The sequence below is a fragment of the Dama dama genome, chromosome 24 (assembly GCF_033118175.1).
Source record: "Dama dama isolate Ldn47 chromosome 24, ASM3311817v1, whole genome shotgun sequence".
NCBI classification, from domain to species: domain Eukaryota; kingdom Metazoa; phylum Chordata; class Mammalia; order Artiodactyla; family Cervidae; genus Dama; species Dama dama.
Genome location: NC_083704.1, coordinates 60,874,670 through 61,127,888, shown reverse-complemented (window position 1 = coordinate 61,127,888; position 253,219 = coordinate 60,874,670). Strand labels below are relative to the sequence as shown.

At 42.9% G+C, this 253,219-nt stretch overlaps 2 protein-coding genes across 6 annotated transcripts; one reads left to right on the top strand and one right to left on the bottom strand.

Moving 5' to 3' along the window:
- The first annotated feature begins 27,718 nt into the window (after positions 1–27,718).
- Positions 27,719–178,093, top strand: SYN2 (synapsin II). 2 transcript variants are annotated; one of them, XR_009690403.1, is made up of 14 exons: positions 27,719–28,104; positions 128,640–128,697; positions 129,983–130,074; positions 132,434–132,590; positions 137,543–137,632; positions 148,250–148,312; positions 148,729–148,871; positions 155,001–155,075; positions 155,536–155,638; positions 156,930–157,079; positions 170,537–170,597; positions 174,394–174,643; positions 177,094–177,398; positions 177,735–178,093. XR_009690403.1 is itself a non-coding variant. In XM_061128915.1 (13 exons), exons 1-13 carry the CDS (start codon positions 27,719–27,721, stop codon positions 177,227–177,229), a joined length of 1,764 nt encoding a protein of 587 aa, XP_060984898.1. In that variant the 3' UTR covers positions 177,230–178,089. The 2 variants fall into 2 exon arrangements, 1 of the variants encoding a protein (XP_060984898.1); XM_061128915.1 differs by having other exon boundaries at positions 177,094–178,089.
- On the bottom strand, positions 135,095–146,160 carry TIMP4 (TIMP metallopeptidase inhibitor 4). 4 transcript variants are annotated; one of them, XM_061128917.1, is made up of 5 exons: positions 145,882–146,160; positions 144,383–144,480; positions 143,854–143,968; positions 140,462–140,586; positions 135,095–135,722 (listed from the first exon to the last, which is right to left on the bottom strand). In XM_061128917.1, the coding sequence occupies exons 1-5, from the start codon at positions 146,039–146,041 to the stop codon at positions 135,699–135,701; spliced, it is 522 nt and encodes a 173-aa protein (XP_060984900.1). In that variant the 5' UTR covers positions 146,042–146,160; the 3' UTR covers positions 135,095–135,698. The 4 variants fall into 4 exon arrangements, with proteins under 4 accessions (XP_060984900.1, XP_060984902.1, XP_060984899.1 ...); XM_061128916.1 differs by lacking the exon at positions 135,095–135,722 and adding an exon at positions 137,731–139,846; XM_061128919.1 differs by lacking the exon at positions 140,462–140,586.
- Positions 178,094–253,219: the final 75,126 nt, after the last annotated feature.

The window sequence follows — 253,219 nt, the reverse complement described above, 5'->3', positions numbered from 1 at the left end:
TTACAGCATACTAACACATATATATGGAATTTAGAAAGATGGTAACGATAACCCTATATGCAAAACAGAAAAAGAGACACAGAAATACAGAACAGACTTTTGAACTCTGTGGGAGAAGGTGAGGGTGGGATGTTTTGAAAGAACAGCATGTATATTATCTATGGTGAAACAGATCACCAGCCCAGGTGGGATGCATGAGACAAGTGCTCCGACCTGGTGCACTGGGAAGACCCAGAGGAATCAGGTGGAGAGGGAGGTGGGAGGGGGGGATCGGGATGGGGAATACGTGTAAATCTATGGCTGATTCATATCAATGTATGACAAAACCCACTGAAATGTTGTGAAGTAATTAGCCTCCAACTAATTAAAAAAAAAAAAATTGTCTAGGACTTCCCTGGTGGTACAGTGGATAAGAATCCACCTGCCAATGCAGGGGACACGAGTTCAATCCCTGGTCTGGGAAGATCGTGGGCCACAACTACTGAAGCCTGTGGCTCACAAGAGAAGCCTCCGCAACCAAGAGTAAACTCCACCCCTCTGCTCCCCAATACAACTAGAGAAAGCCTTCGCACCAAGCAACCAAGACTCAGCACCGCCAAAATAAAAATAAATTAATTTTTTAAAAAATTGTCTGGGTAATAACACACCCACAGGCAAAAGGCACAAAGTCGCCTTCCTACCTCTGTCCCTCCCTTAAGCCACCTGGTTTCCCTTCAGGAAGGCGAATGGTTACTGATCTCATATTTCCTCCCAGAGTTATTCATTCTCTCTCTCTCCACACACAGGCACAAATGTATATTTAAATAATTTTTTGTTTTGCACACTGTTTTGCACCTTGGTTTCTTTGTTTAATAAAACATGCTAAAGATCCTGCAAGAATGACTTTAACCAAGCATGTTGGGAAAGTCAGAGAAATACCCTGCTGAATCACCAGCGTGATTAAAAACTAAAAGCAACACATTAAAACAGCACTGCCACCCTGTCAGATATTTTAAGCCTGCCGCCTTCTGCAGAGGCGGGAGGGAGGCCCCAGAAGCTTCGGAGAGGGGCACTGACCGAACCATTAGCGGCTGGAGAGGAGCCTGGCTTGTCGGGAGGGCAAACCTTTGGTTATTCGCTCCCGCCTCAGGCCTCCTCTCTGCCCTTCTCTCCCCCAACACACATCAAAGTAGGTCAGCCGGAGAGATGCTGCCTTGAGCGGGCGGGAGAATGGTCCTGCTGAGTGGGAGGGCCCGCTTCTGGGCCCATATTGGGATGCCATCTGTAATCGTAGACTCTCAGAGCTGCGAGAGATCTTAAAGATCGTCGTGTCTAATTCCTTCGGTTTACAGATGGGGAAGCTGAGCCCAGAGCGAAAAAAGAACTTTGCTAAGGTCACCAGCTAGGTGGGGACGGAGCAGGGCAGAAAGTCAAAGTCCTGCACGTTTCACAGCTCAGTCTGGACCCGCGGTCCCCAACCTTTTTGGCAGCAGGGACCCATTTTGTGGAAGACAATGTTTTCCCTGGACTGGTGGGGGTGGAGATGGTTTTGGGATGATTTAAGCGTGTTATATTTATTGTGCACTTTATTTCTATTATTACTGCATCAGCTCCACCTCAGATCGTCAGGCATTAGATCCTGGAGGTGGGGAACCTCTGAACTGTAGACGACACATGAGTGGTACTCTCTGCGGTTGTGCAGTGCAGACTGGGAGACCACACATGGGACGTGGCAGGCGGTGACGAGCTAAATGAAATTGTGCTTGTCTAGGAGAAAATTAAATGTTGGCTATTATTATCATTATCATTCTTATCGTCATCATGAAGAACCAACTGTCTTATTTCTAGAAGCAGAAAGGAATAGGAGAACTGAGAAGAAAAGTCATCTTTTCATGTTTCTTTTCTATTATAAAGGTTTAACAAGCATTCAGAACAGAAAGCCTGGAAAGCACGTAATAAAAACAAACCAAGTAACAAGAATAATACAATTCCACCAACCGGAAACAGCCTCTTTTGACATATGGTGTATGGTTTTACAGATCTTTTATTCCTACCTGCTCTTTAGCTTACAAATACATTAGGGGAACAATTTCCCCCATCAATAAATGTTCATCTACAATGTCAGCTTCAGAGACAGGACTACAGCCTAGTGGTAAAGAACATGGACTCTGGATCTAAGTGGCCTGTGTTCAGTTCAGCTCTACCCCTTACTACCTGTGTGACCTTTGGCAAGATAATTAATTTCTCTGTGCTTGAGTTTCTTCATCTGTAAAGTGGAGCTAATAATAATATCTACCTTGTACAGAGTGTTTTCCATAATACTGTTCTTAGATCAGCCTGTGTAGTATTTTGTGAAAATACTACAGTTTGCAAAGCTCGTCCCCTATTGTTGGCCCTTTAGATGGTTTCCAATTTTTTCCTGTCCTAAATAATGTGGCCACAAATATTCTCAAGCATGTATCTTTGAGCACATCTATGGTTATTTTTATTAAATTCACAGAAATGGAATTGCCAACGTATAGGGGGCTTCCCTGGTAGCTCAGGTGATAAAGAATTGGCCTGCAATGCAGGAGACCCAGATTCCATCCCTGGGTCAGGAAGATCCCCTGGAGAAGGGAATGGTAACCCACTTCAGTATTCTTGCCTGGAGAATCCCATGGACAGAGGAGCCTGGCAGGTTACAGTCCACAGGGTCACAAAGAGTTGGACACGACTGAGTGACTAACAATTTCATTTTTTTCCCCACCAGGGGATATATTTGCCAAATTAGCCAGAGTTTGTGCCAACTTACAGTTTGGCAGCCTTTGGAAGGACTGAAGAGCAGCGTGAGACTCTGGGGTTCTGGAAACAGGCCAGGGGTCTGTGGGACACAGCTTAGGACATGTGATTTATTTATTTATTTTTAAATTTATTTGGCTGTACCGGATTTTAATTGCTGCATGCAAGATCTCCGTTGCAGGGTCTTTTAGTTGTGGCATGTGGTCTCTAGCTCCCTGACCAGGGATTGAGCCTCAGTCCCCACTGGAAGCGCAGAGTCTTAACCACTGGGCCTCCAGGGAAGTCCCTCAGACACGCGCTTTAGTTGTCAGTAGACCCATGTAGTTCCCTGGAGAGGCCAAGTCTGCTCGTGCAGCCTAATACCATGCTTCCCACTTTCAGGGTTTTTTCCATATCGAAGAAGGTATATACCATAATATGTTTAATATTGAAAAGAAACTTACTTTAAAGACACCATTTACTTTAAAAGAGAACTTTTGTTGTTCAGTGGCTAACTCCTGTCTGACTGTTTGTGATGCCATGGACTGCAGCATGCCAGGCTTTTCTGACCTTCACTGTCTCCCAGTTTGCTCAAATTCAGATCCATTGAGTCGGCGATGCCATCCAACCATCTCATCCTCTGTCGTCCCCTTCTCCTCCTGCCCTCAATCTTTCCCAGCATCAGGGTCTTTTCCAGTGAGTCAGCTCTTTACATCATGTGGCCAACAATATTGCAGCTTCAATAAAAGAGAACTGTAAATGACTATAAATGTAAAATCAGAATCACTCAAGTAAAAAATAACTGTAAAAATAAACATAACAGAAGCAAAATATTATTGAATTGTAGCTAGAAGCTTTTACCTGGGAGGGCTCTGACTCCAGGCCCTGCTCTTGGCATCTCTGGAGGGGGATTAGCAAATTAGCAGGAGCCAGAGAGGTGTTAAGACTTATTAGCTCCAAGCTGACACTTTCTGTTTGGTATAGTCAGAAAGATCAAGACAGCATTGAAAAGCGATTTTAGTGGGAGTAGAGGGGACATTGATTTTATGTTGAAGGGCCTGTGAAGTTACCTTCTAAAATTGCCCTGTAACCATTTTCTTCAGTTTAGGAAACATGAGCCAGAATTGCTTCACCAAGGGCCAACTTCCCAGGTGTGAAAGAACTCTTTCCTGCAGACCTCCATCCCATCAACACGGTGTTATAAGTAATTATCGACTCTGTTTTACAGATGATAAAACTGAGGCATAGAAAGGTTAAGTAACACAGCCAGGATTGCTATAGCTAATGGCCAGCATGGCTGGCGTTTGGAATTCAGGTATTCTGGCTCCAGAGTTTAAGCTCCTAAATAGCACTTGATACTGGCAACGGCTGATCCTATGACTAGTTACCGGTTACGTCCCCATTTGCATCTCATTCTCAGAGCTGAGAATGTTTAGACAGCAGGACTCACCTTGGACCCCTTTAGCCCTGCTTTAACTGGCTTCTCACCTTGTTAGACTGAGCTCGCTTTGACCTTGACTTGACCCTGAACTTTCCTTGTTACCTGGCCTGATGACGGAGACTCTGCTATCCTCCACTGGCACTGATGGCTCTAGGCCTTTTTGAACCAGGGACACTTGGGTCTAGAAGTGAATGTTACATTGGCATGCATGGTGTGGGGGCTACAGTGTAGAGGGGAGTTACTTTGCCAAGGGCTGCAGAGTGAGCTCTTGCCAAGCCTGAGCTAGAACCCTGATCTGCCGAGTCCTTCGTGCTCCACCACATCCTGCATGTTTCTTAATTACAGAAACAATTTGTCTTCATAACAGTGGTTTCTTACTTGCTTTTCCCAGCAATCTTAGGAGACAGGTAAGTGTTGCTGTGAATGATTTATAAATGGGGGAACTGAGGCTGTGTCCAGATAAGAGCTAGTTCTGTATACCAGAGGAAATTCTATCAGAGAGGGGCATGGGACGAGAACCCAGTCCTGTGTGGCTTTAAGTTCAGATCTCTTCCTATTAATACAAATGACCCATCTCCACGTCTGTCTCTCCAGTTTCCCAGGTCCTCTCTCTCATTTCCTAAGACTTTTCATCTTGTCTCTTTTCTTGTAAGGATGGTGGTGCCAAAATATGGGTGATTCATACTGAAGTGTGAATGACTATACCTAGGTCATATGTTTCTCCATCTGGGTGTGTTTGCACTTACAGAGATTGCTCTCTACTGCAATGGAGGGTTTCATTCCTATATTTGTAATCTACTGCTATGTAACAAATTACCCTAAGACTGGTGGCGTGATATTAATACAAGAGCAGTCATTTATTATCTCTCACAAGCTCTGCGTGTCAGAAACCCAGACAGGGCAGACAGGAGAGATCTTGACTCTGTTCCACAATGTCTTGGTCCTCAGCTGCGAGACTCAAAGGTGGGGGGCGGAATGAAGACATTCACTTATGCGTCTGTGGTTGGAGCTGACTGTCAGCTGGAAACACCCCTCATGGCCTCTCCATGTGTCCCAAACTTTCTCTCAACATGGTAACTGAGTTTCCAGGGCAAGTAACCCAAAAAGAGAGCCAGACAGAATTCACGGCCTTTTTTTTTTCCTTTTCATATAATAAAAAATATATGTATATTATTTTGGCTGCACCAAAATATTATCTTGACTACTGCTCAGTTGTGGCATGTGGAATCTTTCCTTGTAGCATATTGGATCAAGTTCCCTGACCAGGGATTGAACCCAGGCTCCCTGCCTTGGCAGTGCAGAGTCTTAGCCACTGGACCACCAAAGAAGTCCCTGGACTCACTGCTTTTTATAATCTAGTCTTGCAGTTCATGCAGTGTCGTTTCTGCCTAATCCCACTGGTTGAGGCCGTACCCAAGGTCCATTCACTTCCCAATGCAGGCATGTCAACGTCATATTATGAGAAGGGCATGTGGGATGGGGCACATATTGGTGTAGCATCTTTGGAAAATACAGTCTGTCACAACTCTCTGTCGCTGGGATCTCAAGCACAAGTCTGTGGGAACAGCTCTTAGGCACTTGGTGGGGAGGGTCTCTCGCTGTGTTTCCCATCAGACTCCCTTGCTCTTGGGGTTCTCTTTGCTCTAGCTTCCTGCATTCCAAATTCTGCTTTGCTCTGCTCTGCATTTATACTGCAGTTAGTTTGTGATACGTTATTTCTTAAAAGGTTCAGACAGCCCTCTCCACTGATAGGCAGGGGCGTGATCCTGTCTGCCAAGAAGAACTGACATTGAAAATAGAGAGGAATAAAAAATGCTGATGCAATTCTGTGCCATTGGATGGAGCCCATCCAACAACGACTAGAAAGTTTCCTCTCTGGAGTAAAGGCCTTCCCTGGTCCCAAAGGAGGAATTTCAAGGCTGAAGGTGGGCTCAGCTTTAGGTAAGGGATCGTGTATACTGAGTGTGCATGTGTGCATGTTCAGTTGCGTCCAACTCTTTGTGAGCCCATGGACTGTATAGCCTGTTAGGTTCCTCTGTCCATGGAATTCTCCAGACAAGAATACTGGGGTGGATTGACATTTCCTTCTCCAGGGGATCTTCCTGATCCAGGGTTCTAACCCACGTCTCCTGCAGCTCCTGCATTGGCAGATGGATTCTTCTACCCCTGAGGGTGGAGGGTATCAGGATCTGTCCAGCAAAGTGGTAACAGTTCCAGAATTCCTAATTTGGGGTGGGAGGTGTTTTGGGGCAGCAATCTGTTTAGCAGAAAGTTTTGGAAGTTCCATTTGCATAACATTGTACAGATATTTGAGAGAGCATCAGTTGTCTATTTCAAGGGTTCGGAAGGGGAGCTGTCTTAGTTTGAACTTGACCGCAAGCAGACTCTGAGATAGATTCAAGAATGGAGAAGTGAAACAAACAAGGGGAGGAGCTCAATCAAAGGCATATTTTCAAGCCAGCTACCACTGTGGTGAACTGAGCTGAGCTTGCTAGGGAAACCACAGGAGTAAGTGCAAAACTCTCATCTCCAGAGGTATCCCACCCAAGAGGGGACAGAGCTGGGGTACTGATATTCCAGTTGCCATCAGGGCTGCTCTTGTAGAGCAGGGTTTAATTTCATCCTGATGTTGCAAGCCGACCAGACTTTCAAGGCTTTCGAGAAAGGCTATAATCAAACAGATGCAGGAACTTGCAGTGGAAAGGCAGCTGGTACACAGCCAAGTGGAAAGGATTACAGGCATGACATTGACGATGTATCCTGCAGGGAAGGTGAACACCCAGAATTAAGAGGGTTCTGGGAGGTAAGACTTTCAGTATTAAACTAACAAGCTCCCAGACAAACAAGGATGAAGGGGTCACTCTAGCTCTGTGTGTGTGTGTGTGTGTGTGTGTGTGTGTGTGTGTACGCGTGTTCAGTTGTGTCCAAGTCTTTCTGATCCCACGGACTGTAGCCCACCAGGCTCCTCTGTCCATGGGATTTCCCAGGCAAGAACACTGGAGTAGATTACCATTTCTTTCTCCAGGGGATCTTCCCGACCCAGGGATCCTACCCACATCTCCTGCGTTGGCAGGTGGATTCTTTACCACTGCACCACCTGGAAAGCCCCACCCTAGCTTTGAGGGCAAAGAAAAACAAGGAACCCATCACCCAAAACTACTGTCTGGAGAGAAAGGATCAACAAAGGATTTACAAGTGATAAAACTGTTCTGGAATTAGGCAGTAGTGATGGTTGTACAATTATGTGAATACTCTAAAACCCACTGAATTGTACGCGTAGGGTGAATTTTATGGAGTGGGCAACCTACAAAAACCCTTTGAGCCTCTGTGTTCTCTTTATGAGAAAGGAATGATAATATTATCAATTCCTATCTCAGGGGGTTGTTGTGAGGCTTCAGTGAGATAGTGCTTCAGACACTCCTGTTGAGATCCTTTGTATTCTTTACTCTGGTTGTTGGTATAGACAAGCCCAGGGGAAAAGCAGGTGTTAGAGCTGAGCTGATTGAGAATTTCTCAGAGGGCAGCAGCATCAGTTTGGAGAGAAGAGCTTATTTCAACTGGCCTCTCTAGGCTGGAGGGAGGAGAGTTTTGACTGAATTTCAAGCATTCGCTCTCTCTCTCAGCACAGTCAGAGGCTGCCTCCCAGGTGGAATTCTGTACCGCCGTAATCGCCTGTCTGGCTTTCTGCCTCAAATCCTTCTCATATCCACACCTGAGATCTCTGTCACCCCCCGTGGCCTCAGCATCACCCAGACTTCAGACAGAATCTAAGGAGACTGAGGCAGAGCAGAAGCATCATCATTAACCAATGAAATAGCCTTTCCACGGCTTACATTTATCGTGTATTGGCTACACAGCGGGTATCATCCTGGGCTTCTCTGGCGGCTCAGACAGTAAAGAATCCATCTGCAATGCAGGAGACCTGGGTTTGATCCCTGGATCAGGAAGATCCCCTGGAGAAGGGAATGGTTATCCAGTCCAGGATTCTTGCCTGGAGAATTCCATGGACAGAGGAGCCTGGTGGGCTACAGTCCATGGGGTCACAAAGACTTGGACATGACAGAACAATGAAGACTTACAAGTATTATGCTTAGAACTTCACCTGTGCGATCTCGTTTCATCCCCCCTGATAAACTTACAGGGAGGTCCTGCTATGATCCTCATTTTACCAATGAAGAAACTGAAGTCTCAGAAGGTCATATAAATTGCCAAACCCCTTGCCCCTGCCCACCCCCGAGCCTTAACTGCCTGGATCGGGATTGGACAGCTGATCCAAGCTGGGTGACTCATTCTCTCTCCCAGAAAATTTGGGGATTGGATTTGGATCCTGGCTAGTGTCCGTTGGCCACTCAAAACGACGACATATAAGCTAGGGAGTTGGAGGGGAGGTGCCTAATAGTCACGTATGTCTGTTTAGTCGCTAAGTCATGTCTGACTCTTTTGTGACCCCATGGACTGCAGCCCACCAGGCGCCTCTGTCCACGGGATTTCCTAGGCAAGAATACTGGAGTGGGTTGTCCTTTCCTTCTCCACCTTAATGGTCATATGTGCACACAAAGGTGGAAACGAATGAGGCAGACATGCAGAAAGACACAGAGATGAATGGGCTTTTGGAGAAAGAGAAAGTGAGAGAGAAGTGCTTTCTAGATTAACCAACTATACTTCTTTCCTGTGTTAGTCAGGACTCTGGGAAGTCAATGATAGAGGTCTGACTCCTTCTGACTTAAACGAAATCTATTGACCCTAGGAATAACTCTGGCCCCAGCAATGGCTGGATTGGGGGATCCTGTTTTCTTTTTGCTGATCCTTATTTCTTATAAAGAAGCTGCATTTACTTGTGAATTAAAGAGAAGATATAGAAAAGAAATCCATGACACTGTAGGGAGCTCAGGTAAGAGGAGGCATTTTAAAATATGACAAACATGTTAATTTTTTTTGGCCGTGCCCCACGGCATGGGGGATCTGCGCCCCCTGCATTGGAAGCACTGAGTCTTAACCACTGGACCACCAGGGAAGGCCCAAAACATGCTACCTTTTGATGAATAAAATATACACACACTTTTCCGTTGAATAGTTTCTTGAGTGTGGTTCGTGCTGAATTATCACAAACTTTTGAGCTGCTGGAATCCAACCTTATTCCCAAGAAGACTACATAAAATGTGATATTTTCCTGCCCCCTTGTTAATTAAAGAACTAATCATGTTACAATGCTGACCAGGTGTGACATATTGATTTTGCTTTAAAAATACTTTCCAGGGAGCTGATTATGAAAACATAAGGAGGATAATGTGCTTCTTTCAATACTGAACCCAATTAATTTTGGTGACTCATAAATGCTAGGGTGAAAAATCAGAATACTAAAGCTCCATTTGTTTAAGAAAGGAACTATTTTCCATGTTCTCAGTAGACTTTCAGTTGTCTTGAACATAAATTTCTCTCTCAAGTTAGGTTAGAGAATTCATTGAAACTAAAGGAAAGCTCATCCCCAAGTGTTATTGAAAGTATATCCAGCTATCAGGTGACAGACTGTTGGCTGAAGAAGAATTGATCACCCTGTAAGGAAAGAGAGGCAATGTCTTTGTGGCCCCATGGACTACACAGTCCATGGAATTCTCCAGGCCAGAATACTGGAGTGGGTTGCCTTTCTCTTCTCCAGGGGATCTCCCCAACCCAGGGATCAAACCCAGGTCTCCTGCATTGCAGGCGGATTCTTTACCAGCTGAGCCACAAGGGAAGCCCAAGAATACTGCAGTGGGTAGCCTATCCCTTCTCCAGCAGATCTTCCTGACCCAGGAATCGAACTGGGGTCTCCTGCATTATTAGCTGATTCTTTACCAGCTGAGTTACCAGGGAAGCCCAATGATTATCGTAACTAATATTTATTGAACCCTTTCATGAACCACACAATTTGTTGAATTTCTCACAATACTGTGAGGCAGGTAATTTTTTTTTTGACAATTTTGTTTTTTTGGAGTGTGGATCATTTTTAAAGTCTTTATTGAATTTGGTACAATATTACTAATGTTCTTTTTTTTTTTTTTTTTTTGACTACAAGGTGTGTGGGATCTTATCTTCTTGACCCGGGATCCAATCTTCATCTGCTGCATTGGAAGGTAAAATCTTAACCACTGGACTGCCAGGGAAGTCCTCTGAGGCAGATATTTAATTCCCATTATACAGAAGGGAAAATAAGGCTTAGAGAGGTTTAGTGAGTTGAGTTCTTCCAGATGGTAAATAATAGACATGACACCCTAATCTAAGTCTATTTGGAGAGCCGTGATCTTTAAAAATCCACCACTAAATTCTAATATGTCAAGGGGAGATTGTAAGACACAATCTCCAATGCTTACACATGAGGAAAGCAAAGTTTCAGACGATTCCTGGTCCAGTGTGGTTTCTAATGCACCAAATGCCTTTTACTGAAACGGGCCCACATCTATAAAGCTGGTGAAATTGATCTGTTTGTAACGCATAGGTGATTCCCTATTGGTATGACTTTGAGAGCCCTGGGAAGACTTTGTTTTCTCCAAGATAAGATTTCCCCTCCATTAGATGATCTCTGAGGTCCTACCATTAATTCCTCCAACTTAAGCCATTCTCATGTTTTTCTTAAAAATGCAGTTGCTCAAGCATTCCAGTGCTAGTGTGTGCACCCTTTCCTGAGAGCGGATTTTAACCGGAGAGAGGGAAACAGGAGAGAGAACAGGAGAGAGAAGAGGAGCCGACTGACGTGAGTCCTGGGACAAGAGAAAGAAGAATGAAGAAAAACATGAAAAAAAGGGAGGTGGGGTCTGAGGATCCGGATGGCAAATCTCTCTAACTACTGTGCTAAAGAACTGCTTTTGACTAAAGGGGGACACTTAGGGTTCATGATACATTTTTGTTTTGAATGGGGATAAAGACGACAATGAGCAGATCTGCTTTCTCACACTAAGGTCACTTACAGATATAAGGCATCCGCCCAAACATTCTTGTGGAGCACAGCTTCAAAGAGCTTGAATCGGAGACTTTGTTGTTCTTGTGACCTTGAGCAAGTCACTCCACCCTGCTCCCACCTGGCTTTAGTTTTAAGACTTGCTGTCAGGTGGGGCAAGTGAGCAGGGGTCAAAACTGAGAATTGTTTTGGCTGCTGAGTAGACATATTTTTGAAGCATTTGGAATCTCTGCTGTGTTCCTCCAATAGCTTCTCCACTCTGCATAGGGTTCAAACAAGGTTGACATTCAGTTCAGTTCAGTCGCTCAGTCGTGTCTGACTCTTTGCGACCCCACGAACTGCAGCATGCCAGGCCGTCTTGTCCATCACCAACTCCCGGAGTTTACTCAAACTCATATCCATTGAGTCAGTGATGCCATCCAACCATCTCACCTCCATTAAGCATTAAGCATGCTCAGTCACACAGTTGTGTCCAACTCTTCATGACCCCGTGGACTGTAGCCCATCAGGCTACTCTGTCCATGGGATTTTCCAGGCAACAATACTGGACTGGGTTGCCATTTTGTCCTTCTAGAGAGTTCTCAATTCCCAGCAGCTCCTCTGGTTCATTTCCCTCTCCTGCTTTGTGGTCATTAGTGGAGCAGACTCAGTTGTTCTTCGAGTTCTTGTCTCTTAGCAGAGAAGCCTCTGCTAAGGTCCTTTTCCTGGAAGGGTCCTTTCTCACCTCTGGGTGAAGCAGCAGGAGAAAGAAACAGTTTATGTAATGGTGTGATTGCACGAATGCCTCAAACTCATTTTTTCTCCAATTACCACATTTTCTGACAGCTAGTTTGGAAGTTGTTAACCAAAAAAATTTTTTTCCAGCCAGAGAGCTTCCAGTTAGAGATCCAAGTTTATTAGAGCATAACTTTAAAGAACACATTGAAAGAGAAATTCAGGTTTTAAGAGCGAGACAATGAGTGCTTTTTCATGGATGACACAGAGTGGGAAGAGGATAACTCTAAGAAACCTAGTAAAAGATATTGGTGTTCAGTTGCTCAGTCATGTCTTTCCCTCTGCGACCCCATGGACTACAGCATGCCTGGGTTCCCTGTCCTTCACTGTCTCTTGGAGTTTGCTCAAATTCATGTCCGTTGAGTCAATGATGCCATCCAACCATCTCATCCTCTGTTTGCCCCCTTCTCCTTCTGCTCTCAATCTTTCCCAGCATCAGGGTCTTTCCAATGAGTCGGCTCTTTGCATCAGGTGGCCAAAGTATTGGAACTTCAGCTTCAGCATCAGTCCTTCCAATGAATATTCAGGGTTGATTTCCTTTAGGATTGACTGGCTTGATCTCCTAGCAGTCCAAGAGACTTTCAAGAGTCTTCTCCAGCACCATAGTCCAAAAGCATCAATTCTTCGGTGCTCAGCTTTCTGTATGGTTCAGTTCCCACATCTGTACATGACTACTGGAAAAACCATAGCTTTGACTAGATGGACCTTTGTCAACAAAGTGATATCTCTGCTTTTTAAAACGCTGTCTAGGTTTGTCATTGGTAACTTGGCTGCTAAATTCCTTGAACATTTAATTTGTTAAATATGTGCTGCTTCTCAAAGGACCGGATGAAGAGACTCCTTCAGGAGAGCCTGCTGTGGGAAGCAGGGGTGACTGAAAGGCCTCGCTGTTCACCCCTGGACCCATAATTGCATTTTGCTGAGGCCACATTTCCCCTAGACTGTTTCGAGGCAATAACTGAGCAGGTGGGGGGTCAATATTGGACCAATACTCTATTGGGCAACTTTGGCTTGGTGACTCCCGATAGGGCTGGCCCAAACATTCTTAGAACTGTGCTGTAGTCAGAGACTTTCGCAACCAGTCCTCTCTCCTTCCGTGTCTCTTTTCATAGGTCAGACCTGCACTGCAGTCCAGGCTCTCCCTGTCCTACTCCTGCTCACTCCCCACTATCCTCCATGGGGGTTTCCCTAAGGAATCCCTTCTATGTCTAATCCCACTTGGGACTCGCTTTTCAAAAGATGAACTAACATAAATAATAAAAAGGGTTGTGGGTAAGTCTTGTATTTTACCTTAGAATTTCTATCCACCATAAAGACTATTGTTCTTTAATTCAGTTTCTTTCTTTCTTTCTTTTTAACCTCCAGGAGAAAGACTAATTGACTTGGCTTGAGCCAGGTAAATCAATGAACTGTGGTCAAGAGAGTGAGTCATGTGGACACATGGCAGTCATGTGGATGGATCATGGGGGAAAATTCCCAAGAAAAGGTTGGAGGAGAGGATACCAGATGGTAATACGATAAAAAATTTCCACAGGGTCTTGAAGGCATTGCACGTTTTCAGAACTCTTTGGAAAATCCAAAATCAGAACTCTTTGGCAAAAGGGTTGGAAAGAAGCATTGGTAAACCTAATCAGCTGGTGTCTTAAGGGTGCTGACTGTCAACACAGAGAGACACTTTATGGAAAATGCCAAGAGGAGAACAGCATCTTTAAGTCTGGGCCAAGGGCCCTGGGATGGGTGTGGGAAGGAGTTAGAGGCAAATTTGTATCTTCTTCCCAATTCCGCTAGCCTTATCTGGGTTCTCCTTGCGCAGGGGCAGCGATGGAGGTACTTAACAACTATAACGGCTATTCAGATAACAAATAATTTAGGAACCCCGAGGTCTAAATGCCAGGGGAGACACAAGATACAAAAATCTAGAAGGAGCCAGAGGCAGGGATCGAAACCTGGGAATGGAGCCAGGGGTTCAGACCTGGGAGGCAGATAGATCAGAGAGCATTGTGGGATTGCCTGACTTGTCAGCCACCATTTATAGATTGCTTTTAAGGTCTGGCAGGAATATGAGGAGTGGGTGGGATGGCCTTATTGAAAAGTCCTGGGGTAGAAAGGCCGACACACAGGGTAAAATGCACATGTTGAATTCTTACCATGAGCTGAGTTGAGCCACAATGATAGATTAGTGTCCATGGAGCCTTAATGGAATTTTCCAGGAGAACTCAGGGCCAGAGAGCACCATGTAGGTCAACAGAAATCTGTAATTCTTGGATATCAGAGGCTTTGGGAAATAAAGAAAATAACTACAGAAAGGGATTTGGGGCATTTGGATCTTCTGAGGTAAAGGGAGGTGACTTTGTGACAGTCAGTGGAGTGCAGACACAGCCCGACAGCAAACAAGTTGAAGGAGTCAGAGATCTAACACTCTATACTTATCCTGATTCTGCCCAACCACGAAGCTGTCACACCCACTCTCCTCTGAGCACACGCAAAGTGCCCTTCTTGCGTCTACTGTATGCCAGACATTGCCCTGAGCATTTTTTGTGTATTTCCTCTTTGAACCTCAGAAAATCTGTGATCGTTCCCATTTCACAGAGGAGAAAACTGAAGGTCATAGGATGAAGTCAACTGCCAAAGTCACACAGCTAGCACAAAACAGATCTGGACCTTGAATACCAAGTTCAAGTCCAGAATGAGCAGCCTACTATATTCCCCCTCCACCCTCGCTTTTAATTTAAACTCTCTCAGTTATCAGCTTTATTACTCATTTTCCCACATAAGCCTTTGATGCCCACAGTGGTCCTTTCAACTAGTACCCAGAGTCTTATTGAGTATTATTTTAAAATAGTTTTTGTTTGTCCCCCTCCCCCTTTTTTTTTTTTAGCTCAGTCTTTTGTTTTTTTTAAACTGGGTAATATAGCCAAATGGTACAAAATTTAGAGACACAAAAGAGCATACAAGTGTTGTTTCCCCATTACCCAGTCTCTGTTTATGATGAGGTTTAGAAGTCATTTGTATTTTCTTTCTTTCATGTCTATTACCACCTTCGCTATAGAATTGTTTTTTTCCTTATTGATATGTATTATAGAAGCTTCTAATATATGAAGGGAACTAGTCCTATGCTTGTGGTATGAATTGCCAGTATTTTTCCCAGTTTATCTTTTGCCTTTTGAAAATGTGAAGGTTTTTTCCATCAAGAAACATTGTGGCAGTCAAATCTGTCAATTTTTAAATTTTATGACTGGGATATGCCATTCTCAGACAGCTATACCTCACCCCAAGATTATAAAACAAAATTCCCTTCGTTTTCTTCTATTACTGTTCTGGGTTTGATCCGTCTGAAAACTTTTTGCTGTAATGAGATATGGATTCAATTTAAGTTTTTCATAATAACAAGCCAGTTATTCCAACAATGTTTACTGAATAACCTTTGTTCCTCACTGATTTGAAATGCCACATTTATTCTGTGCTAGATCTCTCAATATATTTAGGTTTACTTCTGAACTATATGTTATGGATATGCTTGTCTCTTGATGCAAGTACCACACTGTTTAAATTACTGCAGCTTAATATCATGTTTTAATAGCTGGGAGACCCAGTCCCTTTCTTTCTACTCTTCCTTTCAGAATTCTCCTGGCTATTCCTGATTGTTTATTTTTTCCATGTGAATTTCAGAATTCATCTCTCTAGTTCTCTCCATCTCTAGCACCCACCCCAAAAGCTGTTGTTGTTGTTTTTTTTCTATTGGAATTGCACTAAATTTACAGATTAATTTAGGGAGAAATGACTTCTTTATGAGTTGAGACTTCCTATTCAAGAAAAAGTTGTAATTTTCTGGGATTTTCCTGGTAGTCCAGTGATTGAGAGTCTGCTTTGCAGTGTAGGGGACCTGGGTTCAATTCCTGGTCCAGGAACTAAGACCTCACAGGCCACAGGGCAGTTAAGCCTGTGTGCCGTAACTATGGAGCCCAGGCATCACAATGAAAGATCCCACATGGCACAACTAAGATGCCACGAGCCACAACTAAGACCCAATACAGTCAGATAAATGAATAAATACATATTTTTTTACAAGATATAACTTTCTTTTTTAAGTGTGTTCTTTGATGTCCCTTGGGAATGTTAATTTTTCAAATAGAATTTGCATGCGTCTTGTTAAGTTAATGAATGGATCAGTTCAGTTCAGTTCAGTCACTCAGTCGCTCAGTCGTGTCTGACTCTTTGCTACCCCATGGAATGCAGCACGCCAGGCCTCCCTGTCTATCACCAACTCCCGGAGTCCACCACAACCCATGTCCATTGAGTCAGTGATGCCATCCAAACATCTCATCCTCTGTCATCCCCTTTTCCTCCTGCCTTCAATCTTTCCCAGCATGAGGGTCTTTTCAAATGAGTCAGTTCTTCATATCAGGTGGTCAAAGTATTGGAGTTTCAGCTTCAGCATCAGTCCTTCCAATGAATAGTTAGGACTGATTTCCTTAAAGATGGACTGGTTGGATCTCCTTGCAGTCCAAGGGACTCTCAAGAGTCTTCTCCAACACCACAGTTCAAAAGCATCAATTCTTCAGCACTCAGCTTTCTTTATAGTCCAACTTTCACATCCATACATACCCACGAGGCTCAGTGGTAAAGGTTCCACCTGCCAGGCAGGAGATGTGGGTTTGATCCCTGGGTCGGGTTCCTGAGAGAAGGAAATGGCAACCCACTCCAGTATTATTGCCTGGGAAATCCCCTGGACAGAGGAGACTGGTGAGCTACAGTCCAGGGGGTCTCAAAAGAGTCAGGTACAACTAAGCCACTAAACAGGAACAGTGGTAGTCTGGCTTTTGAGCTAGGCTTTTGGCTTTTGAGCTAGGCCTTAAAAGGTGAGGAGTAGTTAACCAGTTTGGCAAGGGTGGCAGAGGGTACTAGGATCTATGTATGGGCTTTACCTGAGAGCCACTGGTGGGGGCTGGGCCTTGCTCTTGCCCAGGGCAGGATGTCAGGGGTGGGGGAGGGGTGGTGGTGGTAGTTAACCTTCCCAGGAGCAGAGCTCACCAATCGGGAATGGGATAAATGCCCTAATCCTCACCCACCTAGTGGGACAGCTCCAAAAGGTGTTCTACAATACTGCTCAGTGGATTGGGCCCCAGTTGCCCAAAGGGGAACTTGCTCCCTAACACACATCTTCTCTGCTTCCTTCCCTTTCTGTCCTGCTTGTCCATGTCCCCACTGGATCCCTTCCTGGGATCGCCTCTTCAGCAAACTTCGTGCTTGTGTGCTAAGTCGCTTCCGTCGTGTCTGACTGTGATCCCGTGGACCGTAGCCCTTCAGGGTCCTCTGTCCATGGGATTCTCCAGGCAGGAATGCTGGAGTGGGTTGTCATTTGTGCTCAAATCCCAACGTCATGGTGTGCGTCTGGGCAACTAACCTCATACAGCAAAGGATGGGCAGAGTGCATTACTGGAAGGAAGAATGGTGTCAGCAAAGGCGCAGAGGTATGGCAAAGCATGACTTGTCTGGGGACCAGAAAGAAGTTAAATACTGGATGGCTGAGGAGTCACTCAAGGAAGCTCAAGGGAGATGAGCTTGTCAGGCAGTGTGGAGAAACATGGGTGCCCGGGGAACCCCAGTGGCTTGACCCTTTGTGGAGAAAGGATGGTGGGATTAAAATGAAATGTATAAGTTCAGGCGATGATTTGGTGGTGCGCGGGGACACTGCCTGGGGGCTTCCCGGGGGCTGAGAGGTAAGGAATCCGTTTACAATGCAAGAGAGTCTGCCTGCAACGCAGGAGATGCAGGTTAGATCTCTGGGTCAAGAAGATTCTCCTGGAGAAGGAAATGGCAACCCACTCCAGTATTCTAGCCTGGGAAATCCCATGGACAGAGGAACCTGGCGGGTTACTACAGCGGAGGGGGTCGCAAGGAGTCGGACACGGCTGAAGCGACTAAACCACCAGCACCCGGGCACTGCCTGGGGAGCAGGGAGGAAGAAGACCCTGTCCTCCTCTTTCTCTCCTCTCTCTGACGCTTTTGCCCAGGGCTCGGGGCTCCCAGCGCCAGCTCTGGGGCTCAGCACACTCCACCCCACGTGAGCGAGCCTCCTGCCTTCCAGAAGAGATGCTGGCCGCCTCCCCCACCTGCGGCGCCGAGCGGTCGCCGGGGCTGCGGCGCAGGTACCGGAGGTGGGCGGGGCGCCGCCTGCAGCCCCCACGCGCCGCCGTTTCCAGGCCTGGGACGGCTGTCTGTCCCCAGCGGCGGCACAGACGGAATTTTCCTTTCTGCAGCTGCGCCTCCCCGCCACCGTCCCCACTCTCTGAATGCCGGGCTCATCCGAGGCCTCCTGCTCAGGCGGTCATTGATATTCTCATCCTGTTGCTGGCTCCTGTCAATGGAGGATGGAAGAACCGGGAAGGGCTCCCAGAGAGGCTGGGGGAACCAGGGGCCTCTCCTGTCTGCGTGGACGCAGGGACAGGCGTTTCGGGCGAGCAGGTGTTCATAAGCAGACCTGTGCCTGTTTTCTTTCCCTTTTGTCTTTCCTTTTTCTTTCTTTCCCCCTTCCCTTCCTCCTAGGCTCTGAACTAGGCATTCCAGATTCAGAAATGACTCAGTTGAAACCTTTGCCCTCACAAAGCTCCCAGTTGAATGAGGGAAACAGAACATGATGACCCAATACTTACAGTTTTGTGTGCTGAGTACTGTGACTGAATTATTTATGTATTTCAAATATTTGTTGAATGATGAAAGAAAAAAAACTGAATGAATGTTAGGGCATGGAGGGGGGAGGTGTAGTCAGGGAGGTGTCTTTATAGAGACAGTGGTGTCTGAGCTCATTGGGAAGGGCTGGTTATAATCACTAGCTCTTGCTAACTGCCGGGTATCTCACTAGGCCCTTTTAGCTGGAATCCTCATGACAAAACTGTGAGGCAGACAATCCTACTTTACAGAGGAGGAAAACCCCAGAGAGATTGGATAAATTGTCTGAGATCATGAAGGATTCCAGAACAGCTCCATCTTCTGCAAAGCCTGTGGTTTTCCACCAGGCCCGGGGAAGCATATCCCAAACAGAGGGAACAGCTTGAGCACAGGCTTGGGGGGCATACTATATATGACACAGGAGCTTATTCTCTGAAACCCTTGGCTGTCACGCTCTCTAATATACTTGAGCACTTTCCAAAGCACTCACTGTGGCTTGTAGGAAAAGCAATTGGCAGGTGAGTGTTCAACACTTCCTCCTAGAGTTGGAAATTCGAGTCTGAATCTCAGCTCTTCTGTGACGGGCTGTGTGACCTTGGGGAAGTCCCTTCCCCTCTCTGAGCCTCTTTTCCCTCATTTCTTTAAATGATTTTGTGATTCTTACCCTGTAGAGTTGTAAGAATTCAAGGCAATGTGTGAAGCCTTGAATTATAATCTCTCCATTCAAGGTGACTTTGGGATACCCAGGACTGGCTCTTGATGAAGGGTTTGGCTGAATCACCAGGCAAGGGGACTTTTAGATAATTGGATAGGGAATGCCTTCCATCTTCTAAGAAATGAAGGTGCTGGCAGACAGCCTGCTGCTAGCCTGCTTCAAATGGACCAGATGCTATTTTGGAGATGAGAAAAGACTTTCTCTTGACAGTGGCAGTGTAGAGAGAAGATAAAAACCAAGAAATGGAAATACTGACTGACTCCTGATCAGGAATGGGAGACATGCAAGCCAGCCAGGTGTCTCCAGCCCTTGAGAGGGCCTCTAGTCTTGGCAGCATCCTGCAGATGTTCTGGGTAAAAGGGAGGGGATGGAGAGAGAATGCTGATGGACTCTCAGGCTGAATCATACTCATGAAAATGACAGTCACGTGTTTGACCTTGGACTATGACTCTCTTTTTCTCCAATCCCTGGAGTTGGTTGTTTTCAAGAGAAGAAGAAATGGGGCCATCTGCTCAGAGCTGGCCCTGGCACTGAGGAGCCTTTCCTTGGGGACAGCCATGTAGGAACTCATACAATGTGGTGTCAGGGTGGGGGTGGGAAACGTCCTTCTCAATTTACAGATATTTACATTAAGGAGTAAAGCCATTAATGCCTCATGCCATCTCACCAGTAAAGAAGAGGATGTCTTTTTTTCTTTCTGGCCCAAAACCTAAGGTTCTCGGCAGAGATATTATAACCATACTTTCAAAATAAAATCTTCACAGAGTCTATGAATCGCATCCTGACCTCTTCAAGAAATGGGAGACTCAAAAAAAAAAAAAAAATTGACTGCAGAATATTACATACCTATTAAGCTATTAAGTGGTAAGCCACAGATTCAAATATTAGTCTGTTTCCAAATCGGAACATAAGTTTCATTACACTTTTTTTTTTAAGAAATAATTGCAAAAAAAAAAAAAAGAGAGAGAGATAATTGCTATCATGAACATGTCCTTACCATGTGCCAGACACTGTATTGGGCACAATTTATACATGATCTCTTAATTTTCTTCAGTAACTCAGCAAAGAATGATTAACCCCACATTACAGATAAATAAACTGAGTCTCATTACAGAAATTGCAGGAGGCTGCCTGGCTAATAGGTGGCTGAGGCAAAGGATAAATTGCTTGGGTCTGACACTAAGGATCTAATAGATCCTCAGTCTAGGAGTGATGGAGCAGGATGGGGAGTCAAGAACTGCCCACTGTTTCTATAAAGAGCTCATTTACTGGCCTCTTGTAAATATCTCGTCCTACTGCCTGGAAGGCACCTCCTTGAAGAGGAACTGTACCAGAGGTAGAGAGAGGGGGTTGCCTCCTGCATGGGCTTGGTACAGAAGGCTCAGCTCTGTCCGTGGGATGGGGTTAAATGCTAAGTGGAAGGGATGCTCTTTTACTTATCAGTGAAGTGGTGTGCAGATGCTGCTACAAAACAACCTCTGATGAATTCTCTGAGTTTCCCAGGCAGGGAAAACCCACTCTGTGCTGCTCCTGCGTGCATGACAGAAATGTTCCTCTATCACCATGGCAACAGCCAATACACCCGCATCCCACAAGAGGCCAGAGCTGCTCTGTGGGGAGCTGTGGTCCAAGCTTGGTGGGAGTAGGAGTGGGGTGTATGGGGGGGAGGGGTGTATCATCAGCTAGATTCTTCTTGTTCCTGGAGCAGGAATGTTTATACAGGATTCTGAGCCTCCTGTGTCTGCAGGAATTTGGGCAAAGGGAGATAGATGGCAGGGAAGCTGAGGAGAGTCCAAGAGGCCTATTATTTTTTCTATGGCTTCCAATAAATGTGTTTATCAGGCAAGCTGCTGATGAATGCCACCTTTCTAAAGATGCCTGTCGATACGCCCTAATGCAGAATCTCATGGGCCTTGCACACAAGCAGACCTGACTTATACCTTTGTAACTTTTTAGTTCTAAGAGGTCACGTTGGTTGGTGTACCCTCTCTGAAGTCTAATTGCTTCACTGGCAAAAGGGGGATATTTAACACCTCCATTATGAGAGGTTAAATGAGATGACACATGGGCAGTTTCTGGTATCTGGTCAACATCTAATCAGTTGCAGTTATTATTATGTCCCCAGTACTGTCAGAGAAATGGAGACTTGGCGAGGGGACCATTTCTGACTCCCTTAAGTCAGGGGCAGACTTGGAACTAGAATTCATGCCACCTGTGTTGCTTCTGGGTGTCCCAGCTTCTCTCTCTTCCTAAAGCCATCTGCCAGCGTTTAGCTTCTGTCCCTGTGTTCCCCAGCTCAGCCTGGTGACGCCAGGTGCTCACTTCCCCCTGTGGGGCCCTGCCCAGAGAATCTCACAGCACCAGACCTTAGGGATCACCCAGCTTAGCTCCCTCTCCTTCATCTTTTCCAGGCCAGGAAATAGAAGCCTGGAGACTGAAGTGAAGTTCCTTCTTCAAGGTCATCCAGAAAGGCAGAAATCATCAATTAGAGTGCTTGTTACCTTTATTTTGGCAGCTATAACTCAGCCCGGGAGTAGCTGCAGAGGTGAATCTTGTGCCGTCTATGAATTCCCTTGGGTGTGCAATGTGGTGATACGTATGTATGAGAAGAGGTCTTATTTTGCATTTTAGTTGTGCTAGTGGCAAGTTCTATGATTCCCCTGGCATCAGAAATATTAATAACTAACATTTGCACAGTGCTTTACAGCTGATAAAATACACTCACATACTTGATCTTATTTAGGCCTCCAAATAGCCCTTCAAGGTCGTTGTGATAATTATTGCCATTCTTTTACAGATCAGGAAACTGAGGCTGAGAGTGACTTCTTCAGAAGGACACAGCTACAACGAGGCAGGTTTAGGAGTTGAACTTATGTTTGTGAGATTCCTAAATACAGCAAAGTGGCCCAGGCGATGTGCCACCTTCAGAGAATTTAAAAATGGGGACATAGCTGTCTTCTGTGCGGGAGTGGAGGAGAAGGGCATCCACAGGGCTGATGGTCACGAAGGCCTACCGGAATGCAGATGACAAACCCTCAGTTCAATCAGGTTCTCCAAATGACAGGTCACAAGATAGTATGGGAGGCAATCATGATGCCTCTTCCAGTAAAACTTTGTCACCTTCAGAGTGTCCCCATGTTATCTCATGAGAGGCCCAAGGAAGACCTGTTCCTTCCGGTTTACATAAGAGGCCCAGGTTGCTGAGCAGCTTGTTGAAAATTGCAAAGCCAGTGAGTGAGTGACAGAGTCAGGACAAGGACCTATTATACTTTCTGAACCCAAACTCTACCTCGCCTTAGGGCAGCTGGGTCTGAATGGGGTCCCAGATCCTAAGGCATGAGGGACGGACAAGGATAATATCTGTGTTTCAACAAACTTCTGTTTGGGAGGAACCGAGACAGTGCACCAAGGTTTGCCTTTAAGCTCTGTTTTTTGAGCTCTGCCTGCAGAACGCTCCTGTAGCCAGCCTGGCTGCCTGTGAGCCTTCTCCACTGCACTATTGCTCAAGGGGAAGAGAGAAATCCAAGAGGCGGTAAAGCATTTAAATTGGTTCCTGATTTTAGCAGGATTCTTTTCATCTGTGGTCGCCAGATGTTTGCTTGTGTTTACAATTCAGTGGGAAGATAAAGATTACACAGGGAAGGACCTCAAAGAGTCCCAGGCTTCCAGGCTTGGAAGAGACATCCAAGATTCTGACAGTTGGTTTAGTCAATCCCTGAATGATTAAGAAAGATGGGGGAGACACCCCCACCTCCCGCCTTCCTCACCAATTGCTCTGGGAGCAATGCCTTCCCCTCGCAGATGAGGAATGGTGCTAGTTGGTTTCAGAGGAAGATAGGTAGAAAAGGGCCTAAGTGCCCCAGAATTTTCTATTTTACAGCATTTCCTAATCCTGCTCCTCCTTCAGTTCCGGACAAAAGGCATTGGTGGCTCAGATGGTCAAGAGTCTGCCTGTCAATACTGGAGACCTGGGTTCAATTCCTGGGTTGGGAAGATCCCCTGGAGAAGGAAATGGCAACCCACTCCAGTATGCCTGCCTGGAGAATCCCGTGGACAGAGGAGCCTGGTGGGCTCCAATCCATGGGGTTGCGAAGAATCAAGACACGACTGAGCGACTAACACACAAGATAGATGAAGAGCACTATGTTCTCCTTGCATCCGGATCCTAGATCCACAGGTAAGGATAAGGGAAAACTTTGAATTACAGCTCATGAAAAACCCCAGCTCATTTATAATGCAGCGTCTTTGCACGCTGCGAAGACACTTCTCGGCAAGGACTCAGAGGAACACAGAAGATGTTGGTTTAAGCAAGTGTGATTTATAGTTGTGCCAACAAATGATAAACTTCTGACCTTATTCAACTGATTAATAACCTCCCATGCCCAATCATAAGAAAATAGTCTGTTTTTCTGCAAGAGTAATATCTTATAAAAACCAACCAGAAGATAATTGTGAATGAGTGGAATGTTTGATAAATATTTTTACTGGTCTTGTGAGCCTCCATTGTATCAGTGAAGAACTCTCTAGGTAAGCAATTCTCTGGGAACATTTTGATCTAGCAACCAAGACTGGGAGACTTCCTGTGTGTTGGATATTATATCAGGCTTTGCAGATCATTCTAAGAGAACTAGGAGACAGAATTCCTTACTGGGATTGCCATCTAAAGAAGTAGCTGGATAGGGACTTCGCTGGTGGTCCAGTGGCTAAGACTGTGCTCTGAATGCAGGGGGCCTGGGTTCGATCCCTGCTCAGGGAACTAGATCCCACATGCCTCACCTATGAGTTTATATGCCACAGCTAAAGATTCTGCATGCCACAAACAAGACAGAAGATCCCATGTGCCACAGACCTGGCACAGCCAAATAGTAAATAAAGATATTAAATTTTTTTTAAATAGCTGGATAGACACTAACAAAATAAATATATGCATAACTACAGCCCCTCAGAGCACCTCTATAGACATTTGAGTGCATTCCACATGCCAGGTGCTATTCTAAGGCTTAAGGAGTATAATGTTAATACAGGGAAGGTCTTTGCCACCAAGGAATAGATCTCTACATTCTTATGACTTACCCAGTGCATCGTCCCTGACTTTGCTCTTGCCATTGCCTTTGTCTTGATTGTCTCCTCCAGTCTGTCCTGGTTATCTAAATTCTACCCACTTTATAAGCCCTCCCCTGTGAAATCTCTTCTACCCCAGAGATCTCTTCTTCCTCTGGCTCCTTTGACACTCACTGTCTGCTCCACTTTCTGGTCACACACAGTTGTTGTTGTTGAGTTGCTAGGTCATGTCCAACGATTTGCAACCCCGTGGACTGCAGCACACCAGGCTTCCCTGTACTTCACCATCTCCTGGAGTTTGTTCAAACACATGTCCATTGAGGTGGTGATGCCATCCAACCATTTTATCCTCTGTTATCCCCTTCTCCTTATGCTCTCAGTCTTTCCCAGCATCAGGGTCTTTTCCAGTGAGTTGGCTCTTCACATCAGGTGATCAGTTTTGAAGCTTCAGCATCAGTCCTTCAAACGAATATTGAAAGGTCACACACAGACTTCTCTGCTATGGTTAGTTATGTGTTCACCTGTTTCTAAGTTGTCTTCTTATGGGCTGAACTTGTATTTTTTTCATCCTTGAATCTCCTCTACCCTCCAGTGCCTAGCATCATGATTTGTGTGTATCAGTTTCTCAAAACATGTTTGTTAACTGGTTATTAACAGTTAACTGTTAATATTATATGTGCACTACAAGCTTAATGGTTAGGGGGAATTACTTAGTGAAATATGAGAAGAAAGAAAATCCATTCATCCAAAAAAAAAAAAAAAAAGGGATGCAGTGTCTGAAATCCCATAATTAGAGATTCATGCCTTTGAAAAGATTCCCCTCATTTTCTAAAACAGTACTTTTAGGAAGGACAATATACTAATCAAAGTTTATTTACTTAACATATTAATGACTTACTAGTTTTATTCTGCAATAGACTCAAGAACTAAGTTGGGTACAGTTGGATTGTAAAAGAGCAGAGTCCTTGCTATGTATCAGGCAGTGTTCTTGATGCTGGGGTCCAAAGATGACCACGACCCAATCCTATCCTTGAGATGCTTATACTCTAGTCACCAGAATATTTTGTTATCATTTCTTCAGGGACTCTGATGAATCCAAGCACAGGCAATGAAACACAGCCCAACGTGGGGACTGAGGAAAGGCTTCCTGGAGGAGTCATCAAGGTGCATTCCTCCAGGACTTCGCTGTCTTCACGCTTTCCCCTCTTCTCTGCTGGTAAACTCTTACAGATGTCATCACAAATGTCACCTCTTCTGAGAAGCCATCCCTAAGCCTAGAAGGCAGAATGAGTCCCTTGTTGTATTACAGCGTTTCTCACATCTTTGTGTGGTGATTGATCCTCCCTACTCTCCCCGCTAGCCTACATGGACAATGAACTCACAAACAGGGGCCACTTCCTAATCATGTCATTAGGGAGATGGGTGAAAGTCTCTCAGTCGTGTCTGACTCTTTGGGACCCCATGGACTATACTGTCCATGGAATTCTCCAGGCCAGAATACTAGAGTGGGTAGCCTATCCCTTCTCCAGCAGATCTTCCCGACCCAGGAATCAAACCCAGGCCTTCCACATTGCAGGTGGATTCTTTAGCAACTGAGCTATCAGGAAAGCCAGGGAGGAGATGGGAAGACCGCTGTACTACTACAGTTGACCGAAGACCTCTTGGGCATCACTGGGTCTCTGGCTCAGGGCTGGACTGTGCACCTCCAGCTCCCAAGCTGAGTGCCAGCTGGGATGTAGGAAGCAAGGACTGCCTGCCAACATTAGCACCAAGCTGCTCAGTGATTCCATTCAGTCCAGTACATACTTAACTTACTGAGCACTGAGTTCCAATAAGAATAAGAATCCGGCCACCACTCCTAGAATATTTACTGTGTGCCAGGTGCTTTACATATATGATCTCACTGGCTCTGTGTAACACTTTTGTAAAGCGTGATCTCCTTTTACTAGCTGAGGAAAATAGGCTGGGAGGTCTGATTTTGCCGAAGGTCACACATCACTCAGAGTGGTCTGAATGTAATGTGCATCTGCCGTGCCCTGCTCCAATTCAATGTGGGGATTAAGTATATCTCCTGAGAGATGAAAACAAAGGTCTGGGGGTGGGGGGCATACAAGATTTAGTGAGCGTCCACAGGAAGGCACTAATCAGAAAGACTTCATGGAGGTCAAGGCAGATCTGGCCAATAAATGAACTGGAAAAAAGACATTGATCTTAAACAGGTGACTTTCTTGGTACAACACAGGATGTACGAATATCTGTTAGCAAGGATAGAGAAGGGGTGCGGGAGTCTTAGATGTCTCACTTTGGGGGGCTCCTCCGGGGGGAGGGGGACCTCCAGCCTCTCAAGTTTCCTCTCTCTTATGGAAGAGAAGGAGGAGAGGGAGAGGATAGGTGCTCTGAGGTGAGGCATCTCTAAGGTGCAGATGCTGAAAGTGCGTCTCACACACCCTTCTAAGATGGGTGCAGAGAGCCTATCCCCCACCCCCTTACTCCCCAGAGTGGAGGAGATGACCCTTGGCTTCCTCACCAGGTCTTGTCACCTTAGGGTGTGTGTGAGGGGGTGACTTTCTCTCCCAGCACTGAGCAAGGGATAGTTCTTTTTCTTCTTACCATAGGGTGTGTGTGTGTGTGTGTGTGTGTGTGTGTGTGTGTGTGTGTGTGTGTGTGTGTGTGTTACTGGAGGCGGATTATTCCTTTCTCCCTCACCTGGGGGTTGGGGAGATGGCACTTTCTCCCTGCTTTGGGAAGGGAGATAGTTCTTTTCTTTCTCATTCCCGCCTGTGTGTGTGTGTGTGTCCGCGCGCGAGAGAGGAATGGCTCCTCTCTCACCTCAGGGTGGGGAAGCTGACATTTCTCTTCGCTCCCAATGGGGACAGTTTCCCTCGCCTCCATCTCGGGTGGGACACGGTTCTTTTCTCCCCCAGTCAAAAAAGGGGTAGGGGCTCTCGGCTCCCCTTACCCACTTCTTGGGGAGCAGGACTGGCTTCCACGCCCTCCCCACAGAGCCGCGCCCAAGTCGCAGGAGCCCTGGCACTCCGCGGACCTCGAGTCTCCAGACCCCGCAGACTCCGAGTCCCCAGACCCCGGCAGACCCGAGGCTCCCAGCCAGCGGCAATTGGCGGCGAGTCGGGGGCGGCGCCGGCTCTGCGGAGAGGGGCGGGGCGATCTGTGGCCCCGCCCCGGCCCCGCCCGCTTCCTGGCGCTGAGCCTCGCGCCGCCCCGCCCGCCTGGCCCAGTCCTCCGCGGCTGTCTGCTGGGCTCGCGCGCCGCGGACTGAGCTTGGGCCGCCTCAGCCACCTCAGCCGCCTCAGCCCCTCGCCGCCGCCTGCGTCTCGCCCTCTGCGCCGCCCGGCCCCGCCGCCCCGCGCGCCCCCAGCCTCTCAGCCAGATGATGAACTTCCTGCGGCGCCGGCTGTCGGACAGCAGCTTCATCGCCAACCTGCCCAATGGCTACATGACCGACCTGCAGCGGCCGGAGCCCCAACAGCCACCGCCGCCGCCCCCCGGCCCGGGCGCGGCCTCGGCCTCGGCTGCGCCCCCAGCCGCCTCACCCGGCCCGGAGCGGAGGCCGCCGCCCGCCCAGGCGCCCGCGCCGCAGCCCGCGCCGCAGCCGGCCCCGGCGCCGTCGGTGGGCAGCAGCTTCTTCAGCTCGCTGTCCCAGGCAGTGAAGCAGACCGCAGCCTCGGCCGGCCTGGTGGACGCGCCCGCGCCCGCGCCCGCCGCTGCCAGGAAGGCCAAGGTGCTGCTGGTCGTCGACGAGCCGCACACCGACTGGTAGGTGCCCGGCCGCCGCCGCTGCCGCCAGGGGCTCGGGGCTGGGGGCGCGGGGGCCGCGCGGAAGCTGCTCCGGGGTCCAGGGAGGTGTCACAGCGACGAAACCAGCGTCTGGTGAGGAGAGGTCCTGCGAGCGCGCGTGTGTAGGGGGCGGGGGAGGCACTCACTGATCAGCCTCGAAAGGTGAAGTCTGAGGTAAAACAGCCCCTCAGTTGTCTCAAATCCCTCATAATATGCTGGAGCTACTTTATCCAGTAGAGAAGAGTCGTAAGAAGAAGTTTTTTTTTTTTTTTTTCTTTCTGAGGGGTCGCGGAGGGGACAGACTTTTCTGCCTCTATACATCAAAAGCTGAGGTGAAAAGGGTCCCAAAGCCCCGGAGGGACATTTAAGGCCAATAAAATGGGTTCTGCTTTATGAGGCTGGCGGGGGGGGGGGGGGGGGCGGGAGTCAGGAATTAAAATAGGTATTTTGAGGGGCGGGGAGGTGAGGTGGAGAGGGCAAAGGTATTTTTTTCACCTGGTCGGGTGAAGGCTGATGTCAGTATTGACATCAAGGCTGACCAGATCACAGATGTGGGAGCCCAGGTGTACACGGACCTGTACAGCATGGGGAAGTCGTTTGAGAATAGTACGATTCTTGTATTTTGTCCAGCCCCAGGTGTATGTGTGTGAGGGGGAGTCGGGATATGTGGATTAATAAAATCGTTTTTGGAAGGGGGTATGTGTTTTGGGGTGGAAGTGATAGTGGCTTTTTCCAGTCGAAAGGATGATGACCGAGGTAAAATATTCTGGATCATTAAAGGATCACAAATGAAAAAAGATCTGCCTTAGTGCAGGAGATGGGGAACTTAAATTTTTTTGTCTTCTCTTTTTCTTTCCTTTTTTTAAAAAGGGATATTCCAACTTGGAATGGTGAAGGTTGGGGGAATATGTGACCTCTGGTTGATAAAAGCATGAATGAGGTCTGTTTAAGACAAATTGGTTAAAAGAGGTTCTAATTTATGGAGGAGGAAATTGACCCAGGGGCACATGGTTGGGGTAGGAGGTATAGTGAAATTGACTGTGAGGGTCTTGAAGAAATGAAAAGGTGAGAGAAAGGGGTTGCTTTTTCTTCTGGACCATGGAAAGGGTTTTTTTTTTTTTTTTTTTCTGGCTTGTTTGTTGGTGGTTTTTCCTTTCCTCACTAGAGTTGGGATTGGAGACTAGACCTAAGTCTTTCCTCCCAAGAGGCAGGCACAGAGGGACCATGGAGCTATTTATCTCCATTTCCTCTTCTGACTGCTTCTCTGGTTTTCTCTATCATTTTCCTACTGGGAGACCTACAGGGAGAGATTGCTGGCGTGGGGGTGATGAAAGTGAGATGTAGATGTGGAGATGCCTTCCTGCTGGCCTGTAAATACGACCATTCTGAATAGTCACTTGGGTGACTATTGGCTTGTGTAGTTGGCTTTTTCTTAGGACAGCAGAGTAGAAAATCTAAAGGGACCTTTGTAAGGAAATGACAAAGGCACAGGGAAGAGTGTAATGGGGAAGGTAAGAGAGTGTACGACGGTGCCATTGGCAGTCCCCTAGGAGAATTACTCTAACTCAGTTCAAAATCAACAAGTGCTTAATAAGTGGGAAGGAAAGGTAACTAAGCTTTTTGAGCATTGTTATATGACAAACCCTGTACTAGTTGTTCGAACAGATCTCTTGTCAAATTTTTACCACCAAATTGAGGCTTAGAGAAAGTAAGTAATGTGTTCACATTCAAATGGTAGGACTATAGACCTATTTGACTCCATTATTGCCACTCCATTATATTACCTCCTATTATTATTATTTTATTATTAGTAATATTATTAGCTCCCTCTAGGGGCTAGGCAGTGTACCCACCTCACAGGGAACTCAGACTCTAATTTGAGAGACAAAACGAAAACAAAACAGTTAACAAAAAGGAATCTAGAATAATTAGTTGAGACTAGTGTTTCAGACATTCAATAGATGTAATGATTAGTGAGAGTTAAAGTTATTGGAGAAAGCTTCACAAAGGATGAGTCTTGAAGAAAGGCCAGGAAAAGGAGGGGAGAAATGAGAATGAAATCACTGCTTCATTTTTTATGCAAGAATCTGATCCTCCTGTACATGCTTCTGCTCTCCTACCCTGTTGAAGGCATTTGTTTTGGGTCTAATTACCAGTTAGGTACCCACAGGTAGGAAAATACTCATTTGTATGGGTATGTGTTTATAACTGCTTCAGTGGCTTGAGATTTGAAACTCTCCTAGGAAGACTACCTGCCTGGCATGAACCACAAAATTTACCTTGCCCTGGAGACTAGACTTCTGATGAAAGTAATAGAGGCCATTTTCCTATGGACTGACTCCCAAAGGTTTTCTCTGAAGTAATAACGTGGATTTATTAAAACTCATAAACCCAGTTTGAGTCTAGGGTCTGACAACAGTTCTGTGCTTCTGTGTTTCTGTGCTTAACAGCAGTTCACAGACTTGCAAAGTCTGTCTTCTTTAAGGTGTCTATGTTTGTTAAAAACATCTCAGTTAAATATTGCTGAGTGGTTTTATTGAAAGGTTTCTATGAATTAAGAAGCAGATGTCTGTTTATGACAAGCTCAGTGACTTTAAAAGGTGTTTTTTGTTCTAAAGGTTGATTTTAGTAAATTTGTCTTACAGTTTAAGCTACCTACATAGTATTCTGTGAGCAGGTGTCATACATGCCTGATACTGTTTTCTTGGCGCTTGAATAGGAAGTCAAAGTATAGCCTCCCAGTAAAATTTAAGAATTTTGGTCCTTTTTGAATTATGGAGTTTTAACAAGTATTTCAATAATTGGAAATCTAAAGGGGGGCTTAGAATAGGCAGCCCTGATACACAGCCGATTCTTTTGAATTTCTGTAGCATAATTGTAGGCAAAGGAATTTGGGGATCTTATCACTAACCAGGTTGATGGGAAAATTGGAGGGTGTTTCTCTCTCTCTTTTTTTGGGGGGGGGGGCTTGAAATGTGTTTTCATTGGGTGCCTGAGGCCTTGAGATTAATTGCACATTAAAGAATCATTGAAAAATGTTTCTATTCCACTAAAAAGTGATATCAAGCTCATTATATACCTTTTAAGTTAATTATTACTATAATTATTATATATAATAATTAATAATTTTATTTTAAGAAACTAGTATTATATAATAATAGCTGTATTAATATATAATAATATATATGTATATTGCGTGTACACACACACACACACACACACACACACACACACACACCTGTAAATGCGTGTCTTCTTTCACAGTTTGTACCTGAATTTGAAGTCCAGTTAAGATTGCATTTTAATGACCTTTGTGCTTAAACAAGGAACAAGCATCCATTTGTATATATTGTTTTTTCTGTGTTTTATATTCTCACTGGTTATGAGGTAAGTTTTCTCTCAGATTCTTCCCTGCCTCTGTTCCTGTGAGCCTAATTCCAGTGACCAAGTGCTTTTTCGACTTCAAATGTCTTAGTGTTTGAAAATCAGAATGGTATAGATGTTCTAGGGAGTATCTAGAGACTGCGGATTGGTAAATCCACAGATGTTTATTGAACACCTCTGTATAGGGTATATATGCTAAGAAAAATGAGACATAGTATCTCTCTTCTAAGATCTTTCTGTCTGGGTGAATAGACAAGATAAATACATTTAAAAAAGTTTCCAGAAACTTCCCCTCCTATTAGAACTATGGTCCTTGGATCAACAGAGTTGGCATCAACAGCAGCTTTTCTTTTTTTTTTTTTAATTTATTAAGGGATCATTTTACTACCTCTACTTTTGTCTTTGTTGTTGTTTTTAATTTTTTTAATTATGAAAGTATGATAACACATTTACAGGAGACTTGGAAAATACAGAAGGTTACATATAGTTCCACTATGTATTACAATTATTTTTTTAAGTAGATAAATTAAGATTTTAGTTGAAGTTTCAGTATCAAACACTCAAAAATTAATAGACTGAATATATAGATAAATAGAAGGATATAGTAGACTTGAAAAGTACTATGAACCAATTCAACATAATTTGATGTGTACAACTTTTACACAACAACAGAATTTGTAGGAACTACAATTTCTATGTAAGTTCCCATAGACTGTAAACTGGGAGACACTGGAACATATCCAGGGATATAAAACAAGGTGCAAAAGTTTCATGGTCTAAATGTATTAAAATCATATGGAGTCTGTTCTCTTATCACTATGGAATTATGTTAGAAATCAGTATCAAAAGATTTGAAAATAATCCACATATTTTCAAGCAAAATGTGACATTTACCAAGAAAGATCTTCAACTTAGCCATCAAATGTCTCAATAAAAAACTGAAAAAAACAGGGTAATTGCAGAGAATAAAGGAGTTAAATGAGAAATTAATATCAAAATGAGGAATTAGTATTAAAGATACTTTAAACAAAATCCCATGTATTTGGAAATTAAATGTCTACTTTTAAATGATGGGTGTATCTAAGAAGCCATAAGAAGGAAAATTAGAAACTATTTGTAATAGAATAAAAATGAAAAGAGAATTTATCAGAATTTGTTGCATACAACTGAAGCTGCTCAGCAATTGAATACAATATGGAGGCTTGAATAGGGTATGAAAACAAATAATGGACACTAGCATAAAATTTTGTGAAATTTAAACAAAATGTGTACTTGAGTTAATAATACTGTATCACTTTTTAATTTCCTGGATTTTTTTTCCAGCATAGTATTTCTTTATATTCTCAGAATTGGATTGGAAGTTTCAAGCCTCATTTGAATTTTTTTTCAATCACTAAGATAATAAATTTTCTCTACTTTTATCAGTAATACTAGATGCCAAAATACATAGAACTATATCAAAGTTTTACATGAATATAAATTAGAAATCTAGCATTCAATTCATACTAAGTAAAACAAGTGGAATCAAAATGTCATAAATTGTTTTAGCTAGGCAAAAATTCATAAATTTTCTAAAATATATATATTATACATTATATAGACTTCCCTGATGGCTCAGATGGTAAAGAACCCGCCTGGCAATGCAGGAGACATAGAGACATGGATTTGATCCCTGGGTCAGGAGGATCCCTTGGAGAAGGAAATGGCAACCCACTCCAGTATTCTTGCCTAGAGAATCCCATGGACAGAGAAGCCTTGCAGGCTACAGTCTCTGGAGTTGCAGAGTCGTGCACGACTGAGCGACTAACACACAGAGTCACACACATGCATTATATATACATATACATACACACACACACAACCTCTACTTTTAATATACTTTGGGCATTAGGACTTGCTTATTCTTTAATACACAGCAATATTAATTAAAAGGCACAAATAGATAATGGTTAGGCAATGAACTTGTCTGAAGACTGATGGGCACAGAACCCTTCTTAAGCAGGAGCTTTTTGAACTACAGATTATCAGGTCCCACTTGACGCCTACAGAATCATAATTTACATTTGAATAAGATCTCCAGGTGATTCACAAGCACATTAAATTTAGAATGCACTGAATTAAAGGTTATGTGATTAGTGCTAAAGTGTGGTAAAGCACCAACTACTATCCTTTTTTGAGCCACTGCTATATGTCGTGTGTGGTGCCACGTTCTTTACAAATATCGTTTGATCTCTACCACAACAGTGTATTGTATTGTGGATGTTTGAAAGAGGGAGAGATGGATGTGGGCTGGAATGGAAATAGTGAGATTTGAACTGAGCTGTAAAGAATTTAAATCAAAAGTGACAAGTTGGCTCAGTCCAGACAGTGGATGGCATAAGCAAAGTGCTCCAGTAGAAAAGATGGAGACCATCATGAGACCAGCTTGATGTGTGGTCTGGGAAGCACGTGTTTCCATTCCTCTCTGGTCAGTCTTTGGGCATTTCATTAAGAATAGGGGAATTCAAAGTACAGTAGCCTGGACCAGTGCTTATGTGTAGTTCGAGAGAAATATTTGAATTGAAACTTGGGGTGGGAAGCTCAAGTGAGATCTGAGGCTTCTCTCTGCCAAATGTTTTATCAATACGTCCTGTTTCTAATACAAACATACCAATTCCATAGAATTTCATTGTTCATAGCAACAGTAGCCTATAGCTTAGAATCCTAGGTTGTTAGAGCTGTTGTATCATCAGATTATTTTATAAATGAGGGAAATGTGGATCTGAAGAGGTAAAGTGGCTTGTTCAAGTTTACCAAGAACTAGGATCTAGAATTTTTAAGTCTTTCTTCTAAGCCCAGAGAAATGGAATGGTTTGCCCAAGGTCAAATAAGAAGTTAGTGAGAGAATGGAGACCAGAATTCTCATCTTCTGACTCTTTAGTTACTCTATCAGTAGATTCCTTAAATTTAACCCCTTTACTCTGTGAAAATTCTGTTGTGTCTGCGTCTTTTAAAGAGTTATTGTGGAATTGTGAATGCTTCAAAAGGAACCACATGAGCATAATATTGCACTAAATCTCCACCAGTAATTTCACTATCTTATTTGTGTTATTGTTGTTTCAGCAAAGGTCATGGTAAAATGATTGAAGGAGACTCTTAGAGCCTACTCATCAAACTCCAACAGTATAGTAAAGTTAGTAGGACTGTGGTATTAGGATGACCTTGCTCCCAGGGACGCATTTTTACCTTAGTGTCCCTATCTGCCTCAGACTGTTTACTGTCTTTCTGTACCCAAGTTCAGAATGGAGGCCAAAATAGCAAGTTTCCCAGAATCTCATACCTTCCCCTCAAATTTACAGAACAGTTAACTGGGACGTGTTCAGTTCACTTGAACATCTAAACATAAGCCAGGTGCTGGGGATGTAAGATTAAGTTGGGTGTAGGCCTTGTTCACTGAGATCTTCCAGTCCAGAAGGGGAGAGGACAGACATTTAAATAGGATTTTAGTATAGCATGGTAATTAGTATGCATAAGATGCTGTAGGAACACAGAAGAATGATGTTGTGGTTAGAAGTGTTTGTACCACTACTCGTTAAAAATGTGCCACTACTGAGCCTGATGGAGAAGGAAATGGCACCCAACTCCAGTATTTCTGCCTGGGAAATCCCATGGACAGAGGAGCCTGGCAGGCTACAGTCCTTGGAGTCGCAAAGGGTCAGACACGACTGAGTGACTGAGCAGCACTGAGCCTCCGCTCCAGAGCCTGGAAGCCACAACGACTGAAGTCCTGGGGCCTGTGCTCAGCAACAAGAGAAGCCTCCACAGTGAGAGTCCTGTGCACCGCAGCTAGAGAGGAGCCCCCTGCTCAATGCAACTAGAGAAAGGCCCAGGCACCAACGAAGACCCAGGACAGCAAGTAAAGACATAAATAAAAATTATTTTAAAACATGTGCCACTGTTACTCTTAGTTAAACCACGTCGCGTCTTTGGAATTTGATTCTCTAAACTCTTGTCAAATGAGAGCACTGAAACAGACATCCTCTAAGATCCTTTACGGCACGACATTAGTTCCATGTTATAGTTTTTGTGCATTTTTCTTTCAAAGACTTTGGCTCTATGATTTGTTCTATGTGGTAATGCTTTTGCAAACTTTTGAAAGAGGAGGCCTAGGTCAGTATATGGCTCACATGTCCTTGGATGAAAAGCTCATCTTCAAGTAGTGTCCTTTCAGTACCCCTTTCTTACAGCATTGCTATCGTGTGGTAGCCCCCCCCCAAAGGAGTTGATCCTGTAATGCCCACTGTGTGTTTCCTCCTCAGTAGTGGGCACTTGTGGTTGAGTTTCCCTCTCCCTGATAGATGGAAGAACATTTGAATACATACGCTGAAGGGTTGGCTACCCGCATTTATTTCTTCATCCCTGCTGGGTGCACTGTGTTGCACAGTTTGCACAACATATTCATACCCATTGTCTCATTTTATCTTCATGATGATGAACAAACAGGCTCATAAAATTAGTTGCTTGCCAAATATTAAATAGCTATTTAGCTCTCCAGCTCGCCGTTTTTTGATGTGCATGAACACCCCATGCGTGCTTTTCCTTCCTTTCTGGAGAACAGCTATGGTGCTCTCTGCCTCTTCTGCTCTCTCAGCCTGGGCATAAAGATGTCTTTCTTTTTTCTTTCTGTCTAAGACCTTTCTTCCATTCCACTCCTCCCAAGCCCAGCTTTAATCCCTTTCTAGGACATCGTGTGTATCTAATTCTCGTTTAGGGGACCTACCAACTTTATGAAGTAACTTGAGCCTGATTTAATCCTGCAGAAGGAGGCTTGGGCTTTGTGGGAGTAAACTGGAAATGCCCTCTCTCTATTGTGGGCTTGAATCCTTGGAGGGGCCCTAATATTAATAATAACACAGCTTAAGACTGTGTTTTCTTTTATACCTCCAAGTTTTAGTGATATAGAATGAGTCTTCTGTTGTTGGACCCTGTGATGTGCCTCTTGGCACACCTATGGATATAATTCCCTCTTCAGTCCTATCGCATCCTGAGGCATAGCTGATGATAAGAATTTAAGTTCTGTAGAGTCCTGTGTTTACTAACATTTTAACTCCTGGGGAAAAGGGAAGCAATGAAAGATTGATCTGCTAATCAGTTAGCGAAGAGCTAATAAGTCCAGTGCGTTAGTTTCCATGAAGACTACAAAATAAGTGAAAAACTTAGAGTCAGATAAATTATATAATGCATGCTTTCACTTTTGAGAACTTGTACAGAATCTTAGGGAAGACAAAATTAACATTGTATAGTGGAAAGATCATTGCAAACATTTAAAATATCTGGATTCACATCTCTCCTCTGCCATGTAACTTTTTGTTTCACTTTTGTTTCAGGCAGTTTAACTGTTGAAGCCTCCTTTTCTATTTCAGAAATTAGGGATTAGAGCTAAATCATTTATCTTCAGAGTCCTTTAGAAATTTTATTTCTAAAGGTTATATTGTTTGATGATATAAAGAGTTGTTCAGAGAAGGAAGAAATCACTGTGGTCTGGTAAAGTCACAAAATACGTTGCAGAAGGGCTAGGTCTGAGCTAGGCTTTGAAGGCTGAGTGAGATATTCATAAGGAAGGAGAGAGGCATTACAGTTAAAAGGAAGAGAAAGAAAAATTACAACAGCAGTAATGCATAAAATGTGTGTAAGAGAACTTTAGGCTAGTCAGCATACACGTTTCAGGACAGGGAAAAGAGGAAGGAAGGTTTGGATAAGCGGGGTGAAATGATGACAGGAGAAATGATGACAATAATATCTAATGATGACAATAATATCTAAAAAGAACCCCTATCACATTGTATAGGGGTTCTTTTATACAGAAGGTTGTTTTTGAGATGGCTTATTTGTAGACACTTTATACTTGAGGACTGTGACATCCATGTCTCATTTAATCCTCCATACAGTAGTATTTGGGCTTTCGAGGTGTGTGTGTGTGTGTGTGTGTGTGTGTGTGTGTGTGTGTACATATGGGGCTTCCCAGGTGGCTCAGTGGTAAAGAATCCCCTGCCAATGCAGGAGATGTAGGTTCGATCCCTGGGTTGGGAAGATCCCCAGGAGAAGGAAATGACACCCCACTCCAGTATTCTTGCCTGGGAAATCCCATGTACAGAGGAGCCTGGCAGGCTACAATCTGTGGGGTTTCAAAGAGTCAGACATGACGTAGCGACTAAACAGCAGCAGCATATGCATATCTGCTATTTATTTATTATTTCTGATTGCACTGTGGGTCACGCAGAATCTTAGTTTCCCAACCAGGCATTGAACCCGTGCCCCCTGCATTGGGAGCACAGAATCTTAACCTCTGGACCACCAGGGAAATCCCAAGGTGTTCTAAGTAGATGTATTAACTCATTTACTAAGTTATAAAACAGATTACTGTTGTTAATCTAATTTTACAAAGGAGGAAACTCATGGTGAATTTGAGATTTGAACCCAGGTAGTTCAACTCTTAAGACTATGTTCTGCAGTCACTAGATAACAATGTTCCAAATTTCTCCTTGGCACCGAACACGTTGGTATTTCTTTTCCTCAATGTCACAGACATGTGTTTTATGTTGAGCGATGTCTTGTTCTCTGTGAACTTCAGTTTCTTCAACTGTAAAGAGGAAATAAAGTATATTTCAAAGGGTTCTTGTGAGAATCCGTTGACATAAACTCTCAAAAATGCTTAATGTGACTAGGACCTGGGAAATATTCAATAAATGTTCCATCATGACAAGCAGATTTTCATAGCAGCTTTGAGGCAGCAGCTTACATATGAGTATTTATAGGAGCCTTCAAGTCAAGTAACATCATTTGTAGACAGGTTTCTATGACACTAAAAATAATTTTGAAAAATAGGACAAACCTAAATGAATATTCCTTCATTTTGGTTGGAGTAATTTGTTGCACATAGTTGAGAAAACACTGATTACTAATGTTTTGAAACAGTCTTGGGGTAAGTAGTTTTTGAGATGGCTCAGTTGTAGAAATTATACTTTGAGGACTGTCACATCCATTTTCTCATTTAATCCTCCATACAGTAGTTTTTGGGCTTCCTAGACAGCACTAGTGGTAAAGAACTCACCTGTCAATGCAGGAGATGTAAGAGACACAGGTTTGATCCCTGGGTCAGGAAGATTCCCCTGGAGGAGGGCATGGCTACCCACTCCAGTATTCTTGCCTGGTGAATCCCATGGACAAAGGAGCCTGGCGGGTTAGCATCCTTGGGGCTGCAAAGAGCTGGTCGGACACAACTTAGCGTGGGTGCATGGTAGTATTTGTGGGGCAATAATTAATGCTATTTTAATTTACCTATGAAAGAATTAAGGTGGGAAGGTTACCCAAGGTCAAATAGCCAGGAAGTGATACAGTCAGGACTACCACCCAGGTCTCTGTCTTTGAATCTTGTGCATTTTTTCTATGGGCTTCCTAGACTGAGTTGCAGGTGCCATAGAGCTAGCTGGTTAACTAATTTAGTTAGAAACTTGTTTTAAATGAACAATATTATTAGTTATTCCAGCCATTTGTTAAACTTTGTTTGCCATGAGTATTTAGATTAATGATTTTCCTTTAGTGCTACCTTGGGGTTCTCTTGCAGAAACTGTTATATTTGACACAAAAAAACAGTGAAACAGTGCCATGAAAGATGGTCACAGGAAGGTTGGAACTGGTATTTATCTTCTCTGGTGAGGCTGGAGCCAAAAGACCTCAAGAAGCACCATGATGTTCTGGACAGCTTTGGAGATTTGTAGTCAGAAGGTCTGGGTTTAATTTAATGATAGCAAGCTGCTATTCTCTGAGTCTCAGTTTCTTCATCCTTAAAACTGAAGTCATAAAACCTGCTCTGCTTTCTTCATAGGATTGTTGTGAGGTCAGATTTCAAACAGTAACATCCACAACAGATTAAAATATGTACATATTGAAACTGTAGCTACAGGTGGGCCTAAGAGTAGATATGAGGAAGAATTCCACACTTAATTTCCTTCTAAGTATTGTCATGGGATTCCCAGGTGGCCAAGTGGTAAAGAATCCACTTGCCAGTGCAGGAGGACATAGGTTTGATCCCTGGGTCAGGAAGATCCCCTAGAGAAGGAAATGGCAACCCACTCCAGCATTCTTTTTTTTCTTTTTCTTTTTTATTATTAGTTGGAGGCTAATTACTTCACAACATTTCAGTGGGTTTTGTCATACATTGATATGAATCAGCCATAGATTTACACGTATTCCCCATCCCGATCCCCCCTCCCACCTCCCTCTCCACCCGATTCCTCTGGGTCTTCCCAGTGCACCAGGCCCGAGCACTTGTCTCATGCATCCCACCTGGGCTGGTGATCTGTTTCACCATAGATAGTATACATGCTGTTCTTTTGAAACATCCCACCCTCACCTTCTCCCACAGAGTTCAAAAGTCTGTTCTGTATTTCTGTGTCTCTTTTTCTGTTTTGCATATAGGGTTATCATTACCATCTTTCTAAATTCCATATATATGTGTTAGTATGCTGTAATGTTCTTTATCTTCCTGGCTTACTTCACTCTGTATAATGGGCTCCAGTTTCATCCATCTCATTAGGACTGATTCAAATGAATTCTTTTTAATGGCTGCCACTCCAGCATTCTTGCCTGGAGAATCCCATGGACAGAGGAGCCTGGTGAATTACAGTCCATGGGTGTGGAAACAGTTGAACACAACTGAGTGACAGAGCACACACAAAGTATTGTCATGGGCAATTTTTCTATCTAATTAGGAGTAAGCATTTAGGGGGAAAAAATAGTTTTTCCCAAGTATCAGGGCTGCTGATTCTAATTAGAACTGTGGAAACTGTGGTTAATTTTGTTTTTTCACTTTTCTGTGCCTTGCTTCTCCACTGATGCCTTTCATTCTTTGTCCATGGCCTCCTGTGGCCTAGGACCCATTCCAGAGGTGAACATATTTTCTAAAACAAATTTGGGAATGAGGTCTTGTTTTTCAGTAAGAAAATAGTCTGAGAGATGTTTAGATGCTGAAATATGGAAATTGGGGGGAAATTTGGGTCTTCCCTGGTGGCTCAGATGGTAAAGAATCTGCCTGCAATGCAGAAGACCCGGGTTCAATCCCTGGGCCGGGAAGATCCCCTGGAAGGGGGCATGGCAACCCACTCCAGTATTCTTGCCTGGAGAATCCCATGGACAGAGGAGCCTGGCAGGCTACAGTCCATGGGTCACAAAGAGTAGGACATGACTGAGCGACTAAAACATTTTGGAGGTTGAAGACAATGGTGGTTGCTGATAGGAACCTCTTTGAAATCCATAGATTCCTGGCCAAGTTGTTGTTGGCCTCCTTATATCTGAGCTTTTCATTTTCAGCAGGCTGAGTTAATCTTTGTTCAGTATGAGTTGTCAGTGGCTATTGACAATCCCTTTTTACAGGTTTTTGCATTTTCATAGAAAGAGCTGGAAAATAGAAAAATCTTCTGTAACCCGAAGTAATGAACAGTGCAATTTTAGCATTAAGATAGGAGGAAAACGAGAATCATACTTTATTGCCACCCACTCACATGAAAAGTCTACTCTTTAAAAGAAAAAATTATCATGACTTGGCAAAGAGGGGTGAGATCAATTTTCCTGTAGCCCCTGAATGACTTACACAGTCAGATCAGGCTGAAAAATGTACTGACCTTAACTTTCACCCTGGAAGGAAATTGTAGCATTTGTGATTCTGTAATAAAGCCATATATTTAAGTAAAAGTTTATAACGTATTACATACTTCAACTTGCATGTATCGTCTCATTTAATTGTCACCTTAACTGTGTGAAATAAGTTGGTATCGTTGCCTATTTTGATTAGGAAACCAGTGCTCAGAGAGAGTGTGGTTTATTTAAAGTTACAACATGAAACAAGTAGAACTGTATCAAAAATCTAGATTCTTCTTTCTCCGCACCCTTCTCTCCTTGCTCAGTGTCCCTTTCTCCATGCAGCTAAACTTTCTGAGCTCTGCATTAGTCAGTAACGATGTTCTTGCCTCAAAGCACCAAGGACAGATGAAAGATTGCCTAAGCTGAAAAGAGCCTGTATGGTCTGTGACAGGTGCTGCGTAGGTTGGTTGAAAAATAACTTAAAGATTGTCTCCTTTCCCTACGTGTTTTTTGTTAATGCTTATAATACTCTGATGACTTAGAGTCCTTCTGGTGCCTCTGGTATATTTCAGACTGCTTTTAAGTTGTCAGGAAAGAGAATGTTCACTCCAGAGCTCAATTCCCTTAAAGCTTCTTAGTTTCCTTTTGTACCTGGGTATTTATTTCTTAGCCAGAGCCACACCCACTCTTCCTCACCTCAATTCCAGCTGGAGTCATACATAAGGTTCTGCGAGTCAAGAGCAGCGAATTTGGAGGCAAAGAATATGAAGCTCCTGTCCCTTCTGACTCTGCCTTTTCCCTGAATATCTGCAACATCCTGCTGCTGTGTCCACTTAGCAGAACCCCCTGCCTTTCTCTAGACCCTTCAACAGCAAAGGTCGGGGCAGTGGCTTTGAGGGAAGAGAGACTTTCCAGAGATGCTTCAGTGAGATGATTTGGTTTTCCCCATAGTTAGAGCTTAAAAACAGCCATAGAGACCAGCTATTTGTTTGTTTTTGACCTCGTGCTTTCGGGATCTTAGATTTCCTGGGTTCCCCTCTGTGAAAGCATGAAGCCCAAACCACTGGACCACCAGGGAATTTCCACCTTGTCTTTGTTTTTAATTATCCACTTCTTCACCCCTTCTTGGGGATTAGTTTGAGGTTTCCCATTTATCTCATTAATTCTTTCATGAAATAAGGAACTAGTGCTATAATGCTGAACACAAGTGACATTGTCCTGTCTTCACAAAGCTTATAGTTTATTTGGGAAAGTAGTCAATTAAACAAGCAGTGTAATAAAGTATGCTTTATTATTATATCAACACGATTAAGTGAAGTTTTAAATAGAACATGTTTCTATCATAATTTCACCATAGCAGTAGAGCAGCTGTTACATTTTTATATTCTCTTCCAATATTTGTCTAAATACAAGCATATTTTTACAGAATTGTGGTTGTTATTTAGCTGTAATTTCATATTTTGTTTTTCCCTTATAAATGATTTTTATATATTGTTACATAGTCTTAATAATTATATATATTTTAAGAACTGTTGTATCATAAATTATTCAGTTATGTTTCTATTAGAGAACTGTGTTGACTTCCAATTTTTCAACATAATTACATAGTAATGCCATAGGCATTTTCGTTTTTCAGGATATGAACTATTTGATCGAATATTATGATAATACGACTCAGCATTGGCTCTCTTGGCTCAAATCTCAATGTAAAACACAGCTAGTTGCCAGAATTAATGCAAATTGCAGGACACATTGATCACTGACACTTTGAATGCCCCTGAGGGCCTGGGGCTATGCTTTGTGAGTGTTGCTTAAAAAAAAGAAAGATTATGATGATATATGTAGCTTTTGGTAGATTTTGCTATATTGTTTCCTATAAAAGGTTTTTCCAGTTTGCAGTCCATCAACTAAATTCACCTCACTTTTCTGCAGTTTTGAATAGTTTATCAAATATTTCTATGAGTACAGATGAGTTGAATGTTTTCCCTAATGTTTGTTGATAAATATGTGAAACAATTGCTCTGGGATTTTTGGCATTTTACTGGTTGATTTGCTAACTTGATGGTTTGATTTTGAATGGGACATTCATTGTCAATGAAGAGGAATGGATAACAGTGGTAGAATGTCTTCTGGGGATTTGCTCTAATTTGACAAAAAACTTCTATGATTGTAGCATTAAGAGTCAGATTGTTTGAGCTAAAATCAGTACTCTGTGTAGACCTGACACCTGTGGGGTCTACAGTGGACTGTGAGCTCCGAGACCTATGTTTTATTCTTTGCCTCAGAATTTAGCAGCCTGGCCAATGCTGCTGCTGCTAAGTCACTTCAGTCGTGTCCGACTCTGTGCGACACCATCCCTGGGATTCTCCAGGCGAGAACACTGGAGTGGGTTGCCATTTCCTTCTCCAATGCATAAAAGTGAAAAGTGAACTTGAAGTCGCTCAGTCGTGTCTGACTCTTCGCGACCCCATGGGCTGCAGCCTACCAGGCTCCTCCGTCCATGGGATTTTCCAGGCAAGAGTACTGGAATGGGGTGCTATTGCCTTCTCCAATACGATGCCTCAAAAAAAAAAAAAAAAAAAAAAACTGTTGAAGGAATATGAATTTCTTGGGATAGTCTCCTTGGGATAGAATGTCAATATCATTCTCACATCCTTACCATTAAAATTCATTCTTTGGATCTCAAAAACTTTCTAATCTTGGATGCCTCTAGGAATTTATGAATACCTATAGGAGGATGAGTGTGGCGCTCTCAGGAACATATTGGAGATTATAACCACAATACAAGAGCAACACTCTGAAGAGGTGGAATAAAAAATGGATACTCAGTGATGCAGGTGTAGAGAGGGAGTGAGAGAGATGCTGAGAAGAGTAGTGGGCAGTTGTCAGGAATAAACCTCATTTATTGCAGAGAATCCCAGGAATATGAGAACAGGAAGGTAACACTGGTGATAACCTGAACTTTGGTGTCCATATGTTTAAATGCAGATGAGGATATTTGCTTTCCAGGTTTGTTGTGCCACTTTATTTAAATAAAGTAGGTTATAAAAGTGCTTTGTAAACTCTGAAGTGCTATGTGAATAAAAAATCATTGTTATCATGTAGGAAACCAAGGAGTAGAGGGATAAAGTTACTTCTATTTTTTGCCAGGAACTAGATTTCATCTTCATATTTTGCAGTCAGTCTTCATCATTTGAAGATGAAATGGAAGTTTCTAAAGTATTATCTGCGCCCCGACCCCCGACCCCTCACCAAATATAATAGTGAGGAAGAATGGAGGATGGGGTTGGGTAACTTTAGGGACTGAATAGACTTTGTTAAGCTTTTTGTCAAATGCTTTTAACCAAATGATAAGTTTCTTTGTGCCCAAGTCCTTTTCCTAGAGCATGAAGCATAGCAAAAGAGGAGGATAAAAGAACCTGAGCATGGCTGTGTTCAGAGGTGGTAAGTGATTTGACTGAGGCAGTGGGTTAAGATATGGAGGAATCATGAGCTGATCCTGGATTAGTAGATTAGGATCCAGCAAGGAGAACCTTGAATACAATGCTTAGACATGGTCAGTAGAGAACAGTGAAGGTTTTGGAACAGGAGAGTAATTCAATCAGTACTGTGTTTAGGAAGGTTTTTCTGGGATGCCTGCTTAGTTGCTCAGTCGTGTCTGACTCTTTATTGCCCCATGGACTGTAGCCTACCAGGCTCCTCTGACCATAGGATTTTCCAGGCAAAAATACTGGAGTGAGTTGCCATTTCCTACTCCAGGGGATCTTCCCAACCCAGGGATCAAACCCGCGTCTCTTGTATCTCCTGCGTCTCCTGCACTAGCAGGCAGATTCTTTACTGATGTACTACCTGGGAAGCCCATTTATCTGGGGATGGTGTAGAAAATGGGGAGGGGGAAGAACTTGTGCAGGGCTGGAGACCAATTTGGTGCATGCTTTGGTTGTCCATCTGTGAGACACTGAAGGCTTCTAAAAGGACTATGGTAGTGGAAAAGAAGGGGTCAACAAAGGGTGTCAGAGCATGTAGTCCCAAGCTGAAGGAACTCTGGGACATTATGACCTTTAACCTGTTATCTCTCCCAGAGATTTGTTTCCCCTGTAAACTTTTTTGAAAATTGAAGTATAAAAATACATGAATAGTAATAGTTCAGTGAGTTTTTACAGAGTATAAAGTCTGAGCCAAGTCAAGATATACAACATAACCTCTAAGCCTCTGTAAGCCTCAGTCCTGGCTCAGACAGAAAAGAATCTGCCTGCAGTGCGGGAGACCTGGGTTCAATCCCTGTATTGGTAAGATCCCCTTGAGAAGGAAATGGTAACCCACTCCAGTATTCTTGCCTGGAGAATTCCATGGACAGAGGAGCCTGGTGGGCTACAGTCCACAGGGTCACAAAGAGTCAGACATGACTGAGCGACCAACACTTTCACTTTCAAGCCTCTATAACCCCTTCAGTCATTACTTCTCCCTCCCCAACAGGTAATCATTATTTTGACTTCCTTCACCATATGTTAATGTTGCCTGGTTTTGAGCTTCCTATAAATAGAATCAGGCGGTACTAACTCTTTTGTCTGGCTTCTTTTGTTTGACATTATGTTTTTGAGATTTCTCTGTTTTCTGGTATGGAACATTAGTTCATTCTTTTCTAGTGCTCATTTGTATTTCACTGTATGACTATATCACAATTTATTTATCCATTCTGCTATTGATGGACATGTAAGTTGTTCCCAGTTTGAGGCTGAATAATCAATTTATTCAAGTTATGAATTATACTGCTATGAGAAATTCCTTTACATGTCTTCTGATAAATGTAAGCTCTTGTTTCCTACCCAAGAGTGTAATCTGCTGGGTTATAGGGCATATGCAAATTCAGCTTTAGTTCAGTTCAGTTCAGTCTCTCAGTTGTGTCCGACTCTTTGTGACCTCATGAATCGCAGCACACCAGGCCTCCCTGTCCATCACCAACTCCTGTGTCTTGGTCAGCTTGGGGTGCTGCAGTACATACCACAGGCTGGTTTAATGAGCAGTTATTTCTTTCTCACAGTTGTGAGGCTAAAAGTCCCAGATCAGGTTGCCAGCATGACCAAGTTCTTTTGAAAGTCCTCTTCTTGGCTTGTTGATGCCACCTGCTTGCTTTATCTTCGCATGGTAGAGAAACAGCTCTGATCTCATCAGCTCCTTATGAGGGAACCAATTCTGGTGGGGTTCCACTCTTATGAGTTCTTCTAAACCCAATTACCCCCCAAATGCCCCAAAACTCCACTCCAACAGGGGCTCCACTCTTATGAGTTCATCTAAACCTAATTACCCCCCAAATGCCCCACTTCCAACTACCATCACACTGGGAATTGGGGCTCAACATAGGGGTCGTGGCAAGGGACACAAACATTCAGTCCATAATAACTCAGTATTGTAATATTTTAAGGGGTTTCCCAGGTGGTGCTAGTGGTAAAGAACCTGCCTGACAGTGTAAGAGATGTAAGAGACGTGAGTTCGATTCCTGGGTCAGGAAGATATAGTGGAGGAGGGCTTGGCAATTCACTACAGTGTTCTTGCCTGGAGGATCTCATGGACAAAGGAGCCTGGTGGGCTACAGTCGGTAGGGTCGCACAGAGTTGGACACGACTGAAGTGACTTAGCAGCAGCAGAAGTGACTTAACACGCATGCACGTAGTATTTTAAATGTCAAAGGCTTAAATTATAAGAAACTTGAACAGAGAGGGCTGAACCTAGCATAAAGGAAGAAAGGGACTGCAGTCCTCCCTTTGCATCCTCAGGGGATTGGTTCCAGGACCCCTTTCCCTACAAATCTATGAATACTCAAGTCCCTTGTATAATAATGGTGAAGTATTTTCCATACAAACTATGCCCATCCTCTCATATACCTTAAATCATCTCTGGATTACTTATAATACCTTCAATACTGGAGTGGGTTGCCATGCCGTTCTCTAGAGGATCTTCCCAACCCAGGGACTGAACCTGGGTCTCCTGCATTGCAGGCAGATTCTTTGCCATCTGCGCTACCAGGGAAGTCGAATACAATGTAAGTGCTATGTAAATAGCTGTTGCATGGCAAATTCAAATTTTGCTTTTTGGGGGAACTTTCTGGAATTTTTTTTTTTTTTTTTTTTGAATTTTTTTCCCCAAATGTTTTTGAACCCCAGTTGGTTGAATCTGTGGATGCAGTATCTCAGGTACAGAGAGCCGACTGTGCTGGTTATTGAAGGCCTGCCACATACCAGATACTGCCTCAGTGCTTTTACTTACATTGTCTCATTTAATCAAGATAACTTGCATGTACACTGTGCGCTCAGTGTTATTGCATTGATGTTACAGGCCAGAAAACAGACTCACAGGTCAGGGAGCTCATAATTACTTCCAGAATCCAACCTAGATCTGCTTGAATCAAACAGTCACATCACATAAAACTGCAGTTTGTCAGTGAGGTGTTTTTGGTTTTTTGTTGCTTAAAGGGGGCTCTTCCTGATGACCCCGAAGTTCCCTCATATACATAGTCCCCTCTGAGACTTAGACTTAGCTGACCCTATAAACAACAGCCTCCCAGCCAGGCATCCCCCCGCCTTGTGCCCTCTCTGCTTCCCCACTGAATCTCTTAGCAGCCAGTCATTAAGACTGTCTCAGGGTAGTTATTATCCTGCCACGTCCTCCAGCTAGGAGTTTTTAATGCTAGCCGAGCCTCTTATTTCTCTCTCTCACCAGTTTTCTTCATGTAGCTTTCCCCCTCCCAAGACTAGGAAGACAGACATGACATGTAATAGAAAAAGCTAGAAGGCAGGAGACCTAATACGAAGTACTAATACTACTAAATACTAATACTGACCCTAAGACTAAATTGTATGCTCTTGAATGTCACCTGCTCTTGATCCAGGTTTTCTAATTTATTAGAAAGGAGATTGGATTGTGGTTGGTGGTTACATGGGACATCCTCAGGGCTTACTGCGGAAAGACTCAAGCAGAAGATACTTTGAATCCTCTGTATATGATTGTAAACAGAGCAGCTCTGGTTTTACTTTTGTTGTGTATATATTGAGCTTCCTCCTGAGATTTTAGTTAAGGTGGAAGATTATATGAAAGTACATGTTTGAAATCCACTAGACCAGATGATATCTATTAAGTCAGTGTATCACTTTGTGAAAACTTTATGAAAGATTATGAGTGGCAAAACTGAAATAAGCAAAATTTTCATCCTTCACACACACACACACACACTTACAAGCCTGCATACACACACACACACACACACACACACACACACACACACACACACACACACACACACACACACACACACACTTACAAGCCTGCATGCTCTTCTGTGATCACTGTAAGGGAGTGGGGCAGATATAATGAGTTTTGCCCAGGGTGGTAGGTTGTGGAAAGATTAACCAAAGAGGAGGCATCTGAGCTGGCCTTAAAGGAAGAGTAGAGCTTCACTAGGTGGATTAGGAGACTGGAGAGAGAAGCCATTTCAGGCAGAGAAATGAGGCAGGAAGGCATGGAAAAACACTGCTCTTTTAGAAGTATTGTGTTCTTGGTGTAGAGGTTGTATATGATGGAAAGAGAAAGGAGGAGGAAAGCCAGGTGACGAGGCCTCTTTGTCAAGGGACTTGAACATTTGAGGACTAATGAAGTGTGGATGTCATTTGAATTAGCACTATTCATTCATCTGGGGCTCCTTTAGTCTCGGGACCCCTGCTCCAACAGCAGTGGTTTTGCATGGTAGCTATGGCAATGGTGATGCTCACATACTCAGAAGTGACTTTGATTAGAGGCAACCTTGCTGATCTGCATTAATTTCTTCTTAATTGGCTAGGAGTACTGGGCATATATGTGTCCTAATTGTATAAAACGAAAGGATGGGTGTGGGGGAGGCTCTGCTTGTGGGCAGCGACTTTCTGCACTGTAATAAACTCAGTAGTGTCTTTACCATTTACATTCATCAAGAGTGGAAGTGGCAAGATTGTCATTTTACCTCCTGTGTGAAAAACTAGAGTCAGGCTAGTGGCTCAGACTTCACAGCTCTTCTCAAATGGATCTCCTATTCTGTCCCTGGAAACATATGTTTATTTGTAATGCACTCCATTTGTGGTAATTGGAGCACCATGCCTTTTCATTCTCCTGTCAGACGCCTGTCTTCCTGCTTGGAGAGCCTCAGAGCCTGATATAATGAGCCTATGAATTGCATTAAATCGGGAATCAGGTTTCTGATTAAACATGTAGGAGGGGCATCTCACCCACTTGCCCCTTTTTTCTCATTTATGACCTTGAGATGTCCCTAAATCTCATATGAATCCTGTCCTGGTTGAGGACAGATTTCAGATTGGGACACATATCTGCCCATTTGGAGGCAGTGTCAGCTTCATCCATTTTACAGAACAATGAGATAGAGTGAGCTGATAGTAACTGAAAAGTTACATGGAGCAGGCACTTCACATACATTGTCTCACTGACTGCTTACACCTAAAAAGAGGGGTTACCAACATTTTGCATATAGACAGATAGTTAAGTAACTTCCCCAAAGTTGTATATAGCTGGAAAGTGATAAGTGAAGATTTGAATCTTTGTCTGAATTCAAAACTCATGTTTTTGTTTTTTTTTTCCATTTCATGACTCTGAAAGCAGAATGGTTGTGCTAATAGAGTCCTAGGAATTTTGTAGCTCAATGGAAAAATTTAAGGGAGGAGGCTTTAGGCATTAGAGCCAGAGGGGCGGCTTTGGAAAATCAACACTAAAAGCTAATCAAAAGAGTAGCCTTTATAATATGTAGAGAGTAAAGAATTATAAGCTGTTCTATTACTTTCCTCACTTTGGGAATGAAACAAATTATGCTGTGGCCAGTGATAAGTTTAGACGATATCCAAGTGTGAGGCAGAGTACGGAGCAAGAGATTGATATGATATGTAGCTGGGACTTAAAAATAACCGAGATACAATTTGCATACCATACAATTCACCTTTATAAAGTGTGCAATTCGTTGGTCTTAGTGTACTTATGAGATTGTATAACCGTCACCACTGTCTAATTCCACAGTCTTCGTCACTCCAAAAAGAAAATGACCTGTACCCATTGGCAGTCATTCCCTTCCCCTTGCTCCCTTTCCCCAGGCCCAGGCAACTGATTATCTACTTTTTGTCTCTATGAATTTGCCTGTTCTGGACATTTGATGTAAATGTCTAGAACTACACAATATGTGACCTTTTCTTCTTCTGTGTCTAGCTTCTTTCACTTAACATTATGTTTTCAAGGTTTATCCACATTGCAGAATGGACATAAAAAGGAGCTAAGTAAATAGCACTTAGTAGTACTTAGTTCCTTTTTATAGAATTTTATTCCTCTGTTCCTTTTTGTAATATTCCGTCGTATGGATGTACCACATTTTATTTACCCATTCATCAGTCAGTGGATATTTGGATTGTTCCCACTTCTGTGCTATTGTGATAATGCTGCTATACACATTTGTGTATGAGTTGTTATGAACATGTTTTCACTTTTCTTATGTGTATTCCCAGACGTGGAATAGGAGTGACTCTATGTTTAACTTTCTGAGGGACTGCCAAACTGTTTTCCAGAGCTGCTGTGCTGTTTTACATTGCCATCAGTAATGTGTGATGGTTCCATTTTTTCCCACATCCTCAACAACATTGTTATTGTTCCTTTAAAAATTCTTATTCTAGCCATCTTAGTGTGTGTAAAGTGGTATCTCATTGTGTTTTTTATTTGCATTTCCCTAATGATTAATGATGATGAGCATCTTTTCATGTGATTATTGACTATTTGTATATCTTATTTGGATAAGTATCTATCCAAATATTTTCTCATTTTTAATTGGATTAATTGGGTTGGTTTGTCCTTTTGTTGGTAGGTTGTAAGAGTTTTCTTTATATGTTCTAGTCATAAGTAACCTTACCAGAATATGATTTGTAAATATTTTCTCACACTTAGTGCATTATCTTTTTACTTTTGATAGGGTTTTTTGAAGCACAAACCAAATTTTAAAATTTTGATGAAGTTAAGTTTATCTATTTTTTCTTTTGTTGCTTGTACTTTTGATATATGTCTAGGAAATCATTGCCCGGTTCAAAGTCACCTGTTTTCTTCTTATAGAGCTTTATAGTTTTACCTCTTATATTTAGGCCTTTGATTCATTTTGAATTAATTTTTATAGATGGTATAAGGTAGGAGTCCTACTTCATTCTTATACATGTGGATATCTATATTTCTCAGCACATTCATTGAAAAGACTCCTCTCTCCTCATTGAATTGTTTCAACACCCAGTTCACTATAGAATTATGGATTCAGTTTTGGATTTTCAGTTCTCTTCCATTGATGAGATGGATTCCAGTGATCTGCTGCCTATCCTTATACAACTATCACACTGCCCACACAGCAGTGGCCTTGATGTAAGCTTTGAAAATTGGAAAGTATGAGTCCTCCAACTTTGTTCTTTTATAAGACTTTTGGCTATTCTTGGTTCATTGAATTTTCTTATGGATTTTAGGATCAGTTTCTCAATTTTTAAAACTTGTTATTTATTTTTGGCTGTGTCACATAGCTTGTGGGGTCTTAGTTCTCTGACCAGGGATTGAACCTGGACCCCAGCAGTGAAAGTGCTGAGTCCTAACCACTGGATTTCCAGGGTTTCTTTTAAGAAGGCATTTGGAATTTGGAATTTTGATAGGGTTTATGTTGAATCTGTAGATCTATTTGAAGAATCTTGGCATCTATTAAGTCTTCTAATCCATGAATACTGTTGATTTTCCACTATTTAGATCTTCTTTAATTATTCTGTAGTTTTCAGTGTATCAGTCTTGTAATTCTTTTTAAACATTTGTTACCAATAATTTTATTCTTTTTGATGCTATTATGAATGGAGTTGTCTTCTTGATTTAACTTTTAAGTATTCATTACTGGTGTATGGGAATACAACTAATTTTTTTATATTGGTTCTGAATCGTGCAACCTTGTTAAACTCATTTATTAGCTCTAATAGAATGTATACATATATTCCTTAGAATTTGTTGTGTATAAGATCATGTCATCTGCAGACAGAGGTAGTTTTACCTCTTCCTTTTCAATCTGGATGTCGTTGATTTCTTTTTCTTGCCTGACTGTCCTGGCTGGAATCGTAGGATGCTAAGTGGAGAGAGCAGACATCTTTGTCTTATTCCTGACCACTGAGGGGAAACTTTCAGTCTTTCACCATTAGTATAAAGTTAACTGTAGTTTTTTTCATAGATGCCTTTTATTAGCTTGAGGAATTTCCTTTTGATCCCTGGGTTGCTGAGGGTTTTTTTTTGTTTTGAAAACATACTGGGATTTGTTAAATACTTTGACTGTATCTGTGATCGTGTGGTTTTTGTCCTTTGTCATTATTGTGTATTATATTGATATTTATATGTTGAATCAACCTTGCATTGCTGGGATAAATCTCAGTCATCATGTATAATCCTGTTTTTTCCTCTTGAGTGTTTTTTTTCTTTATTGAGTTCTAGTTGATGTATCAGAGAAGGCAGTGGCACCCCACTCCAGTACTCTTGCCTGGAAAATCCCATGGATGGAGGAGCCTGGTAGGCTGCGGTCCATGGGGTCACATAGAGTTGGACACGACTGAAGTGACTTAGCAGCAGTTGATGTATAATATTATATATGTTTCAGATACACAACATAGCAATTCACATTTTTTAAGTTATATTCTATTTATAGTTGTTATAAAATATTGGCTAGTATATAATTATTTTTATATACTGGTAGATTTGGTTTGTTAGCATATTGTTTGTAGCTGGAGCTTTTTGCAAAGCGTTTTTAGTAGATCTGACGTTGTACAGAGAGAAATAGAAGGTGCCTCACATTTCACCAACTGCTGTGTGCTGCCACCATGCTAAAAGACTTACTTGTCTTTCTCTTATTTAGACTTATAGGCCGTATTGTCCCTGTCTTGAAGATGAGAAAACAAAGAGACAAAAAAAATTATTTTTGGCTCAGCGCTTATCTTCTCTTAAATAGGGATTGATACTGCAAGGAAAAGGAGTAAGACAGAGCCAGATAGCCAAAAAGGCAGCAGAATTTTTGAAGATGTATCATAAATTATAAAGCTAGCTTTATGTATGTAATAACAGAACTGAACCTGTCATGGATATAATCGTAAGCTAGACATCTCATATAAGGTAAAGGGTAGAGGATAGAAAGAAACACAATTTTTTCTTGGCTGTATGACTACCCTTTTTTGATATCAGATACGGTCAGGCCTTAACCCTTAAGCCTCAGTTTTAAAGAAGACATAGTTTCCTGCCCTTAAGTATTAATAGTTAGTTTTCTAGTGTGGATGACATGTAAGCTGTTCAGGGAAGTTCTGGGTCACTAGCGATGCCCACATTAACCAAGTGGGCACTGGTGTTGGGGGAGCCTGGAATATTTATGGAATGATTAAGTATAAAATATGCTGATTTGGGACACAGATTGGTGATTTGGGAGATTTGTGTCTGTGTTTGGCAGCAGAGATTCTCAGTTGGATTCCCATGAGTTAAGATTTCATGAGGATTCAGCTTCCAAAGATGATTGGAATTTGATGAGGGATTGCCTGGCAAGTGTGTAGCTTGCAGACAGAAAAGACAGTAAAAGTAGATGTCAGAGTGGGAAAGGAGGTCTTTGGACTAGCAAATTAATCTAGTTCTGATGAACAGGAGAGGAGATTGATAAACACTGCATTCTGCATAGTGATTACTTCTGATGAAAGCCAGGGTAAGGCAGGAGGGTTGGATAGAGAGCTTTAATGATATTGGTAAGTTCTGTTTCTTAAAACAACTGGTAGATCCATGAGTGTTCTTTTTATTAGTAGACTTTATAGTAACTTTATCATGTTTTAAAATATATCCAATATTTATTTCGGAAAAGGAGGAGATGAAAAATGATGGAGGAATAAAGGAAGAGAATCAAGTCCCAGCAGGGAACTAATAATGCTAGGCAGTCTTTGCTTAATATCTGTCATGTTGTAGTCATCTTGCCCATTTGGAGTTATTAGGGGATATATGTTTCTCTCTTTTCTTCCATGACTTATAACTGAAAGGTAATTTCTTAGAGCTAAGCTTTGGGAGGAAGAGAAGAAAATGAAGCTGTGAAACAGATTTTGTTTCTCCTTCTCAGGGGAGAAAGTGGAGGGTGTGTGAGTGGGAGCTCGTGTGTCCAGGCACCAAACTTGGCAGACAGCTCCGTCAGAGCAGATGGAGCGAGGATTTCATCGCCTGACAGACTGACTCAGACCTGCCTCCCTGCAGCCAGCCACTACTGGGTATGCTGGGTATGGCTTGAATCTCTGTCAAAAGCGGCAGGATGGTGTTATTTCTCCTTCAACTCTAACAGTGGCATACTCTAACCTTCCCGGATGAAGAGCTGCCCAGGACCCGGCAGACCCCGTGTTTGGTCAAGGAACTGGTGTATCTGACCTCTGTTGTTTGCGGGGACAGTGGCTTTGGTGGAACAGGCATTTCTTAGACTGAAGTGTTTAAGCAGAGTCTATAACTCGCAGTGGATGACTTCCCCAATACATGCTGCTGTAGGGAGGATTTTTACATTGAATTAGACCACCTGTGTGTCCTCTGAGCTTTTTTTCTCCCCGGAGATTATGAGAAATGTGAAGTGGAAGGTCTTATGTAGTCCATGATTGGTTTAGTGAGGTCAGCATGGGAAAAAAAAAAACCTTGGGAAAGACTTAGAATTATCACCTAAGAAGTAAGCAGCTTTCCAGAAGTGACAGATCTTGTTGCCAGTCACGATTTTAGCAACCAGTGAAGATGAACATGTGCTGGATTAGGGCCACAGCCTTTTAGTTAGTGTCCTTGCCTTTAGTCTCTCCCCTGCCAGTTTAGATTGCAAATGCTACCAGGCTTTTTTTCCCTAAAAGCCGACTTACATCATGGCACTTTCCATTCAGGTTTCTCCAGTAGCTGCCGCTCTGCATCAAGTCTAGGCTTACTGTCTACCTTTGAAAGTGAAAGTGTGAGTCTGTCAGTTGTGTCCAACTCTTTGCGACCCCATGGACTGTAGCTCACCAGACTCCTCTGTCCATTGGATTCTCCAGGCAAGAATACTGGACTCGGTTGCCATTTCCTTGTCCAGGGCATCTTCCCAACCCAGGGATTGAATCCCCATCTCCCGCATTGCGGGTAGATTCTTTACTCTTTGAGCTACCTGGGGAAGCCTTTGAGATGTGTTATATCTGGCCGCCTTATCTATCTAAAACCTACCAACGTGTCCTGTAAGTCTTAGCTCAGTTTCCTCCTCCTTCAGGCTAACATTGATCACTGTCTTCTGTGTTCTAACAAACACATATAGTAGTTTCTAAACAATGTAGTGATAAATTGTTTCATAATGCTTATTTGTATATGAGTGTTGGACTGAGAGCTCTTTGAAGCTATGGACCATGTTTCCCCCTCTTTCCCATGGTATTTAAGATGGTACCTGGCACTTATCAGTACATTTTGTTAAATTATTGAACACTGAAATTTTTGTAATAACTAGTATCTGTATATTAATAATTTTAGAGTTCACAAGTGCTTTCACATTTATTATTTCATTTAATTCTCCCAGAAATTTTATGATATTCCCATTTAGAGATGAAGAGATTGACTCTTAAAGAGTTGATATAATTTTTCCAAGATCTCATAGCTGCTAACTGGTAGACAGAACTGGAGTCCAAGTTTTTACTTCTGTTGAAAATACCAACTTGCCTCAGGTTTTCTTAGAATCCCAGTTTTCTTTAAGGGATTTGTAGATATTGTTATTCAATACCATGGAAATATACTGGGAGCACAATGAGAAAGTACTATCTTCCTGTGAACTAGACAGTTATAGAAGATGTTATGTTTCAGACTCAAACAGATCTGAGGAGGAAAGGTATAGTGAATTGAACAGGGTCCCTCTAAAATTCATATCCACCCTTCACCTCAGAATGTGACCTTTTTGGGAAGCAAAGTCTTTGCAGAAGTTAAGGACCTTGAGATGAAATCATCCTAGATGTAGGGTGGGCTCTGACGTCAATGACTGGAGCCCTCATAAGGAGAAGAGCGCACAGAGAGGAACAGGAGGGAAAGGCCCCATGGAGACAGAAGCAGAGGCTTGAGCCAGGCAGCTGCACGCCAGGGAACAGTGAGGGTTCCTGATAGCCGCTTGATGCTGGAAGAAGTGAGGAGCTGATGGTCCCCTACAACTTCCAGGGGAAACATAGCCCTGCCACCACCTTGATTTTAGGCTTAGCCTCCAAGAACTGTGGAGAATAAATTTTGCTTGTTTTCAACCATTATGTTTGTGCTAATTTGTTTTAGCAGCCTTAGGAAACTAATACAGAAGGGAAGAAAAAATAATATTTACTGAAAGTCTCTTATATATCAGGCTAGCTCAAGGTACTATAATATGTTATTTTACTTTATCTTTCAACAACTTTATGTTGGTAGGGTGATTTATCCGTATTTTATGGTCAGGAAAATAAGACTCAGAAAGGTAAAATAGAAAGCTCATGTTTTAAAAATATTCTGTCATTCTGTTTTCAGCTGCATACTTTTCCTTTTTCTGTTGATTACCTGAGGAGCTTATTTTGTGGTCCTCACAGTGCCAGGGCACTGAATTGTGATGGTCTATCCTTATTAGATTGGTCAAAGATGTGAATGGTGGGTTAATCAAACGAGGGCTGAAAGTCTCATATGACCTTTCTCCTGGGCCTGACTTTCAACCTCACTCTCCCAACTTCCTTACCTACATATTCACACAGCCTTCATGAATCTTTCTTAGGTTCCTCTTTACCTAATATTCTGTTTCTCTCCCTCTCTTTTTCATCTGAAACTCCATAGCAGCTTATCTATTGAATTTTATTATACTTATCGTTGTCTATCTTTTATCATGTGATTTCTGCCTGTCTAACGCTCCCAGGTGTATTGTTGGTTTCTTAAGATGAGGATCTTGTCTCGTTCATTTTTATATCTTCCATGTTACCTATTGGGAATCCTTAGTTGTAACATCTGTCAATTAATGATGAGTTGAACTTTGCTTTCCTTTTCTTCCTCTTCCCCAGTTTTCAGGTCGCAGTGCCGACCTTTGGAAGGCAAAGTCTGTCTTTGGTTTCTTTCTCTTCCTCTCAGTGACATCACTGTTCTGTGTGCACCTCCTCCCGCTCTGCGCTTTGCTGTCCTCTGGCTGCCACTTCATTCTGTTGTGAGGTGTTGCTGTGCTGTGTTCCAAATCACTTTATAAGAGGCCTGCCGTAGCACTTTCACAGTGTTACGGTCATGTTAGGTGTCTGCCTCCCAAACTACAAACTCCTCAAATGGAAAAGAACTTTCCTTGCTCATTCTAGTACCCAAATGCCTAGCTCTTTGCTTCACATTCATTAAATGTTGATTGAGTGAGTAAATTAAAAGTGTTTTACTTCATAGGATGTCTGTATTTTTCTAGGAAAACTGGTAACCTGATAGGCCTTCCAAATCTGGTTGAATTTGGTAGTAGAATTTTTAAAAAAATATTAACAAATGTTGAGGTAGAGGTCTGAGTTGGGAGCCTTTTGATTCCCCAAGTATTCAACCTTATAGCTTACTTTCTGTTTTATATGGCTAGTCTTGCCAGGTATAGATGCGAAGTAGATCATAAGGCCAAGGTCATCTTGAAAAGTGATGCCAAAACCCTCCATATGGAGCAGAAGTGTTTCCTGGAGAGTTTTGTGAAGCTGTCCTTTCATGAAAATAGCTTTTAAGAAGCAAAGCAAAGTATTTTAAGCTTCAGATAATCCAAGGTTTAGAGGTGATTGAGATTCTCTTTTATAGTTTCTTCCCCCAGGGGAGTTGCATAGTATGAGAGCAAGAACACCGAACTGGGAGTCACAGTGCAAGTTCTACTCCCAGATATGACTGTAATTAGTTACATGGTTATAGTGGACTCTTGTGGGTTTTGGCTTCTTTTAAATACCAGTGTCCAGGTTTTCCATCTCCTCCCTAGAACTCACACTTTATGCTTTGGACATATCCCGCTTCACCCCTGGCTCCAAGGATACACATGTGACTCATGCCTTGCTAATAAGAGGATTGCATTTTTTCTGATGATGCAAATTGACTTAGGAATGGGCAGCAGTCTCAGTTTGGATCTATGACTGACTTTTTAAAAAAAATTATTTATTTTTTACTTGAAGGATAATTGCTTTACAGAATTTTGTTGTTTTGTGTCAAACCTCAACATGAATCAGCCATAGGTATACACATATCCCCTCCCTTTTGAACCTCCCTCCCATCTCCCTCCCCATCCCACCCCTCTAGGTTGATACAGAGCCCCTCTTTCAGTTTCCCGAGCCATACAGCAGATTCCAGTTGGCTATCTATTTTACGTATGGTAATGGAAGTTTCCATGTTACTCTTTCCATACATCTCACCCTCTCCTCCCCTCTCCCCATGTCCGTAAGTCTATTCTCTATGTCTGTTTCTCCATTGCTGCCCTGTAAATAAATTCTTCAGTACCATTTTTCTAGATTCCATATATATGCATTAGAATACGGTATTTATCTTTCTCTTTCTGACTTACTTCACTCTGTGTAACAGGTTCAAGGCTCATCCACCTCATTAGAACTGACTCAGATGTGTTCCTTTTTACGGCTGAGGAATGCTCCCTTGTGTGTATGTACCCCAGCTACTTTATCCATTCATCTGTCAGTGGACGTCTAGGTTGCGTCCATGTTCCAGCTGTTGTAAATAGTGCCGCAGTGAACAATGGGATACATGTGTCTTTTTCAATTTTAGTCTCCTCAGGGTATATGCCTAGGAGTGGGATTCCTGGGTCATATGGTGGTTTTATTCCTAGTTTTTTAAGGAATCTCCATACCATCTTCCATAGTGGCTGTATCAATTTACATTCCCACCAACAGTGCAAGAGGGTTACCTTTTCTCCACACTCTTTGCAGCATTTATTGTTTGTAGACTTTTTGACGATGGCCATTCTGACTGGTGTAAGGTGATATCTCATTGTAGTTTTGATTTGCATTTTTCTAATAATGAGCCATGTTGAACATCTTTTCATGTGTTTGTTAGCCATCTGTATGTCTTCTTTGGAGAAATGTCTGTTTAGGTATTTTTTCAACTTTTTGATTGGGTTGTTTGTTTTTCTGGTATTGAATTGTATGAGCTGCTTGTATATTTTGGAAATGAATCTTTTGTCAGTTGTTTCATTTGCTATTATTTTCTCCCATTCTGAGGGTAGTCTTTTCACCTCACTTACAGTTTCCTTTGCTGTGAAAAACCTTTTAAGTTTAATCAGGTCCCATTTGTTTGCTTTTGTTTTTATTTCCATTATTCTAGGAGGTGGGTCATAGAGGATCTTGCTTTGATTTATGTCATCAAGTGTTCTGCCTATGTTTTCCTCTAAGAGTTTTATAGTTTTGGGTCTTACATTTAGGTCTTTAATCCGTTTTGAGTTTATCTTTGTGTATGGTGTTAGGAAGTGTTCGAATTTCATTCTTTTATGTGTAGCTGTCCAGTTTTCCCAGCACTATTTATTGAAGAGGCTGTCTTTGCCCAGTTGTATATTCTTGCCTCCTTTGTCAAAAATAAGGTACCCATAGGTGCATGGGTTAATTTCTGGGCTTTCTATCTTGTTCTGTTGGTCTATACTTCTGTTTTTGTGCCAGTACCATACTCTCTGGATGACTGTAGCTTTGTAATATAATCTGAAGTCAGGAAGGTTGATTCTTCCAGCTCCATTTCCAGCTCCATTCTTCTTTCTCAGGACTGTTTTGGCTATTTGGGGTCTTTTGTGTTTCCATATGAATTGTGAAATTTTTTGTTCTAGTTCTGTGAAAAATGCCATTGGTAATTTGATAGGGATTGCATTGAATCTGTAGATTGCATTTGGTAGTATCGTCATTTTCACAATATTGATTTTTCCTACCCAGGAGCACATCTGTTTATATTGTCTTTGATTTCTCTCATTAGTGTCTTATAATTTTCTTTGTACAGTTCTTTTGTCTCCATAGGTAAGTTTATTCCTAGATATTTAATTCTTTTTGTTGCAATGGTGAATGGGATTGATTCCTTAATTTCTGTTTCTGATTTTTCATTCTTAGTATATAGAAATGCAAGTGATTTCTGTGTATTGATTTTGTATCCTGCAACTTTGCTAAATTCACAGATTAGCTCTAGTCATTTTCTGATACTATCTTTAGGATTTTCTATGTACAGTATCATGTATGACTGACTTTTGATCAATTTTTTCTTTTTTACAGAAGGCATGTATTCTTTTTATATTGGATATGAACCTGGGAAGATGTAAAGATTGGGGTCCTCAGGAGAAGTTCTGCCTGGGAATGAAACCAAAACAGAGGTGAAGAGCAACCAGGTCCTTTGAACCCCTAAAGTCTGTTGAACTCAAAACCTGGATGTTTCATATACGTAAATTAGTAAAAAAAATTTTTTGCCTAATTTACTTTTGCAAGTCATCTGAAATGGTGACTTTTGACAAACTTTTTTGAGCCTCTATTTTAGTACCTTTAAAATAAGTAGACGGGGCTCATTAAGAGAGAGATTTCCTTTTATGTTGATAGCTGTTTGAAATAAAACAGATTTTTTCCACACTGGAGTTACACAGATTGGGAGTCTAGGTGTTCCTGGTGCTACTAAATTGTGTTTCCCTGTAGTTAAATCTGGCCACTGATGTTTCAGGGAATTCATAAAGTTGTAGCCTTGTCACTGATTAGATCTGTGAACTTGACCACATCTTTTAGCCTCTGAGGTTTAATTTCCTCTTTTAGGATGTGATGCTGAATGGTGTCTTGTTAAACTCACAAAGTCAAATGGTAGAATGAAATTGGAGGGTCAGAAGAGAAGTGTAATTTTGACTGTAAGGATAGGTAGGGTTCAGATGAGGAGAGGAAAGGTAAGGCATGAACATGAATGATGTGAGCAAAGGCAAAAAAGAGTGAGTCAAAGTCTGTAAGTCAAATTTGTTCAGATTCCTCATGGAATATTGTGTTTCATTCTGTCTTTCCCACTACATGAATAATTAGAGTACTGAAAGATTTTAAATAAGATTTTTGTGGGAAAGTAAAGGCTTCCAGAAATATGACTGAGAATTTAGTAACTGTCTGTAGTTATCTTGCTCTGTGGTTGAAACAGTTTGAACAACTGTTTTCCATTCTTTCAGAGGAGAGGACTAAAGGAATTAGTGTGAGATATTTGCAATCTAATGAAGACATTTGTTTAAACATTATAACCCCTCAAAATAGGAGGAATCTTTGTCTTGAGTCATGGTCCTCTAGTTTTGTATGGAGGCACTGAAGTTTCCAGAGGTGCAGTTTGCATCCCCTATAAGTCTGCATCCCCTATAAGAACCATGTGGTCATGGTTCTCGTTGTAAACTACAGATATTTCTGCTGTTGAGGAATAAGCACAATACCTGTGAATAAGTTTTATATATTTTATTAGGCATTAGGCTTACAGAATCATGGAACTTTAGAGCTGAAAGAGATAGAATAATAAAGCAAGTATTTATTGAGTACTAATTGTGTGCTACCCACTGCCCTGATTTCTTTACATATATTAAAGATCTTCCTTGACTTATGATGGAGTTACATTTTTATAAACCTGTTGTAAGTTGAGAATATTGTAAGCTGAAAAAACACTTAATACACCTGACCTCCTGAATCACATCACAGCTTAGCCTGGTGGTATTTTAATCATTGAGTCGTGTCCAGCTCTCTGCGACGCTATGGACTGTAGCCCACCAGACTCCTCTGTCCACGGGATTTCCCAGGCAAGAATACTGGAGTGAGTTGCCATTTTCTTCTCTAGGGTATCTTCCCAACCCGGGGATTGAACCCGTGTCTCCTGCATTGCAGGCCGTCTCCTGCATCGTATGCAGATTCTTTACCGACTGAGCCCCCAGGTGGCGGCAGTGAGATGAAGTTTCAATCCCTGGGTCAGGAAGATCCCCTGGAGGAGAAAATGCACTCTACTCCAGTAGCCTTCCTGGGAGAATCCCACGGACAGAGGAGCCTGGTGGGCTACAGTCCATAGGGTCTCAAAGAGTCAGACATGACTGAGTGTCTGAATGTAGCACAGACAAAAAGAGCACAAATCGACAGTATCGTAAGCTGAAAATGCCCTTAATACACCTAACCTCCTGAACATCACAGCTTAGCCTAGGCTACTTTAAATGTTCCCAGAACACTTACATTTATGTGTATTTTGCCTATAGTTGGGCAAAATGAAGTGTTGAATCTCTCATGAATACTATACTTGAAAGTAAAAACAGAATGGTAGTCTAGGTACAGAAAGGTTGTAAGTGCGTCATTTGTTTACCCTTGTGTTCGTGTGGCGCTCAGGTTTTGGGGAGCTGTGGCCCAGTGGTGCTGCCCAGCATCATGGGAGAGTGCCCTACCACCCGTCGCTAGCCTGGGAAAAGATCGAAATTCAAAATTTGATGTGTGGTTTGATGAATGTGTATTGCTCTTGTACCATTGTAAAATTAAAAAATTGGAAGTCAAACCATCATAATTTGGGGACCATCTGTGTGTTTAATTCTCACAGGTACCCTATAAAATAGGTACAGCTCTCACTCCTATTTTTAAAAATTGAAGTATAGTTGACTTACAATGTTTCAGGTGTATAAATCATTCCTACTTTATGAGTGAGGCGATTGAAAGATTAACAGGTTAAGAAATGTACCTCTAGATCATACAACTAAGAAGTGGCAGAGCCAGAATAATTAAAAATTTGTAATTGTATACCTTTAAGTTTCTGTGGTCTGGGGGTTTCCAGCCTGGGCTCCTGGTGTTTGGCCATCTAGAGTCACAGTCCCCTTCCCTTCCAGGGTCATTGCACTGCACCACCACCAGGGGGCAGTACTCGTGGTATAACAAAATCTGTGCTAAAAATGAAATTTAGAGGGAGTTTACTACATTTAGTATTTTAGTTTTTTTTTTTTAATATTAACTTCAGTGGCTGCTTAATGACTGAGATGTGATTATAATAAATTAGGACTGTCAGCCTTTTAAGATTTTTCTGATGCAATGAAAGAGTAGATAAAAAGCAAAATGCATAAATTAATTTTCCTTTTGCTGCAAATAAGAATTTTGTATTTAAAGTGATTTAAAATGAGATGCTAAGAATGAATGAGGAGAAATATATTTCAGGTTTTTTTTCCTGGGTTAAAAAAGTGAGTGGTGGTGCTATTTCTCTATTTGAATGGGTGGTTTGTTTTTGTTTTTTTCTTGTCCTTTGAGGATTACATTGCTTAGAGAGACCACCACTACTAATAACCCTTGAGTAATGTTTTATATTTCACAGAGCACTTTCACTTATGTTATTGTACATATTAGTCTTTCCATCTTTTGTGTTCCCATAGACCTCTGCATAGAGACCTGCACTGTGTTTTATGTGTTATTTACTCCCCACCCAACTGTAGTCTCCAGAATAGTGTTTCCAGAGAACTGATTTGTGGGTCCTGTGGAGTTAGTTAGTATTTCCGTGTTGAGTGGTAGGGAGCTCAGAGCTGCCTCCCAGAACTGTATGAACTTTGAATCTGTTGGAGTTAAGAAAAAAGTTAAAATCAGTTTGCTTAGAAATAAAAATGAAGCTTCTATTTCAAGCATAATGTAGCAGTAAAAAAAGCATAGAACTTGGAGTCAGAAGACTTGAATCTGAATTCCTTCCCCTATTTACTAGACATTCATTCATGCTTAAAGCACCCTTGTACTTCTTCTCTATAGTATTTATTGTAATTGTAATCAAATAATTATTTGTTTAATGATTATATTTTCTACTAGCATATAAATTTAATCAGGAAAGAGACTGCTGTATTCTTCAAAATTACATTCTCTGCACCTAGCACAGCAACTGATACAGTTTAGGTGCTTAATAAATATTTGTTGAATGAGTAAATGAATGAAAATCCAGTAAATTGGGACAAGGGGGATTAAAATTGGCTTGATGGGATCTGAGGAGTTGGAAATTTTTTAACTGAGGATGTTTTATTTAAAATTGGGACTTGAAGGGTGAAGGGGAGTTGGCAAGGCAAGTAATGAGGAAAATGTTCTGAGGGAAAAAACATCTGGGAAGGGGAAAGAGCCTGGTTAATTTGAAGAAACACGTCCCTGTGTGATTGGAATGTAGAAGGGGCGGGAGGAGTGGTGTGAAGTGAGCCAGGAGTACACAGAGGCAGGATCATGCAGAGGCTTATGGGCTTTGCTAAGGCTTTTGCACTTGATTCTAATAGAAATGGGATGCTGTCAGAGTTTTGGTAGAGGAGAGCCATGATTAGGTGTCCCTTTTGAAATGGCTGTCCTAGCAGTTGTCTACTGGGGACTGGGTTGGAGGAGGGGGAATGTGGGTCCTGGGAAACCATTAGCAGTCTCTCACAGAAGCCCACGAGGGAGATGATGGTGGCCTGGGCAAAGATAGTGGCAGTGGGGATGGAAGGAGGTGGAACAGTATAGTGTTTGCTAGATAGGATTATCAGGTCTTGGTGACTAACTGGATGTGAGATGGAGAAGAGGGAGGTAGCAAGGTATGTCTAATAGGTTTCTGATGAGGCAGCCGAGTGGATGGGGTGCTGTTTACTGAGAGCTGAGGAACACTGCAGGAACCTGAAGTAACAGGTTTTAGAGTGGGAGGAGGAGTGTTATTTTAGACATGTTTTTGACACCTGTTTGAAGTGCCTACGAGACATCCAAGTAGAGGATGACTATGGGCAATCAGGCATATGGATTTGAATTTCAGGAATGCATATGGTATTCTATGACTGTGAGAACAGAAAGAACCACCTTATTCTTTTTTTCATGACTGCATGTTTAAGTCCTAAGGTACCAATTATGTGGCATAATTATCTTAAGGAAAATGTACATAATATGGAGAGAAAGGAGTAATTATTTTTTGCCCAGATTGTTTTTTTATTGAAGTATAGTTGATTTAAAATTTAGTATTAGTTTTAGGTGTTATGACAGGTGTGATCAGAGCAAGGTGATTGTTATACATATATTTTCTTTTCCAGATTATTTTTCATTACAGGTTATTACAAAATATTGAATACAGTTCCACACTGAATGTACCCCCCCCCCCCAATTGTCTAATCTCATAAGGTCAGCAGGGTGGGGCCTACTTGGTTGAGAGAGAAGAGTAGTTTAAAATGTGAGTTTTCTTTAAGAGAAAGGGGAAATGAGGTCCCCCTAACAGGTGGTTTTGGTCTTAGATTAGAGGAGGTCCACCCGATTTATTATTTTAACAGAAGGGATGGAGGAGAATGTACAGAGGGATGGAGGGGAAGATACAGAAAGCTGTGTAGACTGAATGGTGTGAAGTTGAGGACGTATCCATCTGGTGGATTCTATTTTCTTTGTTAAGTAGGAGGCTAGGTCATCTACTGAGATGGCAGAAGGGAGAAGCAAGGGATGCTATTTGAAGGGAGTGAATAAGATTGGAAGTCACCATTGTCTTTTGACCAGACAAACATGTGATTTATTGGCAGTTGAAGACTTTGTTGAGGTCCTTTCTGCCCTGTTATATGTGGGTGTTTTGGCATTCCTCAGCAACTTGGGGACATATTTGGAGAAGGTGGGTAATTGAGCTTATCAAGGGGTTTTGAAGTTTTACCAGGTAGAGAGGATGAAAGGCAAAGGAGATATAGGCTATTGAAATACTGGGTCATGGAATTCAAGTTGAGTGGAGAGGCAGAAGATGATAGGAAAGGAGCAATGGGGTGAGAGAGTGGCACTCAAATTTTAGTGTGCATCAGAATCATTTGGAGGATTTGTTAAGACATAAGTTGCATTCATTTGTAAAACAGGAGGATAAGTTCTGATGCCTTTTTCATTTGATTGTTGTAGAGTATAAGGAGGCAGCATGTGAACATTCTCTTTAATTTGAAGAGAGCTATTAACATGCTTTTTTTTTTTTTTTTTGCAGTAAGGCATTCAGATTTAAGGTGGGTCAATAAATTAGCAAGTAATTCTTGGTATAAGGATACTTTCATTTCCTAGGTACCTGATTACATACAGGTGACATACTTTGTGTATTCCAGCCTTTTGCTCTGACTTAGAGGCAAAGTGCCCATTATTTGTCTCTAGTGGATCAAGCATTTTCTGTGATCCCTAATGAAAGATTTAACCTCTCTGTGCCTTTTTAAAATGAGGCTATCAATGTTTGCATTGTTTTGCTTCCCCATGAGGAGAGTATGAGATTTCATTAATTTTTTTTAAATAAAAACTTTTTTTTGTACTTTGGACACTTTTTCACATATAATAAAATTCTTCATTTTAGTTATAGAATCTGGTGATTTATTATAATGGTGATGATGGCTAACATTTATTGAGCATTAATTGTGTGCCAGTCACTGTCCCAGTCACACAGTAAACAGGACAATCCAAGGAAGTGCTTGCTTAGTGTTTTTATATGTTTCACTTAATCCTTTCAGTAGTCTTAGGAAGGTATACACTACATTTCCCCTATTTTACAAATAACTTAAGTAAGGCTTAGGTAAGTAATAGGCCCAAGTCATGCAGCATCTATGTGATGGCTAGGGTTCAAATCCAAGGTTATCCAATTCCATACCCCTGTTCATACTCACTAGACTAGAATTGCAGCAGTCAACATAGTAGTGTCTTCTATTGCTCATTGAGTCAGCTGGCTTATTAATTTTGCAATCACATGCAGACTTAAGCACCAGGGGCTTGTGTGTCATTCTTTTGAGTTCTATTTAAGATGGGATTGTCAGGGTTTATGAATATGCAGATGAGCCTGGAGGCACTTGAAGTTAAGAAATGTTCACGGCCCCATCTTCATCATTTATTCAACAAAAACTTATTGGAAACTTAGGGTTTGTAAGGACATTGTGCTAAGTATATTCTAAGGAAGACAGTCTGAATTCTTACTGGTTAAGCATAACTTAGGGATTTTAACATTGGGGCTCAAAAGAGAAGCAGAGATAAATTGTGGGAAGAAGATTAGATTGAAGCTTGAGAGATCTAGGTTCTAGTCTGGTACCGGAGTGCCATAGATGGGTTGGGGGTTTTATCGGAAATGGTACAGTACTTCCTGTGAAGTGGCTAGAACTTGCTGAATGAAAACCATGGATTGGAACTAATTTTGTTTTACAGTTCTGTGATATTTTCTGTTATGAAATTCTTCTCTTTTGTTTATTCATATATCCATTGGGCCCATTGGGCAGTGTATATGTTTGTTCCACACCTCTGCCTAGGTGGCTGATCAATTTGGAAACATGCTTGTGTGCAGAGGACTGGAGGGCAGATATAAGCCAAAGGTAGAATCAGTACCCTGGAGAGCTCCAAGTGGGCATGTGATCCGAAAACAAACCAGTTCTTAGGCTGTCAATGATTGTAATTCTCTGCAAGAACCTTAGAATGTTAACAGATCCTGAAGTTACGCCCTTCATAATATAGATTCCTTGAAAACGATGGCTCCAGTTTGGACTTATTTCATAGGTTTGTAGACTTGGAAAGATCTTTGGGATCATCTCACTAACGTCGTAATTTTAAATATAGAGAAAACAGAGACCCAGAATGAGAATAGCAAAAAAATAAGTGGTCTGGACAAGAATCCAATCTTTTGACTCGCAGGCCAGTGCTTCATGTGTGGTGATGGGTCCACCTGTCTTTAAGTGTCCTCTTAATAAAAGCAGTTCGGATTATAAGAATAAAAGAAGTAGTAAATCATACACAGTGTTTGTAGCAAGAACTTACAGTTTTCTGAGTGAACCAGGGTTTAAGATGACCTCATAGGACTGTGGCCAAGGGATATATAGTGTCAGTTTCTTTAGATACTCTTGGTACCTTTCAGTGGAGAATATTCTTTTTTATTATTGGAACATGAACAGAGGGTATTGTGTTGAGAGGTAAATTGCTGCATTGTTCTACACCTCTGGAAGAGGCACGGGCTCTGATAATTCCTTCTGCAGAGCTGCTCCCGGTCTCCTAGTGCAGGGCGGTTGTGGTCTGCGCTTCACGTTGCTGCTGCCCTAGTAAGTTTTCTCAGTACAAACAGGCACCCAAACGTCAGAGCCGAAGGGTCTTACCTAAGGTCCACCTCCTTTATTTTATGGGGTACTTTCATTCTGACCTATTCTCCAACTTTAAGTGTATCTCAGGGGCTCTGAAACTGAATCCTCAGGCTTGTTCTTACATTAACCTACTTGGAAATGGCCTACCAGAGATCTTTTCTGAACCAGAGGAATATACCTTAAATAGGTCAGTTGCAGAGAACCTCTTTTGAAGCACACTCTGGAACAGCGTCTGGCCTGAGGTGTTAGGGTAGCATGTCTTCAGGCAAAAACTTTCTCAGAGACTCATTTGACTTCTCCATGAAAGAAGCTTTTTCGTCCACTGTATGTTTTCTTGTTAAGTCCACTCTGTACTTCCCATATGGGTTACTGCCTCTGGGCTGGCTTTCTGCTGGTTTCCTCTTCCATTCTGTTTCTTTATGTTGTACTTTTTAATGATGGTAATTCTTTGCCTTTGACAGGTGTTTCAGTTTTAAAATTGTTGACACATCCTTATTTAATCCTCACACCAATTATATGAAATATATATTATGCACATTTTAGTATATAGATTTAGCAAATATTTATGAATGTTAGCTACATGCTAGACATTGTGCAAGACTCTCATATATACCATTTTTAAAAGTGTCAAGTTATATCCACATTTTAGGAAAGAGAAACTAGAAGCTCAAAGAAATTAAGTAACTTTGATTCCATTCTTTTTTTTTTTTCTTTCTTTCTTTCTTTTTTATACCTATCACCTGATTAGAATTGCTCTTAGCACTTACGAGATGTAAAAGACACGTTTGCTGTTCTCTGGAACTCATGCGGTTTCTTGAGGGAGTCAAGATTTGTAAAGATAGTGTAGACTTTAATCAAGGTTAATTGTTGGTTATACTTCCAAGAAAAAAAAATTAAGTTGATCTGTTAGAAGAGAGCAAGAAAAATCAGAGTGGACCAAAGAAACAAATACAACTTACTGATGAGAAGATAGAACCTAAATTGAGGGATCTGGAGCCATTATAGGTTCCTGATCTGTGGATAAGATGAGAAAGAGTTAGGTTAGGAATGTTAAACTAACTAGAGGGATTAGTGGGAAAAGAGATTGGAGGCTGAAACACAAACTAGGAAATTGTTTTAATCTAGATTACCCATAGGGGCCAGGCCTGGCCATGTCTTTGAAGTTATAAGAGAAAAGATAATTTTTTTTTTAATACAAAGGATCATAGAATTTCTGAAATTCTTAGCTTTATCCCTGCAGTTAACCTTCAAAGAAGTGGTAATTTAGTGACTTTGAACTCGGATCCCTCTTTTCCTTTGACCCCAAAATGCCGTTTTGAACTTGCTCTTCTCCCATCTCCTGTGTGGAGATCTCCCTCCCAGAACCCTCTGTTGTTTCAATCTGTATTATTTGCTGTCTAGGCCTATTGCATCCTGGGACTTTGTTTTTTCTTTCAGTACTTTCCTGGGGCTTAGACGCTATTTTATGGATTCAACTTTTTTTCTTTACTTTTATATCCTCATTCTTCAGGAGCACATATTCCAGGAGGTTTTAAGAAAGAGTGCCTAAGAGATGAGTCTTCTGAGAGTTGCATGTTCAAAAAGATTGTTATTCTACTCATACATTTGGCTTACAGTTTTGTCGAATACAGAATTCTAGGTTGAAAATGGTAGTTTTCTCCCAAATTTAGAAAATTATTGCTTCTTTCTTGACGGCATCTCATTTTACTTTGAGAAGTTTAATACTGATAGGCAAGAAGGTTAAGAATACTGATAGATTAAGAAGGCACAATTGAAAATTGTAAAGCTCAATGATTGAACTTTTGGTGATTTAGATTTCTGTATCAAATAATTTAAGGATATGTGTGGAACATTTATAAAAATTAATATGAATGAGTCGTAGAGAACACATAACGTTTCAGAAATAGAAATTATAATGAATGATCTTTGACTATAACTTAACAAAATCAGAAGTTAATACAAAAAACATAAATTTTTAAATTCTTTATGTATGTTGAAAATTTAAAGGCCTGTAGCTAACCTACTGTATAGCACAGGGTAAATCTGTTCAGTATTCTGTAATAACCTAAATGGGAAAAGAATTTGAAAAAGAATAGATACATGTATATATAAAACTGAATCACTTTGCTGTACATGTGAAACTAACACAGCATTGTGGGGGTTTTTTGACATTTTAGAAAATTATCAATTAAATTCACATTTTAAGTGCTTCACATTTCTATGTGTGCAGACTGTAACTTTTTTTTTCAGTTCATATGCAGAAGATATTTACCCATTACCCTTATGACACCATTGAATATATTATTGATTTAGAAACAAAGATTTCAGTAGAATTTTAGTTCTGAACACTACGGGGAAAATGCATTTTCTTTGGAATTATCCATTATTAACATGTTGTTAATCAACTGTATTCCAATGTAAAGTAAAAAATTTTTGAAAGGCATATTGCCAAATAAGTAACACAAATTTAAGATGCCTAGAACTGAATGAAACTGAAAACACTGCATAGCAATATGTGGGGGTAAAGCAAAGGTAGAGTTTTGAAGAGAATTTATATTTCAAGTACATAAATTGGGTAAGAAATCTTTAAAATGAATGAACTATTTTTTATGAAGTTAGGAAATGAGGAAAATAAGCTGAAAGGAACAAAGAAGCACATAAAAAATAATGGTTTTCCATACATCCAGAAAAGACCTGTTGAGATTTTGTGATTGTAATGACTCTATGGACCAGTTTTGGAAGAAATGACATCTTTGCAATTATGAGTCTTCTAGTTCATAAACATGATGTATCCCGCCATTTATTTGTTGCTTCTGTAACTTCTCTAAATTTCATTTTGTGGTTTTTCAGTGTGCAAGACTTTTGCATATTTCATTGCCTTTATCCCTGGGTGTTTGGTGGTTTTTTTATGCTATTATAAATGGCATTCTTCTTTGGAATTCATTTTTTATTTATTGACTGCTGGCACATAGAAACATGTAAATTTTTGCAAAAAAAAAAAAAAAAAGACAAAACTAGAATATTATCATTTTGCAACTCCTAGTGAATTAATGTATCTAGGTATTGACCAACGACAGCGGTTCAGTTCAGTTCAGTTGCTTAGTCATGTCGGACTCTTTGTGACCCCATGGACTGCAGCACTCCAGGCTTCCCTGTCCATCACCAACTCCCAGAGTTTACTCAAACTCATGTCCATTGAATCAGTGATGCCATCCAACCATGTCATCCTCTGTTGTCCCTTTCTCCTCCCGCTTTCAATGTTTCCCGGCATCAGGGTCTTTTCCAGTGAGTCGGCTCTTCGCATCAAGTGGTCAAAGTATTGGAGCTTCTATACATTCTATACATGTTTTCTGTGATCTGAACTAATGAGCAAGAGGATTAGTGGAGGAAAGAAGGGAGCTGTATAAGAAAAAGATTTTTTTTTTACTACTCTATGCTGGTCTCTGTGCTAGGGCATTTCACAGATAGTATCTTAATATTCAAGACCCACTATCCCTGTTTTACTGAGTCTTACAGAGGTTAAATAACTTGATCATTATAGTGAGTTGGCAGAGTAGAAATTAAAGCCCAAACTTGACCTGGTTCCAAAGTACAGATTATTTCTGCTTTTCCCCTTGACTGATACTGGCAAGCAGAAATGTGGGGTGTACACCGATTTCTCTCTAAATTCATTCTCTGTTGTATTGGCCCTTCAATTAGTATTTCATGTATATGAAAAATTTTGTGGAAACATGTATGCTCAATTCTCTTTCTCCAACTGATCAATACAGAAAGACCCATTTATTATTCATTCTAACAGAAAAAAATGATAGTTCTAAGAAGATATCATAAGATATGAATATACAGTATTACCTTTAAATATCCTTTTTTTAGGGGAATTATTTTTCTAGTGAAACATGGAAAAAAGATAGGAATGAGTTACAAATGTAGTCTAGTAGCTGAACAGTACCAGAACAGTCTTATACATATAAAAGTATATGTATTGGGAGAGATATTGTTTTTAATATTTTGTGTTGATTTTAGCCCTAAACATTGTATAAACTTGGATTAGACTTGCCAATAGATTGACAGAAATTTAAAACTGTTATTTTTCTGACTCCAGCTTGATTTTCTAAAGTGTATTTTGTATTTAATTTTGACCTAGACTTATTTCTCTTGGCATTTTATCTGTTGATAACTTTATTTGTACTCTTAGTTCACAGGAAACTGATCTCTTCTACTCTCTGTTGTCCTACTTTTCCTCTCCCACGTTGCCGTTGTTGTTTAGTTGCTCAGTCGTGTCCAACTCTTTGTGACCCCATGGAATGTAGCCTGCCAGGCTCCTCTGTCAATGGGATTTCCCAGGCAAGAATACTGGAGTGGGTTACCATACCCTCCTCCAGGGGATTTTCCCAACAGAGGGCTCAAACCTGCATATGCTGCATTGGCAGGCAGATTCTTTACCACCGAGCCACCAGAGACGCCCTTTCTATTCCCTTATCATGCCTTTATTGTTACTATAAGACAATCAGGGGAGATTTTGTGAAATGCTTAAAACAAGCATATAAATTGAGCTGGTTTTAATTTTAAAGGAATGTTAAAACTAAAAATAATTATGTAAATATACCTGAAATATATTGATGGTTTTAATCATTTTAGAGCATGGTTTCTCAAAGTGTGATACTCTTCCTGCCTGCATCAAAAGCCCCAGGATGCCTATGATTGTAGAACCATACTCCATAGGTCCCTCTCCAGCCCTTCTGAATCAGGATCTCTGCATTTCTAAATGAGTGCACGCGTTTAGAATTTGATTTTCATCCTTTTTTCAATTTCCATATCTCTTACCTATAATGTCTTTAATGACATATAGATATCAATAGACCATCTGCAGGTTGACTTGGTAGATTTGTGATGTAAGTGGGAGATAATGAGAGCATAAATACATTTTCTTTCCAACAAATTAATGATCTCTTTAATGATAATATATGATTCTGAATGATTCCCACCTGCATTATCAAAGATATTAAATTAAAATGTTATTAGGCTCTGTGTATATATAGACTAAAAAAGGAATCAAGACTCAGAATTTCTTTTTCCAGAACGAGTGTCAGTTATTGCAGTCATTATTAACCTTTGTATGTCTGTGTGGCTTAAGATAACAGTAATTTACTTCTTTTCCTGACAAGCAGTTGTTCCCTTTCTGTTTAAATATGTCAGAGGCAGGAAGCTCTTTCCTGAAGCAAACTGTTCCTTGCAGTGAAGGACAATTTGCCTGTATTATTTCCACTTATTCTAGGATCAGTTCTTCTGATAATGATTAAGCTCTAGCCTGTCAAAGTGGACCCAGTGAATGAGTCAAGATAAAAGTATTGGGGAAGGGAATATGAAGGCAGTGCTGAAACAGGAAGAGAGGCCTGGGCAGAGAAAAGCCCAGAAAGGAACATGGGCGCTGGAGATCTATTTGATCATTTCACTTTCCCTGACCTAGTTAAAAGATTCTGTTGGAGTGTCATAAGGTGCTGAGAATGGCTTCCAAAAGGAGCACTTACCTTTATTATCTCCCACCCCACCCCACACCCTGAGAGTCCCTTCTCATTTCAGTTCCATGCTGGTTCCACCTACTTTCTCATCTTACAAAACAGTTCTCTAATGGTAGCACTTGAGCCCTAAGTCACCATCAGTTTGGATGAGAAGGCATATTTAAATCTGTCTCTCTGGCTACATGCATCTCACATATGATGTTTCCAGGTGGTTCCTTAAGAGGACAATTGGTTAAACCATATGGATGAAAATGCAAGCAGCAGGTGTCAGTTCCCACATACAAAGAGCTTAGAAGTCATCACACCCATCCTTACACAAGAAACAACTGAGCAAAATAAAAATTGGTAACTTTTCTTGGACAGTGGGAAATCAGTAATAAGTAACTTTCCTTATCAGAGAGCTGAGATTGCTGCCCCAAAGTATGGGGAGACTTATCCAGAGAAACAGTTGAGATCTGCTTACTTGGGGCAAAAGCTTCCGCAGTCATGAACTGGTAGGAACACCTAGATGGTAATTTAGATGAATTGCTGCAGGCTCAGTGCAGGCTAGCTGGAGAGTGAGAAACTCCTGGGGCCACAATCTTAGAGATGTCCCACATTTCCATAGGTTTTACACCCAAGAACCTTATCAAGTTCTCACTGTGAAGAGCCAAGAAAGACTCCATCTTGATTCTGGCAAGAAGAGGAGAGTAACTATTATGAAATGTACCTGGAGCCTTCTCTATAACAAAGGTCTGCTTTCCAGGGGAAAAGACTTGGCCAGAGACCTATTCCACTTGTGGAAAGGACATTTCTCTGACTCCAGCCCCTCATGTCTTTTTGTCTCACCTAAGTGAAGAGAGGAGAAAGAAGTTGAGAAACACTGGTGAAGGTCATAGTCCAGGGACAGAATCCCACGAAAAGACTGAGATATACTCATAAAGACTATAGGACTCTTCCTTCTCCCTTCTCTTACCAGCCCATTAATAGGACTCTGATATAATAACTGGATCACAGCCAACAGTCTAGTAGGATTAGATAGTTGGTGACGTTGACACAGCCTTCTGAATACACTACTGCTGCTGCTGCTGCTAAGTCGCTTCAGTCGTGTCCGACCCTGTGCGACCCCAGAGACGGCAGCCCACCAGGCTCCCTTGTCCCCGGGATTCTCCAGGCAAGAACGCTGGAGTGGGTTGCCATTTCCTTCTCCAGGGAGTGAAAGTGAAAAGTGAAAGTGAAGTCGCTCAGCCGTGTTCGACTCTTAGCAACCCCGTGGACTGCAGCCTACCAGGCTCCTCCATCCATGGGATTCTCCAGGCAAGAGTACTGGACTGGGTTGCCATTGCCTTCTCCACTGAATACACTAGAACTTTCTAAATTGTACACCTTAGAATGGTGAATTTTATCTTATGTGAATCATATCTCAGTAGACTAAGGAAAAGAAATCTGAATAATGTTTGTACTTTAGTTAATAATAATGAATAAAAGAATTTATTAATCTTGATAAGTGTATCATACAAATGTAAGATGTTAATAGACAAAGCTAGGCTTGGGGGTTTTGAGAACTCTCAATCTAAAATTGTCCTAAAAAATAGAGTTGGTTTTAAAACAGGAAAGCAGCTGTTTCAGTATCACAAGTGAAAACAAAATCTCATTTATGAAAGCAGGAATAGTTGGAATCAGTTGTTTTTGAAAAAAGAAAAAGATTTAGAGATAGAGAAAACCTAATCATACTGCAAAGGATGGATTGAAGATGTTCACCAAAACTCTTGGGGCCATTTGTAGAAAATCCAGCTGATTCTTATGCAAACTGAATATCTTATTGGCATAACTACTGAGTTTTTCAGCCCAAACATTTCCCTCTCTCCCCCCAACAACATTTGTATACTTACATCAAAATGTTTATAGCATGTTGGATATGGAAATAAATATGCTGGAGCCCTGATATCACAGGGTGATGTGGTAGTGACATTTGGAAGGTAAAGCACTATATTCTGTTTCCAGAATCTCTTCACCAGTTTTGTGAAATTCGTCTCTCTAGGGGAGAAAGGACAGATGCAAATTGTAGCAAGGGAAAGGGAAAGAACAGATCCATGTCAAAATGTACTTCAAGTTGTGTTCTGTGATAAAAAAGGGAATGTTGTTCCTTTATTGTTTGGACTGTCTGATCTTCCCTTGTGAAATTCTTTCCATCCTCCAAGACCATGTCTTCTATGAAACCTCTGTTTCTCTCTAGTCCTTATTATGTCTCTGTTGAATTGCTCTAACTACAATTGATGTCACTACTTTTGCCCTTAAGTACTTATATATAGTCTGATTATTTGGGACATCACATATCATGTATGACATGTTTCCTTTTTGTGAGAATCTGTGGGAGGAAGTTCATTTTAGTTCTGATTGTGAGATGTAGTTGGGCTTCACAGGTGGTGCTAGTGGTAAAGAACCTGCTTGCCAATACAGGAGATACAGGAGATGAGGGTTCGATCCCTGGGTTGGGAAGATCCCCTGGAGGAGGGCATGGCAACCCACTCCAGTATTCTTGCCTGGAAAATCCCATGGACAGAGGAGCCTGGCAGACTACAGTCCATAACATCACGAAGAGTAGGACACGACTGAAGTGACTTAGCCTGCACGTGAGATGTAGCTAGGTTGTATGTGCGTGTGCTTAGTCACTCATTCGTGTCCAACTCTTTGTAACCCTATGAACTGTAGCCTGTCAGACTCCTCTGTCCATGGAATTCTCCAGGTAAGAATACTGGAGTGGGTAGCCATTCCCTTCTCCAGGGGAATCTTCAAACTCAGAGATTTTCCTTGCCTTAACACCATCAGTAATTTATTTTGCATTCTCCTCTATTGTGTGTATGTTAGGAAGCACTCATAAATCCTTTGTAAAAGGGTTTAAACATTAAAATTACTTGTGGGTGTGTGGTTATTATAGCTGGTATGGTGAGAACAGTAATTAGAAAGTCAGTAGACTTGGGTTCTCAGTGATCTGGGACATTAACTAGTTATTTGCACTTCCTAGCTTCCATTTTGCCACTTGCAATATGAAAGAATACTATCTTATACAATTTCTAAGGACATTTTGTGATATAAAATTCGTGGGACTTCCCTGGTGGTCCAGTGGTTAAGAATCTGCCTTCCAGTGCAGGGGACGTGGGTTCCGTCCCTGGTTGAGGAACTAAGATCCCACATGCCGCAAGGCAACTAAGCCTGCCCACCACAATTTAGACAGTCCATGTGCTACAGTGAAGATCCTGTGTGCTGCAACTAAGATCCGACCCACAGCCAAGTAAATAAACAAACAAATAAATAAACATTAAAAATAAATATGTATGTCAGTCTCATCCCACTACGTGAAATTCTCTGACAGCAGCAACTGTCCTTTGTCTCTTGTATCTCGCAGAGCGTCTTACATAACGCAGAGTACCTGTTGGGATATTAATAAAAAAAAAGTTTAATTAAACATTTTTCCAGGCACTATTCCTGTGTATGGAGTCATGGTTATATTTTCAAGTTGATACCCCACTCATTTTTACTAACAGATGAGGAGGTTCATTTATTTCACAGAATACTGCAGAGTGCAGACTTCTATGCTGCAGGCATTGTGAACTGTTTGCACATACCCTGGGGCTTTCTGCAGGGCAAGTAAGTGGCTGCACTTGTGACAATATCATTGATGTTCCATTTGGCCCATTTATCAAAACTGAGATACTGTAACCTCTGTAGTAGACATTAATGTCAGGCTTTCTGGGAAGAGATAGCAAGTCTCTCCTATCTCTCTAAGATACAAAGGTCTTATCGTTGTTGAAAGGCAGATAGGAGGACATGTAAGAGAGCTGAACTTAGAGTTCTAAGTTCTGGTTCTGGCTCTGCCTTTGATTTTTATTTTTGAAACAATAAAGTTGGTTTTTAAAAATATAATCCCAACATTATTGGTCCCAAATAATTTTACACAGAATTTTTTTTTTCTTTTTTACTTTCTTTTAAACTTTGGAAAATCACTATACGTCCCAGGTCTTTAGACTCTTCATCTTCACACTGAGGAGTTGGACAAGATGATTCTTGCAGTCCTTTCCCAGAGCGAACATTCCAGAACTTGTATGGCTTAAGTGCTTGAAGATGATAGGCTTTGCCTGAAACCCCTGATGGGTGATAAAAGTTCACAGTCACACTCATAGCTTGAGCCTAGAGCACTGAGGGAATCCAGATATTCTCCTTGATAATTTGTATAATCGCCTCTAGTGCTTGAGGCACTATTACCTCCCAGATAGATTCACTCAGGTATTTTGCAACAGTACGCAGGAAGGTTTGTATGGAATCACGCAGGTGCAGCCTAAGTTCTGTTTTTCATGTCTGAAAGTACTACCCTAGTGCTTAATTGATAGTTACCTGGCCTTGGAGTTCTAGATTGGAAGTCTTTTTCCCTCAGAATGTTGAAGGCATTATCTTCTAGATTCCAGTATTGTTCCTGAGAAGTTCAAAGCCACTTTGATTCCTCATCTTTATTCCTGGTCTTTTCTGTGTGATCTGTTCCCATCGCTCTTCCCTGAAAGCTTTAAGTATTTTCTTTTTGGCCTGCTCTTCTGAAATTTATAATGTTGAACCTTCATGAGAATCTATTTTCCTTCTTTGTGCTGGGCTCTCTGGAGCACTTTCAGTTAGGAAAACAAGTCCTTTGATCTTAAATTCATTCTCTTGAATTACTTCTTTGTTCATTTCCAACCTGTATTTTTCTCATCTCTCTTTCCGAAGCTACTGTTATTTGGATGTTGAACTTTCTGAACCAATCAGCTAATTTTCTTCTCTTCTGTTTTCCATCTTTCAGTTTTTAAAAAATGTATCTTTCAGAAGGTCTCCTCAACTTTTCTTCCAACCTTCCTACCTTTTTTGGGCAATATTTTATTTTTCTCTTAAAAAAACTTCCCGTTTAAATCATACATTCAGTGGTTTCTGGTATTTCCACAGAGCTGTGCAGCCAACACTATTTGCTCTCAGAATATATTCTTTCTCATCACCCCTAAAAGAAACTCTGTCCCCATTAGCATCCATCCTATCTCCCCTCACCTTCAGCTATAGACAGTCACTGATGTAGTAACTAAGGAGGAAGTCACATAACTAGGTAGTCAAAGAGCCAGGACTAAAATACAGGTCTGATGCTCTAAGTTCATGCTGTTCTCATTATGCTGTGGTGCCTTCCAAGGTGGGAAAAAGCAGGCTCATAGGAAGTTAATGAAGTAATGCCCGTGTGAGGTAATAAGTGCCTGTGATACCACAGCTCTTGAATTTTCTTGATGATAATTTCAGATAGTCTCCTTGTCCCATGAGCCATGAAATGTTTGGCAAAATCCAGTGTTTGGGCATGTGAAATATATTTCTCAGGTTGATTTTTGAACCTAGAAGTAATTTTTTTTTTTATTCAGACCATGTGTACCAATATTTTTTTATTACTATAACATGATCACCTTGAGAAGTGAGGCTAAAGGAAAAATGATTTCCAGGGAATAATGCTAAGGTGCCAGACACTATGCCAAGTATTTTACCTGTGTTGATTAATCCTCACAAGAATCCTATTGGGGAGGTATTATTTCCTGCCAAGACTAAGAAAGGTTTAATAACTTATCTAAATATCACATGGCTCCTTAGTAGTAGAGCTGTACTTTGAACCTTCATCTCTGCCGTTACCAGGTCCTTGAACATCCCTTTACACTGCTGTGGAAGCAAACTGGCATCACCCTCATAGCCCAGGGAGAGATGAATTCAGTCCCAGGAATATTCATGTAGGAATAACCTTCATACGTGGTTACAGATTTAAAACAAAATCAGCTTAAAATGTTTTAGGGTTTTTTGCCATCTTAATTGTGGTGGAAGAAAAATGTTCAACTATAAGAATATGAAGATTGATAGTTTAGAGGAAAGATAATTAAATTTTTAAGTAGTGTGAAGAAAGTAAATAGCATCATCTGTTAGTGTGTTTTCACTGATGAGAGGATTTATCACATCTGGATTTTAGAGCATTTTTAGCCAATAAACAGCAAAGTTTAGTCAAAGGTTAATCTGCACTGTTAGCTTGGTGGTACTTGGCATATAAATGCTTAATAAATGCTCATTGAATAAACAAATGAAAAGCTGCCTTTTATTTAAGCACATTTAAGTCTTTTGTAATGCAGTGCTGTGAGCATGTCCATAATATCAAATCACAAAAAGAACTTCTTGAAAGGAAAATGGAATAAGTAATGTTACCTTCTGTTGGTTTTGTAAGGAATGGGCTATTGTTGCAGATATTTTTCATTTCTACAATAAAAATACAGCTGAAAGATGATTTGCTTTTTTAGCATTCCTCATTTTAGTGCATGATTTCAACCATGACCTTACTAGCATGGGAGATGAATGCAGTTGCTTCTTGACAGGAAAGTGATGACAAACCTAGACAGTGTGTTGAAAAGCAGACATTACTCTGCCAAAAAAGGTATGTATGGTCAAGGCTATGGTGTTCCCAGTGGTCATGTACGGTTGTGAGAACTGGATCGTGAAAGAGGCAGACACTAAAGAATTGATGCCTTTGGACTGTGGTGCTGGAGAAGACTCCTGAAAGTCCCTTGGACAGCAAGGAGATCAAACCAGTCACTCTTAAGGGAGATCAACTCTGAATATTCACTGGAAGGACTGATGTTGAAGCTGAAGCTCCAGTATTTTGGTTATCTGATGTGTACAGACGACTCATTGGATAAGTCCCTGATGCTGGAAAAGATCGAGGGCAGAAGGAGAAGAGGGCATCAGAAGATTAGATGCCTGGATGGTATCACCAATGCAATGAACATTAACTTGGGCAAACTCCGGGAGATTGTGAGGGACAGGGAGGCCTGGCATGCCATAGTCCATGGGGTCGCAAAGAACTGGACACAACTGGGTGACTGAACAACAACATTTTAGTACATATTATCCGATTGTTCATTTTAGATATTTGAACTTCTAGCTTCTTCCCTTAATTTACCTTTTTTTGTTGTTGTTATCAATACAAATCACAGAAAGAATACTTGAGGAGACAATTTGGTAATGATCAGTCCTTTATAAGGCTTCCCAGGTGGTGCGAGTGGTAAACAATCTCCCTGCCAACGAGGGAGACATAAAAGGCGTGGGTTTGATCCCTGGGTCAGGAAGATCCCCTGGAGAAAAAAATGTCAACCCTCTCCAGTATTCTTGCCTGGAAAATTCCATGGACAAAGGAGTCTGGTGGGCTACAGTCCATGGGGTTGCAAAGAGTCGGACGTGACATGACTGAGCACACATACCATCCTTTGTAATAGACTCAAGGAATGTATTTTGTACATTTCTGAGTTAGGAAAGATTGTGCAATTGATGATTTGTAACAGTGCTCAAAAATTAAGAGAGTGAGAATTTCAGACTTTTTTTTCTCAATAGCCACCTGAGCCATCCTTCTGCCTCCAAATATGCCCCTCTCCCACCAGTCTTCTGCTTTATCCTGTATCAAAGTGCTTGCCCTATTATCTAAATGGATTGATTTGTAATTTATTTTCCACCTATTTATATGCTACTCATTACTTAAGGCCCAACACAAATATTATTTCCTCTAGTGAGCTTTCCTATGGCTCATGCTGTTCTCTCTTTGTTTGCTTCTTGGTTTGTCATTAACTTTAGCATTTGTTCTCAGGTGTAGAACTGAAGGACCAAGGGGCAGAAACTAAGGGAGAAAAAGGCTCCATCTCTGTGTCAGGAGTCCCTCAGACCACCCTCAGGTTTGGTGATTTGCTAGGAGGGAAGATTCTCAGGCCTCAGCATATAGTCATCCTCACAGCTAAGATTTATCATAGCAAAAGGATACAAAGCAATGTCAGCGAAGGGAAAAGATGCACAAGATGAAGCGTGGAGAAAACTGTGTGTAAGCTTCGAGTCCTCCTTGGTGGAGTCACACAGGATATACTTAATTCCTCCAGCACCAGTTGTGACAAGTAGAAATGCTGTCTTCAAAGAAAGCTCGCTAGAGACTCAGTACCCCAAGTTTTCCCTCGGGCTGGTCACATAGGCACCTTCTGCTTGGCATATATGTAATTCTAGGCCCTACAAGGGAAGAATGGGCTTCCCTGGTGGTTCAGTGGTAAAGAATCCGCCTGCCAGTGCAGGAGATGCCTGTTCAATCCCTGGGTTGGGAAGAAAAGATATATCCATTGCTGCTCTACAAATCTGGGGACTTTTAGAGTCCCATAATATATGTTATTTTGTAGGTTCTTTGTTCCATGTGTTAGTCCCTTATTACACTGGAGAATAGCACTGGATTAGAAATCAGAAGACCTGAATTTTGACTGACTTACTGCTGGATTATGGGTATTATTTCTGCTATATATTTACTTCTGTCAAAATAATGAAATCTCAAGATTTAGTGGAAACTTAACAGTGGTCTAGCCTCTATAATTTGCCCATGACTTGACATCTCAGCTTGCTGATTATTGGAATAGAGGACTTGACCCTCAAATAAATGTAAGACAGCAGCTTATGGGGAACTAGGGAGAGAGATTGTTGAGCCAGAATTTGAGGTGACCAGAGTAATCTTTTATGTTTCTTGATCAGTACCAAAGAACCATTGGTACTTTGAGAGTAGCTCTGTATTTTTCCTTTCCCTTCATTTTCATTACTTTTCTCACCAGGGCACTATGTGACTCTCCTTCTCCAGGATCTGTTTGCCATCCTGATGACCTTCTCTCCTTCAGGGACCCTTTTGACTTTGAACTTATCACTTATCCCCTTGGGGCTCCTGTGTCTTCATTAGTAAAATAAAGCCAAAGAAATCTTTAACTTTCTTTCCAGCTCTAATATTCTATGGTGCCATTGTCCAGAAACTTTGCTAAATGGTGGAGCAAATTATATATCACCATTTCATTGTCATAGAAGCCAAATTGGTTTATTGAACAGGCTCCTGGATAATTAAAACTTATTAATTCAGGCCCCAGATGTACTGGATATATTAGTATTAGTGGTCTCTGTGGGTTTTTAACCCAAGGAAACTTTAGACATAGGAATGCTCTTGGTTGCTGCTGTCAACTGAGAGATGCAAGCTAGGAAAATGTGGTTGACGTCATTAGCCCCTTTTGACAGCGTAATATTATTCTCAGAGCACACCACAGCATATGAGTTATTTTTGTCTCCTGTGGGTCAGAATCTGGGGCTTGTTCCTATTCCCTGGGAAGGTGGGCAGATGGTTTAATGATGGCTTTGCCTGCCAGGACATTTGATCTTAATAATGGGCTCAAATTTTCCTTTGTTCCATTGGGAACTTAAATTGTTTCAAGGAAACTTAGTAGTAAAATACTTTGATGTGGGGAAAAATAAGTACCTCTTGCTGAAATCAGTTTGCTCTCATCATTGATCCTGATCGTGTTTTTCTTATTTCCACATCAGTAACTTTATTTTCTGAATGTCCTGCCCCTCTTTGCTGATATCCTTAATATACATCCTTCCTGTCCTAATAGACCTTTCCAGAAGCCCACTTCCATCCCCTTCCCCCCAACTGCCCTTTCCCCTTTCTCTGAAATTTTATTATAAGAAGACTCTGCTATGCAATGTAATGCTTATATTATAATGTCTTATATATAAGACATTATATATATATAATATCTTATAATATAATGTCTTATATTATTATCTCATTGTTTTATGTATGTTTATTTTGTCTCCTTAAAATATTTGCTTAAGCAAGGAGCAATCTTTGTTCAGCTCTGTAATCCTAATATTGCTGAATTTGCCCCAGAAAAAAAATGTATAGAAGAAGGAATAAAAGACAGTAAAGGAACTTAATATTTATTGAACTGATACCCAGTACTAGGCATGTGTAACTTATAGTTTATTTAAAATTTTAAAATAATAGCCTAAAGATGGGAAGTATTAGGTCCATTTTACTCCTGAAGAGGCTTGGCCTCAGAGAGGTTGAGTAGTAGGGTCAGAGGTAGTGTGGAGTTACAGTATTTAGTCTTGAATCCCTCTTTCTCTGCCATTTACTGTCACAATAAGTTTCTTAACCTTTCTCAGCTTCAGTTTCAAGATGGGGATAATACCTGCTCTACTGGGTATTTGTGACCCTTAATGAGAAAGATAATGTAGATGAAGAGTCTTTGAATGTTCAACCCATAGACAGTCTGTAAATGAGACATATGTGAAAGTAGAATGAATAGGACTTCCTGTTGGATTGATTGTGGTGCACAGGCAGAGAAAAAAATGAAACATGACTCCCAGGTATCTGTCTTGAACTACTGAGAAGACAGTGATATAATTTGCAGAAAATTTGACACACTAGAAGAGAAACACCCGTGGAAGGGGAATACGGAGGTTAATTTCGAGATCTTGAACAGGCAATTGAAATGCAATTCTAGAGCTCAGAGGGGAGATCTGAGACAAAGATCCAGTGTAAAATCTGGGAGCCACTGGCCCACATGTGGTAACTGAAGCTCTTAGGTGGAAAGGAGCGAACAGCAATAGATGACCTAAATTCTGAAGAACTTCAACATTTAAAGGTAAGTAGAGGGTAACTCAGCAAAGATGACCGAAAAAAGGCAGCCAGATAGGTTGAAGAATCAGGAAAGTACAGTGTCACTGAAGTCAAGGGGAAATTTGTCAAGAAACTTGTCTGTACATGAAGTTGTCTCTTTCTCACCTTCCATTTACTCGTCAGCTCAGTACAGTCTGGTTTCTGCACCTTCCCCTTCAACTGCACTGAAAAGACGCCTTTAAAAGGACAAATACAGCTGGACAAATACAGTGGGCATTTCTCTGTCCTCATTGAAATTGCTGTCAGCAACATTCAGCACAACTGGCCACTCCCTATTTCCTTCTCCCACCTCAGTGGCTGTTCTTTTTTAGTACCTTTCCTCGTTATTCCCACTCTACCTGATCCCTAAATGTTAGGATTCTTCAGGGCTCAAAACTGAGTCTGTATCTCTTTTGTCTCTGTTAATGATTTTCTTAGGTTATCTCAACCAATACTGTAGATTTTATACTGTCTTGATCTTGTAACTTTCAAATTTTTTATTTCTGGTAATATCTGTCCTTTGAGTTTTAATTATCTGCACGACATCTCCACTTAATGTCTTATATTCATCTCCAAAAACAGGGCCCTTAAATGTTTTCCCTTTGAAACCCGTCTCCTCCTCAACACTTTCCCCCATCTTAATAAATAATATTAATCTAACCATTCAAGCTATAACTTTTGGATGAGCTTTGACTCCTTTCCCCTTATTCTTCACATCTAAGAAAAGTGAAAGAAAAAGTGAAAGTGTTACTCAGTTGTGTCCGACTCTTTGCAACCCCATGGACTGTAGCGCACCAGGCCCCTCTGTCCACAGAATTCTCCAGGCAAGGATACTGGAGCAGGTTTCCATTTCCTTCTCCAGGGGATCTTCCAACCCAGGGATCAAGCTTGCATCTCCTACATTGCAGGCAGATTCTTTACCGTCTGAACTAGCAGGGAAGCCCCTTTACTTTTCACTTTCAGCCTGACACCAAATCAAATATTTTCTGTCTCCAGAATTTCTCATATCATCTCATTTCACTTTGGTTCAGGTCGCCATCAGTTTTTCCTTAGACTTTTGAAGTAGCCTCCTATCTACTCGTCCTGCTTCCTCTTTGTCTTCTTGTAATGTTTTTTCCATACAGCAGGGAAAGAGAACTCTTAAAAAATATAAATTTGATAGAGCATGTATGGGTTAAAGATGAAATTAATCACTTCCACATTAAAGGGCAGATTCTTTTTGGCTCCTTCAGAATCCTGCACAGGTCAGAGGGTGGATTGAAAGAGAACCCAGGTGTCCAGAGAATCAGTCCAGAGCACCAGAAGGATGTTCTCACTAATCTGATTCCAAGTGATGTTTTCTCACAGTTAAGTAAAAAGAAATCATATGGTTTTTCTGTTTATTTTGTTAACTCTAAGACTTTTCATTAGATTTGTTTGATAAATTCAGTTGTGACCATCAGCTTCTGCTTTCATCTGAGAACTCAGTGCCTTTGATGAGATTGGTTTTTATTGCTAGTAGAGTGGTAACTTCTTTACTGAGAATCAGTTCAAAAAACATTTTATCAGTACTTCTCTGTATTATATTTTAAGTGTACAAAGATGAAAAGGTATAATATCTGTCCTGAAAGATTTGCAGTCTAGTAAAGGAGACAGGATGAGATGGTTAGATAGCATCACCAACTCAATGGACATGAATTTGAACAAACACTGGGAAATAGTGGAGGACAGAGGAGCCTGGCATGCTGCAGTCCATGAGCTTACAGAGTCAGATATGACTTAATGACCGAACAACAACAACAAAGGAAACAGGATACATTAAATATTAGCTATAATAAATGGATGGATATAAAGAGGACTATAGGAAGAGGGGCAGGGATGACTGATTTTGTTCATTGCTAGATGGGGTGAGGAGGACCTAACAGAAGAGTTGATATTTGAACTAGATCATAAAGAATGAATCAGAGTTTGCCATAATAAGAAGAGGGTATTTAGGAACAGAACATGACCACAGATTTTAGAATACGTCAGAGGATGACGTGGAAATGTCTCATAAAATTGCACAGTGACTCTAGATTCAAGAGGAAAGAAATTATGCACCAGAAGATAGTGTGAGGAAACAGGAATAAAGAAAGTGAAGAGTGGGTCAAGTTAAAGAAGAATTGCCTAAGTCAGGAAGGAAATTAAGAGTTGCCTCAGTGAGAATGATGGAGTAAAGACCTCTAACAGTCCTCTCCATAAAAGCAATGAGAGCACTGGCAAAGATTGCCAGAATCAGCTTAGTCAGAACTATGGATATGAACTAAAGGCTTGTGGCAATGCAGAGAGCATTTAAAAAATGGCTAAATCTCAATAAGAACAAAAAATCTTGTGGTGTTGTAACTTGCCCTATTCAAGTCCTCACGCCTCAGCTCCACTGTAGCCTTGAAAACCAGTAGCCTACAATCACCATTAAAACCAGTAGACTGTCAGCCACTGGATAGGGAGAATGAGGATGGAGTTCCTTTGAAGCCACATTGCCAGAGAATTGTCATTATTTGACTTGTCTTATGGTTCCCTGTAAGACTTCACTTGCAAGGCTTGACTGACTGGAAAATTGCCCATATACTGACTGATATATTTAAAATTGATAACATAACAAAGTCCTACTGTGTAGCACAGGGAACTCTGCTCAATGGTATGTGGCAACGTGGATGGGAGGGGAGTTTGGGGGAGAATGGATGTGTGTATGTGTATGGCTGAGTCCCTTTGCTGTCCACCTGAAACTATCACAACATTGTTAATCAGCTATTCTCCACTATAAAAGAAAAAGTAAGAAAAAACTTTTCAAAAACTTCATGAATGAAAAAATACAGAGTGCAGGCACTTGTTCATCAAAATCACTAAACAAACAAATGGGGGAGAAAAACAGCAGTGGGAGCAACTAACCTGAATACCTGAGAGATCCTGATCTCCAGAGTTGCCACATTATATTATTTACAATGTCTGCTTTTCAAAAAAACTTGCAAGATATGCAAATAAGCAGAAAAGTATGGCCCATACATGGAGGAAAAAAAAGATACTCAATAGAAGCTGTCTCTGAAGACTCCAATTGTGGGACATTTAATAGACAAGCCCTTTAGTTAGCTATGTTAAGTATGTTTAAATAATTTAAGCAAATGGTATATAAAGAATTAAAGGAAAATATGAGTATCATGTCTCCCCAGGTAGAGAATAATAAAAAGATAGAAAATCTGTGTGCATGTATGTGTGTATGTGTACACATATAAAGAAATTCTACAGTACAGTAACAGAAATGCAGAATTCACTGGAGAGGTTCAACAGTACATCTAAGCAGGCAGAAAATCAGTGAACTTGAAGATTGGTCAACTGAAATTATATACAATCTGGGGAACTGAAATAAAAAACAAAAGAAAAACAGAACCTCAGAGTCTTCTGGCACATCAACAAGCAACATAAACATAATAGGAGTTCTTAAAGGTGAAAGAAAATGGAAAGAATATTTGAAGAAATAAAGCCAGGAAAAAGAAAGACTGTCTGGAGAAATAAAGCCAGAAAACTTCTCAAATTTGATGAAATACATGATTTTATATATTAAAGAAGCTCAAAAAATTCCAAGTGTAGGATAAGCTCAAAAGAGATCCATACCTAGACACATCATAATTCAGTTTTGTTGAAAGCTAAACCCGAAGACAGTCTGACAGTGGCAAAAGAGAAGTGCCTCATATCATTTATAAGGAATCTTTAAAAAGATTATCAGCTTATTTTTCATCAGAAATGATGAAGGCAGTGGCAGAAGGCAATGGGATGACACATTCAAAATACTAAAAAAACTGTCAATCAAGAACTCAATATCCAACAACTTTATTCTTTAAAAATGGGGAAAATATGATATTCCCAGGTAAACAAAAGTGAGAGAATTAATTGCTGACAATAGTTATAAGTTTCCCAGGTGGCACAGTGGTAAAGAATCTGTCTGCCAAGCAGGAGATATGGGTTCGATTGCTAGTTAGGGAAGATCCCCTGGAGATGGAAATGGCAACCTACTGCAGTATTCTTGCCGGAAAAATCCCGTGGACAGAGGAGCATGGTGAGCTATAGTCCATGGGGTTTCAAAGAGCTGGACATGACTGAGAGACTGCATGCATGCATGCGCATGCGCCTACACGCACGCGTACAGGCACACACACACGGTTCTTAGGAGAAAATACAGATGTCGGTCTTTGTGACCTTGGATTGGACAATGGGGATTTTTTGTTTCTGTTTTTAGATACTGTGTCAGAAGAATAAGCAATAAAAAAAAAAAACTGATAAATTTAATCAAGGTTAAGAATGTTTGTGTTTCACAGGACACTATCAATAAAGTGAAAACACAAACCACAAAATGGGACAAAATATTTACAAATTACTTATCTGATAAGCATCTAATCAATAGAATATGAAAAGAACTTGTAAAATTCAAAAATGAAAAGACAATGAAAAAAATGGTCAAAGGGTTTGAATAGATGGTTCTCTAAAGAACATGAATACGTGACCAATAAGTAGATGAAAAGTCTCATGAGGACATAGTCCTGAAGGAGTGAAGAGCACTGAGGGAACAGGTGAGATTTTAGATGGCCTGTTAAATTGGTTGAAAATGAAGCCATAAAGAAGATGAAGAAGCTCTTTTTGTACTGATAACAGAACAATTTCTAAGATCTTTTTAAATTAAAAAGAGGTGAAGTACAAAGTGTATACAGTCTGTTACTATTTGCATAAAAGAAGAAAAATTATAAATTCAGTTAACTACATAAGTATGAACTTTCCTAGTGACTCGGATGGTAAAGAATCTGCCTGCAGTGCAGGAGACCCTGGTTCAATCCCTGGATCAGCAATATCAAGCCAGTCAATCCAAAGAAAATCAACCGTGAATATTCATTAGAAGGATTGATGCTGAAGCTGAAGCTTCAATACTTTGGCCACCTGATGCAAAGAGCCGACTCATTGGAAAAGACCCCAATGCTAGGAAAGATCAAGGGCAGGAGGAGAAGAGAGTCACAGAGGGATAAGATGGTTGGATGGCATCACTGACTCAACAGACATGAGTTTGAGAAAACTCCGGGAGATAGTGAAGGACAGGGAAGCCTAGTACACTGCAGTCCATGGGGTCGTGCAAAGTCGGACATGACTTCACAACTAAACAACAACAGCGTAAGTATAGAATGTCTCTGGAAAGAGGCAAAGAAGCTGAAAACATTGGTTGCCTTTAGGGACAGGAGCGGGGTAGAAGGGACAGTGGTGGGGGATGTGGAAGACTTTTTACTGTGATGTCAGCATGGTACAGCAGATTTTAAAGATTCTTCCCATTATGTAACTAGGTCCTTGATAAACTACAGTTAAACTATCATTTTTAATCATTGCTAAGCCCTCAAAAACATAAAGAAAGTCTCTAAAGTTCCCTCATTCATATCCCTCCATGAATTAAAAAAAAAAAAAAGAAAAAGAAAGTGAGTGCAAAATGAATTGGGAAAAAGAAAAAAGAGCGGTGGAATGAAATTAGAAATCAACAACAAGAAGAAAACTGGAAAAATCACAAATCTGTGGAGACTGAGAAACATGCTGTTAAATAACTTTACTCAACAAAGAAATCAAGGGAGAAATTAAAAAATTATCTGAAGATAAAATATGACATACCAAAAATTATGGGATACAGCAAAAGTGATAACTAAGAGGAAAGTTTATAGCAATAGAGGTCGATCTCAAGAAATAAGAAAAATTTCAAATAAATAATCCTATCTTACACCTAATGGAACTAGTAAGGAAGGAACAAGCAAAGATGAACGTTAGTAGAAGGAAGAAAATAATAAAGATCAGAGCAGAAATAAATGAAATAAGAGAATAAAAGACAGTAGAAAAGCTCAGTGAAACTAAAAGCTGGTTCTTTGAAAAAATCAACGAGATTGATGAACCATTGGCAAAATTAACTAAGAAAAAGTAGAGGACCCTGACAAATCAGAAGTGAAAGAGAAGAAATAACAATATACACCACAGAAATAGAATTATAAGGGAATATTATTAACAGCTACGCACCCATAAATTGGGCAATCTACAAGAAATGGACAAATTCTTAGAATCATACAACTTTCCAAGACCTAATCAGGAAGAAATAGAAAATCTGAAGACCACTCACTAGTACAGAGATTGAAACAGTAATCAAAAAGCCCCCCAAAAACTAAAGTCCAGGACCAGATTGCTTCCCAGGTGAATTCTACCACACATTCAAAGAACATTTAATACCTATCCTTCTCAAACTGTCCAAAAAATTAAAGAGAAGGGAACAATTCCTAACTCAGGAAGGAAGGAAGGAAGAAAACCACTGTCTTACACCATACACAATTAACTCAAAATGGATCAAAGACTTGAATGAAAGACCTGAAACCATAAACCTCCTAAAGGCAGTATGCTCTTTGACAGTGCTCTTAGCAATATCATTCTAGGTATGTCTCCTCAAGCTAGAGAAACAAAAGCAAAAGTAAACAAATGGGATTACCTCAAACTGAAAAGCTTTTTCACTGCAGAAAAAACCATCAGTCAAGGACAACCTACCAGATTGGAGAAGATATTTGCAAGTGATATATCTGATAAGAGATTAATACCTCCAAATATACAGAATTCATACTCAACGACAAAAAACAACCCAACTTAAAAATGGACAGAAAAGATGAATAGATGTTTTTCCAAAGAAGGTATACATATCTCCAATAGGCACATGAAAAGATACTAAACATCACTAAGTACTAGGGAAGAGAGGTGAGCAAATAAATGAATAAACTTTCCTCTATAAGTCTAAATGAACATTTTATAAGAATTGTGTATAATTCTGGAATTTTAAAAAGACAATAAAAATCCCAGACAGCAATAGCATGTGGATCTAAATGGAAACATTTGAAGTAACAGGCTTCCCTGGTGGCTCAGCAATAAAGAACCCACGCAGGCTGGATCACTGGGTCGGGAACATACCCTGGAGGAGGAAACGGCAACCCACTCTAGTGTTCTTGTCTGGAAAACCCCATGGACAGAGGAACCTGATGGGCTCCAGTCCATGGGGACACACACACACACACACACACACACACACACACACACACACACACACACACACACACACACACACACACACACACACACACACACGTACAAGTACTGCTCTGGTTGGTTGAATCCTCAGAAGTGGAACCTTGGATTCGGTTGGTCTGGAAGGCTGACAGTATTATTTAAAGATTTTCCCCTGAGCTGGGGAGTTGGAGGGATTGATGCTCTTACCCCCCACACTGTTCTGCAGTCAACTATACATCCTTCTTAAAGCACATATGAAACATTTTTTCAAAACAAAACTTGAAACAACTAAGAAGGAAGAGATTGGTGATGCAGGTAAGTGTAATACAGATAGTGCAATTTAGTCGCTCAGTCGTGTCTGACTCTTTGCGACCCCGTGTACTGTAGCACTCCAGGCTTCCCTGTCCATCACCAACTCTGGGAGCTTGCTCAAACTCATATCCATTGAGTCAGTGATGCCATCCAATCATCTCGTCCTCGTCCTCTCTTGTCCCCTTCTGCTTTCAATCTTTCCCAGCATCAGGGTCTTTTCTAATGAGTTGTCATCAGGTGGCCAAAGTATTGGAGCTTTAAGTCCTTCCAATGATTATTCAGGGTTGATTTCCTTGAGGACTGGTTTGATCTCCTTGTAATACAGATAAGATGGGCTTTTAAAGATTTTCCTTTTAAATCTTTATTTTGAGCATTTCTAGCACTAAGTGAGCACAATACATGTAATCACTGGTTCTAAAGCCTTGCTCATCCCTGTGAAACTCATCTATATTTTAAATTTGCAGACACTGCTGTGAATTGAGAGGGAACTGCTTGTGTCTTTGACAACATAATTGAATTGTATGAGCAATCTGATTTCCTCTGTTCATCAGGCTTAAATTAGGAGAATGCCAACTCATGCAGCAGCTGCAGTGTTAGACAACGGCTTTGCATCCAGCAACTAGAATGAGAGGAATAGAGATTTTTGAATTCTGGGAATACAGCCCTTCCTTCAGCATTCTTGATTCCTGAATTGTGACTTCTTTGCTTATGCAAAAGCCCAGTAAAGTAATTTTTTACCTTTCCAATATACCCCATCCCCAGGTAGCCAGAAGTAATCTCCACCTCTTCTGAGTCACTGCAGCCTTCTATCTATGCACGGTGTTTGGCATGAAGTGGTCAGCTAACAAGTATTTGAAAGAGAAAATAGAAGGGAAAGAGGGAGAAAGATGATCCGTGCTTTCTAGGAGGAGCTTTTGTTGCAGGCAGCCCAGGAGAGGAAAGGAAACCTGACTTGGCAGAAAAAGAGGCTTGCTCTAGGGCAAATCTTGTGCTTCCTAAAGAAGGGAAAAGCATCAGAAGCTTCTAGTGAAACAGTCCATAATATTCTCCAAGACCTTTAGCTATAGAATTCATATGGCTACACTTACGAGTTTTCTCTCAAGATTTCTGGAGAACACGTGGGCTCTGTTACAGTACAAGGGAACTTTCTAGCCTGGTTTGAAGGGAGACTATATATTATTATTATTATTATAGCATAGAGTGGCTCAGATGGTAGAGTCCGCCTGCAGTGCAGGAGACCCGGATTCAATCCCTGGATCAGGGAGATCCCCTGGAGAAGGAAATGGCAACCCACTCCAGCATTCTTGCCTGGAAAAGTCCGTGCACAGAGGAGCTTCTGGTGGGTACAGTCCATGGGGTTGGAAAGAGTCATACACAACTGAATAACTAACACACATGCACACACAGTTATGTATTATTTTTCCAGACCTATCTTGCCATTTTAGCAGATGCTCTGAACTCACACAGTTCCTATGGTAATGGTTTGTTGTGTTAATTTCCTATTGCTTTGTTACGTCCATTTATTAGTTCACAGTTCTGTAGGTCAGTAGTCTGACAGGGTAGCTAGGTTCTCTGCTTAGGGTATTAAAAGGTCAAAATCAAAGTGTCTGGCTGGGCTGAGTTCTGGTCTGGAGAAATCTGCTTTTTTTCTCATTCTTGTTGGCAGAATTCAGTTACTTGTGGCTGTAGGCCTTAGAGCTTCTTGTTTCCTTGCCGACTGTTAGCCACAGGCCACTCTCAGCTCCTAGTGTCTGCTTGCATTTCTTAACATGTGGCCTTCTCAATCTTACTCCAGCAATGGCACATCAAATCTTAACTGTGTTTCAAATCTCTGACTTCTTCTGCCACCAACTGGAGAAAACTGCTTTCAAAGGGCTTGTGTGGTTAGATTAGGTCCACCAGAATAAATTCCCTATATTAAAGTCAGTTGTGCCATATAATAACCTATTCATGGAAATAAAATCCATCATATTCCCCAAGAATCCTGGGAAAGCTGGGGCCATCTTAGAATTCTGCCTACCACATTCATATGTGTTTTATCTCGTTTATTAGGTCCTAAGAGTCTTGAGGACAAGTTAATGCCTTGCACATAATAATGCTTAGTAAATACTGATATTCACATCAGCAGTGACTAAACATTGATATTAGAAGTTGTGTATGAGATTTATAATCTTATTCATGTTTAAATCCATAGTATCTGACATAGTGTGTGATTTAACTATATGGCTTAGATGATAAAGCATCTGCCTGCAATTCAGGAGACCTGGGTTTAAAAGCACATTCATGGGTGGGAAAGATTCCCTGGAGAAGTGAATGGCAACCCACTCCAGTATTCTTGCCTGGAAAATCCCATGAACAGAAGAGCCTGGTGAGCTAGAGTCCATGGGGTCGCAAGAGTCGAATACAACTTAGCAACCAACACTTTTAGCATTTTAGCAAATATTTAGATGAGGTAATGAAAGAATGAATAACTAATTGTATAATTCAGGGCTATGAAAACTTCTGGTTTTTATGTAGCATGATATATTTTCCTAAAATTATGTGTAATCCAGTTTGTTATATTTTTGTAGTTTTAATGAATTGATAGAGTACAGATAGTCTTCTAGTTACTGATATTTTTAATTGCTATTTTAAAAGCAAAACTTTGCAGATTTATCTTTCACATAAATATCTTCTATATATTTTTCCTGATAAAGTGATGAGCACTGGATGGAATAGGAAATGAAAGTTAGATTTAGATCTTGACCCTACCACTAACTAGAAATAGGTAGGGAGTGTGTGCCTATGTTCTAAGTGTGGGGACAATTTGGCCTGGATAATCTTTTATGTTCCACTGTCCAGTTCTACTATTGCATATACTATTCAAACATAATAGTTCACATAACTCTGTGCCTTAAACATTTCGATTTCAGATGCCCAGCAAAAGTATTCCAAGTAAAGAAAGAAATACTTGGAGTTAGATATCAGAGGGATTAACAATTTCCTTCCAGCATCCAGATGGCTGCCAACAATAGGCTCCAAGGTTTCAATTATCTTTGGAATTGAAAGTCTATTACCTGGGACTCTCTAAATGTAAATGTTTTCCTTCCTGCTTGAGTAGCTTTCTAATCTATAGTTTTGAGTGATGGGTATTATTGTTGCATTTTAATGACATTAGCTCAGCCCTTATTGATTATCTGTTTAAAAAAATGGATTAGTGGATACTTATTCTATCAGAGAGCTTATCTGTATAATGATGTCACTGTAATCAGACTGGGTAATGTAATTTTCTGCTTAGGTCAGTTGCTAATCCTCATCCAGAGAGGTCGTTCCCATTTGAGATGACTCATGTGCAGGCTTCTGGAACACAACACTGTATTTCAGAGAATATCATGTCAGGAGGTTAAAATACGGCTTTTTCATCATCTCTGCTTTTTCAGTGCAGGATGGGTCTTAAGCCAGCGTTTCCTAAAATCATTTGGCTACAAAAGAGCTTCCACCTAACACCTAATAAATTTCACAGAACACAGCTTGGGAAAGTCTGATTTTTTATAATCTAAGACTCTAAGACTAACTCTGGGGAGCATTATAGAGCACTTTTTTAGAAGCAGCTTTAGATGTCATTTGGTTGAACTACCATATTACAGGGCTTCCCTAGTGGCTCAGATGGTAAAGAATCCACCTGCAATGCAGGAAACCTGGGTTTGATCCTTGGCTTGGGAAGATCTGCTGGAGGCGGGCGTGGCAACCCACCGCAGTATTCTTGCCTGTAGAATCCCGTGGACAGAGGAGCCTGGCAGGCTACAGTCCATGGGGTCGTAAAGAGTTGGACATGACTGAGCGACTAAGCACAGCACACAGCACCGTGTTACAACTGGAGAATCTGAGTTTCTGGAGGATTGAAGAGACTTACCCAAGAAAATTGGTGGCAACACTTGGGTGAAAGCAATCCAAATGTCTTGTCTCTCATTTCTGAGCTTTTCTTACTATGATGCATTTCTTAACAAACTGATAAGCCCAGCAACTGTGAGCCATAACCCCTTTGTTGCTAAAGATGACCATACCTTTAACATTGATTGGACTTCAGTTTGGGGGTAGCATTGGGAAGAGGGCTTTGACTAAAAGAATGTACTGAAGTTTTTGTTTTTTAAAGAATGTCACAAGGGACTTTCTTGGTGGTCCACTGGTAACGAAGTCACTGTACAATACAGGGGACGTGGGTTCCATCCCTGGTCAGGGAACTAAGATCCCACATGGTGCAGCGCAGCTAAGCCCTCGGGCCACAACTGCTGAACCTGACACTGCAGGAAAGATCCCTCATGCTGCAACTGGGACCCGAGGCAGCCAAATAACTAAATAAATATAGGTTTTAAATGTTACTCCCCTAAAGAAAAAGAATTGCCATTCTTAAAAAAAAAATGTTATGAAATAGCTCTTTTCAACTCTAGTTCCATTCTTTTTATGTGCACAGCCCTTGTTTTAAATAAAACCTTCTTATCTTCCCTTCTCCACTCAGGAGTAAACTGTTATTAAGTTATCAGACTCCAGCCATCTTCTTTTCTAACTTCTGCACTGTAGTACTGCATGTTACGAGTGGAAACTTGCATTCTTCATACTTTAGCATTTGGAGTTTTTTTGTCGTTGTTGTTGTTAGTTTGTTTGCTTAGGTGTTTGTTTTTTTTTAAAGATATAATCCATTTAGAAACCAACATTCCCAGAGCTTTTCCTGACCATCTACTTAAGAGAGAGAGAGGAAATAGATGCAAAGTGTCGGGAGAGAGATTATATGGAGAAAATGCAAATACCTATTTCTAATATTGAGCTGTTCAACTGAAAAAAGCTATAGAGACCCAATGAGGTTTGCAGGTTGCTCCTGCTTATAGCCTGTTATTCCATCCCTAAATAGCTTTACATGTTGAAGATTTTTCATTCTTTTTTTCTCTTATCAGAAAGTGCCATTATCAGAAATTAAGGAAGTATTTTATAGGATTGGAGTAGGATGGAGGCAGGATAGGAACAAAACGGGGGGTCTGAGAACTTGGAGAATTGTTAGGCAAGGAACTTGCACAGAAGATTCAGTTGCCAGAGGCACAGTCCTGAAAAGTTACTGGGTCTGAAGTCACCATGCTTTCTGGTTTTGAACTATCCACCTTGGACAAGGTATTTAATCTCCCTAGGCTTTTATCTGATCTCTCAAATGAAGATAATACTACCTATCTTCAGGATTATGAAGATTACAGAAATCAAAAGTACAAGTGTTTATTATATCAATAGTATTACATTCTATTTTATATTCATCAAACCAGTTAGAGTTTACAGAGGATGAGATGGCTGGATGGCATCCCTGACTCGATGGGCATGAGTTTGAGTAAACTCCGGGAGCTGGTGATGGACAGGGAGGCCTAGCGTGCTGCGATTCATGGGGTCACAAAGAGTCGGACATGACTGAGCGATTGAACTGAACTGAACTGAACTTGGGAAATAAGATTGAGAAAGTTTTTTACTTTCTCCTTTTTACTTGAGATTTTTATGATAATTACATAGTATCAGAAAATCAATAAATATACTTCTGCTTTAATGTAAAAGGAAATATATGAAGTGCCTGATATTTGCCCAATGGTCAATTAGTTCTCTTTTCATCTCTCCAATCCTTCCTTCCCCGTGGCCAAACATCTTGATCTTTTTTCCTGGTACTGTCTTTTTTCTCTGTAAGGAAGAGAATAAGACCCAACAATACGGGCAACTCACCTCCAGGGTTTGAGGTACATATGAGATGAGAGGGGTTAATTCTGCCTATCTAAGTGTTCTGTAAGAGGTCACAAAGTGTATAGATTAAAGACTCAACCTTGGGAAAGATTCAGATATGAATTTGTATCCTGGCTCCTATCATTTACTACCTGAGCAAGCTAAGGCAAGTTATCTTGATGAAACTTCTGTTTTTCCTTTTCCCAGGCAAGAATACTGGAGTGAGTTGCCATTTCCTTCTCCAGAGGATCTTCCCAACCCAGGGATCAAACATGCATCTCCTGTGTTGGCAGGCAGATTCTTTTATCACTGAGCCACCAGGGAAGCAATAATTATAACACTTACCTAATAAGTTGTGGTGTGTATATACTTAGCATAGTATTTGACACATTATGCTGCCCAAATAGATGTTAGTTGCCATTGTTATTATCATCATCCCATCCAGGTCTCCTTCATGTCCTTCAGTTCAGTTCAGTTCAATCGCTCAGTCATGTCCGACTCTTTGCGACCCCATGAATCGCAGCACGCCAGGCCTCCCTGTCCATCACCAGCTCCCGGAGTTTACTCAAACTCATGCCCATCAAGTCGGTGATGCCATCCAGCCATATCATCCTCTGTCTTCCCCTTCTCCTCCTGCACCCAAGCCCTCCCAGCATCAGGGTCTTTTCTAATGAGTCAACTCTTCTCATCAGGTGGCCAAAGTACTGGAGTTTCAGCTTCAGCATCAGTCCTTCCAGTGAACACCCAGGACTGATCTCCTTTAGGATGGACTGGTTGGATCTCCTTGCAGTCCAGGGGACTCTCAAGAGTCTTCTCCAACACCACAGATGAAAAGCATCAATTTTTCGGCGCTCAGCTTTCTTCACAGTCCAACTCTCACATCCATACATGACCACTGGAAAAACCATAGCTTTGACCAGATGGACCTTTGTTGGCAAAGTAAGGTCTCTGCTTTTTAATATGCTATCTAGGTTGGTCATAACTTTCCTTCTAAGGAGTAAGCATCTTTTAGCCCTTTCGTGTCCTTAGACAACCCTGAATGAACTTTTAAAGAACTGGTGATTCCTCAGCAGCCCTATAGACTATCTCAGAGAAAGTCATCTTCCTCTTTTAGTAGGTCTTCTTTTTTCTGATCTTCATCTTCATCTGAAATGGGACTTCTAACTCAAAAGCTTTGAATTTGCTTTTGGTGTCAGTTTATTGCCCACTTTACCAGTCTACCAAGTTGTCCTAGTTAGTGGGCTTTTTTTTTTTTTTTTTTTAAAGAAAGAGGAATCTGGAACCTTTTAGCCACGACTCGCTGCACTGAGTCACTTGTCTCTGGGATATTGACTCCTGTTCGTGTTGAAGAGTCAGAGAGTCCTTGACATTTACCGTGTTGTTCATCGTTGCCACTGTCTAACTCCAGGACATTTTCACCACCTCAAAAGGAAGCCCTGTGCCATTGAGCATTTGCTTTACATCTCCCCATTTCCTAACCCTCACAACCATTAACCTGTTTTCTATGAATTTGCTTATTTCAGATATTTAATATAAATGAAATCCTCCAGTGTGGTCTTTTGTGTCTAACTTGTTTCACTTAGCATGTTTTCAAGGTTCATTCATACTGTAGTATGTATTGGTACTTCATTATTTTTTACCATTGAATAATATTCCATTGTTTGGATATAGCACATTTTATTTATTCATTCATTGGTTGATGAACTTTGGGGCTGTTGCCATCTTTTTCCAATTGAAATAGTGCTGCTATGACATCCCTGTAAAATATTTGTTTAAATACCTGTTTGCAATTCTTCTGGGTGTATACCAAGCAGTAGAATTACTGAGTCATATGGTAACTCTACGTTAAATTTGTGAGGAACTGTCAAACTGTTTTCCAAAGTGGCAGCACTGTTTTACATTTCCACCAGTAATGTATAGAGTTTCCATATCTCCACAAGCTTGCCAACACTTACTGTCTGTCTTTTCTTATTACAGCCATCCTAGTGGGCATGAAAAGGTATCTCAAAGTGGTTTCGATTTTCATTGCCCTAATGGCTAATGATGTTGAAAGTCTTTTTGTATACTTGTTGGCCCTTTATATGTCTTCTTTGGAGAAATGTCTATTCAAGTCCTTTGCCCTTAAAAAATGGGCTGTCTTTTTGTTGTTGTGTTGCAAGAGTTCTTTTTATAATCTTGCCCTAGGCCCTTATCAGATATATGATTTGCAGATATTCTCTCTCATTCTGTGGGTTGTCTTTTTACTTTCTTGATGATGTCCTTTGATGCACAAAAGGTCTTCATGAAGTCTTTTTTTTTTTTTGGTTACTTATGCTTTTGGTGCATATCTAAAAAAATATTGCCTAACCCAAGGTCATGAAGATTTATCCCTTTGTATCTCTTAAAAGAAAATTTTAAGAGGTTTATAGCATTCTATCTTACACTAAGGCTATGATCCATTTTGAGTTAGTTTTGAATACAATGTGAGGTAAAAGTTCAACTGTACTCTTTTACATGGGGATATCCAGTTGTCTCAGCACCATTTATTGGAAAGGCTATTCTAGCCTTGTCTAACTCAATGAAAGTATGAGGCATGCTGTGTAGGGCCACCCAAGAAGGACGGGTCATGGCAGAGAGTTCTGACAAAATGTGGTCCACTGGAGAAGGGAATGGCAAACCACTTCAGTATTCTTGCCTTGAGAACCCCATGAAAAGTATGAAAAGGCAAAAAGATAGGACACTGAAAGATGACTCCCCAGGTCGGTAGGTACCCAATACGCTACTGGAGAAGTGTGGAAAAATAACTAAGAAAGAAAGAGAATTAACAGAAAAAGGATTAAGAGACGGAACCAAAGCAAAGACAACGTCCAGCTATGGATTTGACTGGTGATGGAAGTAAAGTCTGATGCTGTAAAGAACAACATTGCAGCCGGCGGGCGCGGTGCTGGGCGGGCGTGGCTGACCCCCTCCCCGGGGCCCAGCCGCCAGCCCTCAGCTAGGAAGTCTTCTGTTAGGCTCGTCTGACATCTTTCCCTCAGTTATACTTTCAATGACCTTTTGTGCATCTGTAAAGGCGAAACAGAAACTCACAACCTAATAAATAGCGCTCTTTCCTTCAAAAAAGTCCATGAATCAAAGTAAATGAGAAGTGGTCAAACAGGAGATGGCAAGAATAAACATTGACATTTTAGGAATCAGTGGACTAAAATGGACTGGAATGGGCAAATTTAACTCAGATGACCATTATATCTACTACTGTGGGCAAAAATCCCTTAAAGGAAATGGAGTAGCCCTCATAGTCAACAAATGAGTCAGAAATGCAGTTCTTGGGTGCAATCTCAAAAATGACAAAATGATCTCTGTTTGTTTTCAAGGCAAACCGTTCAATATCACAGTAATCCAAGTATGCCCGAACCAGTAATACTGAAAAAGCTATACGGTTCTATGAAGACCTACAAGATCTTCTAGAACTAACACCCAAAAAAGATGTCCTTTTCATTATAGGGAACTGGAATGCAAAAGTAGTAAGTCAAGAGATACCTGGAGTAGCAGGCAAATTTGGCCTTGGAGTACAGAATGAAGCAAGGCAAAGGCTGATAGAGTCTTGCCAAGAGAACACACCGGTCATAACAAACACCCTCTTCCAACAACACAAGAGAAAACTCTAAACCTGGACATCACCAGATGGTCAACACCGAAATCAGATTGATTCTATTCTTTGCAGCCAAAGATGGGGAAACTCTCTACAGTTAGCAAAAACAAGACCAGGAGCTGACTGTGGCTCAGATCATGAACTCCTTACTGCCATTTTCCGACTTAAATTGAAGAAAGTAGGTAAAACCACTAGACCATCCAGATATGACCTAAATCAAATCCCTTGCCATTATACAGTGGAAGTGACAAATAGATTCAAGGGATTAGATCTGATAGACAGAGTGCCTGAAGAACTATGGACGGAGGTTTGTGACATTGTACAGGAGGCAGTGATCAAGACCATCCCCAAGAAAAAGAAATGCAAAAGGCAAAATGGTTGTCTGAGGAGACTTTACAAATAGCTGAGAAAAGGAGGGAAGCTAAAGGCAAAAGAGAAAAGGAAAGATATACCAAACTGAATGCAGAGGTTCAAAGAATAGCGAGGAGAGATAAGAAAGCCTTCTAAAGTGATCAATGCAAAGAAATAGAGGAAATCAATACAATGGGAAAGACTAGAGATCTCTTCAAGAAAATCAGAGATACCAAGGGAACATTTCATGCAAAAATGGGCACAATAAAGGACAGAAATGCTATGGACCTAACAGAAGCAGAAGATATTAAGAAGAGGTGGCAAGAATACTTAGAAGATCTGTACAAAAAAGAGCTTCATGACCAAGATAATCACAACGGTGTGATCACTCAGCTAGAGCCAGACATCCTGGAATTCGAAGTCAAGTGGGCCTTAGAAGCATCCCTATGAACAAAGCTAGTGGTGGTGATGGAATTCCAGTTGAGCTATTTCAAATCCTAAAAGATGATGCTATGAAAGTGCTGCACTCAATATGTCAGCAAATTTGGAAAACTCAGCAGTGGCCACAGGACTAGAAAAGGTTTCATTCTAATTGCAAAGAAAGACAATGCCAAAGAATGTTCAGACTACCACATAATTGCACTCATCTCACACACTAGCAAAGTAATGCTCAAAATTCTCCAAGCCAGGCTTCAACAGTATCTGAACAGTGAACTTCCAGATGTTCAAGCTGGATTTAGAAAAGACAGAGGAACCAGAGATCAAATTGCCAACATCTGCTGGATCATTGAAAAAGCAAGAGAGTTCCAGAAAAACATCTACTACTTCTTTATTGACTATGCCAAAGCATTTGACTGTGTGGATCACAACGATCTGTGGAAAATTCTTCAAGAGATGGGAATATCAGACCACCTTACCTGCCTCCTGAGAGATCTGTATGCAGGTCAAGAAGCAACAGTTAGAACTGGACATGTAACAACAGACCACTTACAACCTGGGAAAGGAGTACGTAAAGGCTGTATATTGTCACCCTGCTTATTTAACTTATATGCAGAATACATCATGCAAAATGCTGGGCTGGAGGAAGCACAAGCTGGAATCAAGATTGCCGGGAGAAATATCAATAACCTCAGATATGCAGATGACACCACCCTTATGGCAGAAAGCAAAGAAGAACTAAAGAGCCTCTTGATGAAAGTGAAAGAGGAGAGTGAAAAAGTTGGCTTAAAACTCCACATTCAGAAAACTAAGATCATGGCATCTGGTCGCATCACTTCGTGGCAAATAGATGGGAAAACCGTGGAAACAGTGACAGACATTATTTTTTGGGGCTCCAAAATCTCTGCAGATGGCAACTGCAGCCATGAAATTAAAAGACGCTTGCTCCTTGGAAGAAAAGCTATGAGAAACCTAGACAGCATATTAAAAAGCAGAGACGTTACTTTGCCAACAAAGGTCCATCTAGTCAAAGCTATGGTTTTTCCAGTAGTCATGTATAGATGTGAGAGTTGGACCATAAAGAAGGCTGAGCCCCAGAGAATTGATGCTGTTGAACTGTGGTTTTGGAGAAGACTCTTGGGAGTCCCTAGGACTGCAAGGAGATCCAACCAGTCAATCCCAAAGGAAATTAGTCCTGAATACTCATTGGAAAGACTGATGCTGAAGTTGAAACTCCAATAGTTTGGCCACCTGATGCGAAGATCTGACTCATTGGAAAAGACCCATTGAAGCTTCAGTGTCACCCAGGAACTTCTGTAGAGTGAATATATTTCCTGGTAGTTACATGAAATCAATGCAGTTAGTTACAACCACATGCCCCTTTCCTACCTTCATGGATATGTAAAAGGACTCACTTAAAATGTACCAGCGCCATGATTTCTCCTTGCTCACAAGCTTCCAAATATAGCATCACTGGACCCAGTTTTTATTCCTAGGGAAAACTACAAAGCACATTCTTTCAGTAATGATTACTAAGTCATTCAGCATATATTTTTTGAGTGACAGCTTTGGATTCAGTGTTGAGAAAGGTGGATTTAGTCCCTAAGTTACATCTTACCAAGGTGCAATCTTTAGGAAAAGGACTCTCCTGTTTTGGTTAAATCTCATCTCAAAATCTACAAAGAAATGCTGGTAATTACTAAAGATGTGCTGCTCTGGATTTTGTACCATTCAGTGCTGACTCTGTAAGTTCTCATCATTCATTGTTTACAAAGGCCCTGAGAGAGAACTATTTCCCAGCCCACCCTCCCTGAAAAACATCAGGGACTGGAATCAGCAGCACTCTGGATGATATAAGCAGATAGTGCCAGAATCTGTTATATAACCTGCTAAAAACTCCGCCTTGAGGTTGCAGTTAGTCAAAGCTAAATCCTCTCCTGCTTATCTGTTTTCTGCCTTTTGCCCTTCTTTAAAAGGACTGAACTTCCTGCCCAGCAATCTATAGCATCTTCTCCAGAGGCAAGCTTCAGCCTTCCTGCAATGTGTTGGGAAACAGGGATTCCCACCCAGGTCTTCCTATCTTGGCCCTCTGTACCACATTTTAAGTGTTAGTGTTAGTTGCTCAGTTGTGTCTGACTCTTTGTGACCCCATGGACTGTCCGCCAGGCTCCTCTGTTCGTGGAATTCTCCAGGCAAGAATACCGGTGTGGGTTGCCGTTTCCTTCTCCAGGGAATCTTCCTGAGCCAGGGATAGAACCCAGGTCTCTTGCATTGCAGGTGGATTCTTTACCCTCTGAGTCACTTTACTTAGTCTCAATTCTGAGTTCCTGCTGGTGATGGGCATTAGATAGTATTGTGGCTTCAGACATGGACATGGCATGGGTAGTACATTCAGAGAACATAGTCTGGTTAAGGAGATGGGAGCATACAGAGGAAGAACTAAACAGCGAGGAAGAGCATTAAGTATCAGACAAGTGAATATTGTGCAGTGACAGGTAGCACAAAGTAATGCAGACAGCAGTGACTTTACAGTTGGAAGACCCAAGTTCAAAGGCTCAGTTTTATGTACATGAGCAAATGAACCTTTTCTTGACTTAGTTTACTCATCTATAAAGTGGAGAGAATGATCTTTACTCTGTCTAAATCTCTAGGTGGTTGTAAATGTTGAGTAAGATATTGTATGAGAAGCTTTGGGAAATGCAAATTAAAAAGCAAGGTGGAAAGTGATCTTATCTCATTTTACAGTAGAGGAAACTGGCATAGAGATGAAAAACCTTGCTGAAAGTCTCACATGCTTCGACGAAACAGCACTCCATTATTTAAGCACAAAATAGAATGACTTTCTTCATTTGTCTCCCTCACTCGTAGACTTTGTCCACTGCAAGAACTCTAAGTAACCCATATGCTGTTGGCACCAAATAAAGCGTGTTTTGGTAGAGTGTGAGGAAGTTTAGGGGTCCATATTTTATCCTAAAGATATTGGTCAAAGAGATATACTGTCACCACCTTTGTTGGGCATGGCAAAGGTTTAAATCAACACTATCCGGTAGAAATACAATGCAGATGACAAATGTGAGCCTTATGTAAAATTTTAACTTTTCTGGTAGCCACAGTAAATGGGGAAACAGAGACCCAGAGAAGTGAAGCAACTTGCCTAATCCACACAACAAGCTAGTGACAGAATCTGGACTAGAACCCAGGTTTCCTTTCCAGGCCAGTGTTCATTCAGTCCCAGTTTACTGTGGAGAGCCCCATTTCACAAGGGGAGAAAACCGTAACAATGAGTCTTTTATTATATTCTCCTTGATGAGACCTGACAGGGTCCACCTCTTCTTCTCCGCTAGTAAATTGGGTTGGCCCCCCTCTTGTTATTGTTTTTCTCTAGAACCCAGGCTGGGGCTTGCCTTAGCCTTTGTTCTGTTCCCAGTTTTTGCAGTGCCAAGAAGGATGGGGAGAGAGCGGATTCAGGCAGGTCACGGTGGCACAGATGTTTCCTGGTCTTTCCGAGGGAGCTGATGCCATGGCCAGGTGTGTCTTTCAGGGCCTTCCAAGTCCTCGGAGGTGGTAGGTGTTTATAACCGCAGTTTCCTGATTAGCTTCTGTTTGTCACAGGCCTCTAGCCACTACCTGAGGGAGTACATTTAAGCCTCTACTCTGGGAGTCATCAATCACTCAGAGCTCTCTGTAGTTTGGCCATAATCTACCTCTGTATTATTTCCCAGTGTCCCCTTCATGCATCCTGTGTTTTCTCCCAGAGTACTGTTTTCTTCCTTCCCTCCTCATCTTCACCTATTAAAATATTTCTCATCTCTCCATCAAGTTGAAACACCACTTCAAGAAGCCTTCAACCTTATGCTCCCTCCTTCCGTCATATTACTTCTTAGCCCCGTCTCCCACCATTTCCTGCCTCATATTTTATATGCAGGAACTTTGCAACCTGTTATTTTCTACTTCCATTCCTTTGCTAATGCTGTCCATTTGCCTAGAATCCCTACCTTAATTTTTATCTCACTTTTGCCTAGCTAAGTCCCCTGATGCTGGGAAAGATTGAAGGGAGGAGGAGAAGGGGACGACAGAGGATGAGATGATTGGTTGGTATCACCAACTCAATGGACATGAGTTTGAGCAGACTCTAGGAAATGGTGAAGGACAGGGAAACCTGGCATGCTGCAGTTCATGGGGTCACAGAGAGTCGGACATGACTGAGTGACTGAAAAACAACCAAAGTCCCATTTAAATTTAGGACAGGCTATCAGGCATCACCTCTTCCAGGGTGACTTCCCCAACCCTCCACGCTGAGTTCGGCTACTCACACAGTAGAATCTACCTGTCTCTATCTTTGTACTTACATGCTACATTTTATCTATCTGTACCTGACTCCCACACTAGACAATGTTCCAAGGGAGATATCTGTGCTTTACATTTTCTATCTCTGGCAACTAGCAGCATCCCACCAACAACAGATGCTTAATAAATGTTTATGGTATAGGTGAACCAATAACCTTTAAACTATAATATGACCTTTAAACTTTTAAAGGTTTAAAGGCTTAAACCTTTAAACTTTATAATGGTTTGAATTATCCCAGGTAGCCTAGTGGTAAAGAACCTGCCTGCCAGTGCAGGAGACACAGGAAATACGGGTTCAACCCCTAGATCAGGAAGATCCCCTGGAGAAGGGCATCGCAACCCACTCCAATATTCTTGCCTGGAGAATTCCATGGACAGAGGAGCCTGGCAGGCTATAGTTCATAGGGTCGCAGAGTCAGACATGGCTGAAGTGACTTAACATGCACTTTATTTTTGGGGGTAACTGTTTGTCTATCACTAGATTATATGTTGTGCAAGGGCAAGAAAAGTGATTGAATCTTATTCATCTTTTTGTCCATCACAGGGCCTTATTCACAATGAATACATTAGTTAGGTTTCTGTGGAGAAACAGATCCAATAGGGGATATACAGATGTGTAGATTGATTTTAAGGAATTGGTTCATGTGGTTGTGGGGGCTGGCAAGGCAGAATCTGTGGGGCAAGCTACAGGCTAGGAACTCGGGCAAGAGTTGATTTTACAGACTTAAATTTGAAATCTGTAGAGCAGGCCAGCAGGCTGGAAACTCAGGCAAGATTTTTCTGTTAACTCTTGAGGCAGAATTCCTTCTCTGGGAAACCTGGGTTTTTGCTTTTAAGACTTTTAACTGATTGGGTGAGTTCCACACACATCAAGTATAATCTCCTTTGCTTAAAGTCAACTGATTGTGGATTTTAATCACATCTACCCACCTAAACTAGTGTTTAACCAAACAGCAGGGCACAAGAGCCTAGCCAAGTTGACACATAAAAATTTCATCATCAGGTAAGTGACCAGTATATGTTTGCTGAATTGAAGTCTGCTTTTCAACTTCTTATCTGAAGCTCAGAAAAACAGAATAATCTTAATTCTGTTTCCAACAGTAATTTGGACTCAAACCCCCAAATCTTCTACCACTAAACTCCTAACAGCTCTGAATAAAAAGTAACAGCATTCTAATACAGAGCTGAACTTGCAGGAAAGTAAGGGCCTCTCCAGGGGCCGGAAATGAAGACAAACTGAGTAGTAAGCGTGTCAGATGATGTGGTATCGGGCCTCTTGAGACATCTGTGTTGGTGACCTTGGAGCTTGGATTTAAATACACACACAGAAAGAGAAAATGAAGACTTGAGTCTTCATAAGACAAGCATTAAAGCTGAAACCCACAAGTGAGATGGGACTTTCAGTAACATGGTGGTTAGAAAAAAAAATCTCCTTAATACATAGACACAAGAAAGTTGTCTTTCTCAGCCTAGTCTCTGAGAAGAAAAAAAGTCTCTCTTAGAATTCAAAATGATAGGTCTGTCTGAAGTTGGGTTCAGAGTTTATATTTCTACTACCTGTGTGATATGGATCCTGAAAGTTGATTAATTAACACAAAAAGTATACTCAGCCAGTGATATACTCTGAGGTACCTAGCAGAATAAAACAAAAAACCCTCTTAAGGTGATAAAAGATCTAAAACTATAAGATGATTTTTTAGTATGTAAAATTAACATATTTAAATAATTAAGAACAAATAAAAATTAAAAATATGAGTTTAGAAATGGATACCATGAATAATGGGGCTTCCCAGGTGACTCAGATGGTAAAGAATCTGCCTGCAATGCAAGAGATCTGAGTTTGATCCCTGGGTTGAGAAGATACCCTCGATAAGGGAACGGCAACCCACTCTAGTATTCATGTTTAGAGAACCCCATGGACCACAGGAGCTTGGTAGGCTACAGTCCATGAGGTCACAAAGAGTCAGACATGACTAAGCAACTAATACACACACACCATGAATAATATAAGGTAGATATGACAAATAGAGTTTAAACAGGAGATTCAGTTCAGTTCAGTTCAGTCGCTCAGTCGTGTCTGACTCTTTGCGACCCCATGAATCACAGCACGCCAGGCCTCCCTGTCCATCACCAACTCCTGGAGTTTACTCAAACTCATGCCCATCAAGTCGGTGATGCCATCCAGCCATCTCATCCTCTGTCATCCCCTTCTCCTCCTACCCCAAGCCCTCCCAGCATCAGGGTCTTTTCCAATGAATCAACTCTTCGCATGAGGTGGCCAAAGTACTGGAGTTTCAGCTTCAGCATCAATCCTTCCAATGAACACCCAGGACTGATCTCCTTCAGGATGGACTGGTTGGATCTCCTTGCTGTCCAAGGGACTCTCAAGAGTCTTCTCCAACACCACAGTTGAAAAGCATCAATTTTTCAGCGCTCAGCTTTCTTCACAGTCCAACTCTCACATCCATACATGACCACTGGAAAATCCATAGCCCTGACCAGATGGACCTTTGTTGGCAAAGTAATGTCTCTGCTTTTTAATATGCTATCTAGGTTGGTCATAACTTTCCTTCCAAGGAGTAAGCGTCTTTTAATTTCATGGCTGCAGTCACCATCTGCAGTGATTTTGGAGCCCAAAAAAATAATGTCTGACACTGTTTCCACTGTCTCCCCATCTATTTCCCATGAGGTGATGGGACCAGATGCCATGATCTTAGTTTTCTGAATGTTGAGTTTTAAGCCAACTTTTTCACTCTCCTCTTTCACTTTCATCAAGAGGCTTTTTAGTTCCTCTTCACTCTCTGCCATAAGGGTGGTGACATCTGCATATCTGAGGTTATTGATATTTCTCCCGGCAATCTTGATTCCAGCTTGTGCTTCCTCCAGCCCAGCGTTTCTCATGATGTGCTCTGCATATAAGTTAAATAAGCAGGGTGACAATATACAGCCTTGACGTACTCCTTTTCCTATTTGGAACCAGTCTGTTGTTCCATGTCCAGTTCTAACTGTTGCTTCCTGACCTGCATACAGGTTTCTCAAGAGGCAGGTCAGGTGGTCTGGTATTCCCATCTCTTTCAGAATTTTCCACAGTTTTTTGTGATCCACAGTCAAAGGCTTTCGTGTAGTAAATAAAGCAGAAATAGATGTTTTTCTGGAACTCTCTTGCTTTTTCGATGATCCAGTGGATATTAGCAATTTGATCTCTGGTTCCTTTGCCTTTTCTAAAACCAATTTGAACATCTGGAAGTTCTCGGTTCACGTGTTGCTGAAACCTGGCTTGGAGAATTTTGAGCATTACTTTACTAGCGTGTGAGATGAGTATAATTGTGTGGTAGTTTGAGCATTCTTTGGCATTGCCTTTCTTAGGGATTGGAATGAAAACTGAACTTTTCTAGTCCTGTGGCCACTGCTGAGTTTTCCAAATTTGCTGGCATATTGAGTGCAGCATTTTCACAGCATCATCTTTCAGGATTTGAAATAGCTCAACTGGAATTCCATCATCTCCACTAGCTTTGTTTGTAGTGATGCTTTCTAAGGCCCACTTGACTTCACATTCCAGGATGTTTGGCTCTAGGTGAGTGATCACACCATTGTGATTATCTGGGTCGTGAAGATCTTTTTTGTACAGTTCTTCTATGTATTCTTGCCACCTCTTCTTAATATCTTCTGCTTCTGTTTAGACAGTGCTAAAGAGCAAAACTGGTAAACTGGAAGATAAGGTAGAAATTACCCACAATGCCTCTCAAGGAGAAAAAGAAAAAAAAAATATGAAAGCAAAGTTAAGAGACATGGAGGATAGAATGAGAAGATGTAATACATGTTTAATAATAGTTCTAGAAAGAGAGAATAGAGAGAATGGAAAAGAGGCAATACTCAGAGGTAATGGTTGAAATTTTTCCAAAACTGATGAAAGACCTCAATTAGTAAGCACATTGAGTTCCAAAGGATAAATCAAAATAAAGCCAATTCTAGACATATTGTGGTGAAACTGCATGGCAGTGAAGATTAAAAGTAGGTATTAAGAACATCCAAAGATAAAAGAGATATCCTACAGGAAATCACAATTTAGCCAAGAACAGTGGCAAAATAAACAAAAGAATAATGCCCTCAGAAGCTGAGAGAAAAAAGAAATCCCATCCCATCTAGAATTTTCCATCTAGTTAGACCTTTGTTCAAGAGTGAGGGTAAAATAGAGACAATTTTAGACAGATAAAGACATCAAGTTTACATCTCAGAGATAATTTCTAAAAGGACTAATAAAAATGGATATTCTTCATGAAGCAGGAAACTGAGGACTTCCCTGCTGATGCAGTGGCTCAGTCTCCATACTTTTAATGCAGGGGGTCTGGGTTCGATCCCTGGTCAGGGAACTAGATCCCACATGCGTTGCAGCCATCAGTGAAAATCAAAGATCGCAAGTGCCACAACCAAAGACCTGGCACAGCCAAATAAGTAAAGGAACAAATAAATATTTAAACAAAAGAAGAAGCAGGAAATTGAGGAAATTGAACACAAAAGGAAGTAGTGACATGAAAAAAACTATAGAGACTAGAGAAATAGGTAAAGTGAAAGAAAGTGAAAGTGAAAGTCACTCAGTCATGTCTGACTCTTTGCGGCCAATACTGGAGTGGGTAGCCTTTTCCTTCTCCAGGGGATCTTCCCAACCCAGGGATTGAACCCAGGTCTCCTGCATTGCAGGCAGACTCTTTACCAACTGAGCTATCAGGGAAATCCAGAGAAATAGGTATACATGTGAGTAAATCTAAAACAAACAAAAACAGAAAAAATGACAGTACAGGATAACAACAAAAATAATGATTAATTTAGAGAGCATGAAAATAAGGTGAAATTAAAGTATCAGGCAGTAATACATGACAGGGAGTAAAGGGAGTAAAGAGAAAAGAGCTGTGATCAGTCTGGAAATATACTAAAACTTGGGAGGACAGTAAAGCTACTGATTAAATTTAAATTTGATGAATAAAATGTGCATGTTTAAAAAAAAAACTTGATGGTAACCACACCAAGGATAGAAATAAAATGTGTAATCGCCAGACAATTAAGGGAAAAAGACTTGCACAAAGGACCCCATATAAAAGAAAGATGAACTCTGCATAATTTATAATAACATTCAGAATAACCTAAGTGTCCATCATTGTGAAAAAAAGATAAGTAAATTGTGATATAGTCAAACAATGAAAATAAATGAGCCAAGGTTTTATGATTTACCATGAAAACATGTCATAATTATAAGGTTAACTGGAAAAAGGCAACTTATAGGCAGTTATAGAATAGCATAACTTATATAAGGTCCTCAAATAAATGTTGTCCCATCAGCTGCCTGAAAAGGAAAACAAAACAAAAGAAACTTGAAAAATAGTAATTTTTCTGTTGACCCCTTGTTATGAACATTATAGTGTAGATTCTTGCATTGGGATGGGAGGTGGGGTTTGATGGCCAGTTTTATGCTTCCTACACATAAATAATAGAGAGACAGACTTTTAAGTCTTTAAGTCATTCAAGTGAACATAGACACATATCAGAACTGTTGACACCAAGAGGGAAACTACTTTTGGCCTCAGGATTTCCTCTTTATCTTGGAAAAAATCCCCAAAGTATAATACAAAATCAAGAACCTGGGAAATAACATTTAAGTAGATATCTCTCTTCCAGAGTATGTGTCTTAAGGTTTCTGTTTCATCATTCCCAAGATTCCAAATTGTTAGCTTCACAGGTCTTCAGAAGAGGGCCCTTTCCTGGTTATTGGTAAACCAGGAAGCAAGGAACTGGCTCCATCCTACCTTTCAACCTTATCCTCACAGCCCTTCTGCTGTATGTATATCCTGATTACACCATCACAACGCCACCACTTAGCAGAGCTTTGTGAATTATACTTTCATGCTGCAATACTTTTATTTAAGTCACTTTTCTTTTTGAGGTGTCCTTTCCACGTCACAAATTGAAATTCTACCAACTCCCAGACTATCAGAGCCTAAAAATGCCTTTAGAAACTGTGTGGTTAAAGGAGGAGAAAGAGGAGGGAAGGGGATCGAGAGGTACAGACTAGTAGGTGTAAAATAAATAAGATATAAACTATAATATGTATAACTTTAAATAGAATATAATCTATTAAAATATTGAATCACTGTGTTGTACACCCAAAACTAATATAACATTGTAAATCAACTATACTTCAACTTAAAAAAAGAAAGAAACCATGTGGTTAAATTTTATCAATTGCATATGAAGAAAATGCAATTCAGATGAATTCCTAAGCTACACAAAATTTCTGTTATTCACCCTGTAATAAAAATTTATCACTTCTTTCTCTGTACTATAACAAAAACAGAAAATCACATATGTGGAATGTCTGGGACTTTATTTGTCCTAAGTTAGCAGTTGAAGTTTAAGTATTATAATTCTAAAATAGCACAAGAAATTTTTTATTTTTAATTGTGGTGAAGTACACGTAATATAAAATTTACCATCTTAACCATTTTTAATGTACAGTTTAGTACTGTTAAGCATATTCATGTTGTTATGCAACCAACTTCCAGAACTCTTTCATCTTACAAAACAAAATCTTTATATCCATCAATCATCAAGTCCCCACTGAGCATAAGAAATTATAAAGAGATGTTTCTTCCTGTAAGATGTGATAAAAGAAATAAAAGAGCTTTAACATATGTATGTCTTAACTAAAAAGCAAAACTGAAAGTTTAGTTTCAAGAGCTGTAGATTTTTTCTCTTGAATGCCACTATGGGAAAAAAGAAGAGGATTAATACTTATAATGGTTGAATATTAGTGAGAAGGTTACTAACCTGTACCTAAAGATGTTGGTTGTCTCTACTATCCTGTATTCATTTTCCATTTTTTAGGCTATATTTTTATTACAAAAATCATACTTCCCAAGAAGCCATTTAAAAATAGTAATAGAAATTGTTACTCTTAATTGCTTTTATTACAAATTTTTATTTTGAAACTAAAATAGAAAAGCATGCATGAAAATCTAAATCCTCTTTAAAGCATTTAAAAATCTAAATTCTCTTTTTATGGTTTTTAAAATAATTCCATATTTTAGAAGTAGTGTGAAACAATGATTAAGATCTGCTGTAGAGTCAGTTTGCCTGATCTTAAATCCTGAATCCAACCATTTAGTAGTTGTATATCCTTGAACAAGTAAATTACTCTCTGTGCCTTGGTTATCTTATCTGTAAGATTAGGAGATAATGCTAACTGTCTTATATAACTGATATGAGGATTAATTGAATAAGGTGAGTAAAGTCACTAGTCAGTAATTAGTGCTTCAGTTCAGTTCAGTTCAGTTCAGTTCAGTCACTCAGTCATGTCAGACTCTTTGCGACCCCGTGAACTGTGCAGCACACTAGGCTTCCCTGTCCATCACCAACTCCTGGAGCTTGCTCTAACTCACGTCCATCGAGTTGGTGATGCCATCCAACCATCTCATCCTCTGTTGTCCCCTTCTTCTCGTGTTTTCAATCTTTCCCAGCATCAAGGTCTTTTCCAGTGAGTCAGTTCTTCATATCAGGTGGACAAAGTATTGGAGCTTAGCTGGTATCAATTTTACTGTAGTTGATATAATTCTGATAGTTGGACTTTGGGATAAATAATCTCCTGTGCTTTTGTTAACACTGTTTTAACTCTGTGGCAGAGCCGGGGCAAGTCTGGGTCTGTAGTCTTTCATTCTCCTACCCTTCACCCACTGCTTTGCATACTGCTGGAAAAATAGTAGGTACCCATGCTGGTAACTCTTCGTTAAATGAATAAATGATGAAAATATTTTTAAAGGTTTATAGAGTATATTTCATTATAAAAACTGGATGGTGGACTCTATTTCAAAGGAATGTATGGAGATACTAAGGATAAAATTATTGGTTTTTAAAACTATCCTTTGGGTTTGTTGAATGTGAGGGCCGTATATCCTCAGTGACTCATTAGAGGTGGTTGAGAGGATGGACAAATTCACTGCAGAGGAGAGAGCCAGGACAGTACCTTTGTATTAATACTTCCATTCAAAGGCATGAGCTTCTGTCCAAATCCACTCTGAGCTAAACTTGGTATATAACAAAAAGAGCTCTGTTGAGAAGAGATCAGGGTTCCCACAGGGTTCCCACTCATGACCTTGGCCCACCTTTTCCCTTCAGCCTCCATTTTTTCACCTATAAAATTGAGAAGGTAGCATCTAAGGTCCGTTTCTCCATTCAAAACACATTTGGTTCCATGTTACTAAACTCTGATGCACCTGGGAGCCCGTGGCATGTGTCTTCCAGGATAGTGACAGTTCTTCTCCAAGTCTGCCAAAATTCAGTCATCAGTGCCCATTCTGGTGAATAGTATCTCCCCCTGAATTGGTGCCAGTTGGAAAATTGTAGAATGGAATGTGCCACCTGGGTTTGAATTTGGAAATCCAAAGTGCTGTTGCCTTGAGGTACGAGGATGTTTCTGCCCAGCCACTGTGGTGAGTAGGCTGATAATACCAGTCGTGGCAGTTTGCACTTGGACTGGGAAAAGAGGGTCAAGTCTCCTTTACTAGTGAGAGCAGAATAAGGAGAAAGCTGTGTTCTTATTCTGGTGTATGAACTGTGCACTGGTGATGTAGTATCACAAACAGAATTAATGCATCAGCAAAGTGATAAAAATAAAAAGTTTAATATGCTTCTGTGATGCTTGAAGTAAAAGTGAAAGTGTCAGTCGCTCAGTTGTGTCTGACTCTTTGCGACCCCATGGACTGTAGCCGACCAGCTTCCTCTGTCTGTGGGATTTCCCAGGCAAGAATACTGGAGTGGGTTGCCATTTCCTTCTTCAGGGGATCTTCCGAACCCAGGGATCGAACCTGCATTTCCTCTGTGTCCTACATTGGCAGGCGGATTCTTTACCATCTGAGCCACCAGGGAAGCCCTCTGTAATGCTTAGCTGTTTATATTCTTTATTGTACTTGATCTCACAAGCACTTGGAATGGAAATCAAGTCCTCGAATCCTGTAATATCCTATAAATGACCATATTTCTGTCTATATTTATAAATGCCTGATCAGCATTCAGTGAATTCATTTTGTTGAAATGCTCTTCATTTCAAAGGACTCACCCAGGCACATTGTTTAACCCAGGGATTTTTACAAAAAAAGGGAAGAAAAGGATGTAAAATGTGTGAATGGGTGCTGTGCTAGTTACTTAACATATTCATTAATTCTTTCAGCAAATATTATTGGGCACCTAACATGTACCAGGCATTATAATAGAGCTGGACATATGATTGACACTGCAGTTATCACATCAGCAAGATCTCTGCTCTCAGAAAAGTTACATTTTGGTTGAGGAGATGAGTAATAAATAGTCAAGGTGATTTTAAAATAAAGATAATATCTGTGATGAGGAACTAAAGAGCCTTTTGATAAAGGTGAAACTCAACATTCAAAAACTAAGGTCATGGCATCCAGTCCCATCACTTCATGGCAAATTGGTAGGGAAAAAATGTAAACAGTGATAGACTTTATTTTCTTGGGCTCCAGAATGGTAACTGCAGATGGTAACTGCAGCCATGAAATTAAAAGATGCTTGCTCCTTGGAAGGAAAGCTATGACAAACCTAGACAGCGTATTAAAAAGCAGAGACATCACTTGTATGTCTAGTCAAAGCTATGGTTTTTCCAGTAGTCATGTATAGATGTGAGAGTTGGACCATAAAGAAGGCTGAGCCCCAGAGAATTGATGTTTTTGAACTGTGGTGTTGGAGAAGACTCTTGAGAGTCCCTTGGACTATAAGGAGATCAAACCAGTCCATCCTAAAGGAAATCAGTCCTGAATATTCATTGGAAGGACTGATGCTGAAGCTGAAACTCCAATAGTTTGGCCACCTGATGCGAAGAACTGACTCACTGGAAAAGATGCTGATGCTGGGAAAGATTGAAGACAGAAGGAGAAGAGGGTGGCAGAGGTTGAGATGGTTGGATGGCATCACTGACTCAATGGACATGAGTTTGAGCAAACTCCAGGAGATAGTGAAGGACAGGGAAGCCTGGCGTGCTGCAGTCCATGGGGTCTCAAAGAGTCAGATATGACTTAGCAACTGAAAAACAACAACAAAACAAGCTTTAGGATACATGGTATAATAATTCATAAAATTTGTACCAGAAAAGAAAATTGGAAGCCCCTCCATCCAATTTTCTTAAGTCAAGGATAACCTTGACAATAGTTTTTATCAGAGCAGTGAGACAATGATATTTGTCTCAGTGCACTTAAAAATCTAGATGCATTCACTCTTTGTAATATATTAACTAATTGCATCCAGTTAGGTATTAAAAAGCACAATAAAGTAATATTTATTCCTGGACCCAAAGTAGAAAGTCTATGATTGCTTCACAGATGAACACTCCCAAACATTTAGTGATAATACAAATTCCACAAAAATTCTTATTTCCCAACTCCCTCCATGAAGCCAGAATTATTACTCTTGACACCAAAGACACCACAAAAAATAGAAAACCACAAACCAAAATCCTCAATAAACATAGTTGCAACAATTCTTAACAGCATTTTAGCAAATTGGATTTCATGATACATAAAGAGGATCATGCGTCATAACCAAATGCAGTTCCACCCAGAACTCAAGTTTCATGTAACATTTGAATATCAATCAGTGTGACTCACCATACAGCAAATGTAAAAAGAAAAACACAGCCTTTGAGATTACCTTCTTCTTCTCTTTCTACTTTTTCTCCTCCTCTTCCTTCCTCTTCCTCTTCCCGTTCTTCTTTGTTTTCTTTGGCAGGAACTCCTAGCAGATTTCAAGTTTTACAATACAGTATTGCTTACTCTCATGCTGTTCATCAGCTCTCCAAAACTCATTCACCTTGCATAATTGGAACTTTGAACTCTTTGATCGACAAGTCTTCATTCCCCCCACACTCCCAGCCCCTGACAACCACCATTCTATCCTCTGCTTATCAGTGTGACTATTTTAGATTCTACATGTGAGAGCATGCAGTGTTTATCTTTCTGTGTCTGCCTTATTTCACTTAGCATAATGTGCTCCACGTTCATCCACGTTGCTGCAAATGGCAGCATTTCCCTTTTTTAAAAAATGGCTGGATCATCATATGTGTATGTCACACTTTCTTTATCCGTTTGTTCGTCGGTGGGCATTTAGATTGCTTCCATATACTGGATACTATGAGGAAAGGGTGACCTTTAAAAGGACCAACACACAGAAGTGGTAGTTTGACAGCAGGTTGCTGGGAAACAGCACGTGGATGGCAGGTTGACCTACTAGTACATTCAGTGTCTGAGTTCAGTGTCTGAACAATAGCAGGACAGGGCACCTGCATATGTTTGTGCAGGGTGTTGACTGACAAGGGCGTCTGACCAAGGAGACAAGGAGGGGTGAAGCGCAACCCCACATTATACCTGCCAAGCTGCGTACCCTGAAGCAGGAGTGTCCAACTGGAGGAAGGAATGAGTTTTTCTAATTCATGCAGACTCTGGGGCCATCTTGCAGGAGGGAGACAGCGAGAGATTAGTTCAACATAGAAGAATGGGGCCAGAGCACGGAGGACCTGTCTGTGTATCTGCAAGTGGATGGCTTTGATGGTAGTGGTGATCGAGGGTATAATTTTTGACCCGACACTGGAGTTAAACACGGGTATTTGTCAAGGCTAGGATCCCTGTTTTTCTGGTATAAAAACAATCACATCTTTCAAAATTATATTTGCTTAAAGTTTTCTCCAGAGCATACATTAGTACCGACCTACTTTAATATCAAATCAGCCTGATTTAATTTTATAAGCCAGTCAGGACTATGCTATGACTCCAAAGCATTCTGTTCTGTAGCTCCACTGTAATTACAGACAAATGCGTCTAATCTTTCCGTCACGTGTTGTCCTGAGTTACAGGATTCTGTTCCTCCCCCACCACCAGTGTTTGATAATTTTGTTATCTTGTGATACTGCATCATTTAATTATCCCCCAAAATAGAGATCTTCAGAAAATCTGCTCAGAGAAAATGATTTTCTGTTCCCAACTGGTCACAGCTGGTGTGTTTACTCAGGAATTAGTCATTTTCAGAACTTTGCTTTTTTTCCTGAAGGGATCTCATCTGCCATCTAAGTTGGTTAAAGCCCTCTTGCACATCTCTGGAGGGAATTTTATAAACTCCAGAGAAGAACTCAGTAGGTGTCCTCAGAGATCTACAAGCCGAGAACTCTCGTCAGGCTGAGCATGGTTTTTCTCTCTCTGCTATTAACCTCCAAATGTCTAGCTGTATTCATTTCAATAACTCCATAAACATCTCCTGAGCATCTGTGGTGTGTCCAAGGGTCGGACAGGCATTGAGGCCACAACAATGAGTGGAGCACAGTTCCCATGGCTGTCCAGTGGGTTTCCCTGGCAGTCCAGTGGTTAAGATTCCATGTTTCCACCCCAGGGGGCACAGGTTTGATCCCTGGTCAGAGCACTAAGATCCTGAATGCTGTGCTGCATGGCCAATATAAATAAATCTTGGGCTTCCCAAGTGGCACTAGTGGTAAAGAACCCACCTGCCAATGCAGGAGATCTAAGAGTCGCGGGTTCCATCCCTGGGTCGGGAAGATCCCTTGGAGGAGGGCATGGCAACCCTTGCCAGTACTCTTGCCCGAAGAATCTCATGGACAGAGGAGCCTGGCGGGCCACAGTCCATAGGGTTGCAAAGAGCTGGATATGACTGAAGCTACTTAGCATGCACAGTTCCCATATAAAGGAATATATAGTTTCTAGACTTGATCATCCGAAGTGCTGAAATTTAATTTTATTAGCTCTGCCTCCTACTAACTGCTGCTTTTAAGCAAGTCACTTCATTTACCTGATCTTCATTTTCCTACAAAACCAATAACATTGAAATGAGTTCCTGTAAGGCATGAAATATTGGGAGATTACTTTGGTTGTCTGGGATAAATGATGCAGATAGTATGTCATCTCTCAATGTCTCTTTCCCTCCTTTAGACCCTTCTGTCCCCTTTGGACATTTACCTTTACAGACTGAAGAAGATTCATTCTATCAGCTCTTCCTAAAACCAGAGACTTTTCATTTTGTTTTCTTTTTCTCTGGGCCATTTCTGCTTCCCTCATGTCATTTGTGTTTAGACAAGTGGACCTGATATGCTGTATCACAAGTATGAACGTACTGTGACTTGTACAAGATGAAGTCAGTGTGAAAGAAACCCTTTATGCTGAGTTTCCAAAAAACTTTCTAATGATGATCAACATTTTTTTTTCACCTTTCAATCTCTCAGTCTTTCTTTGTTTTTCTCTTACGTCTCACAGGACCTGTGTCTTTTTTTTTTTTTTTTTTTTTATAAGGACCAGTGTCTTAAGGAAACAGTTTTCTGTTATTTCAGGTTCTTTCTTGAATCGTGGCTGAACACTCATTATCCCCTGATAAAGTCATTTTCCACTGAATATGTTTTCTTACACTTAGTCACATTAAAACTCCTCTGCCACTTTACTGCCCACATCCACATCTTCTTTGACTTTATCCCTAATCGACTTGGCATTTTAATCCCTGGAAGAGCTGAATGCCATCTGCAAACTTGGCATTGCATTCTTTTCCAGATCATTTATATGATTGTTAACTAAGACACCATGCAGCTTGCTTTCCATCTAGGAAGTTGCAGAGATTTTGATTTAACTACTTAATCACTGAGTTAACAATAATAAGGACCAGGTGCAGAACATTGCCTTTGTCCAGAAAACTATTCACTTTTTCCTATTTGCTTCTTATTCCTAAACCAATTATCCATAACGGACATTTTTCCATGTACTAAAAATGTTTTATAACTTACAAATTAGATTACAAATCCAAATTGGATTTAAGAACCCCTTTACCAACTAAGTGACTTCCCTGGCAGCTCAGATGGTAAAGCGTCTGCCTACAGTGCAGGAGACCCTGGTTCAATCCCTGGGTCCAGAAGATCTCCTGGAGAAGGAAATGGCAACCCACTTCAGTATTCTTGCCCGCAAATCCCATGGACGGAGGAACCTGGTAGGCTACAGTCCATGGGGTCACAAAGAGTCGGATACGACTGAGTGACTTCACTTTCTTTACTTTCTTTACCAACTAAGTCTTGCCTATTTTACTTCTCATATATGTCTTTGTTCCAGAACATCTGTATGAGGTGTCTGTCCTATACCACTTTCTGTCACATAATTAAATCCTATTTCTTAATGTCGGTGTCATTTGCCAGCTGGCCTCTAAGTTCCTAGGCCTAATCCATCAGATGCTCCATTGAGTTGCCTGATGAGTGTTGTGCAGTAGCTGTTGGTTTGCCGTGTACCAGGAAGACAGCAAATCTTGACATCTCATTACTGCAGCTGCTTCCCAAATGATCTGGAGCCCTGGCTGGCTCCCTCCCATCTCTTCTGCATCCCAGACAATGTGACCTCTCAGATCATAGGCACATCTGATCATGTCACCTCTGCTTAAAAGCTTTGGCAGTGTCTTGGGAGACAGTTGGGAAAACTTGAATATAGACTCAGAAAAGACACTTAATATTCAAGTTTTCCCAACTGTCTCCCAAGACTCTGCCAAAGATTGTAAGCAGAGAGGTGACACAATCAGATGTGTGTAAGATCTGAGTTGTCTCGGAGACCCTGGTTTGATTCCTGGGTCGGGAAAATCCCCTAGAAAAAGGATAGGCTACCCACTCAAGTATTCTTGGGCTTCTCTGGTGGCTCAGACCATAAAGAATATGCCTGCAATGAAGGAGACCAGAGTTTGATCTCTGGGTTGGAAAGATCCCCTGGAGGAGGAAATGGCAATCCGCTCCAGTATTCTTGCCTGGAGAATCCTCATGGACAGAGGTGGGCTACAGTCCATGGGGTCGCAAAGAGACAGGTACAACTGAGTGACGAATCACAAAGATGCTTTAAATAATGATTGTTATTTAAAAAGTTGTTACCCTAGGATAGGCAAATCTATTTACAAAAAGTAAATTAGGTGTGACCAGAGACTGGGGAGTGGGGAAGGGTGAGGGATGGACAATTACTGCTTAATGGCAGCAGAGTTTCTATTTTGGATGATGAAAACGTTTTGGAAATAGTGATTTTGGTTGCACAACAGTGAATGCACACAGTGCCACTAATTGTACACTTGAAAATGGTTAAGATGGCAAATTTTGTTATATATATATATTGCCACAGGAAAAAAAGTTTTTAAGCCATTACCAGTTAGAGATATTACTTAATACTTTGCAAGAAAAATAACATGATATTTGGGATTTGTCTTAAAACACTCAGAGAGTTCCCTGGTGGTCCAGTGGTCAAGACTCCAAACTTCCCCTGCAGAGAGCGTGGGTTCGATCCCTGGTCTGGGAACTAAGATCCCACCTGCTGCACTGCACAGACAAAATACTAAGAACAAACAAAGGACACTCAAACAGCAGTCCCAACAACAACAGTGAAGGTGATAAATGAAAAACACTGGCCAAATGTTAGTTACTGAGGATAGAATTTTCCATAATAAAAAATTTTTTAAAAGATCTTTTGGAGGCTAGCTCCTACATCCTAACTTCTCAGCCTGAAGTCTAAAATCCTTTGATGGCCTTCCCTTTTTCAGGAGCCTCAGCTCTTGCCGTTCAGCCTGCCTGCCTGCCCTGCCCCAAGGCAGCTGGGCGCTGCAGAGCTCCATGCGCAGGCAACCACTGTGCTCTCTGCTTCTTGTGTGGCAAATTCCTCCTCATTCTTTAAGGCTCAGCTGCATCCTGGAGCCTTCCCAGGCTCCTCCAGGCAAAGAGAACTCCCTCCTTCGGGTTCCCACGGCGCCTTGTCTGCACCCCTGGGACGGCTTGCTTATACCCCATGTTATCATCTTTTATTCATGCTTCTGTTCTCCGCTAACCTGCAAGCTTCATGAAAATAGAGGAAACTTACTTTGCACTGTACATCTTCCTGAGCTATGTGAAGCTTTCATTGCTGTTGTTTTAGTTGTGTGCATTAAATATTTTTAAAGGAAAAGATTGAAAGGTGGGGATGTGAATATTCATTATAAATCTTAAAAGTTGAAAGGGTCCTTAGAGGTTTACCCATAAGAATATTGGTCTCTTTCTAGACTGTGCTTTCTCCACTTGGCAACTACTGGCGCATTTTTACATTTCCAGTACCTACCACTGGGTGCTCAGTACATTGTTGCTGAATTTACTCACATCTTTTCTTTCTACAGATGGCAGAAAGCCAACTCTCTAGCTTGGGGTGTGTGGACACACACTTTTTAGAAGAAATGGTGAATTTTCAGGTATGGTTTGTCAGAGCAGCAAGTAAGCTGTCACTGGGCCAGTGGAGTTGGCTCAGTGGGTGGCTGTGCTGGGAGCCAGGCGTGTCTGCAGTACACGTGCTGCCAGGGGGTGGCGGCAGGCGCTCACAGACTCTGAGACCGGCAGGCCTGATTCACCCTTTGAGTCTAGGGTGGGAGATGGCCTCCTCTACTATTCCTAGTTTATTTTCTAACTTCTTGATGCCTTGAGATGCTTGGCCAAAAGAATAGGGCCCAAGTTAGAGACAATAAGAGCCAGAAACTAAGCATCTTGTTAGAGGTAAATGTCTAGATCAGTGCTAGGCACTACTGGGTACACTGTTTGTTTTAGTCACTCAGTCATGTCCTGCTCTTTTGCAACCCCATGGACTATAGCGCGCCAGGCTCCTCTGTCCGTGGGGTTTCCCAGGCAAGAATACTGGAGTGTGTTGCCATTTCCTTCTCCAGGGGATCTTCCTGATCCAGAGATCGAACCCATGTCCCCTGCAAAGACAGGCAGATTCTTTACCACTGAGCCACCTGGGAAGCCCCTAGGTACTTCGTTAGTGCTCTCATCTTCTAGCTTGAAGTTTTGATCCCTGTAAGAACTTTAGGCACCCTGGGGGGATTTACACTCCAGGCTGTTTTTTAGGTCCTTTAGTTCCAGTGTGGATGGAAACTGAGAACAGATTTTCATGTGGGGAAGAAGAGGGAAGAGAGAACATGACACCCTGGGACGTGCACTTTTGAGAAGAAAGGAGAAAACGGCTGGACCTGCGGAGACACAGTCCACTCAGTCCTGAGGCGGCCTATTCTGGCTTTCTACATCTCTCCAGCCAACACCATCACTCCTAACATCTCCAGTGAAGAAACAAGCCTTGATTGTGAATAAGGACACAGCTCAGGGAAAGAGTTGGAAATCTTTAGATAAGACGATTCTATTTGTACAGGCCTTAACTCAGAGCACATAATACGACAAAAGAACATAATCAATATTTAAAATCCAAGATGATGAAAAATCCAGGCTTGTATGCATATGCCTTGCTTTGAAGTATTGCTCCATAATCTAGTGGTCTGAGGCTGGGGTTGGGGAGTGATGCCACAGGTTATTAGATAACTGAGTTTGAAAGGTAACATCAGATGATGAGGCCATGAGCCAAATATCATGAGTGGATGTTAAATGAGATGAAAGTTCAGATGAGAAAGAATCCTGTTAGCTGTGGTGAGACAGCAATAAAATCTGGTATGTGAATGTTTGTTGCGTTTTGCCAATAGTCAATCCTAAAATAAATCAACCCTGAGTATTCACTGGAAGTACTGATGCTGAAGCTGAAGCTCCAATACTTCGGCCAACTGATGTGAAGAGCCAACTTATTGGAAAAGACCCTGATGTTGTGAAAGATTGAGGGCAGGAGGAAAAGGGGGCGACAGAAAATGAGATGGTTGGATAGCATCAACTCAATGGACATGAGTTTGAGCAAACTCCAGGAGATAGTGAAGGACAGGGAAGCCTGGCGTGCTGCAGTCCATGAGGTCTCAAAGAGTCGGACATGACAGAGTGACTGAACAGCAACAACTTTATAATCGCATGATATTTCAGAGTTTCCAGAACACTTTCATGTCATTTTCATCTGGCTTCATTAAATCTTCACAACAGCCTAGTATTATTAAATGAGGTAAAACACATAGAATACTTGGGGCTTCTTAGAATAGTGGTTAGTACGTAGTGAATGTTTACTATTATTATGAAAATCATTATTAGCCCTATTTTATACTTGACAAGTCTGAGGCTGAGAGAGCCTGTTACTTGCCCAAAGTCACACAGCTGAGAAGTGGTAGAACTAGGCCTGAAGTCAGCTCCTGTTTCTAGACCTTTCTCCATTTTCCCATGCGCAAAAAAATTTAATCTGGGCTTGCCAAGGTTGGGCCAAGTTTTGAGGTGGCCTTAGCGGAATCATCTCTGATGAGGTCTCCTCAGCCTCATGAGCCCTAGTTGGCTGGTGAATGGGAATTCCTGAGAGTGTTCTGTGCCTTGAGTAAGAAGAGTTAAATCTAGAAGCCTCTACTCATTTTAGCAGTGAGGGGAGATGGTTCATTGCCTTGTCGCTCAAGGAAGCTGCAGGCCATTAAACTCACGTAGATCCTCAGCTGGTAGGCTTGTTAAGAAAATGTGACAATAGGGGGAAATTGACAACCCAGGCACCATAGATATTTTTAGTCTGTGCTTCAAGGATGTACATCTTGGTTTCTGTTTAGATTGAGCACAAGAGAGTGAATTTGGATTGATTTGACAAGACTGGCAGTCAGAAGGTCCTTACTGAGACCCTTCTCTGTGCCCCAACCTAAGCAAGTGACTGAGGGGAGTAACTAAGGGAGGTGAAGTTATTTCCCAGATGTTCAAACACTGTGGAGAGTAGTATAATCTTTTTCTTGGGTGGGAGGCAGTGTGCTGACATCAGTAAAAATTCCGTCTATTCCTTGCACCAGCACTTCTGCAAATAATTATCCTTCTAATGTACAATGGGGTGACTGCAGTTAACAGTACTGTATCATATACTTGAAATTTGCTAAGAGAGTGGATCTGAAGTGTTCTCAGTGCACACGCATGGATGCACACACACGCACACACACAAGGTAATAATGTGAGGTGATGGGTGTGGTAGTTAACCTGATTGTGGTTACCCCATTTCACAAAGTAGACATATATCAAGTCATCACAGTGGACACTGAAAATATTACAATTTTATTTGTCAATTTTTCCTTAGTAAAGCTGGAAAAAATAATCTTATGAGTATATTTTTAATTGTAAGCCATTGTAGCTCTGTTTGTAATAGCAAAAACAGTCCAAACACTGGAAATGGAATTTAATGCAACTGTTATCAAGAAAGAGTCTTATCAATATGTGCTGAAAGCATATCACTAATATTTTTTTTAATTGAAGTAGAACTGACTTACAATATTAGTTTCATGCTTACAACATATTAATTCAGTATTTTTTGATTATACTCTATACAAAGTTATTATAAGGTAGTAAATGGAAAGATATCCCACATTCATAGATTGGAAAAATTAATGTTTTAAAGTATATATGCTAACCTAAGATTATTAAGTGCAATAAAAAAATTATGGGGCAAGAAAGAAGAATGTATATAGCATGATGCCATGTGTATGTTCGAAGCATATATGAAGGCAGATATATGCACACATTTTCCCCACACTGGAAGGATATACTTGTAACGGGTGATGAGGGGTATGTGTGATAAGGGGAATAGGAGAGGAAAAATGTATTTTTCATCTTATACTTTTAAGTTCTTTTGAAAATAGGTAGAGTTTTTGGTTTAACCATCTGACATTTTTTTTTTCCTCATTTAAGCCACTTGCCAGAAGTCACAGAACCAAAAAAGTGTACAGCTAAGATTCCCACCCGAGCTAGCACACTGCTTCCTAACAGTGCTCTCTTAGGATCAGAAAGTAATTCTGTCTCTTGTTTGTAAATTACAAAAAATTTTCCATGAAGACACCTGGGAGAATGTGGTCATTCTCAAGAAGGCTCTGCGCTCCGTTGCCTGCCACTTTGGCTCCTGTTCTATGGGACGTGGCACAGCCAGGAGAGGTCAGTGACCTGGAGCCAGGAAACACAAACCAAGATTTCCAACAGGGCAAATTTCCTTCAGGAAAAGACATTAAGATCATTGGAGAGGTGGGGGTGGGGAGAAGGCATGAAAACAGGGTCATTAGCCAACTTGGTCAACGGGCAGGTGCAGGAAGTGGCAGATAAACACAGCCAGAATCTATAATTATTCTTCAGTATCAGTGTTCAAAACCCACAAAATAAATGAGTGAATTAAAAAACTTGGCAGCGTCTAAGTGCCTAGATATAAATTCCTAGTGTTAGGCTTAACTCCTATGAACTTCTCTTTGATTTCGAGCATATTATTTAGCTGCTCTGGCTTTCTTTCCCCATTAGTCAAATGGACAGCACAGTCTATCCTGACCACTTCACAGAGTTGTAAGGAACAAATAAGGCAAGAGATGTGCTTTGAAAATGCAAGACATCATACCAAAGGAAAGGTTGTTGTCGATGCTTCTGGACATACCTCACAGAAGGAGACCTCCTTTCTCATTAAGCTTTTTTTTTTTTAATGGATCCCAAATTCTGTGACCGATTTTTTTCAAGTTGTTTCCATTAAAAAGTACTGATTTTTAAAAACTAATAACTTAAAACTGCCACACATAAAACAAATGGTCCACAAAACATTTATTCTCCTTTCCTGCTGAAGGGTTTACAATGCATTGTTATAATTAACCCGTCTTTTACTAGTAAACTGAAACGACCAGCTGAGACGAGCAGGTCTGAGACCGTTCTCCCACCACTGGTTAAGACTGGGGTGGCAGGTATTTAGAGACAGGAAGCTGGGAGGAAGCATTGCTGGTAGCAAGGTAGACACACCTCACCAACACAAGCGAGAAACCTCATGGGATCATTTTATTCCAGTTCCTTCTGTTTAGAGTCGTGGACAAAGACCTACGGAGTCCACAAGATCCCCAGAGCAGTGATAGTGCAGTGCGTAGACTATTACTTAAAGCCGCAAATAAGATGGAACCATGAAAGGGACTGGATGTGCTACATGCCCTTTGCCTGAGGGGCTTGCTGAGTTATGAATGCTGAACAGGACTCTGGAAGCAAGCTGATGAAGCACAGTAAGGAACTGGGACAGAGGTAGGGAGATGAACTTCGGTGATCCAGCTCTAGGATGGCTGAGTGCCTCTAAGGAGCAATTTGAGGGTAGCCCGGGACTTGGACAGGACAAATGACAACTTCCTGGAACAGACTGTTCCAGGATCAGAGAGGAAAGGAAATAGCCTGGCCCCATCCTGGGCAGTTCACAGGAGCTAGGGTGGGAAGTATTTGAAATGGAGCTAGTGCTCACAACATCAAGTGCCTTTTCAGTGGAGGAAGGAAAACGGGACAAGAAACCTGTGACACAGCATACACATCAAGTCAGTTTCGTCACGGTGGGAATGAAGATGGCAAGAATGGGGGAGACGGTGCTGTGCAGAGCCGACAGCTCTGGGCTCAGACTAGGGCGTGATTACTGCTTCTGTCACTCACTTGCTGTGTGACCTTGAATATGCCAGTTTTCCCTCTGAGTCTCGGTTTTCTTATCTCAAAAATGATTGCCCTTCTCCCCATCTTATAAGTAGTTGTGAGAGTTAAATGAGATGTTCTTGAAAGCAACTAACACATAATTCCTAGAATATGATTCCCAGTAAATGTTAGTTTATACCTTTGTTTTGGAGAGGGACTTTAGAAAACCTCCAGTGAGACATGCTGATTTGAAATTTCAAGCACTGGGAAAGCAAGGCCAACCTAGGTACCGTGTGGAAAGGCCCTTTTGACAGATGGAGAAGCAGCCTAAAAAGTCAGACAAGAAACTCTCATGAGAGGAAGGGTAGGTGAAGGGCAAAGTAACACTGGCTATAAATACAAGCACAAACACTGTCCCCTTACCAGCAGCTGTACTGTGAGGTTCCTCCGGCTTGCGACAAAATGGGAAGATAATAAGTACGGTCTATCTAGGCTTGACTCATTCCCTTAACTGCTCTGAAACACAGGAGAAGTTTTGTGTTCAATTATAGTAGTTTTCCTAAGCCTCTCCTGCCGCCGCCGCCGCCCCCCACTCACCACCCCCCACTATTTTTCTGGTATAATTAACTCTCTTCATTCATTGACTGTCCTTTCATCCTTGTTTTGTTGATTATATTTGCTTTTTAAATTATCAATTGCCTCAAATCCTTTCTGGAAGTATGGGTATGAAGCGGTAAAATAGTTTTAGTTTCTTCAGAAACTAAAATTCCAAGGGTGGAAACCAGCTAGAAAACCAGAGTGAAACGCAGGATGGGGAAAGATAGGGAACTACAGGGAGGTATAAATTGACCTAGTTTTTAGCAGGAGTCACATCAGGGAAATCCTACTTCTGGACTTATTTTGTAGCCAAAACATGACAGCAGCTGTTTTCATAAAAGCACAAAGCCTGGGAGTGAAAGGCCTTTTGGTTTGTTTTATAGAAGAAAGGCCATGGTTTACCCGAGGCTCTCTCATGGTGGTCTGGTAGCAGACTAAGGTCTAACACTGACCCAGGTCTCTTGACTCTCATTCTGGGATTCTGTGTGCCGTGGTCCTCCTCATCTTTGTGAGAGTGAATTTCTGATGACAAACACCTGTACAAAACTAATAGGTGTGGGTTTTTTTTTTTTTTTTTTTTTCTTTTTTTCCAGGACCAAGTGCTTTCGGGGCAAAAAAGTCCTTGGAGATTATGATATCAAAGTGGAACAGGTAAACCACCCGGGAGCCCAGGATTGCACCTGCATCATTGTGAGGCCCTCTTGACACTCTGGAGTGAACCATCTGGTGCTGCCAAGTGGAAAGATCAGGGTCCATCACTAGCTTCTAGGCTCTCTACCTCCTCCCCCTACCCTTTCCAGGACGTCTCTCTCTATGAGACCTGGTCTTGAAGGCTGCATCTTTTGACTCCCCTGAGTTCTCTTCGTGGCTCTGGGGTCTGTAGGGAGGCAAGCAGTGTAGCTCTCAGGGCCCCTGGGGATGCAGGGTCCTTGGGCTGAGGAACACTGTAGAGGAATGTCTTCCGAGGACACGGGCACACCTCCATACTGTGGTCGCAAGGTCTTGCTCGGTAGATGCATGTCTGCCACTTGGGTGTGCAGCCTCCAGTGAGGCCTCCTCTGTGCCTAAGGCTGCACTTCAGAGAGAGCTTAACAAAGAACACCTCCTGGTTTTAACGCAGTGAAGTCCTGAAAGGCTCAGTTTTTCTCTTCCCGTACGTACCTTTTGCTCCATGATAAATAGAGATTAGGTCCATTTGAGTCGGGGGGAGGAGGGATGTCCACTTTACACAGAGCATGTATTTTCTATGTAACGATAGAAACTACTCATCATTCCTTACACAGTGTGCTGGGATTTACTGATTTACTGTTTCTCTCCATTGCTGCATTCAGTTCTTAGAATAACTTGTTAGGCAAGGTTGATTAAAATTATTTCCATCTTATAGATGGGAGAAACTGTCCACCCAGAGAGAAAAAGTAACTTGCCTGAACATCTTATGCGTCTCATTGGGCCAGAGCAGCACCGAAACCTGATTTCCTAAATGAAAACTTAGTGCTTTTATGTTGAGACTGAGAAAGGGCATGTTTGCCTCAGTTTGCATTCCTGCTTTGCAGAGAGGCAGCAGAAAAGATGCTGGGTGGGGAGTCGGAAGCCCTGAGTTTTGCTCCCATCTCGGCCAACAGTAAGCTTTGTTTGTCCAGAAAAGTCACTTAACTGCTCCTTTGGTAAATAAGGATAATTATTTCTGCCCCTGCTGCCTTATAGAGTGGCTATGAGAATAGATGGGATCAGTTTGGGAAAATGCTTTGCAAACTGTAAATACATGTTTGGTGGAAAAGATGCTGCTGCTGCTGCTGCTGCTTTATGGGGGTGCCTCTCAGAGTCAGGACTGTGGGGCTTACTCCCCTACTGCTGATTTTATTTAGTTATGTTCTATCATAGTAAGAAACACATAAGGTGAAATCCACGCTCTTAATCCCCTCCTGTTATTTCCCAGGCGGAATTTTCGGAGCTCAACCTGGTGGCCCATGCAGATGGTACCTACGCCGTGGATATGCAGGTGCTCCGGAATGGCACAAAGGTGGTCCGGTAAGGTCCTTTCTGTCCTCGGGGTCACTGCCACCGTCTCTGGCGTGCCATGTGCAGTGTACAGACCTTGATGACATGTGTTGTATGGCGGTGGTGGAAGGAGGCAGAGGAAGCTGGCTCTGGCCCTTGGAGATGTCTTAGTTCCTTGGTGAAGGAAGCTCTGTGGACTCAGAGCTCACTGCCACTGGATGATTCCTGTCAGAGGTGTTGCAGGACTCTGGCCCCACCTCAGCCAGTGCAGCTCTGGACTTTTATCTCTCAGTGTATTTCAACTGGAAAACACGATTCCATTGCCTTAAAAGAAAAGAGCCGGGGGGAGTTTAAAAACCTCTGCTGTGGTCCAGCCTCCCATTATACATGGATTTGCTTCCATTCACTCAGTGAGTTGGCAGCAGAGTCCTGTGTACTATGTGAGTTCTCTTAACACCCTTCCCAGTGTTCTTCTATCCTCCAAATTTCTGGGAACTCCTAAGTCTGATAGGATAGCCTGGGTCAGAAGGGACATTGTGAGTGGAAGAAAATTTGCAATTACAAAGCACTTACACTGCAGGTGGGGTGCTAGGTGACATGCAGATGTCATCAATTGTAATAAAACAATTCTCTGTGGGAGGTGATGAAGATTCCAGATGAGGGAGCATGGTTTCCACATTGTTATTCTTTCCCAGGACTCAGCGTGGCTTCAGGGTTCCAGGCATCAGGGTCTTGCTCCAGGAAGAGCCTTCACTTCACCCTTTTCCCTTTTTCAACCTGCACTGCCCTGACCCCGAGACCGCCAGCGTCCAACAGGACCTGGTCCATGACAGGGAAGGCAGAATCAGGTGTCTGGAGCCGAATGTCAGGGAGTGTGAGCTCATCCATCCTGGAGACTGAGGAGGACAGAAAAGAGCTGCCCACCCTTGGTTGGGGAGCACTCAGGAAGCTCCTTCTAGAGACAATGGTGGGCTCCCCTAGCTGCAAATGGAGTAGGTCATGGGGACCCATGACACAAACGGGTGGCAACAAGAGGGCCCACATCAGGGTGCTGGGAGGGATGCGGCAAAAACAAGGCGGGCCTCTCCCGTCAGCAGTGTGGGGACCCGGGGCTGACCGCAAGCCTAGAGCTCAGTTTCAGTAACCGGGATGTAAGGCTTGGTCTCAGGCGTATAGACGGAGCCAGTTTCCCAGAACTTGGGCACAAGGAGGTCGGAGTACACACCAGCTGACTTGATGCTTACTCTCCTGAGTGACTGAGGAGGGGTCCTCCCACCTTTACTTTGGAAGACTGATCTCTGAGCCCAGGTGGGGCTGGAGCAGTAGGCGGAAATTGGCTGGGTCCCAGGGCAGAGAACCAGGTCCATCACTGTACACGTGTGAAATGGCCGAGGCCTCGAGCCTTGAGGGGAGATGCTGCCGCAGAACTGGCTGTCTGGGAAGGTGAGGTTCCTCAGGAATCAGGGCATGAAGTCGGGGCCCTGATCCTATGGAGCTCTGCTGTCTGGAGGTGAAACACATGGAGCCTTCCCGTGCCCGGGAACACACTGTACTCTCAGCTTCCTGTAGCCAGTTGCTCAACCTCAGCTCTGTGGAAACATTCGTGCCCCTCCCTAAATCTGCTTTGGAGGAATAACACTGGGGTGTCTGGCATCTGTTCTAAGCCAGCCTGTACCCTGGTTCACCTGGGGAGCTGCTAGGGGCCCAGCATCTTTAAGAAGCAGCTTGAGGAGTCACAGCAGGATGCTGAGGTCAGGGATCTTTGGAGCAGGGCAGTGAAGTCAGCCAAGTGTGGTGTCTTCAGAGTCTGCTGGAACCCCCTCGGGGTGCCAACTCCAGAGCCACAGGAGCTTCCACTCTCATCCACAGGGACACAGAAAATTCTTGTTGACTTAAGGTGTGGCAGTCGAAAAGTGTTTCTTCCCTCCTCCCTGACGGCTTCTGCACCTTAGAAAAAGACAGTGCTTAACCCAGCGGAATTGTTCAGTCGCTCAGTCATGTCCGACTCTTTGTGACCCCATGGACTGCAGTACGCCAGGCTCACCTGTCCTTCACCATTTCCCGGAGTTTGCTCAAACTCATGTCCTTTGAGTCAGTGATGGCATCCAACCATTTCATCCTCTGTCACCCTCTCCTCCTCCCACACTCAATCTTTCACAGCATCAGGGTCTTTACCAGAGGAAAAGAATTTCAGAAATCTGTTCAAATCTCCTTTGAGAAGTGCCTACATAATGCCGCATTTCCTAGTCCATAAGAGAACAGTCATAACAAAATGAGGGTCTTAGCTCAGGTAACCCCTTCCCTGTCTTGGGCTTTGGAGACGGGAGACAAGAGGATATGTGTCCAGAGGTTCTGGTTGGTGGCAGAGTTGCTTCTACATTCTTTCCAGGTCCTTCCGGCCAGACTTTGTGCTCATCCGGCAGCATGCGTTCGGCATGGCAGAGAATGAGGACTTCCGCCACCTGATCATTGGCATGCAGTACGCAGGCCTCCCCAGCATCAACTCCTTGGAGTCCATTTACAACTTCTGTGACAAGCCATGGGTGGTGAGTGAGTCCCCCTTCCCTCAGGTAAAAGGGCAGCATCCTGATCCTCTGTCTCCGGGTCCCCAGAGGGACCTCTGTTGATCCAGACACGGTGAGGGGCCAGCTGAGAGGGTGTGGGAGGAGCTTCAGCTGGGGCACGGGGTGGGGCCGGCTCTCACAGTAGGACTTTGTTGTCACTGGCTGGGCTGCCTCTGCTGCAGAAAGGACCTTTGGCCTCACAGCAGAGTCACACAAAGATTCTGTGAAGGAGCCCTTCCAGGTCTGCAGCCATCAGCTATAGCAATAAAAACACCTAATTCTTGCCTCCGAAAGATCTAACCATTGGAAAGGCCTGAGGCCACTGGGAACCAAGGGGATGGTGCACCTCAGAGGGATGTTAGTGTCAGAGTCCTACCAAGTGTCTCAGCAACCTTCAAATGAGATTCATCCACACACGTACCAAATCAGACACTTTTATGCTCTGGAAATGCCCTCTGAGATAATTGGCTGTCACTCCTTCATGGCAGAGATGTGACCATTTTCTGAAAGAAGGTAAGGAGTATAAGACCACTTACTATGTGATGTCAGCTTCGGAGATTTTCCTACATGAACTTCATTTAATCCTCATAATAGCTTTACAAGGAAGGTGTTATTATTATTATTATTATCACTTTTTACAGAGAAATGAGACCCAGAGAGGATTCAGTAACTCACCAAAATTTCAGAGCCAGGATTTCTCTGACACCATCCCTCGCATAAGCGGGGTTACCATGTGAGGAAGAAGCTGGTTTGGTGGTCTCTTCCTGGGCTAGTCTGGAAATCTTGGAGGCAGTGGAAGCATCTGAGCAGAGAGAAGAGTGCAGCTGGGAGAGGAAGCGGCCTGAGATGGTTCTAGGCTGCTCCAGCTTCCCCTCTGACCGCCGAGGAGATCCAGCTCCTAGAACTCTGCCGCTCCAGGCTGCTCCTCTCAGAAGGAAACACCTGCCCCTAGTCACATCCTTCTCTTCTTGTTTTTCAAGGGTTATTTCAGCTCTCACACACTGGCTTGCCAAGGGTCATGGCACTGGTGGCTGATTGTGGAGTTCGCAGACCCCAAGCTTCTCCCGCTCAGGGAGTTGGAGCGGGGGTGTTTTCTTTTTTTAACCAAAAGGACCCGTCACCTCTACTCTTTCACCTGAACTCAGTCCTCCTATTTCCTTGGGAGCCAGGGAGACCTGGCAGTGTGAGAGGAAGACCAGTGAGCAAGGAGTCGAAAGATCTGAGAGCTGCTGTAGCAGCCCCTTGCTCAGCCTTTCTCTCTGTCTGGCCTGAGGGCTTGGAGTCCGAGAGTTCTGCAGAAACCAGCTGCAGGACTTGCGTGATTTGAATGGGTTGCTGATCACAGGAGAGCGCATATGAGGCCTTCAACAAGCTTCCCCTTAGTCACACGGCCTTCCGCGCTGCACTCATGCCCTAGCCCTTTCCTCCCTCACCCCTTCAATACTTACTAGAATTTGGCTCCCTCATAGCCACACAGGGTGATTCTGCTAGCATCAGCTTTTTTTCTGGGCTATCTCACTAATCAGCCTCCTGACTAAACCAGTCTGTGCCCTGGTTTCTTTGTCTGTAAACTAGGAGTGGAGGCTTCCCCAGTGGCTCCGTGATAAAAGAATCTGCCTGCCAATGCAGGAGATGCAGGTTTGATCCCTGGGTTGGGAAGATCCCCTCGAGAAGGAAATGGCAACCCACTCCAGTATTCTTGCCTGGAAAATCCCATGGACAGAGGCGCCTGGTGGGTTACAGTCCACGGGGTCACAAAGAGTCAGACACGACTGAGCAACTGAGCATGAGGATGAAACGAGGAGTAATCGCAGTACCTGCCCCCAGTCCGCCAGCCTGGTGTCACAGCCCCCAGTGTTGGGGATCTGAAAGAAACTTATTCCATGCTGCATGTTCCAGAACTGTGCCAGCGGCCAGGGAGGGGCAGGTCAGAAAGCCTGGGCTGGGGCTTTGCCCCTCCTGGGATCTGGGATCTGGTGAGGGTTCACATTCTCACCCGTTCACAGTCCCAGCACATTGCCGTTGGCATCGCAGGGGAACAGCAGGGCTCCCTGGCCACACATCAAGTTCTCCCTTCATTTTCACTAAGCAGCTGCCACACTAATGGCATTTTATATATTGTTCTTTGCCTGTTCATGGGGATGAACAAATCTGGTGACTGTGAAGGGGACTTCCCTCTGAGATGATGACTTTGGTGTGTGTTTTCTAAATGTCTCTACTGTGGCTGCTCCTGGCGTGAGGAGAGGCCTCAGCCATGTTGGGAAGGTTCCACCTTGTCTCTGAGCACATCCGCTATTTCATAGATTGCCCACGGCAGGCACATGGGGAGTTTGGAAGCAGAAGTAAGACCTATCAGTGAAAGTAGCAAGAGTGCCAGGGAGAGCAAGAGTGCCGCCTGCCATATTGCTGCAGATTTATCTGAAAATCCTGTCACTCTGTGGGGTTTTTTAAGAGGCAAATGCACAAGAGTGTAATTGAAGCACTTTATTTCCAGGAGGGATCAGGGTAACATATTAAATTCAGACTGATCTTGAAATCCCATTTCATCTGAGAAATCTTTCCTGATACATTGGATAAATGGTTATGCTGAGCATTATCTTCCTATTCATTGCCAATACCACCCCCAGCTCCAAGTGCATTCTTTTGTCTATGTGGAGAGGAAATAACCCTTATCAGATATTACTTTTGTTTAACTGGTGACTGTATGGTTGTGACTGAGGCCGAGTTTCCAAGGAGGCAGGCAGGAGTTAGATGCCAAGCCTAGTGCTCTGAGCAGAAGGGACTACAGAAGGTGGAGGAGGGTAGCGTGAGCCCCCAGGCACCCAGCTAGTGCATGGGAACTGGCTGCCATCTTAGTCTTGACTGTGCCAGGACTCTGGGAGCCTGCTGGGGGCCTTCTTGGCATCAGCGTGGTGTCTGTGTAACTCTCCCACATGCTGGGAAGATAGGGCCCCACATGCCTTGGTGCTGTGCCAGGGCGTGGGCTGCAGCAGGACAGAGGTTGTGAGGCAGAGCTGGCATCAGCTGGCTGGGGAGGCTGGAGGGCCTCGGGAGCTCAGGCAGGTATCCAGACGCCGAGAAGGAGTCCAGTCATTCCAAGCGGCCAGCCAGGACCTAAAGGTCAGATGAGGTAGCGGAGGGAGTTAGAGAATGCAGGAAAGGTCTGAGGGGTGGTCTTGGCAGTCAGAGAACGTGGAAGAACCAGAGAACACCAGCAAGGATGGCCGGGTACAGTGACGAGTGCACTGGGTGGGGAGAGGCCTGGGCCCTGTCCCCGCACAGCCCCGACTCCAGGCACGGTGTGGGGGCCTGTGCTCCCCTTTGCTGCTCCGGCCTCGGTCTCCTTATCCGTGAGATGAGATGTCTGGTCTAGAGACTCTCTGAAGTCTCTTCCAATAATAAAATCTTAGGGCCTTGGGGGTCCATCAATCATACTTGCAGCCCCGGAGGAGGCCTCGAGATCTAGAGCCACCAACTGCGTGTCACTGAGGAAAGTGACCCAGAAACTCCAGTGTTTCTCAGCATTTCAAAAATAACAGATTCTATCTCTACTCACAAAAGGACCACAGCCAATGATCACTAAACAGCAGTCTCATCATGGAGTTTAGGAGGAAATATAATGAAAAGATTTTTTTTTTTTTTTTTGGTGTGGTTAAAAAGTTTGAAGAACTGATCAAATTCAGTTGTCTATTTTATACATGAAGAAAATGAGGCCTGGAGAGGAGACATCATTTGCCCAAGGACACCTAGCAAGTTCAAGGCAGAACAAGAAGAATCAGAAGACTCTGGTTTTCTAACAACCCAGCTCTGGCTTTTATTGTCTCCCCGTACCAACACACGTGCTAACATCACTGATTGAAAACAGGAACTGGGCTTTTGAAAAATGTTCTATCTTTCCCTTCTTTAGTAAACAGAAGGTCGGTTTGATCTGGCAACTCTTCCTTCCAGCAGTTCCAGGTGTCAGTGGCTTGGAGCGTGAACCCAGTAGCACGAGAGAGAAGACCTGGATCACTGCCGCTGCTGGTGCTTTGGGGTGGGTGTGTGTGGAGGTGGGGAATGAGTGTGAACGGATGGAACTGGAAAGTTTCCTGTGGGAAGAGCATGGTCTCTTTAGAGCCTGAAAGGCAGCTACATGAAGGAGAAGGAAGAGTTACGGGTTAGGACTAAAGGGGTCTGGCTATGAATCTGGCTCAACTGCTGTGTGACCTTGACTGAGCAACCTCTCTGGGCCTCAGTTTCTCCACTTATAAAGTAGGGGAGTGGGCAGGGGACACCAGAGACGCTACATGTTTGCTAAAGGCAGACCCTGACATTTAAGTATGTGCTCTTCACCCCTTCTCCCTGGAGCTGTTCTGGCTTTTCACAGGTGAAGGGTCCGGTGAGTTCAGTTCTTAGATGAGCAGTAAGTCCAGAAGACGGGGTCTGTCTTTGCTGCATTCCATGATTCCATCCTCCCTTTCTTTTCCTTGGCATTTGAATTTCCAAGACTGGGCCCCTTGTTCCCCCATCCAGCTTCATCACTTTCCATCTCTAGGGATGATGGTGTTTAGAGTTATAGAGACCAAAATTTCAACGCCAGCTGTCCCTTTTTTCGCAGCACTGCGGCTTTAGGCAGTCACCTACCCTTTCTGAGCCTCATGTGTAAAATGAGGATGATAAAGAACCCTAGCTCATCAGTTTGATATGAGGATTAAATGAAATATCATTAACACTGGGTAGGCACTGAAAGAATACTAGCTCACTGTCTCCCTTCCTCAACAGAAGCATATGTTCCTGGAGAATAGAGGGTGGGACCCCTCTTTTGTATCCTCAGAGCACTTTGTACAAAGCCCTCAGTGGAGCAGATGCTCAATAAACACCCGCTCGGTGGGTCGCCGTCCCGTCTGCCCCAGAAGCTGTCTGGGTAAGCGGAAACCTTTGCTCCTCTTTTGCAGTTTGCCCAGCTGGTGGCCGTCCACAAGACTCTGGGAGGAGAGGCGTTCCCGCTCATCGGGCAGACTTACTACCCCAACCACAGAGAGATGGTAGGTGGCGGGGCACCGGCCTCCGCTGTCTGCGCCGAGCCGCCGTGCGGGCCTCCGAGGGGGGCCTCGGCCTCTCAGCCCGAGACGCCACTGAGGCCACAGACAGCCCTCTGGAGACAGAAGAGGAGAGAGCAGAAACAGGGGCGTTTTATCAAAAGCTGAGAGTAACAACCTGGATGGATCAGTAGTCAGAAGATCCTGCTGCTTGCGGTTCTAGCCACAAGTCACAGACGGTTATGTTCCCTCACCACGTGTCAGCATCCCAATCCGAAAGGAGAGTGGGCTTAACGATTCCTGGCCAGGATAGCTAACTTGGCACTTGCATGATTTCAGTGAGATTCTTTAAGCAAATAGTCTGTGAGGAGTGTGGTGTGCTCCTCAGATGTAAGCTATTGTTCCTGATATTATTCACCAGACACTTCCTCAAAATTCAGATAAGACAAGGGTTTCACTTTGCCTTCTCTGAGGCCATCCCAGGATGGCAGAAGGAGCAGAACGATGGGATAGACGGTTGGTACAGAGGCTGCCTCTAATGTTTTCCCCCATTCTTCTTCTCTGGCCCCACGTTCTCTGCCCCAGGCCTGCATGGTCAGTGGGTAAGCCTACTTAACCCACCAGTGGAGACTCTCTGCGTTAGCTTTCCAAGTCTTTTGCTCCAGGACAGAGATCTCCAGAAGGAATCTCCATTTGCACCATTTCTGTGGAACCTTCTTCCGGTGTTTTCTGCATGCCTCAGCTTATCAGCAAGCTGTATAGAACCTTGGGGCCTTGGGAAGAACTACCTTCTCCATCTTTGCCAGAGCTTCCCCGGGAGAGGCCCTGGAACTTTAAGCACTTGTCCCTGATAAATCCTTAAGACCCGCATCAGGACAAGTCAGGAAGGCTTGTAGAGGCAGAGGAACCCTCAGGGGCTGTGCTTGTAGATTTCAGGGTGTCCAAGAGGACTGAGCAGAAGGCTGGGGGGAGCGGTTCTCAAAGCAGGCTGACCACTTGAAGAACTGTAACACTTGCAAAGTATATTCCTCACCTACCATCCTTTCCCCCAAGGGCCCTTGTGTTCTTTTTCTCCTGTCCTCTAGCCTAAAACGTGCCCTCAAGAGAGGACACCCACCCCCCACCGCCAGGATCTCTGTGAGGTTTCAAAAGCTAAGGGGGAATTTCAACTCTATAACAGAAAGGCTTTTTTTTTTTTTTTTTACGCTTAAAAAAGGTTTTGAAGTAGTAATGAAAATATTAGTAATCTAGTAGAGAAGGACTTTCTAAAGGAGACAGAGGAGAAGCCTTTTGGACAGCAGTTGAAGACATTAAGTATAGTCAACCTGGAGAGACAATACCCAAGTCTATTCTTGTCTTGCTAACTGGACCAGGCCCTGTGCCAAGAATGGTATAGAGGGGATTACATTGTAGGCTTCACACTGAATGACTCCTTGTCCCCCTTTGTCACTCCCCTAAACAGGTGAAAGCGTATCAGAGGATCAGAATGAGTTGAGACTGGAGGAGTAGATGAAACACAGCCAGAGGATGTTGTTCTTTTCATTTCTCCAAGTCAGCCTGTTTATGATACTGTCACCCACCTTCTGGTCTTATATCGCACAAGGCCACCCCATCTCATATGTATAACAGTCATCATTTCTCCCGTGTCAGATCAGTTAAGATAAAAAGAAAACACACTTATCTGGGGAGAAAAAGGAATAGTCCTAGCTTTGAAAACAGAAACTAAGCCAGAATCAGTAACAAATACCAGCTCAACTAGAAGGTTTGGAGGCAAGGATGAAGAGCTGAGGGTGGGAGAGAAAAGTCCTGCTACTTTCCCTAGCCCTTGGCCTGACGTGTTCTGGACTGGGGTCCCGGACACAAGCTGCCACACGCCCCATCCCTGCCCCCATGCTGGCCATACCATCCACCTGATACTTCCCCTTGTCTGGCATCCATGAAGCAGGTGGGGACAGCCAGCGCCCTGCCAGGAAGGAAAAGGGCTTGGTCTTCGGGACTCTCAAAGGGTTGTGGCAATCCCTCTTAGGGCTGGATGATGTCAACAAACTCCTTCCTGAGGGGCAAGCGTCCCTGGTACCAGCTACAGGTGCCATCAACATGCTTCATGCAGACATAATGCTGGGCCTGGTACCCGTAGAGCTTCCGTTCCAATAGCCAGTCTGTCCAGAGGCACTCGTTGGGAGCCGAGATGGTGCAGGGCACTATATAGCAGGTGGTGATCTAGAGCCATAGCCACACAACATCCAAGTGAGTAGGGTGTCCTTTTTCTATTCTTGCCTTTCAGACTCCTACATGTTCTTACAGCGTAGCTCAAATGCCCCCTGGCTTATAAGGTCCTTCCAAGTCTCCAAATTGCTCCCTTAGTTATCTTTCCCCTGTACTCTCCACATACAGTATTGCCTCCCAAAAAGCCCCAAGGCCCTTACTCTACCACTGACCTAAGCAAGTCACTTCACTTCCTACAGCATGAATTTCTTCACCATAAAATGGAAATCTTAACTCTTCACAAATTTGTTTTAAAGACTAAATATCTTCAATAAATTAACCATTACAGGTCCTGGCAAAAAGAGTAGACTCTCTTTAAGTGGTAGTGTATTATCCCAGCCTGTCTCATATGATGGCTGCCTTCTCAGTCAGAATGCAAGTACCTTGAGATCAGGGACTACGGGCCTTGTTGCTTTCCCACCCCCAACTTTGAACGATGCCTGATCCATCACAAACCTCTAGGACAGCAAGTGAATAGGTCACGTGCATGGGAAGGAGGGAATACACGAAGGATGAGGCTGCATGGCCCTTCACCCACCCCCGAAGACCTTGGAAACGAACAGTCCTTACTTGGCAGCCACAGTTCAGATGGTAGTGGTGATTTAGACTTTCTCTCTGCAGAAAGGATAGGTTCTCCCAGGGCTCTATGTAGTTGCACAGATGGACAAAGACTTTCCCATCACTGAGGATCTGACCTTAAAGGGGAGATAGAGGAGAGCCCACATGAGCAGTCTGCTTGTGGAGCTCCAGGAGTTCTTGAAGAGGCGCAGAATCACAGCCTCCTCGGTATCTTGTGGTGGAAGTGGTGACATGGGGCTCAGTGAAGGAGCCAGAAAAACCTCTACTGTCTTTATATCAAAGCCATTACCAGATGATGTTTGTATGAGTGAGAGTTGTAGGGCAAAGGCCTTTCCATTAGTGTGGTGCGGACAGAGGGATGTGGGCTTTAAGTCAAAATCTTGGCAGAAATCCCTTCTTTTCTATCATTTACTAGTGTGTGACCATAAGAAAGTCATGTAACTTCTCAGCTGAAAGATAAGAATAATAAGGTTATTGTCAAGATTAAATGAGAGAATGTCTGTGAAGTTCCCAGCACAGTTGTGGACCCACAGAAGATGTTTGATACATAGTAGGTCTCTCTTCCTTTTCAACCTTGTCCAGCCTTTGTCCCGCTCTAGTGATATCTTGGTGAGTCTCTCCCCTTCTCCTTTACATATCACACTCTTTCCTATTTTCCAAAGACCCTTTTTAGTACCACCTTGTCCGCAAAGCCATCCCTGGCCATACTAGCCCTCACCTCTCTTAAAACTTCAGTCATTCAGTCATTTACTGGCTGAGCAACTACTATGGCCTGGTACCAGGAATACAGGAAATAAACATGACAGGATTTCTACCCCTAAGGAGCTAAAAACTAGTAGGGAAGACAAATTGTTGTTTTTGTTCAGGTGCTCAGTCGTGTCCAATTCTTTGCGGCCCCATGGACTGCAGCACGCCAGGCTTCCCTGTCCTTCACTATCTCCCAGAGTCTGCTCAAACTCAAGTCCATTGAGTCGGTAATGCCATCCAACATCTCATCCTCTGTCGTCCCCTTCTCCTCCTGCCCTCAATCTTTCCCAGCATCAGGGTCTTTCCCAGTGAGTCAGCTCTTCGGGTCAGGTGGCCAAAGCAGTGAAGCATCAACTTCAGCATCAGTCCTTCCCGTGAATATGCAGGGTCGACAACCAAGTAGAAAATGATACTGTTGTATGATTCTATACAGGATGTGGTATAAGAACAAAGGAAACACAGTTATCTCTGTCTGTGGAAGGGGTGGGGGCAAGAAGGGTGTCTAAGATGATGCTTGTGTTGGCGTTGAAAGGATGGGTAGGAGTTCAGCTGCCAGACGAGTTGGGGAGGGACTTCTGGACACTGGGGCAGAAAGGCACAGCCCTGCAGAATACCTTTTGCACCTGCAAGTAGTTTAAGCTCCAGGGGAAATGAGGGGCTGGGAACGGTCACTGAGTAGTGACAGGAGGCAAGGCTGGAGAGGTCAGCTGGGTCTGGTCACAGAGGGTATTAGGCAGAAGGGCTGCATCTTCTCCTGCAGACCATGGGCACCACGGATGAGTTTTCAGTAAGCCTACGCTTTGTCATTTAACCCCACCTTCGGGTGGACTTGACCTCCGTGAGGCAGCCAGCACATGTCTGCATCCCTGGTGCACTACAGCCCCTAGCAGGGGGCAGGTGCTCAGGAAGGAGGTGGCCCCGTCAGCTGGTCCTGGGACCTGGAGAGCTCAGGGGCCTACCCTTCCCCTGCTCTCCCATCCAGAGGTGCCCGGATCAGCACAGTTCCACATCCTCAGACTTGGGGGGCCCCAACCTGCGTGGCCTCCAGCACCTGTGACTTCTTAGATTTGAACTGTGAGGGAGCTCTTTGAGGACTGTGGCATGTTAGTGCATCTCCGCTTGCCTGCCCCAGGCCAGGCAGTGAGGAGGTGGTCACTCATTGCTGAACGGATGGACAGAGAATGGAATTCCTCCTTCCGTTCTCCCCACCTGCTGTGTTTTTCTTTTCCAGGCCTTCTTTCTAAATATGTTTTATCCTTTAGGGAAAACTTAGATCCCACTTACACAATGAAGGCTTCCCTAGTGGCTCAGATGGTAAAGAATCTGCCTGTAATGTGGGAGACCTGGGTTTAGTCCCTGGGTTGGGAAGATCCCCTGGTGAAGGAAATGGCAACCCACTCCAGTATTCTTGCCTTGGAAAATCCCGTGGACAGAGGAGCCTGGCGGGCTACAGTCTGTGGGGTTCCAAAGAGTCAGACACGACTGAGCGACTACACTTTTACTTTCACTTTACACAGTGAGGCTTCCCTGTCTATAGCCACACAGACACCTTCCCTGAACAACAAAACAATTCAGTATTGCGTTCATTCAGTTATGGATTAGATTCTTGTGAGGCACTTTAACTCTTCTATCCCAGTCGGTGCAGCATGAGGAGATCTGCCTGGGCCCAAGGTCTGGGAGACAGAATCGTGTTAGAATCAAGTCTGCTGTTAGGGCCTGTGCTTTACTGCACTCTCAGAATAAGGCTTTGGGTGTGAGTCAGTCACAACCAAGAGTGCGAGCCGCCGTGGCCGCCTAAAGCTGATGCTGTCGTAGGCTACAGCGACTATTATGTGTATGTTGTGTATATGTGGGGGTGAGGTTGCGAATGCACAGTCCTCCTTTATTCTGTGTGACTAAGACCTCCCCTGCAGTGTGGTCCCTGGTTCAGGGTCCAGTGCTGGGGAGGGACGGGGACAGGCTCTATCCTGCTGAAAGTGGCCAGGACAGGAAGGGGTCTGGGGACCGCGGCCAGCAGAACCTGGAGCTAGAGTACATATATCTACTGTCCTCAGGCCTCTGAAGGGTCATCCTGGAACAGAGGGCAGAGCTGAACCCACGAGGGGCAGTTTCAGAGCAGCAGAATTTGGCTCAAGATACCAAAAACCTTAGGCTTCTCAGATGGCTCAGTGGTAAAGAATCCGCCTGCTAATGCAGAAGGTGCAAGAGACGCGGGTTCGATCCCTGGATCAGGAAGATCCCCTGGAGGAGGAAATGGCAACCCGCTGCAGTATCCTTGCCTGGGAAATCCCATGGACAGGGGAGCCTGGCAGGTTACCATCCATGGAGTCGCAAAAGAGTCAGACACGACTGAGCATGCATGCACCAAAAATCTTACATCACTTAAAGCCGTTTGGAAACAGAACCAGCTGCCCTAGGCTGGAACAGCAGCCTGTGAACTAGGAAGGCAGTGGCACTCACAGGGAGGTTACCAAGGCTTCTCCCAACTCAGGCTACCTCTTAGTAACGCAGCTGTTTTGTGCCCAAGAAAATGCCACCTGGCTCAGCTTGCTGCCCAAGGTCAGCTCAGCTGGGCTCCTCCTTGCCTGCGTTCCTAGGGCAGAGACTCATAGGGCCACTGCTGGTCTTTAGCTTACCAGTCAGGAGATACTGCTTCTGGCTGTTAGCTTCCAGTTTCACCCCACAGAGGGAGGAATCAAAAGGCGTATAAATATATTGAATATCGTTGACTTTCTCAAACCCTTTGAACATCTGAAAGGCAATTACGAAAGAGCAGTATTGAGTCAGTGAGTGTACTTTATATCTTAACAGGAAAAACTTTTTCTTAATCTAAAAAAGTTAAGTGAAAGTCTAGTTCAGGACTCGTTGCACACAGATGACACAACTGGGTCTCACCTCCCTAGAAATAATTAAACCTTGGTTTCTTCCAGTGAGAAGGGAGGCGCCTCTAGCAGCCCCATGCACAAACACTGAGGGCCTCTCCTGCACTGTCCTCTGTCTCTGATGGCCTGTCCCCTACACGTCATCCACTCCAGTATCTGTACCCCTAGCATCACTGAGCCAGGTCGCCCGAACCACCAGCCCCCCAGCCCCACCCCCCAGATCACAGCCCCCAACTCCTTGTAACAGCCCAAGGGTGTGACGCCCTGTCCTGCCCCCATGTACCTTTATCTGTTTGATTTCATACCGGATCATTTTTTGAGGGTCAGCAGGGTCTGCGCTGGCAGGAACTACCTTCTCACTGGAGATCTTGGCCCGGATAGCTGCACAGGAAGAGAAAAGAGGGGACCTTCAGCAGCCTGTGGGAGCGATCCTCCTGGGATCTGGGTGACCTGTGGCCCCCTGGAGAATTCTGCAGAGGGGTTCTGGGTTTAGGTATCAGTGGGTTTCAAGGAAGATGCTGCATGTGAGGGATACTCCTCTCTAATTTCTGGAAGTTCCAAACTCCTCGGGCCTACCAGGTCCTTGAGTCTTTCCACTCTGCCTGCCGGTCTGGGGAGTCGAGTTCTCCGCAGCCCAGAGTACAGTGGGGTGGAGACGGGCAGGGTGGAGGAGCCACTTGAGGGCAGTCAGTGTGTAGTCATCCACTGCTGTAGCCCAGGACCTCAGAGAGAGCCCAACCAAGCTGACATTGGCAAATGTTTATTGAATTAATAAATATCCTCACCGTGCACAGAGGTAGTTCATCTCTTTGTCGTTCGGGTATTAATCAAAACCTGTTTCCTCCATGCCTGGTCTAACACTGGGTCCTAGGCCCACAGGCACGATTAAGGACAGGGCCCCCACCCTGCAGAACTCTTGGTCTAGTGGAGAACACTCTTACAAAGACCAACAGCACAGCACAGTAGGAGCACAGAGATACTGGAGATGCTGTGGTAGCACCAGGGGTCAGGAAGCCTTCAGAGAAGAGGAGACCCCCTAGTTTTGAAGGATGAATAGGAGTTTGCCAGGAAGTTAAGGGTTTTTGAGGAAGGGCATTCCAGGCAGAGAGAAAGGGTAAAGGGTGAGTGTTGGAGTGGGGTGGTGGTGACAACCTCAGTTATAGGCTTGGATACAGAGGGATGTTTGTCATGAAAGCCCAACCCCCTGAACCCCCTCCCCCCCAACCCCCCTAACCAGTGGATCAGAATAATCACTGGGTAGTTCCAGAGACTTGATTCAGTGACATCCCATAACTGCAGTAGATAGGGGAGAGGGGATCACTGTGGAGCCCTTTACACTGTCTTTGTGCTCATTCTCTCAGTTGTAGCTGACTCTTTGCAACCCCGTAGACTGTAATGTAGCCCGCCAGGCTCCTCCATGGGATTTCCTAGGCGAGAGTATCAGACTGGGTTGCCATGCCCTTCTCCAGCAGATCTTCCCGACCCAGGGATCGAACCCTTGTCTGTTGATTCTCCTGCATTGGCAGGCGGGGTCTTTACTACTCCGCCTCCTGGGAAGTCCTACACTGTCTTTTATTCTCTGGCTAGTCAGCGGGTCTCTGCGCTTGCAGGGTTGCTATGGCACCGGCCCGGCCCAACCCACCGGCCGCCCCAGGAGGCAACTGGGGCGGGATTTGAGCTCCACCCCTTCCCCCCGAGACTCCAGGTCTGCTGCGCGGCCCCACCTCGACCCCACACACCCCCACCCACAGCTGGGGCCCTCGAGAGCTCCCCCGGACTCACCGAGCGCCGAGTGGCAGACGTGCTGCTGGGGGTGCGCGGGGGCGCAGCTGCACGCCTCGCCCAGCCCCGGCGGCCGCAGCAGCGCCAGCAACCGCAGCAGCAGCGCCCAGCTCGGCGCGGGCCGGGGGCTCCGGGGCGCGGGCCGGGGGCTCCGGGGCATGTCTCCGCAGGGCTGCGACTGAGCCTGCGGGGACTGTCAGACCACAGTGCCCCTCCACGGCTTCTCCAGAGCGCGGCGCGCCCCTCGCCCCCGGCTTTATGAGGTGGACCCAGAGCCAATCCCGCCCCGATGGGCTCCGCCCTCCCTTGGCCGCAGGCCACCCTGGGGCTGCCGACCCGCGGCCCTCCTGGCCAGCAGGCTTGGTAAGACGCAGAGGAAAGCCGGCGAGAGTCCCCGGTGCTGTTTCCGGGCCTGAGCCCTCTCGAAGTAGAGGGAAGGCACCGGGAAAGGGGATGGCGTCAGGACAGAAGGACAGGGCAGCGTAGACAGATGCATGGGGGTGCAGAGCCCAAGGGGCTGTGACTCAGGCAGAAGGGACGAGCGTGCGGAGAGGCTCAAACAGAAAGAGAGGCACAGCAGAGTCAGGGAGAGGCAGACAGAATTACAACAGGCAAGAGAGACGGCGGCAGAGAAGGCCGGACCTCTTGCTGAGAGGCACACTGGGAATGAGACAAGCTCCTCAGGGCTTCTTTCAGCTGCAGGAAGTGTTTTCAATGCTCTATTTATGAGGCTCCAAAGCAACAGCAAACAGTAATGGAACAGGACAGGGAAAGTTGGGGGTGTGTGTGTGTGTGTGTCTTGGCTCTGTCGGCTGGGGGGTGGGGAGAGACAGCGGAGAAAGGAGCCGCTGCCTTAGAAACCCTTTCCCGTTCCCCTAGCTCATGCAGTGCTCTTTGAGGGGCTCAGATGGTGGGGTAAGCCCATCACTCGGGGCAAACCTGGGCCCTCAAAGCCCTTTCTCTGCTATTGGCCACCCTTATTTCCTGTCTCAGGGCCTTGAGAGAGTGTCTTGTTATAGAGGGTGGTGCAGCTTTGAAAACAAGTGAGGCACTTGGGGCGTGGGGAGCCCTGTGTTCTGTTTGACAGACAGCATAGTGAGTAGAGAGAGACCTGCAGGGTGGTTGTAGGATGTTTCCACACAGTCTTCCATCAGACAGTAGGAGGCTGGGTGCAGATTCTGTCCCTCAGGAGCTTCACAGCCTTGCCTCTCTGGGCCTCACTTACTTCTCCATAAAGTACGGTGAACTGAACTTGAAGCTCCTTGCCCCAGCCTCAGCTGGCCTCAGCCAGGAGTGCTGAAATCCTCAGGTCAGGCACTCCCAGTATCTGGTCACACTCAGGATTGCCACGGGAATCTGACTTTTCATCAGAGTCAATAGTATATCCTCTGAAAGACAACTTTTCGTCTTGATGTGGCATGTGGTCATGATGTTTGAAAAGAACGCAGCTGAGAGAGAACTGAGCCTGACTAAGAAAGGATGAGGTTTGGCATCCAAGTTGGTTCTTCATGCAGACCCAGCCAGGATAAAGTCTGATGTGTGATTGGACAGGATCTTGAAAGCGTCCCGTTCGGCCTCTTCGCTTGGCAGATGTGAAGGCTGAGGCCCAAGGAGGCAAACGGACTTGCGGAGAGACTGGGATGCGGGTCTCCTGACATCTGGTCCCCTCTACCATGTTACTTCTCCCATGGCCACTTTGTAACAGCTTGAAATCCTGCCTTTAGGGGGTGGCTTTTCTTCTTTTAAGTCTTTGTGGTTCCTCTAGTTAAAATATGACTATCTCAAGGTAGTGGTGAAGGACAGAGAAGTCTGGCGTGCCACCACCATGGGGTCGCAGAGTCAGACACGACTGAGTGACTGAACAACAAGGTCGCATTTACCCTCTTAAGCATCTCTCTTGAATGGTAAACATGCTGAATTATTATGTTAGCTATCTTCCAACCCAAACTAGGCAGAAATCTGCCTTTGCATTCTGAGCTGTGTTCGGTGGTGAGTTTGAGGTGTTGGTGAGCAAGGAAGAGAGTGTGAGAGGGGAGGTGTTGGTGAGCAAGGAAGAGAGTGTGAGAGGGGAGAAAAGCCAGGTTCAGTGCAGGAAAGCTGGACCCATGAAGGTTGAAGCAATGAGTCTTAAAGATGCAGAGAGTACCAAACAGGAGAACAGGCTCCTTGTAGTTCTGCCACTAATATGCTGTGACCTTAGGCCAATCACTGTCACTCTGTTTTTAAATTTTTTAATTTCTGATGCAAATAGGTTGCACTGGTTCTTTAAAGAGCGCTTCCAAGGGTGTTTCCAAGAAAAATATTTGTAGGATTCCCCAGAGAGACAGATACACTCTGACCAATTCATTCCGATCTCCTCTGCTTTCAGCTGACTCTGCCCACATTCCCTGTGGTGGTGAAGATCGGCCACGCTCACTCGGGCATGGGCAAGGTAAGGCCAGGGCCGCTGTGCTCTGGGGGTGAGGCCACAACAGGAGCTTTTCCAGAAGCCCGGTTGTGGACTGTTCTTCTGCCTCAGTTGCTGATGTATTCTCTCTGGGGCAAAGATGATATGGCCCCTCTGAAACCTTGAGTGTTACCCAGGCCTCTTGCAGCAAGCAGAGTGCAGGCCACCAGACTGTCCCTGTGCTCTTTGCAGCAGATGTGGCTCCCGAGCCCTGGGAAGGGAAGCTCAAGAGTGGGGACCTCCTAGGGAGATGTGGCACCCAGGTTTGCCTCTGGGTGTGAGCATCGTGATGAGCCTGGGGGCCCAGGGCTCTTGTGACTCTCAGTGTGTGTGTGTGTGTGTGCATGTGCATGGGCCGCGTGCATCTCTCTTTCTCCCTCTCTGCCTTTCTCCACCATTAGGTCAAAGTGGAAAACCACTACGACTTCCAGGACATTGCCAGCGTGGTGGCCCTCACCCAGACCTACGCCACCGCAGAGCCTTTCATTGATGCCAAGTATGATATCCGGGTCCAGAAGATAGGCACCAACTACAAGGCTTACATGTGAGTGGGGTGGGGCCCCCCAGATGCCCGTCCCTGTCTCCTCAGCTCAGGGACAATGCTCAGCCTCCAGGCAGCAGCCAGCTCTCAGTTTCGCCTCCCCTGGCCCCACGAGGCAGAGAACACAGGGAGGGCACCATTCACATAAGGGAGTCTGGGCCTGGCTTGCTTTCAAGGCAGAGGAGGGGTTCCCGAACTAAGATGAGACAGAAACAGAATATTTACTTTCATTAGCCTCTAAGTGAAACCCGACGCTCTCCTCAGTTGTGAGCAGACTGGAGTAGCCGCAGTAGTAGACAGATGTGTGGTTTGTCACCAGCGGTGACCACAGAGGTTTTTGTATCACATATGCTTGTGACAGATATCTCTAAATACCAATTAATTTTATCACTACTTATACTCATGATAGTTAGACTTGCTGCTACATTCGTATCTGTAAATACATTTGTTATTTACAAAAAAAGACATATTTTTACACTAATCAGAGATTTATTGTTTTTGATAACTTTTTTGATAATTATTTTAAATAATTGAGTTCTTTTGTTGTCCTGTGTATTTTATTTCACACCTATACATCTTCAGTATTTCATACATCGAAAGGAATCTGTAGGCTTCACGAGGCTGCCAGAGCACAGAAAAAGCTAAGAAACTGTAAATATGTAGCCGTGTAGACACTACAGAACGTGAAAAGCATAGTGGTTATGAGAATAGGTGACTGTTCCATGTAACAGGGTCCATTTGCCAAAATGAGAAGGGAAAGGCTTCCTGCAATAGAATTGAGAAAAAGAAAAGATTTCAAGACTACCTGATCCTCTGAAATATACATCCAAACACAAATGGCTTACAAGTCCAATTTTAGAAATAGTAACTTCACATTTTCCTTGATGGCTCAGTTGGTAAAGAACCCACCCTGCAATGCGGGAGACCCCAGTTCGATTCCTGGGTTGGGAAGATCCCATGGAGAAGGGATAGGCTACCCACTCCAGTATTCTTGGGCTTTCCCTGTGGCTCAGTTGGTAAAGAACCCGCCCTGCAATGCAGGAGACCTGGGTTCAATCCCTGGTTTGGGAACATCCCCTGGAGAAGGGAAGGCTACCCACTGCAATATTCTGGCCTGGAGAATTCCTTGGACTGTATAGACCATGGGGGTCACAAAGAGCCGGACACAACTGAGCGACTTTCACTTTCACTTCAACTTCACACTTTAAAAAAATTTTAAGGTAGTATTTTTCTTCACAAAGAAAGAACATCACAATCTATGAATGTGACCTTTGCCACTCTGGACTTGAGCTCACATCAGGGTAGAGCAGCTTCCCTCCCCCTCACCCACCTGTTTTCATTTTTTTCCCCTTTTCTTTCTTTTTAGGGTTTATACTCCCTGTCCCTCGAGTGAGTTAGGAGCCCCGTCCCTGTGCGCCTTCTGTAACACCTCGCACACCTCTAGCTGAGCACTCTTCACACATGGGCGTTTGTACTGCGCTCCTCTGAGCTCTCTGGGTGGTAATGACAGAGTAATTGCTGCAACCCTGCTTCCTTGTGCAGCAGCAGACTTGTAGGAGGCGCCCAATAAGTGTGCAGAGAGGAGCCCTGTGGGGAACTGAGGCACAGAATCCTTTTTACCTTTATTGACCAGATTCCTACTTTCTAAGTTTATCATTTTTTATTTAAAGCTATCCTGCTTCAGGAAGGAATTTAGGGTTGCTTTAAAATTACACACAATGTAGGATTTCCCTGATGGTCTAGTGGTTAGGACTCTGCACTCTCACTGCTGAGGGCCCAGGTTCCGTCCCTGGTCGGAGAACTAAGATCCCAAGTGCTGTGCACAGTCAAGCAAATAAATAAATAAAATCAAGGAGTATGCACAATATAAGACAGGAAGATGCAGGTTCAATCCCTGGATCAGGAAGATCCCCTGGAGGAAGAAATGGCAACCCACTCCAGTATTCTTGCCTGGGAAATCCCATGGACAGAGGAGCCTGATGGGGTGCAGTCCATGGGGTCACAAAGAGTCGGACACGGCTTAGCACAATTTAAAAGACCATTATAAAAACTAGCTAAAAGTAGTAGGAAAATCCATGATTTTGGCACTGATGAAAGCAGATTTTCTATCCTTTAATTTTAAAATCCCATAAATAAAAAAGCATCGATGATACTGGAGCAAGAGTGTCTTGATCCTTAAAAGGAGGCACCCCATTTTTAAAGATTGGGGTTTCTGAAAACAACTTAAATGGAGCATAGGGAAAGAGAATCCCCAACGATTGATGAGGGGTAAGCGACCAGAGCAGCTTTAGAAAATATTCGCTTAACTTTTTTACTTGTGAGGGACTGTTGGTTGTTTGGGTGAATGTTTAGGTTCTCTCAGCTCCTCTTCCCCAAAATTTTGGCCATCTCCTTGCTCTCAGAAGAAGGGATTGACGCGACAGTAGCCAAGGTAAGGTTTGAGATTCTTCCCGTCTCCCCAAGCCCTCACCTGGAGACCAGGGGACGGCGAGGGTTGGTGGGAAGAGTGCACCGCCCCCGCTGCTGTCTGTCAGTCAGCAATAAGGGGGGTCCCTCTGTGGAGGTCGGATGGCCTGTGAGTCCCGAGTGGCCATTGAGCTGTCCCTGAATGGCTTCTCAGGTTCCCCTCTGCTCCCATGTGCCCCAGGTAGCCATCATGGATCTGTGCCTGGCATCCCATTGTTAGAGAAAGGTATGAAGTATAAGGGGCTTTGCTATTACTCACTCAGAAGTTTCTGACACCCTATTATGTACCATGGCCTTGTGCTGCGGACAAGGAAGTGAGGGACTTGGCCCAGCCTGGTCACAGGAGCACACCTATGAACCACCAGTGCTAGGAAGGCAGCATTATTTTTACTCTGATCTGTCTTTGTGTTTCTGTTCACATAGAGCAAGCCACTCAACTGTGAGTTGTTCATCTTTTCTGAACTAGGCAGTGGGGTGTAGGGGAAAGCGAAACCCAATGAGGGAACCAAGAGTCCTGGGCTTGTTGTTTAGTCACTAAGTTGCATTCGACTCTGCGACTCCAGGAACTGCTGCACACCAGGCTTCCCTGTCCTTCACTATCTCCTGGAATTTGCTCAGACTTATGTCCATTGAGTTGTTGATGCCATCCAAGCATCTCATCCTCTGCTGCCCATTTCTCTTCTTGCCCTCAATCTTTCCCAGTGTCAGGGTCTTTTCCAATGAGTTACCCCTTTGCATCAGGTGGTCAAAGGATTGGAGCTTCAGTTTCAGCACCAGTCCTTCCAGTGAATATTCAGGGTTGATTTCTTTTAGGATTGGCTGATTTGATCTCCTTGCAGTCCAAGGGACTGTCAAGAGCCTTCTCCAGCACCACAGTTGGAAAGCACCAATTCTTTGGCACTCAGCCTTCTTTATGGTCCAACTCTCACATCCATACATGACTCGATCCATACATACATGCTTTGATGTACAGACCTTTGTCAGCAAAGTAATGTCTCTGCTTTTTTGATGTGCTATCTAGGTTTGTCATAGCTTTTCTTCCAAGGAGAAAGCATCTTTTAATTTCATGGCTGCAGTCACCATCCACAGTGATTTTGGAGCCCAAGAGAAGAAAATCTGCCACTGTTTCCACTTTTCCCCATCTATTTGCCATGAAGTGATGGAGCTGGATGCCATGACCTTAGTTTTTCCAATGTTGAATTTTAAGCCAGCTTTTTCACTCTGTTCTTTCATCCTCATCAAGAGGCTCTTTAGTTCCTCTTCATTTTCTGCCATTAGAGTGGTATCATCAGCATATCTGAGGTTGTTGATATTTCTCCCGGCAATCTTGATTCCAGCTTGTGATTCATCCAGCCCGGCATTTCACATGATATACTCTGCATATAAATTAAATAAACAGGGTGACATACAGCCTTGACATACTCCTTTCTCAATTTGGAACCAGTCTGTTGTTCCATGTCCAATTTTAACTGTTGCTTCTTGACCTGCATACAGGTTTCTCAGAAGACAGATAAGGTGGTCTGCTATTCCTGTCTCTTTAAGAATTTCCCACAGTTTGTTGTGATCCACACAGTCAAAGGCTTTATCGTAGCCAATAATGTAGAAGTAGATGTTTTTCTGGAATTCCCTTGCTTTTTCTATGATCCAGCAGATGTTGGCAATTTGGTCTCTGGTTCCTCTGCCTTTTCTAAATCCAGCTTGTTCATCTGAAAGTTCATGTTCTGCTGAAGCCTAGCTTGAAGGATTTTGAACATTACCTTGCTAGCATGTGAACCTAGTTTGACTAGATATAAAATCTTGGACGAGTCAGCAAACCTTTCTGAGTCTCAATCTCCTCGTCTGTAAAGCAGGGGCAAAAATTGCAGCCTACTCACACCAGATAATTTTCAGTGAGGCTCTGGTGAGGGATTTGGGATGGAGCAGCCTTGGAAGGGAATCGGCACTGTACAGATGTGAGGCGTTGTCACTGCCGTAAGGGTCGGCTCTCTGGGCTGGCGCAGGGCTCTGAAGAACCTGCCTTGGTTTCCCAGCATCTGGTATTGGATCTTCAGGGAGGATACTCCTGAGAACTGCTGAGCAGAGAATCACATCATCAGTCTCCAGTGATAGTGAGTGACAAGGCCAGCATGTGGTAGCAAGTGACTGTGGTAGCAAGTGGGTGAGCGTGGCTTTTCTGTCCCTGGGCCATCCCCTTCCTCTTGACTGTGTCTCAGTGAAGACTAATTTACAGTTTACTTAAAACCTGTATCATTTGGTCCTCATGACAACCCTGTGTTTACAGAAGGATAAGGAAGGCTCAGAGAGGTGAGGTGATTCACCCAAGGTCACCCAGCCAGTCAAGAGCAAATCCAGAACCAGAAACCAGGTCAATTGCCTCCTCCTTAGTCCAAGACTAATTGACTCTATCTAACTTGTGGTCACAGATGGAGGATGCAGAGGGCACAAAAGAGAAGGCTTGGGGTCTTGACTCCATGAGCTCCATGTGAGGGATGAGGCAACTTAAGCCTGAAGAGGTCAACCAGCTTGTCCAGAGCCACAGTGCTGATACTGTAGGCCCTCAGTGTTAACTGTTGAAAGAATAAGTGAGCTAGTAAGGAAGCCATGGGAAGATATTCACTGGAGTCTTGAGGGTATTTCCAGGACCAATAGAATTCAGCTTGTGCATACCAAGTCAGCCCAGATAGATGCCAAGTGGGTAGGCTGATGGGAATACTAGACACAATATTTTTTTCTTCTGTACTAATCTATATTTTTTTTTTTATTAGTTGGAGGCTAATTGCTTTACAATATTGTGGTGGTTTTTGCCATACACTGACATGAATCAGCCATGGATTTACATGTGTTCCCCATCCCGATCCCCCTTCCCACCTCCCTCCCCATCCCATCCCTCTGGGTCTTCCCAGTGCACCAGCCCTGAGCACTTGTCTCATGCATCCAACCTGGGCTGGCGATCTATTTCACACTTGATAATATACATGTTTCAATGCTATTCTCTCAGATCATCCCACCCTCGCCTTCTCCCACAGAGTCCAAAAGTCTGTTCTATACATCTGTGTCTCACTAGACACAATTTGTTGTTATTGTCTAGTTGCTCAGTTGTGTCTGACTCTTTGCAACCCCATGGCTTCCCTATCCTTCACTATCTCCTGGAGTTTGCTCAAACTTGTCCATTGAGTCAGTGATGCCATCCAACCGTCTCATCCTCTGCCACCCTCTTGTCCTCCTGCCCTCAATCTTTCCCAGCACCAGGGTCTTTTCCAATGAGTCAACTGTTCTCATCAGGTGGCCAAAGTACAAGACACAATATATATCTTCAAGTGGTTAATAGATTTGTGGACAGAAGACTTAGCTCAGATAACTAAAGTAAAAAGTAGACACAGGATTTGAAGAGAGGTGGAGGCAAAATCCTCTAGGAATTGTAAGGAGATCAAGCGCTCATCAGGTTGAAAAGATCAGGGAAGGCTCCAGGGCGTCAGGGCAACCTAGGCTGGATTCTTGTAGAAAGGAGGAGAGCATTGTGGGTTGGGGGTTTGGCAGCAGAAGCCAGGCTCTCGGCTCAGCAGACAGGCCCCCAGGCTCTTGGTGGGAGAGGCAGGTGGGGACAGTGACCATGAGCCGTCAGCGCAGTGCAGTTCACTGACCCGTCTTGGCGGGGCCTTGTTGCAGGAGGACGTCGATCTCAGGGAACTGGAAGACAAACACTGGCTCCGCAATGCTGGAGCAGATTGCCATGTCAGACCGGTGAGCGAGGGGAGGGGGGCAACTCCCCTGTCTGGTGAGGGCGGCTTCTGGAGAAGAGGAGGTGTAAGAAACAAGTCCTTCCCGAAGGGAGCCTCTAATCTGGCCAGACAGATGGAACACAAAGGCCCAAATCCCAGTTAAGAAGATCAGGCAGGACTGGAGATATGATGGAGAATGGTGGAGATAAAGACTGGACTTGCCATAGACGCTCCAGGGCAGGAGGAGTTACTGTGGGCTGAACAGCTGAGGGAGGCTGCCTAGAGTAGGTGAGACCTGCTCTAAGCTTGGGAAGGCAGAGAGGGCCTAGAGAGCAAAGCAAGAGGGCAGTGTGCTTGATTGATGGGAGGAGGGCTGGGGGGTGCACCCATGAGAGGTAGAGGCAGCCAGGATAGCATGACCACAAGCAGGCTAGGTGGGAGCTAGTACCCCAGCCTCAGGACACTCCCCCACCCCACTCCAGGTACAAGCTGTGGGTGGACACCTGCTCTGAGATGTTCGGTGGCCTGGACATCTGTGCCGTCAAAGCTGTGCATGGCAAAGATGGGAAAGACTATATTTTTGAGGTAAGTCTGGCCCAAAGAGTATCTCAGTAAGAGACGAGCCCCAGGGCTGGAGGCCAAGCTCTTAGCTTGAGAGCTGCATGGGAGCGCGGACTGCAGTTAGGTTAGAGTCTCCTGAGCCGCGGGAAGGTTCCCAGGTGACACAGCTGGGGAGTGTGCAGAGCCACACAGCCGCCAGTGCAGCTGTGGTTTCTAACCAGCAGGGCTGACCCACACCACCGGTGAGAGATGCCAGACCTGGGCTCCGGGGTCCTAGCCGGCCACTCCTCCGGGAAGCCTTCAGTCGTTTTGCCGTTCTTAGTCTCCGGAAGCTGGCCTTGGGAATCACTGGGTCCAGTCTGCTCTGCCAGTGTGAGAGTGGAGGCCTGATGCCACAAGCAAAGCCACACAGCGAGTTGGTGTCTCAGCTTGGCTAGAGCTCAGGTCTCCTGGACGCAGGAGATTCTTCTTAGCCCTTCTCTGAACCCTGGAGACACTTGACTCCGTCTGGGCCTCTGGCACAACCTTGCTGACCCTTTTCCCACGTTAAAGGGAGAGTCAGCAGCTGTAGGTGTCCTTCACACACGTTCCCGTCCAGTCTTCCCGGGAGCAGGAAAGGCTCCTTGCCAGGTGTCAGTGGTATTTACAGAGGATTCATGTCTGGAGCCCAAAGTGGGCTTCAGAATCTACTCCGTGGCCTGCTCGGCATGTAACTTCTAGATGGTCATACCACCCTCCTCTTGGTGGGCCTTGGTTTTCTTATCCCTGAATGAGAGAGTTGAACTGTGGAGTCTGTGATCCTGGGCAGGCAGACACTTCCTATAGGAGGAAAACATTGATCTGGACCTTGAGGTACAGGAGGCATTGGCTCGGTGGTGAAAGTGAAGTCATCCCAGGTCATGAGCAAAGGCAGGAAGCCAGTCGTTTAATGGGCAGAGTCTCAGTGGGGACAGAGGTTGTGTGGGAGAAGAGTCACAGAGGAGAGAACTGCCTTCTCCTCACCGGAGTTAAGGGCGTGTCCCTGCTCCCCTGCCTGCCAGCCTCAGAGCCCGGGGCTGGACTACCTGCCTGCCCCCTCCCTCTGCCCACCACCCTCAGTCGCCAGACTGAAGTCCCGCTGAGCCCTGACCCACATGCAGTCTGGGGAGGCCCAAGGCCCAGGCTGCAGGAGAAGGGAATGGAGGCATGCCAACTGAAGACACAAGCACCCACTTCACCCCAGCCTACCTCTGCTGGCTTAAGTCCTGCTCGTTCTGAAAGACGGTCCCAGGCCGTGGGCGTCTCCTTTCCTAACCGGGTTCCCTTCCCCCACCAGGTCATGGACTGTAGTATGCCGCTGATTGGGGAGCACCAGGCGGAGGACAGACAGCTCATCACTGAGCTGGTAGTCAGCAAGATGAACCAGCTGCTGTCGAGGACCCCTGTCCTCTCTCCTCAGAGACCCTTGACCACCCAGCAGCCACAGGTAAGCAGGAAGGAGACACAAGGGCAGCCACAGATTCTTGCCTAGCCCACTGCGGCAGACAGAGGAGCAGAGGTCAGATACCCACAGGCCTGGGTAGACTCTCTGGAGTCTTTTCCTTCTCCCTCTCTTTCCCTTCCCTCCCCTCTGAGATTATCTTCCATCACCCCTTATAGAAACCTCCTCATTAGCAATCTGCAGGATCAGCTGTTTAACTGTCCGGAGATGGAGTATCACATCCCTCCCCTCTGAACTTGAGGACTCCAGGGAACTAGACCCTGTTCCCCCTGGGACTTGTAACCTGGGAGGTCTCTGAGGAAGGGCTGGGTCAGGTCTCTCATGAGCTGTTCAGTGCCTGAGGGGTCTGTCACATTTGTAGAGAAAGAAGGGTGTTTCTGAGACACCTGCTGGTCTGGAGAGGGGGAGAGTCTGGTCCCTCATTCTGGGAGAGAGAGAGAGTGACAGGTAGAACTCAGATGAGAACTCTGCTTTCCTCCCTGGGGGAGATGAGGCAGCTTCCTAGTTGCCTGTGGTGTGTGACTCAGGTCAGTCACATCCACAATGACAGTACTCCAGCCACAGGTCTAGTGGGAGATCCACACTGAAGCTTTTGTGGACCCTCAGGCCCTGTGGCTCGAGAATGGGCCAAAGAAAGGCAGGGACCCTGGGCCTGAGGGCCTTTAGTCCATCTAGGATGTAGCTCATTTTTCAAAAATATTGCTAAACTCTTCCCTCCACTGTGTAATAGAGTTGTAACAACTTGAAACAGTGAATCCAAGAACTGAGTCCTAGTCTAGCTCCAAATGGCTGTGTGACTTTGGGGGGAAGTTACCCTTTCTAGGGTTCAGGTTTTATTACTTGTAAATGAAAATCTCTCAGCGATCTTGCTTTCAAGATCCTACTTCAGACATTTAAGGAGGTGGAATCGAACTCAGAATGTGGGCTTTGATGCAAGAACTCTCCAAGTTTGATAGTTTACTGGCTTTGTGACCTTGAACAAGGACTGTATCTCTGACTCAGGAGAGATCTGAACAATAGCACCTGTATTCTAGGGTTGTTACAAGGCTCAAATGAAGTAAAGAACATAAACTATGGCATAGCATATCATAAATGCTCAATAAAGGCTACCTGTGTTACTATATAAGTAAGCATCCTCTGGGTGTAGGTTTCCTCCAGTCTTTGGCTTTGAGATCGTCTCTCCCTTTTCTAAAGATCAGTGCTTTGCTGGGATTATGCTGTAATCTGGAACCAAGTAATTGGATTCTTGAAATCGTATGGTAAGAAAGAAGAAAAAGAGGGGTAAAAAAGTATAAACTTGTCTGGGTTATTTAGTATAGAAGCAAATTACCCCCACATTTACCTTCTCATCATTTGAACATCACAGAATCATAGCATAGAAACAAGTTTACAGTCATAACAATGGAGCTGAACCCTCAGGAAAGGATTGCATTTTAGTCAGTGTTTCATACGCTGGTCAAGAAGGCCAGAAATATGATGTATAAGAAGTGTTTCTGTAGAAAATGACTAAAATAAAACCACATGGCAAGCGGTAAATCAGTACCCTCTCTCAATCTGTCTCCTCCGCCCTTTCTCCACCCCCATTAATACAAGATGATATCTAAATACCTTTTGAACTTTAAAGATCTCTTCGAGTAGAATTCTCCTTCCATCTTGACTGATGCTGGATAGATGAGAGCTTATGGGCTAACTTATGTCTGTGCTATCTTTGTGCCCAAGTTGAGAGTAGCCCATGAGGCCGGATGTTGCCACAGATTAACTCTTGTGTGTGTTACACACCTTCTGTAGGGCTTCGCTGGTGGCTCAGATGGTAAAGAATCTGCCTGCAGTGGAGGAGATCAGGGTTCAGTCCCTGGGCCAGGAAGATCCCATGGAGAAGGGAGGGTAGCATACCTTAGTTGCTTGTTAGAGCTATAAGCCCATTATTTAAATATTGTGCTTAACTAGAGGTGATAGATTTTCCTGGTTGAAATAATATCAGGCCTGCAGTAGATTTTATGATTTAGTAAATCTGATGGCATCAAGGTGTCTTCTGGTCCTAGCTGTCTCAGTGGTGGGATTGGCAGATGGTTGCTCATTCCTGCTCTATAGGAAGAGTGACAAGAGTCCCTTTTCCCCCAACCCCCTGAGAAATAGAGAGTATCTGGTAGCTGCTTAAAGAATTTATGACACAGTAAGACAGCCAGTGTTGCCCAGGCAAGATAAACAAAAACGGGCTGCTCTGGGACCCTGTGAAGGTCCCTTCAGGACTTTTATAAACGTGTGCGCACTCTCTTGGCTGCTATAGGAAAATCATTCTGACTGGACTGAAGGCTGTGCCGAGGGTCAGGAGACCTGAGTTCAGTCTGTCCTTGCCACTGACTCATGAGGTCGCCTTGGGTAGACTTCCTTTTCTTTCTCCGCCTCAGCATCTCTGTGTGTAAAAGGAAGGGTTGAACCAAGAAATTCACGAAGATCTTTTCTAGCTGAACTTTTCTAGTTCTAGCTGAACTTTTCAGTTCAGTTCAAATTTTAATTATTTGAAAATTATAAAATTTCAGTAACAAAGAAAGACTTTCCCCCTAAAAAAGTGTTTTCACCCAATGAAAGCATTGATTCTTCTTTCATGTGATTCCCTTGCTTTGTGAACATTAAATACTTCAACTTAAATATTTTAAAGAGAAAGCCCTCAGAGTCAAGGCAGGAAACCTGGTAAGGAGTGAGCTTCCCTAAACACAGGAGGCCTGTAAAAATTCCTTGCAGCAAAGCCCTCGTGGCTTCAGGGTAAGTTTTTCCCCACTGAGCTTCACAGTTGAAGTTACAACAGGATACTGCAGAAAGCACAGTGTGCTGGGAGTCAAGACGCGCAGGGGCCAGCCGCCCTGTGCCGGGATGTTACATGACTGTGGGTGAGTCCCTTCCTACCTCTGGACCTGCTTCCTCACCTGTAAAATGGAACTGGGAGAGACAATCTTTAGATCCCTTTCTTTAGATTCCCTTTCTGAGGTCACAAGAAACCTGAGGTCAGCCCAACTGCGAAATCTGAAGGCAAGTCCTCCACAGACTACCCTTACTCCTGCCACGAGCAGAAAGTTCAGACACTTCCCCAGAGCACCCTCAGGTTCGAGGATTCTCTGAAAGTACTCACAGAACTTCCTGAAAGCTGCTGTACTCCCAGGTGCATTATGGGAAAGGACATAGATCCAAAAATAAAGGCCCAAGAAGGCTGCACAGGGCAGAGTTTAGGAGCGTTCCAAACCCAGAGCTGCTTTTGTCCTTAGGATGTGTTAGTCTCTGGCCTCTGTCACTGATCCGGCACGGGGAGTGTTGCCAACCAGGGAAGCTCACCTGAATTCCAGTGTCCAGGGGTTTTGTTTGGGGTTTCATTTCATAAGCTTGCTGGATTGATTGATCATCTCCTTGAACTCTGGCGTCTCCAACTTTCCCCTCCCTGGAGGTCAGTCTAATACCACAGGGCCTGAGGGTTCCACCCTGAGTCACCTCATTATCATGCACCATCAGGGGTGGTCTGAGGGGGCCCCCACCTTGAATAACAAAGACACTCCTGTCACTCAGGAAATTCCAAAGAGTGCAGAGGCTACTTCCCAACGCAGGGAGGGGGATTGTGAATAAGGGCCAGATCTTTCTTTGGGCAAGGCCAAATTCTTTACTGCATACATAATTAAATTAATTTAGCAAATGTCTCTCAAATACTTTCAAGCCTTATTTGTCCGTGTTTTCTCTGACCAGCATAGGCCTAGCCCAAACTATGTGCTTAAAATTAATTAATAGACTTGGGGTGACAGGGATAAATGCAACATCTTCATACCATCCTAGCTCATGCCCACCATGCCCTTACCACACTGGTACAGGCCTTTGTGTTAGCTGTGTCCTCTCTCTGACAAATTCTTTCTGTAGTTTTGCGTGACTGGCTCCTTTGTGATCATATAACTGATTCTTACTCAACTGCTGTGTCTCAGGTCTGGCAGAGGCATCCTGGCTACACTAAAGGAGCGCTGTAGGTGTGGTCTGCCCAGTACAGTCAGTCTGTACAAAAACCAAATCTGTCTGCTTTTTTATTATCACTACGTGGTAGCCATTCTATATAAATGACAGTGATAAACCACTCCCACTTACTTCTCCCTTGATCTGCCAGTGCAATACATATTTGTTGGACGAATTCCTGGTTGTAATAAGTGTCTTTAACAGCCCTAGCAGCGCACTGGACTTGGGGTGGAGCTCTGAATGAATTTGGTTGAGTCTAAATGGAAGAGATGCAAATCAAAGCGAGTTTACCTGGGCCTCAGCCAGGGCTTTGAATGGCAATCTGAGCCCATGGGTGCTGCCACTAACTCTGGTCCGCTCCTCACCATCAGGCTCCCCAGTCCTGGCCTCATTCTTCTGTGGCTCTGGCAGCTCAGGCTGCGGGAGACTCTGGCCTGTGTCACAAGCCCCAGATGCTGCTTCTTGCCCATATTCTAGGTCAAGACCAGGACAGACTTCAGTTCAGTTCAGTTGCTCGGTCGTGTCTGCCTCTTCTGACCCCATGGACTGCAGCACACCAGGCTTCCCTGTCCATCACCAACTCCCGGAGCTTGCTCAAATTCATCTCCATCAAGTCAGTGATGCCATCCAACCATTTCATCCTCTGTCATCCTCTTATGACTAGCCGTTGCCGACCTTTCTGTCTTTCTCCCTCTCTCTCCTTGCCTACAGCTCCCTCATTAGAGCTTTGGTTTGTTTCTGTGACTCTAAAAGAAAGCCTGAAGGAGGTTAGGAGTGGGGGAGGTGAGCAGAGGGCCTCCCTTACCTTGTCAGCCAGCCGCCTCAGTGGAGTAATTGTAAGAAGCAGAGAGCAAAGTCATGGGGCTGGGCCCAGGCCAGCTGCCAGGCCCAGTTCAGAGGAATAGGGACAGGGGTGTGAGAGGCACGAAGTCGCTGAGAGCAGGAGTGAGTGGCAAACCCTTATCATCTTGGCCTCGCCCTGGCTGGCCTGCTAGCTTCAGGGCTGCCCTGAGAGACCCTCCACTTGGAGTGCCGTTCTCAAGGTGGCAGTGACACCTGGTGGCCAGTGCCGGCCAAAACCTCCAGGCTACATGCCTGCAGAGCCTCCCCCTCAGGCCTGCTCTCCTCTCCCCTTCTCACTCCCGGTCCTGGGTCCTGTCGCCTGGGATCTGAGCTGGGCCTCATCACATCCTGGGTCCCTGGAGGGGGTCTGCTCCTCCAGGAGCAGGAGCAGGTCTCCTCTGGGGAGACCCCAGGAACCACAGGGGCAGAACTGCAGGTGGACGGAGCATTCGGGTCACGCCCACAGAGGAGGTGTCCTGGGCTCTTATTCGTGTGTCTAGTTGTTGTCATTTCCTATCACACGGCTCTGCTTTTTATTCCCCAATAAAATCTTCCAGAGCCAAAGGGCTGAATTGCTCATGAAGGGTTTTCAGAAACCCACCCCTGGTCTTTCTATCTGGCTGTGAGTTAGACCCCTGAGGGTCTAAGATGCTAAGATTCAGCCTTTGGAAACATGAACGCACATAATGTGTCCAGGAAGAACATGAGGCTCTTCCTCAATCTTGAGCTGATCATAGCACACCTCCAATGTCGCTTCCCATCCGAGAGTCACAGCGTAACAAGGCAGGTGCTCAGAGGAGAGAGACCCAGAGGTTGGGGCATTTGGCAGATCCGTTCTATGAGCAGAAGTTAAAAGGGCTGCCGTGGAGCAGCCGAAGTCTCAGGGAGCCTGTGACTCCATATCTTCAGCTCTCTGACAGCTGTCATGGGGTGGATCCGGTGCCAAAGGCAGGCTTATTAGAAGACATGAGTAAAATCTCTGATGCTGAGAGGGGAAATGGCTGCTTGGGGAAGCGGTACGTGGCTACCACGTCACTGCTGATGTCCAAGCCACTCCTCAGGCACATGGTGAAAGGCTGGGCTGGAGGCTAGGGCTGTTGGAACAGGCAGCTCTTAACAATCTCCTTGCAGGTCTGAGATACTGTGATTCAGGCCATGCGCTAGCCAGAGACCTGGAAAAGCAGTGATGAGTGTCCCAAATTGAAGGACTGGGGCCCGATAACCTCTGGCCTTGGGCTTCTGGCGGGGCATTATGCAAGTCCTTTTTCACTGATTCTCTGGCCCAGAGAGATACTCAGAAACGTTTCCAGCTAGGTTTTTCCAGCTGCAAAGGGCTCTGAAGTCTCTCGAGTACAAGGAGACCCGAGATTCAGAAGGGGTCCGAGATTGGAATCTAAAGGGCCAGGCAGTTAGGGAGGAGATGCAATTCAGACCCCAAACACAGGCCTCAGAGGGCTTCACTCAGCTCAGAAAAAGTAAATTTCAGGCAAAGAAAGGCCTTCCTGCTTCCCACAGTTGGACCGCTTTAGGGAATTTTTTCCCCAGTGAGTGTAAGCTGAAAATGTGAGTTTTGAGGCAGGTTCATATAAAGTCACTAGTGATCAGATCCCTTAACAGACTATTCAGGGAAACTGACTATTTTGGGGCTGTCTTAACTTGTAAGGGACATCTTTAATCACTTGTCACTGACATTCTGACCTCGGGTGACCCAGCCCTCGGGGCCCCCTTAGGTCTCATGGACCACCCCACGGGACCTTTCTGGTGTCCATAGGAAATCACTGATCATGGGAGAGCTGCAGTCCAGGACATGCCCCTGCCCTCAGAGCAGCAGCTCCCCTCACTCGAGGAGGAGGAGCAGGTCCCTGGGTGCCTTTTGTAACCTCTCAGCAGAGGGAAGGTGGGCTCTCGGGACAGCAGGAGTGATCCTAGAAAGGTCCCAAGGTGCCTGGAAACATGCTGTCCCCTTTGCTCTGGCTGAACCTACAACCTCCCGGCCACATTCCTTCCCGCTGCCTCATTCCCCCTGGGGTCCTGGACCGGGGGAGCAGGGCCTGGGGAGCCGATCAGAATAGCTCGGTGATGTGTCCAGCGAGGAGCTTGGCCTGGCCTCTTTCCTGGGGCCAGACCCTGAGACCCTTTCCCAATTTCCTGTCTCAGATATGCTGAGCAAGCACAGGCTTTCCTCCGTGGTGGGGGCAGCTGGACTCTGGCCAGCGGCCCTCAAGAGTTGAGTCACTCAGTGTCTTTCCTTCCTCAGCTCTCCAGCCTGCTGGGACCTCCGAGGGGAGCTCCTCTCTCACAGCTTGTCTGCTGAAGCCGCAGGCTGGCGCGTGAAGCGTGCCTTTGGCACAACCCCACAAATCTTCCTCCTTGGACTTGGTTTCTCTCCCAGACGAGTGATTTCCTTTCCAGTCAGCTCAGGAGCTAACATTTACTGTTTTTGAAATGACTTTACTGCATCTTCGGGGACCTTGCTGGAACACGTCAGTGATACACAGAGGGTAGCCCAGCCCCGAGTCCACACCCTACCCTGCCCACCCGGAGCTACTGTGCACTGCTTAATGCAGCTGACAGAAAACCGCCCGGCAGTGTCTTCTCCACTGATGCGTGAAATCCTACCATTAAAGCTTCACTCCTCTGGACTGATAATTTATTAGTATTCAAATAATAGTAATGATGCTCAGATCATTACTTTACCTGGCACTTTGCGGTTTACAAAGCGCAGCCTCATCGCCTTTCCGTGAGATGCTTTGAGCTGGTGTTTCTGTCTGTGTTTTACATAACAGCAGAGAGAGTGCAAACGATCTGTCCAAGGTCACATAGCTTTTGGGCAGGAGAGCTGGGTCTTCTGGCCCCGAGTTCCACAGACGCTCTGCAGTGCCCTTCACTGTGCCCTTTGGATGCGCCCCCAGAGCTCAGGGACGGTGAGAAGGGAGGGAGCTGGCCCTGGGGACCCTTGCCCTCCTCCTCCTCAGCCCCACGCGGAGCCTCCCAACCTGGAAGCGCCTCCACACTTCACCAGCTCTCTCTTGCTGTCCCCTCCCTGGCTTCCCTGGTCACCAGCACTGGTGGCCTCAACAGAGCGGACCCGAGCCCAGTCGGCCTAGATGGGGAGCAGCAGCCCGCTCTCAAACCCTGCGCCTGCAGGACACCCCTGCTCAAACCCTGTAGCCTTGGCTTCTTGCTGGGCTCGAGACTCCACAGCTGAGAAGGGCTTGGCTCACACCTCAAAAAAGCGCACAAAGGACCTAATTGGAGGCCCAGAGTCTGTAGAAGTCGCTGCCAGCCTGTGACTACAGAACCCCACCTCCACCCTCCCACCGTCCCCCAGCCCGACTCCTCGGACGAGAATTTGTCCAGGCCCTTTTGAACACTGCTGCCAGGAGTCTCACTCCTGCCCATGCCAGCCCTTGACCTTAATCAAATTCATGTCTGAGTGACTTTGAGCTTCTGCCTGGTCCTCGGGGTGTCCCCAGTTACCGTATTTACTCCTTTAGACTTGGCTCATTTGGGAAACTGAGACTCAAAAGATTAAGTAACTTGCCCAAAGTCACATGAGGGGAGAGGTCATTTCACACTTCTCACCATCCTGTCTGCCCCACGTACCCATTTTATTGCGCTGGTGTCCACCTTTAAAAGAGGCACACAGACCTGGTGATCACTGCTCTGTCATGAGGCCTATCCGTCCAAAGAGCAGTGCACCGGTGACCTCCCCTTGGGACACTGATGCGCCTCCAGCCGCAGCGTTGCCCACTGACACCCTCTGAGCTTCTTGTCTTTCCGTAAGCCCAGGCTTGTTTGGGGCTTTTCCTTGTGCTGCTGCGAGGCCATCTGTCCTCCTTCTTTGTGTGCAGCTGGGCACGAGCAGTGGACCTCGCATTCTTACCTGTTTGAGTCAACCCAGTTTCCTGAGGGAAACGCTGCTGCTCAGTCTGGCCCTGGGTTCCTGCTGTGGGCTGGCCACGGGCCAGGCTTTGGCAGTGACGCCAGAGTGGCCAGACTTCTGTGGAATTCGGCATCCCAGGCGGCTCTTGGTGACTGGAGACAGATTCCATGGTAGCCAAACCCCACAGGGAGCAGGCCCTCAGCCCCAGCAGACAGAAGGCTTGTGGGTGGGGCCAGAGAGTCTCAGCCTGGCAAGGGCCGGTCCTGGGGGACTCTCCTTCCCCGTCCCGTCACCCCTGGGAAGTCTTCGGTCCACAAGCTCCAGGGGGCGGGGGCCAGAGAAGCTCCCCAGGCGCCAGACAAGGGTGGCCCAGGCACATTCCCAGGCTCCAGCGTGAAGGACAGCTCCTGGGAGTTCTTCCTCTGCAGCCTTTAGAAGGGAACTTGTGGGCTCAGGTCACCGTTGGGGGTCTCAGTCATATAATTCTGAGGCTAAAGAGAGGAGAGGCAGGGCCAGGCTTCGTGGTGAAACCCTAACCCCTGGCAGCTCATGCTGTGAGTTTTACCATCAGAGCTTAATCTAATCTGTGGGAGTTTTTGTTTTTCCTGGAATCATACGTTCTCAGAGTTGGAAGGTGAAGCGTAGTGTTCATCTAACCTGTCTCGTATTTCATAGAGGTGTACTCCCTACTGTATCTCTGTCAGGTAATTCTCTAGCCTCTGCATGAACACACCCACCCTCCCAAGATGCCCCTTCCACTGTTTTTGCAATAGGAAGTCCTCCCTGCCGCTGACAGTCTGCCTTTCAGAGATTTTGCCCACGGGCCCTGGTTCTGCCCTTGTGCCGTGTGGACTTCCATAACCTGCTCTGAAAATAGCACTTCTCTGGGAGGAGAGCGTCTTAAGCTGCTCCGCGCAGAGTCTGAGGTGTCTCACGGGCAGCTGTCAGGGGAACAAGCTGAGGCCCTGGGGGAGGGGACCAGCAAGAGCCAGTCTAGTGGCTCTACAAACTGCATGAGTTTCTCTGTCTTTCACCTGAGTATCCATCTCAGGCTGGGAAAGATCGAAGGCAGGAGAAGAAGGGAATAACAGAGGACAAGATGGTTGGATGGCATCACCAACTCAATGGACATGAGTTTGAGCAAGCTCCGGGAGATGGTGAAGGACAGGGAAGCCTGGCGCGCTGCAGTCCAGAGGTCGCAAAGAGTCGGACACAACTGAGTGACTGAAGAACAACACTCCATCTCAGGCAGTGAGACCGTGACACCAGGGGCATGTCAGGGAGCTCAGAGGAGACTGTACCTTCACAGCTGAGTCGAGTTCCCCGAAGCCCAGGAACAGGAGCATGCCAAAGGGGGTATTCCATGGTGCGAGTGAGACCTGAGAGAAGACAGAGCTTCAGAAGGAAGGACCCATTGGTATCACTATTACCATCATCCGTAGTGTCTTATATAGGACCTGCCAGGGACAGGTACTTGTCGATATCTCAATAGATAGATGTATAGGTAGTAGATAGATAGGTGGATAATATCCCTTTATATCATGGGGACCATTTGAAGAAAGATAGGTGCAGAGGGGGAAAATAATTTGCCCAAGGTCACAAAGCTAGTAAGTGGGAGATTTAGATTTAAACCCGTCTTCCTAACCCCAAGGCCCAAATTCCACTCTGCTGCCCAGTCTTAAAGACTTACTGTCGGAGACCCAATGGAGTGTGTGTGTGTGTGTGTGTGTGTGTGTGTGTGTGTCTGTGTGTGTGTGTGTGTGTGTGTACATGTGTGTGTTGGGCGGTAGGGTTGATAGGCCACTCGGCTAAAAAAGCAGCCCTGGCGTCCTGTGTGTCCATTACCACACACCATCCTATGGTCTCCTCTTCCAGTTGGCAGCCAGGCCAGGGGCAGGAAGAGCTCACAATGGGAAAGAACTCTGGGGCCTGAAGTGTCACTAACTTGACTGGATTATGCAGTCTTGATGGAGACCATTTCTGCTTCTGTGAGATGGTTTTGAATTTCCCTTATGCACCAAGCGGGCAGGCCCAGGTAGGAGGCCTCATGTTCTAGTTCTCTAACCTGAGCATTTTCAGAGCTGTTCATCCTAGTTGGTCCCAGATATGGGGTGGTTTGACCTCTATGGTTTAACGACGTCTTTCTCTTGAAAGACTCACACCCTACTTCATTTTGGACTTCACTGTTGCCGCAGGCTGTTTATCTAATAAGCAGTCAGTAAGGACCTCTTATGTGCTCTGTCCTGTGCCTGGTGACATTGGTAGAATGACGGCAGTCTTCATTTCCAAAATAGTCCCAATCTTAACTATTTTACCTTATAAATAAATAGTTACCACATCAGGCCATATATCCCAGTTTTTCTTTGGAAAAAATGGGCACTGTAATTGTTACGAATTCATGAGAAGGTGAAGACTCACCGTCCTTGCTGTCAAGGATCTGGCGATAGAAACATCATCCCAGCCTTCAAGATGATAACAAGACAGTCTATTAAGTGCTGTTATAGGATTTCAGAGAGGAGACCACAATCAAAAGGGGCAATCAGAAGAGAGATGTCACAAATGAGGTATAATTTGACTCAGACCTTCAGGATGTGTGGGATTGGATTGGTTGAAAAGGAGAGAAGGTATTTCTGGAGGGTACTTATCATAAAAGCTAGAGTGGCCTAGACTAGAGAACAAGCAGTGCAGGGTCAGGCTGGAAGGAGCAGGCACGTTTAGAACATGAGGGACAGAGGCTCAAGGGGCCTGTCCAGCCATGCTGAAGCAAGTTTCTGGTGTCATCCTGAAGAATGCAGACGTCATCCTGTGGGCGACGGGAAGAGGAGGTTAGACTGCCTGGGCTCGCGTGCCAGCTGCCTCTGTATTACCTAACTTAGCTGGGCCTCAGCTTCCTTATCTAAAAATCGGGGATGTTGATACCTTAGAGAGCTGCTGTGAGGCTTAAGGGAAATACTGCATAAAATTGTCCATCGTGTTGCCTGGCACGTGTATAGTGTTAGCTGTAAATTATTTAGAGCAGTGAAAATGGTACTTGCTCAGTTGTGTCTGACTCTTTGCCACCCCGTGGACTGTAGCCCGCCGGGCTCCTCTGTCCAGGGAGTTCTCCAGGCGAGAATACTGGAGTGGGTAGCCATTTCTTTTTCTAGGGGATCTTCCTGACCCAGGGATAGAACCCAGGTCGTCTGCATTGCAGGAGGATTCTTTATCATCTGAGCCACAAGGGAAGCCCATTTAGAGCAGTTAAGTGATACAATTAGAGAAGGAGTTTAGGAGGGTGATAGGTATCCAGAAGATGGATTGGAAAGGAGACTAAAGAATTGAGAGACTATTCTAGTAGTCTAAACAAGAAATGATAGAGGCCTGACCAGAGTTGGTCAGGAGGAAATAGTGAATCTTGGACGCCAAGACGGAGAGCCTGGTGGGTCTTGATGGCTGACTGGAAGGGGTGGGCTCTAGCTGGCTTCGGGATTTCAGGGTCAGGGGTGAGACCCCCCTTGAAGGCCCCATGCAAGAAGGGAAAGGAAAGTGTGGGCGTTCTTGCTGTGATCTGTAAGAGGTCGGGATTGTGGACAGAATGGGCACCCTCTGGTGCAGTGGCACCAAAGACATTTCAGAGGCCCCCCTGCCTTCTCCTGCCTGAAATCCTCTTGGTAGAACAGCTGTAGGCAGTGCTCTCATTGAAAGACCGTGACGCTGGCAAGAGTGGCCCTTTTGCTCTCCCAGCAGTGGAGCTGAAAACAGGCCTGCAGCAGCAGGAAGGCAGATAGAAGGCCAGATCAGGGGCCCATGGGAATGGGGAACAGTTTTAATGTGGGAGTAGGGCTGGGGGGGGCCTGTCACAAGGGAGAGGAGCACTGAAAGAGGAAGTGGGGATGCTGAGGACTTGCAGGGCCTCTCCTGGCCTCGCCTCCGAAGCTCCCGCTGTGACATCACCGTCTGCACACTTGGCAGCCCCCCGCCTCGTGGAGCATCTCCCCTGAGCTGAATTCAGGCTCCACATGCTCCCTGCCTTCGGTGCAAAGGGTAGATGAACTGAAGTCACAGGCGTCTCTGCTCCTGTCGGGGCATAATCAGAATCACAGCTGGGAGGAGAGGAAGCCTGGGAGTGGAGCCATGGTGCTGGATAAAATGCAATTATGCTGTTAGAGAGGGAAAAACAGCTTGGCCTTGAGCACTTTTACAAACATTAAGGTCTTACTCCTTCCCTCTGGGTAAGGAGGGTCCTGGGAAACATAAGACGGCCCCCCTCCTTCAGGTCCCTCCCCGAGGGAGTTCCAGCCCAGCCCAGAGAGTGGCTCTGACCCCTGAGTCAGCCAACTCAAGGCTTAAGCCTGTCACCTGGCCCAGCCCCCGCTGGCGCTGGGGCTGATCCTTCCCCCAGAAGCCAGCCTGTGAGCCCCAGGGTAGCTGGCCCTCAGGCAGCCCCCAGAGAAGAAGCCAGATGCTCTTGGAAGTTTCTAGAAAGGGTCTAGAAGGAAGGGAAAGGAAAAGGGGGTAAGGGTCTCAGACACTGCCCGCCAGAGTGGTTCTCAGACCCAGATTGCCTTCACTTAGGTCCCAGCAATACCCCAGAGGCTGAGAACCCCCTTGAGGTGTTTGCAGAACAGCTGAAGCCCTTGGGCCAGATCCCAGTGGATCCCACTGCAGCCCCGCCACAGAGCCACAGGGTTTCTCTTGGGAATCTGCCTGGAGTTTCGTTTTTTATCTCTTTTGCATTTTTGTCTTCCAGAGTGGAACACTTAAGGATCCGGACTCGAGCAAGACCCCGCCTCAGCGGCCAGCCCCCCAAGGTTGTTTACAGTACATTCTCGACTGTAATGGCATTGCAGTAGGGCCCAAACAGGTCCAAGCTTCTTAAAGCGATGGGTAGTTAATTTTTTTCAAAGCAGAAATTTTAAGCCAAAAACAAACAAGGAAAGAAAGGAAAGCGGGGAGGGACGCAGCAGACCCTCCCACTGGTGCCGTTTCTGCGTTCTTTCAATGCTGACTGGACTCTGTTCTTCCTATGCAGTGTCAGCGCCTCTGTCTGGTTGTTCACCTGTTTGTGCTTGTAACGCTCACTTAACGTTTCTCTGTATAACTTGTGAATCCAGGGCTGTTTGTCAACAGTGTACAAAAGAATTGTGCCTCTCCCAAGTTCAGTGCGACTATCCTCTGGGTGGTTTGATAGTATTTTCTTTTTTAAGTATTACACAGTGCGGGGCGCAGTAGGACTGGGGGGTGGGGTGGGGTGGACAGGGGAGAAACAGAGACCACAAGATCAAACCTGACTCCCCTCCTTCTCCCCTGAGACTCAGATAAACCGCCCCCCTCGCCTGACCCCCTGCTTACCTCCGTGAGTGAGCTTGGGATCTGCAGTGCTTTTTGCTTCCTTTCTGCATGACTCGGGTAAATAGCTAGAAGTTTAAGAGATTTCCAAGGTCTCATTCCCATCGCTTCATCCGTTGAATCCGAAGGCGTCTCTCTTTTTCTCCATTTGCTAAACTTTGGTGCATTTGAGTTTCTGTGAATAGGCTGGCCGTGCCTGTGGAGCTCTTGTGTTTTCTAGTGATGACATAAACTATAAAGAACAAGCTTATCTCCAGGGATGTGTTCTGTATTCGACATCCCAGTGTACCTTTCGTTTTATTATTAACTAATTAGCTATGAGATTAGACAAAAAACAAATGGGGCCGCTGATGTGCAATATCAAAATGACTTTGTGAGTATTTTTTCTGTGTTCATCTCAGTCCCCCCAAATTGTTTCTGAATTGGCCATCTGTGCGCTTCTGTGGAACCGAGGCTGCTTCGTTTTCCCCAAAGCTTCACCCGTGTACAGAGGTGATTCCTTAGCGATTTGGGAACTGCTGGAAGTCTGGGAAGGACTCGATCGCGCTGCCCTTGGCCTCTCTCAAGGCATGGCAACATGGGAGCGAATTGGAACTGTCCTGTTTCCCACGAGCGGGTACACTGCCCCCTGAACTCTGAGGTGGGCGCCTGCTTTAGTTTTCAGCTGTTGCAGGAGCCCTCCTGAGTCCAGAGACTGACTGTCTCAGATTTTAGCCCGCGTGTGTCTGGGGCTGGGGCTCTGGGAGAGCCCTCCGCCGTATCGTCCTCTCTCCTCCGACACGCACCTCCTGGGCAGGGAGGAGGCAGTTCCACACAAGGCCTCGGGTCAGTGCCCCCTCTTGCCGTCTCCTGGCCAGGCCGGGACGGGGCACCAAGCGGCCTCCTCTAGGGCCGTGGGCTGAGGGGTTTCACGTTTTAGAAGTGCTTTGAGCTCTGCTTTCGCATCCCCCCCCCACTGCTGTCACGACACGTCACCTGTCTGGATGGCCAGGCCTGGGGACTCGCTGGTGACGGTGGTGTGTAACATGATTCCTGTGTCCAGGGCTTCGGGCCCTGCTTCCTGTCTTGGCTGCAGGCAGCATCTGAGCTGCAAGGAGATGCACTGAGTGTGAATGTTCTCGGCTGCGATTCCGCCCTGAGCTGACGTGGATGCCGACGGTAGTGTGTGCTGTAAATAGACACGTGTATTATATGCAGTTCTGCACGCCCAGGCGGGTTGCCTAGAGAATCAGGTCCTTAAAATACCTCCCAATCTGACGAAATGATAGAAAGGAGTAAAGAGACATTTTTCCCAGAACGGAGGAATACATTTTATTTTTTTAATTTTGTTTTTGTCCAAGCAGTGAGCTGATGATGGTGTTGCTTCTTTGCATGTGATCAGTGTGAACATCCAGGTGCTTTTCATGTGACATTCGTGAGCCACAAACACAAAGTTGCCGTTTGAATTCAGTCGGGCTGCAGGGCGGTGTTGGCCACAGTCTTGTCAGGTGGGGGAGAAGAGAGCTAGGGCTCCCTCCCGCTGTCAGACACAAGCTGACCGCACACCCTGACTGTCCTGTGCCCTCGGGCAGCATGCCAAGGACAGCTCTGCGGCCTGAGGCATCTGTATCACAGTGAAAGAGTGCCGCTCAGGTGTTTTGTACCCATTTCTTTTCTTGATGTTGTCCCCCTTTTTTTGTACCAATCCAGCTGGGAGAACCTCATTTAACGCTGGAAGTGTGATTGAAGTACCTCTTTTTTGTGACTCTTGTACAGCTTAATGTGCAATAAAGGAAAAGTTTTATCTGTCTTCAGTGTTAAGTTGTAGTTTCTGGCTGTTCAAGCATCTTTGTACAGGCGGGAAAGCTCTCAGGTGTCTGGTCCAAGAGACTGAGCTCTCAACCTGTGGTACTTGACCAAAAAATGCTGATACGAACGATGCCAAGCTTTGGAAAAGGCGTAAACAGGTTCACATGAAATGATCTGCTAATCTGTCATCTTTACTAGTTATCCGATTTGAACCTAGAGCTTCTTCAACGTGCAAAATTCCATTTATTTATTTACTTGTTTATCTATGTGTAACTAACCCTGGTATGAATTGGTCATTGATGATAAAGTAGAATCTGTACCATGTAGAGGGGAAACCGGCTTACAATCATGGATGTACAGTGGTATAGATGTATGGTTCTGCCTCTCCTGAGGCCGCAGGTGTCCCTGTGTTTCTAGAAAACTAAGTTACAAGTCTTAGCTGTCCATTGAGTTTCTGTAAGCTCACTCCTTCCAGCGGGCACATGAACAGGTACTCTGGGACTGAGACTAAGAAATGAGATCTCCAGGTTGCCAGACTGTTTTCTGTCTCATTCTGGGAGAAAGGGGATCTTGGTCCTTTTCTGGGTGGGTGGGTGGGAGGCACTTCTTTGCCAAATGGTGCCCACAACATCTCCAGGAGAGAATGGGACTTGATTTTTGGAGAATTTCACCACACACACCTGGCAGGGACAGGAACCCCTAAGGATGGTACTAAGAGGCAGAAGAATTGCCTAGACATGGAAGGTCCTAGTCATGGGTGTGAGTTAACGCTAAAAGAAAGCCCTGTTTGGGGGTGTAGCAACCGGGCACCCAGGCATGGAGTGGGTTAGGACTAAGGTCAACTCTAAAAAAACACAGTGTAAGTCAGTGATGGTTGTAAAGCACAGAACACTTTCTGAAGAACGTTCTTGTCCATTGTCATCTTTGATACACTACCCTCTTGAAAGATAAGTAAGACTGGGTCTTAATTGTTCACAGTTTTCTGGTTGGAAACACTGAAGTCCAGAGAAGTCAGCTGACTTGCTGAGGGACTCGCTGATAGACTGTGTCCGGGGTTTTCTGACCCCAGGCCAGGACTCTTTCCACCACTCCTTCCACGCTGTGTGTGCCCTGTGGAACTTGAGCCCTCCTGGTACCCCATGGGCCAGGTTGGCCCGCGCCTGAGGAAGCTCTGGGGGAGAGGGGTGGTCCCTGTGTGTGGTCTGGGGGCGTTCTGTAGCAGAGCTCACCCCCGAAGGGGCCGCTCACCCCCTGCTTTCTGCCCGGTGCTCCCACTTCCGCTGTGCCCGCGTTGTCGTGAGTCTGAGGAGGCGCATGTAGAGCCGTGTCCTTGGGGTAACCAGGGACTTGCTTCTTGTGACAGAGTTTATCCTCTGGTAATGAAATAACCGCACCCTTCGAGATGTAAATTCTAATAAGGAAACCCTTTGATATGGTTAAATTACGAAGTTTTTCTTGTACTGAACCTAGGGGGCCCTGGGCAACCCCAAGGAATGCAACCCCCAGGCAAGGTGCTGCCTCCACGCCGGCTCCCCCCGGGACCATCAGTGCCACCTTCCTCTTCCTCCTCCTCCTCCTCTTCCTCCTCCTCCTCGGCTCCTCCGCCGCCGGGCGGCCCCACCACCCACGGAGATGCACCCTCCAGCAGCAGCTCCCTGGCAGAGGCCCAGCCACCCCCGGCCGCTCCACCGCAGAAGCCCCAGCCTCACCCACAGCTCAAGTAAGAGACAGCTCAGCCGCTCCCCGCCTCCCCTCTTCCTGGGGCTCCAGAGCTGCTAGGAAGCACCTTCAGTCAGACCTCCTCCAACAGACACTTTTGTGGGGGTTTTTGGGGGTTTGGGTTTCGGTGGGGTTTTTTTTTGTTTTGTTTTTTTGTTTTGTTTTGTTTTTTTTGGGGGGGCATGGTTGGGTTGGCTGGGGAGGGTAAGAAAGAGGGAAGTGAAAGTCTAAGGTCTAGCTAGAAACCCAAACCCTCCCCTTTCTTCCTGGGGAGTGACAGACAATTAAGTCAGTTACTACCCCCTCTCCCATTCTTGTACTAACTTAGGGTTTGCGTTTTGGGTTTGTTTTTTTTTTAATCCTCTTTCCCACTCTTTTTTTCCATTCCTTTTCTCTCTGTGTGTATGTGTCTCTCTCTTCTTAAAAAAAAAGTTCTCTTTTCTGCCTCTGACTCACAGTTCAGGGTATGTCAATCAGCAAGGCTGCCCAGAAGGAAAAGGGGGAAGTAGTTAGATCCATCTCAACTTTTTACCTTCAGCTTGGTCAGAAGGAGGTTGGTTTCTGGTGTGGTCATCAAAGGAGAGGCCTAGATACAGACCCTGAGGGACTCCATCCTCTTGGGTTCCCTCATTCCCAACAGTGACCCCAGAGACTCCCACCACACTGTCCGGCCTCAGAAGACAGAACTGGGGGCCCCTGGGAAACAGTGCAGCTGCATATGGGAAGGGGAGCACCAGAGGACTCATGCCCACCTCCCCTAGACCCAGGATGTGTCTCTCCAACAGCCCAGACGCAGATCTCTGTCATTACTGTCAGCTCAGACCCCACCGCCCCGGGGAGTGGAGGCGGTCCGTGAGTGCATCTCAGTAAAGAGATGAGACTCTCGGGGACGGAGGATAGGGGCTGCAGAGCCTGGGGCTCCGATGAGCTACTCAGAGACAGTCTAGTCAGCACAGAGATGGGAAAACCCTGCTCAGAGCTCTGAGTTTCTTTGTTGAAGCCCTTCTGCTCATCAGTGACATAGCTGGGTGAGGGCTCTGGTGGTCGCTGACCGCTCCCTCTGAGTCTTTCAGTCCTGTACAATGGGCGGGCCATCCCCCAGTCCAGCTCCCCAGCCCTGGACACGGGCACTTTCCATGTCTCGCCTGCCTCACAGCCTCCCTTCAACCTAGTCGTGTTCTGTTTGCGGGCCTTTTAATCTCTCCCTCCTCCTCTTGAGCTGACTCCGGCCCCAGTCTGAGGGCAGATCTCTGGGTTTGTCACTGCCCCTGGGCTGAGCCAGACAAGTGGGAGGCTGGTCCCAGTGCCCTCGGCCCGTGCGTGCAGAGGAGTCCCTGCTGCCAGCGGCTGGCATGTTGGGGCTCATCCCCGCCCAGTGAAAGGCAGGGCGCCCATCCAGTCACCACGGGAGAAGAGAGGGACTCACGCTTGTGTAGAAGGGGGTTTCTGGGGCAGCGCCCGAGTTAGGGGGAGGGCTGGGAGCACTGAGACGCCAGGAGAGGAGTTCTGGAGGCAGAGGTGAGCAGGCAAGAGACAAGCTGAAGTCAGGAAGGAGAGCAGATGGCCACAGGGACACCAGACCACGTGTCCCCTCCTAAGTGCTGAGCCTGGCCTTCCCTCTACCTTGTGGCCTTCACAGCCTTTCTCTCTGAATCACTAGTGTCTCGGGGGAAAATTGGTCCCTAAAATGTGTGCAATTTGGGCTTTTTTTTTTCCTGAGAAAACTATCCAGTAACCTTGTGTGGGCCTGATATCTAGTTCTGTGGCCCCTGGACGCCCCGAACCTCACAGCTCTCCCCCGAGGAAGCCTGTGAGGGCCATTATGTCCACTGGAAGGGCGGTCCATGGAGCCGATAGAGCTTGTGCCAAGTCCAGAGGTCCTTTAGGAATCAGAGAAAGAAAAGCAAAGTAGAAAGAGCTGAAAAGGCCTAGAGATAAATATTACCAGACATCAGTAGAACACAAGAAAGCAGGAGAGGCACGTGGCTTCCCAAGGTCAAGAGTGGGTGAGGGCTGGAACAAAGACTCTGACCCAGGTCTTCCGACACCGGCTCCACTCGCTCCCGGTGGCCGTGGGAGAGGGAGCACACGAGTCCCCTGGGCCCCGTTCCTGCATTTCATCCAAGAGAGGGCGAGGGCGTGAGGTTCCTGGATTGGTCCCCACCCAGTTGGTGCTTTAGCGTTAAGGAAAAGAAAGGGCCTCGAGCCCCCTCTTCTCTCTGCCTCCCCCGCAGCCCCGTCCTTGCCTGCTCCAGCAGCGCTGCAGGGGAAGAGAAGGTGGGGACCGCCCAGCGCTGGGAGCCCTCCCCACGCTGGCTCTCTCCTCTGACACCCGGTCTCCCTGGGGCGGGAGCGCGCGCTCCGGGTGTCATGTCCCCGTGTCACTGTCCCTCCCTTCCTCGCCTGGAACAGCACCATCTCACATTCTCTCTGGTTTTTATCTTCTTCAAGCAAGTCGCAGTCCCTGACCAATGCCTTCAGCTTCTCTGAGTCCTCCTTCTTCCGCTCTTCAGCCAGTGAGGATGAAGCCAAAGCAGAGACCATCCGGAGCTTGAGGAAGTCCTTTGCCAGCCTCTTTTCAGATTAGCTCTGCAGACACACAGGGGGCCCCCGGCCCAACCGGGAGAGGCGTCCAAGACACTCGCCAGCAGCCGTCGGCCACGCGGGGTGGTGATGTCCCGTGACCTTGACGTGCGTGGCCCCCTCCTCCGCTCCGTTGTGCTCAGTGACGTAGTACAGCTCAGCAAAGGAACCAGGTGAAGGTCTCAGGGCAAGGTGCCTAACCAGCAACGGGCACCTGGCGTCAGAGAGGGTCGAGCCCCCTTTCCCGTAGTCGTGAGAGTTTCCTCTGAGGTCCCCGTTTGCTGTGACTTTAGTGGCCTTACTGTGATAGCGCCGTCATGTCTTACTCTCCCATGTGAAACCAGGGTGCCCCCCACCGAGCTCAGATGCAGTGCTAAGCATGCCCCTCTCCCACTGTAAGTCAGTGCTGCCCATTTGGGGAGGAGAATAGTCTTACCCTCCCCCAAATGTTCTAGGCTGTACATGTTAGGGACTCACCCACACCTGGATCCCTTGTCACACCTATTTAGCTGTTGGAAACATCCCTGCCCAACACACGTGGTTCTTCGACTTCTGTGGTGGTGAAGCACCTGTGGTCTGCTGACTCCAGTGATCAAGGACCTGCGGTCCCCCCGCACCCCCGCCATTGCCGCCCCCTCCGGCAGGGTCCTCCTGAGCGGACCGTGGTGGTCTTGAGCTCCTCTGAAGCCGTGCTGTAGAGAATGCATGCCAGTACGCCAAGTTTTGTGTTCCTCTCCAAATAAATGTAAGACTTGCGGTGTAATAAAAGCAGCAGCATTCACCAGCATTTGATTCAGCCCTGAGGTCTTCCCTAGGCTGCCCTGTTGACTGAGACAGCATTGGTGAGGCCCTCGCGAGAGTGTGCATGAGTGGAGGGCAGAGAAAGGGTGAAGCTGTCAGTGTGTATGTGACTGTCTCTGCACGTGGCTGAGGACATGACTCCCTCAGACACTCCCTAGGCCGCACTTCCTGACATTGGCTGGGGCGAACCTCGTCCTCCAGGGCGGCTGGACCTCCTTCAGCAACTCGGCCGTCCCACCAGTTGTACGGAATGTAGACCCTTTCTGTCAACAATAAGCATGGCCCCCTTGCTTCTGTAGCAGCCAGTCCGAGCCACTTGTCAGGTCCATCCGTTTCCTCAGCTCCAGCCCACACGGAGGTGCCGATGAGGCAGGACAGACCCGCTCTGGTGAATGGGGTCCCCCAGCCCCCAGCATCCTGAAGAAGTCTGCGCTGGAGGGATTTCGGTCTGGCTTCCTCATGACTCTTGGGTGCTCAGGAGTGTGCTCCCCCGACCACAAGTGCTGTGAGGATGCACACTGCGTCTACTCTGATCCCAACATCTTACCTAAATAATGTCCTGTACACAATGCTCACCCCACCAACCGCTCAACCAGATAACACCTGTCCTGACGCTGCAGCCTTGCTAACTTCTCAGCACCTTCTCTAAACAGTAGGTGCTGAGAGGTCCAAGGATGGAGTCGTCTGGTGCCTGGGTCTCCCTCCGAACTAAGCCCAGGCTCCCAGGGTTCAAGGATCTAGAACTGTGCCTCTTCTTTCTTTTCTTAAAATCTGTTTGTTTACTGGGGCTTCCCTGGCGACTCAGACAGTAAAGAATCTGCCTGCAATGCACGAGACCTGGGTTTGATCCCTGTGTGGGGAAGATCCCCTGGAGATGGGAATGGCTACTTACTCCAGTGTTCTTGCCTGGGAAATCCCATGGGGACAGAGGAGCCTGGTGGGCTATAGTCCATGGGGTCACAGCTGATCATCTAACACGCACATTTGTGTATTTAATTAAAAAAAATTTTTTTGGGGGGGCCGTGCCACACTACATGTGGGACCTTAGTTCCTTGACCAGGGATTGAACCTGCACGCCCTGCAGAGGAAGTTCAGAATCTTCACCCACCGCAGTACACATAACCCCGGGCGCAGACAGCCAACAAAACAAACCAAAGGAGGGTGGGAGGGCAAGACCTGAGCTCAAGGGAATTGATCTTGATGGTTGCTTCCATTTCCAACCAAGAGTCTCCTACTTGCTGTCACTTCTATCCCCATCCCCTGTTCCAAATGTGTTTTAATACAATGAATTCGTTTCATTAAAAAGTGTTTATTGAGCATTTCTTTTGAGCCTAGACACTGTGATGGATTCAAGGAAATATTTACTAATATATCCACAGTGGCTGCTAAGTTCTGGGCACAATCCTAAGCACTCAACATATATCAATTCATTTTGTTCCTTGCAATGTGATAGATGCTATTATTGTTTTACAGATGAGGAAATAGAAGCAAATCAAGAGTCAATAACTTGCCCAAGGTCACCCAGCTGGTCTGTGGTAGAGCTGGGCTTTGTACCCAAGGAGCAGAGCCCCATGGCCTTGCTTACTTTGTGACATTATTTTTATTTAATCTAGCAGAAGCCGCAAGGTACAGTTTTATTGAACTGTACATAATGTGATAACAAAATTAGAAATGTACACAAAAATTCTTCACATCCATACCTGCCTCCTTCCTTTGCCTTCTGTCTGTCCCTTGTCCCCAGGGAAAGGAGGGGTGGGAGAAGGTTAGGGTGCTTGTTACCAGTGTTGACCCCTTGTCCTAGAACGATGAGTAACATACACAATGCATCTTATTCTGATCAAATATAACTCTGGTTCTTAAAAAATTACTCATTCTTCCACATGTGATGTCAGAGCAAAAGCCACAAGTGGCTTATTTAGAAAATGAGTCAGCCTGGAACTGCTGGGGTGTCAGAAGGGGGAGGCATTTACCAGAGGTCACACAGCTTCCTAGTCCAAAGGACACATGGATCCTATCCAGCCCTTGGTAACGGGGTGGGGCCAAAGGTGGGGGAGTTCCATTCAGAAACAGCGATCTTGATGTATAAAAAGATAAACCCAGAGAATGGGAAATTTGCTACTCTCAGCAATCAGTAAATATTTAATGAATACCATGATAAAAAATTATCTACAGCTTGCATCTCCAAAGGTTGGAGACAGTCCTCCGTAGATGTTGAAACCTTTGGTTTGTCAGCCAGCTCTGACCACTGTGCCAACTTCGCCGCAGCTGATGGGGATTCCCTACCCACATCCTCACCCCAGATGAACAGCGATAGATGCTTCATCCCTCCCCTCATGGAATCTCCACCTCCTTGGGTCAAGACAAATTCGGTTCTGTTCACCATTTATTTGTTCACAACCCTTTATTGTGTCCTTACTAAGCTCAATGGATTCTTTGAGTTAAGCAAGGCTTCTGCCCTCACAAAAGTTACAGCCCAGGAGGGGAGGTAGCATATAAACAAATATAAAGTGGAAAACAGTAAGTGCCATGAGGCTAAGGCAGTCAGAATGTTAGTTTGGAAGACTGTTAAGCTTGAGAGCATTGGTGAGGATGTGAGAAACAAGCATATTGCAAGCAGGAACGTATGCTGGCACCAGCACTTTGAGGAACCATTTGGCAATACCTAATCCATAAACCCCCTGGCTCAGCAATTCCATTTCTGGACATTCATTCTAGAGAATCTCTTGCTCATGTAGTCAAAGGAGGCAAGCTAAAGAATATTAGTGTCAGCACTGTTAGTGAAAAAATGGAAACAACCGTCTGCCTGCTGTGAAGGAATTAAAACATAAATTGGTTTATTCTTACATTGGAGAACTATATAGGAGATAGGCAAAAAGGTTTGAGGAATTCAGATAAAATATGGAAGGGAAGTGGAAAAGATGAGCCAAGGGAGTGTAACATGGACAACCGCCATACATGTGGTTGGAGGGGCGCTTCCTCCTAGCCAGGCGGTCAGAGGAGGTGGCACTCAGGGGGAGCCGTGAGCAACCCACAGGGCTGGGAGGCCTGCTGGGAACAGGGGGAGCGCACAGAATTCAGGCACTGAGTGTTTCAGCGGGAAGTTCCACCTAGTTCTATCCTCTTCATTTTACAGAGGAGAAAACACAAGACAACTTACGGAGCTTGCCGAGGTCAGGAAGGAAGTTAGTAATAGAAGCAAATGAGGCTGAGTCCCAGATGTCCGATGGGCCGGCCGCTCGGGACACACACTGTCCTTGGTGAGATAAGTGAGTCTCTTTCACTTCCAGGGGCTTCTAGCAAGGGTGGAGCTCCCGGGAGCATTTCCCAGGGGCTGGGAAGAAATCGAAGAGTCAGTGTTGGGCAGTTGAAGGAGTTCTCAATTTATATCTGAGTTTAAATCCTTGCTTGGCTAGTTGTTAGCTAATTGACTTTTGTCAGCTTTTCCGTGCCTTGGTTTCCTGATCTATGAGAATAATTCTATCTTTCTGAGGCGGTTAAGAGTTAAATGAGGGAGTTCACCTAAAGTCTGTTTCTATCACTGGTCAGCATGTGAGAGAATCATAAGATATCCACTCCGTCTCACCCAGAGAAGAGCAGCAGAAGCTCCAACCTCCCCCCGCCTCGGCCAGGACTCCCTTGAGAACAGCTACACAAACGCCAGCCGTGCCTTTCTTCCTCTCCTGTAACCAGTTGGACCCCAAGAGCACTGTCAGCCCATCTGATGCTTTTTCCTAGCGCTGTGGCTCTTCCAGGTTGAGTTGGTGAAATTGAGTTGAGGGTAGACACCTGGGGAGGCAAAAGCTGCCGCCGAAACATCCCACTAGTAACGAACACAAACACACACACAGGCCAGAAACCACTGCAGCTACAGAAATGACTGCATAGACCCCCTATGACTCTAATGGACTAATTTTTTGTTTGTTTGGTTGGTTTTTTTTTGGACTAATTTTTAAACACTCATACCATATGATCCTCCCTACAGTGGTGTGGTTTCCCTCAACCAGCTCCTTTGGGGAGGCTGAACATTTGTTCCAACAAACCTGCTGCTTTTGCTCAGAAAATAATTGCCCTCAGATCTGTAACCCTCAGAGAGCCTCCCTGACTCAATGGACACGAGTCTAAGCAAACTCCAGGAGACAGTGAAGGACGGGGGAGCCTGGCGTGCTGCAGTCCACAGTGTCTCAAAAAGTCGGACACGATTTAGCTAGCAACCGAACGGCAACGACTGTAGCCCTCAGACTGGAACTTCTGTAACTCTTGGAAGATCCAGAGTTCTGTGCCTCAGAACCTAGAAATTCCCACGCCAACTGTTCTGTGCGTTGTGCACTTTGGCAGGTCCTCAACACACCCCAAAAATGATCAAGAATCACTGTTTAGAGACTGAATTTTGACTTTAAAAAAACACTTAAAATTCTTTTGTACTCAGCTCTCATGATTAAGCTAGATAACATGTAAGGTTCAAAACACAAGGTGACTATAAATTAATGAGATCATTTTTGCATGTGTGTGTGGCTTGTAAACTGGCTTCAAAGGAAATGAATCCCAGAGAAGGAGTCTCGTAGGTTTTGAATAGTTTCTCTTTGAAATAAATGTCAAGCCCCATCAAGATTATAAGATCAATAAGATTCTGAAAGAGAGAAGATACAGTTCAACAGGCAAATTCCGTTGTCTGTTTAAAACAGCCTTCTTACTGTCTTAATTCTCAGGTCACAGACTACATTCAGAATAATGTTTTCCTCCTCAAATAATTGTGATCATTCTCCCTTATATCTGTGGAGTATTTTGCAGTTCATGTAGCACTTTGGACTTTAAAGGCACTTTACAGTTTGTAAAGCACCGATTCATCTCTCAACTTGTTAGATTTTTCACAGCAGCCCCCTGAGCCTGTTCCTCATTAGAAGTGACTCCGAGTGTCTGAGCTTTGGGCTCAGGCTCCAATAGTGCTCTTCCTCCTACCTGTCTCCTTGGACTTCAAAGCCTGTTGTTTGTAAACGTGGGGAAATCATGCAATTCTTCCTTCTCTCGGGTGGACCCTGCTCTTCTTCAGCACCCTCTCCCTGTCTGAGAACTTGCTTTCCATGTAGTCTCATACACACACACACACACACACACACACATGCATGCACATTTGTGCTTGTCCACTGGTCTATATTTTCAGAGTCTTTTCTTCTCCTGTTTCATGGTCTGTACTCCCCAATGTGTCACTTTATCGGGGAAATAACTGGAGTGAGAGGGGAGGAGGGAACACCAGACAACTGTTGATGGGACCGCTGCCCCACATGTAAATGAATGTCCCCCCAGGGAGCACCACCTCTCTGGGAATTTTCGTCCACCTCCATATCCGCACACATCTCTTTTGATAAGAATTCCCACCCTCCAGCTGACTCCTCGGGGCAGCTCCCAGCAGAAAGCCACAGCCATCCCAGTGAATCAGGGACAATCATCAGTGATAGCCTAACCAACCCTAACTACTCTAGATCCAGTTCTGGGGAAAGGGAGATTAGCTCTATCAGATTACTGATGGGAAAGTTGGCTTTGGACCTCTTGAATCCACTCTGGAGCTCATCACTAGTGACAGAGAATTGCAAGACTGGACCCAAAGGAGCCCCGTGGGCAGTTCACACAAGCCTCACCTGTCAACATGCTGAAGACCCTCAAACTCTCCCCGAGGCCTAAGCGGCTTGGTGAGTGGACTGGAATGACAATAAATAAAAAAATGTGTCTTTATTTGTCCTCGGAGCCTCACTAGGCTAATACAATACAATGCTTGGGATCTAATGATACTTTTAATTTGAATATTTAATACCAAAACAGTGATTTTTCTCAATATATTTCAATATTAGTCGGGAAAAGTCAGTAGACTATTTCTGCTTAAAGACTATTCCTTTATTCTGTCCCCACAGCTATTTTATTCACACCTTATTGTGACAGCTCCCTAATTGGGTTTCCTAGCTTCCATCTCTTGCCTATTTATGCCAATTTTCTTTTTAAAAATCTCTGATCACCAAAAAATCTTTCAGTGGATCTCCAGGCTTAAGGAGGAGAGCCTAAATTCCTTACTTTGGGATGTAAGGGCCCCTAGAGCCTAGCCTCACTTTTTCCAGGGAGGCAGTATGTGTAGTGGTTAGGGGTTTGGACTTTGGGGTCAGACAATCCTGGTTCCGCTGCTTATTAGCTGTGTGACCTTGGGCAAATGACTATATACTTCTCTAAACCTTAGTTTCCTTACTAGCAACTATTTTAGTTATAACACCTCATGTTTGTTGAGAGATAAATACATGGAAAGTGCTCTGTGCAGGTACCTCAAATACTGATATATAAGGAAGATCCTAATCATATTATTTATCACCATCATTACTTTTCAAGCTTACCGTTCCCTGTTTAGTTGTAGCTGATGTGAAATTCACTGTTCTTGTTTTCTTTCTCCACACATATGCTCACTTTATCATTTTCAGCTGTCCTCGGCCCCTTAAAAATTCTATTCCTGGGACTTCCCTGGCAGTCCAATGGCTAAGATTTCACACTTCCACTGCAGGGGGTGAGGGTTTGATCCCTGGTCTGAGAACTAAGGTCCCATATGCTGTAAGATGTGACCGAAAATATAAACAAAATTCCTTTCCTTAAACTCATTGCCCACCCAAATTACGTATATCCTTCAAAGCCCAGCTGAAATATCAATTACTCCTTGAAGCACTTTTGGCCCAACTTGGTGACCCCCCAGGTTGCTCTCTCTCCTCTAAACTCTTACCACACATATATTGCCTCTACTACTTACATAAAATTTTTGCAAGTTCACACAATTCTATTAAAACGTATACACCTATTTTGTCTCTTTGTTCTATTTCTAATTTTAATGACTTTTATATTGAATTACTTGCCTTTTTTTTTTTCTACCAAAAAACTTGCTTTAGGCTCTTCTGAACATCACGTTTTTCCCCCAGCATTTTAGTTTGAAAATCTTGAACTACACAGAAAGTTGAAGTAACTGTGTAGTAACTGAATACTCCTGTAGTCACTACCTTATCTACAGTTAACTTTGTATTATGCTCACTTTATCCCATTTCTATCCATCCTTCTATGCGTCCAACAATGCATCTCACATTTTTAATGCATTTCACAGTAGGTAGGAAACATCCGTGCCCTTCACAAATCGTGATACAAATTAGTTCCATCTGGTATGGATTTTGAGATGATTTAATTTATCCCCTCATTTTATAGATAAAAAACCTAAAGCCCTAAGATATGAAACAATTTGTCTAACATCAGTCAGTCAATCAACAAACATATGCTGATCATCTACCGTGTGCCCAGTATTCTTCAAGGTCCTGGGAACATAGGAATGAATAAAACAGATAAAGGCTTTGCCATTGTGGAGCTTACAGCTTAAGGGGGAAGATAGATGTTGAATCAGTTCAGTTCAGTTCAGTCGCTCGGTCATGTCTGACTCTTCGCGACCCCATGAATCGCAGCACGCCAGGCCTCCCTGTCCATCACAAACTCCCGGAGTTTACTCAAACGATGATGTTTGAATAGATAGTTATAAATGGTTAACTAATAAAGTACTTAACTAATAAAAGTACATGGGGATTCAGCTAAGTGGTGGGTTAGAAAAAGTATTCTGAGAGGAGTCATTACCTACTGTTCAGATCTTCAGACCCTCACTGTTGGTAATTTCCAAAAGCTTTCATGTATAATAAGAGACACCTCACAAAGTCCTTCAGAAGAGATCAGGTGCTGTAGGTAGTTGAAGGTGAAGCTTTCATGGACAAGAAGACTCTCAGGGCCATGGAGGCGTCAGCCTGAGCCCACTCAGTAAAGCTACGATGTGGAAACACTGCCCTCCTAGAGCTCAGGTCAGACTGCAGGGAGGACATGAATTCTGGCAGAGGGACCCTAGACTCTCAGGAAGCCCCATGTACGGTGGGCTCAAAGAATTACCAGTGTAAGGATTTCAGAGTGGCCTCCTGAGCTGGACTTGGTACCTATTCTTAGAGTTGCAGCTTCTCAGTAGACTGAGTACATGTGAGTGAAACATGACTTTTCCTTAGGAAATTTCTAGAAGATTCCCTCGTTTCTCTTCCACATTTGTTCTACTGGGATCTATTTTACTGTTCTAAGGTAAAGAAATGGGTCCATTGACTGTCTCAAGACAAGGATGTAAGGCAGAGGTTTATCAAGGATTGGTGTCTCATATTTGGACTTCTGAAGCCAGTTGGCCCTAAGCTAAGTTCATAGATTAATTGAGGACACACCCCATAGGATCCTTTTTCCTAAAACTGCCATTTCCAAGAACATCGTTATATCTGAAGGGACTTGGTTTCTTGTCTTTTCTTGTTTCTTTTTTAAAAATTTATTTTACATTTGTAAGTAGACCACGTGTTGTTGTTCAGTCACTAAGTTGTGTCCGACTCTTTGTGACCCCATGGGCTGCAGCATGCCAGGCTTCCGTGCTTTCGCTGTCTCCCAGAGTTTGCTCAAACTCGTGTCCATTGAGTCAGTGATGCCAGTGATGCCATCAGACCATCTCACCCTCTGTTGCCCCCTTCTCTTCTCTAGATAATCCTAAAAACTTGCTGAGTGAGTGGTTATCATCAACAGAGAGGACTGTGTTTTGTATTGTTGTTCCCAATTATTATTTATTAGTTATTATTCCCAATTATTATTACCCCAGAGTGGTCTCTGAATTCCTCCTGTGGGACACCCAGTGTCTGAAAAAAACCAGTTTATCACTGGTCCAGGTCAACCCTACGACCCAGTGTACAACATCTCTTGATGACTGTTCACCCAGCCTGTCTTCAAATATAAGAGTTTAGACTTCCTGTTTAGTGGAATCTGAGCTAAGGATATATTATAGCCATCATCAAAATATAGAAGTAGAAGCTGCTGATACCAAGATCTCCCTGGGATACCCAGGACAGGATCCTTCGGGCAACAGTCAGTATGCATGTGGGTCAAAGCACTCAGGGTAACAGGGTAGAGATGCAGTATCAACCTCTGAGTCAGATCCAGCTTTCTCCAGCCCAGGGGAGGCAGGCAGGAGGAGTCCTACCGAGCGTTCCTTGGAAAACGGGGTTGGGCTCTTTGGCAGCATCTTTATTCCTCACAATTGCTTTCAGCCTCGGGGCTGCTGGCTGTTTGAAATAGCATTTTAATTAAAACATTTACCCTAAGTGACAGGATCAATCTAATGAAAGGTTGCAAAGACTACGCGCAGAGAGTATTAAAAACGTGTTTCGTATTGCCGTTGGGCCACTAAGGCCCTCTCAGGCCTCTCTCTTCTGTTTTGAAGTCCAAGGCTTCAATAGATGAGGTCTCCTAGGATCACAAAATACGTGTCTCTTTCCCTCCATAAAAGGGAGCTTCTTAACAACCAATAAACCTTTAGAGGTGGCACTGTGGGAAGAGGGCTTCCTCATATCAGTTTCCACATCCAAATGAACTGAGAAGTACTGTACGTGATGGGTAATCGTGGATAAGCACGAATGGGAAGCTGGACTTCCTACTGGTCTAGAGCCTCTTGGTGTACCCACCGGAGGGCTAAGCCAGAGTTCCCACTCCACCCGAGTCAGGGGTTAGGGTCTTCCGAACACCTAATACCTAACAAACAAACCCTCAAAGCCCAGGCTTGTGAGAGAGAACGGTGGAGAGAAAGGCAGAACTCTATATGAAAGGAAGTAATTCATTTTAAAATATACTGTATTTAAATACAATATTCAAGTGAGCGTAGGATTCCACACTCTGCCGTGAGGAAGGGTGTGGCTGCTACAAACCAAACTGGGAAGAGGCAGAGAATGAAAGTTGGGTTTTGGTAGAGGTATCCCAGCCCATGGGTAAAATGCCAGCAAGGAGCCGGCCGGGAGACTTCACATATGGAACACAAAGCGAAGCAGTGTTTCTGACAAAACACTTGGTGAACCCTCAGAGCGGAGAACTCAGGCAGTCACACAGAACTCCGAAACACAGCACAAAACCCGGCAATCAATCTCTTTGCTTCTGAATTACGCTGACAGTGGCGGCATTCTTCCAAATACAAACGGTTGGTTATTGTAAGGTAGCAACAAAGTGCTGGCATGCGTGGTTTCGGGTTGTCAGTGTGTGAATAGGAGTCAGTTGGGTCCCTGTTGCATAATTCCCATTGCTGGAGATAAACCATATCTGCAGTTTCTGTCCCCAACAGATCAAGAGGTGAAGTGTCTTGAGTGGGATGAAGGGACACTGGCTGGTGGTCCTGAAAGCAGGGGGCTCTGAGTGGTAACGGTGAGAATCATATTCCATCCCCTGCACTTTTGCTGCTTCCACTTTATTCTAAACTCACCTCCTTCAAGAATTTTTCTGGAGACTTCCCTGGTGTTCCCGGGGTTTAGACTTCACTTCCAATGCAGGAGATGGGGGTTCAATCCCCGATCAAGGAGCTAAGATTTCATATGCCTCACGGCCAAACAACCAAAACATAAAGTAGAAGCAATGTTGTAACAAATTCAATAAAGACTTTGCAGTTGGTCCACATCCAAAAAAAAAAAAAAAATCTTTCTACTTGCTGGCATTCAGTCTAAATATGAGGCACAGAATGAGGACATTTGCTTTCTGCTTGAGAGCCAGAAAAATCTTTCAGAGAGAAACATCCACTTAAAAACCAGAATTTTAAAATCTAATTTCCTTGTATATGTAGAATAATTAAACCTTGAAATTGGAAAGGATTTCAGAGGGTATCTAGCCTAAACTCACCTATCACCAACCCAGCATGGAGCAGTGTATGAGACTAGCAAAGTACAAACAGATATAGACAGAGAGGGAGATAGACTAGAGAGAGCCCAGTCTTCAGGCCACCATCCTATTTAATGTATGCTTAGTCACATCCGACTCTCTGCGACCGCATGAACTGTATAACCTGCCAGGTTCCTCTGTCCATGGGATTCTCTAGTTAAAATACGGGAGTGGGTAGCCATTCCCTTCTCCAGGGGGTCTTCACAGCCCAAGGATCAAACCCAGGTTTCCTGCGTTGCAGAGGGATTCGTTACCACCTCAGCCTCCAGGGAGCCTAACGTGGTGTGTGTGCTAAGTCACTCAATCATGTCTGACTCTTATTTAACGACAAACATCAAGGGCACACCCACTAAAACTGAGTTTAAGACAAGGGTGAATACAATCACCATTATTGTTTAACCTGGTATTGGTGTGTTAGTCAATGCTGTTAGAAAAGAGAAAGCAACCAAAGGCGTAACAATTGGAAAAGAAGCATAAAATTATTTCTTTGGGGAAAAATCCAAGAGACTTGATGGAAAACTGCAAATATTTAGAGAGTTTAGTTAAGAAGCAGGAAATTATGTCTCCCCGCTGCCCCACCGCCCCAATACACACACACATTTAACATGGCACACTTCTGTTTACTCTTTGTTTTATTCCACTAGTCTATTTTTCAATTTGTAGTCCAGTGCCACATCATTTTAATTACTTTAACTTTACAATATGTTTTGATGGTGTTAGGAAAATCCCAGTCTTTTTTTCCTTTCAAAGTCATCTTGACTATTTTTTTCTTGCATTTTTTTCCTGTTCAATATGAAACTTAGGGCCAAATGTCAGGTTTCATTAAAAAGTTTTTTGATGTTGTGATTGAGAAGGCCTTGAATTTGCACATACATCTGTAGGAGAAGTGACATCTCTATGATAGAAGGCTTCCCACTGTGTAGCAATACATTCCCGCTAAGCAAGGCCTTCCCTGACCACCCTGTTTTAAATTGCATGCCTTCTTTTTTTTTAAACTGTATTGAAAATTATAAATTTTTTTATTATTTTATGGTTGATTTACAATGTTGTATTAATTTCCTCAGTACAGTAGTGACTCAGTTATGTATATACTATAATAGATGTATTATTTTTCATATTATTTTCCATTATGATTTTTCATGAGATATTGAATATAGTTCCCTGTACTATACGGTAGGACCTTGGTGTTTATCCATCATATATATAATATTTGCCTCTGCTAATCCCAACCTCCTAACCCTTCCCTCTTCTACCCACCTGCTCCCCTTTGGCAAGGAACAAGTCTGTTCTCCATGTCTGTGAGTCTGTTTTTGTTTCAAAGATGTGTTGATTTGTATAATATTTTAGATTCCACATGTAAGTGATATATGGTGTTTAATGTCTTTCTCTTTCTGACTTACTTTGCTTATGTATAATAATCTCTAGTTCAATCCATGTTGCTGCAAACAGCATTATTTCACTCTTTTTATGGCTGAGTAATATTCCATTGTACATATAGAGTATGTGATAGGTATGTATGTATCTTTATCCATTCATCTGTCAGTGAACATTGAGGTTGCTTCCATGTCTTGACTATTCTAAATAGTGCTGTTATGAACATAGGTGCATTCCTTTTTTTACCTCCTTAGGTAGGTTTATTCCTATGTATTTTATCATAAATCTCTGGAGGTCTGTTTCTAGAATCTCTATTATATTTTATCAGTATATCCTTTTGTAAATATACCATGTTGTCTGAATTATTGTAGCTTTATAGTGAACCTTGTTATGAAGTAGCTTTACCGTCCAGCATTTGTCTACATCAGAACTGTTCTTACTATTCTTCACCTTGTCAATTTCCACAAAAAGCCTTCTTTTTAATTAGAATTGTATCAACTACAGAAGAATTGACATGTTTATAACACTGAGCCCAAGCCCACCAACCCGTGAGCATGGTATATCCCTCTATTATTTAGGTCTTCTCTAATTCCTCTATGTAAAGTTTTGGACTTTTCTGTGTAGGCTCTTCCACATATTTTGCTAGTTTTTCTTCCTGGATATTTGACTTTTTTCATGTTATATATTTATAAATACATATTAAAATAATCATTTAAAATTTCGTTGTCTATTTTATTTCTGGTGTAGAGAAATACAATGGATATTTTTGTATTGTATGCTGATCTTCTGTTGCTGCTGCTAAGTCACTTCAGTCGTGTCCAACTCTGTGTGATCCCATAGACAGCAGCCCACCAGGCTGCTCCGTCCCTGGGATTCTCCAGGCAAGAACACTGGAGTGGGTTGCCATTTCCTTCTCCAATGTGTGAAAGTGAAAAGTGAAAGTGAAGTCGCTCAGTCGTGTCCGACTTTTAGCGACCCCATGGACCGCAGCCTACCAGGCTCCTCCATCCATGGGATTTTGCAGGCAAGAGTACCGGAGTGGGGTGCCATTGCCTTCTCCGGTATGCTGATCTAGTATCTAGTAATTTAGTGGTTTGCCTGTAGATTATTTTGGATTCTGCATGTGCAGTCATGTCATTTGTGGATGATGACAGTTTCATTTCTTTTATTCCAATCCTTATATCTTTTTTTTCTTTCTGGCCTTATTATGTAGCTAGGACTTCCAGTATGTTGACTGACATGTGATAGCAGATACTCTTGTGTTGTTCCTGATTTTAAGAGAAAGGCTTTCAATATTTCTCTGTTAAATATATTTGCTATGTCTTTTCTTATTTGGTTGGTTGTGTGTGTGCATGCTAAGTTGCTTCACTCATGTCTGACTCTTTGTGACCCTATGGACTATAGCCTGCCAGGCTCCTCTGTCCATGGGCTTCTTCAGGCAAGAATACTGGAGTGGGTTGCCATTTCCTTCTCCAGGGGATCTTCCCGACCCAGGGATTGAACCCAGGTGTCCCGCATTGCAGGCAGATTCTTTATCATCTGAGTCACCTGGGATCTAGATTCTAGATAAACAGATTTTAAATTCAGTAGGTCTTTGTAGATAAGGATGTGATCAAGGAATCTGGGTTTTACAACCAGTCCTCTAAAGATTCTGCTGGTAGCCAGGTTTGAAAACTACTCTCTTAGGGAAGTCTTGGGAGTTTGAATTTTACATGCTGAATTTTAAAAAGCCACAGCTAAGTTTCTACTCACATCCGTGTTCCTTTACAATAAGAGTCAGAATTTATATTCTCTCTATATTTTTTGCAAAGGACTTTTATGTAATTTCATCATTTGACCCTCACAAGTCCTATATTATCCATGAAGTCTAAAGTAAATAGGAAAGAAAAACTAATTTTTTTGTATTCCTTCCAAGTACTGTGCCAAGTGGTTTAACTTGACTCATCTCATGTACTTTTTACAACAGACCTTCATAAAGTATTCTTGCCCTCAAAGACCTTACTTATGCCACTTGCCAGAGGACTTGTAACTAATAAGTACCAAATTGGAATTTAAGGCAGTGAAATGGTTGGGAGTTTGGGCTCCAGGATCAGTATACTTGGGTTCATTTCCTGGTTTTGTCAGTTGTAAGCTGTGTATACTTGGGCAAAGTTACTTAAGCTTTACAGTCCTCAGTGTCCTCATCTATACATGGGTAATAATAATAATACCTACTTCACAGATTTATTTATTATGAAGATTCAGTAAAACATACAAAGAGCTTAGTACACTGCCAGGCACCTGGTAAACCCTGATAAATGCTAGTGGTGTTTATTATTATTATTATTATATTTTACTCCAAAGCCCACACTTACTCCATCATGCCAATATCTCCATAAAGGAATGTGATGAAGAAAAAAAAATACATAATACCCAGTGACTCATTATTTATTAATTTTACCTCTAAAGTCCTAAATTATATAACTTCCTATTCAGTAAGAATTTCATAGATATACTTCACAAATTTCCAATTGACAGCATCTGAGCTAACATGTTTGATGCTTTGTCTTACATGGTTGTATGTAGTTTCATGGTGAATGTTCTGCCCCCTTTCATGCCCCCACCAGCTGAATTCGCATTATTTCTGTAAGCTTTTGGAAGCTAGAACTAAGTTTTGCCCCTATGTAGTACTATGAAATCATTAAAGGATGTGATGTATCACAGTTTGCTTTGTACAATAATTATCTCTAAACCTATCTATCTTAAAAGACATCCCAGGGCTAGGCCGTATCTGATTCAACTTTGTATTTCCTCGGTGTTTAGTAAAACGGTGTATTGTTTTAAATAAATATGACTATTAACTGAATGTTACTATGATCTACTATAATTTTTAAAAAACTTTTAGAAATAAACTTTATTGAGGTATAGTTACACACAATAAAATCTACCCATTTTTAAAAGATACACAGAGTGATGAGATTTGGCAAATGTATACTCTCGTGTAACTCTCCCCCGGTCAAGGTAGGGAACATTTCTATCACCCCCAAAGCTCCCTCATATCCTTTGCAGTCAATTCCTGCTACCACCCACCCCCAGGCTATAGGCAATCCCTGATCTGGTTTCTCTCACTAAAGATTTGTTTTATCTGCTCTAGAATTCCATTAAATGGAATCACGTAGTGAACACTCTTTTGTATCTGATTCCCTTTGCTTTTTATGTTTTTGAAATCATTCATGTTGCATATACCAGTTTACTCCTTTCTGAGTCATAGTTCTGAGTGGTTTATCAACTCATCTGTTGATGGACATTTGAGCTCTTTAGTTTGGGAGTTTTATAAGTGAAAGTGCCATAAGCATCCATTTTGAAGTTTTTGTGTGGTTCCTGTTTTTACTTTTCTTGAGGAGTATCTAGGAATGAAATTTCTGGGTCAGATGGTAAGAATACATTGACTTTATAGAAGACTGACAGATAGTTTTCCAAAGTGGTTGAACTATATTACACTCCCTCCAGCAATGTATAGCAGTCCTAGGTGTTCTATTCTTGCTAAAACTTGATAGTATGTCTTTTTCGTTTTAGCCATTCCGGAGTATATAGTGGGATTTCCTGGTGGCTCAGAGGGTAAAGAGTCTGACTGCAATGTGGGAGACCTGAGTTCAATCCCTGGGTCAGGAAAATCCCCTGGAGAAAAAAAATGACAACCCACTCCAGTATTCTTGCCTGGAAAATCCCATGGACAGAGAAGCCTGGTGGGCTACAGTATCCTTGCCTGGAAAATCCCATGAATGGAGGAGGAGACTGGAGGGCTACAGTCCATAGGGTCACAAAGAGGCAGACAGGACTGAGCAACTTCACTTTCACATTCAGAGTGTACGGGCTTCCCTTGTGGCTCAGCTGGTAAAGAATCTGCCTGCAATGCCTGAAACCTGGGTTCAATCCCTGGGTTGGGAAGATCCCTTGGAGAAGGGAAAGGCTACCCACTCCAGTATCCTGGCCTGGAGAATTCCATGGACTGTATAGTCCATGGGGTCCAAGAAAGTGAAAAGTGAAAGTTGCTCAGTCATGTCCGACTCTTTGCGACCCCATGGACTGTAGCCTACCAGGCTCCTCCGTCCATGGGATTTTCCAGGCAAGAACACTGGAGTGCCTTATTGTGGTGTTAAGTTGCATTTCCCTAGTGCCTATATTAAGCATCTCTTGTATATCCTTTTTTAGTGAAGTATCTATTCAAATCTTTTGCCCACTTAAAAATAAGTTTCTTTGTCTTCATAATATGTATAGCTTCTTTATATTTTCTACATATAAGTCTCTTGTCAGTTAAATGTTTTTTCTTCCATTCTGTGACTTTTTTTTTTCATTTTCTTAGTGGTATTCTTCTAAGAGTAGATTGCAGTTTTGATGAAGCCAAATTCATGTTTATTTTTCTCTTACTGTTGGTTCTTTTTGCATCTTATAGAAGAGACCTTTGCTTATTCTAAAGTTTTGATGATTTTTCTCCTAAATGTTTTTCTAGAGTTTTACAATATTTGATTTTACATATAGGTTTATGATGCATTTCAAGCTAGCTTTGTGAGATGAAGGTGGAGGCTTGTTTCTTTTCAGTTCTTCCAGGACCATTGGTTGAGAAGACTTTTCTATCCCCATTGAATTACCTTGAAATATTTTGTTGAAAATTAATTAAATTATTTATGAATGGGCTTCCTAGGTGGCACAGTGGTAAAGAATCTGCCTGCAAGTGCAAGAGATGCCAGTTTGATCTCTGAATCAGGAAGATCCCCTGGAGAAGAAAATGGCAACCCGCTCTAGTATTCTTGCCTGGGAAATTCCATGGACAGAGGGCCCTCGAGGGCTACAGTCCATGCGGTCGCAGAGTAGTACATAACTTAGCAACTAAGTAACAACAACATATATAAACACACACATATATTTTTTATTGTACTTTGTGTTATTGTGCTTTGTAGATACTATATTGTGTTTTGTTTTATTTTACAAATGGAAGGTTTGTGGTAGCCTTGCATGGAGCAAGACTATTGGAGCCATTTTTCCAATAGTATTTGCTCACTTTCTGTCTGTGTCATGCTGTGGCAATACTTGCAATATTTCAAACTCTCTACCAGCAAAAATGATTATGACTCACTAAACCTCAGATAATGGTCACCATTTTCTAGCAATAAATTATTAATATTTTAAAATTAAGGTAGATATATATTTTTTGTAGACATAATGCTATTATACACCTAACAGACTATAGCATAGTATAAACATAACTTTCGTATGCATTGGGAAACTGAAACATTTTTGTGACTCACTTTATCGCAGTATTCCCTTTTTGATGGCCTAGAACCAAACTCACAGTCTCTCTGAGGTCTGCCTGTACGAACAATGGAATATTATTCAGTCACAAAAAGAAATGGAGTTCTGAGACTCTATGTCATCCGTTTCCACATGAATGAAACTTGAAAACATTGTGAAAAAGAGCCAGATACAAAGGGACAAGGATCGTGTGATCCCACTTACTTGAAATAACTGGAGTAGGCAAACTCATAGAGACCAAAGTAGAATAGAAAAAACCATGGACTGAGGGGTGAATGACAGGAAATGATTTTTCTTATTGAAGTGTAGTTGATTTACAATATCATGTTAGTTTCAGGTATGCAGAAAAGTGATTTAGTTACATCTATGTCTATTTCAGATTATTTCCATTGTAGGTTATTATAAGATATTGAATATAGTTCCCTGTACCGTACAGTAAATCCTTGTTGCTTATCTATTTTATGTATGGTAGTTTGTATTTGTTAATCCCATGCTCCCGATTTACCCCTCCCCTTCCCTTCCCCTTTAACCAAGTTTGTTTTCTATGTCTGTGAATCTGTTTCGGTTTTGCATATAGATTCATTTGTATTATTTTTTAGCGTCCACATATAAGTGATATCATATATTTGTATTTCTCTTTCTGACCTAACTTTACTTAGTATGATATTTCCTAGGTCCATCCATGTTGCTACAAATGGTTCATTCTTTTTTATGCCTAAGTAATATTCCATTGTATTAATATATACCACATCTCCTTAAGCCAGTCATGTATTGATGGATGCCTGGGTTGTTTCCATGTCTTATATGCTGCTTTGAACCTTGGGGCGCATGTATCTTTTCAAATTAGAGTTTTCATATTTTCTGGATATATGGTCAGAAATGGGATTGCTAGATCATATGGTAGCTCTATTTTAGTTTATTAAAGACCTTCCATATTGTTTTCCAAAGTGGCTGCACCAACTTACCTTCGCACCAACAGTGTAGGAGGATTCCCTTTTCTCCACATCCTCTTCAGCATTTATTATTTTAATGATGGCCATTCTGACTGGTGGGAGGTAGTACCTCATTGTAGTTTTGATTTGCATTTCTCTAATAAGTAGCAATGTAGAGCATCTTTTCATGTGCCTGTTGGCCATCTGTATGTCTTCTGTGGAGAGATGTCTATTTAGGTCTTCTGCTTATCTTTTGATTTTTTTTTTTATTGAGTTGTATGCACAGTTTGTATGTTTTGGAATTAAGCCCTTGTCAGTTGCATCATTTGCAAATACTTTCTCCCATTCCATAGGTTGTTTTTCTGTTTTGCTATGCTAAAACTTTAAAGTTTTCTTTGGCCCCATTTGTTTATTTTTGCTCTTATTTCTTTTGCCTTGGGAGACTGATTTAAGAAAATATTGATCTGATTTATGTCCAGGAATGCTGTTTTGCCTATGTTCTCTTCTAGGAGTTTTATGGTATCAAGTCTTTTATTTAGATGTTTAAACCATTTTGAGTCTATTTTTTTATATGGTGTGAGAGAAGGTAGTCTAATTTCATTGATTAACATGCAACTGTCCAACTTTCTCAACATCACTTACTGAAGAGACCATCTTTTCTTCACTGTATATTCTTATTTCCTTTGTTGTAGATTAATTAACCATAGGTATGTGGGTTTATTTCTGAGCTCTCTATTGTATTCCATTAATCTGTATGCCTGTTTTTCTGCCAATACCATGCTATTTTGGTTACTGTAGCTTTGTAGTAGAATGTGAACTCTGGGAGTATTATGCCAGGTAGTTCTTATTTCATGGGCATGGAGTTTCTGTTTTAGATGATGAAATTATTTTAGAAATAGTGGTGATGTTTGCACAACATTGTGGGTATAATTGATGCTGCTGAACTTAAAATGGTTAAAAAGACAAATTTATGTTCATATATATATACATACACATTATAGATAGATATATATAGGCCCAATAAAAAATTCAAAAATATTCCATTCCTCCCTCCTGCCTTTGTATACTTTTAAAATTCTGTACATTATCAACACTCAATACCTTGTTGTTATTTTCCCCTCAAATAGTAAATTATTTTTTGAAAGAAATAAAAAAGAAAAAATCTTTTCTATTTGCCCACACATTTGTTATGTCTGAGACTCACCATTCCTTTGTCTAGATCCAAATTTCCCTCTGATATTGTTAGCCTTCATCCGAAGTGCTTCCTCTAGAACTTTTTGCAGTGCTGGGCTGCTGCTGCTAATTTCTCCCAGAGTCTGTTTGCTTCACAATGTCATTATTTCACCTTTAGTTTTTAAGAATATTTTCACTTGGAATATTGGAAATTTTTCTTCAGCATTTAAAAATCATCTAGTTTGCATGGCTTTTGAAAAGAAGTTAAAAGTCATTACTATCTTTGTTCCCTCTGAATTAGAATGTGTCTTTTTTCCTCTGTCTACTTTTAAGATTTTCTGTTTATAACCTATTTTCAGCAATTTGATTATGAAGTGCCTTGATGTAGTTTTCCTTGTATTTATTTTGCTTGGAATTCATTGAGTGTCTTTGACTCATGGGTTCATAGGTTGGTTTTGTTTTGTTTTTAATTTGAGGGAAAAGAGAAAGTGTTAGTCACTCAGTCACGTCTGACTCTGACTCTTTGTGACAACACAGAGTGTGGCCCTCAAAGCTCCTCTGTCCATGGAATTCTCCAGGCACAAATACTGGAGTGGATTGTCATTCCATTCTCCAAGGGATCTTCCTGACCCAGGGATCAAACCCAGGTCTCCTGCATTGCTGGCAGATTCTTCACAATCTGAGCCACCAGGGAAGCCAAATTTGAGGGAAATTTGGCCGTCATTTCTCCATTTTTTTTTTTTTTTTTTCTGCCTCTTCTCCTTCTTGGACTTTAATTACATTCCTGTTTGACCACTTAATTTTGTCACACAAGTCACAAAGGCTCTGTCTATTTTTTTCCAAATCTTTTTTTCTTCTATACCTAGTCTTCATAGTTTCTTATATCTATGGCTTCAGGTTCTCTGATCTTCCTTCACATGTTCTTAATTACTATTAATCTCATCCAGGGAATTTTTCATTTCAGATATTGTATTTTTCATGTCACGTCTGACTCCAGATATTGTATTTTTCAGCTCTAGACTGCCTATTCAGTCCTTTTATACATCTTTAATTTCATCCTTCATTGTGTTCATGTTTTTATTCAAACCTTTGAATATTTGTGTTAGCTTTCAAAGTTCTTATCTGATATTTCCACCATCTCTGTCATTTTGAGAACTGTCTTTGCTGACTAATTTTTAATCATGCCTATGGATCACATTTCCTGTTTCTTCACAAGTCTAACAACTTTTTCTTGGATATTGGATATTGTGATGTTTTGTGTTGATTGTTTGAATTTTGCTATCTTCCTTCAAAGAGTATTATGGGCTTTTGGCAGGCAGTTAAAATACCTAGAGATGAATTTGGCCTTTTCAAGGCTTGCTTTTTAAGTTTTGTTATGTATATATAGAACAACCTTAATCTATAGTTAATTTAGCCTTATTTCTAGAGAAAGAGAAGTTGCTCAGTCGTGTCCGACTCTTTGCGGCCCCATGGACTGTAGCTGACCAGGCTCCTTAATCCATGGGATTTTCCAGACAAGAACACTGGAGTGGGTTGCCATTTCCTTCTCCAGGGGCTCTTCGTGGTCCAGGGATCGAACCCGGGTCTCCCGCACTGCAGGCAGACTGTTTACCATCTGAGCCACCAGGGACGCCCCAACAGCCTTATTTCTAAGGTCTGGTCTTTTGGGGGTGCGTACTGAGTGACCTAGGTGCTTAAGAGGGTCCGCACTTGAATGTCTCCTAGCATCCTGTGACCTTCATGTGACCTCTGTGAACGGTGATCCCTGATGCTCGTGTTTTCCCTGGTAACTGTTATACATCATTGTTGTTAGTCCTGCTTTGTGGCCTCATTCTATGCATGCTCTTATTCAGGCTCACACAGCTTCTGGAGATTTTTCTCAGTGAGGCTCCCACTTCACTATCTTCAGCCTCCCAGAACCCCAGTCTCTGTCTCCTCACTTAGCAAGACCTACATGTTCTGCTTATGTTCCCTTCCCTATACTGAAGTCCAGAAAGTGCAGTGGCAGAAAGCTGGGGTGAGCATAGAACTTACCTCTTTTGTTTCTCTTCTCCTGAGGATAGCAGTTCTATGCTATTGTCTTATGTCTGGAAAACAATTGTTTCATAAATTTTGTTCAGTTTTTTAGTTGTCTAGTGGAAGGGCAAGTCTGGTACTAGTTATTCCATCATGGCTGGAAGCAGAACTCCAATCTGCGTTTCAGTCTCATGGAAAAATAATAGCTTATAGCTGTGTTCCTGCTCAAGGTTAAATAGGGATGAGTGAAATATAGTAAAATAAATCACCAATTGTGTAATCAGATCTCCTATAGCTTGGAGAAACTTTAACTTTTCACTTTAAAGAAGAATACTTTAAGTTATATTGCCAGTTTAATTTAAGGTCCATTCTTTCTCCCAGGCCATGCATATTTCTAGAAATTATCCCTTCACAACAGGCCTTTAGTTGATCTTCGAAACAAAAGAAATCTACCTCCAGTGACACTAGCCGTCTTCTGTGATTCCCTTCAACATAAAATTAGGAAAACTTGAGTATATTCCGTATGAGCCTTCAGTCACTGAGGTGCAAATAATAAGCTCCAATTTGCTTCAATGTTACTGGAATTAAGTCATCCACCCATATTCTTGAGGTCAAGTACAGTAACATTTGTATACGATTTCAAAGAGAAAATAAAATCTTTCTTTATAAGATATGAATGTGTAAGATCTGCTTTTGAAATTATTTCCAATTTTGTTGAGTTAGTTGGCAAAGCGGTTGCCAGGGTATAATGTGTTACACTTTTCACACTGTGAATCAGTGTGTGTGCTAGAAAAGCTATATAAGCCTAAAGGCTTATCTGAGGACAAAGGACAATGAGGGGAGGAGAGAGACAGAGAATGGATCCATTTTGAGGTGCTGAAGATTAGAAGACTCCTCAGATCACTAGGAGATAGGAGCACTTCCATCCATGTTTACTGCACCAGCCTTCAGAGTAACCAAGACGTGGAAACAACCTACATGTCCTTCCATGGACACGTGGATAAAGACGATGTGCCATGTGCATATAATGAAATACTATTCAGCCCCCAAAATGAGGGAAATATGAGGCAACACGGATGGACCTTGAGGACATCATGCTAAGTGAAGTAAGCCAGTCGCAGAAAGACAAATACCTCATGGTTCCACTCATGAAAAATCTAAAATAGTCAAATTCATAGAATCAAAGAGTGGAATGGTGGTTGCCAGAGGCTCGAGGTGGGGGAAACGGGGAGTTACTAATCAATGGGCTAAACAAGACAAATATGTTCTAGAGATCTATACAGCCTTGTACCTAGAATCAACAGAGCTGTATTGTATGCTGAAAAATTTAAACGGGTAGATCTCATGTTAAGTTCTTACGACCATGTGCGTGCTCAGTTGCTCAGTCATGTCTGACTCTTTGCGACCCCATCGACTGTAGCCCACCAGGCTCCTCTGTCCATGGGATTTTCCAGGCAAGAATATTGGAGTGGGTTGCCATTCCCTACTGCCGTAAGAATTAAATTTTAAAAAAAGAAAAAAAGGATTGCTGATTGTGTTCATGATATGAAGATCTTACAAGAATGTTAAAAAATCAAGGTTAAAAAAAATTGAAGTCCAGTTCTTTAACGACTTTCAGGTTTTTAGCACATGCCTGGTGCTTTGACTTTATGAATGGAAAAAGGTGGCATGTATCCACTGGCTTAATCTAAGGTGTCAACAATCCCTCTCTGAAGCTATTGAAATAAGAGGAGTGCCCACAATTACTAAAGATCTTCCGGTGATAAAAGAGAAATTGCATAAACTCCTGGCTCCATGCATCAGAATGATTCAGCGTTTCATAAAAAAAATATATATATATAGTACTTTCATTGACTTTCCAGTTAGGTTAATTTTCAGGAATACTTTCTCCTCATACTTAACCGTTGAAACGCAACAGCTGCTCACTGCCCCCAGGTCTCAGGCACACAGCCTCTGAAAGCTGGTCCGAAATCTGCTTTTACTGTGTCTTTTTTATATGACAGGAAAGAGACTGGCTGAATGGCTGAGCCAGAGCAGAATTCTACCTGCTGGCAGGAAATTTTCTTAAGCCACGTTAGCAAGGCAAAGATGACTGATGAGGCAAAGAGCATGCTCCAAACTTGCAATCGACCTGAAAGAATCAGTACGTGGCCTCGTGCTTATCAAGTGCACTCCCTAGGGGACCTGATTAAGGAAGGAAAGAAATAGGATACAGAGCCACTGCCATAGACGTGCAGTGGGAACATCTACCTAACTAAGCTCTTGTTGAAGCCATGCCTAGTAAGCTTCAGATCCTTCAGAGAAGGAGGTGGAGTCTGAACAGCCATGAGTAAGCAGTCAAGCTTTTAAACCATCAACTATTCTGGAAGGAAATTGTTCTGAAATTTGTTTTGGCTTTATAAACAAAGTGTAAGGAATACCGCTTTCTTGATGATCTGATCATCAGAGTGATGGGCTGTGTGATAGGATGATGTCATCAGGCGTAGTGAGACACTAGGATCCGTTTTCACTACAACAGTAACTGATTCTGGACACCTTGCCCTTTAAGTTGTTGTTGTTTGTTTTTTTTTTTTTTCCTCCCCTGTGTCATTTTTCTTTGGCTCCTACCTCACAGGTACATTGTCAGTGGTCACAATGTCCTGTTATCAAGACGTTTTTGATTCTCCTCTGCATGTGTTATTTCTCATTGAATGTGGACGTAGATGATGTATTGCCAGGTTTCTCGTGCAGAGACTCCTGTGAATCAGGTTCGTTATCTGTGGTGCATAGACTTGGTGACCTTTAGTGCAGGCCCCAAGTCCTCCTTCCCCCAGGTCAGGACTATATCCCCCAGTAGCTGACGCACTGGCTGTTGAAAGCTTACAGTTGAGTTTCTCTCTGGGCATTGCCCTCAGCCCCAGGCAGCTGCTTTACCCAAGGTTACGCTCTCTCCCAGGTGCAGTTTACATCCAGTGACCAGTTCATGGGCTTGTACAAAGACCAAATCTTCTCATTTTGACTTGAGCCAGTTTTGATAGGCCACCCCAGCTCCAGAACTTTTGGCGGGATCGGCGGAAACCTTCGTTGCAGCTTCTTCACAGCTCGACTTCTCATACCCAGTCCTGCTTCCCTCACTGCCTTCCAGGGCTTGCTGCTGAGGGGATCCCCAACGACCCTCCTGCAGGCAGATCTCTACCTCCAGCTCCGTGTCCCAGGGAACCTCCACCAAGACAGCTGGGAGTGACCTCAGCCCTGCCGGTGCCCTTCACAGCAGTGGCACGTCGATGCCTTAGGATAGGTCTTCTCTCTTGCCCCGTTTTGCTCCCAGTGCTTGGTTTCCATGTTTTCCATAGAATTTCTTCTTTGTGTGCAGATTTTGAAGCTGACTAGTGGAGGTTATAATATATTTGGAAGTTTCCAAATATATTAGATTATAGGTTAACATTTATTCAGAGAACCACCTTTATTGAAGAGGTCTCTGCTGGTAGACTATGAAGTATCAAGGATTTTTTTTTAATGTGATTTCATTTCTTCAATGTTACAAATGTTTATTTTGATCATCTTCTATGTTTTCTTAACTCTTTTTTTAAACCAAAGTTGATGATTCAAAACTAAAGATTATTTATGGACACATATTTTCCTACTATTGCTGTTTGTTGTTCAGACACCAAGTCATGTCTAATTCTTTTGTGACCTCATGGACTGCAGCACGCCAAGCTTCCTTTTCCTTCGCTATCTCCAGAAGTTTGCTCAAACTCATGTCCAGTGAATCGGTGATGCCATCCAACCATCTTATCCTCTGTTGTCCCCTTCTCTTCCTGCCCTCAATCTTTCCCAGAATCAGGGTCTTTTCCAATGAGTTGTCTCCTTGCATTTCCTGCTGTGGCTTTCTTCAAATTCCCTAGCTCTCATATTCTTGCTAGTAACATTTAGACAAGTACTATATACTTTCATTCTTTTCTTTGATTTAGGATCTCTGTTCTATTGTTTTGACAGTTTGCTCTAATTATCTCCCTACCCATTAATTTTTTTAATTGAGGTATAATTGACAATCCTACCCCTGGATTGATTCTACCTGGAAGTTTCTAATTTTATTTAAATAGCCTGTTTAACCAAGTGGAATTCAGAGACTGGAAAAGCCATTGACAAAATCCTAAGTATGCTAATATAGTACAGATTTTTATTTACTTAAATCATGTATAAACAGAAATGTGTTACTGATCAAACCTGGCATCCTCTAAACTGATGTCCCCTGTTTTACAGACTAATAGCCACGGAAGGACCTCAGAGATCATGTAATGCAAGCGCCTCTTTCTGTGGAGGCCCCGGGGTGAGGCGACAAGGCCCCGAACGCGCAGTTAGATCCCTCGTCTGTCAGTTCAGAGATTGTACTTCTTCACCACAGTTACCGCTGAATTCCTTTTCCTTTCTCTCTAACTCCCTCCATGAACCCAGGACATTTTCTTGACTCAGTACTTTAGAGACCACAGTTATTTTAACTTCATTACCCTTTCAACCTCAAGCGGGTTTCTGGCATTCCTGCTTCCTAATTCAGTTATGCAATCCATCAGCAGAATTTAACCAACACAAATTAGTTGGGGTGAGAAAATATTTAGGCACTTTCATCCAATACTAGGGCTTTTTGTTTTTTAAAAAATAACTTTATGAGACTTTTCTCCCCCCCTTTTAATCTGTGCCTGTTGACTCAAAGAACCAAGGACCCCAAGTGGCCCATCTGTATGGGCTGCTAAAATACCAAAGACTGGGTGGTTTATTAAAAACAGAAATTTATTTCGCAGTGTTAAGAGGATGGAAGTCCAAATCATGGCATTGGAAGACTCAGTGTCTGGTGAAGGCCTGCATCCTGGCTTATAGACAAAACCTCTTCACTATGTTCTCACATGGTGGGCAGGAGCAAGTAAGCTTTCTTTGGCCACTTTTTAAAGGGCTCTAGTCCACTTTCTAGTAGATTTCCAGCCTCTTAATCACCTCCCAGAGATCCCACCTCCTAATACCATGACCTTGGGGATTAGGTTTCAATATATGAATTTTGGAGGGACACAGCATTCAGACCATAGCAGATATGACTAATACAAAAGTGAGCGTTATGAGCTGCGTGATGTCCTCTCAAAATTCATATGTTGGAAACCTAAGCCTCAACACCTCAGAATACGACTGTATCTTGAGATAAGTTCATTAAAGAGGTAACTACATTAAGATAGAGATGAGGCTTTTTTGGAAGCTGTGAAAGAAAGTGAGAAGTGAGAAGTTTTAGTCACTCAGTTGTGTCCGACTCTTTGTGACCCCATGGACTGTAGCCCGCCAGGCTCCTCTGTCCATGGGATTTCCCAGGCAAGAATACTGCAGTGATGAGTTGCCATTTCCTTCTCCAGGGGATCTTCACCACCCAGGGATTGAACCCAGGTCTCCTTCATTGCAGGCATATTCTTTTCTTTTTTTTTTTTTTTTTTTTGCAGGCATATTCTTTACCATCTGAGCCATCAGGGAAGCCCTTTATAAGCTCTACTTGAACCCTATGTACTAAAATAATCAGAAAATGTGCAAGTTCCTTTTACAAAGCGCCTTACATACTATGCTTCTTTGTGTGAGTTTTAGCATCACTTGTGGAAGAATGAGACTCTTACTCTGATCAAAAAGTACGTGCAAATTAATTCACACCCCGTACACTTAGTCTGCCCCTGAAATAAATTGGTTAGCTAAACGAGTAACAAATAAATTATTCAATGATATAAATATTCGTCATGGAAAGGCAGGGTGAGCTTTCAACTTGAATAAGAGTCTTAGAATTACTCTAGAGAGATAAGAGTGGTGCCAAGTGGAAGGAGCAAGGACTCTAATTTTATTTCACAAATATTTTCCTTTCCTATCTCTGGTCTTTGTCAGTCTCTCCAGAGTCACCAAGGGAGACAGGCAATTGATAGTTTCTTGCAGTAAATCATTTTGCTGAGAAATCCTGCATAGCAGGTATTGCCTGACTTAGCTGAGAATGATAAACTAGCAATGTTGTTATTCAAGTTAGAAGGACCTGAAGGAGCATAAAGACTACCTGCTGAGTTGTTGTCACGGTATCTCTTTAAAAGAGTGATAAAGAACTTCAGTTTTGGGTGGGAGGTGGCTTGCAACTTTTTTTTTTTTTTTTTTTTTTGGCCTTCAGCATGACAGGAAGAATTAGAACTCTCCAAAGCCTTCAATTTGAGTTAAACTATCCAGTAAAGAAGCCGAACCCGGTCTTGACCTTATCTATAATTTCGTCCTCTAGCAGTATCTCCAAAGATACGAGAGAACTACAAAGGTTTCAGTTACAGAAACATCTCCCAGTTGCCTGGCCCTCTCATGGAGTTTTCTCACAAGCCTGATGTGGGCGGATCTGATCTTGCTTCTTATATTTGCCCAGAATGGATGGGCCATGCCAGAATGAACCAGGTCCCTACCACAGGTTTGGCAGGTGCTGGTTCCTAAGGGCAGCGCATCCATGAGGTGTTCCCGTTTAGAAATCCTTGACTCTCCCACACCATCACCACGACTGCCACCGCCATCACCGCCACCATCCCCATCAAACCACCAATCTCCTGGCGTTCTTTACTGGGGCCCTGAGATTCAGGCTGAGACCTGCTTCCTTACAAAAGACTTGTTTCCTTCCTATCTGACATAGCCCAGGTAGCAATCACATTTCATAATGTTTTTCTCCTTTTGTTCTCAGGTTTTCTAAGCCGGCTCCCCGCAGCGCACATCAATAGTGGAACACCTGGGGCGGACCTGGCTCCCAGACCGCCAGGAGAGACTTGCCAACAAGCTTGCTCAGGATGTCTCCGTAGTGGAAATTCTGGGACTGGGGCCTGTTTGGAAATACCGGAGATAACTCAGTTCGGTTCAGTTCAGTCACTCAGTCATGTCCAACTCTTTGTGACCCCATGAACCACAGCATGCCAGGCCTCCCTGTCCATCACCAACTCCCGAAGTCCACCCAAACCCATGTCCATTGAGTCGGTGATGCCATCCAACCATCTCATCTGGAGACCCCCCCCCCAAAAAAAAAGTAGCATCAGTGCTTCCTATTAGAACAAGACAGAAAAGCACACATATCATTTTAAAGAAGCTGAGCTTTGGACTGGTTGTGAGAGGAGATGGTGGGGAAGAGTCCCCTTCTTACTGAGTGTATTTTGGCTCGCTTCGTCGCTCATAATTGGAAAAAGCTCTGTTGCCCTCCTTCTGCCGAGGTGTTCCCTGCATAACTTGGGTTCCAGTAAAAGCACCAAATGCACACAGTATAAGAAGTCCTTCCGTCGCTCTATCTTTTCAATCACAAAGTATGTTGATTCATTAAAGTCCAGACTTTCTGCTGGCACCACCTTGACCTCCGCTGCCCTGCCTTGGCCTCTCACGATCAGCTCCATAAAAGCCACAGGTGAGTCAGCTGAAATGGGAAGGAGTAAAGAGGTGTGTTTCTGGCTCCTCCACTCAAGACTCTGAGCAATGAAGGACTGCAAACAAAGTCTTTCAACCTGAAACTCTCAAGGGTAGGGTGTGGGAAAGTGTGCGGCCCAGTGCGTGTTGGGCAGGTCGGACATGTGTACTTTCCTTCCATTTAATGATTAGAAAGGAATTAACTCTCCCTGCCGCACTGCAGTCCAGCTCTCACACTCTCCTCATGGAAAATGCCACCGGGACAACACCAAACTTCAAAACCCTTGTGTTTTCTGGCCAGGGATAAAGGGTTCCCTCTCTCCTACACTGATTTCCGCCCCCACCCCCCGCCCCCCCAGTTTCTCATTGTTCTGAAAATGTTTGTAATTTAATTGTTAAACATGAGAAACCTTTTTAGTAATATTTGGCTCCTCTGGTTGATTCTGTAGAAAGACTTTTTCGCACGTTGATGTCAAGCACCCGTGTACATGTTGGGCGGTGGTCCGCTAACAGCCCAGCGCCTTGGTCTGCCTCCACGCCAGGCTGCAGCGGCAGAGCCCGCTCCTTCCTGCTACACACCAACATTCCTCATAGCTGGGAGAAGTTATCTGCAGGCCAGCCGAGAAGACAACATCGCTCCTCTCATACCTCCGTGGAATGTGGCCCGGTAAGAAATAAGAATTGTTCATTCGAAGCCTGGGGAGTCTGATGGTCTGCCTCTCATGAAGGGTCAGCAAATATTTTTTCAGGAATCCTGAATTATTTTCCTTGATGTGAGAGCTTAAAAATCTAGAAAAACATTATGAAATGTGATTTCTATCTACTTGGCAACGAGTGAGGGGATGGTGTTATGTTTAAACACACACACACACACACACACACACACACACACACACACACACACTAAATACACTCTGTGGAGACAGGTCTTAACCTGTATGTTGGAACCCCTGCTTAAATCTCAGGAGACAAAGGCAGAGAGACAGTATAGAATAGGGGTTTCAGCATGTGGACCTGAGTCAGGCTGCCCAGGTTCACAGTCTCACTCCATTCCTTACCAAGCAGGAGACTCTGAGCAAGTTGCTTCATTTCTGTGTGCTGTGGTTCCCCCATCTGCAAATGGGGGACCAGAGTAGTCCCTACCTCATGGAGCCGTTATGAGGATTAAATTAATGTTCGTAAAGTTGCTCACAGCATGCCTGGCACATATAGTAAGCTCTGGAGGTGTTTGTTAAATAAACGAAATAAAGATGCATGTCACAGCCGTGTCAGTCAGATCAGGGCGCCGTGACTACACCACAGGATGGGCGGCTTAAACAACAGACATTTATCGTCTCGCAGTTAGAGGCTGGAAGTCTGAGATGAAGATGGCCTCAGGGCTGGTTCCCCGTGAGGGCTGACCATGATGGAAACATCTGTTCCAGGCCTCTCTCGTTGGCGTGTAAGTGGCTGACTTCTCCCTGAGTCTTCCCTCTTGTACACATCTGTGTCCAAATTTACCCTTCTTCTAAAGAATATTTATGTATTTATCATTTACTTGTTTGCAAATAAAAATTTAGTTGCAGCACGTGGGATCTTCGTTGCATCACCTGGGGTACTTCGTTGCGGTGTAGGGACTCCCTAGTTGCAGCAGATGGGCTTAGTTGCTCCACACACGTGGGATCTTAGTTCCACGACCAGAGATCAAACCTGCGTCCCATTCATTACATGGCAGATTCTTAAGCACTGGGCCACCAGGGAAGTCCCCAGATTTATACTTCTTTATAAGAACATCTGTGATACTGGATAGGGGCCCAGCCTAATGACCTCATTTTAACTTAATCAGGTCTGTAGAGATGCTGTCATCAAATGTGGGCACAATCTGAAGTGCTGCGGGTTCAAACTTCAACATATGAACTGGGGGATGACACCCAATTCAGCAGTTTCAACGGGGGCGCCTCATCTCTAGAGGCACCACTCGGAGTGGAAGCAGCCACGTGTAACAGCAGCTGCCAAATCACATGGAAGGGCGGGTCTTTTATTTGCATGTTTTCCTTTAAGTCTGTTGTCTTCATCAATCAAATTCTTATTCAACACTATGCTTAAGCCTCTGCCTCTCCTCGAGACTTAATGATTTCAATAAGCCCATACTAATTCTTCAGAGTAGCACAGTTCTTAAATGTTGTTTGGCTTATTCAATTGGTCCAAAGTCCATTTTTGTGTCCTGTTGGATTCTCCCTAGTTCCAGGGTCCTTCACTAAAATCTGTCAATATTTATTCGACTTTGATGGTGTGCTCATAATCCTTCGTCTTTCCATAAACTCAACACTTTTTATGAATAATTTTAAAATTTTGTTTCCAATTCTTCTTCATGACATGCCTTCATGGGTGAAATACAGAATGCTCCATAACACGCCATGCATGCAATGACTGTAGCTTATGAAAGACTGGATTTGTATTACTATCCACCAGGTCAGAAAATATCTCATGTTCTGAACAGGGAAGAAAACCCAGAGAAATATCACAGAGTCAATCGACTTTAGAAACAGTAGTGAAGATAAAAATCCAAGAATAACTTAGGATAAGTTGAAAGGAAATCGTGAAAAATTAATACTTCCCCAAACCTGGGATAAGGAGAAGGAGGCGGCAGAGGATGAGTTAAGTTAGATAGCATCACCCAACTCAATGGACATGAATTTGAGCAAACTCTGGAAGCTAGTGGAGGACAGAGGAGCCTGGTGTGCTACAGTCTATGGTGTTTCAAAAAGTTAGACATGACTTAGCGACTGAATAACAACAACAAAGCTGGGATGCCGTTCACTAGGTTTTGGGCTTCTTAAGAGCAGTACCGCCGTCTTACACTGTTCCCTCTCTCGCTCTTTTTAAGCCTCCGTGGTGACTGACAGAATTCTGGACATACATAAGAGCTCAATGGATATTTGTGTGTTAAAAGCCTTGATTGAGGCTAGGGTTTAAAAGAGACAATACTAGCATTTATCTGTAGGAAATTCATTACATGTCAAAGGCAGTACAACTGGAAAATATATACAGAGTCATAAAAGAGTTCAGAAGTGGAGGCTTTTTTTTTTAAAGATATTGTTTACTCTAAGGGGAAAAAAAAATCCAAAACAGTCTCATACAAGTGAGGAACTATCTACTTGACTTAAGATAATAATTTAACCCTCCCACTTTAAACATAAGGAGAGAGAACAAGAAATTGCGCACCTTAGGAGGACATTCATCTAGACCAAGTCCCTCAGTTTACGGATGTATAGAGGACTCAGCGATATTAACTTCTCCACGATCATACAGTGAGCCGGACACTAACCTGATTTCCGTATGTTATGCTTCCTGCCTTTCTCCTGTTGATTTATTTAGTAAATAAATAATGTAAAATATACTTCAGTTTCCTGATGTGTACCATTAAGGAAGAGGCAAAGGAACTGCTGGAAATGGAAAGCACCCATCGACTGGTGAATGAATGGAGAGACCAGATGTGGTCCATACACACGACGAAACATTGTCCATCCCAAAGGAGGGGGGTGGTCCTGACACATGCCGCAACATGGACACTAAGTGAAGTGAAGTAAACTCGTCTCAAAGCAACGAAATCTCTAAGAGTCCACTTATATGAGGTCCCTAGAGTTGTCAGATTCACAGAAAAAGAAGGTAGCATGGTGGTTGCCAGGGACTGAGGGGAGGAGGCGTAGGGACTTGTTCTTTAACGGTCGCAGTTTCAGTTCTGCCAGATGAAGATGTTCTGGAAGTTGGTTGCACATCATTGTCAATATACATAATGCTAGTGAACCGGACACTTAGAAGTGGTTAAGAGGGTAAATTTTGTGTCGTATGGTTTTTTTTTTTTTTTAACCACATTTAAGAGGAGAAAGAGCAAATAAAAAGGAAAGACGAGACAAACACGAAATGATGAGAGAGAAAAAGACAAAGAGGGTGCAATGCAAAAAAAAAAAAAAAGCAAAGACAACACAGCATTTCCCAGCCACAGAGCTCCTCACCACCCACCCCCTAGCCCACAAAGCCAGCCTCTCTACTGATTCTTAGTTCTGCTTAACTGTGCTAACCAAGATCACTCTGCTGTTCATACCAGCAATGCCTGCTCTGCTGGCAAACTCCTGATCCCAACTTCTACACACACACACACACACACACACACACACACACCATGGCAGGCCCAAACACGCCTCCATTCTGCAGTCCTCGCCTCCCCAGAGCTGACTAAGTCCCCAAACTTAAAATCTTTGTCATCCTGTCTGTCAAGTTGGCCAAGAGTCAGAACTAAACCAAACTGTGAAGATAAAATTCATTTCAGGATCCCCTTCCCCTCCTTCCTCTCCTTTCTTTGGTTGCTCAGGGGCCCATGCAGTTCCCAGGCAGACAAGATGCTCTCACTGTGGTCAACCAGAGGTTCCTGAGTCAGTCCCCCGCTGTTTTGCATACCTTTTTCTCCATGGCCCATGCACCATCTCCTTCCCTCCATCTCTACCCCACCCCACATCTTACTCCCCACTAGGGTCCCCATCACCTGTACATGCTCTCCGAATTTGCTCTTAGGCAGTGATCATGCTAGAAATAGAATCAGACCATAAAAGTCACACTTTGGCAGCATGGAGGGATACTTTCACCACCAGACACATCGACCACTGAGTGTCAGTTTCAGCTTTGGCTCAGCCGCTTCATTCTTTCTAGAGCTATTCTGCGCTTCCCCAGTACCATACTGGACACCTTCTGACCTGGGGGCGGGGGGCTCATCTTCTGGGGTCATATCTTTTTGCTTTTTCATACTATTCATGAGATTCTCACAGCAAGATTACTCTAGTAGTTTGCCATTCCTTCCTCCAGTCTCCAGCGGATCTTCCCGACCCAGGATTTGAAGCAGGGTCCCCTGCCTTGCAGGTGGATTCTTGACCAACTGAGCTATCAGGGAAGCCTATCCAGTGGAGCACGTTTTGTCAAAACTCTTTACTCTGATCATCCATCTTGAGTGGCCCTGCACAACATGGCTCATAGCTTCATTGAGCTGACGTGAGCCCCTTCACCATGACAAGGCTGTGATGTCTGAAGCAGGGAGAGATACTAGTGCATTAATATGTGATGATCTTTCAGGGAATATTTGCTCTGTTTTAGGTTACAATTCAAATGTCTATGTCTTTAATGGTGGCACTTTAGCTATGAGAGACAGGCCTTTGGGAACATGATTTTAGGGTGTTTACTGACTTGGCTGTCTCAAAATTCCTGTTTGTTCACGTGGTCAATTCTGAAGAATCCTCACTGGGAGACTTTGAAGCAGTTAAAATATAATTCTTAAATTCCTGGTAAATAAAATTTCAGCCTCTTCCTCATAGACTTTTCTTGCAAACCTGCTCGCTGCTGTTGCATAAGATACAAATTCTTGTTTGAGCACCACCTTTTAAAATTTCTTGTTGGTTCTGTTGGAGAAGCTAGCGAGCAGGGATATATGATTTAAAAAAAATTCCTAAGGTGGAAGAGAAATGGTTACAGATATTATGGAATTATCGTCTCCTTATTTCACTAAAGGCCAGCTTGGCAGAAAGGATTTTTTTGAACTCTGTGTTTCTATTATGATGGAGTACACGTGGATTCTGGAGGTGCACCCTTGAAAAGAAATTCTTCTCTGAAAAGCATTTCCATGAATGTCACATATATCCTTCTAAATACCAGAAGAAGGTCAGGCCCTGTGGTCAATATATGGCTGGCATTATGACTGACAAGGAGATTCCCTAGTCACTGTGAATGCAGTAATATGAAGACTTGTGGCTCCTTGTATGTCACTTTTTCTATTTTTGCCACACTGCACAGCATGCCGGATCTTAGTTCCCTGACCAGAGATCAAACCCCATGCCCCTTGCAGTGGAAGCATGGAGTCTTAACCACTGGACCACCAGGGAAGTCCCTCCCTATATGTTTTTTGAATGATAGCTCATCTTTTATTCTCTAGTGAGACATCCAAATATCTGCCTGTCAGGCTTCATCCTAAATGAATGGCCTTTCTGTTCTCACTCACTGTGAGTTATAAGAAGGAAAGATCAGATAATGTTCACTATTTTTGGTTGCATTTGGCTTAAGAGTCCCCTCCTCCCATTTTTCCTTTTATTTCTCTTGAAGTGTCATGCCAAATAAAGCAAGACTGTCTCCCATAGCATATTTAAAGCCACCCCCATGTTCCTAGCACCAGGATCAAACAGGAGAAAGTTCAAAATGAGCATTCATTTTCACAGGAAGGTAAGTAGAAATAAACCATCTCTCTAACACAGAGTGCCATCGAGAAAGAAAAATTTGTAATCGCCAATAAATCAGTGAAGCCACACCACCATCTAGCTAGCATGGTGCCTAGTAGTTAGAATATCTTCAAAAGGCAATCCTGTTCTATAAGGAGAAGCGAAGTGAAAGTGTTCATCACTAAATCCTGTCCGACTCTTTGTGACCCCATGAACTGCAGCCCACCAGGCTCCTCTCTCCCTGGGATTCTCCAGGCAAGAATACTGGAGCGGGTTGCCATTTCCTTCTCCAGGGGATCTTCCTAACCCAGGGACTGGACTCAGGTCTTCTGCATTGCAGGCAGGTTCTTTACCATCTGACCCACCAGGGAAGCCCTCTCTGTGGAGAGGGGTTGTGCTATTTGTGGGTAATCCAGTAAAGCCTCCAGTAATTCTGCTTTTTTCTCCTCTCATTTAGTTTTTTCCTTTGCTTATCATTTGGGATGATGACTCATATTTACTATTGGGCAGTTACCTTCGACTATTCAACTTTTATTTTAGACTTGAGGCATACTGCGCCCTTTCCAATGGCATAGAATTCCTTTTCCAGGGAACATGTTATGGCAAATCCTAAAGAAAGTCCAGAAACCTAAATAAGTCTTATTTATAAACCAGTTACCTCCTTTCATCTCCCGAAAAGGTGTTTGTTTTTCTTTTAAACACATTTTAAAAAAAGAAAGAAATACCATAGCCTTCCCAAGGGCTAAAATCTTAGTTTGCCTCTATTTCAAATATTTCTTTATCCCACTTGAATTCCAATATTTTTTTTTTAACAAATTAAGCAAAACCTGGTTATTAGGGGCCAGGAAAGAAAGGTGTCTCTTCTTGCTGTTACTGTTCAGTCAGTAAGTCGTGTCTGACTCTTTGCAACCCTGTAGACTGCAGCATGCCAGGCTTCCCTGTCCTTCCTTCTTCTAGGATCCCTCAAATGTTATTAAGTTTGGCTTGGGATGAGACCCTGGGCTTTCCTGGTGGCTCAGTGGTAAAGAATCTGCCTGCAATGCAGGAGCCTCGGCGATGCAAATTTGATCCCTGGATCCGGAAGATCCCTGGAGGAAGGCAACCCACTCCAGTATTCTCCTCTTGGACAGAGGAGCCTGGCAGGCTACAGTCCATAGAGTTGGACAGACCAAAGTGACTTAGCATGCAGGGGTGGAACCCTAGAGCAATTTAATTAATTTTCTTTTGCTGAAACCAGTGTTTTAAAAGGAGGGGTAAAACAAAAAGATTTTCAGATGTCAGGCATTAGAATGTCAACGTTTGCACTATGTTTTATAATTGTCGTCATCATCACATTGAAAAATACTTATTAAGCTATTGAGTGTGTATGGTGCTGTGGTAAGCAGAGTATAAAGAGAACTATGTCGAGATAATTCCCATTTTTCTGGATGGAAAGGGAAGCTGAGACCATGACACAAAATGAAGAATATAGATTGGGTCCAGTGAATAAGGCATTGTGAAGATTAAAAAGAACTGGCTTTTTCTTTGTTTGTTTTCACAGTTAAATTTATTAAAAAGCAAAGCAACCATACAAAATTATAGAAGTAGGAAAAATATTTAATTTTATAGATCAGAAAACCCTGCAAGAGAAAGGCAGAGCGACTTGCCCTCAGCTACAGAAAATTAAAGACACACTCAGGATGACAACAACCTAGTCATCCAGTTTTTAAAAATGTTCATCTGGTTATGAATTTGGCTGTGTTGGGTCTTAGCTGCTGCACGCAGGATCTTCTTTGCATGGCACTGTTTCCTTGTAGCACATGGACTCCCTAGTCGTGGTGTGTGGGCTTAGTAGTCGTGGTGCTCAGGTGTAGTTGCTCTGAGGCATGTGGGATCTTAGTTCCCTGACCAGGGATCAAACCCATGCCCCCTGCACTGCAAGACACATTCTTAGCTACTGGACCACCAGGAGAGTCCCCTCTATCCAAATTTAATGTTCTTTTCATTGCACTCTTTTGCCACGATGTTTTCAGTAAGTTGTTTATAGATGTTATCTCAGCAAAGATTCAACACTCTAAGGTTAGAAGCTACAGGATTACTTTATGAGAACCAGGAAAAGATCAGAGGCAAGCCAAGAGCATGTCTGGGGGACAGAAAAGTATTGAGAGACAAGCGGGAACGAGGGTGATGCACGCCCTTCTCACGCAGGACGGGAACACCACAGCAGAAAGCGCAGCGCTGGGGGACATGACGCCTGGGCCCTGCCTCCCGTTAGCTCCAGGACCCAGGATCAGGGACTTAACATCTTCCTTCCTTCCTGAGGAGGGCTTCCCAGGTGGCTCAGACAGTAAAGAATCCGCCTGCAACGCAGGAGATCTGGGTTCAGTCCCTGAGTCAGGAAGATCCCCTAGAGAAGGAAATGGCAACTCACTCTAATATTCTTGCCTGGAGAATCCCATGGACAGAGGAGCCTGGCGGGCTACAGTCCACGGGGTCGCAAAGAGTCGGACGTGACTAAGGGACTGATACTCCTTGATGGAGAAGGCAAACGAGTTCAGCTGAATTCCCTCTGAGGTGTCCTTTCCTGCTCCCACGTGTTGCAATTTCATTATTTGATGGGCACCAAACCACAGGTAGTTCTGGAAAGAGAATCCTGTATTGTTATGGAAGAATGGTAAGCTTCCCACAGGGTCACACGTGAAACATTGTCGTCCAGAGCCAAGAAGAATGTTCCCTCTCACTAAAGACCTCAGAACCTCAGAAAACCAGGCAGCGCTTTGGTTCGTTTCCATCTCCATTACTTCTTTATCATATAGGAGGATTTGGTTAGGGACTTCTTTTCACTTAGATGTTAGAACTATGAGAGGTAGTTTTTTGTTGTTATTGGCTCTAGATCCATATCTATGTATGTACTCATATATATTAAAAGCTTTAGGAGTTACTGATAAAAGGGAGCATTTCTTTCTTTTTCACTCATTTGTTTAAATTCTCTCCTGTCTCTTAAGTTTCAAATTTGAAGTAGTAGGTGAGTTTAGGAAAATGTTCCTCCAGGGACTGGGTGCTCCTCGTTCTCGAATCTCCTGGGGAAATACTGTGGTCTGAGAGGATACTCATTCTTGCTCTGACTTCAGTTCAACCCCCAAAAAGACAACTAGGTCACACCTGGTTTCTGTTATGTTTAAAAACTCAGCCACCAGGTTGTCCGCTTGAGACCAAACTGATCACTAAAATAAACGTAACCAACCCATCCTGACCCAGGTTTAGAAACCCCAGGGTACAAATCTTTTTTTTTTTTTTTTTTTGATGTGCTAAACCACACAGTCAAACTTGTGCATATGATTATAAGAGTTGCAATCATAACTCATTTCAGCAAAAAGCCAAGCTAACTTAAGACAGATTTAAATAAAGTCATGAGCGCTGCACAGCCCATTTCCTCAGCCCTGAGATCAAGAGCAATGCACACCCAGTCATACCACCCAAGTACCAGGACACAACCTGCAAGTTTCTGTGAAATGTCTGTGTTTGGTGTTATGTCACTTGTTATGTTTTGTCTGCATGGTACTGAGTGTCTAGATGTTTGGAAACATCCAGATCATGGACCTGAAAACTTTCACTTTGACGGGCTATTTGGCATTATAACCAAGAAGCACTTCCAATCAATAACATTGACATCATCAGCCTTTGATAAAGCATATGCTTTGTTTTATTTCAGATTGACACGAGAGAGTAAAAAACCCCATAACCATAACATTTTAACTCAGCTTTGCATGTTGGCGTCCACTTGCTGTTAATACAAACTGTAAAGCAGTTACAAGTTTTTAGAACATTTTCACTCCTTGCCTGCTTGCTTGCCTGTCCTTTCTTTTCTTTCTTTCTTTCTTTTTTTTTTGCATTAAAAATTTGATCTTTGCCTTATTGGAACTATGAAGAAATCTAAATCTGAATAGCCCTTTTTATAATACACAGTCATTGTTTGTACTTGCAAAATTGGATTAAGAAATCACTGGTGTTCTTACACATGTCTTTTTGCCAAAGAAAATTCAGCTTATTTCTGCCTAGCCGTGAAATTTCCACCAACCAGAGTGAGTGATTTTGTACCACCCACACTCTTCTCCTTGGCGTCCCCACTTCCCTAGGGAAATATCAGCTTGAAACCCATGGAACATGTAGAAACTCCTCTTGCGCCCTGCTCTGTTACACCTGTCCTGCAGATGAAATAATTTCCCAGCTTGTACCACGTTACGGGGTCTAGCACCTAATCTGTAAAAATCAAATAAACATCTTTCCTATGTTTCCACCTTTCCATCCTGTTCTTTATCCAAAATTAAAGACAACAACTTTCTCTTGATCTGAACCCCTCTCTTTGTACTTCTTTTTCTTACACTTAGGTATCAAACTCCACTTGGGTGCTAATTGCTTTCTTGAGCACAAGCATAGGTGGTTCAGTGGTAAATGCAGAAGATGCGGGTTCAATCCCTGGGTCGAGAAGATCCCCTGAAGAAGGGTTTGGCAACCCACTCCAGTATTCTTGCCTAGGGAATCCCGTGGATAGAGGAGCCTGGTGGGTTACGGTCCATGGTGTTACAAAAGAGTCAGACACGACTTAGCCAGTAACCAACAACAAAAACAACATGGATGATTAGAAGTTCCTTCTTCAGTTTTGCCGCAAATACTTGATTTATTCAAAACCCAAAACTTTTCTTTTCCTAAAACCAACACACATACACATACACACACACCCCACCCCACATTAATTGTTGTTATCATGTTGCTCAGTTATGTCTGACTCTTTGCAACTCCATGGACTGCAGCACATGAGGTAGGCTTCCCTGTCCTTCACCATCTCCCAGTGTTTGCTTAAACTCAAGTCCATTGAGTCAGTGATGCCATCCAACCATCCCGTCCTCTGTGGTCCCCTTTTCCTCCTGCCTTCAGCCTTTCCCAGCTTCAGCATCTTTTCCAATGAGTCAGCTCTTCGCATCAGGTGGCCAAAGTATTGGAGTTTCAGCTTCAGCATCAGTCCTTCCAATGAACATTCAGGATTGTTTTCCTTTAGGATTGACTGGTTTGATCTCCTTGGAATCCAAGAGACTCTCAAGAGTCTTCTCCAACACCACAGTTCAAAAGCATCAATTCTTCAGTGCCCAGCCTACTCCATGGTCCAACTCTCACACCCATACATGACCACTGGAAAAACCACAGCTTTGGCTAGACGGACCTTTGTCGGCAAAGTAATGTCTCTGCTTTGTAAATATACTGTCTAGGTTTGTCATAGCTTTTCTTCCAAGGAGCAAGCGTTTTTAAATTTCATGGCTGTAGTCACCATCTGCAAGGATTTTGGAGCCCCCCAAAATAAAAAGTCTCTCACTGTTTCCATTGTTTCCCCATCTATTTGCCATGACATGATGATATCAGACGCCATGATCTTAGTTTTCTGAATGTTGAGTTTTAAGCCATTTTCTTGACTGTCCTCTCTCACCTTCATCAAGAGGCTCTTTAGTTCCTCTTCACTTTCTGCCATAAAGGTGGCGTCATCTGCCTATCTGAGGTCACTGATATTTCCCCCAGCAATCTTGATTCCAGCTTGTGCTTCATCCAGTCTGGCGCTTCACATGATGTACTTTGCATTTAAGTTAAATAAGCAGGGTGACAATATACAGCCTTGACATACTCCTTTCCCAATTTGGAACCAGTCAGTTGTTCCATGTCTGGTTCTAACCGTTGCTTCTTGACCTGTTGTGATCCACACAGCCAAAGGCTTTAGCATAGTCAATAAAGCAGAAGTACATGTTTTTCTGGAATTCTCTTGCTTTTTCTATGATCCGGCAGATTTTGGCAATTTGATCTCTGGTGTCTCTGCCTTTTCTAAATCCAGCTTGAACATCTGGAAGTTCTCTGTTCATGTACTGTTAAAGCCTCTCTTGGAGAATTTTGAGCATTACTTTGCTAGCGTGTGAGATGAGTACAATTGTGCAGTAGTTTGAACATTCTTTGGCATTGCCCTTCTTTGTGATTGGAATGAAAACTGACCTTTTTGAATGTGATCTTGACCCCACACTAATAGTTTTAAACAATTAACATGAGAATATAAGTTTTATCATCAGTATAACAATCAAAAGTTTTTAACTGGCAGCTCCTCTTGACTTTACCTATATCCTAGTACTATCAAAAAGGGAAATGCAAAATAAATTTGTAATCATCATACTGAGCAGAAATCTGGAGTTAAAAGATTTTTTTTTGTCTCAACAATGCAAGTATATAAATCAAATAGCATTACAAAGCTTACCACAAACAAACAACCCATCCCCTCCCCAAACTATAGTTCACTTCCTCATACCACCATCTCTGAGTTCTGCTCCTTAGAACTTCTCAATCTTTCACCTCTTTCTTCTGCTATTTCTCTGTTACTTCCAATATTTCCCCCTGTTTTTCAAAATGATTTGCTTATACTGCTTTTTCTTTATCAGTCAACTTGGGCATTATCTCACTTGCAACTATGGAGGCTGTGAATTTAGCATCTTATATCCTCACCCACCCATGTCCATCCCTTTCCTTCATTCCTTTTTTTTTCATTTTTCTCAGTATAATTTTCTCACAATATTTGGATAGATGAACATTCTGTGTTTACATGTATTATTTCAATGTAAATATTGCTCACAAAATATTCCTTTTTTTGTACAAAGTTATTTTCCCCTAGAGTTAATAGTTGTTCTTTCTTGCTTTTGGTTTTTTTTTACTGTCATAGCTTCCCTGGTGGCTCAGAGAGTAAAGAATCTGCCTGCAGTGCAGGAGACCTGGGTTCGATTCCTGGGTGGGGAAGATCCCTTGGAGAAAGAAATGGCAACCCACTCCAGTATGCTTGCCTGGAAAATCCCATGGACAGAGGAGCCTGGCGGGCTACAGTACATGTGGTCGCAAAGAGTCGGACACGACTGAGCGACTAATATACTTTCTTCCCAAACTCTGTAAAGAACTGTAGAATTCCTTTCAACACAGTCAGATCATCTATTGGTATTATTCTAGGGCATGGGGTGATACCTTTCTAAAATCTCTCCATCCTCCCCCTCCATATAGAATCAGTAGTTCTTTTTGGTCTCCTGTGAACTTGCCGACCTTGCCCTCACCATTATCCTGAGAACTGCCCTTCCTTTCCCAATGGTGTTTCCCAGTTTCCTGGATTTTTTGTCTTCTTTGCCATTGTTTCACTCCATTTCTTTGTTGGAGTTCCATCATCAAGTAACTTGCCAAGGAAAGGTGAGTGGGAGGCAGTTTTTAACAACTTTCTCTTTGTAAATAACTTCAAGATTACATGACTAAATTTTAATTTTCCCCAGATTCTCCTATTTGTAACATTTTGCCCCATTTGCACTCACATACATGCGTGTATGTGTATACATATAATAAAAATATTTTTTCTGAACCATTTAAAACTAAGTTCTGTACATAATGGTCCTTTATCCCTAAATACTTCAGTTTATATTTCATAAGAATAAAGATACTATCTTGTATGTTTATAGTTCTGTTGTCAATTTTGGTGAATGTAACACTGACACAATACTTTAACCTGCCATTCAGTTTTGTCAGTTGATCCAAAGACGTGTTTTATATTATTTTTTCCCCTCCAGTACGGGATCCAGCCTAGGATCAGGCATTGTGTTCAAGACTCAGGTTTCTTTAGTCTCTTTTAATCTGGAACTTTTCCACAGCCAGTCTTCGTCGTTTATGATGGTTTGTTTTGTTTTTTTAAAGAATAAAGCCCCCCCTTTCTTTTATTTTAAATAGAATGCTCCACATTTTGGTTTCCCAGTGTTTCTTCAGAGTGAGATTCAAGTTATGCGTCCCTGGTCAGAAGTACAACATAAGCAATACTATGTTTTCCAAGTCATCACATCTGGAGATGCCCAATGTCCATTCGCTTCTCACTAATGATGTTAATTTTGGTCACCTGGTCTAGGTGCTATTCAATTTTTTTCCCCATTGGATAGTTATTTTCTCTCCTGTGGTAAGAAACCTGTGGGAAAACACTTTAAGGCCATGCTAATATCTTCTTCATCATTGAAATTTCCTCCTAGATTTCATAGTCATTGATGACTCTTGCTTGAAACAATTTTCAACAACTGCAAATGATGATTTAACTCCTGCATTTACCCGTCAGCACCCAGCATTCTTCCAAAAGCAAGTGCACTCCCTTCTCTCCCCATCTGACCATCCATCCTTCTGTCTACCCACCCATCCTCTATCTATCAATCTATCATGCTGCAGTCCATGGGGTGGCAAAGAGTCGGACACAACTCTGTGACTGAACAACAGTAACACTTAATCCTTTCTAATTCAAGTGGAAATGGCTTCTGGATATGAGTTAGGTGCATGTAAGTTTGTTCTGTGATCAAGGAGAAAGACATGATCCTAAAAGATTAGTGTAAGGGAGAAATGTGGTGCAGCTGTTCAGGGAAGGACACAAACTACAACAACAAAAAACTGTATTCTATTTCTTTATATAACATGTAAAATTGCATTTCATAGGCATTGACCCATATAACCTTCATAGGACAGATTTAGAAAAAATGGGACAACTTTAAGAAGACCTAGTAGCCTGATGTTAAGATGATAGATTTTATTTCACCCTCCTTCATGAGGCTTCCCTGGTGGCTCAGATGGTAAAGAATCTGCCTGCAATGCAGGAGACAGGTTCAGTCACTGGTGGGGGAAGATCCCCTGGAGAAGGAAATGGCAACCCACTCCAGGATTCTTGCCTGGGAAACCTGGCAGCTATAGTCCATGAGATCGCAAAGAGTCTGACACGACCGAGTGAATAACACTTTCACTTTCTCCTTCATGAAGTTAAGCTGCAGGGCAGATTATTACTGTCCTGTTGGAAACCTCTGGGGGTCATCTTGGTAGTTGCTGAAGAATAAAAACTATTTCATTTCAAATAAAATAAAAAAAAAGAAGACCCAGTAATGGAGATTATCTTTTGTATATGATACAAATGACCTACACTTCACCATTTAAAATGACAATTCAAATATAATATGGAATACAGGGATAAATGTAATATAAAATTAAATCAGAACACTACTTTATTTTTGCATATTCAATGACTAATGTCCAACACCTATTATGTGCCAGGCACAATATTAGATGCTTACTTCCTAGAGTCTCTTGCTACGTTTTCATGAATATCCTCATTAGAAGAAAATGTGTTTTTGACAGAAATGCAGACAAACCCAAGTTACAGTGATGAAATAGGGAAACAGTGGTTGACTCTAGACAGTTTTAAAAAAACAAAACTGGAGAGTGACTAGAATATAATCTGTCTAGGGTGCAGTTTGACTTATCTCAGAGGGATTCACTCAATAAAATATTGCCTAAGCATCTAGGAAGACTACATTTTATAATTCCGTGACTAACTTGAAATTAAGCAATCTCACGGAGTCAATAGTTTATTTATAAATATTCGTGTGTGTGTGTGTAACCACAGCAAATTTTCATGTACAGTTTATCTTCCCAGGGACATAGTGTAGGAAAAGGAAGACCCATTGTATGGTCCACTAGATTCACAGTAAGAAAGTCCATATATTGTTTAGGATTTTCAACTTTATACTCTATTAAAACTTACAGAGTCTTAGTTGAATCATGTGATATAGGAAGAAAGGGATATTTTTCCTACACAATTTCTTTATAGAATTTGTTGCTGGTGAGGGGTAGAGGGAAGGGAGACTGGAACCCCCTACTATGTACTGTTGAATTTAAAAAGGAGGTCATCTATGGCTGATTCATGTTGATGTTAGGGAGAACCAATACAATTCTGTAAAACAATTATCCTTCAATTAAAAAATAAGTAAATTTGAAATGTAAAAAAAAAGAGGTCATGATATGTACCATCATATCCACTCTGTGTTTAAAGTGAGGGCAATATTCACATATTTATAGAGAGAGTCTACAAGTATTTACATGGTTAAAAGAGTTTATATGAAATTTGCAGCCTACATCAGGCCAACTGGTTACCATCGTATTTCCTGACATTTCAAGACTAGTCAAGGCTTGTGGTCAAGATACCATGTGGGTCAAGATCAATGCTAATATGCTTCTACTAGGAGTGAAATTTGGTATAGCCATTTGCAAAGCATTCTAGAACTTCACATCAGAAAAATACAAAATAAAATAATGCACATCACGTTGGAAGGTTTAAAATCTGACCATACTAAGTGTTGGCAAGTAGGTGGGAAATTTGATACTGTGTATGCTTGATAGATATGTTGTAACTCCAGAGGATCATTTTCAAAAGCACTGTGTGTAATCAGTCGCTCAGTCCTATCTGACTCTTTGTGACCCCATGGACTGTAGTCCACCAGGCTCCTTGATCCATGGGATTCTACAGATGAGAATACTGGAGTGGGTTGCTATTCCCTTTTCCAGGGGATCTTCCTGACCCAGGGATCGAACCTGTGTCTCCTGAGTCTCCTGCTTTGGCAGACAGATTCTTTACTACTAGTACCACTTGGGACGCTCATGAAGAGCATTGGCAGTGGCTAGTAAAGTTGAAAATAGGCCTTCTCCGTGACTCAGATACTGCAGCTTTTCATTTCAATGGGCTTCTCTTGTCATTCAGCTGGTAAAGAATCCTCCTGCAATGCAGGAGACCTGGGTTCGATCCCTGGGTTGGGAAGATCCCCTAGAGAAGGGAGAGTCTACCCACTCCAGTATTCTGGCCTGGAGAATCCCATGGACTCGATAGTCCATGGGGTCGCAAAGAGTCGGACATGACTGAGAGACTTTCACTTCATTTCAATTCCTGGTTGAGTACTTATATCATCAAGTATATTTTCTAGAAATGTTTTATCTCCAGAATCTTTGCCTGTCTGAGGCTATCTATTGCCTGTATGTTTCTTGTGTTTATCTGTTGCCCGATGACACTTGGGTATAGAATTCTTCAGTGAAAAATCCCTTATCACTCAAGACATTTAGATGTTGCTTCACTGTTTTCAGATGAATGTTACTGTAAAGAAGGCTGAAGGCAGCCGGATTCCTTTTCCTTATGTGAGTGGTTTGACCCCTTGTGCAGGAGGCCAGGAAGAACTTTTCTCTGTCTTCAGCATCCCACCAGTCTTCTTCTTGGTGTTGTTTTCTATTTTTTCCCCGAATCCCTCTGATATGCAAATTGAACTAATCATTTAAGAAATGTTTCTCTCCATCACTGAATATATCTTTGACATGGTTTTCCACATGTTCATTCCTTGCCTTTTAATTTTTAAAACATCTCTTTGTTCTGGAACTGTGTTGCTTAGTCCTCCATTCTTTTTCTTGATAAATTCCTTTTGGACCTTATTGGGTTATTTTGTTATTTCATTTTCTTCTTCACTTTCTCATGAGTGTGAAGAATACAATATCTAAACATTTCTTCTCTTTCCAGGGTAAGTTTTCTTCCAATTTAGATTCTTTGCTATGTTTGTAAGTTCTCCTTAACTCCAAACCTTGCTTATCTGAGTAATATTTGAATCCAACCCTCAGAACATGAGTTTAAGGACTCATGTTAATGAGTCCTTGTGGTTATGGTTGTGGTTATGATCTGTCCTGTGAGAGTAGGAAGGGGCTTGAGAGGGTTGGGACTTGGAACAGATGAAGTCTTGGAACTTTGCCCCCACTCTTCCTAATGAGTCTTGTATAAAGAGGTCATTTTCTTGAGTTTCAGGGAAATGGGCTGTCCTTATACTCAAATAGCTAAGGCAGTGAGGTTCTCTTGAGTTTCAGTGATGTTTCCCTGTTCTAGGGTCATCAAGCTCTTGTATTTAGAATGAAAGCACTGGCTGTTTTCAACTTTGAGTTTGGTGTACCCTAATGTTCCTCCCTCCCACCCACTATCCAGAGACTTTATTGGCTACTTAGAACAAAACAAAAATATCTCTTTCACTGGTAAATCCTATGAGGACCTTTAAATTAGATTCATGAACTATTTATCTAAGGTCAGACGGAGGAGCTGTAAGTTAGAAGTTCTCCACATTTTGTCATCTCTATCTCCAATCTCCATAATACCACACCTCAGTGAGGTTTTCCAGGATTTTCTCTGACTACTGATAACCCCACTGCGTTTCTCTCAGTTGAGAGTCTATTCCCTGTATTCTCCTTTTAACTCAACAAAAGGTGTGTTGTATCTGATGATATTTTCTTGAATTTTGTAGCATAAGACGGAGACCTTTGCATGGGGTCTCCATCAGTTGCATATTCTTTACTCTTTTCACTTCATTTCATACATTTGACTTAACTTAGGAGAATCTTCTCCTGTGATCTTGCATTTTAATTACCGTCTAAAAGTCTTTGCAAGTTCATATTGTGTATATATCTTCCCTGTTGTGAATGTGATTCAATTAAGTACAGAAGATTATTTGCATTGAAATTCTCTATGGCAGATCAGGTCTTCAAAGTTTTATTTGAGTGTTTCCTTCTTTAAAAAATCTTTTGTGATCATCATTGCTATTTTTACATATTTATTCCTACAAGCAGCCTACAGACCAGAAGAAGATGGAAGAAAGGATCTTTTGAGCAAAATACATTTGACTATTTTTAAGTCTTGAGGAAAGGAGTTAACCGTAACAGCATACTTAGAGCAGGTAATTTTGTTTAGGTTAATGAATAGCATTATCTTAAAGGTCCTCTATCTACTATGAGTTTACCTTTAATATAAATAAGTAGATTATGAAGAAAAATGAAGTTTAATAACTTCCAAGATATTAATAAATTAAGTTTTCACAGAATGATTTTTGTTAGATTTTTTTTAACAAGTATATCTTCTACTTAGATTTACCCAATATATGCCATACATTAAAAGGTCATTTGGACATTTATATTAATAGTCTAACACAAAAATGTCTACAGGAAAATTTTAAACTGGCATTAACAAGCCATTGAAGAGAAAAAAATTACAAATAGCCATTAAAAATGGTCACCTTATTAGTTATCAAATGCATGCAAATTAAAAGAAGATAACTTATTTGCTCATCAAATTCACAAAGATTAAGATTTTAGTCTAAGCTTTTGAAGAGTGTAATGAGATACTCTGATATGAATAAAAATGAATAGAATACAATTTTGACGGAAATGTAATTTGAAAGTTCTTAGAAACAAATATTTGAGAATTTAGCATTTTCATCTAGACATTCAGTTGCTAGGACACCATCCCATGGAAATGACTGCAGAGAATATAAGTATTTGGGTACAAGAACATTTATTGCATTGTTACTAATAAGAAGGAAAAAACTGAACACAACCTAATGTCAAGTACTAGGAAAATGCGTAAATAAATTTTACTACTTTTAGATATAATATTAAGTAGTCATTAAAATTGTATTCTGGAAGAATTTGGGAAGAGTACAAGGTATAACATTGAGTGAAAGAAGCAGACCATTCTACTTATGTTAAATCATGACATATTAAACACATGCAATGAACTGGGAAAGATACCAGAATATCCTCAAACTTTCTGGGTAAGGGAGGACAGGCTATATATTTTTTTCTTTAAATTTGATTGTATTTTCCAAATGTTCTTCAGTGAGCACACATTATTTTATAATAGGTTTTAAAATATGTATTATATACGCCACATATAATATGTATATATCCACAATGTGTCTCTGGCAGGACAGGGACAGACACATCCTTAAGAAGAACATCTCAGGGCCTTCACGTTATGTTCTCTACTTCCTGTACTAATTTTATTGTTTGCCCTTCACAGATCTTTCCCTTCATTTCAGTCATGCTGAAAGCTCTTGCCTAATCTCACTGAACGTGCCACGTTTATCTACAGATGCTGTGTTTTTGTGTGGGGTTTTTTTGGTAATTTTTCGTGTATGCCCTGGGCTTGATTTCAGGAGCAAAGACATTCATTCCTTTGGAGAAATGGCTTGTAAGGACAAGACAGGGCCTAAAGTGGAGAGGGTCTAGGGGCACTGGGCAGAACATGAAGACAGGAACTCAGGTAGAGGGGGATATGGAGGAACTCCAGCTATCAGAATCAGGTCACCAAGAAACACATTAAATTAGTAACTAGAACTACTTGATGTTGAGTTGTCTGCAGAGATTCCCTGGTGGCTCAGTGGTACAGAACCCACCTGCCAATGCAGGAGACCTGGATTTGATCCCCGAGTGGGGAAGATCCCCTGGAGAAGGAAATGGCAACCTACTCCAGTATTCTCGCCTGGGAAATCCCATGGACAGAGGAGCCTGATGGGCTACAGTCCAAGGGGCCATAAAAGAGTCTGACACGACTGAGCGACTCAACAACAAACACCTGTGGTGCTGGTTTAAAAATCCTTCAATTCCCACACTCAAGGATATGGGAGATGGCCATATTTGTCTAAAACAAAATCAAATTCTAAAGCTAAATTTAAAAATGACTTGCAGTTAGGAAACTCCTGGTGGTCCACTGGTTCGGACTTGGCACTTTCACTGCCAGGGTCTGGGAACTAAGTTAGGGAACTAAGATCCTGCTGCAAGGCCAGAAAAAAAGAAAAAAAAAAAAAAAGACTCAAAATTATTGTTATCATCATTTATTTTCATGAGAAGGCATGGTGGAGAATTTAGTATACCCCAATCCTTACTGAATAATCATCTTGTTCAACCTCTGGCAAGCTTCGTCTAAATATAAGCCTCCCAACCTCTCTCATATTGTGGAGCACGTGGAAAACGGTGAGAAGGGAATGGAACTCCACTCCAGTATTCTTGCCTGGAGAATTCCATGGACAGAGGAGCCTGGAGGTCTACAGTTCATGGCGTTGCAGAGAGTCGGGCACTACTGAACGACTTCCACTCCACTTCACTTCAGGGCTGAATCCAAGAGGACACTTGTGAATGAAAACGGTTGGTCAGCCTTGGGTCTCTGTGGGCCCCAGGCCCTGCCCAGCTCCCCCCAGGGCTGAAACGATCACTATCTCTGCACACCCGAAACACATTCCCTGCACACCAGCTCTGATCTACATCGCTTAGCCAGAGGTCCATCTCTTCTGTTTAGAAATGCCCCCAGGAGAAGAGATCCTACCCCTCTTCCAGAGGTAAATTTTTCCTTTTGGCTATCTCCTCAGATTTCCCTATTTGAACAGCAGTCAGAGATCCCTTATTTCAAATCCCGTGCTCCTCTAGGCCACCATATCATTGACGAGCCTTATTTTGGGTGTACACTCACGAGTGCATTCTTTAAAGAAGCCGTTTCCTGCCGTGCTCTCTTTTGCAAACCACCCTCTGTACGCATACCTCACTCAGTGACCAGGCTCTGACCTGTCCTTTCACAGATTGCTTAATAAATATCTTTACTATCAGGGGTGAGCAAAACTCTACACGCAGATACAGAAGTAAATCAGTTAGCAATCAGCCGACAGGTAATGTTTCTCGGGTTTGGTGTGGGGTTTGGGGAGAGAACAAGGAACACAAAGAAGAGAAGACATGATGGGTTTGTGTAGACCACTATCTTCTGGTGTTTTCCTATTCATTAGAAACAGGCTTATTTCCATGTTTCTTATTCTCTGCTAAAGGACTAGGCTGAAATTGTTCTGCCTAACTCTGCTGACCATATTTCAAAGGAACAATGGGTATGGTCAAAGGCATTACATAGAAGCACTGATAGCTTATTTTTTAAGGGAATAATTTAAATACTATCTATTACAAACTGCTTGGGTTTAATTTCTTTCCACTGAGGCCAGGAGAATGACCAAATAGCCTTTGAATTTTAAACATGCCAGTCAATAACTAAACTAGTTCCTACCATGATTGGTTAGGGGGAAGTGGTATGCTAGACTCTAGATTCATTGTTGTTTTTTTTTCTGTCACTCTCCTTCCCCAGTGTAGTAATGTCTGTGTATAATATCTGTATAACCACGTCTTCTTGCCTTCTACCAAATGCTTCCTTCAGATGATATGTACATCCCTTACACTCAAAAGTTGTAGCTGCTGCCCCTTCCTTAGTTTCTATTTTCTTTATAAATAATACTTAATCCTAATAGTAACAGTGCCCACCTTAGAAGAGTTTCAAAAAGAGGATTTGGGCAAACAACTTACTCTCTGGACCTTGAGGAACATCTAGACCTAGGATACTCAGAGCTTTCTCATCATAACTTTTTAACAGAAACAAGTGATAAATGGAATCTGGTGGGTTTTTTTTCTTCCTTCCCCAATGCGTATAAACCATGTTATTTGCCATAGGTTTACAGAACGGGAGGTGGAGGCAGGCTTTGATGAAGCTGTTTTCGTTCATCTTAGTCAACATGCTTGCAATTTGGGTACCTGCCAACAGGTTAGAGGTGGAGCCTCGTGTCATGGCTTTATACGGCACCTGGCGAGGTCTTCCCAGCCCTCTGGATGACTGAGAGAGGGGACGGTGCACTGCCTAGTCGGCCTTGTTCTCCTGACTGTAAAAATAGCTCAGTGATACGCAGCAACTCCACTGCCAAGGTGTTTAGCCAAGAGAAATGAAAACATATGTCTACATAAAAACCTGGGTACGATGTTCATATCAACATTATTCATAGTGGCCAAAAAAGGAAAGCAATCCAAATGTCCCTCAACTGACAGATGGGTCAGCGGAGTGTGTGAGTCCATACAATAGACTACTACTCAGCAACGAAGGGCAACACAGTGCTGACACACACGACTACACGGACATGCTCCAAAACGTGCTCAGTGAAAGAGGGCAGTCTCAAAACACCATGATTCCATTTGTATGAGATGCCCAGAACAGGCAAATCCATAGAGACGGAAAGTAGATTAGGTTGCCGTGGCCTTGGGGAGGGGCTAGGAGAGAAAAAGGGGAATGACCGTTGATGGGTATGAGTTTCTCTATGGGGTGGTGGAAATGTTTTCAAATTGATCGTGGTGGTGAGGTTTTCGCAACTCTGTAAACATACTGAGAGCTACTGAATTGTGCACTTTAAATAGATGAATCATATGGCACATGAATTATGTCTCCATAAAACTGTTATTAGAATAATAGCTCAGTTATAACTCTCCACCCCTTAAGTGTGGGCTGGGAATAGTGACTTCCTTCCAAAGAGGACAGTATGGAAAGAGGGGAAAAAGAGTCACTTCACAGCGGAGAAACCCAACAAACACTACCTTAGCCTGGGATCGGGGTTGACATGATATGGTGAGAATGGCAAAAGGTAAACCTCTATGGTCTGCTCCCCCAACTCCATAGTCCGAGGCTAAACAGGAGAAAAACATCAAACAAATACCAACCGAGGGACCTTCTACGGAACACCTGAACAGCACTCCTCGAAACTGTCAAAGTCACTGCAAGCAAGGAAAGTGTGAGACGCTGACAGCCAAGCAAAGGGCAAGGAGGCGTGATGACGAAATGAAACACAGTGCCCTGGATGGGACGCTGGGGCAGAAAGAGGACACGCGGTAAAAACGAAGGGAATGTGAACAGAGCATGAGCTTTGATGATCATATATGTAATACTGGCCCATTACCTGTGGAAAGGCACCGTGCTAATGTATACTGTCCACATCAAAGGAGACTGGGTGTTACCTAACTTCCTCTTGGCTCAGCTTCTTCGCAAAAGTGAGGATAATCATCGTACCCACCTTATTGGTTTGGGGGAATTTCAGCCATTTTACATACAATGCTTGAATGCATGCGTGTGTGCTAAGTTGCCTCAGTCATGTTCCACTCTTTGTGACCCCATGGACTGTAGCCCACCAGGCTCCTCTGTCCATGGGATTCTCCAGGCAAGAATACTGGAAAGGATTGCATGCTCTTCTCCAGGGGAGCTTCCAGACTTAGGGCTCGAACCCGTGTCTGTTATGTCTCCTGCATTGGCAGGTGAGCTCTTTAGCACTTGCGCCACCTGGGAAGTCCCATGATGCTCGAATAATGCCCGACAAATCCTAAGTGGTCAATAAATACTAGCTATTATGGTTACTAGAGTCACTCACACTTTCTTGCAGATACTTATCTTAAAATGAGAGAAAGGTTAAGGAAAAAATCGACCTAGTGCAACTTGTAAGGCCGACTTTTATAAGAGGCTCAGAAATGCTGCCTTTTATGATTTTTTCAAGCAAATACATGCCTATTTCAGAGGGAGGTGATCTGGAATGGAACATATAAGTACATTTTTCTCTTTAAACCACATATGTTCCAGATGGAACCGAAAGGAAGTGAAATAATAGATATATATATATATCCAGGGGGGAAATATAAAGTCAAGAGATTGTTTTAAATTCAGAATTAGAGATGGAGAAACAAGTGAGAAACTTACTGGTTGTTCTCACAAACCCTCATGCTAGAAATAGAAAAATTATTTTTAATTATAGTTTTTTTTTTTCACTGTCACTCATCTTTATCCAGTGGCCATCCACAGGAGTAGTAAAATTTCAGTGGGAAACTGCACCAGGGATCTCTAAATATAGAAGCAGCAAGGAACTCTAAATACAATTAGTTCCCAAATTAAAAGCACCCAAATGCATGTATATGTAAAAGATCAACCATAAAATACTGAATGCTCAGTTAAATTAAATTTCAAATAAACAATACATATTTTTTTTAGTATATGTATGTCCCAAATATTACACAGGACATACGTATACTAAATAATTATTTGCTGTTTATATGAATTTAAACTTAACTGAATGTCTCATTTTTATTTATTTATAGGCAACCCTACCTGAGGATAATTATGCTTTTCAATGTTCATGATAGTTTCTTTCTAAATTTTCCTAAGAAACTTGGAAAAAAATTAACAGAAGCCCCTTTGAATATCTCATACATTTCCTAGCTGATAATGCTGTAAACCATACTAAGAATGCTTTCTTTCTATCAAAGATCACCGACCCACAAACACAAAAATTAGAAGTTACCACAGCTGTATCCATGAAGAAGTAGATATTGTATCAAATCACCAGCTTTCTCATCTAAACTCAGGAAAGGAAATGCTTTAAATAATAGAGATTTTCTCACGAGAAAAAGAGAGAAAACATGAATGAATGAAAGAGAAACAGGGAGAAGAGCAGACAGAGACAGAGGGAGGCAAGCAGACAGATACAGAAAGAGAAAAAAAATCATGGAAGACAGAGGAGAAGACAAAATGGGGAGGGAGAAGGAAACAGAGGAAGTGAGGCTCGGGGGTGGGGGGCACTGACATGTGCGTTTGTGTGCAGAGCCTCGGTCTTCACGGAACAGCCGGCAGCACCGCACGGCTCTTTAGGGCACAGTGGTCCGAATAGCTTGGTCACCGTCTCCCCAAGGACGGGACGCAGTTAAACTGAACATTGCGGGAGTAGCCATCCTACCTGCCCTGATGCCAAAGAATCCTGAGATGACACTTGTGCAAAGGAAGGAAGGGAGGGAGGAAAGAAGGAAGGAAGAAAATATTCCCAACTTTCTCTTAAGTTCTTTTTTGTTTTGTTTTTTCCTTCTTAAAAAAAAAAAAAAATTTGAAGTATAGTTGATTGGCCATGTGTTGGTTTCTGCTGTACTGAAAAGTGATTCAGTTATACATATATATGCATTATTGTTCATTTTCTTTTCCACTATGGTTTACCACAGGATGTTGAGTATAGTTCCCTGTGCCATGCATTAGGACATTGTTGTTTATGCATCCTATATATAATAATTTGCATCTGCTAATAGACTCTCAATCCATCCCTTCTCCAGCCCCTCTCCCGTGGCAACCAGAAGTCTGTTCTCTATGACTGTGAGTCTGTTTCTGTTTCACAGATAAGTTCACTTGTGTCATACTTTAGATTCCTTGTATAAGTGATATCACATATCTCTTTAGCTCTGTGTATTTTTTTTTTTTTTTTTTTTTGGTCTACCTGGGCAAAAGAGTCCCCCTGGAAGAGGGCATGGTGACACTCCAGTATTCCTCCCTGGAGAATCCCGTGGACAGAGGAGCCTGGCAGGCTGCAGTCCACGGGGTCGCAAGGAGTCGGACACAGCTGAAGCAACTTAGCACACACAAGCACACAGCAAAAGACTCTTTTTTTTAAAAAAAAAAAAGGGCACTCTGGAGTTTGACTTGGGAATTAAATCTGTCTCTGTCCTTCTCTGTGTCTCTCTGTCTTACACACACACACACACACACACACACACACACACACACACTCACACAGACACCCCCACCCCCGGTGATTTCACTTTACATGTATGACCTGACTCAGTTCAGCTTCCTTTCAGCATCCTTGAACCTGGTTCAAGTGCCAGAGTGAGAAAGAGCTGAGTCACCAGAGATAAAGTATAATTCAAGTAATCCATCTATAAATCATAAAGATTTAGTTGTACTTTAAGTTGTTATCAGGCCTCAAGAATCAGACTTTGAGAAAAGTTTCTGAGCTGCTATAGTTTGGGTCATTCAAAGAATGGAAATTGGTGTAATAGCATTTTACTACCAAGGATAGGATAGGGTGCATATATCTTTTTAAGGAAATACAGACATGGAAATTTTAGAGGAAAATTTCCTTATGTGTCATGGAAATAAGAAATAAGTGTGACCTTGGTTAAAGCATAGACATATCAAAACTCTTTCTTATATGTGCCCTAGTTCTCTAAAGAGAAAATGATTAATATCAAGAAGCAAGGATGGTGAGAGTTGTCTTTGGGGTTGTTTAATTTAGAAAGAAGGCTGGACAATAGCCAATAAATTTCTTGGCTTTAAATAAGACCCTGATGACATGTTTCATTTTGATTTCTGAGATTAATTAATTATGGGAAAAATCTTAGAATTTATTTAAAGGGTCACATGGGAAAAGTCATACACCAGTAGAGGGGTTTGGTCTGAGACTGAAGAGTTCCAGGACAGGATGACTGGCAAGTGGAAAATCACTAAGAAACAAATTACGGCTAATGTTTCGGCTTTCCAAATTAGAAAAGAGAGATTATTTTTTATCCCACTGTAGAGATCATTAGAACGTTTACAAGCTTTTGCGGGGAAAGAACTTGGTGTACAAGTTATATCGGTTACAGTGAGAATGGGAAACATTTCTGAATTCTTTGGCATTGGGTCTCAAGTGCCTACTACAATGGTTGGCATATATATATATATATATATATATATATATATATATATATATATATAAACATCAAACACACATATATGTGTTTTGTGTGTAATAAAACAATGGATTGCATGATCAAACCTTCAAATGGAAGAGCACAAATTCAAGAGAAACTTCAAATTCTGATAAATGGAAGATTAATGAAAAGGTTTAACGAAGAAAGAAATCAGATCCTTTTACTAGACTGGATATAGTTTTAGCAATTGAGATTCCTCAAGCATTGGCCAAGATTATGGCCAAAAGGACTGCAAAAATAAGACCAGCAGAAGCATCAGACTTTAACTCACTATAACACTTCTGTTGAACTTTAAAACACAAAGGCGATGATTTATTTTAAACTCTCCTCTATGTCTGAGAAGTTTCACATACTTCATTTGCTTTTCAATTTTTGTTGTAAACTATAGACCATTTGAGGGATTTTTCTACATGAAATATATCCCTAAAAACACTTTTTTTTTAAAGAAAAATATAAAATCCAACCAAAGATCTCATCTAGAGACCTCAATTTTAGCTGGTCTTCTCTGCAACTGTCTTTCCTCGTTTGTCTGAGGTTTTCTGCAAAGATAATAAAAATATGACCAAGTCACATGTCCAGTCATATACTCCTTCTTTCTCAACTTCCCTCTTTATCTCATGCCTCTCTGGTGCTGGAATTCTTTTACAACTTCTGATTATTTTTAAAAAGCAGTATTAATAGTTCATCCCTAAAAGTGTTATTAGTAGTTTGTTCTATTTATTACTTTTGTCAAAAAACTCCTTAACTATCATTTAATTTTTTTCCACCAAATGTTATCCTTGCTTAATCTGCCTGTAACTCCAGACTTCGCAGCTTTCCACATACATTGCTTCACATTTTCCTATGAAAAGATCACTTTTTTTTTTTTCAGAATTGCCATTCTAGAAACATTTTTCTTACAAGAACTTCTGCTGAAACTAAATTCATCCCTGCCAAAAGCATCTGTTTAGGTAAACAAATCCCCAAATGATGTTTTCTGTTTGGTACCATTCGCAGTATTGAGGAAAATAATCAAGTAATTTTTTAAAACTATGTAAATAGCATAGTTTGACTCAAAATCATGAAGTTTTCAACTATAGTACTGAGTTATATTCTGCAGTATCTATTCTTCCATGTGAAAACTGCTCAGCATAATCAAACTCTGAAAAAAAAACTTATCACTAATAATTGCTATCCCACAAATTTATCACATTCATGCCAAGAGTAAAACTTTCACTTTTGTGCTGTGTAGTAGGTGGAAAAGTGGGCTTTAATTCTTTCCCCTAATTTAGGACGACTATTTATTCAGTAGCTACATTTTTTTGGCGCTGCGTGGGGATACAGGTGCAGTTCCTTTCCAGATTTCACATTGTCTGGAATGTTCCATGTTTTGATCCAAAATATACTTTATGTTCCACAAATGAGAGGAAGAGCTTGGAGGCCTGGATTATTTTTACAAAAGTAAGTTTGTAACTTGTAAAAAGTGACTTACTTAAGAAAACTCAGCGCTTCACATAGTTTATTCACATTTTCGTGATCAACAGGACACTCTTCTCCCTGTTTCTCCATATCTTACTAAATAAGAAAGTTACATATGAATTTCTGAAAAGTTCAGGAAATAGCAGGCAAAGAAAAATCACCAGTATTCCATACCCTAGAGATAAGACCTTTTAACAACTTGAGGCATTTGTCTTCAGGTTGTCAGTCGATTTTAAATTTTATGCAAGTTTTGCATCTGAATTTTAAATAATACATTGCATGCCTTTCCTTTACAACTTCCTAAGATGGGAAAACAGTTTTATTAGCTACACTCTCTCCTCAAAAAAAGTCTTGGGTGTGCTTATGTGAAATCGGGAGAGAGATTCAGAAATAGAAATATCTGTTGTGACATAATGGAGGGAAGACCACCAAAGGGAGTTAGCCTAAAGACCACGTGTGCAAACCGATGAGCCCTAAATACATCACACAAAGCTTATGTGCCTTGACTACCCGCAGGTTGAAGATGCTTACATAAATTTTACCCTATGAGCCCCTTTAAATTTCTTCCAGTTGGCATTTTTGTTGTTTGCTTGGGGTTTTTTGTTTGTTTGTTGCTTTGTTAGTTTGTTTTGTCTGAATGATTATGGGCTTGGAAGTGTTCAGTAGTATTAGGTTATAAGAAATATTCTTTTGGTATCAATATCCTAGGTTTAAACAATGAGTACTAATTGTTACATATTTTCAAATAACTTTTTGGTCTGAATAAATTATGGCACATAAATTCTTTCCCTCAAAATACAGTCACCAAGTAAAAGCAATCAAAGTCTGAGATATTTTACCTTATGATGCATTTAGCGTTCATTAAGCTATTTATTATATTTCAATATTTAACTAATCATTTCTGAAGACAAATATTTACCTCCTTTCAAAAATAAATGAACAAACACGAAGTCTTACTTAGGGTTTAAACTGGGTGGCCTGAAGCTTGTTATTTCTTTCTAAGACAGAACATTTAGGGTAGGTGCTGAACTAACATGTTTATGACTTCTATTGGCATGCAAAATAGAATGTTTTGGTGTTTCTTTGGTTTGGTTTTTGACAATCAATTTCCTGCACTGAGAGTCTGATCTTAGAATTTTTCATCAGTTTTCAATTCAAGTTATTAAAATGGCAGCATGTGTCACCCTTGTTCCGTTGTTTGTTAACTAAACATTAGCTAATTCTTTAAACTGGAAGTTTCTGGGGAGATGATCCAGAAACAGAGAGAAGATGACCGTTGCCAAATATAATGAGATACATTGCAATGACATTTTCATAAGTAACTTGTAAATCTGTATACTGCCATTTCCCAATACATACTACTTGATCTCTCAGGCCACTGGCTTCAGAAATTACACTCTCCCACAATACAAAAAAATAATGTCACAAAGGTGAAGTCTAAGATACATATTGACAATGAAGGGCCGCAACACACAGTGGGCAAAAGTCCTAACAAACTTGAAAAATATTTAACCGAACAATAATGGAGCAGTGCCAAATGCTAAAAGTCACCAGAGATAATTTTAATTGTTGTAGATATAATGGTGTTCAATGACAGCTGTTTGGGAACAAAAAGGTTATTTCCTGCAAATTTCAGTAAGTTTTCTCCTAAAATAAACTCTCATTGATTGTTAAAATTACCAATTGTCCTTAATGGCAAATGGACACCCAAATTGGCTAATAACTCTGAATATGGAGTCACTGCTACATGTTGATTTGTAAACACTATCTGGAGGAAAAATTAAAAAGACATCATTCAACCCAGGGTTATTTCTCCCTATGGAGATATTACAGGACTCTTATGTAAGAGAAGTAGTTGAAAAAAATGTCTAAAGCAAAAAGCACTTACGAACTGATGTTGCAACTTTCCCAGTAAACACAGCTTCCTCTCTCCTTTCCCCTGTCTTTTTTTGGAAATGACAAGAATAAGCTTTCGAAAAACTGAATTTTGCCAAATTATAAATTAAATATAGTAATCATTTAACAAAAGAAACCTAATATATTAGTCAATAAAAATGAATTTTGTGAGCTGGCCTAATAGTACTAGAACAAACTACTTTAGATGATGTGTTTTATTTATGTATTACAAGTCTATTTTTTAGTTTATCTGACATGAGGTTATAATTTAACACATTATGTTTAATGGTCCAATGCTATTTTTTGTTCTTCTAAATTTTAAAAGTTTGACAGCTAACTTGAGTAAAAGTAATGTGGGAAAATATAAAGAGGCCACAGTTCTTTTTCTTAAATCCAGAGAAATAGTCACTGAGTTCGTTAATTGCTAATTCATTTTATTTTTTCTAATTAAGGAAACAAATGCATACTTATTATTTTTTAAATTGGAAAGTTCAGAAAAAAATAAAGACTGACAATCACCTTGAACTCATCACAAACCTAGCAATAACCACTGTTAAAACATACTTATTTTTCTCTAGGCATTTTTCTATTCATGCATATGTAAATGTTTTTTTAAACAAGATGTACACAACATTTTTTTTTAAGATTTTAGTTATCAGTTTAACAATGATGAGAAAACTGAAATATTTAAAAAGAACCCCTTAGATACTATTAGAATTCCCATTATTATTACATATGTAAGAATTTTTAAAATTTTATTTCATTCTGTTTCTGCATCATGGGATCCACAGTTTTCAACTGTAGCTTGTTAGGTAATATTCTAGTATTTTATGCCTAAGGATGCCTTTTAAGAATACTTTGGGGCTTCCCTGGTGGCTCAGTGGTAAAGAATTCGCCTGCCAATGCAGGAGACACGGGTTCGATCTCTGATCCAGGCAGATCCCGCATGCCACAGGATCTGTGCGCCACAACTATTGAGTCTGTGCTCTAGAGGCTGGGAGCCACAACTACCGAGCCCACATGACCCAGAGCCCATGCCCCAACAAGAGAAGCCACTGCGGTGAGAAGCCCAGGCACCCCAGCTAGAGAGCAGCCCCCGCTCGCCACAACTAAAGAAGAAAAGCCCTTGCAGCAATGAAGACCAGCACAGCCAAAAATAAATACATAAAATACGTAAAATTATATACACATATAATACTTTGTTTTGAACAAAATACTGATGTATAGTCTTTTATGCATCAAAATAGCACATTAAATCTATGTTCTTAAAAGATGGAAAAGTTAAGAGGAAATTCCTATGAGGTTTAGTTTTCTCAAACAAGACATGAAACATGGAAGTAATTGAATACAATCACTCCTGTTTGCCCATCAAAGGTTTTAGAACTTAGGCATGTTAGTTCACTCTCTTGTAAGACAAATTTAAAAATGTATTCCATGGTGACTTTAAATAGAATAGATACATATGTTCTGACATGAAAGGCCTTCTTGGGTAAGAAAATTCACAGCACAATGCATTTCAAATAATTTAGGCTAAACAACTATTAAAGTATGTGTGCTAAAGCCCATACGGACTTCTATACCTACGAAAATGCACAGGACGCCTCATTCTGGAAAGGGAAGTGGAAGTGGGGAGGAAGTAACGGGGAACTTTTACAGTTTACTCTAGATATTTCTGTATCCCCTTCAACAAAAATAAATTCCTGCACTACCGGTGTAATTATTTTTAAATGGAAGAAATTAGGGTGACCCAACATCATTTCACCATTTTCACCGGCCTTTCACGACTCCGAATTCTTGTCACTTCTGCAGCCAGCAAATCTCTCCTAAGAAAGTTGAAAGCTCCTGGAGGAGATGCAGGCGCAGTACGTTGCCTTTTCCCCCATGGCCCTGCCACAGAGCCTCAGCACCGAAGTCCTAGCATGTCTAAAGGTATAAATAATGACCTAGACTGTGATTTCTTTAATTTTTATTTTATATTGGAGTATAGTTGTGTTAGTTTCAAGTGTATAGCAGAGTGATTCAGGGGTATGTACACATGTATCTGTTCTTTTCTCATTTAGGTTATGAGAGCATAGAGCAGAGTTCCCTATGTTGTGCAGTAGGTTCCTTGTTGGTTATCTATTTTTTCTTAAAACAACAGTCTTCATTTTTATACCAACCACAGTTCCCCAAAGAGTAAGTTGGAGCTAAAAAAATCCATTCCGAGTGTGAAAGTGTTAATGTTAGTCACTCAGTCGAGTCTGACTCCTTGAGACCCCATGGACGGTAGCCCGCCAGGCTCCTCTGTCCCTGGGGTTTCCCAGGCAAGAATACTGGAGTGGGTTGCCATCCCCTTCTCCAAGGTTATCTTTTTTTAAATACAGCAATGTATACACGTCAGTCCCAAACTCCCAATCTCCCTCTCCCTCTACTCTTCCCGCCTAGTAACTGTAAGTTCATCCTCTATGATTCAGAAGGACAGAGGAGCCTGGCAGGCTACAGTCCATGAGGTTGCAAAGAGTTGGACATGGCTGAAGTGACTTACCACGTTTGCAGAGCAGCAAAACTATGATCTTTTGAAGGGAAATCTACAAAGAACTCTGGAGGGTCTCAGTAGGGAATTCATTATGAGTCCTTTATAAACTAAACATGTGAAATTTTACTGCCCTTTCGAGTATAATCTAGTACAGTTAGCTCAGACAGGAAAGAATCTACCTGCAATGCAGGAGACGCTGGTTCGATCCCTGGCTTGGGTAGGTTCTCTGGAGAAGAGAATGGCGAACCACTCCAGAACTCTTGCCTGGAGAATTCCACAGAGAGAGGAGCCTGACGGGCTACAATCCATGAGATCACAAAGAGTCAAACATGGGTGAGCAACCAACACTTCCAGTGTAATTACCAGAAGTTCAGTTTAGATGAAGTCTACCCACACATGGCATAATTTTTTTTGAAAACAAGATTTTGGAGAAACTAAACTAGTCAGTTCTAGTACCAGCAGGATCACCTAGGAGCTCTGCAATGGGCACCTTTTTTTTTTTTTTTTTTCTATTATGAAGAAAAGAACTCCGAGAATTCCACCAGAGCATAGCAGCTGATGGAAGGAAAGAAAATGCTAGATTTTATTGTGTGACCATAGGAAAGGACTGTGTAAATAGGGCCTATCTCTGACTGTTAGTATTGACCTTGAGCATAGATAGGTAGAACCAACTTTGATATGGTGAGTAAAGTTGTGAATTGTAGTGAAATAAGAAATTCAGTCTACTTTATCATGAATGATATTAATTACATTTTAATGGATTCCAGAGTGAGAAAAAACTGGATGGACACCCACTGAAGGTGATTTCTTTCACAAAGCGTACTGATACAGCACCAAACAGCTTCAGCTATTTAAACTGACAGCCTCTCCCCAGATCTCTTCTGATTAGAAATACATCAACACTTCATTCTAGAGACGACTGTTCTCCTTCTCACAAGCGCTGGTCCTCAGCGTATCATCATGGGCAAACCTGCCTAATTCTAAAAACAAAAATACAAACCACTTTGTTTAGACCCAGCTTCTCCTTTGTAACCTCTATCCTCTTTCCTTCAGTAACAAACGTCTCTAAAGAGTTGCCCATATTCATTATGTCCAGTTTTTCCCCACCATTGGATGCCAGCAGTGGCTGAGAGACCGGACCCAAAGTCAGGTACAGCTGACTTATTGTCCATCTGTTGCAGGCAAGTTGCCTGTCTCTGGTCAAGGCCTTCCAGCGCCTCACTGACTCAGCTGTAATATGAAGATGATGCCATAATAGCTCAGAGAGCTGCAGTAAAAATGAAACAGCGGGATACCTTACAACACTTGGAACATAGTAGGTGCTCAGTAAATGTTCCTGACCAACACGGTTTCTGCCTCTGTCTCCTCCTTCACCAAAGTCACCAGGTTCATCTTAACTGACAGCTCTATGCCATCCGGCAGTATCGTCTTCCCTCTTCCTTTGACCTTCATTGTACCACGCCATTTTCATTTTTCTTTTTTCTACCCCACCAGTGGCTCCTTCTCAGATTCCCTCTATCCCTTACAAGTTCATCACCTGCAGAGATTTCTCTTCAGCCTCCTTTTCTTGCTCCCCCTGGCAACCCAGGTACATCAAAGGCTTCAACTGCTGGCGTACGATGACAACTCCATTGAATTTCCATCTGAGAATCCCTGCCAAAGTTACAGGCACGGGGTGCCGATCATCCGTGGACATCTTCCCTGGATCCCGTCCTACAACCAACACTGAAAACTCAGTGTCTCTCAAACTCAGCCTATTAATTGCTCAAGTTAGAGCAAATCTTTTTCTTCTGTTTTTCTTTTTAAAGGTCTTGGACTCTACCTCCTAAATATATTTATTATTCATATGGCTGCATTGTACTCACCCTTCAAGATTAAGCTCAGGTATGATATCCATGTACCACTTCCCTTCCCAGCCTGTCTGTGTTCCCTCCAGAATCATGTAACTCCTCTTTCATTGTACTTACCCATTGTATTCTACTTTTCTTTAACTTTCTGCCTCCTCTACAGGACAATAAGCTCTCTAAAAGCAGGATGTTTCTCTTCCAGCTAACACTGTGCATGGAAAGAGGATGTGGCAACGAGGACGTACTTAATAAGGGCTTGACAGTGAACCTATACCAGCCTCCCCACCCACCCCCACCCCTTCAGCTTCGTCAATTCCTCTGCTGTCTCAGGCACACGATCCACAGCTTAGAATTTAGTAAAATTATGAGAGGAGGCTTAATGACCTTACAACTTCCAAAATAGTAAAATTTGCTCCTCGATAAGTAAGAGTTAACTATATACTAGAGTTCAAGGGATCCTTGCCAAGTCAATAAATTACTTGGTGTTTACTGAATACCAACTGTTTCCCCCATACACTGAATATGTTTACTATTTCCATTGCTCACATTTCTCACTGAGGGTAACTGAAATAAAACATTTTTTTTTTTTTTTGTGAGAAGGAAGAGATTCTTTTGGTAAGATATCATCTTAAATGATGGCCCTCAAATACTTGAAAAGGGAGTTCTTCTGTCTTCACTGGGACTTGGACTCTGTAATTCACACAACTGTGTGTATGTGGGTGTGTGGGTGAGTGTCCAAATGAGCTCAATCGCATCCGACTTTTTGCGACTCCACAATAGAGAAAACATTAAAAATGTGGCCTCGCATTTGAGTTCTAACACGACTTTTCAGTTTACTTCTTCTGACCTGTTCATTATGGCAGCGGTTCTCAAAATTTTAATGTGCGGAAGAAGCACGCCTGTGTCAAGGAAGGAAAGATGCAGGACTGGGACTGATGATGAGAATTTGGCATTATTCAAAACCTTTCCATCTCTTTATGAAAAAAATTCTGTTCCTGTATAACTTGTGTAGTTAAAAATAAAACTTAAAATAATCACCTAAGATGCTTGTTAAATTTGATTCACGAGCTTAAGCAGGTGGTACTAATTAGTCTAGGAATTCTGGATTCCACCTTTCCAGGACTGGAAACAAACAAGCACAAAAACATTAACTATCTGATGTTCCGCCAGATTTGAGAACCACGGATCCTTGATTTTCATGTACAAACACTTCAAATATTCATGAAAGTTAACAGTAAATACTCTTTCATAAACAAACAGGCAAAGTAGACAAAAAAACTGTTGAAGACAATTGGCAGCTACAAATATTTAACACTAAAACAATGGTTAGTTTGCCAGAGTTGTGGGATTTATCTTAGAAGTAGTCATTAATTATATCACATTTTTTACATCAGCTTCCCTTCTTTCTCTAATGGTAGAATTAAGGACCTATTAAATTCTAGGATTATTTGTCAGTGTTTAGGTACCACAAATATGTTTAGATATCACAAATAAAGAAAATTGCTCTTACTCATCAATTCATCTACTAATATTTATCGAGTACCTACTATATGCTAAGTATATAAGTACTTTCTATGTAAAATATCATGATTTGGGGGTTCTTCCTGTCTGGAATAGACTGTTATTTTGAACATAATAATAACTCAATAAATGTGCATTGACTCACTGATTAAATTTAGTGTAGAAAATACTATTATTTGAGCTCTTTTGAAATCTCTACAAGAATGCCTTCAGAAAAGTTGCATTGTTAGAACAAATCAGTATCAGGAAATCCTCTTAGTAGTGATGGTATCAAATATAAAAACTGTATTGGAGGATCATAATGTAAAGTTGAACAATACACCAAATCCTTTTTAAACAAAAAAGGCAAGTTTAAAGGAACCGTATAACATATTTAAAATAGAAATGTACTTTTTAAGCTTAATCAGATAATTTTCAACCCAGCTTGTAAAGAGAGGGCCAAAGAGTGTTTGCTTCTAGCAAATAATCCCACTACAGCATTAGAGTAAAATGAAGGGCTTGACTTTTTTATAGAATTTTTTAAATTGAAGTATAGTTGATTTATAATGTTGGGTTAATTTCTGCTGTACAGAAAAGTGATTCATTTATATGCGTATATTGTTTTTTAAATATTCTTTCCCCACTGTGATTCATCATAGTGTACTGAATATATCCATAGTTTCCCATGCTATATAGTAGGAACTTGTTTACCCATTTTATATGTAATAGGTTACATCTTCTGACCCCAAACGCCCAATCCACCCCTCCCCCCCTCCCCCATGGCAAACAGCAGTCTGTTCTCTATGTCTGTGAGTCTATTTCTGTTTCATAGATTCATCTGTGTCATAGTTTAGATTCCACATATAAGTGATATTATATGGTATTTGTCTTTCTCTTTCTGACTTATGAAGTGCTTGATTTTTAATCCAAGAAAGTAGACTAAGTACATGTATTTACCAACCGTCCGGATTCCAAAAGCCCAGGCAAAGTCACCTTTACATGAATTAGAAGAAAGTCTTCTCTTTCAGGTGGAATGAGTACATGGCTGGGACATCAGACCCTCTTTGTCCACTTGGCCAGCCCCTATGGTCAGAGTTATAACCTGAATGGTAGTCTGCTGCAGCCTTGGAATAAGAGAAGAAGAGGACAGCAAAACAAGGTAGGTGGCTGGAGAAAAGAACACACATTCTGGGTGTTATTTGGTAAGGGAAGGATATAATTAACCATCTTTTCCTCTCCATCGTTCTTTTAGTTGAGATATAATCCACAGACCATAAAATTCATCCTTTTCAATGTACAATTCAGTAGGTTTTAGTATATGGAACAGAGTTGTGCAACCATCACCACTACCTGGAACATTTCATCGCCCCTCCCCAAAGAAACCGTGCTCATGAATAATCAGTCCTGATTTTCTCCATGCCCCCTTAAATCCCTTGGTAACAGCTAATCTTTCTGGCACCATGGACTTGCCTATTCTGGACATTTCATATAAATGGAATCATATGATATGAAGTCTTTTGTGACTGACTTTTCACTTAGCATAACACTTTTGAGGCTTATACTTCTATTATCAGCACTCTGTTCCTTTTTAAGGCTGAATACTATTCCATTGTAGGACTTGATTCTGTTTATCCATTTGTCAACTGATGAACATCTGGATGGTTTCCACTTTTTGACCACTATGAACAATGCTACTATGAACATTGGTATACAGGTGGCTTGACTTTTTACAGGAAGCTTATATTCTGTAATTTTTAAAAAAATAATTAAAAAGAAAAAAGTCACAATTTACATAAAAGTCCAGAGCTGTGATTTCTTTCTATTTTCTATTTTGTTTTTCCTCTTAGATTTAAGTATCCTTCCATTATTTTGTTGTATTGATTTCTGTTGCCCCTATATTACAATTGTTATTGATTTTTGTGGGTTTGTAAATATTTTATTGGTTTTATACAACATTGCCTCTTTTAAGCATGCTACATGATAGATTTAAAACTTGGAGGTGGGAGGAATGTCTAATCAGTCTAGTATTAAATATAGTAATTGAAAAATCATAATGAGAATTATGTTCTGTTGAACCAGACTAAATATTGCCCTAAATGCTAATAATTCTATTTCTGTCATTAATAAATGATGCAATTCATCTAGGCCACTGCAATTCCACTTGGCAGGAGAACAGTTAAAGAGGTCAACTAAATTCACCTTCTTAAATCCCCATACAGGGAAGAATCAACTTCTTACTACCACAGGAATAAAAAAATATTTTTAAATTCTGCATTCTAGGTGAAGGTATGCAGAAACTGACCTACTGAAATTTTGAGAGAATAAATGGATAATTATAGGAGATTAAAATCAGAAAACTACTTTTGGAAGAAAAAAAATCCGTGTACCCATATCACAATGGTAGGAAGAGTGGCTGCCAGATACAATGTCAGTAAACAAAGTATTCAGTTCAGTTCAGTAGCTCAGTCAAGTCCGACTCTTTGCGATGCCATGGGCTGCAGCAGGCCAGGCCTCCCTGTCCATCACCAACTCCCGGAGTTTACTCAAACTCATATCCATTGAGTTGGTGATGCCATCCAACCATCTCATCCTCTGTCGTCCCCTTCTCTTCCCGCCTTCAATCTTTCCCAGCATCAGGGTCTTTTCAAATGAGTCAGTTCTTCACATCAGGCCAAAGTATTGAAGTTGTAGCTTCAGCATCAGTCCTTCCAGTGAATATTCAGGACTGATTTCCTTTAGGATGGACTGATTGGATCTCCTTGCAGTCCAAGGGACTCTCAAGAGTCTTCTCCAACACCACAGTTCAAAAGCATCAATTCTTCGGTGCTCAGCTTTCTTTATAGTCCAACTCTCACATCCATACACGACTACTGGAAAAACCATAGCCTTGACTAGACGGACCTTTGTTGACAAAGTAATGTCTCTGCTTTTTAATATGCTGTCTAGGTTAGTCACAACTTTTCTTCCAAGGAGCAAGCGTCTTTTAATTTCTTGGCTGCAGTCACCATCTGCAGTGATTTTGGAGCCCCCCAAAATAAAGTATGTCACCGTTTCCACTGTTTCCCCATCTATTTCCCATGGAGTGATGGGACCAGATGCCATGATCTTAGTTTTCTGAATGTTGAGTTTTAACTAAGTATTACCTACTGTAAAGCATACATATCTCCCAACGCCCTCCCTAGCCGTTCCCACTAGTGTACAAAAGTTCCTAAACATATAAAGGCGATTCATGGTCAATCTACCAGTTACTCATTTAAAAGGCAGTAGAAATGCAAAACACAAGCGTACTGCAGGCCAGTGTCATCTCCAGAGAGTGGGCCCACGTGTCCTGTCTCAGATGCGTGAGAAGCGCTCCCTGTAGGTGTCAGTGCCAGGACCGGAGAAAGTTGTGGGGATGGCCAGGGCAGCAAGACGTCTACTGCTAGCTTAGTTCACATCTTTGTACCTTAAGGCATTTCAGAAATAGGCCCCTGCATGCCTGAAAACCTCTTCTGTAAAAAGGGATAAGGGAAATTATGTGACAGGACTGTCTCCGTGGAAACAGAGTCGCTGAACTCAGGATAATCAGAAGCCTCGCTCCTCAGGCTTTGGTTCAAACATCCCCATCCCCAGTTTGATGCTGTGTATCAGCAGTAGCAGTTGTTTGGATCAAGAGAAAAGTTGGCACATGGGTCCAAATATTCATATTAAAATTATGTTCATAAAGACAGAAAGGCTTGTGGCTACCTAGGTAAGGCTCAATTCAATAGTTGAGTTGGAGATATCCTGAGGGATATCATTTACGTAAATGATATCCTCAACTTTGTAGACATGAATGATGAAAATATAGCCTCTAAAGGTGACTGAATTTATGGCATTACTGTTTTTTCTTTTATTTATTTATTTATTTATTTTTCTATTTTTTCAATAATAAAAACATTTACCATATGTTAGGCATACCATAAGCCAAGGTTACAATAGCAAATTAAAAAAAAAACAAAACAAAAAAACAGCCTTAGGGGCGGTATGGGAAATCTCTGTACCTTTCTCTTAATTTTACTGTGAACTTGAGGCTGCTCTAAAATAATAGTCTCTACAAAAAGAAATTGCTGCTTTCATGGGGTTCATGTTCCAGAGTGGGAAAACAGACAATAAATAAATGTTAAAAATATAATTTCAGGTAGCAATACATGTAGAAAGAAAAATAAAACTGTTAGAATAAAGAACCATAGTGATGGAGGATCTCTTGACAAAGTGACATTTGAATTATTTGCTTAATAGTAGGCTTAGGTTTGCAAGTTAAACACTCGGCAATCAATCATTCAACAAACACTGATGGCCCACTTATTTGGTTTCAAGCCATGTAGGGCAACAGTTCCTGGGTGTAAAAAAATCAATAAACCATGGCTTCTGCTGTCAAAGTGCTTACATCTTAGTAACGGAAGACAGATACATCACAGACACACAAGTCTTGGGATTTTGTTTATGTTTTTTTGTTCTGGTGGTTCTGTTGTTAGCAACTGAAATACTGTAACTGTCTTTTCCCAAGTCCGAGCTCCTTGCCCATTTCTCAGCCTGGACACAGCATTTACATCCTCAGGTCCCGAAACGCCAGAGTAAGCAGATGGCAGCCCTGTGAGCTGTGAGCACATTTTGCAACTTGTCCATGATGGACATGAAGAGTTGTGAAAATATTAGCAGAGAAATTTTTCTGATAAATTGAAAATCTACCAGAGCTAACTGTTTGAACCAACTTTTAAATGATGACATTCCTTTGAGGGGTTTTAGAATGGTACAGAAGAAGGAGGCAGGTGAAGTACAGACAGATGGAACAGGATTAGCCATAGGATGAAACCAGGTTATGGATACAAGGGGGATTCACTGCACTATTCTGCCTACTTCTATATTTGTCTAATGTTTTCCATCAGAAAAAGGCTTTTTTTTTTGTTTTGTTTTGCTTTTTGTTTTATGTGACAAAGCCTAGGACCTGAAGCTCCATGCATGTCCTGAGAAAACCATTCTTATACAGATAACTGGGATTCACAGCTGTTTCAAAATCTACTTATTTCGGCTAGTGATTTTTTTACATGCAAGGAAGATAGTAGAGTATCCATGTAGGCTGATGACTAACGATGAAGGTGTATATGAAAAAATCCTCAGTTTAGCATCCAAACTGTGTATTAATGCAAGTGACTAACAGAAAAAAAAAAACCAGTCTAATTGCTTTCACCTGGTTGATAAGCCACATTCACTGAGTTCCTACTAGGAGCCTGACTTGATATTTTCTCAACTATGTCACTGATGAGATTAAGAGAATATATTTCCATTTTCTAGATGAGGAAACTAAGCCTGAGAGGGTGGGTCTCTTGCTCTAGGCCACAGTGAGCAGAGATAAAGGTTAGGGCTCTTTCCGTCCTACCCTTACTTCATGAAAACGAAACTCTTGAAATGAAAAGACAAATAGAAGGTAGGACAATTCTCCTGAACTGAAAACCCTGCTTGGCATTCTCTTCTTCCTAATAGCTGACTACTTCTTACCCCTTGATATTTACAGGGCAATCTGAAAGGCAAAATACATCAATTCCTGGGGATGGGGGAGGAATGAAGAAAAACTGAGAAAGCAGGGCAAACCTCTTTTTTATTATTCTCTGAATAGCAAAAGTATTTTTTGAATGATTAAAAGATGTTTTAAACAATTAAAACTTTAACATTTAAATAATCTAACTCAAAACTATTGAAACCACCAAATGGAATTTCCTTGGAATTAAATATTATTATTACAAATTATGAGAGATAAAACATTTTCAAAACTAGGAGTCATCAAAGAAATGGCCTTAAAATTATGTCTGTTTCAATCTTTTCAAATTATCTAAAAGAAAGCTGTAAATTGGGGTATTAAGAGAAAATAAAATACAAAGTTGTGTATATTTTCCATTTTTTAAATTTTGAACCAATAGTTGTATTATATTGTAACCTAATAATTTGTATATAATCAAGCATTTATTAAAATATTCTGGCAAAATTCTTTTTTTTATCTATAGGCAATCACTCCAAACAGAAATAGAATCTGATTTAAGCAGAGATTTATAGTGAAAGGATCAGGCAATCGAAAACCAGAAGAAATGGATTGCAAGCCTGGCTTTGGTACTTAAGACCTCAGAAAAGGAGCAAGTCATATGGTGAGAGGCAAGATAAGAGAAGACAGAATAGCAAGAGAAGGAGAAAAGGACCTTAATAAAATTCAAGTAAAACAGAGAGATTGCAGGTAAAATTTCATAACTAGATTTAAAAATCATGTGTATAAACACAACAGTCATTCACAAAGTAGGTGTGTGTGTATGTGTGTGTGTTTAACTTGTTCAACATGTTGAACTGGTTGTAATTTTTTTTAATTTTAAATTAAGATCTTATAAATCTCCTGGGAATTTATGGTGTCTGGAGACTGAGAAATGGTATTGCAGATAGAGGAGAAGCCAACATCAGAGACATGACGGCACACGGCTGCCGTAAGGAAGTGACCCTCCTCCCACAGTGGACGACTAGAAATGTAGCATATTAATTTTCCTAACCTCAGTCTGCAACATGGTGAAATGTCATTCACCACTGATGCCAACACTGTTTTGCTAAATGCCTAGAAAATAACATTTTGTCATGATTTCAAAAATAATATACCAGTATTTAAAAATATCTGAGGACTGAGAAGAAAAAACAAAACAAAAAAAATCGAGGTCTGTCAGTAGGGGTAGTTTAAGTACAGTTGGAATAAACTGGAAATCGATTCAGTTAAGGCCAACTCCCATGACTAGACCTGTACTTCCTTCCCAATACAATAAACATAGTATGTAATTATGAACCTGGGAACAAAGTTCCCCTACTTAGAAGAAAAGCAAATAGGCCTGCAAATCTCAAGTGAGATAAACAACTGAGCATTAACTGCAAAAAAAAAAATAAATAAATAAAACAAGTGCCCTAGGACCAAACCTCAGTATTTGGAATAAGCCCTAGTAGCTGGGTAAAGTGAACCAAGGCACAATCTTTCATTTCTAGAAATTACATGTGGATAGAACTGCATGTGTGCACTGCTGCAGGGCAGAGACCACGTGTTATTTATCATACTACCCCCAGAATTTAGCAGAGGACCTGGCACAAAATAAGCTCTCAGTAAATGTCTGTGGGATGAAAGAATTCTGCAGCTATAGATTATACATTGTTGGTCCAAGTTTTGAAAATGTAGTCCCAAACACAGTAAGAAAACAAATTTTACATCAGCTGCTGGTACACACACACACACACACACACACACACATAATCCAATGAAGCAACACTTTAGGAGAGAATGCTGATAGTTTCTATTCTGTTCTGTATTATTTGACTTATAAAAAAGTATTTGGTTATGACACACTAACTGATTTCATAATCCACTAATAAATCAAGACCAGTAGTTTAAAAAACACACTTAAGCTATTTCTCTTTCTATTGCTTAACTTCTTAGGCTTCATGAAGTATAGGTCACTTTTTTAAAAATCACATTTTTCATTGAAGTATAGTTAATTTACAATGTTGTGTTGAAAATTTCAAGTATATAGCAAAGTGATTCGGTTATACATTTATATCTTCTTTTTCAGATTCTTTTCTATTACAGGCTTAAGATATTGAGTATAGTTCCCTGTGCTATACAGTAGGTCCTTGTTATTAACCTATTTTATATATAGTAGAAAAATCACTTTAAAAAAGATCTGGAAGGAAATTTAGAAAGTATTCAGATCAACTATAAAAAATGTTGCACCAGTTATGAGCTTAGGTAGGTAGGTAGGTTTAATCACTAAGTTGTGTCCAACTCTTGCGACACCATGGACGGCAGCCCACTAGGCTGCTCTGTCCATGAGATTCTCCAGGCAAGAATTCTGGAATGGGTTGCCATTTCCTTCTCTAGGGGATCTTCCCCAACCAGGGATGGAACCTGGTTCTCCTGCATTGCAGGCAGACTCTTTATCAAAGCCACCAGGGAAGTTATGAGCTTACTATGATGGAATTCAATCCAGTCAATATTGTTTCATTATGAGTATTTCTCCACCAGAAGCAGATTGGTCCTACCTCACACCATACAAAAAATTTCACTCAAAATTATGTCACAGACCTAAAAGTAAGAATTAAAACTATAAATCTGTGGCTACCAGATGGGGGCGGGGGTGGTTAAAGGAGAGTCAAAAGGTACAAATTTTCAGTTATAAAATAATTTAAGTCTACTAGAGATGATGGATATTCACTAAACTTATACTGTGATGATCATTTCATGATGCATGTAAGTCAGATCATGCTATACACCTTGAAGTTATACAGTGCTGTCAATTATATCTCAGTAAGACTGGAAGAAAAATAATTTAGTACTAGAGATGTAATACACAAAATGATGACTATAGTTGACATTGCTGTATGATACTAAGAAAGTCATTAAGAGTTTAAAGCCTAAGAGTTCTCATCACAAGGAGAAACATTTTCTTCTGTTTTCAAGGTCTCTATATGAATGTTACCTAAACCTATTGTAATCATTTCACAACACACCATAAATCAAGCCATCATGCTGTACACTTTAAACTTATATAGTGATATATGTCCATTATTTCTCAATACAAGTGGTGGAAAACTGTCAATAAACTAAAAATCACTGGGTTGTACATTTAAATTAGATTATTTTTTTAATTAGATTATTTAAATGTCAGATTCCGCAAATTATATTTCAACTTTTTTTTTTAAGCAGACTGGCAGTCTGGAGCGATCAAGAAGAGGGACGCATGCAGCACTTCGATGCCTGAGTATAGAACGCTGAGCCGGTGTCAAGCTGTCTACCTACCTGGCGGGCAAGGAAGTAAGGTTTTTCGGTGATGGTCTTCTTTTAAGCCCCTCTAGAGCTATGATTCTTCAACTTTCTGTTATATGGGCCAGGCAGAGGACACGGATCCGTTGAATTAAACTCTGAACGTTCTCCAAGATGATAAACATCCTCACAATATTTTACTTGTAACTGCAAACAAGGACCAGCTTCCCTAGAGGAAAAAGAACCGGCCAAATTAAGACGCTAAGAGGGTGGAGAGCATCGTGGGCAAGTAATTGATAACACTTCTCGAAATCACGGGCTCTATTCTCTCCCCAAGGACTGCCAGACTCAGAACAGGGTGTGCTTTTCAGCAAATGGGATTGGAAACAGACAAGGTAAGTAAGGCCTCATGTCCAGAAGACCAGAGGCTTTCTAGTTGGCTATATCTCAGCCCCTCTTTGGACAGGCTCCCGGGAGAGGCAGGAAACGAAGGTGCCCAGAGTCCACCGGGTCCATGCCCTAGAGCTCGGACCCCAAACTGCGCCTCACTCTCCGGACCTGAGAGCCCCAGGCCCCGCCCCCCCCGCACCCCCACCCACACACACCACGTGTCCGGCTCCCTTGGCGTCAGAAACACTGCTTAAAGAATTTCAAAAATTCGGTCAGTGAGTTTAAGGGATACTTTAAATTTTTACAATTAAAACTTTGTCACTTTAAGTGAAGCACGAATACCAGCGGGAAATACGAAATGCGAAAGGGTTGAGTGGGGTGGGGGTCGGGGAGCCGGGAGCTGCAAGTGTGTAGCGTCATGGGGTAGGGGGATTAAAAACAAAAAAAACCAAAAAACAGGTGATCCTTAGTACGTTCTCATTTCTTTCTTTCTTTTTTAAATTTTGACTTAAGAGGATGTTACTGAAAAAAACTTGAGGAGGAAAAAAAAAAAAAACCCGCAGACCACCGTG

What these genes read in the sequence shown, in the direction of transcription:
- SYN2 (XM_061128915.1), top strand. Translation starts at nt 27,719, where the DNA reads ATGATGAACTTCCTGCGGCGCCGGCTGTCGGACAGCAGCTTCATCGCC. An exon ending in CAGATTGCCATGTCAGACCG is followed by an intron (nt 155,076 to 155,535) that starts GTGAGCGAGGGG and finishes ACCCCACTCCAG; the next exon opens with GTACAAGCTGTGGGTGGACA. An exon ending in TCAGCGGCCAGCCCCCCAAG is followed by an intron (nt 170,598 to 174,393) that starts GTTGTTTACAGT and finishes TACTGAACCTAG; the next exon opens with GGGGCCCTGGGCAACCCCAA.
- TIMP4 (XM_061128916.1), bottom strand. Translation starts at nt 146,041, where the DNA reads ATGCCCCGGAGCCCCCGGCCCGCGCCCCGGAGCCCCCGGCCCGCGCCG. An exon ending in CGTCTGCCACTCGGCGCTCG is followed by an intron (nt 144,481 to 145,881) that starts GTGAGTCCGGGG and finishes CTTCCTGTGCAG; the next exon opens with CTATCCGGGCCAAGATCTCC. An exon ending in ATGAAATCAAACAGATAAAG is followed by an intron (nt 143,969 to 144,382) that starts GTACATGGGGGC and finishes ATTGCCTTTCAG; the next exon opens with ATGTTCAAAGGGTTTGAGAA.